Source organism: Euprymna scolopes, chromosome 18 (assembly GCF_053919585.1).
Source record: "Euprymna scolopes isolate OS-2025 chromosome 18, ASM5391958v1, whole genome shotgun sequence".
NCBI classification, from domain to species: domain Eukaryota; kingdom Metazoa; phylum Mollusca; class Cephalopoda; order Sepiida; family Sepiolidae; genus Euprymna; species Euprymna scolopes.
The window spans coordinates 95,911,728-96,200,085 of NC_136499.1; the positions used below are offsets into that span (position 1 = coordinate 95,911,728).

The 288,358-nt window shown below is 34.6% G+C and overlaps 2 protein-coding genes across 5 annotated transcripts; one reads left to right on the forward strand and one right to left on the reverse strand.

The window, feature by feature from the left end:
• Positions 1-23,610: 23,610 nt before the first annotated feature.
• Positions 23,611-195,465, reverse strand: LOC145297691 (leucine-rich repeat serine/threonine-protein kinase 1-like). 3 transcript variants are annotated; one of them, XM_080143889.1, is made up of 30 exons: positions 195,234-195,465; positions 159,129-159,361; positions 148,808-148,982; positions 140,803-140,979; positions 125,285-125,412; positions 123,616-123,833; positions 121,616-121,764; positions 114,000-114,175; positions 109,298-109,433; positions 105,445-105,583; positions 100,808-100,981; positions 91,195-91,304; positions 89,674-89,771; positions 87,604-87,726; positions 78,516-78,680; positions 76,925-77,188; positions 71,223-71,358; positions 68,223-68,344; positions 63,524-63,672; positions 58,973-59,215; positions 56,997-57,187; positions 52,668-52,875; positions 51,407-51,662; positions 46,739-46,963; positions 44,849-45,073; positions 42,970-43,095; positions 39,431-39,631; positions 35,474-35,632; positions 29,454-29,555; positions 23,611-26,551 (listed from the first exon to the last, which is right to left on the reverse strand). In XM_080143889.1, exons 1-30 carry the CDS (start codon positions 195,307-195,309, stop codon positions 25,715-25,717), a joined length of 5,721 nt encoding a protein of 1,906 aa, XP_080000015.1. In that variant the 5' UTR covers positions 195,310-195,465; the 3' UTR covers positions 23,611-25,714. The 3 variants fall into 3 exon arrangements, with proteins under 3 accessions (XP_080000015.1, XP_080000014.1, XP_080000016.1); XM_080143888.1 differs by having other exon boundaries at positions 100,808-100,978; positions 195,234-195,463; XM_080143890.1 differs by lacking the exon at positions 195,234-195,465 and adding an exon at positions 184,960-186,179.
• An 8,841-nt stretch (positions 195,466-204,306) lies between these two features.
• On the forward strand, positions 204,307-264,587 carry LOC145297692 (centrosomal protein CCDC61-like). Of its 2 annotated transcripts, none has more exons than XM_080143891.1 (16): positions 204,307-204,466; positions 219,782-219,966; positions 222,271-222,353; positions 229,046-229,218; positions 229,845-229,950; positions 232,670-232,713; positions 233,285-233,489; positions 234,237-234,316; positions 235,408-235,685; positions 240,253-240,328; positions 242,302-242,384; positions 247,206-247,275; positions 252,531-252,594; positions 256,634-256,671; positions 259,710-259,756; positions 264,349-264,587. In XM_080143891.1, exons 2-16 carry the CDS (start codon positions 219,804-219,806, stop codon positions 264,453-264,455), a joined length of 1,617 nt encoding a protein of 538 aa, XP_080000017.1. In that variant the 5' UTR covers positions 204,307-204,466; positions 219,782-219,803; the 3' UTR covers positions 264,456-264,587. The 2 variants fall into 2 exon arrangements, with proteins under 2 accessions (XP_080000017.1, XP_080000018.1); XM_080143892.1 differs by lacking the exon at positions 204,307-204,466 and adding an exon at positions 204,573-204,817.
• Positions 264,588-288,358: the final 23,771 nt, after the last annotated feature.

Below are 288,358 nucleotides of genomic sequence, written 5' to 3' on the forward strand. Positions count from 1 at the left end.
GGTCACTCTACCCGTTGCACCAAAGGGACAACAGCTTCAATGTGAAATATCATAATACATATATTTCTTTTACTCAATCTACGCATGCGCACAATGTCGCTACTGTGCTATGCTCGTCAAGGTGTTATTGCTTTCAAGTTTGAACCCCTTTTTTTTTTTTTTTTTTTTTTTTTTTTTTTTTTTTTTTTTTTTTAGCAATTATTTTTATTGATTAAATGCCCCTAATAAAATTCTTCACCAAAAATGCAATCTTTTGAGCTATTGCACGCCGTCCAACGATCATCCGTCTAGGAGAAGATACAATTTGAAAAACGGAGACACACACATAGTGAGATTTATATATTAGATTATTTGTTAGGTGTAAGTACAGAAGATTTAAAAAACCTCCCCTCCCAATATTAAGAATGGCTTTCTAAATAACATTTTATTTCAGCACAGTCGCTATTCCATAATACTAAAATACTATCCTCTCCTTATATTAACAGAAGATATTGACGTCATCGTCTGAAGTGAACACATCAGACTACTACTTACTCGAAAATAAGGAGGAGGTTATGCCTGGGATCTCATTAAAAACTCACCAAATCCATTAACTCACATTTCGTATAATATTAAAATCTTTAAGTATAAGACTTTAGAGAAACAAATGTTGATTAACTCCTATTATGCCTTCCCCCTTATCTCCGTAATGTTTGAGTTTACGAATCGGACGTTTAAAGTTTCATATAGAAATTGTTTACATTTTAAAATATAGAAATTTCGATCTTCGTCGGTAAATATTTTGAATCATTCATAATTTGATTTGTTCCTAATCGATTCTCGTGAAAATTTGATATTTTACATTTTAAAATGCGATAATCACATTGGTACAATTATTTGGACCCGAAATTTATATTTAACTCCGGGTTATAATATCAATTACCCTTCGAAGGCGCTTTATCTCATTATTAAAAGTCGCCATGATAGAGAGCTGACGTCATTTCCGGTCATTAGTCAGCATTTTTTCGAAAATGTATAAAATAACATTAGCCACAGTTTTATGTAGTATTTAACGTTAAAATGTATAAAATAACATTAGCCACAGTTTTATGTAGTATTTAACGTTAAAATGTATAAAATAACATTAGCCACAGTTTTATGTAGTATTTAACGTTAAAATGTCACTAATTTTTTGGACTCCACTCCCCCCCCCCCACACACACACAGGAAACCGGCCAAATGTGTGAACTTGCAACGTGGTCTTACACGATCTTGAACCTCTGACCACGGCCCAGCCACGATCTGCACCCTGGTCGGTACAGTTATATGTCGACTGGGCAACCAGGTCTGCCAACCGTTAGTACGTCGCGTCAACCAGTGAGTTCTTCGTTAAGGCGTTGGGGATTCTTCTCGGATGCTCGGTCCTCAAGGCCTGTTCTCCGTGGATCGTCTAGTTATTCTGGGTGTTCGTTGACGGATACGGTGTCACAAATGGCAAATAAAGAAATATACACATATAGGGATCAACGCACATCAGCAACAAAACTCCGGAGGTTGGTTAATATATATTTCGGAAATTCATAAAAGAAGTATTTACAGCATATACATATAGTTGACAATTAATTCAAGCAAGCAGTTAGTTCTACAACTGAGCTTCTGTTGTTGAAATACCTGGTCGGTATCGCAGACTTTGCGTAATTCTCGTTAAGTGATCGACACGTTATAAGCGTTGAGTTATCAGGCAACAAGCGAGGGGGAGAGAGAGGAGAGGTGATTCTGCCGAGACGGAACAACTCGACTTAGCTCTCTTTGACTCTGATTCCGGACTCTCTGACTTAATCTCTGATTTTTCATTTCTTTTATAATACAATTATGGAATGATGACGACACCCATGTGCGTCATCGACCAATCAAATTGCTTGATTATAATTCGACGGGGCCTTTTCTCATTGGTTGATTATACTTCGACAGGGCCCTTTATCATTGGTCCATTTCCAAAATTGGATTGACTCCTCCTTTAATTAACGCCCAACTTACACGTATTATTTAACTCCTCCCTGACTTACTAATGGAATTTTTCCATATCCAGGAAAATTATTTTTCCTTTGACTTAAAGTAAATCACGCGATTTTATTTGTTTTAAAATTATCTATTGATCTCATTTTTCGCTTTGATAATTCAAAGGAATTTTAGTTTATCTTTGAATTAAGTTCTGGTTGTCGGCCATTCCATTATATCAGACATTTTGTTTACGTCAAAAGACCAAGAATGCATTTGTCGCTTTGAACTTATCGGACAACATATTTTCCCATCCGAGCAAAAATATTTCATAACTTCAATTTTCGTTCGACCTGATTCACCAAATGACAATTCTCGATACGTCATATTGTTTTGAAATTTCGGACAATTCATTTTTTTCCTATTCTTTGTTCTAAAACATAATGCCGAGTCACTGCGTGTGTTTCTCTCAGATCAAAAACAACCCGACTTTTCAACTGTCAAACTCACAGATCAAACTTGGCTCATAGTTTTGCCAATTGCGGGTGTGCAATCCCCAACCCTCCGGCTCCTGCACAACTATGATTTCGGCCATTTCAGATCAAACGCCTGTGTATTTTGGCTAAAATATTTTATGCATTCTTTTTCGCTTTTGAAGTCTAGAATGTGATTTAACCTCTCGCTACAAAGGCACTTTTGCCGCCGCCATCTCAACAACAGACTTAGCTCAGAATTTATTGACAAAAAAAAAAAAATTAATAATAATTTTTATTCCTTCAACACCCGATCATCGTCCGGGAACAAAAAACTACTTTTAACCAAAAGAAACGTCACATCAACCCTACAGGTCTGATGTGGCCTCTCTTTAGTGTTACAAATGACCAACTTAGAGTTGACCGTTCGGGCCAAAATTTCAATATTTTTTGTCCGAAAGTCTAAAGATTAAAATGATACCAAATTTGTCAGTGTCGAAAGTTTTAGGCAGACATACAAACATACATACACACTAACAGACGTTTGAGATTTATATATATAGACTAGCGGGGTTACCCAGCGTTGCCTGGGTGTTTGGGGGTGTGTATGTAGGAGAGGGTGACTCTGTTGAGAAAAAAAAAAAAGAAGTCGTGCACCACCACTGAGAATCAAAAGCAAAACGTTCAGCTTACGATTTATTTTTTCCTTTGATGTTAATGCTTGAGCTATGAAGACATGTTTGCTGCAAATTAAAACCTGAACCAATAGCTATTATGTTATGCATGTATATTTGTAATGCTATCGTTTGATCTTCACCTGAAAAATTCGGGGTTTTTTTTTTTTAATTTTCACACTGTTGCACCGATTTTCCCCTGCTAAAACCTAAATATAGTTTCACATGGGTTCGAATACCCTATATATTAAGTTTCATGTCTGTGGGCCAAAAACTGACAGGAGTTTCATAGGCAAAATTTGTTAAACAAATATATATACGCATACATAAATATATATAGAATCAGGTTTGTGCTTATTATAACCTTTTTACGCAAATATTATGCAAGTATGAATCATGTAGAACATTTGTATAAATATAATTACACATAATAGTTAACTAAAGATGATGATCCCATAAGAAAACTGAAAAAACTAATAGGGAATTAATTAAAATGAATGTTTAAAAGAATATGCAAATTAGTTAGATCTTTTGTTAGTGAATGCACTTCCACGACCCATATATAATAAAGTTGTATCTTTTTTTAAATAAACAGAAAAAAGGTTAACCTTTTTTGTTTTTGCCTTCGGGCCAAGATCTTTTTTCTGTTATCAAAGTGTAGTATCTGTTCCGGCAGATACTGCAATCAAAGACCATATGTGGGGTTGCCCCCACATATCAGACCATTGCTAGTGAGCAATCAGTTTTGGTCAATGTAGGGGAAACCCTTCATACTAATTGTCGCTATCCAGTTCCCTCTTGGGGAACTGGCTCCCCTCCCCTCACTCTCCACATTAAAAAACGGCTTTGTGCCTAATTTGCTCAGTGGGGAAGCAAATATTTAACTAAATAAATAGAAAAAAGTCCTTGGTTTTCGGGCATAGAGGGGAAACCCTCTATACTGAGACAATTATTTTGGGATATTGCAAGTGTGCCCCTTTTTGCCCTTCTTTTGGGGAACTGGTTTTCCACCCACATTAAAAAACGACCTTGTGTCACATTTTGCTATCATAAGGAAACCAATAGAAAAAGGGGTTTTTAATATGAATATCAATATACAAAAAAATATATCGGAGTATAGATTCCTTTTATGTTGCATTCTTCATATATTTGTATCTCCTTTTTTTCTTTGTTGTTATGAAAAAAAAAAACGTGTGACCTTCACAGATCAGTGTGTAATAGCTTTTTTCATGTTGCATTTTCAAAATAAAAAACTATTGGGCCGTGACTATTAAACTGCTATGAACTGCATTCGTCAAAAAACAGTTTGACTTGTGACTAAAATCTCTCCACCTAAAATTTGTCAAAGTTATTTTTGTTTTTTTTTAACTTTTATTCGTCTCAAGCAAAGCATGTTAGTAAAAATGTGATAGAGGCCAGATTTATAGGGGTACAACATGGATGAGGAGTTGTGCAGCAAGATATTTTTTCACATTACATGTGCAGAAATCTAAATTTTATGTATACAGTTATAGAAACAGTGAGCAGGAAAGGTATTCTAAAATGAAATGGTTTGAAGATAAAAGCTCTCATTCAATCAGCCATGACTTCGATTTCTTGAGTAATTTGTAATTGAATTCTTACTATCACGTGCACTGAAGATTGAGCCTTCAACCTACAAAAGACCATCCATTAGAACTGATTGTTACTTAACACTTATATCCGTTATGTAGAAAATATCCCAGCGGCTAGGAACGACTAGAGTGATAGAATGGGATTTTGTGGCTAGTCAGGTGGATCAGATATTTTTAATTAAAGCCATACAATTGCAGTACAGAGCACATTTTATGGAAATATTAGGTAAAATAAACACAGGGATTCAATATTGTGGTGATGCGACAGTGGTTAGAGCTTGGCAGATAGTGTGGGGCTTATTACGTTAGAAATTCTTTTTTGCTCTCTGTTCAAGAGGCTAGTGGTTGGAGCATCAGCCAAGGCGTGGCAACAATGCAACAATATTCCATTTATTAACACACTAGCATGGGTTCCCGGCGTTGCCCGGGTATTTGGAGGTGTATGTTGAGCAAAAAAAAAAAAAAAAAAAAGCGGTCAATTTTTTTTAACTTTGACCCCTAAAATTTGTTTTGGGCTCAAATCAAGTTAAGTTAGATCCATGTCCAAGGAACCTATATCAAAAATTTCAAGTGTTTAGACCCAAAATTGTCGGAGTTTGGTAGAGTTCTCAAAGGTCAAATCGTTGAACTTTGACCCCTTAATCGCCAAATTTCTGGCCAAAAACCGACCACATCGATATACCCTTTATATGAAATTTCGAGTGTGTAGGCTAAAAATTGACAGTTATTGCGTAGGGAAATGTACACAGACAGGCAGGCATTTTCCCTTTTATAGATATATAGATTGTTTACAGATTCAAATGTATAAACAGCCAAACTTATTAATTTAAATCAAAAGAATTATGAGTTAATCTCTAAGGAAAAACTTGTTAATTATTGAGTTAGTGGAATTTTGTTAGTGGAGAATAAAATGAAATGGGGTTGAGTCAGGTGGGCTTCATGTACTTGGATTTCAGCTTGGCCTCGTGTATGCTAGAAACCAATGTGATGTTGATTGCTGAGAGAGAACGTGATAATGTGAGGTTGATGATGTTCTCTTCCTTATTCATTTTTTTCTTGGAACTAGTAAAAAAAAAAAAAGGTTGACAATGATTTTATCTTAAAATATCTGACTTAATTTTTGTTGTTGTATAATTCAGAATATTGATTTTTATCTTGGTTGTTACTTTTCACGTTTCAGGTTGATGTAACTTCCGATTTTTATTTTGAACTTTGAAATCTTTATGACATTACATTTTTTTCACCGAATGCTGGCAACATATAGAAGTTGGAAGCGCACATATATGCACTTGTAGAGACATCTAGATAAGATTTTTTTTTTTTTTTTTACAAAGGCATCACCACATTATCAAGGCCCGGAGGCCACTCAAGGATAAGGGTTAAAGAGTGTACAGTAGAAATTGGTCAATATAGTAATCATTAGTAATGAAAATTTGGTAAATTTGATAGCTTATATGGAACGGCTCATCAAGAACTTATTTACTTTAGACTTGAACACAACCATATTGTAGTCAGCCGGAAAGCAGGAAAACGGAAGACAATTCCACAGGCGTGCAGTTCTAAGAAAGGAGCTTTGTTCATGGAATCTACGTTTAGGTTTAGGCACAGACAAAGAGTGGGGGAAATTATTGATAGTGTTTACAGCTAGACGAGTGTTTCTTGTGAAAGTTTGGCGATGGGGGGGGGACCATAGATTGAAGCTCAGTTGAACACTTTCCATGAAAATAACGATACATCAGAGACAAACTCGCAACATCTCTTCTGTGAGATAGAGGTTGCAAGGAGGAGAAAAGGACATCTGATATGGTTAAGCAGTAATTATGGTCATCTCTCTTGTTTCTCCTTTCCTCACTATTCAATGATTTGGTGTTGCAATATTTTTGGCATAATTACAAAGATATTTATAGTCAGGAGTAGTAAGAACGAACCAATCAAGTACCAGAATCGCTGTATAAAATAAACTGAATCTCTGAAATTTTCAGTCATAACTTTTCATCTTGACGCAAGAATGGAACTATGCTTTGCTGATCCTGACTGAATTAATACTACCATTCTTTACCTGGAATTCTCTAACTGGAATGATGCTGCCAATTTTTGTTTTGGAAAACTACATTTAATATTCGCAATTGGATCATTTTCTTTTCTCTATGATAGGTTTTTATTTTATTTTTTTTGCCGTTTCCTTTTTAGATTGTTTTTCTATCATAAGAATATCTTTACACTCAATGACTTGAAACAACAAAGCAAACCAACTTCTCTTCAACCGTTTGTCTCGTTTTGGTCCTTATTTTCGAGTTATGAATGGTGTTTTCTCAGTCAGGCAATATCATAAAAAGGGATTTGTGCAGCACGTTATGTTAGGAACATGTTTTAATTGTCATTTGTGAGACATTAGAACTTATCTAAAAGGGGAGACGTACGTAATGAAATAACCTACTTTCGATAAAAGGACCACCCAAACTCTGTTAACTGTCCTGAACACATTTGTGGCACAATTAGATGTTATCAAAACGGAAATTTCCACGTAAGGTTAGATTAAGTGAGAGAAAGGAATTTTCCATTATAGGATACGTTAAAAGTAAGGCCAACGTGTAGCTTGTATCGTTGGAAGAAGTATGTGGCAAACAAGTGAGATCCATCCTTTCTCTTGGGTGTTAAACGTCAACATGAACAGATGTTCTTTTTTTATCTGAAGTTTCCTTCCACTCTTATGAGAGCTATTTACAGTGCCTCCCCACGAGACAGACACCAGGGTCGTTTTTTAACATGAAGAAAGGAACAAAAATTAAAAATTGTCTCAGTCGTGAAGGATTTCTCCTCCAATGACAGAACAAGAAATTGAAGTGTAGCATCTGAAGAACAGGTACTACACTTGATCTTGGCCTGAAGGCCAAGTGTCCACTAAAATATAATTCATGTAGAATATACCTGCTGTAAAAAGTAAATCGAATCCCAGAGCAAATAATGAAATTATTTCTTGTTTTTTTTAATTGCTTCCATTATTACAACCAGAAAGAGAAAAATTAGACCAATAGTTATATTATTTGGATTAAAATTTTCGATGTTATTCTCACAAGTTATGTTTTAGTGATAAGTTGTGAGGATACATATTTAAAACAAGAATAAATTTAAGGCTCTTAGACTTCATACTAGAATTGTCTACAAGAACCGGTGGTGTAATGAATAAAAAAAAGTTCCAAGTCATAGTTTTTTTGAGGTTGAAGGTGCAATCTTCAGTGTAAATTGCAAATTATTTACACAGCTGTCAGAACAAGAATAAAATACGTCTGTAAAATAAAGGGTTTCAATATGCACCTGAAAAAGGTCAGAGGCTACATCGGTTGAAACGTTGTGAGATCAGCATCCACACTGAGAACAGTAGTCCAAATAATATAAATTATAAATCCTCATTTAAAAAAATTTAGAAATATCGACTGCTTCTCCTACTACTCATTGAGGCAACCACCTACAATGTGTCAAGAAGATGAACAGCTGTTTCTGCCAATGAGAATATTATTGGCAATCTAATGGCTTGAAAACTTTTTCCCATCGAACATTACAAAACATGTCGACGTCTGCATACAGCACCTAGTATTCCTAAATGATCACCCAACAGATACTGACCAAGCTCAACATTGCTTAACTTTGGTGATATCATGAGAACTGGTGTGTCAACGTGATTATGCAATATATTAACATATCAGATATGTGAACTTTTATTATATACCTGTCTTTGTCGACATTTGTGTTCTTTTAAATCCTAACCATACTACCTTTTTCTCACACTTACAGATTGACTTTTTATCTGCGCCTGTTCAATGACCTATGACCTCCAATCTGTTCAATGACCTTCTATGACCTCCAATCTGTTCAATGGCCATGCTTTCTTTTGATTTGTCCAGTTTGGCATATAATAAAAGTTCTCTTCATGATGCTAACTCTTGTATAATATATGAAGCTGCAGTTCTAGAAAGATGAAAAATGTGTAAAAATAATATCAACAACAGTATTTCCTCATAAGGTAAGATTAAGTAGAAATTTCCATTAGAAATTAAAAGATTATGATTAGAGCTAGGTATCAGGATATGATGTCACAGACAGGAAGACAAGTGACCCGTAGTGGATAAGCTGATAAAATCCTTATATTTTTTTTTAATTGTGGAAGAGGGTGGTTTGGAACAACTGTTCCCTATCTCTATGAGAGATGAGTTGGGAAAGATTTTGAACTTTGAAATCTTTATAACATTGCATTTTTTTCACCGAATGCTGGCAACATATAAGGTTAGCTTTCCTAATCAAGCCATTAATGGAAACAGAAGACCAGAAAAGTGCATAGCATGCCATGGGAGGAGAGAGCGAACAAGACTTGGGAAGAATTTCTATGTGAGCAAAATGAGACATGCATGAAATGTAGTCCTAAAACTCACTAGTTGCCTCTATGTCTCTCTCAACAATGTGAACACACAAAAACAAATGAAGCATGCATGGTTCCCCGTGAGTGCATAGTGAACAAGGCATAAAAAAGTCCATCATTTGCGCCTCCCCCCATTTAGCCCCAAAAGTCCCCAAGGCCTTAACATATTTAAATTTGAGTTCACCACCATGCAAAACTGTTAATAAATAGACATACACAGAAAATTTTGGACGAATATTGAGACAGGCTCGAAGGTGCAGTAAACTGCAAACTAAATGCACCCAACAAAATAGACACTGACAGAGGGAACATGCGACTGAGAAAAAAGGTGGCGGTGGGGTGGACAACAGGCGTAGAACAAAAAAAAGAAACCCAGTTGTAAACGAAAAAAAAAAGGGGAGATAAGGCCATAATGGTATTTGTAAAGGATACCTCTTTTGGCCAAGAGAGCCGTAGGCACTAATTGACCATGACAGCCAGGCGCCGATCGCCAATGAAATTCCAATTTACAAAGCGACCATTGTTGGCTGCTCCCTGGTGGGTAAGTGGCCTCTATTGAAAAGACACGTGGCCTTTGTGAAATTGGATTTGGTTCATTTTTATGATCCCTCAAAGTTAATTGAACAAGACCATTCTGATTTTAATGGCCCGTCAAATTCCATTAGGCACACGCCGGCCGAGATTGGGGGTCTGCCTATTTTACTCGATTGCCAACAGAAGAAGAAAAACAACCCCTTTTTTGGGTATAGGCCGCCTGGTGAAGATTTGAGTGACAGCGGTTCCGGCATCCTGATTGGCTAAAGGGCCGAATCAGAGAAAAAACGAAGACGATCAGGAAGAAGGCATAGTTCCCGCCCCCACAATATAAGCAGCGAGTTTTGAGCGCAAGAAGACACACAGAGAGATCTGCTCCCCTGGGCTCGAACGAGCGAAAAAGCCGCCTGCCTCATCGATTGACCCTGTCATGTAGTTATTTAGTTTTTATCGAAACAGAAAGAACTTTGCAGTTAACAAACGGCCAGTCCCTAACTTAATAGCGAATTATGAAACGACGATTGTAACCTTTATGAATAACAAGGAATTTTGCATAAGAAAAAAAAGCAAATATCGACTTGTCTTTTTAATTTGTTTTGCATGATTGCAGAAGCACTCGACGAGTCTATTTCAGGTTACTGGCCGCTGACATTCTCGACACGGAGACCAACAATCGGGGAGCATTCCACCACTAGGCAACACGCGGGTGACGTAAGTGTCACATTTCTGGTGCTGCGGACACAGGAAAACATGTCAAAAAAAAAAAAAAAAAAAAAAAGCGACGTGCGACCGAATAATCACGGGCATAATTCTTTGTCCCGTGTCTTCGGAATACGCAAAACCGCTGAAAAAAAAAAAAAAAGTTAAAATAAACCCAAGGAAAACAACGAACAAAACAAGAAGGGAGAAAAAGAGAGAAAGTCAAAACTGAAAAAAAAAGAGAAGGAGAAAGTAAATTCAAAACTAAAGCACATCTTAAAAAAAAAAAGAGGAAAAAAAAAAAATGCCACGAGTGAAGCCAGACGACGAACTCTAGTCAACTGACTATACAGTCTGAACAGCTCGTTAGCCATCCACCAGTTGCAGAAGAAAACAGGTGCAACAGACCAGGTAAGTCCTTTTTTTTGCTGTATACTTTGCTCGGTTTCAGCAGCTGTCTGTGTTTTGTGTTGGGTGCTGTTCAACCTTGTAGGGGGTGAGGAGTAGCCCTGTTATTGGGTGGTGAAAAAAAATATATAATAAGACAATGCATTCTCAGGAGGGATTCGGGGCGGGTCAATCGATGGGGGAGGGGTCAGGGCAGACTGTTGAGCTGCAGATGACCATGGAGCGGGCACTGTGGGGGGGTTAGCATACCCGCATATGGGGGAGACCCGAGGAGAGTCAAGGAGTGGTTGGCGATCATAGAAAAGAAAAGATTAGTCTATGGTTTGACAGAGAGGGAAATGGTGCTGCTGGCCTGCGATGGGGCAACCGGGGTGGCCTTGGAATATATATGCAAATGCTTGGAAAGTAACCCAAGCATAGCCTGGTCTGATTTTTGCGATCAGGTGAAGAGGAAATTCGCCGGTGAAAAGACCACGGTGCAGGCGGTGCGCTAGCTGTCTCGAATACAGATGGCAGACGGGGAGGACGTGGATGGACTGGTCGACCGCATGCAGGAACTGGCAGTCCTGGCATATCCAGTGTCCGAACACCGCAATATGCCCACAACCCAAGCAATGCTAGTTGACACCATGGTGGATGCATTGCGGGACGAAACGACCAAGATAGAGGTGTTAAAGAGTGGCCTGCACACGCTAGAGGAAGCATGCAAAATAGATAAGAACTATGCGTGGTTGCAGAAAAGAATAATGGGGGAGAAGTCGCAATTAGGAGCGGGGAACTGGGGAACAGAATGAGATATGGATCCGGAGGATTCACCCGGGGCCGGCCTAGATTTGTGTGCTGGACCTGTGGGGGCGAGGGCCACCGGTCGAGAGAATGTCTTACCGGTCTCGGGAGATCATCCCGCTTGGCCGGTCCCGGCTTCACCCGTTGTGTACAGTCTGGGCACGAGGCTCAATGGTGTGGTGTGGCAGGAAACCGGGGATGGGGATCGAGAACACCAGGCCGGGGTGCCATACCTAAGACCTCCCCAGGGGCAGTAAGGAGCAGGGTGGCCACTATAAAATCTAAACCCCTCACAGGTTGGACATACAACAAGGATGACCACCTCGCCACCAACTGCCAGTTCTGTGAGAGCCGCCTGGGTGGGAGGACCAGTCACAGGGAGGACCACTCCCACCCGAGGGATGGTCACACCTGGGAGGAGGACTCTGGGATGTATAGAGGGAGTCCAGAGTGTCCCATGCCTCGAGAGAGGCGCTGCGGTGCAGAGGAGAGCGGGAGGGGGGACGAGACCAGGAGGGGACTGCTGCTGCCAGCCCCAATGTCCACGGTGGGAGAACACTGGGAGGAAGCCCCAGAGCGGGAGAAGAAGGCGCAGGTGCTGTCGCTGCTTACGGAAGAGAAGGAATTTAGGGACTACCCGGGTAGAGGCGCTAGTCGACACCGGGGCATCGATTTCGTTGATAGACGCAGGAGGGAGAAAATTATACCCGTCGGACCTAGAGGTCAGCCAGACCGACGGTAGCTAGATGTCGGTGACGGGGAAGGTATGGCTGCCGGTGCAAGTAGCGAAACAAAGGGGGAGATTTCCCTTCTATGTAGTGTCCGGACTGTGTAGCGAGATGATTCTGGGTGGAGACTTGCTCAAGGCGAGGGGAGCTACACTGAGTTTCAGCCTGGTCACCTTGACGATGGGAGGGGTGGAGGTCCCACTGGGGGGTATGGAATACGCTTCTCTCCCCGTGAAGGCCGAGGGAGACGTGAGTCATCCCCCACGGACAGTCATGTCCTGTAGGGGCAAGGTGGACGACGGCACGCATGGACTGGAAGGAAGGGTGTTTCAGATAGACCCGATCGAGAAGTATACAGACAACGAGGAGGGAGTGACTCTGAGCGAGGGCGTGGTTCAGGGATGCGAGACGGTCCCAGTACTGGTGACAAACACCACGAATACAACCGTGACCATCGGGAAGGGAGAAAAGTTAGCCTACGCCCGCCCTCTGAGGCAGGTGGAGAAGGTACGGGTGGAAGAGGCGGCCGATACAAACAGGTGGCCCATGTACACCCAGCTACGAGAAGAAGACATTGTAGTACCGGATAGGTATAGGTACAAAATCAGGTGGTTACTGGGAGACAACAGGGATGACAGATAAGGAGCTGGGACAGACCCGGACCATAGAGATGGGGATAGACACGGGTGGACACTGAGGCCTTATAGAACACCGCTTCATAAGAGAAAACTCGTGGAAGAAGCGGTAAATGAAATGCTGGAAACAGGAGTTATAGAGAGGTCGAGCTCTCCCTGGAGCTTCCCGATAGTAGTGGTCGAGAAAAAGGATGGGGGGCACCGATTCTGTGTAGATTTCTGGCGGCTGAATGCCATCACTAAGCCGTTGGCGGTGCCCCTTCCCCTGATTGATGATATATTGGCTTTGCTGGGGAGATCCACGTGCTTCTCCACCCTGGACTTGAGGTCGGGTTATTGGCAGGTTAGCCTAAAGAAGAGGGATCGGGAGAAGGCCGCCTTTGCTTGTCATGTCGGGCTATTTCATTTTAGAGTGATACCTTTTGGGTTGGCTAACGCTCCGGGGGTGTTTACTCAGTTGATGTCCATTGTGCTGGGGGGCATGGAGGACTTCGCCATGGCCTACCTAGACGATATCCTGATATTTTCAAGGAACCCGGAGGAGCACTATATCCACCTGCGGCAGGTGATGGGCAGCCTGAGGGAGCACGGCCTGAGGCTTAAATTGCTGAAGTGCCAATTCATGAGGGAGAGGACAAACTACCTGGGATTTGTTATTGATAGGGAGGGAATTAGGCCGGACTCGGATAAGGTTGCGGTCATCTGGGCAATGCCAGAGCCCAAAACGGTGAGGCAGGTCCGAGGGTTGATCGGGTGATGGGTTATTATAGGCGCTTTGTGCCGGCCTTCAGTCGACGGGCCGGACCATTAGTTGCTCTGACGAAGAAATATGCCCGATTTAAGTGGACAGAGGACTGTCAGCGGGCCTTCGACGCCCTTAAGGACCAACTGACCGCCGTGCCGTTGTTAGCGTACCCGGACCTAAACAAACCGATGATATTGTACACCGATGCTAGTGATCGGTGCATCGGAGCAGTGCTGACACAGCCGTGCCCGGCACAGGACGACCCAGTGTCGGGCATCCCAGAAGAGGTACCCATCTATTTCCTCTCACATCGGCTCTCGGAGACACAACAAAGATGCCCAGTCATCGAGAAGGAAGCCTTTGCGATAATATACGCGATACAAAAGTTGGACTACTACCTGAGTGAGGCGGTATTTACGATTAAAACCGATCACAAACCACTCAAGCACCTACTGGAGGCCAAGTGGACCAACAAGAAGATACAGCAGTGGGCCCTGAAGCTCAGTGGCTATAACTGTAGAATAGAATACCTGGCCGGTAGAGATAACACCTGTGCGAATCTGTTGTCAAGGATCCCGGACAAGCTGGAGGGTGAATTGGTCCGCTTGGATCCGGGGGTGGATGACAAAGCCTACCGGATCAACGGGATCAACTCCCACCGCCTTGGGCAGCGATCATCTTAGGATAGCAAGGAGGAGGTCGGGGAGGACAGAGCTCAGAGTTCTCAGTGGAGGGACATCGTGAGACAGAAGCAGGGAGATGAAGAGATAGACGCCCTGAGGGCCAGGGTTGAGGCGGGAGCAGCCCCCAAGTTTGTCATACAAGGGGGGGGGGTGTTACCTCTCCAAGAGGAACGATCAGGTCAGCCCAAAGTTGTTTGTGCCCAAGTGCCCATGTGTTGAGTCACTGCCATGAGATGATCGGACACATGGGAGTAGGAAAAACCTACGAATTGATCTACCGGAATTATTATTGGCCGAACCTATACCGCGAAGTGGTCGGCCTGGTGGAGAGGTGCATGACGTGCCAGCTGCAGTGTCGGGCGAGGAGGTCGGTTCCGCTGAGAGAGACTGATGTTCCCACCTATCCATTCCAGAAGATTAGTATGGACATATCGGGGCCATATAGAGAAACAGCCCAGGGCAATCGGTATATACTCAGTTTCGTGGACTGGCTGAACAACTGGCTGGAGGCCTTTGCCATACCTGACAAACAGGCACTGGCAGTGCCGAACATAATATTACGGGAAATATTTCTGTCGTATGGAGCCCCCAAGCAGTTGGTCACCGACAATGGGCCGGAGAATGTGAACGAAACCATGGCTGAAACGTTGGCCAGTCTGAACGTCCGCCACGTGCTTACCTCGGTATATCACCCCCAGAGCAACGCCAAGGTCGAAAGATTTCACAAAACCCTGGCCGATGTACTGGTCAGGGTTGTGGAGGGCGACAGGGAGAATTGGGATCTCTACCTAACCCAGGCCTTGGCGGCCGTGAGCTTCGCAGAGAAGGAGACCACCAAGCACGCCCCTTATTATCTGCTGTTTGGTAGGGATGTTGTCCTCCCCATCGACAACCTATTGAGGCCACGTCGGAAATACATGGGAGAGGACCATCACAAGCTGATCCTAGAAAGGCAACACAAAATATTCACCGACGTGAGGAGGCGTATAAAACGAGCCCAGAAAAAGAGAAATGCACGAGTAAATCGAAATAGGAGAGAGGTGGACCTACAGGTGGGGGACCCGGTCTACTACCGACTTCATCTGAGAAATGGTAAGCTGGACCAGAGGTGGGCTCCCTTCTACCGAATTGTACAACAAACAGGCCCGGTGTCCTTCATGATCTGGGACCAGGTCGGGGGCAAGGTAAAGCGAATGCATGTCAACGATCTGAAGCCAGCCGAGCTGGAGAGCAGAGAGAGGTCGAAGGTGATGGGCCCACTGAGAGGAACAAGAAGGGCGACCCTGGCTGCACCTAAGGACATGGTGACAGGCAGCGAGTCCGAAGGGGAAGTGGATGGGCCTCGGCCCTGTTCTCCGGACCTGGGAGGGGGGCGACGCGGAGCGTTGGGCCCTCCCTAAAATGAGAAGATCCGGGGAGCACTCTGCCGTGGAATTTGACAGCGAGTCGGGCGAGTGGGATGAGGAGGACCTCATACCCCTATCCCTGCTCCAGAAGCGGTTGCAAGAGGAGCCGGAGGCCGGGAGGGACGAGGCGGCCGCTCTGGGAGCCGCGGTGGATTGGGCGGAACGCCCCATCCGGGGGGCCGAGGAAGCCCCCTAGTTGACAAAGCAGGAGGGTCGAGAGCGGCAGTCCAAAGAGAAAGGAGAAAAGAAAAAAAAAGGAAAGGGAAAAAGAAAAAAAAAAAGAAGAGACGCTAATTAGAAGCATATCAAACAGGTAGCAATAAAAAGTGGACAAGCAAGGAACAAATGGGGTCATAAATTATAAGACACGTGCCAGAAGAAAAGAAAAAAAAAGGAAAAGGGAGGAAGTGAGGAGAAGGAAGTGGAAACGGGAGAAGTAATAAGATAAAAGGAGTGTACCCTAAATTCTGGGAGGGAAGCTAGTGTGTAGTTGCGACCAAGATGATCTGAATTAAATTTTAAAGTATTTTTTTTTTTTTTTTTTTTTTGGAAAACAAAACAAAATTGTAGCACCCTATTTTATTGATTGATGTATGTTCGGGTTCCTGAATCATTTATTTTTGAAAACCTATTTTTCCCCTAGTCAAGTATCCCAACTCATGAAGGCGGAGTGCCCATCTTAAATTAGTCATTAAATAAAATTATTGTAGTTAAGAAGAAAAAAAAAATTAATAATTAATAAATATCCTGTGGTTAATGGTTTCTATTGGTCGTTCGGCGACGAACTCCTTGCTCTTACACTCACCTAAGAAATGGTGGGGTGTGGCCTGTACCAATGTCTAATTGAATCCATATTGCTTGGCAAGGCCGTCTGGTCCAGGGAGGCCACGTAACACAATCGTGACCACCCTACCTGGTGAGGTCATGTAAGACCGACGTATTAAAATAAACTAAAACTGGCTGCTGAAGGAAGCAATAATTCCAGTAGTAGATATTTTTTTGTGATATTTTTGTCTATTACAGAAGAACACAAAGGGTAGAATGAGGAAACGTGAAATGTAACACGAGAAAAGATATTGCGAGGTTACTGGAAAATATACTGGTCGCGTAAAGACAGCGTAAATCCAGTGATGGGACTCATAAGAGGACCTGTGATTGTCAGGTATATTATACTAGGAGGTTGTAATTACTCCGTCAATTTTATTTTTTTTTCTGCCTCGATGGAGGGCGAGGCTGAGTGCCCTCTCTGGTATTTGAAGCGGTATACCAGCCGACCGGGAGCCTGGCGGAAAAGAAAATGTTTCACTAAAGGGCATGGAGTTATTGTTCGCTGACGGCTGGTTCATGCACAAGAAAGTGTACGTTTGTGAGCACAGTATACCTAGAAACGTTTGTTGTTACCAGTGGGAGTGAGAGAAATAATAATCTCGACTTTAGGGAGATAATAAAATAGGAGATCCGCCCTAACCCAAGAAGAATGGGCAATATCACCCTCGCTGATGGGCGCGCTCATGTTGTTAGGACCACTGTGGAGTGAAAGGCGAGATGCCAGCAAGATTGCGGCGAGACATGGGCAGCTGAGGGGGGGGGGGTCGGCGCAGCATTAGGGATCATAAGAAGTAAATAGAAATGTTTGGCAAGCTAATAGACGATGATTGCGCGAAGGGGGGGAGGAATGGCCTGCCGGTTGGCCAAAATGCGCCATCACCGGGATGACACCTTAGCCTGGTGGTGCCCTTTGCTGTTCTCAGTTATTCAGAGGTGGGCTGGTTAGAGATTATCAAGTGTAAGGGGGGGGGGGAGAATGACGCGATGTTCCGTGGAACCGAGCGGGACCCACGGGCGGGACGACGGGTCAGTCAGGGAGGTGGTGCCAAAGGGAAGCGGCGGAGGGGTATACCGAGATGAGGTGTCCCCTCGACTGGGTAAGGGAGAGGCGGAGTCAAGGCCACAATTAACTCCTGGTTCTCCTCTGTCTCGTTGCAGGTATGGAGGTGAAGCGCACTCTCGTGATGCTGTCGGTGCTCCTTATGGTTGGAGCATGGGAACATAGCGAAAACACCATCTTTAAGAAGAGCAGTGAGGTAGTCGTTACAAGGTCCAAGTGGTTGATTTCGTTGGTGATCGATTTGCGACCATATGGGCTGTTGGTGTAGCGACTACGAGGAGAGATATCCCAATTGATGAACCTTGGAGCTCAGGTTGTCCAGAGATATGCGCGACATCGAGAGTACGTGCGACTGTTGGCCTCTTTAACAAGGGAGACCAACCTGATGGAGGAACAGTGGCAGGAGGTGAGATCCTACCTAGGTGGGGTGGAATCCCTTCAGGAGAGATCAAGGCGAGCGGTATTGCCCATAGTGGGGAAGGCGCTCAGTGTACTTTTTGGTACAGTGTCCAAGGGGGATATAAAGGTAATTAGGAGGAAACTAGGAATGATAGAAAGCAATCAGAGGGTACTGGTGCATGTGGCAAGGGAGAGTGTGTCGGTATTGAACGTCACCAGAATAGAGGTGGCCACGAACAGGGCCAGCATGAAAGAGTTATTCTACCGAATACAGCTGTTCAGGGAGGAGGTAAACAACCTAACTGACGCTGTCGCGGTAAGGCTGCAAGAACTAGATGGTTTCATGCAGACATATTTTTAGCTGTCCGTGGTGACGGACAGAGCGCGCCAGACAGGGCGGTCTCTGATATTGCTCCTCGAGCACTTACGGGCGCAGCTCGATATGCTGTCCTTAGGACATTTGTCACCCAGCATCGTGGCCCCGGGGCAGTTGAGGGAGGTGTTGCTGAAAATTCAGGCAGAACTGACGCATAATTTGAGGTTGCCTGCAGATCTCCTTAGACAGCTGTGGAGGTATTACAGTGCGCTGGGATGCGCCACGCTGTTGGAAGGAAAAAGACCGGTGGTGCTGTTGTCCGTTCCGCTACTGGATAATGAGCGGGCCTTTGAGATATACCAGGTGATCAATCTGCCCATACCCACCCTCGAGGGGAACATGGAATGACGGCAGTGGCTAGATATTTGTGGCCTTGGATGTGGCTCGGACAAAATTCATGCTGTTGACGAGAGAGGAGGCGGGTAGATGCCGGGGGAACGCTCTCGGGACCTGCGGGTCGATGAGCCCGGTATACGTGACAAGCGATTACGAATTGCGCGTGTTGGAATTATTCAAGAAGGACAGGGACGGGATACGGAGAAACTGTCGGGCAAAAATACTAACCAATGTGATGCTGCCATCTGCGGTGTCCATATCAGATGGGATTTGGGCCGTAGCCACCCAAGAAGAGATCGATTTATCTAAAGTTTGCGAGGATAGGGCCACCGAGACAATGAGGGTCACCTCCCCCGTTGACCATTGTGGGGCTGCCCATGGGGTGTACAGCATTTGGGGCATCGATTTCCCTACCGCCTTATTATCAGGCCGGGGAGAGGTTTGAGGCTAGAGACCCCTTCCTTAATTTGATCGGGACAAACGAAAGCAAATGGGGATGGATATGGGAGCCGATCGTGAAAGTATTCCCAAATATTACCTTGCAGAAGATACTGGAGCTGTTAAGACCGGTGGAGAGCGTCAGCTTTGAGCGACTGATGACCCAGCTGGATCGGGTGAGGAGGGGAGACCTGGTCAGTGGTCAAGGAATGGTTGGGCGAGTGCCTGGACGGTGGGGGGAGCTCTGGTGGGTCTCGTAGTTCTGGGGGGAATAGCACTGTGGGCCTGGGAAAGGCGTTGGACGGGGGTGTGCACCACTAAAGCACAGACGGCCAAGCAGCTGAGCGAAGGGAGGGCGCCGGCGAATGCAACCCCGGTTGTGACAGACGCAGTGGAAAGAACGGAGAACGAATCAGTTCAGATGCCGCCCGAAATGACTCTTAAAATTGTAAGAAAGTAGCGGGAGAATCAATGAGGGAGAGAGGACGCACACACACACACAGCAAACAAAAGAAAAAAAAGGAAAAATTGCATGACACATCTTACACCTGTAGACCAAAGACAAACAGAAGAGAGAACACACCTATATACACACGCACACACACACACACAGCAAACAAAAGAAAAAAAGAAAAAAAAGGAAAAATTGCATGACACTTACATCTTACACCTGTAAACCAAAGACAAACAGAGACAAAAGAAGAGGGAACACACACTCACCTAACAAACAATGTCTCAAATGTATTAATTTAGTAAGAGGAAGGGTATTATGTGGGTTAACTCATGAAACATGATTGTCAAAATTAATAACATATCTAAGAATTATGAAAAATTATGAAATGTTAGTTATTTGATGTGCATATTTGTAATGAAATAGACACCCTAGACAATGTCGCATGGTTGTTATTTTAGTAAGAGAGGGGCGATTATGCATGTTAAATCATCGTGTGTGGCAGAAAGGTACCAATGAAATTCCAATTTACAAAGCGACCATTGTTGGCTGCTCCCTGGTGGGTAAGTGGCCTCTATTGAAAAGACACGTGGCCTTTGTGAAATTGGATTTGGTTCATTTTTATGATCCCTCAAAGTTAATTGAACGAGACCATTCTGGTTTTAATGGCCTGTCAAATTCCATTAGGCACACGCCGGCCGAGATTGGGGGTCCGCCTATTTTACTTGATTGCCAACAGAAGAAGAAAAACAACCCCTTTTTTGGGTATAGGCCGCCTGGTGAAGATTTGAGTGACAGCGGTTCCGGCATCCTGATTGGCTAAAGGGCCGAATCAGAGAAATAAAGAAGACGATCAGGAAGAAGGCATAGTTCCCGCCCCTACAGCGAGTTTTGAGCGCAAGAAGACACACAGAGAGATCTGCTCTCCTGGGCTCGAACGAGCGAAAAAGCCGCCTGCCTCATCGATTGACCCTGTCACGTAGTTATTTAGTTTTTATCGAAAAAGAAAGAACTTTGGAGTTAACAAACGGCCAGTCCCTAACTTAATAGCAAATTATGAAACAACGATTGTAACCTTTATGAATAACAAGGAATTTTGCATAAGAAAAAAAAACAAATATCAACTTGTCTTTTTAATTTGTTTTGCATGATTGCAGAAGCGCTTGATGAGTCTATTTCAGGTTACTGGCCGCTGACATTCTCATCAAGGAGACACGGAGAGTCAGGGAGTGTTCCACCACTAGACGACACGCGGGTGACGTAAGTGTCACAATATGATAAAATAGTCCCAAAAATGGAGTGTTTTTATTAACCCTAAAAAAGCCCCTGGGACACACCCAAGAGTTATCGTGAAGTATTAACAAACAAAATTTTATAGAAATCAGTTAGTTAATACTTTTTAGAAAGTTTTATGAAAATCCAAGGCATCAGTTTTTTTTAATAAGAAAAAAAGTCAATTTTAGCCGTTTTAACCCAAAAAGTACCCCTAGGGAGGCAACCAGAGTTTTCTCGGAAAATCCGTTCTGTTATTTTTTTTACCCATATCATGTTTTTTTAAGCAGATCGCTTACCAGCTTCTTTAACCTCAATGAATTGAAACACCTCTTCTAATGACATGTCCTACTTTGTATTTCCCAGGAGGTCTAGTTGAATGTCAGGATCTATAATCCCTTGGCTCAGCATGTCGCGTATGATGGCGTCAGTGTAGTTCACGTTGTAGTTACAGCTGGAGCATGTGATCACAAACTTATATATATCTGCCTGTCCTTGAAAACGAGCACTAAAGTGGCGTACCGATTCATCACGATCTTGCTGCATGTTGTGCAGTGTCACCCGTGCAATCATTGTATTTTCTGCTCAGGCAGCTAACTTCTAGATGGCATACATGATCTCGTCCATGGGTTTCTCTGAGTTTCACACCTGATGTGTGAGTGACATCCCTACGTAGTGGCTCGTCACACCATTCCAATAGTTGTATCACTTCTTCGTGTCTAGATATTTTTGTGGCAGCCACATAATTAGCCCAACGTGATTGAAAGTAGGCCCAGTCTTCAGTAGTACTGGCCGCAGTTATGGTTAGCGGTATGAGTTGAGACACCAACAGTGTGTATGGCACCATAGGTTGTCAGGAGGGCTGCCACAATAGCTGCATCAAGGTCTGGTGTGATGTAGTTGTAGCAGGGAAGGAGCACGGTACAGCAGGCATGATAGCTTTATTGGAATTCGGTTGTCTTGTTCATAGATATCTATTTGTTCAGCAGTTGTTTCTTGTCCACTGACAATGAACAAGACCTGAAAGAGGCAAAGACAAAACAGTTAGAATTACACAATAATAATCCTCTACTGTTCAGTCAAGCAAAAATGACTGGCTGTCTTTTTAATCATTCTTAATGGAAACAGAAGACCAGAAAAATTGCATCGCATGGTAGGGTGGAGTTGGGATTAAAAATATGTTTGAGAGTAAAACATAAAAAAAAAAAAATGAAAACTACATTTAAGGGGAAAAAATACAGATGTTTGATAAATCCTAGAGTTGATATAATTTCTTTAACCTATTGGAAAATGATATAGAGTACACTAGAAATATTTATTATGCATTTTGAAAATTAAATTTTAAAAAATACAATAATTTGGTTTTCTACAAGCTTTGCAATTCCACTATTTCTGCAAGCTGGTGTTGAGGGGAAATTAGTCCAATTGAAGGTTTATTCCAACCGGCTTTTTTGGAAATAAGATTTTTTCAATGTTTTAAGTCAAACGTCCATGTTAATTTTATTTTAAAAAAAAAAAAAAAAAGAAAAAAAAAAGAGATATTTTTCTTTCTTCATTTACATTACAAATTTTATTAGGCGAACAAAAAAAACAAAAAAAATGTTAGAATATTTGAACTTTTTGAAAAACTATTACATACATAAAAAAATGTACTTTATAAAATTCCAACCAGCTTTTTTGGGAATGAGGTTTTTTAATAAGATTCCGAAACAATGTTTTAATTTTAAATAATGATTAACATTGACGTTTGACTTAAAACATTGAAAAAAATCTAGTTTCCAAAAAAGACAAATATGTTTGGAATACATGAGAAATGTAAATAAAAAAAACTTTCATAAAAATATGTTTATTATGTTTGGTTAAAAAAATGTACAAATTTTATATGATAAAAGTTCATGAGAAATGTAAATAAAAAAACTTTCATAAATATATTTTTTATTATGCTTAGTTAAAGAAATTCACAAATTTTTAATGAAAATTTTATAAAATATATTTTTTATGTAATGTTTTTTTTTTAAAGTTCAAATATTCAATTTAGGAAGACTCGTCCATGGAAAACTCATCCAGCTTTGCTAGGTAGGAAAACTGGTTCATTATTTAAATTATTATATTATTTCAGACTAATCCACTGTCTTTCAATACTCAATGTATAGGAGGAGATAGTGCACTATCTGTTTTATTTCACAATATCACCATCCCAGGTATTATCTCTTTCTGAGAGTGGGATAGTATCTGTTCTGTTATAATGAGACCATGCTCTCAGGTGCTATCTTCTGATTTGTGGGCAGTAATGAGGTATATATTTGTCTGTCATAATACCATCCTCCTAGGTATTATCCCTTCTTTTTTCCAGTTGATGGGAGTAATATCTGTTCTATAGTTATGGTATCATTCTCTCAAGAATTACCTTCTTTTGGGGGGTTGAAGTGAGAGTGATAGTGATATATTAGCAAAAATACACGACCAGAATGATTTTAGTATTATTTGCTCCAAAAATATCTTAGATTATCCTGTTAATCAAAAAGAAAGATTTCATAAATAAAAAACCAATTAAATTATTTCAAAATGTCTTCTTTTTTTTTTAATTTAAAATGCATAACAATGAACATTCCTCTTTCAAATAAAAATATAAAATATTAAATTTATAAATTGTAAAAATCGAAGTTTTTCATCTGTTTTATAGTTTTCATGGCGTTTCTCTTAAACTTTTAATCGTATAAAAGTTTTAATAGCATTTTAATGGTAATTTTCTTCAACTTTTAATGGTGTCTCTTTAAAACTTTTAATGGAATGTTTTAATGCTTTCATATCATTCCTTTAGAAATTTAAAAAGCATTTTCATACATTTCTTTGACAATATTGTATTTTTCGGTTTATCCATACTATTAGTCTCATTTTGATTATCTTTCTTAAAACATTCCAGCTGATGTAACCTCTGATCTTCCTCAGAGACCCATGGGGTGACAGGTATAAGTGTTAAGTAATAATCATTTCGAAATGACAGTTTTCTGAAGGTCAAAGGTTCAATCTTCAGTATGGGTGATACTAAGAATGCAATTATGAATTTCTTAAAACAATACTTGATCATGGCTGAGGAAATGAAAGAACTATCCCAAGAATCAAATAACGGATTCTGTTCATAATTTTGTATAGATTGTCAAATTCAACAAGATACACCTGAATGTAACAGCATGGACATGTGTATGGCGGCTGTATGCAAATGTCGAACTGTGTGCGAAGTGACGTCACAACAAGGAAAAAAGATATAAAAAGAAGAACGTGTGTGCAAAATGTTGTTTCAATGGAAGAAGTGTCTTGGTCTCCTTTGCGACGAATGCTACAACGTGTTGGGTCCCAAATGTCTACATGTTAACATGTGTGTAACGTTACATGAAGAAGGTAGGAGGTTACATCAGCTGAAATGTTTTAAGAACAACACTCAAGATGAGAACAGTAGTTGAAATGATCCAAATTATCAATCCTCATCTAAAAAATTCTGAAACTATTTTCAGAGAAAATTTTCAGATTTCATACGATTGTGTTTCTGAACTGTTAAGAAGACGATTGATTATTCATATTGTTTGGCTTCTTCAAACTACTTTTCTCGTCTTGAGTTTTATTTGGTCAGTGTAACCTTACAACTTCTTTGTGTATCTTGTCAAACTCAGGAATATTTTGTTCAACTTGGGAATCTGCACAGAATTTCTAACAGAACCCTTTATTTAATCCATGAGGGTAGCATGCTCTCGTTCTGTCAACCATAACTGGGATCATAAATGGATAACATACTTGATCAAATTAAGTTGTAATGTTACACTTTTCCGGAGGTTGAAGGTTCAATCCTCAACACTCAAAATATAACTGTGGATTACTTTGGACTTCTACCCAGTCATGGCTGATGGAGCATGAGCATGCTACTTCCACGGATTAAATGATTCCATTCCAAAGTATAGATTCCTGAATTCGACAGTAGATTACCGAGTTTGACAAGATACATCTGAAGAAAGTCTGAGGTTACATCGACCGAAACGTAAAGATAAAACTTAACATGAGAATAGTAATCTAAGAATCCAAATGGATTCATACTGTTTCTTGAAAAAGTGTAAACTTTAACAAAATTGATAATTCTTTAATGTTTCTGATCAGAATTGATGATTCATATGATTTGGATTTGTCTGACTACTGTTCTCATCTTGAGTGTTTTTCGCACAACATTTCGATCAATATAACCTCCGACTTTCTTTATGTGAATCTTGTTGAACTTCGTAATCTTTCTGTTGAACTCGGGGAATCTGCATAGAATTTCGAATGGAACCATTTATTTAATCTGCGAGGGAAGCATATTCTTGTTCTGTCAGTCATGACTGGGTAGAAGTCCTAAGTAATTCGCAAATATATTTTGAGTGCCGCTCTCACCGAGTATTGAACCTTCAACCTCCAGAACAGTATAACATACAACTGAATTATACCAAGTACATTATCCACTATGCCATGGGTCTTTGCGAAATGGGTTTCTAAATAGTAAGGCTATTATCCACTATTTCTACCCAATCATGGTTGATGGAATTAGAGCATGCCACCCTTGTATATGAAATAAAGGATTTGGTTTGAAATTCTGTGCAGATTTTCAAGTTCAACAAATTCCTGAGTTTGATATGATACACCTCGACTGAAACATTGTGAAAATAACGCTCAAGCAACAATAGTTCAAAGAATCCAAATAATATGGATTCATGCTATTTCTTTAAACGTTTAACTCTCAACAATAGTGATAATTCTTTAACTGTTTGAATTGTATTTCTTTTCTTCAGCCTGTAATTCCGCGATGTGAGACTTAATCTGTTGTATTTCTGGAATGCTGTACTGATCCCAGAAACATATTCGTATCATCTTCGTCCGTGATTCATCCTCAGAACTAACAAGTGAAAACACAGACTTGTTGATGCAGTTACGTAACCCCTTGACACCAAGCAGTCGTTCATTGCAGGGTAATAGATAATCTGACCTGAGAGCAGCAACTACAGAGCCTGTCTTACAATCAGGTCCGTCATCTGTAGAAACTATCAAAATATCTCCAATATCCCGAGCCACCCACAAGACATTGTCCACCAAAAGAATCGACTGGACAAAACAGTCAGGCTGGTCATTAACTGTATGCGCATCAAACTCTTCAACATCATCCGCTTTTTTTTCTTCGGGTTTTTGGACTTCTGCTACTTTCCCAACCATTCGGATAGCTGAGAAGTCGTAGATAAATTGCAGTTGTCGAGAAAGGACATCAAACTGTAAGACTTTTGAAGAATCTTGAAATATATAAAAGATTTGTCCAGTTGAGGTGAAACTGCAGTTGCTGATTATGTTTGGGAGAGGGCAGTCAATTGTCTGTAGGGTGGTTAAACTTTCCAGGCAGATGATATGAATGGTATGACCAGAACTAACGCAAAGTTCGTTCCGAATGATAACCAAGGTTGACAATGGATGAGAGGATTCTGAAAGGTGTAAGATTTTTTTGTCCCAAGAATTTACAAATTCAGTTTCTGGAATGTGTTGTGAATGTTTCTGAAAGATGACGAGAATTCCATTCGATAAACCAGCATAAACTCGACTTTTCTCTTCCTAAAAAAAAAAAAAAGAAAGAAAAAATTTAATACAATACTAACTAAATAACAATTCAATGGGAAGTGTGAGCTTAGTAACAACAAGTGAAATGTGCATGGTGTGAACAAGGCATAAAAAAATGACTAAGTTCAGCATTTATCCCCCCACCCCCCACCCCACTCCACTCCATTTAGCCCCAAAAGTCACTAGGGAACATCAAATCCTGATGAAAATGAACAAACGGTGCAGTTTTAGGCCTTAACATTTGTAAATTTGAGTTCTGCACCATACAAAATAGAAATGACTAAGTCCATCATTTGCCCCCTTCCCCCATTTAGCTCTAAAATTTGCGAAGTATAGACAAACAAAATTATATTGAAATCAGTTAGTTACAACTTTTTCAAAAAGCTTTATAAAAATCCAAGGCATCAATTTTTTTTTAATAAGCACAAAAGTGTTACTTTTAACCATTTTAACCCGAAAGGTACCTCTGGGGGGGGAAGGGTGGGGGGGAGGGCAACTGAAGTTTTTCCGGAAAATCTGTTTTGTTACATTTTATTCATATCATGTTTAATGTTTGTGCAAAATTTCAAAAAATTCCAAGACGTAGTTATTGAGAAAAGTGCGGATGGACGAACGGACAAGGGTGAATTTACACGTCCACTCTCCGTTTGTCAGGAGACCAAAAACTAAATTGAATATTTATAAAAGGTGCAGAGTATGAGAGGGGGTGTTCCAAAAGTAATGCTTCCAATTTTTTATTCCATCCGAATGGATCAGAGGGGATTGCAAATTGCCTTGTTATGATGACTGAACTTATACATTCGTGACATGAACGTTTCATTTCTCTCTTGCAGATATTGATGGTGTGAGACGCTAGGAAATCAATTCCTATTATGGATGTGCAGATGTATGTTATTGAATTTCTGGCCAAATGGCATTGAGAATGTTGGTGGCTATGTAGAAGAATAAATTCTGGAGCAATTTATTGGGTTAAAACATAGAAAGCTTTACTTTTTAAATGACCCACATAGTTAGGAGTTTAGAAATCAAATACAAAAATAAAAAAATTAAAAAAAAATTACAAAAAATGATTTATTCCAAATACAGTACATTTTTAACTGTTTTTTTGTTACATTAAAATAAAAATTTAAGCTGTCTGTACAACATGAAAAAGGTTGCTTATCACTTTACTTTTAAAAGTTAAGTGATAAGCAACCTTTTTCATGTTGTAAAGACACCTTAAATTTTTATTTTAATGCAACAAAAAGACAGTTAAAAATGTAGAGGCTTTGTTCCTCAAGGGTTAGTAAAAACTGACTTACCATACACCTAACCCTAAGTCGGAGGGGGGGGGGATTTCCTCTATGACTTAAGGTTAATTGTAGGGTAAGTTATTGTTTTGACTACCTATTTTAAAATTAAATACTCCCCACCAACAATTAGGCAAAAAGTAGTGATGTGACGGTTCCAATATTTTTCCCGATTTCAATACAATTCCCGATTCTGATTCTTTATTAATCTCTAAATGTTTAACTATAACTGTAAAAAAACACATGTTGAATAAGCAGATATTTTCCTAAACGTAAAATTACACTTGTGGCGGATGATTTCTAGATTTTAGCTTTACTGATATTTTAAAATCAATAAATATCATTTTATCATTATTATCAGCAATCGAAGATTTTGCTTTAAACAAAATCAAATAAAAAAATTTAAAGAATCGTTTTGGCATCAAAAAATAGGCATCAATTTTTTAAATACCGATTCCTCCAAATTTGCTGATTTTTCCGACACCCGATTCCAATTAATTATTCCAACACTAGCAAAAAGGTAATTTCTTATTCTCATGCATTATAAAGACTGCTTTGAACAAAATGTTGGAATTAAACAAACAAAAAAAAAACAACTTAAAAAGAGTTTCAGCATGTTAAAAGTATACAGGTTGGTAGATAATAAAATTCTACTACGTTTGGTATAGTCCTTGTTGTTGTGTTTATTTGTTTTTGTTTATTGTTTTTGTTTTGTTCATTATTTCTTGACTGTTAACTTATTCTGCATTTTTGCTAAATATTCCTTAAAAAAAAAAAAAGGCAATTCAATTTTAATGCAGTTCCAATCAACCCTTTCATCATGATAACTTACAGCAAATTAGAGATATGAAATCTACATGAATTAAAATATCATGTTTAAGCATATTTTGCATCCAAGAAATTCCAGATGATCTGCTAGTTATTATTATTATTATTATCATCAATTCAACTGTTTAAAAACTCAGTTTCCACCTAACTTTGCAAATATTCCATTGTAATAAGCTGTCCCTACTCAGCATTAACAGGATACAGTGAAGTTTTTTTAATTTTTATTCGTTTGAACATTTAAAAAAAACTTATACAGAAAAAGAGATAAAATTTTGGTTGTAAGGGAGATAAATATTTTTATATTCTTCAATTAAAAATATGAGTTATTCTCCTTGTGGATTTTGATTTTTTTGGGATGTAAGTGAATTATTAAAAAATGAAGATTGTTTTCTGTTATTTTACGTGTTATGTAAGTTGTATGAATGCATAATTCACAACCGATACTAAGATCAGTTTGGCATACAAAGGGAATCATTCCTACCAAATTTCATGTTACTTGATCTAATATCCTAAAAGTAGTTATTGCCTGCTTTCCAGGTGACTACAATCTGGTTGTCTTCAAGTCCAACGTAAACAAGTTCTTGATGAACCGTCCACCTAAGTAATCCAATTTACAAAATTTACACTACTTATGTTTACTATGCTATAATCACATTGACTAATGTATACCTATTAACCCGTATCCTCTAGTTGCTTCTAGGCATTGATAAGTGGTGATTCCTGTGTAAAAAAAAAAAAAAAGACACAGGCATACACATGCAACTGATAAGATAACTCACCTGTGACAGCATGGCCAAGGCTGTGGCTTCAAGTTTTAATGTTTCAATGATTTGCAGCCGATACTTTTGACCTTCGATTCCAACGATTTCAATTTCTTCATTCTTAAAAACACAAAAATTGATGAAATTAGAAAAAAAAAATACAAATAAACTTTAAAACAATTTTATTTAAAAATAAAAAAAATATTCATGAATTTGTTCCTCCTCTGAAGAACCATCATCCCAATGCTGTTGTGTGCCATCATGGTTGTCATTGCTTTCAATTTTTATTTGGTTTGTGTCGTCTTGGTGACTGCTCAAGAAATGACTTACAAGTATGAAAATATGATGTTAAAATGTTTTTGATTGCCAATGAGCGTATGAACCCAATGATTCCGATGATCTTACTTATCCTACGGTTAGGACAATCAACCAATCAGAAGCCTCAAACTTTATTATAAAAACTATCGAATTTTGGATTCAATTCAGTTTGCTGTCAACCTCTGTCTTGAAACGACTGAATCGTGACTGCATTGATTCTTTGCCACCATCTTTGTTATTAAGAATTACTCAACATTTGAGATCGTGGCTGCATTGATTCTTCGCCTACTTGATTTACTACCGCCATCTTTGTTTAACATAATGTCTCAACATTTCACATATAAAACGCAAACTCCAAAACCCTCTGTAGATATCAATTGTACTTTGGGTGTGTGGATGATACTATTATAAAAACAACCCTCTAAATGCTAACGTCCACATGTCAGTTGCCTGTCGATGTTGCTCTTTCATTGTCAATTGTCGCAAACTCAAGACTGTTGTGAACTATCGCAAATTCAAAACTGTCCATAAAGTAACTTTAAATATATTGACTTCTGTATCTTTTCTTCCAGTAACCATCACACCTTGATTAACCATCATATATCCAAACGCCTTTATTATATTTAGGTTTATGAATATAAATAATTAAACTGGTGATTGTTATTATTATTATTCTTATTATTATTAATGATAATAATAATAATAATATTAAATTATTAATAATAATATTATTATTATTATTATTGTTGTTAATTAAACTGTCTAAAAAAACTCAGTTTATCGCTGATATCACCATGGAAAACGATCCATATTTTAATTGTCTGTACTAAGCAGTAACTGTTGCAAACTCAAAACTATAAACTAACTCTATGTGAACAATTTCCCCATTGTCTTTCTACTAATCTCACTTCCTATACTTTTGTTCTGCTGATCAACTATTTCCATCTATTGTTATAGTTTTTCCTCTTTTTTGAATCGCTTCCTAATATTTTGGGGGAGGGATACGTCCATAGCATCACAAAATAGCTTTCTTCACCTGACAATTTATGACCGCAATAATAACAGATTAATCTGAAGAAAAAAAAATCTCCAAATAATTTAATGAAAAGAAATGTTATGAAATTAAAGGACCTCCTCTCCTGCAACACCACAACAAACAGCAACAAATCTCAACTCCAATATTTTCTTACAGCTGTCAAAAATTCAACTCCCTGTCTTCTGCAATTCATTTTTCTTAAAGTAGTTGTTCTTCTCATATGCAAATGAATGCAACCTATAAAAAAAATCTACAAACACAAGTTTATTTATTTTTCACTGAAAAACGAATGCCCAACATGCGCTTCAAAGCTGGTAATCCTCCTTTATTTTTTTTTAACTATATGATCACCACGACTTTCGTTATGTTCACTTGAACATCCATTTTACTTGCTGGCAGGTGTTGGACGGCTTTTGGAAATTGACTTCCAATATAACCTACCTCTGGCCAGGTTTTATTTATCCCTCTTTATCTCGAGTCGATCCTTATCCCTTCCTTCTATGTTTTCTTTGGCCTTTCCTTGCTACTTCAACTAACCAAAAAGCTCTTATCCATTCTTTCAAACATGGCCATACCATACATAAAGCTTTTTGTTCTGCGTGCATCTTCCTATAGTAACCAGATATAATTTTTCTCAGAGTTCATTAAATCTGAGCCTATCTTTAAAGCTTGCATTACACATTCAACAGATGATTTCTCTTCATGCAATGCATGTCTTCAACTCTGCAATCTCAATTGTTTGATATTTACTAACCAGAAATTCCCATCCATTCTTTCAACGTGGCCATACCTCCTCTTTTCCCTATGCTATTCAGATTTAATTTTCCACTTAGCTCATCAGATCTGAGCCTGGCTTTATAAAGACTCACATTACACATCCTCATAATTCCTCTCCACGCAACACATTTCCAATCCACACTAGTCAGGTTTTACTTTCATAAACATGCAAACAATGCTTAACTCCATTTGGAGATTTTTTTTAAAGCCTCCTGTTCTGCACACATCTTCCTACAGTATCCAGATACAATCTTTCTCCTCGGTCCTGGATATGACCATAAACTATATTCGATGGTGAGGCCCTAGCTTGCAGGCTTTGGGGAATGTGGCGCCATCCCTTAATTGCCATTGCTCAATCTGACCTGGAGTGGTAGTACCTGTTAGCGTCAAACAATGGGCAAAATAGAAACCGACTTGAAAAAATATATATATATATATATATATATATATATATATATATATATATATATTCTATTAAAAAATTTTTCTTCAAAATCACTGCATTCGGCATTAAATAACCTAAAAAGGGTTTATATGCCGTAAAACAAAAACAACCAACAAACAATCTTTCTCCAAGTTCATTAAATATGAGCCTATCTTTAAAGCTTGCATTACATATCCAACATACCATTTCTCTTCATGCAACACATGTCCTCAATTCTCACTGGCCAGGTTTTATTTCCATGCATCACACTGCATACACATGCCCGATATACTCTTTCTTTAGTCAGCAGTGAAAATGCTCTGTTGGTTATTAATAGCAAAAGTTCCCTGAACTTATTCCATCCATTCTGAATTCTTGCTATCACACTAGCGTCTGCTCTACCCTGTGCCCCAATCGTATCACCAAGGCAACAAAATTTCTGAACAGCTTCAATAACTTTACCATCCACACATGTTTTCTTCATATTCATCTTTGTTGTCGTACACTTAATCTTCCTCTGATCCAAAACTTTCTTCAAAACTTATATTACACGTCCACCATATAATTCTCATATCATTTCTCTCCATGCAACACATGTTCTCAATCCTCATTGGCTAGGTTTCACTTCTGTAGATCATCATATTGTGTACACATGTTTGATAGACTCTTCTGTTGGTTAGTAATGGCTTCATCCTACAAAGATAACAAAATTGCTGAACAACCGCAATAACTTCTCTTCATAGGTTATTCCATCCATTCCCTTCATAGGTTATTCCATCCATTCCCCTCATAGGTTATTCCATCCATTCCCCTCATAGGTTATTCCATCCATTCCCCTCATAGGTTATTCCATCCATTCCCTTCATAGGTTATTCCATCCATTCCCTTCATAGGTTATTCCATCCATTCCCTTCATAGGTTATTCCATCCATTCCCCTCATAGGTTATTCCATCCATTCCCTTCATAGGTTATTCCATCCATTCCCCTCATAGGTTATTCCATCCATTCCCCTCATAGGTTATTCCATCCATTCCCTTCATAGGTTATTCCATCCATTCTGAATTCTTGCAATCACACTAGCACCTTCACAACCCTGTGCCCCAAGTAGGTTTTCATTTTTTTTACTATTTTTGAGTTGCTATTTTGGGTCCATATTTTTTCAATTAAAACTAGAGACAGATCGCTGGTCTTTTTTTCTTCCAAGGTTTCAATAACTATGAATCTTGGGAAGGTTGAATTTTTGCTCACTGTCTGAGCTGGTGACATCTGAAACATCAGCATGTTCTTTTGGTTTTTTGTTTGTTTGATTTCTGTTTTTTTTTATTGGGTTTTTTTGTTTATTTGATTTGTTTTTTTTATTGGGGTTTATTGGATCTATGAAAAATTGTTTAGCTTTTCGCTTTCTTGCTCCTCACCCTCGTTGGAGCCCAAAAGTGGGAGATGTTAAGAGGGGGAACTTATTCGCCCTTTCATCCCAGATATACAGGAAACGTATACTCAATTGGTTGAGCTTTTGCCATCATTACTTTGTTCTTCCTTCGGTTTCGTTTTCTCAGTTTTAAGGAAACATTAGTTACGATCAATGATGTGGCTTTCGTCTCAATTAATTGACCCTTGCCACCGCCTTCTAGCACGTACATGATTTGCCTATTTTGGTAGTGAGGATAAAAAGATGTTGAAGTACTTTTGGATTTTATTCTTAGATATAATTGTCGGTTTTGAATATAAGAGTAAGGGCTTGGCGTGACTGACCGATTGAATGAATTGTGCCTTTCCGACTGCCCATCTAGCCAAAGGGCCGAAGTGGTGTGTTGCAATGCTGAGACTTATATGCATCCAGGTTTAAGTCCGCTCAACCACTAGGATCACGTCCTAAGGTGTTATGAGTAGCAACCCATGGCTAACTGGTTGCCTCATTGAAGGACTTTTACTCTCTGTAGGAGGGTACTGGCATATTCTAATGCCCTACCGACAGGGCAAAAAAAATTTTTTTTTTATACTTTAAGTTGTTTACATCTTCCTATATTTGCTGATTTTGTAGGATAAGGTATAGATAAAGGTAAAGAATTGTAGTGGGTTTTGTTGTTTTGGTTTCTGGCCTCACAGAACATGATTTAGCTTTGCAAGAGAAAGGGTTTATAATATTCTTGGTTGGTGTGTTTTAGGAAGCCATTTGGAAAGTGACCAGTAAAAGATTTCTACTTGAGCAAAATCAGCATACTAGTTGAACAACTTCAATATTAAAACATTCCTTTCGGACAGGGAACATAATTTGGTTAGTATATCCAATTGTGGCCTTGTATGGTTTCATCAGAGTCTAAGATTCCCATGCTGTGATTGTTAAAGGAAAGAAGCTCTATCTTAGTAGCATCAAATGTAACTATTCATTTTTGGGCTTTGTAGAAGAAGTGTGAGAAGATTTCCTGAACACAGCATTCTCAAGGATATCATCCAACTGGCTTTAAACATCATTAGCTTCCTCTTTGACAATGTTTCCCTTAGCAAGTGACAAGTCATTTATATGGGATGAGACGTGTTGACAGTTTTGCATCTTTGTCAGTAACAGAACTGGTACCAATTCTAGACATGCAGCTTCATCAGAAGATGACTGCAAGCAATCAAAATATGCTGCTTTTCTTGACAGATTTGTGTTCCAACTGATTGTCATAGATGAAGCGCTGTGTGTTGATAAACTTCTGGAACTGATCTTCACTCCTGATTTGAACATATAGATCAAATCTGTTGCCAAGATTGCTGGAAAAATGGTTGGATCACTCTACTGCTCCATTAAGTATCTCACTGCCAATGCAATCCTCTATTTGTTTAAGAGCCAAATGCGTCCTAAAATGGCGTACTGTTGCCACATCTGGGCACAAGCTGCTCGGCACATCCTATCTCGCCTTAATAGAGGTCAAAACTGGCTTCAAAACCTAGTAGGTGATACCTTTTCTCTTCCTTGCAATCTCTTTCCCACAGAAGAGATTTTACGAGCCTGTTTCTGCGCTATCATTATTTTCATGGCAAATGCTCGTCTGAGCTCCAATCTATAGTCCCTCCTTGCCAAACTTTCACGAAAAACACTCAACTAGCTGCAACAATCTCCCCCACTATCTATCTGTGCCTAAATGTAAATGCAGATTCCATGAACAAGGCTTCTTTTCTAGAACTGGCCGCTTGTGGAACACTGTTTCACTAGCTGGCTTCCCAGCCAATAATAATATGGTAGTCTTCAAGTACAATGTAAACAAGTTTTTGTTGAGTCGTCCACTTAAATAATTTAAATTCTACCCATTCAACAAGATTAACGATTATTAAACTACCACATATACTACAAAGTAAATAAACGCTTTAAAATAAGTTAAAACAAAAAAATTATCTAGATATGTAGAAGAGTTACTTAAATTGCCTTTGTAAAAAATGCACCAAAATATTAATTCTCATTTCAAAAATTTGGATAAAAATTTAAAACTTTCATTACAAACCTGCGTTGCGAGCCAAATCTTCTTGCTGAGATTTGTCTGACAAATGACGCGACTTCCCTGAAAAAATGAACTCTGCATAACACTTTGGCTTGTATTGTCGATGATGTAATATTTGCGCTTATCATCTTCACCTTCCCATAACCAAATCATTTGACGACCCTTAAAAAAATACACATGGTCATGACATTAATGAACATTTTAATTTTAAAAAATACAGGATGTAATTTTTTGGTGTTATCTTGTATAATAAAAATATAAAATTCAACACAACTTGGATAAGAATGTTTGGTACTCGTACAGTTTAATCAAGACATTAAAAAATGAAAACATTGAAAAAAGGTTATATTGTACGTATCCGTTTTGGACTTAAGATCTTCGAAAAAAAATTTCACTTAATTTGATCGAGTATTTTTTTTTTTTTTTTTTACAGTAGAAAAACTTCTTTTTTTTTTTTTTTGACAACACGTTGAAGGTAGCCTGCTTTGAATTTTTTGAAAATAATTCAGTTTAAAGTGCCGACACCCCCTCCCCATCTTTTATACTAGCTTTTCTTCCTAAAAATTGAACCTTTTGCTTGGTATCATAACAAATTATTTTTTTGCTGTAAAAACAAAAAAAAAAAAAACGTCTTGATGAAATTAAGTGAAGTTTTTTTTCGGAAAACTTTATTCCATAACGGATACGTACAATATAAACTTTTTCCAATATTTTCATTTTTTTGATGTTTCGATTAAACGGTACAAGTACTGAATGTTTGTACATATGTTATTACTTTCTAGTCACATAAAAAAATTTGGTCTAATCATCAAATATGAAATGTAAAAAAAGTAATTGAAAAAATATCTGGTGTTGCTGATTATCAAAATATTAAAATGTTGCCCATTTCAAAATGAACTCATTCGAAATCGAACAAAATATCATAAATTATGTTGATGTGAATGTAGAACCTCATGCCACCCCTTGACAACTGTTGGCACCAACGCTTCTGTGCCATGGTTTTTTTCTTCATCATCTTCTTGTTCTAATTCTAACCGTGTCATCTTGGCAATTGCCAAGGGTTTGAGTACTAGTTTACAAGCATACAAAAATAAAAGCAATCTAGACTCACTAGAAAGAACTCAAACTTTGATACATTGTGTATATATCTGTTGTACTCTGAGTATTTGTGACATTGTCAGTGCAGAAAAAGGACTCCTAAATGTTATTCATTGATTGCTGCCTGTTGAGGCATCATTATCGGTCGGTCAGCTCATCATTTACATACATCTAGAATGATCTTCTCCTGTTTGCCCAAACCATAACATCAACTGCCGTAAACTAAACTGATTATTTAATATATTAACCTTGACTGGAAATCCTAAATGTACAGTCTTTGGCCAAAGTGCAACTCACTACCTGTCCTACTTTCGATCACATTTTCTTTATTTATAAATCATTTCCTCCAATTGTCCTGAGTTATGCCTCTTTTCTTTTTTTTACTTCTGATAACTTTATGCTTTCTGAATCATTTTGTAGCATTCCTCAGTGTTTAGCTCTGAAATGGAGGACAATCCATAGTATCACATGAACTTAAAAATGACATTGATTTCATTTAATGGATATTTAGCTTGACAATTTCTTTTATGGTAAAAAAAAAAAGAGACGATTTTAAAAATATTTAAATAAATGAATGACTTGCCAACACTGTCATTTTCCTTGCAGTGGAATGCTGTGATTGACAGCTGGTAGCTTGGTTATGGTACTATTAAATGACTGTTACTCCTACACATAGAATCACCAAGAAAGATTAACCAGAAATTTAAAAATGACAATAAAGAAGGGTTTTTTGAATTTCACAGACAAGTGACACAATTACAATTAGCCGTTAACAGCCATTGAATCAGAAATAGTTCATAAATGTGGAATTGTTACTCTAAACAAGATAAATAAAATGTAATAATGTGCAACTATATCTGCGTCCTTGACTCATCCCCTTAAACTTAAATGCATATGCCATGTATTTGAACATGTATCTTTCTCTTTTATCTTTTAGGGGCTGTGTCAATTTTAGTGTTGTTGATTGCTGGAGCATGGAACCATAACTCATCTTGTCATAACTTATCTCTACTCTAATTGGAACTGAAAGACTGTCACTTTTTCATATCTTTCTGAATTCCCTATCTCAATCATCCAGGCTGTTAATGGCTAATAATAATGGCGTCACTTGTCTGTGAAATTCAAAGAACCCTTCTTTATTGCCATTTTTATATTCCTAGCTAATCTTTCTTGGTGATCTTAATTGTGGAAATAAGGGTCATTTAATAGTATCATAGCCAAGTTACCAGCAGTCAACCACAGCATTCTACTGCTAGGAAAATGACGCAGAACAATCAGCCAACAAAAACTTCTTTTGAGTGTCATATATCGAATGTCAGAAATGAGTTAAACAAGTGTAAACAGATTGATGAATCCATTGTAATGGTAACTTCCTCTTTCAGTGTATGGCAACCATGAGATTACAATCCCTGGTCATGTGAACGTCAGCACACTGGAGATGCAAAAACTGTAAAGAAAGTCTTAAACCAAAGGTTGCTACTCCTTCGATTGTACCATTGCCAGGTAAAGATTCAAAAGGCATTTACCCAAAACTGTCCAACACATACCAACATGTCAAACAGACATGATGCTGCTGCTGATGCTGATATAATCACGTTGACATACCCGTTCTTAGATCACTAAAAGTCGAGCAGTGTTGGGCCTGGTAAGTACCAAATGGGTGACCGTTTAGGAGTATTGGGTGCTGTATGTATGAAAACGTCAACACTTCTGGCAACCCTTGCATCCTACCTGACATCCATCTGTCTTGACCCAGTCCTGCTGCTGGATCAGGCAAGTTGGCGTGAAAGAGGAGAAGAAAGAGTGAGGCTGATTCTGCTCAAACCATCTTCATTTGAAATGAACTCCCAGTGCATGTCATTCATGATCTCTAGAATGATCAGATGTTCTTTGTTGTTCCAGCGAGAAACTCTTACTAGGTTTGGTTGTCTTTGGTTTGTATAAACCAGTGTATACTTGTTGTTGGGAATGCAAGTTTTTGATTGTCTGTTGATACAATCACTCAGGCACCAATGGTTAGTTTAGTTGGATCATTCAAAAACAGGATTAAAGATCTCTGGATTTTCACAAGTCTGGGCTGCCCTCTAGGAAAAAAAGAGAGAATCAGACAGACAGATGGATAAGCAGCTTGTCTAGTTAAACCTAGTTGCATTGTAGAGGATTGATCCAGCCTTATTGAAGCTCTTCAAGGGAACAGCCATGTTTCACTTTCACCTGCTAGCTGTCAGTTGAAAAAAGAGAAAGATTCTCCTTCTTTTGAAAGTCATGTGTTTTCACAGACTTCCATTATCTAAAGGTTAAATTCTAACCTCCCAACTATCAATCACTCCTCCATTCAACTAGCAGCACTTATGTAACATATGAAAATCATATACAGGAGTTACAAGTATAAATTAATCAATCAATTATGTTTCTGAATTTTTAAATGAAGATTAATCATTTTTTGTTATTTGAATTATTCACATTACTGCTCTAATTCTAAGTGTTACTTTAATAGGTTTAAGGCATCCTAAATTCATACTGGAATTTTCCGTAATGAATAAAGTACTTGGTAAAATTCAGTTGTAAGTAACATTCTTTTGGAGGTTAAAAGTTCAATCCTCCATATGGACTATACTTAGAATACATTATGAATTACTTAGGACTTCTACCTGATTATGGTTCATGAAATGAGAGCATGTGGGTGAATTAAATAAAGGGTTCTGTTCAAAATTCCATGCAGATTCCCGAGTTCAATAGAAGGTCGAAGGTTACATCATTCAAAATGTTGTGAAAATAACAAACTGAGAACAGTAGTCCGAATAATACAAATAGTACGAATCTATTAGAATAAAAAAATGTTTTTGGAAATTTATTTCTTACCTGTTCATTATTAAAAAGGAATTGTGAATCAATGTCGTTGATGAATACGGGTTCCAGAATAATATTCTTGAGGAACAGGAAAGACATTTTCCGCATAGTTGAAACAATTTGCATAGCGCTTGGTCGGTTTGATGGACAATGGTCATGGCTCAACGTCATTAGTTTGTCCAAACAAGGAAATTCGGACTCGATTTCAAGCATCTTCAATCAAAGATAAGATTTTAAATATTTAAGACAAACATATATATATATATATATATATATATTAGGTTGGTGCAAAAGATTTGCCAATTTAAAATTTCATCTTGAAAATGAAAAACTGTGTTTTTGAAACATTCATTCATAACAATAAGGAACTTTGTTCTTTATAACGTGATTTCACCTGTCATGAGCTTATAACGGTTTTGCTTCCTGTGATGTTAACATAAGGCCATTTAAAGAGTTTTGTAATTCTCAAAATAAGTGATAATCTGAAGGGGCTAGGCCAGGAGAATATGAAGGATGAGGCAAGATTTCTCAACCAAATTCTCATAGGATAACTTTGGTCAGTAGTGTTGTGTAAGCACTATCATGATGGAATATGATTCCCTTTTCTATTGACTGAAGAAGTTCGTTTTCAGATCAACATGGGTGAGAATATTGTAGAAAATATGAATGATACTTTAATAATCTAAAAAAGAAAGTATATAAATTAATCATGGTTATATTTTTAATTAAAAACAATATGCATAAAATAATCTACAATGGTTCAAAACTTTTGCACCATATGAAGTAATATATTGCCACATTTTTTAAATATCATTTCACATTTTTTAAATATCATTTCACATTTTTTAAATATCGTTTCACATTTTTTAAATATTGTTTCACATTTTTTAAATATCGTTTCACATTTTTTAAATATCGTTTCACATTTTTTAAATATCGTTTCACATTTCAATTATTATAAGTCAAAAACGATATGGTTAGTTTTTTCCTCAAAATAAATTAATTTACCTTAAAAATATAAAGTTGAAATTGCTTTTCTAAATGACATCAAATTAATCACCAATTACAATCTTTGCTGATGAGACGATCTTATTTTTTAAGGCATTTCAAGTTCATATGTACATTATCACCTTTCACACACATTAAAAAATGAGACTATCTGATCAGCAAAGATTGTGATTAGTGATTAATTTGATGTCATTAAAGTAAAAGATTTTAACTTTACTCATATGTAAAAATGACTGAAATTGTAATTATCACCGAAAACAGACAGGTTTACATTCCCCGATGAGAAGTTAAAATTGTGCAATGCAAAATAATAAAGAAAAAAAATATTTTTAATATTTACATTTCAAGAATGTCGGTTAATGTCTATATAAGAGACAGTTAACATAAACAACCAAGGAGACAGAGAGAGAGAGAGAGAGAGAGAGAGAGAGAGAGAGAGAGAGAGAAGACATAAAGCCGATAGCCGTCCAGCATGATTGACATTTTTCCATCATTATCTGCCACACACACCTTACAACTAAACGCAGTTGTTATGTTATGTCTATCTTCATCAGTGGGCAAAAGTTAATTGTAAATAAACTTCTATGTTGACAAAATTTGTCTGTGTTGGTTTTCAGAACAATGACAAAAAAATTGTCAGACGTATATATAATTTCGCAAGTATTAGAAAAGTGCAAACTAGAGAATTATATATACATTCAATAAAGCAACAATAAGTAAGTGTATTATTATTCATCGGAGTACTGTTCTCATCTTGAGTGTGATTTTCACAATGTTTTAGTCAATATAACTCTGATCTTCTTCGGGTGTATCTTGTCGAACTTGGGAATTTGGACGGAATTTCGAGTGGAACCCTTTATTTACTTCACGAGGGTAGTGTGCTCGTTCCATTATCCATGACTGGGATAGAGGTCCTAAGTAATTCGCAAATGTACATTCCCGAGTTCGACAAGATACACCTGAAGAAGGTCGGAGGTTATATCAATCGAAACGTAAAATCACACTCAAGATGAGAACAGTAGTTCGATAAATACATATAACCAATCCTCATCTCAAAAATTCAAAAACGTCATAACAATAAGTAAGTTTGTATTGATGATTGTTTTTGGAAAAATAAGTAGATATATGAAGATTAAAAGACTACAAAACCTTTGTTCGTTTGTTTATTTTTGTTCATATGTCACATCTTATATATATATATATATACACACATATAATTATTTTCACAATCAAATAACATTGCAGCTCACACAAACCATGTAAGCCAACAAACCAGAAGTCCAAGACTCAAGTTTTGCCCTCATTTGGGCTCATCAGTTGAATACATCTGAAGTCTGGATCCGTACCTTGCCATAACACAGATAAGTAAGCCATAACAAAATCCAACAATGAAATGTACCTACTTCGTTTCAAAATAGAAGTGTGGTCATCCAACCACTGAGAACCGAAGCCAATATCTCACAAGTAGGATTTTTTTATTTATTAGTTATACATATAACTATGTAGAAAGGAAACGGCCAACATGATAGACATATAGATAGTATTAATGCTGGAGTCCCTCAGAGGTGCATCCTGGGCCCAAATCTCTTCTTGATCTACATCAATGATCTCCCAAATCACATCTTAAGATCATTCATAGATATTTATGTTGACGGCATTACTATCTATGGCAACACTTCAAAGGCTGCAAATGACCAAGTTCTCTCTGATTCTCTATCCTCTGATTTTGAGCAAATGGTGTAATGGGGAAAGAGGTGGCTGGTTAATTTTGATGCATCTAAAACTAAGCTTCTATTTTTACATCATCAACGCTCTGACTCCCATCTGGCATCAATTGAAATGAATGGCTCTCATCTTGGGGGAACTCTATGCTTTGACAAGCTTCTAGGTCTGATTTTTACTCCTGATCTGAAATGGAACATGTAAATCACATCTGTTGCCAAGGTTGCTGGAAAAATGGTGCGATACTTCACTGCTGATGCAATTCTCTACCTGTATAAGAGCCAAGTACATGCTAGGATGGAGTACTATTGCCGCATCTGGACAGGAGCTGAACTGCTAGAAGCACCCTGTCCTGCCTTGACAGAGTTCAAAATAGACTTTGTAGGAGATGCGCTTTTCTCTTCTCTGCAACCTCTTTACCATAGAAAAGACGCTGCGAGCCTGTTTCTATTTTATCATTATTTTCATGGCAAGTGCTCGTTTGAGCTCCAATCTATGATCCGCCATGCCAAACTTTCCTGAAAAACACTCATCTAGCTGGACCCACCATCAATAATTTCCCCCCACTCTTTATCTGTGCCTAAACCTAAACGTAAATTCCATGAACAAAGCTTCTTTATTAAAACGGCACGTCTGTGGAACTCTCTTCCATTTCCCTGCTTTTCAGCTGACTGCAATATGATCGTCTTCAAGTCCAATATGAACAAGTTCTTGGTGAACCGTTCCTTTAAGTAATCCAACTGATAAGTGGTGACTCGTTTGTAAAAAAGAAACAAACAAAAACATAACGTTGCCATAATGAAGCATGTTCAACATATTACCTTTAAGCTGGGCCTCTTTTTAGCCAATACGGCTTCGGAAATTTGAAACGATGTGTGCAAATTGTGAAAAGGTATCAAACCCGATTGAACCTCATAAGCCACCATGCTCCATGAATAAATATCAACCTGAAAAATACAAATATTAAAACAACACGTTATTAGAACCCTTTTTTCAAAAGATAATGTATCATTTCTTTTTTACTTCAATTCATCCCTCACCCCACAAAAAAGCACACTACCACCAGACTACTGTGAATTAAGGATCAAATTCATAGGGGAATCTTAAGTTGTATTGTACCACAAGATTCTCACTCACATTAGATTCAAATTTCTACACGTTGATACAGTCAGAGAAACAAGAAACAGGGAGGGAATTCCAAAGGCAATCGGTTTGAGGAAAAAAGCTTTTAAAATAGAAAGGCTTTCGGCATCTGAGTACTTCTACAGTGAAGGTGTGTGATTTTGCTTAAAATTATTGGGGTGTGTTTAAATTGTGGGAGCGCAAATGAGGTAAGTTCATCGGAGCACATCCCATTGAGGTACTTGTCAAATAAGTAGAGTGATACAAAACGGCAGTGATGTGACAGAGGTTGAAGCTTGGCAGACAGTGTAGGGCCTAATAGGTTAGAGATTCTTTCTTGGACCGTCGATGAAGGCGAGACTAGTGGTTGATGCACCAGCCCAGATGTAGTAACAAGAGTTCATGCATGGACTGACCAGAGTGCTGTCTAACAACATATCGCACTGAGGAAGAATAATATATATATATATATATATATATATATATACTAGCAATTCAGTCCGGTTTTGCTTGGGCCCTATATACTGTTCATAACTTTATATGCATATGTATATATATTTAAAAGTTTATACATTCTTCTGACGATGTCTTGAAAAAAGACGAAAAGCAAAAACTCGCGACATGCTTCAAAGAGAAAAATCTAACTATGGGACATTTATTAATACCTTTGATCTATACACAAAACACATCATCAGAAAACTTGAAAAAATAAAAAAAGCTCTTGTTTTTAACAAGATATATATATATATATATATATATATATATATATATATATACACTAGCAGGGAGACCCGACATTGCCCGGGATTGAATGATGATCAACGAATAGTTCACACTCCTATATTTTTATTGTCATCGAAATCCGTGAAATCACCCGAGAGGAAGTGTCACATGCCTCCATGCAGTAACTTAGTCCAAAATATATGTTATTCTATATTGCACTCTAGAGAACCTACTGTTTTGTCTTTTATAAAATTATCTTATATAAACTTATTTCCAGTTTAAGAAAAAAATAACATTAAGAAATTTACATGTGGGGTTTGAACCTACAGATCACGTCATGAAAAAAAAAAAAAAATAATCACAAATTTTCAAGTCTTATAAAATTAAGAAATTTACGTGCAGAGTTTGAACCTACAGACCACGTCATGCACAAAAAAAAAACACACACACACACACACACACACACACACTATCAACTTACCCACAATAGAATTTTCACGGCCCGTTGTTCTATCGTTGTTGCTAAGTAACGACATGAAAAAAATGGCTTTACCGATGATAGATAAATTAAAATAACGGTTTTGATTATCGATTATCCATAATTATCGGGGGTATTCTGATCACTCCCAGACTTATACACAAAAGTTCTGTAAATTTTTAAGAAAATCTGTTCAGTCGTTTTAGAGTCTATAAGGAATGAACTTACACACACACACAAAATTGCATTTATATGATTGTAGAGATATATGAATATAATTTCATGTGTAAAAGATTCATTTTTATATATCCATTGTATAGATACATACATTAATATATTCTTATGTGAAAAAAGGGGGAGTGTGATGTTCTTCATACCTTGTCATTATAGATGTGCTTGGCCAATATTTCTGGAGCTTGATATCCAGGAGTGCCTGCGGGTGTAACCATACCTTTTGAAGTGGAATACCTTGAAAAATTGTAATCAGATAGTTTCACATTGACTTTGCTATCCAAGTCCAGGGACCAAACTAAAATGTTATCCGTTTTCAGATCACGATAAATGATGCCTTTCTGATGCAGATAGTTCACACCTTCTGCCACCTGAAATGTTGTTTTCAAAAAACAAAAAAGACATTGATTTCAGAAATGGTAAAAAAAGATCTTTGAATTTATTGGATGAGGAATTTACTAACTGAAGATTAAAACATGCAATGATCATTTCAAAAGTAAAACCTCCTATTTTTTTTTTTTAACTCAAAAAGCTGAAGGATTGCAATAATAGGAGTGGTACCATAAAAACAAGTGATCTTCTGTGTTCCAGAATTTATTTTTCTACATAGTCACCACTATTCTAAATGCACTTTTACCAGAAATGAACAATAGCTGTGCATGGGTGTCCAGAGCACCTTTTGTCATACAAGGGTAGTTCCAAAAGTAAAACCTTCTATTTTTTAACTCAAAAAGATAAAGAGCTCCGAAGATGGGAGTGATCCCATTAAAACAAGCAACCTTTTGTGCTCCAGAATTTATTTTTCTGTAGCACGTCCATGACAGGGGTTACTTTCTAAGCATCTCGCACTCTCAATACCCGCAACAGAGAGATGAAACTTTCAGGTCATGAATGCATAAGTTTAGTCATCACAGCAATGCAATCTGCAGTGCCCTCTGATCCATTCAGGCGGAATAAAAATAGGTGACTTTACTTTTAGAATGCTTTTCGTATCCAAATCCTATATTTATGAGCAATAACGTGAATGCAAACCAAAAAGGCTTCAGAATTACAAAGCATAACCACATTTTATGCAAATAAAGTTTGAAAAAAGAAAAAAACAAAAAACAAAAGTAGATTGGAACACGTTTCATGATGTTTGGAATTTCTGTTCTGAACAAAATAAAATAATTGTATAAACTTCTTTCTGCTGGTCAGTAATGGGAAAAGATCCCGAAACATACTCCATCCATTCCTAGCTATTGTAATCACACAAACACTAGCTTCTCTCTGTGTTCCAATAGGATCATTAAGATAACAAAACTTCTGAACCATCTCAATAGTCTCAACATCCAAATATATTTGAATAAAATGAAATACGCATCAAATGCGTTTGAAAGCCAAATCACAACGTAATATTAAGGAAAATAAACAAATATTTTACTTGTTTGAAATTTATAATATAAATATTTCGGAACCAAACTTCATCCTCAAAAAGCAGACTTTTCTTTCCCCAACTTGGCAAGAAAGAAGAGCAAACACTCCATCCTCAGTATGTTGTTTTCTTTCTTTTTTTCTCTTCTTTCTTGCCAAGTTGGAGAAAGAAAAGTCTGTTTTTTGAGGATGAAGTTTGGCTTCGAAATATATTTATATTATAAATTTCAAACAAGTAAAATATTTGTTTATTTTCCTAATATTACGTTGTGATTTGGCTTTCAAGCGCATTTGACGCATATTTTATTTCATCCAAATTAAATCAACACTTCTATAATGGAACTCACACCCTTGACATCCAAATATATTCTTTACATCTGCGTTTTTGCTCATTTGTCTCCACTGTTTTAGACTTCTTGCACTCATGCTGCTTATTATGCCTCAACCTACTTGTAATTCCACTGATATACTCTTACCTTGGTCGTGGTCAGTAAAAACACGAAGGTTGCAAGAAGGTTACTCATTGGATATAACAAATGAGCTACACTGATTGGTTGATCCTCCGTCTAGTTTTAGTTTTTTTATTTATTACAAAAGAAAATGGTTGAAGAATTTTTTCTTACCTGTAGGAGAATTCTGTATGTTAGCATTTTAGGAAACAAAATTTCTTGTTTATTGCGTTTGTTTGAATGGCTGTTGATCACAAGACGTAGGCTACGCATGGGCGCCAGTTCCAAAACCATGCAGAGGGGTTTTAGGATAAAGCCCACCAGTGAAATGATACAAGGATGATTAAGATGGCTTAATAATAAAACCTCATGTTGTAATTCATGAAGCTTCTGCAACAGCTAAAATATAAAATTTTTAAAATAAAGAGAGTACATAATTTGAAGAAAGAAAAGCACAAATTCTCAGGCAACATGGAATGAAATAAGTACATAATAATCACTTACATAAATGAAATAAGTACATAATAATCACTTATATACATGAAATAAGTACATAATAATCACTTATATAAATGAAATAAGTACATAATAATCACTTATATACATGAAATAAGTACATAATAATCACTTATATACATGAAATAAGTACATAATAATCACTTATATACATGAAATAAGTACATAATAATCACTTATATACATGAAATAAGTACATAATAATCACTTATATAAATGAAATAAGTGCATAATAATCACTTATATAAATGAAATAAGTGCATAATAATCACTTATATAAATGAAATAAGTACATAATAATCACTTATATACATGAAATAAGTACATAATAATCACTTATATAAATGAAATAAGTACATAATAATCACTTATATAAATGAAATAAGTGCATAATAATCACTTATATAAATGAAATAAGTGCATAATAATCACTTATATAAATGAAATAAGTACATAATAATCACTTATATAAATGAAATAAGTGCATAATAATCACTTATATAAATGAAATAAGTGCATAATAATCACTTATATAAATGAAATAAGTACATAATAATCACTTATATACATGAAATAAGTACATAATAATCACTTATATAAATGAAATAAGTACATAATAATCACTTATATAAATGAAATAAGTGCATAATAATCACTTATATAAATGAAATAAGTGCATAATAATCACTTATATAAATGAAATAAGTGCATAATAATCACTTATATAAATGAAATAAGTGCATAATAATCACTTATATAAATGAAATAAGTGCATAATAATCACTTATATAAATGAAATAAGTGCATAATAATCACTTATATAAATGAAATAAGTGCATAATAATCACTTATATAAATGAAATAAGTACATAATAATCACTTCTATAAGGGACAAATATGGTCAAAGATGCTGTCACATCTGGGGAGGTCCTGCTCAGAGCACTATTTCTTGCTTTGACAAAGTACAAAATTGACTTTGCAATGTAAAAAAAGGCTTCCTTCAGTCTTGACAGACTATGGATACCTACTGTAAGGGTGCCTGCGCATGTAATTTTTGTGGCAAGAATGGCACAATTTCCAACCACACCTCTGAGATAACGTTGTTAAATACCAGTGGCAAGTGGAGGTTCAGGACGACTGGAAACAATGCCGAGATAAGTGAAAAGTGCATACAGCGCCTAACCTTCCCAAATGGTCACCCATCTGATATTGGCCAGGCTCAACGTTGCTTAACTTCGGTGATCTGACGAAAACCGGTGTGTCAATGTGATTGTGCCATATACCAGATTGTGTACAGCACAATTTTTACAATCTTTGCAATCTAGTGGGAATACAAGGCACTGCAAATAAAACTGCAAAAAATAACATTGTTACTTCTTACTGAGATGTACATGTGATTGGAGACTGCACGTGAATTTAATATTCCCGAGAAACTTCCTCCCAATTGGAACTTGGATATTTGAGATTGCAATTTAGTATGACTGTTAACCACCTCAACATTAGAGTGTTGCAAGTATGTACCATCAGGCAACACCTCATACCTGTTATCCATACAGTCTCGTCCCAAGAGGTTGACATCAATCAGGTTGTAATTTTATCACTTCCTACGCACTCAAACCATGTCTTCCCTAGTCTACCACACTCTCTCATGCCAGGATATCCCATCATATTTTCTACACTCATTAAAATTGCTTAATCTTGATAGCTACATTAATAAAATGTAATTGTTATAACCAGAGTTATTTCCCTGTGGCGATAATTGGCTATGACAATGAAGATGCTACGATTGTGTGGCGACACACTCTCGTGCCCCCATGTGATCATAAATTTAAAAAAATAAGACAAACCCTTTTCAAATGTTTGACATCCTGTGTTTTAGCATGAGTTCAGGTATCAAATACAAATCTTTCTAATGGTCAATCACCACAGTTGAGATGTATGTAAATGTAAGGTTGGCAAGAAAGTTATTGCAGTTTTTAACTTTTAAATTCAGATTAACATATCTCGGCTCAAACAAAAATTCATTGGTCAAAATAAACACCATCAGAATCAACACACTTTTGCCAATGCAGAACAAGTGTATTTATGCGAGTAATGTAAAATTCTTACGTTCTGGTAGCAATGAAGTGACTGAAGGCAATATCACGTACGTTTTTGATGTATTTCATCCATTTGTTAACAGGACTTTTCCACCATAATGGCATTCAAAAAACTGTAATGAAAGAGACTGGTCACAGACCACCAAACAGTCAGCATCATCTTCTTTTGGTGTAACTCTGGCTTTGGGAAGTGTTGTGGAACTTCGTTGATGTCCAACCACTGAACTGAGTGTTGTCAGTTGTCATAAAGAACCCACTTTTCATCGCAAGTCAGAACCCGGTCGAGAAACATAAGGCACCCATTTATCAAGCTTTTTGTCTTTTCAATGACTCTAGATGTCTTTTAAAGTCATACCCGTTGATACTATTGTGGACCGGTATCACTCGGCATTTAGTGGAAATGAAATATATTAAAATGAAAGACAAATACAACATAGAAAGAGCGTGGTTACACATTAGTTTGACTGTCAAGTGTGTACAGGGTGTCCCAAAATAATTTGACACATTTGTAGGTCAGAAAAAAATTTAAAAAACAATTCAGTAAAGAAAATATTTTTTTTATTTTTTAAATGTACACAGAATGTCAATTTAATTTGGTCACAATTCATTTATATCTATATTTATGCATTTTTTTTTTTTTTAGGAAATGTTCCCGAATCATTTCATTTCTTTGCATGGTGATGTTCGTTGGCCCGTAAGATCACCTGACCCCTGCAATTTTTTCTTGTGAGGATATTTGAAGTCAAAAGTGTTCAGCCACCGCCATTGATCTGTTGAAGAATTAAAATGAGTTATTTGTTCTGAAATTGCTGCTATTCCAGCTGAAATGATCCATTGAGTTATTGAAAACTTTCGTGAACGTCTTACAATCATGTGCTAGCAATGATGGGAAACATTTGGCTGATTTAAATATTTAAGACCGTGTGAAATAAAATGGCATTCTACGTACGTTTAAAAAATAAAAATAATATTTTCTTTATTTAATTGTTATTTAATTTTTTTGGACTAAGAATTGTATCAGATCATTTTGGAATACTCATCATATCAATAGGTATATTCTCCAAGTCTTTATAGTAGACTAGCGAGGGGCACCCGGCGTTGCCCGGGTGTTTGGAGATGTGTGTGTGGGGGGGGGAGAGTAAGTATGAGGATTGAACCCGTACCGTTGAGGGAAAGTTGCAAATTAAAGTGTGAAAAAAAAAACAAAAACGTGCGACGTTAACCATTGCCCCACCATGACATGCTAACGGAAACGCGTTTGAATTTATTTAATTACTTGGATTTAGCAGGTGCGCGTTTTAATGAGTTAACGAGGTTAAGTTTGACTGCGGGATAGTATTCATTTACTGCTGAACGCTCCCCCCTCCAAGATGTTATAGGAAAAAGACTAACCCACATGCGGCGAGCGACAAATATTGAATATTTATCTTCCCGAAATCGAGCAAATTAAATAGACAGGCGAGCTTCGTTGTTAACTGTGAGATATTACGATTTATATGTGATATAAAAAGTTTTAAAAAGCTGTGAAGCGAGCGACCGCTTCTCTGAAAAAAGCCTTTTGTTGACACACAGAAAAAGCGAACACACATACATACATACATTTTCGCTTTTATATTTATAGACTAGCCTGGGTGCCCGGCATTGCCCGGGTGTTTGGAGATGTGTGTTAAGCAAAAAAAAAAAAAAAAGTTGTAGTAGTCAGGCAGGCTTGAACTCATACCATGAAGGATGCAAAGAACATGAGAAAAAAAAAAACTGACGTGTTTGCTGTTGCACCCATCGCCAAACCGGAAGTGACCTAGGTTTAAATTAAGGCTAGTCAATCAAAAAGAGGAGATGACTTCTGAAAATATCGAGTAAAAAAGCGACCCCCCCCCTCGCTGCAGAAAAGTGCTCAGCTGAGGGTGAAGGAATTAATGTGTTTGGCCAATTTTTCGATATTTGTCGTCCGAAGGGTTGAGCTTCAAAATGATACCAATCTCGTGAAAATCTGTTGCCTCTGTCGAAAGTTTTAGGCAGACATACAAACATACATACATTTAAACAGACTTAGGTGAGATTTATATAATAGTTGAAAGAGTTCATTGTTGCCTGTAAGGTGGGCACCACAACAGTTACAAAAAAAACACATAGATTTTGTAACATGTATAAGAATAAAATATTCGTAACACATGTTCAAGAAGTAACAAAATCATAAAAATAATTACAAAATAAATTCTCAACACACCAATTTTCCTTGAACAAATTCCTCCACGTTGTCTTTGAATTCTCTGGCATCAACCACTTTTTTTATGCTTTTCTGTTTCCAGGAATCATGCAAAGATCTCCCTCGGCTTTTTTTAGAATCATGCAAGGAATTCAATTGCTGATAGAATTTCAGTGCCACGTTTTGCTTCTTGTATTGACCAACATATACACAACCACAGACCCCGCTAGCAATGAAATCTAAACACTCAATTTCATTTTTGTCCAGGAGGAAACATCTGGAATAACAACAACAAAAAAAAAAATGCTTTATGTGTAATATTTTCAATAACAAAATCAAACATCATTTATGTATACAAGGGTTTGTGGGTTTTTTTATTGTAATTTCTTTTTTTTATGCAGAAAGTAATACAAGGAAACTTTGCTGAGAGTTTTCTTTAAGGTTTTATTTTGAAGAGAGTTGACTCAAGAAAGAGAGATTAATGTTCTCTTAACTAATTATTTAGTACTAGTGGGGGGGGGGGTACCCGGCGTTGCCCGGGTGCTTGTAGGTGTGTGCATTGGGGGGGGGGGGGTAAAGAAGAACAAAAAGGAAACTTAACCCTGTTTAAATATAAAAGAAATGATAAAAAAACAGTGATTTTAAAAATGGAAACAAAAAAGGGGGCTTGGTGACAGGTCGGCTCGAACCCGGAGCCTTGAGGTCCATAGGCTAAGCCTGAACAACTGCGCTACAGCAACAGTCAATGTAAGAACGATTAAAAAGTGAATGTCAAACATCACGCTATTGCCCAGTTTTTAATGAGGTCAAATCGTTTTACTGCAGGATAGTTGACAGTGAAGTTTACATTCGGTTCGAATCCAGTTTTGCTGTTTTTATACTGAAAAGTGAAAGCAACATGCGGCGATCCGAATATGTGGAATATTTATCTTTTGAAAGTCGGACAAATTAAATAGACAAGCGACCCCCGTTGTTAACTCGTACATATTATGATTTAGATGTGATATAAAAAGTTTTAAGAAGAAGTAAGTCGACCGATCGCTTCTCAGAAAAAAGCCTTTCTCGGACATACACAAAAAGCGAACAAACATACATACACAGATTTTCGCTTTTATATATATAGACTAGCAGAACCTGTGTAAATTCCATGGAATAGAACTAACCCAAATGAGATAAAGTAATAAGTACTAATAAATAAGAACATATGGGGTGGAAAAAGGAAGTAGGGAGGAACGTTATGATGGGTAGTGGAGTAGTATGTGTGTGTGTGTGTGCGTGTTACCTTGGTATATGCATGAGCATGAGCTCTGGTACAAGATCTTCCAAAAGGATATAATGGCCAGATACACATTTAATGGAATATGATGTCATCAACGTATAGGCACACTGCTCAATACAAAAATGGTCTACATTTTGTGCGATTTGCATTTCTGAAAGCTCTGGATAGCACAACGGGCAGACAGCATAGGTACTAAAATCATTGATTAGTCCTAGAAAAGAAAAAAAAGAAAATTACTTTTTATTATTTTATTATTATTCATTCAGACTATTTTCATCTTGTTTGTTATTTTCACAACATTTCAGCCTATTTGAGCTGGTGAATCTCTATTCTATTTGAGGGTTTGTGGTAATGTGCGGATATATATCTGTAATTTGATTGGCTCCATTCTTTATTCTTCTCTGCATCCATGCTTTCAGACGTGCTGTTGTTAGTCTACAAATACTCTTATGGCATGTCTGATCTATTCTCTGCTTCCTTTTTTTTCAGCTTGTTTGACTTGTTGGTCTCCATCAATTCACTATTTTGACACATCATTGTTAATACAGCTTTCTATTCCAGTAGTTTCTTTCCAAGAGCTACAAACTTGTAGAACTCTTTTCCTTCTGTTTTCTTTCTACCTTCGTTTTTTTTTCAAGACTAAGGTCAATAGGTATCTCCTGTCTTTGTAATAATCACTTTCGTTCAAGTTAGCTCTTTACATCAAGTGGCTAGACAGCCTCTGCCAATTAAGTCTTTTCCAGAAGAAATAGCTGTTATTTTCACTCTTATCATCTCCCACCCTCCCCTATTATCACTAGAGAACTGTTATTCATGGTATTATATTTAGCATTTTATACCATTTGTGTTTCATTTCTTTTGTATTTTTTTAGCCAGACATACATCAGGCATATCCTGTTGAAAACACCAGTTCTTGTCCAAGACATACATACAGACATTTGCCCCTTTTATAATAGACTAGCAGGTTGAGCTGAGATCGAAACCAAAATCTAAAGACAGTGAGTCAAGTACGATAGCCATTAGGCCAACTTGACATGAGCTTTAAAAAGGGTTAAACGAGTGAAGAGTGGAGCTCTTTCTTCCTCCATTTCTGATTTAATCAGACCGACTGGTTCATTACGTCCCTGTCTCTATGGCTTACCTAAGAGTGGGGTACCTTTAAGACCGATATTATCCATGATAGGCTCCGCCCAACATAAAGTAGCCAAATGGCTTACTAATATTTTAGAACCAGTTTTGGAAGAGTATAGTTCTTTCTGCATTAAAGGTTCTTTTTCTTTTGCTAAATTTATGCAGAATTATACTCAGACTGACAAATTTATGTGTTCTTTTGATATTGTAAGCCTATTTACCTGCGTTCCACTCTCAGAGACTATTGATATATGTGCCGATGCCCTTTACCGCAGTCAACTCCCAACTCCCCCTATTCCTGAGAATATTTTTGTGGAACTTATGGAATTTGCCACCATGTCGGTCGAATTCAGTTTTAATAACATTATGTACAGGCAGATAGATGGTGTTTCGATGGGTTCTCCCCTGGAACCTGCTCTGGCAAATATTTTTGTAGGTTTCCATGAAAAGAGTCTTTTATCTGGCTTTCAAAAACCAGATATTTATTTTCGTTATGTTGATGACACTTTTTGTCTGTTCAACAATGAAACGGAAGCAGATACATTTTTTGCATCCCTTAATAATATTTACCCAGTTCTAAAATTTACTATAGAAAAGGAAAGTAATTCTTCCCTTCCTTTTCTAGATGTACTAGTGTGTAAAACACCTTCCGTCTTCTTGACTTCCATCTACCGTAAACCTACATTCACTGGTCTTTACACACATTGGGACTCTTTTTGTCCCACCAAACAAAAATATAATCTTATCAACACCCTTATCCATAGAGCTTGTATGATATGTTCAGAGAACAAATTAAATGATGAAGTCAAATTTATTACCAAGACTCTTTGCAATAATGGTTTTCCATTGCAAATCATGGAATCTACAATTAGACATAAAATTTCTAATTTTTTTTTTTTTTTTTTTTTTTTTTTTACAAAAAATTTTCAATAAAATTAAACAGACATCTGTCGACAAATGCCCTATCTACCTACGCCTACCTTGGCTAGGTAATGTTAGTGAAAGATTTGCCAAGCAAATTTCTTCTGTCGTACAACAATGTTACTTTGCATCAAATACCCATGTTGTTTTTTCTTGTAAACCCATTTTGTCTTCAATTTGTAAAGACGTTCTTCCCCCCCCCACCATAACAATTCTATTATTTATTTATTTAAATGTAGCTGCGGTGTGCGCTACGTCGGGCGAACGTCTCAAAGATTAGATAATAGGGTAAAACAACATGTTCCATCCAAAATTCGAAATGGAAACTACCTACTTTCGGACATTTTGAACAATACCCATGGCTCATCTAATAGGAGAGCACCTTATGAATAATCGTATTTGCGCTTTGAATTTTAGTGCAGACTTTTTTTCCATCCTTAGCAAGTCGCACTCTGTTTATCTCAAAATTCTAGAAACTATATATACTAAGACTCTGAGACCTTCTCTTTGCAAACAAAAAGAGAATCTCTTAGGGCTTAATCTACTTTCTATTTAATAATTACCCCCCCCCCTTTTTTTTATAAATACATATATTCCCCCCTACTTTTTCATCTCCGATTCATTGTCCTCCCCCTTTTCTTTTTAAAACGTAATTAAGCTCGATTTTAACTCTGTTGAGCGAGCTTCGAAACCAGTCAGCTGACGCATTCATTTTTATTTTTTAATTTCACAATCTAAAATAAAGAATGTTTTCGAACAAGTTTAAATTTGGTCTTTACATAGCCATAATATATATATACATATATTAATGAAATCAAAGGGATGTAGTGTTTACCTGATATACGCAATGGTAAACTTCAAACTAATATAAATAACAGTATTTATATATAGAAAATGTAATCCCAACCGAATTAAAAAAGTTCAATACGCAATAGAGAGTAGAGCTTATTATAAGAGAAACTTTACGATCAAAATTTTTTGTTCGACTGAATACTTCAAAAACCAATTTACAAATTTGTAAATTGTTTTTTGGAGTATGCAGTCGAACAATAAATTTTGATTGTAAAGTTTAACTTAGAGTTTTAATTTGTTTTCTCTTATATATATATATATATATATTATAAGGGCAGGCAGCCTGGTGTTGCCTTGTCATAAACTAACCTTAAATACGATATTTTAATTTATACAGATTTTGTATTTATTATTATTTTTATAAAGTCAATTCACTATTGATTATTATATTGTACACAATGGCTCATTCATAAAATATTCTTTAATATGATATTTTAATTCATGCAAATTTTGTATTTATTATAGAGATAACACCTTTTGTTGATAAAAATATAAATGTATATTTGTGCATGGATAGAAATAAGATATTTAATTGATATATACCTGCCAGGTTCCATTTTGTTTTGTTTCAATTTTTACCAGCTAAAAATCAAATCGAATTTGTTCTACATGCCCAAATCTCCTATATATCAAGTTTCAAGTTTGTAAACCAGAAATTGACAGAGGAATTTGATAGAGATCGTTCCATTCAAACACAGACAAGGTCACTTTTATAAATATATCTGCTACATAAAATGCAGCAAGTAAAAAAAACTGCCTGTCGCAACAATTGAGGTGTTTAGGAGAAGCGATACAGTGAATAGCAAGTCTGACAACCTCCCCCACTGTTTGAAATGAATTTGGAAATAAATTATTTACTCTATTTTCATTTGGAGACGTCTTTGCTTTTTTCCTTTTTGTTTTCTCTACACATTGATACGTTTTCTTCCTTTTTTACTATCTTTTTCAATGTAAAACCTCAAATTATAGGCATTTCAAATCTCCTGAAACTCGTATGGCCTTAAGTGCATAAGACTGTATAAGTTTCAGGAAATCTAAAACACCTTCCATTAAATAAAAAAAATTTTTTTAAATATATTATGCAACACAATCACACACATTAGATCACTGCAGAGAAATTTTAAGTAAGATTTACTATTAAAAAAATAAAAATCACCTTCTTGTCTGCTTTCTCAAAACTAACATATATTCTTTTCTTGCATTGTGATAGCCTTCTGTTACTCTTCTATAGACATATTATGTGCAATGCTTCAAGCAAACTACATCTCCTTATTATAAATATTTATCTCTGAAGAAAAGAAATCTTGAGAAAACTTAAAAGATAGTGAACATTCTCCTACCAACCAGTCTACTCGAAACATCTAATTACCAAAGGGAGGAATATAGACCAATTTAACATAGTAGAAATTGTCAAAAACAAGGCATTACCTGGGAACATATTTTCTGTGAGATTCTGCAGTTCATCAATCAAAATTCCCATCATGGAAAAATTGTCAAACGTCTGTACAGTGATGATGATTCCTTCCTTGTTGATACAAATCTGAAAGTTGCCGGTTCTATAAGTAGCAATCAATCCTTTCTTCCAGTATACTATTTGCGTGTTGTAGAATTCGTGTGATCTAAAAAAAAAGAAAAAAATGCTTGATTTTAGCAAATTACTAGGTTCTGTAGTATTATCTCCCCTTTTTCATGCTCATTTACAAATATATTTACTAGAGGGCGTTTCAGATTTATTATTTTGTGTAAAATGATTCAAATGATTAGGAGTTTGGTGTAGGGATACAAAATCAAAAATCTGTTTTACCTCTCCACATACATTTGAAATAGTTTGATTGTCTAAAATAAATAACCATAAAGAAAAGTGAGATTTTTAATTAAAAATGTCAAATATGTATAATGATTTGACGAAAAATAATCTTAACTTACATTTTTATATGCTTATTTATTTATTTTTCTTATGAATGAAAAGATTCAGTTTGTTGTTCGGTTGCCTAACAATAGGAAATATTTAACTGGAAAAGAAACACTAACAACAGGAAAACATTTGTTTCTAATGTAATTTGTACATAATTTTAATTTTGAATAATGAGTTTTAGAAAAATGTTGATATACTTCTGATACCAGTAAAGACATCAGATCGAAGTCGCCATTCGCTCTTGAATCAACCATTTAACTGTGATGCTTCAACACACATGCACAGACAATTTTGCTTTATATATACAGCTACACTAAGTCTATGTGATAGACATAGGGAAGACCTACCTCAGAAACGGGCGAGAATCTGTCTCGGCAGCAGACTGAAAGACAGAAAAAGAAAAAAAAAAAGAGGCCCAAGATGGTGGCTGTTGTTTTTTAAAGCCTCCGGTCATGCGTAGGTTTCGAGCAGTCTCATGTGGTATATGCAAATTGGGTGTGCCCGAAACATTATAAAAGGCGAGCCGCTGGGAGGAGTGAGAGAAGCGTTTAAGACATGCGAATAGAGAATGTCAACGTGTATCTCGTGTTGTGAACAACGAACTCTACTCAACTCAACTTGTGACTAGCGAACCTCTGCTTGATGTTTTAACCAAAAAGTTTTGTTGCTTTGCGTTAGACAAAGACTTCTGATACAGTTTAAATAATTTAAATTCAAAGTAAATACAATATATAATTTGAATTGGTAAAAAAAAAGGTATCATCTGATTTAATTTATTTTAATATAACATTACTTAGTTTAAGATGTATACAAACTACAAGAATAATTATTAAAACAATACTTGAAAAATGTAAGTCTATTTTAACAGAAAATACGATGGTCAATTCAAAATGAAGTCCTAATTTTGTAAACTCAAGTTCTAAACTGTTGAAAGACTACAAAGACGGGTGTGGTACAATTAAAACAATTTTTTCTACTCCAGAATTTATTTTTCTACATAGTCACCACCATTCTCAATGCACTTTTGCCAGCCTCTTTTGATGCCTTGATCATAAAAGCTTGGAACGTGCTTTGTCACTCACATCTCAAAACCATCTCCTAACTGTGCTGACATAAACTGCATTGACTTCGGAAACTTCAACAGGTGCGGGTGAATGTTAATCAGTTCAATTTTTTCTGCATGGAGAATTCAGTGACTTATCTCTGCTTCTGACAGACGTCCATGACAGGTGTTGCCTTCTTAGAGTCTCATACTGTCAATATCTGCAACAGAAAGATGAAACTTTCAGGTCATGAATGCATAAGTTCATTCACCATAACAATGCAATTTGCAATCCCCTCTAATCCATTCAGGCAGATTAAAAAAAAAAATAGGAAGCATTACGTTTGGAACATCCCTTGTACAATATATTCAATCACATTTTTGTATTATTAAAGAAGCAGTGTTATCAAGTAGATAAATGCTTTGGATGGAATTTATTCATCCTACCTTTTGTAGCTACTCCATGATTTCTTCATTTTGTATCTGCGGAAATTGTTATTGAGACTGAAACGGTACGTCATGAACATATCCTGCTTTAGGAGTTCCATGATTAGCATCACATGTATCATCAGTTGATTCCAGAATCCGGGCGGAATACAAACCATTTTGATCAGGCGTACCATCTTCTTTGTTGAGCAGCCCATGTCGATTCCAGGCGGATGATCCAGTAAAATGGCAGGCACAAATAATCTGGAAAAATTTTTTTAAATTACATTGAATTTTTTTTTTTTTTTTTTTAACTTGGTTACTAGTGATAGGACAATTTTAATATTTTTATGGATTCCAATACAATAACGGATTCTGTTCTATATTTTTGATTCTGATATAATTATCGATTTCAATTCTAAAAATTACCTAAAATAAGGTAAGGTTTCATTTTTTTGGGAAGCGCTGAGAGTCGTCTTCTATTTTTAAATCTAAATATAATTTTCTTTATAATGTTACAAACTTAATATTTCCCCTTTATATATCATATCGAAGATTTTGATAAACTCATTACATGATTTTGATAAACGCATTACATGATTTTGATAAACTCATTACATGATTTTGATAAATGCATTACATGATTTTGATAAACTCATTACATGATTTTGATAAACTCATTACGTGATTTTGATAAACGCATTACATGATTTTGATAAACGCATTACATGATTTTGATAAACGCATTACATGATTTTGATAAACGCATTACATGATTTTGATAAACGCATTACATGATTTTGATAAACTCATTACATGATTTTGATAAACGCATTACATGATTTTGATAAACGCATTACATGATTTTCATCTATATTTTTCACTTGTGTCAGCAATAAAAAATTAAGCTATAAACAAATAAATAAATAAAAGAATTGTTTCGGGAATCGAAAATTAGGCTAAAATTTTCCGATTTCAATATCCCCAGAAGTTCTGATATTTCCGATACACAATTCCGATTAATCATCCAATCACAAATGGTTACATCATCTGTCTAGAAAGTAAAAAGAATGTACAAATAAAAAAAAAAATTAAAAAATTTTAAATAACAATTGGTAAACAAAAGGGGTTATCTGCTTTAAATTTATTTTGATATGTACTTAAAGGTAATTTATAGAAAGCAATACAATATACAGAGGTGTAACAGATAAATGCGAACTGAACAAATTAAGACATATGACAGTGGAATGAGTTTTGCAGATTACACCTTTTTATTAATACTATATATATATATATATATTATTTTTATTTTATTTTTTTTTCAAAACATGAGGTTAGAAACAAATATTTATTTAAAGTTTCAAATTTTCGGCTTATAACAAAGCCTTCATCAGGAATACTTTTTTAAAAACAATACTTTTTTTTCTTACTTGCCTAAAGTGGATTTGCTACTCATTAGCGCAGAAACAGGCGCTTCTCCACCGACTGGACAATACACACTCAACATCTTCGACAAATAAATTGTGCTAAACTACACCATGGCAAGTAAGAAAAAAAAAAAAAAAAAGAAAAAAATGTATCGTTTTTAAAAAAAATATTCCTATAAGCTGAAAATTTGAAACTTTAAATATTTGTTTATTTAAAAAAAAATGCACACGTGGTCGTTCTTTCTAACCTCATATTTTGAATTTTATTTTCTTCATAATTCTAAAAAGTGGATTACTTCTCTTTGCTAAATATATATATATATATATATATATATATATATATATATATATATATATATATATATATATACACACTAGTGATAGCCTGACGTTGCCCAGTCATACAATACACTTAAACATGATATTTTAATTTATGCAAATTGCGTATGAATAATAATAGAATCAATCCTCTATTAATTATTATATATTACGTGGAATGATTTGCCAGGTGGACTAATTTGCGAAAAAAAAAAAAAAAATAAATAAATAAAAAATAATGATAATTACATTCATCAAATTCTGTCTGTGTTTGTTTAAAATATCACATAAGCTGATATTTGAGCTTGGTGATGAATGCCCTGGAAAAATCACTTCTGATTAATGTTTAGTTTTAAAATATGCAAGCGAAAAAATGATTTGCAGCAATTTTAAATGGTACCTCTTCTTTTATCGTAAATTGAACTCAATTAGAAAAAATTAAGATAAAATGGTGAGGTACACCCAGGCTTGAACAGGGGATTATTCAACCTGTAGTCAAATGTTATACCACTGAGCTATATCTCCAGATGACAATAAATCTGTTTTTTTTTTTTTTTTAAGAAGAAATGATTTGCTGAGATTTTACAATTTCTCTTGACCGGTGTAACATAAAATATTCCCCTGTAAAAATTATTCTTTCTTATCTATAAGAGAGAAAGAGTATTTTTAAGATCGGATTTTTTTTTTGGATTTTCGATACTTATGAGATGAATTTCTGTATAAAACATATCTAAGAACACTGCCAGACATATAAATTACCTTTGTGCGAAATTTGAAAAAGATAGGCTCAGCTGTTTTGGAACTCAAACACACACACAAAGTGACTTTTATATAATAGTGTATATATATATATATATATATATAATATTCACAAAAATCAAGACAACAAAATATAAAATGAGAACATCATTGTGTATATTTCTTTATGCATTACAATTGTTTCATAACCATTTGGACAATTTTAAATATTATATCATCAAAAAATATTCCAAAACAGCTACTCTTCAGATGGTAAAATACACTATTTATACATATAAGCATATATTTGTACTCTCTAATCTAAGAGATCAAGCATCAAGCAGTTGTACCCACATCAATACTGCTCCTCCATTTTTAGATGGAAGTTTATTTGTGTCAAATATGTTTGGACAGTAAAAAGATTAAATTTTATTAATAATTTCATAGATGGCGTTTTTGAGAGGATCGGGGGGGGGGGGGGCTCATCCTATGTATACAAGTGTGCCGATGCCATAAAAATAATAAAAAAGGATGGCATATCTTTTTCATTGTTTCTGTTTACTGTTACATTTTGACGGACCCAACACATTGTAGACTGTTTCAAGGAAACAGACCAAAATTTTAAGCCTTCAACGACGCATTTTTTTCTAAATATTGTAAAAGTTCATTTCTCCTTTTCCAGATGCATGTAACTTTTTGTCTTTGCTCTAATGCCACCCACGCGTCCCTAACACATCTTAAATCCCACTTTTCCCAACACTTGTGTCTCAAACACATTCTTCCCCCACTCTTTTTTTTTTTTTTTTACATGGGCATCACCACATTATCAAGGCCAAGAGGCCACTCAAGGATAAGAGTTAAAGAGTGTACAGTAGAAATTGGACAATATAGTAATCATTAGTAATGAAAATTCTGTAAATTTGATAACTTATATGGAACGGCACATCAAGAACTTATTTACGTTAGACTTGAAGGCAACCATATTGTAGTCAGCCGGAAAGCAGGAAGACGGAAGACAATTCCACAGGCGTGCAGTTCTAAGAAAGAAGCTCTCCAGCGTCTCGATCCTTTAAATCTTGATTGTGTTTTGAATACGTGCTTCTCTGAACACAGGCTGTGCCTCCAACACCACTCCTCCGAACACTCCTTCTTTGAACACGTGCCCTTTTTATCTCTGCCGACGTCACATCGCACATTCGCTCAGTTATTTTCATATGGCTGCTGCTACTAATCCATCAGTGGCTCTGTTAGTGGAATGGCTTCCTGCTGATTACAAAATTGGTCATCTTCAAATGCGATGTCAATAAATTCTTCTCATGGAATACTTGTGATACTATAAAGTAGACCTGAGTCACCAAGTGCTGAGAGGAGGGGGTGGCAATAGACAAAGGAATACAACGTACAATGAAATGGGAAATAGCAAACAATGAATCTGTAAGTATTTTTAGATCAAGCCTTTTAGATTTGACAATGACAATAGAAACCTACAGAACAGATAACACAGGAAAGGGCAGTTTTCGGTAGCCAGGGTGGGGGGGACTTCAGATACTGATGCAGAGAAGACAGTTGACATCGAGCTGCCAGTTGCGATGGATGGGAGCTGATAGCGACAATGGTTGGACAGTTTTTAAAGCTGACTGCGAAACAGAGAAAGTGACGAATTGCAATTGCAACTGATAGACGAACGTAACATTGATAAAATGAGCGGAAGACACACACACTCACAACTCCAACCGTCAAACATTGGTTTTTCCATGTTCGCTTTACTCCATTCTTTTACTTTGTGGACCCACATGTGTTCCCAGCGACAGTCGCCAGCGAGAAAATGACGATCCGGCCATAAGAAGAATAGTGAACAAAAAATACCACAGCACACAACATTGGAGGGGGGGGTCAGTGGTCTGTCGGGGGCCCACACATGTATGGGCACATACTCTATAAATAATCATAATCAATGTTAGTATTCCCATAATGTTCATTATCTTTCAGCTGATAATAATTGTCTCATTAACTATTATACTTTAGTAACTGTTGGCCTCGATAAGTGGTTAGCCCAACAGTGAAAGAAAAAGAAAAAAAGAAGACTTACACGTCTCTGTCCATTCTTAAAGCAATTCCAAATGTCTCTAATAGATCAGTGTAGTCCAGTTTATCCTCCCCTGGCAGAAAAGAATCTAGAATTGGTTTGGCTCGTCTTAGACATAATTTACCTTGCTGACTGAAACAACTCTGAAATCGCTATAAAAAAAAAAAAAAAGAAGAAAATATCAGAACAATGCAAAAGATTTTGCCAGTTTCTCCAAGGGCATTGTAATTCATTTTATGCATATTCTTATTACTTAAACATATCATATTATTTGGATTCATCAGACTACTGTTCTCATCTTAAGTGTGATCTTCACAATGTTTCGGTCAATGTAACCTCTGACCTTCATCAGGTGTATCTTGTTAAAATCGGGAATGTTTCTGTCGAACTTGGGAATTTCATGCGGAACCCTTTATTTACTTCCGCGAGGACTCGTGATGCAGTGATTAGAGTACTTAGAAAAATCAATTGTAAAAAGTGATATTCTCCTGAAGGTTGAAGGTTCAATCCTCAGTGTGGGCGACCAAAAAATACAATTGCGAATTATTTAGGACCTTTATCCTGTCATGGCTGATGGAACAAGAGCACGCTACATCTGGCTTCTGCTCAAAATTCTGTCCAAATTCCCGAGTTCAACAGAAATATTCCCGAGTTTGACAAGATACATCTGAAGAAGGTTGGAGGTTACATCGACCGAAACATTGTGAAAATCGCACTCAAGATGAGAATAGTAGTCAGATGAATATGAAAAACCAATCCTCATCTCAAAAATTCAGAAACATTAAACATATAACTATAATTATAACTATTTCTTTCAGATTTTTGCTGCAATATTGTCAACCATGTTGGCTTGAAAATGAACTTTTTTAGTCAACAGAAAAGCAAGTCATCTTCCATCATGATAATGTTCATTCTAACACAACACTACTGACCAAAGATCTAGAAAATTTGGTTGGGAAATCTTGCCCCATCTTGTATATTCTCCCTCAGATTATCACTTATTTCAAGGATTACAAAACTATTTAAACTTAAAGATTAACATTAAAATTTTGGAGGTTAACATTACACAAAGAGATTGAAGATGAATTAGATTCATATTTCACATCAAAACCTAAGGAATTTTACAAGCGAGGAATTTATAAGCTCGATGACAAGTGGAATCAAGTTATAAAGAACAAAGTTTGTTATTGTTTAAACATTTTCAAAAGCATAGTTTTTCATTATCCAGATGAAATTTTAAATCAGGAAAAGCATCTGCACTGACCTAATAGAATACATTTTTATAATACAACAGCTTACAGGGTAAATAGTTGGCAGCGTTGCGGTACTTTTCTCAGTTGGCCCCCAGGGATGTCCTGGATAAGTGTTGATGTATCCAAACAGTATGTGATCCACAAAATATAACCTCTACATAGTTTTGTAAAACTTAATCGTGTTCTGCAAAGCCAAAAACAAAAACACGACTGCCTTCCCCTTTCTTTTACTTTTCCCTCCACTTCCCTGTCTGAAGATACTGACTTCCTTATTTAAAATGCACTAAATATTCATTTTAGTGTTAACTTTTCCCTTCTTGAAACTCAATTATGTTCTACAAAGCCAAAAACAACAGAATCATCGACAAAACGACCAGAGCAAACACTATGAATGCATATTTGAAAATATCAGGAACTTGAAGCATAAAAATGGTTATCCAAAATTACTGGATTCGGCATGAATAAATGAATAACCCGAAAAAGAGCTGATATGCTGTGAAACAAAGATAAACCAAACATTTTGATGCATTCTTTTCTTTAAAAACTAGCCTGAGTGCCCGGTGTTGCCCGGGTGTTTGGAGGTGTGTGTTGAGCAAAAAAAAAAAAACCCAAAAAAAGTGGTAGTAGGCAGGTAGGCTCGAACCTGTGATGCTAAGGTGGAAAAGAAAGTAAAAGAAAACCTGACATCTTACACCTGCGACCGGAAGTTGAAATTAGTAAAGTCATTCCAACCGATACGATGAAAAGAAAACCGACCCAGTTGAGGGTGAAGGAATTAATGTTTTTAGCCAAAGCTTCAAAACGATACTGCTCTCGTGAAAATCCATCACCTCTGTCGAAGTTTTAGGCAGACATACATACATACATTCATTTAAACAGACAGATGAGATTTCTATAATAGAAAACTAAACAAGTTTACCACTAAGTAATTGACCCATTGGCCAATCTGATGTCTTAGTGTAAAGTGCCAATGACATGATACAATCATTTATTATCATTTTTTCCTCTATCTCACTTAACCCTCCTTCTCCCACTCCTTCTCCTCTTGTGCATCTATGTTATTGTTTAGAACTCAGTTAAAGTCATAATGCTATCAATGAAAATTTGTTAATTTTCAACAGGTTGGAATCATAAAATTATCGTCATAGAAAAGAGATCATCATTCCATTTCCATTTGATGAAAAGCGTTTTTTTTTTTTGTTGAAGACCATCTGTCTACTAGTTGGCCAGTTGTGTACAAATCCCAGAGCGATAGGAGCCTTTTATCATATCTGAAAGTGACACAATGTTCAACGAGCAAGATCAAAAGATGCACCACTGTACAACTCACTCATGCTCTCCACTGATCCAAGTTACGACAACAGGACCATTGACAGCACCCTCAAATGCAAATCTGGACAGTTCAACACTTGAGGGCACAGCTCAACAAAGTTTCCAGCCATGGTTATGATCTTTGGTGTGGTTTCAAGTGAGGGCCACATCATACCACCTCACATCTTCAAAGTCGGCTTGAAAGTCAACACCAAAATGTACCTGGATGTGCTAAAGAGTGTGGTGATCTCCTGATGCAATCAAGTGGCTGCTGGCAGACCCTGGGTGTGGCAGCAGAACTCGGCACTGGCCCATAAGTCTAAAGAGATCCAGGCTTGGTTTCAGAAGGAGTGCTACGACTTTGTACCCTTCTCTCACTGGCCCCCACCTCTCCTCCTATGACATGAACGCACTGGACAATTTCATTGGATTATACATCGAGAACATCACCAACATGACCTTCTACAACACCAAAGCCTGCCTGATCGCCACCATCCACTGAGTATTTGCAGAGTTCCCGCCTGCACTTGTGGAAAAGGCATGCTCCCAGTTTTAGACCCATATCGAGATGGTGATTGCGGAGGTGACTAGAGAATGATACACTTATATGAAATCTGTTGCCAAGGTTGCTAGAAAAAATAGTTGGATCATTCTTCCACTCCAGAAGCTACCTCACTCCCGATGCCTGTATAAGAGTCAATTATATATATATATATTTTTTTTTTTACACGGTGGTCACCACTTATCAAGGCCCGGAAGCCACTCAGGGATAAGGGTTATTGCAAGTACAGTACATTAGTGTGGAGATTTAATGAAGTGTTTACTTAAGGGAGCGGTTCATTAGGAATTTGTTAACATTGGACTTGAAGACATCCAGGTTGTATTCAGGTGGGAAGCAGGCAGACGGAACAGAGTTCCACAGGCATGCAGTTCTAAGAAAGAAGCTTTGTTCATGGAATCTACGTTTTGATTTAGGCACAGATAAAGATTGGGGAAAATTTTTCACAGTGGATTCAGCTAGACGGGTGTTTTTCGTGAAAGATTGGCGAGGGGGGACCAGAGATTGGAGTTCAGACGAGCACCTGCCATGGAAATAACGATAAAACAAGGATAAGCTTGCAACGTCTCTTCTGTGGGAGAGAGGTTGCAGGGTAGAGAAAAGGGCATCCCCCACTAAGCCACAAAATCTATTTTGTACTCTGTCAAGGCAGGATAGGCTGTTTTTAGCAGCTCCTGCCCAGATATGGCAGCAGTATTCCATCCTACTTGGCTTTTATATAGATAGAGAATTGCATAAGTAGTGAGATATCTTCTGGAGCGGTAGAAGGATCCCACCATCTTTCCAGTGACCTTGGCAACAGACTTGATGTACGTGTTCCATTTCAGATTAGGAGTAAAGGACAAACCCAGAAGCTTGTCAAAACATGGGACTTATATCTTAAGATGTACTGTTACCACATCTGAGGAGGAGTTGCCCAGAGCACCTTTTCTTGCTTTGGCACGGTTCAAAACCAGCTTTGAAATCTAGTGGGTGATGCCCTCTTCTCCTTAAAAACTCTTTCTCACAGAAAAGACATTGTGAAGATGTCTCTGCTCTATCATTATTTTCATGGCAAGTGCTTGACTGAGCTTCAATATCTGGTCCCTCCTGTAAAACACTCACAACAAACACTCATCTAACTATAACCACTATCAAAGATTTCCCGAGTCTTTATCTGTGCCTAAAACTAAATGCAAATTTTATGAACAAAGTTTCTTTCCTAGAACTGCCCACCTATGAAACTATACCATAGGGCTGTTTTTCAGCTGACTATAACATTTTCAAGTTCAATGTAAACAAGTTCTTGTTGAACCGTTCTTTTAAATAATCAGATTATGGTGTTGTCTCATCAACCTCTTAACACAACACTCATTATCCCTTTATCCTTGAGTGGTCTTTGGGTGGTGATTCTCTTGTGAAAAAAAAATATATATTGTAGTTGATTCTTTAAATTTAAACTTGATTGAAGTATTTCATTTTCTTAAGAAAAACCATTCGCAATTCAAACTTTTTTGTTTAGCAAAACATTCAGACACAAAATTTCCATCGTATAAGCAAAAACAAAAAAGTCAGTTGTTGAAAATCAAACGTGCCTCACCTCATCTGTGAAAATCTTTCCCAGCAAACCAAATAGCCAAGCAGGATAAAAGAAATACAAGGAAGTGTTGTCAAACTCCGGAAGATAAAGGAGAACTCCAATTTCATGGAGAAATATCGAAGCTGGAAGAAAAATAATGAAATATATAAGTAGTTATCAGTTTCATATCCGTTTGAACACATAAAAATAAACTAATATTCCATTCATTATTTTCAGTTTTCTCAGAATATTCATCATCTTCTAACTGTAAATCTATCCAGCTCATTAACCCTTATCCTTGAGTGGCTTTTAGTCTGAGTACTCATTAGTAATAAATAAGAGCTTTTCTATTGTGTTAGCCATGCTGCAGATAAAAACGGGTAGGCCTGTTAGTATAAAATATTATAAAACCTCATATGACATCATCATCATCCTCTCCTGTATCTTGTGAATTCCCCCTGCATCTTAGGCAACAATTATGATGCTACTGTAATCCAGGGATGTATCTCTGTGTTGAATCTTAGTTTGAGGTGCCATCATCACAATATATCCTTAGGTCATTTGTAGACATTTATGCTGACGATGCTACCATCTATGGCAACACTTCAAAGGCCATAAACGACCAAGTTCTCTCTGATTCTCTCTCTTCTGATCTTGATCATATGGTGCAATGAGGAAAGAGGTGGCTGATTAATTTTAATGCATCTAAAACCAAACTTCTATCTTTCCACCATCAACGCTCTGATCCCCATCTGGCATCAGCTGAAATGAATGGCTCTCTTCTTGGATAGACTCCATGTTTTGACAAGCTTCTTTATTCCTGATCTGAGATGGAACACGTACATCAAATATGTTGTCAAGGCTGCTGGAAAAATGGTGGAATTGTTTTACTGCTCTAGTAGATATCTCACTGCTGATGCAATTCTCTACCTATATAAGAACTAAGTACGTCTACGGATGGAGTACTACTGCCACATCTGGATAGGAGTTGCTAGAAGAAGTTTATCTTGCTTTGACAGAGTTCAAAATAGACTTCATAGCCTAGTGACGGATGCCCTTTTCTCTTCTCCACAACATCTTTCTCACAGCAGAGGCATTGCAAGCCTGTCTCTGCTTTATCTTTATTTTCATGGCAAGTGCTTGTCTGAGCTCCAATCTATGGTCCCCCCTGGCCTGACTTTCACAAATGAACACTCGTCAAGCTGAAACCACTTTCAATAATTTTCCCCACTCGTTATCTGTGCCTAAACCTAAACATAGATTCCATAAACAAAGCTTCTTACTTAGAACTGCACACCTGTGGCACTTTCTTCCATTTTCCTGCTTTCTTAACTGACTATAATATAGTTGTCCTCAAGTCCAACATGAACAAGTTATTAATGAGCCGTCCCCTTAAGTAATCAAATTTATCAAATTTCCACTATTAATGATTACTACAACATTTTCCCATTGACTAATGTACACTCATTATCCCTTATCCTTGAGTGGCCTTCAGGCCTTGATAAGTGGTGATTCCTTTGAAAAAAAAAAAATGTTGCAGTTACAAGAGTGTCTTCCTGATCAGTTTTGTCAATTGTTGTTAAATTTATTTCATGTATTCATGCTATGTGTATGGAACGTGTTGGGGTAAAGGTCTGTTGTCATTATTTCTCTGCTTTGTCAGAAAAATATTGTCTGGATTTCAGAAGCAAAAAAATTAAATGAGTCTGCAAGCTGAAAGGGTGACAGAACAAGAACTGAACTAAATATTTCTTTCTTAGAAAAAAAAAAAAATTTATTTTTAAAATTCCATTTTTATTTTCAGCCAAGCTCTGATATATGATTTACTCCCAACCAGTTTGGCTACAGGAGTTACAATTACAAAACTGGGGCAGTTTGCAGTACAGACAACAAAACGAAGAAATAATAAAAAAAAAACAAAAAAAAATATATAACATAAATGTTACCTAAGGCAAGATACGTTAATCTTCTATCTACCGAGTTAAGTTTTTGTGTTTTAATTTCTTTTAAAGCGTTAATTGAAAACACAAATACTATTGAGACTTAATTCAGAACATGAAAAAATGACTGATATTAGATGGTCGTCTGAAGAGTCTCGATAATTGCTCAAAAATCAAAAATGAAACAAAATACTGGTAAAAACCCATTCAATAAATTCACCAATTGTGCAAAACTGTAATATTCTACCAGTATTTTGTTTATTTTTTTGATTTTGAGTGATTATCGAGACATTTTTTCTTGTTCTAACTTAAGACTCGACACTACTTGTGTTTTCAATTAAATAAACACTTTAAAATAATTTAAAACACACAAAAAAGTATCCATGTACGTAAAAGAGTAACTTATCTTACTTTTGATAGCATTAATTTTTTATTTGTTTTTTGACCACTTTTTCATATATTACTCTCTCGTGAAGAGAAAGAAAAGTCTATCACTTAAAAGACACTGTGACAACCGTCAAGTCAACTGGACAATAAACATAAACCGAACTCTTTGGTCTACACAACTCAGCATGGAAACTACTGTTGATACGACCCAACATGTACTAAACACTTTTGTCGACATGACCTGGCACAGGCTCAAGCAATTCTGTCTACACACTCAGGCACAGTCCCAAACAATTCCGTCGATACAACCTGACATGATTCTGAACAATTTTGTTGATACAATTCAGGACATGACAATCCCAAACAACACCATTGAAATGATACAATCCCAAACAACTCCATCGAAACGACACAATCCCAAACAACTCTGTCACTATCCTGAACAACTTTGTTAAAAAACACAGCACAATCTCAAATAACTCCATCAAAATGACATGGTATCCAAGCAACCTCGGCAGTCACTCATTGAATGACTCTCGCGTCAGCTTTTTATAGCCCTAGGATGAACTCATTTTCAGTGCATGCACATCACATTTTGGCACAAATAATGAACATGAGTTGCTCAAATCCTATTGGCAGATTGACTGGAAAGTGCATAAAAATAAGTAAAAGAAATCAATACGAAAAAACTCACCTTTTTGTAAGTCGTCTGGTGATCTGATATCATTGTCTTTAATTGATTCTATGAGACATTTAAATTCATCTTCAAAGCAATATCGCATTGGAATGCCTTCTAGTTTTTCAACTAAAGAAATATAACTTTGTGGGATCTGTAGAAATTAAAGAGAATTGAAAAAAAAACATTGATAATATACTGGCAAAAAATATTTGTTTCTGGAAAGCATAACCAAATATGTTTTTACAAATATAATAATACTAGCAGGACCTGTTAACTGGCGTTGCCTGGTGATAGCATGACCCCCTCCCACCACACGTAAAAAACTAAAGTATGGTTGTAGTTGTTGCCCAACCCCCAACCTCCTCATGTTAAAAACGGCTTTCAGAATGAACATCCCCAACCTCCCTATGTTTAGAATAACTTCCGGAAGAGACACCCCCATTTTGTGAGTGGGGGTTGGGTTGTGAAAAAATTTGCCCAAAATCTAACTTTGATAATCGCTGTCAGGATTTCCACTTGCAAATACTATGAACAAACAACAAAATTTGGTGGTTGCAGTGTTAGTCAGCTTCTGCATGCTAATCTGGTGGACAGGGTATGGTTCAAGGTATGGTATGGCATTTTTGTTCGCAAGACTGGAGTTTAAGTGGCAAAATTATTAGCTACTTGTATTTTATCTACCGCTCTCCCTCAACCCAAGACTGTATCCTTATAAACAAAGTCTCTGACAGCATAGATATAGCACTCTCCCTCGATACTAGGGCACAAGTACATGTATTTGGTGACTTCAATATCCACCACAGTAACTGACTAGGATTCTCTAATTACACAGACGTAGCTGGTAGCACAACACATAGCTTCTCTATCTCAGACAGTTACATTTCCGACATGTTTTCCAGACCAGCAAGATTGACATGCCTCACTTCTAAATCTCTTTTTGACAATGGTTCCCGATGATTGTACAACAAATGCCCACAGCACACTCAGGAATGCTAATCATGCTGTGATAATGGTAGAAATCACCCTAAACTCTCGCCCTAAAACTGAAGACCCACTACTCAAAACAAGGTATTACAAAAAGGCTGACTGGGAAGCCATCAGGGAACTCATCAGATACCCCATGGCAAAATATCTTTTCTCTTCCAGCGGAACAGTGTGCAAGTGAGACCACTGAATGGTTCAAAACTGCAATTGAAGCACATGTTCCCGCACGGAAATTCTACAGCAAGCCCCACTTTCCCCAATGGTTTACTTCTGCTTGTGCAGCTGCCATTTGTCAAAGGCAGCATGTGTTCCGCAGATTCGACCGACATAAGTCCAGCTCAAACAAACAGAAGTATATAGAAGCTAGAAATAATTGTAAGAGAGTACTAGCGACAGCTAAGACGGATTACTCTGAAACCACCAGAAAACGTATCGAAGCACAGAAATTAGGAACCCATGATTTTTGGAAAATCTATAACAGTGTAGTAAATAATGGCCAGTCAACGATTCCCCCACTATCAAACAATCATGAGGTTGCTTGCACAGTAACTGACAATGCTAATCTGCTTGCCAGTCAGTTTGCCTCAAACTCCACACTGGACCCGGCACACCACTCTCTCCCTGACTTTCCTTTGCGAACAGACGCCACACTAGACGATTTAAAAATCAGCCCTTCTCAGGTACATGCTATTATAAAAAACCTAGACACCTAAAAAGCATGTGAACCAGATTTCATCCCGGCTATGCTATTAAAAATATGCTCTGCCGAGGTTGCTCCAGTTCTCTCCAAACTTTACAATAAATGCCTTAACGAATCTTGCTTTCCCGACTGCTGGAAAACCGCTTCTGTAGTACCAGTCTTCAAGAATTCTGGTGAAAGAACTGACCCACTAAATTATCGCCCCATTAGCCTCCTCCCGCTTTTCGCCAAAATATTTGAGTCCTTAGTCAATCAAGCCCTAGTTCAGCACCTAACAGCTGCTAAACTCCTGACTGACAAACAATATGGATTCAGGCAAGTCCGTTCAACAGCAGATATCTTAACTGTATTCTCTGAACGTATATACCGTTCACTGGACAAAACAGGGGAGTGTAGAGCGGTAGCCCTTGATATATCTAAGGCTTTTGATAGGGTATGGCACGATGGTCTTCTAAGGAAAATTAGATAATATGGAATCACTGGAAGAATACATAATGTAATTAAATCCTTCTTAAGTAATTAAATCCTTCTTAAGTAAGAGAAAAATCCAAGTTGTCCTCAACGGTCGTACATCTAAACAATATGACATAAATGTGGAAGTACCTCAGGGGTCTATCCTTGGACCTCTATTATTCCTGATATTAATAAATGACCTCCCTGATAAAATTGTTTCAGAGATGGGTATATTTGCCGATGACACCACTTTCTATAACAGATATGAGAGGAAAACAAATGAACACATATACAAGGAAATGGCAGAAACACTAGAGGATGACCTCTAATATGTAGTGGAATGGGGACAGAAATGGATGGTCACATTCAATGCTGCTAAGATTAAGCTTGTTTCCTTCAATAACTACAAGAAATCTTCTCTACCACCAATAGCAATGGCCAAGAACACATTGCCTGAAAATACTTCTTTTAAACTCCTCGGCCTAACGTTTACAGGGAATATGAACTGGAATAGATATATTGAGAGCATTGCCAAGACTGCTGCAAAGAAGGTTGGCTCCCTCTACTGTGCTAGAAAACTACTTACACCTGAAAGTATACTGTATCTCTATAGGGCCACGATTCGCCCATGTATGAAGTACTGTTGTCACATCTGGGCTGGTGCATCTGCTGATTATCTCTTGCTCCTGGACAGGGTTCAAAAGAGAGTCGCCAACCTGATAGGTCCTGAACTGTCATCTAGGCTTCAGCCTCTGTCCCATCAATGAGATATTGCATCCCTCTGCCTGTTCTACAAATACTTTAATGTTGAATGCTCTGACGAACTGCAAACACTTGTACCTCCCCGACATAACTACCCCCGACAAACCCGACAAGCTACTAAGTCTCACCCCTTTACAGTAGAGATCCCTAGATGCAAGAAAGCCTTTTCCTCCAATAGTTTCTTCCCTAGAACTGCAGGTCTTTGGAACTCCCTTCCGGGATTCTGCTTTCCCAATTGTACTGATATGCAGAAGTTCAAGTGTAATGTGAAAAAACATCTTTCTACTCATTTCCCATCATAATGCCCCTGCAAATTAAGTCCCTGATAGTAGCCCCCTGCTTCAAAGTGGCACTGTGCCTTGTTTGGGGTGAAAATTGAATAAATCAAAAAAATCTTTTTTAAATGCTTTCCAACCCTCTATAACTTAAAAGGAACTAAATTCCTGTAGTTACCAGTACGCTACCATGAAAATCAATATTTCAGAAAGTGACAGTTTTAAATAAGCAGAAAAAAAAAACAATATAAATAAAGAGTTTTCTTTAAATAATAAACAATTATTTATTTTAAACAATATATACAGAATTTTGTTTATATTATAAACAATATAAAAAGAAGATTTTATAATTTGTAATAATGTAACCCTTTTTTTAAATTTTAATTATAGATAACAGAAACAGAAATTTTTTTATAATTCAGAAAGAAATATTACTCAGACATTTGTCAATATATAATATAATTATATATATATATATATATATATAAATATATAATTTTATAGAAAATACAATTGAGTGAAATTAGGCCAAAGCAATTAATTTTGCTTTGTGAGCTATTTGCGTTAAAAATAAAAACCAAACATTTCATAATAGTTATAATCCATGCGAACCGTAAGTAAAAATCAAACAAAACAATTAAGCAAACCTCTAAAAAGAATAAAACTCTGGAATCTTTCCATCAACAAGCTCAAGAATCTTTTTGTCAACAAGCTCAAGAATCTTTCTGTCAACAAACTCAAGAATATTTCTGTCAACAAACTCGGGAATCTTTCTGTCAAAAAGCTCAAGAATCTTTCTGTCAAAAAGCTCAAGAATCTTTCTGTCAACAAACTCGGGAATCTTTTTGTCAACAAACTCAAGAATCTTTCTGTCAAAAACTCAATAATTTTTCTGTCAAAAAGCTCAAGAATCTTTCTGTCAACAAACTCGGGAATCTTTCTGCCAACAAACTCGGGAATCTTTCTGTCAACAAACTCAAGAATCTTTCTGTAAACAAGCTCAAGAATCTTTCTGTCAACAAACTCGGGAATCTTTTCATCAAGCTCAAGAATCTTTCTGTCAACAAACTCCGGAATCTTTCTGTCAACAAGCTCCGGAATCTTTCCATCAACAAACTCAATAATCTTTCTGTCAACAATCTCAAGAATCTTTCTGTCAACAAGCTCAAGAATCTTTCTGTCAACAATCTCAAGAATCTTTCTGTCAACAAATTCTGGAATCTTTCTGTCAACAAACTCGGGAATCTTTCTGTCAACAAACTCAAGAATCTTTCTGTAAACAAGCTCAAGAATCTTTCTGTCAATAAACTCAAGAATCTTTCTGTCAACAAACTCAAGAATCTTTCTGCCAACAAACTCAAGAATCTTTCTGTCAACAAACTCCGGAATCTTTCTGTCAACAAACTCGGGAATCTTTCTGTCAACAAACTCAAGAATCTTTCTGTCAACAAGCTCAAGAATCTTTCTGTCAACAAACTGAAGAATCTTTCTGTCAACAAACTCAATAATCTTTCTGTCAACAAACCGAAGAATCTTTCTGTCAACAAACTCGGGAATCTTTCTGTCAACAAGCTCAAGAATCTTTCTGTCAACAAACTCGGGAATCTTTCCATCAACAATCTCAAGAATCTTTCTTTCAACAAACTGAAGAAACTTTCTGGCAAAAAGCTCAAGAATCTTTCTGTCAACAAACTGAAGAATCTTTCTGTCCACAAACTCAAGAATCTTTCTATCAACAAACTCAAGAATCTTTCTGTCCACAAACTCAAGAATCTTTCTGTCCACAAACTCAAGAATCTTTTTGTCCACAAACTCAAGAATCTTTCTGTCAACAAGCTCAAGAATATTTCTGTCAATAAACTCAAGAATCTTTCTGTCAACAAACTCAAGAATCTTTCTGTCAACAAACTCAAGAATCTTTCTGTCAACAAACTCAAGAATATTTCTGTCAACAAACTCAATAATCTTTCTGTCAACAAACTCAAGAATCTTTCTGTCAACAAACTCAAGAATCTTTCTGTCAACAAGCTCAAGAATCTTTCTGTCAATAAACTCAAGAATCTTTCTTTCAACAAACTGAAGAATCTTTCTGTCAAAAAGCTCAAGAATCTCTCTGTCAAACACAAGAATTTTCCATCAAATTCAAGAATCTTTCCGTCAAACTCGGGAATGTTTCTGTCAAACTCAAGAATCTTTCTATCAAATCGAATATCAAGTACAGAATTTGGAATCGAGGCTTTTATTTAATCCACCAATATAGCATGCTCTCCTTCCATTAGCCATGGGTAGGTAGATATCCTAAGTAATTTTCAATTGTATTTTTAGTGTCACCAGCACTGAGCATTGAACTTTTAAACTCCACAAGAACAAATTACTTACAACTGAATTTTATCAAGTAATTTATCCATTATATCACAGGACTTAGATTATATATTACATGCCATATTTATGGCAACGCAGTCATATAAAAGACTTGAAAGTAACATAAATTAATATTTTACAAAAACAACATACATGCGTTGGAATTTTAAATAAGGACTTACTTTTCTACTCAAGAATAATTCTCCTTTCTGGTGATTGTGTTTCATTTCTTTTGCCACCTTGATGATTTCAGTTGCAAGTTCTTTCAGCCCGGTGTTTGAAGGCGGACAAGTGACCCATAAGTTTACGATCCTGAAAGACAGGTGCAACTTGTTGTACCTGCTATTAATCTCATTAAATGTTTGCCTCACGTACTCGTCTTTGTTACCTGCTACTTGATCGATGTATGTTCCGATGAGCATAACAACAGCATGTTTCACTTTGGCCTGAAAGAGCAATGAAAATGAAAATAAATACAAGTTTCAAATCAAACAATAACTTCAGATGTATTATGTGGAGGTATGTTATTTGACCAAACAATGTTGCTTCTCTCAACAATATTGGACTAATCCATTAATGTGTGACAATTCATATAGCAGGTAAATGAGGCCAATTTAAGCCTGCCTTTGTACAACAGTACCAATGTAGGACATTGCATTATTTGGACTTCTGTTCTCATCTTGAGTGTCATTTTCACAACATTTCAGCCGATGTAGTACCTTCTTCAGGTTCAGGTATCTCTTGTTGAACTCTGGAATCTTTCTATTGAACTCCAAAATCTGTATGAAATTTACTTTAAAACATTTTTGTTTATGGAAATCGCTCCACACAAGGCATAAAGCCACTTAATGTCAGGATTTAAAAAAGATACTAATTCAAGGTTAAAAACTCGCCAAAAATAAATGTCTTTGTCAGGAGTAGTGCTCATGAAATGTGAGGACGAAACGACAAATAAGGAAAATGAGAGACTTCTACCTGGTCAAGAATGACGGAACATACTGCCAATTCCAGAGTTTGACAAGAGACATCTGAAGAAGGTCCTAGGTTATATCGGCTGAATCATGAAAGTGACACTAATGATGAGATAAGTAGTCAAAATTTTTTTTTTTTTTTACATAGGAATCGCCACTTATCGAGGCCCAGAGGCCACTCGAGGATAAGGGTTAAAGAGTGTACAGTAGTCAATAGAACAATATCATAGTAATCGTTAGTAGTGTAAATTTGGTAAATTGGATTACATAAGGGAAACAGCTCATCAAGAACTTGTTTATGTTAGACTTGAAGACGACCATATTGTAATCAGCTGGAAAGCAGGCAAACGGAAGACAGTTTCACAGGTGTGCAGTTCTAAGAAAGAAGCTTTGTTCATGGAATCTACATTTAGATTTAGGCACGGATAAAGAGTGGGGGAAATTATTGATAGTGGTTTCAACTAAACAAGTGTTTCTTGTGAAAGTTTGATGACGGGGGGGGGACCATAGATTGGAGCTCAGATGAGCACTTGCCATGAAAATAATGATAAAGCAGACACAGGCTCGCAACGTCACTTCTGTGAGAAAGAGGTTGCAGGGAAGAAAAAAGGGCATCCCCTACAAAGTCTTTGAACTCTGTCGAGGCCAGATAAGGTCTTTCTGTCAACAATAAATAATAATGTAAATAAATAAATAAATAATAATGTAAATAAATAAATAAATAATAATGTAAATAATGCAAATTAAAATTTATTCAGCTTTATTAGTTCATTTTTGCAACAGATAAGTAAAAAGTATTTACCTCGATGCTCATGAGGAATGGTTCCAACACTGCGACAGGTTTGCGGATGTCCCAGACCAATAAAAACAAACTGTTTTTGCTAATGAAAGCATTGTGGATGTCAGTAAATTTGTTAGCTTTCGAAAATTCCCAAACATTAAATGTTATGGAATTAACTGAACTGGACTGAAAGAATTAAAAAAAAACATTTTAGGTTATAAAAAACAAAATAAAAAAATTTAAAAAATATTAGGTAAGAAAAAGGGAAAAGAAGAATAGAAAATAAAAAAATTAATTAAATACAAATGAAAAATTATTGCATCTTCAAATGGGAACTACTCTTGTCAGTGCTTGAATTTTATGAACAAGCATGCATGTATGTATGTTTGTATATTTCGCAAAAAACTTTCGACAGAGGCAACGGATTTTCACGAGATCAGTATCATTTTGAATCTTAGCCTTTTAGATGACAAATATAAAAAAATTGGCCAAAAACATTAATTCCTTCACCCTCAACTGAGCACTTTTCTGTAGGGAGGGTCAGTTTTTTCACTGACATTTTTTGTAAGTCATTCAAAGCTCACATAATGTTTCTCTGGGTGCATTGACAGTATAATTTGTAATTTGCAAACGCTGCTCGAGTGTCAGTCTCCTCACCTGGTCACCACCACACATGCTTAAGGCCATCAGAACTAAAAAAATTAAATTTTGTCTCATCAGACCATAGGACATGGTTCCAGTAAACTATGGGCTTTGTTGACATATCTACAGTAAACTGTTTGCGGACTTTCTTGTGTATTGCCTTCAGAAGAGGCTTCCTCCTGGGGTGACAGTCATGAACACCAATTTGAGGAGTACAAAAATAAGTGTGTCATGCCTACAGTCAAGCATGGTGGTGGGAATGTCATGGTCTGTGGCTGCATGAGTGCTTCAGGTATTGGAGAGTTACATTTCATTGAGGGAAACATGAACTCCAACATGTACTGTCAAATACTGCAGCAGAGAATGATCCCCTCCCTCCAGAAACTGAGTTGCAGAGCAGTGTTCGAGCATGACAATAACCCAAAACACACATCCAAGACAACCACTGCTTTACTGAAGAGGCTGAGGGTAAAGGTGATGGACTGGCAAAGCAGGTCTCCAGACTTGAACCCAATAGAACATCTTTAGGGCATCCTCAAGCAGAAGATGGAGGTGCACAAAGTCTTAAATATTTGCCAGCTCTGCGATGTCGTAATTGAAGAGCATTCCAATGGCTACATGTGAAACTCTGGGAAACTCCATGCCCAGGAGAGTAAAGGCAGTTTTGAATAATGATGGTGGCCACATAAAATATTGAGAGTTGACATGTTGTATGTAATATTGACAACTTTTCGTAAGGGGTGTACTCACTTTTGTTGCCAGGGATTTAGCTTTTAATGGCCATATTTTGAGTTATTTTGATGGGAAAATAAATTAACTCTGTTATATATTCTGCAGACAGGCAGCTTTTCATTGTCAAAAATCATTTTTTCAGTGTTGTCCCATGAAGAGATATATTTAAATATTTGAAGAAATGTACTCACTTTTGTGATACACTGTGTATATATATATATATATATATATATATATATATATATATATATATATATATATATATCCCTCCCTCCCTTTACAACTTAAACTCCACTAGATATGGTCAGATTGGTTTATGACTTGGATACAACTTGGAGAAAATTAGACTTCATTTATCATAAAACGCCAAGGATTTGAGAATCTGACATTCTTATATCATTCACCTTTAGAAACTTCAACATAGAAAAAAAAATATATCAACTTAATATAAATTAACAGAAGAAATTTAAAAGTGACATTTTCGCAAAATACTGCTTTTTAGTTAATTCGCTCCAACATATATTGAATTATTTGAAGCATTTTTCAAAGGATTCTACCACTTTATAGAATGATGGATTAGCAAATATATATGACTTGAATCTTACATTTCACCTGGAATTTGCTAATAAAAAGTCTGCAATGCATTCTGGAATATACTAGTATTTACTGGAATTTAAAACAGTTCCTGTATATCAATTGGAACAGTATGCAAATGAGACCACTGAATGGTTCAAAACTGCAATTGAAGCACATGTTCCCGCACGGAAATTCTATAGCAATTCCCACTCTCCCCAATGGTTTACTTCTGCTTGTGCAGCTGCCATTTGTCAAAGGCAGCATGTGTTCCGCAGATTCGACCGACATAAGTTCAGCTCAAACAAACAGAAGTATATAGAAGCTAGAAATAATTGTAAGAGAGTACTAGCGACAGCTAAGACGGATTACTCTGAAACCACCAGAAAATGCATCGAAGCAGAGAAATTAGGAACCCGGGATTTTTGGAAAATCTACAACAGCGTAGTAAATAATGGGCAGTCAACTATTTCCCCACTATCAAACAATCAGGTTGCTTGCACGGTAACTGACAAGGTTAATCTGCTTGCCAGTCAGTTTGCCTCAAACTCCACACTGGACCCAGCAAACAACTCTCTCCCTGACTTTCCTTTGCAAACAGACGCCACACTAGATGATTTGAAAATCACCCCTTCTCAGGTACATGCTATTATAAAAAACCTAGACACCTCAAAAGCATGTCGACCAGATTTCATCCCGGCTGTGCTATTAAAAATATGCTCTGCCAAGGTTGCTCGATTTCTCTCCAAACTTTACAATAAATGCCTTAACGAATCTTGCTTTCCCGACTGCTGGAAAACCACTTCTTTAGTACCGGTCTTCAAGAATTCTGTGAAAGAACTGACCCACTAAATTATCGCCCCATTCGCCTCCTCCCGCTTTTCACCAAAATATTTGAGTCCTTAGTCAATCAAGCCCTAGTTCAGCACCTAACAGCTGCTAAACTCCTGACTGACAAACAATATGGATTCAGGCAAGCCCGTTAAACAGCAGATATCTTAACTGTATTCTCTGAACGTATATACCGTTCACTGGACAAAACAGGGGAGGGTAGAGCGGTAGCCCTTGATATGTCTAAGGCTTTTGACAGGGTATGGCACGATGGTCTTCTAAGGAAAATTAGATAATATGGAATCACTGGAAGAATACATAATGTAATTAAATCCTTCTTAAGTAAGAGAAAAATCCAAGTTGTCCTCGACAGTCGTACATCTAAACAATATGACATAAATGCGGGAGTACCTCAGGGGTCTATTCTTGGACTTCTATTATTCCTGATATTCATAAATGACCTCCCTGATAAAATTGTTTCGGAGATGGGTATATTTGCCGATGACACCACTTTCTATAACAGATATGAGAGGAAAATAAACGAACACATATCCAAGGAAATGGCAGAAACACTAGAGGATGACCTCCAATCTGTAGTGGAATGGGGACAAAAATGGATGGTCACATTCAATGCTGCTAAGACTAAGCTTGTTTCCTTCAATAACTACAAGAAACCTTCTCGACCACCAATAGTAATGGCCAAGAACACATTGCCTGAAAGTACTTCTTTTAAACTCCTCAGCCTAACGTTTACAAGGAATATGAACTGGAATAGATACATTGAGAGCATTGCCAAGGCTTCTGCAAGGAAGGTTGGCTCCCTCTACTGTGCTAGAAAACTACTTACGCCTGACAGTATCCTATACCTCTATAAGGCCACGATTCGCCCATGTATGAAGTACTGTTGTCACATCTGGGCTGGTGCATCTGCTGCTTCTCTCTCGCTCCTGGACAGGGTTCAAAAGAGAGTTGCCAACCTGATAGGTCCTGAACTGTCATCTAGGCTTCAGCCTCTGTCCCATCGATGAGATGTTGCATCCCTCTGCCTGTTCTACAAATACTTTAATGGTGAATGCTTTGCCGAACTGCAAACACTTGTACCTCCCCGACGTAACTACCCCCGACAAACCCGACAAGCTACTAAGTCTCATTCCTTTACAGTAGAGATCCCTAGGTGCAAGAAAGCCTTTTACTCCAATAGTTTCTTCCCCAGAACTGCAGGTCTTTGGAACTCCCTTCCAGGATTCTGCTTTCCCAACTGCACTGATATGCAGAAGTTCAAGTGTAATGTTAACAAACATCTTTCTACTCATCTCCCTTCATAATGACCCTGCTAATTAAGTCCCTGATAGTAGCACCCTGCTTAAAAGTGGCACTTTGCCTTGTTTGGGGTGAAAATTGAATAAAAAAAAGAAAAAAAAAATTGTTTCAACTTTGGGTATCCTTTTTACAATATTACTTCATCTTTTATTTTCAATCTATGTTCTAATAAGCAAAATTTATAATTACCTATGTCTATTTTGCTAACAACATTTTCTCTGATGAAATAAGCCATTTATTGAAAATCCATGGGTTAAGGAAAAGACTTTACTAATTATCTGTACTCCTTTGTCAAACAATAAATTTCGTTGTAATCATACATAAATTACATCAAAATTTCCATTTATATAGATACATATATATATATATATATATATATATATATATATATATATATATATATATATATATATATATGCGAATGAAAAGGAAAACCTAAAAAAAATAAATGGTAATCAACTATTTCAGAGACATCATCAGGATTTGGTTAAAAAATGCTGAGGAAACGGGTTACAAACCACATGCGAGTGAAGAGAGAAGGAACCTTCCTACTCCGGAAAAGAATTTATTAATGTGCATGCAAGGAAGTGGGCTTCTTCTATGTATATATACACATTTAAACGTCACTTATATACACACACATACATGCCTATTTACCGAGCTGTTAAATTTTATATATGTATGCTATGTATTGAGTTTTTAAAGGGTAAGGTAATTTCTGTAGGAAATCTTCAGTTTGAGTTGCAAAGCAAGAATAAAAGTAAAAAGAAATCAACAAAATCAGTATATCTCATTATAGATTTATTTCATCTTCGGAGGACCTTCAGATGAGTTGGCCAGCAATGGTTTAACTGAAGAATTCAAAGCTTTCTTGGTGTTACTAAGGAGGGAAAAGGAGTGTTTCATTGAACCATATATATTTTTCAGAATAATGGACTCTTAATAAAATATTTGTCACTAGGGGGGGGGTACCCGGCATTGCCCGAGTGTTTGGAGGTGTGTGTGTTTAAAAGAGGTGTAAAAGAAAAAAAAAGTTATGGTCGGAAGGTCGGATTGAACCCCGAAGACTTGACACGAAGTTGGAAACGAAAGGGAAAAAAGCTAGTCACGTAACCATCTGGGCCACGAGGGAGAGGAACTGATAAGGACGTTATATGAAGGTTTATGAAGCAAAATAAACAGGTGCGAGTAAGTGGCGTGGTGTCTGACCTAGTTTTGCGCTGCAAGCCAAATCATTCACGGACATAGACAAGAAGAAGCGAAAATACATACATACACACACACACACACATTTTTCGCAACGTTTCAAATACTGAATGAAATGTATGAGTTTACTACTTTATGAAACGATTTGACGTTTGGAGTAAATTTTTTGTAAATGTAAACAGCGGACTTTAACAAAAGATTATGTTTAATTTGTTCTGTTAGTGACCAATTTTTGTGGAAAAAAATGACATTGTTGATGTTTCCACTACCCCCGTTCTGGCGAAGAAATGAAACTGTATTTATTTGCCTCCCCCTTGGCAAGCAAAAGGACCCAAATATGTTTAATTTTATTTTTATCTGTCTGTTTTATGCGCGTAAAATTAAAAGAATTACTAATTTTGTATGGCAAAAACTTGGGGAAAAAATGTAAGAAAGTTAAAAAATCATCTGTAGGTGTTTAGGGCCCAAAAAAGGGGAAAAAAGGAAAGAAAATGAAGTCCTGCATATTAAAAAAAAAAAAAAAAAACTTACCGTGTAAAATGAAAATATGTTTATTTCATTATTTTTTTTTTTTTTTGTAATTGTTTTTTTTTAATTGTTGGATTGTTTTCTGCAATAAAATCAACCAAACAAAACAAACTGGAAAAAATCAAAAAAGCAACTTACCGTGTAAAATGAATATGTTTATTAGATTTTAGTGAATTTGTATTTTTTTTTGTGTGTTGGTTTGTTTTCTGCAAAAAAATATTTTTTAACCATATAATTGTCAAGTGTAAGTACAACGGTTTGTTATGTGTTTTGTTTTGTTTTATTTTTTGTATTGTTATCTTTGTTGTCGCTTGTTTCCAATAGGAATGTTGTCTGATTCCATATCGATAGCGTAATTGTAATTGGGCTAATGAAGCTCCCAGAAATTGAATGTATAGAAGTAAATAATGAAAAAGTAACTGAAACAAAAATAAAAAGTCAGCTTTCCCCTCTAGTATCACGGCAAAAATCACTGTAAACATAATAGAAGGAAAAATACTGTAAATAAAATATTAATCGTTTCACCATTTGAAGAATGCTGTCAGCTGATTGCTAGAATTTTTTTTTTGTAAAACCTGGAATTCAAGGTTAGTTCGTTTCATTTTTTTTTAATAAACGTGATTTTCTCTGTGGAAACTGTAATAGTAATGCGGAGGAGGATGGATTTTTGTAGGAGAGTGTTTTCATAGTATGCTATGTAATTAAGCAACATAAAATTAAACGTGGAATAAGAATTAATGTAGTGCGGGAAAAATGTAAGAAAACATAACAGGGTGCGGGAAAGATGTAAAAAGACGGAAAAAAAAAAGGAAAAAATGTCCTAAGTAAAATCTCGAAACAAGATGACAGTTCCTGGCACTGATGACTTGAGATTGTTGTGGCTTTTTGAAATACAGTGAGAAAATACTATTATTTTCAAAAGATGTCTTGTCCATTTTTTATCAAATGTTCAATTTTCTACTGAAATAGTCATTCATTCCAAAGTCAAGATAATGTTTTAAGGCATTAATGACTAATGCAAATAGTTATTACTAGTTTGGACAATACTTCTTAATCCTTATTATAAATTGTATGTGATATTAGCCCTTGTCAAACCGGGTAACACTAGGACACACAAACACACACACACACACACGCGCGCGCACACACACACACACACGCGCGCGCGTAAGTCCAGCATGAACAAGCTCTAGTTATCCAGTCCCCTTAAACAGTACAATTCTGCACAATTCCCACCAAAATAAAACTGTTTAAAGAACGTGGCAAACTGGACTAATGGTTATCATACTTGACTAATGTCTTTAGGTTTTTGGTTTAGATCTGAACTCAAGTATTTTTTACTTACAAGAAGTGAACTGTTTAGGAAAAAACATAATACTCGCATGCACATGTCTCAGTTTCTTTCCGTTTTTATATTTCATAATATTTGTTACATTGACCACTTTGCATCCATAAACCCTTATCCTTAAATCCTTACCCATGCATCGAACGAATGCTGTAATACTTAGTTCACTGCACCTAATCATAAAAATACCCATAAGAAATTTCAACCAGGAACTCTTAGATATCTAAATACAACTTGAGCTCAAGAGAATGTTTGACCTTGCTCCCTATGAACCAGAGCCGCATAATAATACCAGTGATAAAAAGACAACCCTTCACTCTTTAATAACAAGAAATATATATATATATATATATATATATATATATATATATATATATATATATATATATATATATATAAAATAAGAAACCGTATTCCAAGCACAGACAATAAAACATTTACAAAAAGGGTGAGTCACTCCTTTTCAAAATAGAAGGGCGGAGGAAATATAAGCCATGCACTTGGCTAATGAAAACATTAACGAAATGAATCATAAACATTGAAGATTAAATTAATCAACATTTCAATGTTAACGTTTTGAAAGAGCTTAACAATGAATCTAATAATCAGAAAATAAATTAAAAATAAATATTTTTAATCTATTTTTTATTTTATTTAAATTTTTTTCTGATTGCAAGAAATTTTATATTTCTGAAATAAACATAATTTCATTTAATATGTCGAATTTAAATCAATCTCATAAAATATTTTATGATGAAAAAAAAAAAAAGTATTATATGAAATAAAATATTTTAAATATCAATTCTTCTGAAATACTACAAATAAAAAAAATCATAGAAACTTTTATTTTTAACCAAAATAAGAAGTACCAGAAAACATTAAATCCGGGACCAATTTTGGCCTAACATTATTTTCTGCTGACTTTTAGTTAGGACTTATTCCATTATGCCAGTTAAAGACTTATATACACAAGAACAATGTTACACTCAATAAAATCTCTAGTAAAATTAAAAAAAAGAATTATATATTGTGAAGAGATAAAACCTGCCTCAAGATCATGTTTAAGAACCAACTAGTTCACAAGGGAAATAACTATTTAGTTAACTCCCACCTTTTTGTCACAAGTGATTTCCCTAAAAAACAAGCAGACAAAAAAACATATGTATCACACACATGTGCATAATAAATATATAAATAAATAAATTAGAACTACATCTAAGTGTAACACATAATAGTAATATAATTATTACTGGTAAAATATCACAATAATTTAATAATATCATACAATATATATATATATATATATATATATATATATATATATATATATATATTTATTGGACAAATTTACAAGGTCGCCACATTGGACATGCTAATGTTTCAGACAGATGATTGGTTAAAAACCACAAATCCTCATCAGGCGACATGTGGTTTTAACCAACTGAAACATTAGCATATCCAGTGTTGTGACCTTGTAAATTTGTCCATATCAATAAAAAGATATCTTGCTTTTCTTTTATTGAGCACTTTTAATAACGTCGTTAAATTCATGAGTTTTCTCTCTTGAATACCTATAACTTGTGTGTGTGTGTGTGTGTGTGCACGCACTGAACCATACTTCAATAATAATTTAGGAGTCTATAAACTCCCGGCTCCTGGTATAAACAAATCTCCACTAAGTGGTTGTACATATATTTTTTTTTTTTCTGAAGATGGAGTATACCTCCAAAATTCAAATATATATCCTTGTTCAGCACATTTCAGATTGGAAAATAACTGATTTGAAATTAAAAATTATTGAATTTATTTTTTAACCTTGTTTCATATCCAATAGTGTTTTTCTACAAAACTGCATTGTCATAGCCTTTAAACACACCACTACACACATTGCTTAAAGTGCAAACTATGTCCTCCTCAGAAATGAAAACTTACACTGGTAAACATCTGCCATTTTTTTTCCGTCATCCATTTGTATATATTTAAGCCTAAACTTGTCTCGGCATTCTTCATATTTCCTTTCATCAGACCTTTCAGCAGACTTGTCTTGCCATCACCCTGAAATTGAAAATGACATATACATAAATAAAGTTATATATATATATATATATATATATATATATATATATATATATACGGCACAATCACGTTGACACACCAGTTCTTGCCAAATCACCGAAGTTAAGTAATGTTGAGGCTGGCCACTACCAGATGGGTGACCATTTGGGAAGGCTAGGTTTTGTATGTACCACAAGTTGTTGAAATTTCCAAGTTTATATCTGGAGGCGCATTAATTCACTGAGAGAGATGCACCCCCAGTCTTAGTGAAGACATGCATCTAGGAGAACGTAACGCTGATGTACTGTGTTGTACTTTGTGCTTTGTTTTGTGGCAGTCATCTGCACCGACAAGGATTAGTAGTAATAGTAAAAAGGTGGTTGGTTCTACACAAAGCCTTCACCACTATAAACAAATCATCTTTGTGGATTTCTGAACAACTTAGTTTTTGTGGCGGAACCTTATACGTCGAAATCGACGGGAGAGTCCATTTATTTTTTTTTATATAATATAATTATGTTATCAAAGAGTAAATCTTTAACAAAGCAAAACTCAAGATGAGAAAAGTTCAACACTATAAAGAGGGGCAAACAATATTAAAATGAAAGATGAGGAATAAAACTTATATATAAGTTTATTATATCATCAGAACAATAAGGAAAAGTTAAGGGGAAAATTAAGAAAAAAAAACCTCTTTAGGCCATGGCATTTCGAAGCTAAATGCTTCTTATCAGAAGAAATTTTGTATATTTCTGGCCTTTTTTCCTCTTTTTCAGGCTATTTAATGCCAAATCCATTAATCTTAGAAAAAGTTTTTATGTTTCAAGTTGTTTATATTTTCAAATATTTATTCCTGAAGTTTGGTTTGGTTGTTTTGTTTTATGGCATTTCTATTATTTTTCAGGTTAAGAATTCAGCATAATAATAAAATGAAATCAATCAATTAAGAAACTATAAAAGATGAATAAATAATTAATTAATGCACGTTTTTTAAAGGAATATGCAAATTAGTTAATCTTCATGTAGTTACTTGCATATGCATGAATTCAGTTGAAATGAATGGCTCTTGTTTTGGGGAGGCTCCATGTTTTGACAAGCTTCTGAACTTGACCTTTACTCCTGACCTAAAATGTAACACATACATCAAATCTGTTGCCAAAATCGCTGGAAAAATTGTGGGATCCTTCTATCGATCCAGTAGATATCTCACTGCTGATGCAATTCTCTACCTACATAAGAGCCAGGTATTTCCAAGGATGGAGTACTGTTGCCACATCTGGGCAGGAGCTGCTAGAAATACCTTATCCTGCCTTGATAGAGTTCAAAATAAACTTTGTTGCCTAGTAGGAGATGCCTTTTTCTCTTTCCTGCAACCTCTTTCTCACAGAAGAGATGTTGTGAGCCTGTCTCAGCTTTATCGTTATTTTCATAGCAAGTGCTCGTCTGAGCTCCAATCTACAGCCCCCCCTTACCAAACTTTCACAAGAAACACTTGTCTAGCTGAAAATACTATCAATTTCCCCTACTCTTTATCTGTGCCTAAACCTAAATGTAGATTTAATGAACAAAGTTTTTTTTTAGAACTGCACGCCTGTGGAACTGACTTTTGTTTGCCTGCTTTCCAGCTGACTACAATATGGCCGTGTTCAAGTCCAATGTAAACAAGTTCTTGATGAGCCATTCCACTCAAGTTAACAAATTTACTGAATTTCCACTACTAACAAATATTATGATTTTGATACTGCACACTTATTAATACTTATCCTCGAGTGGCCTCAGGGCCTTGATATGTAGTGATTGCTATGCAAAAAAAAAAATGACTTAGTATATAAAGAAGTTTGTTTTAATAATTTTTAAATAGAAAAAGTAAGCATTTATTATCAATGTAAGAGCAAGAAAAAATTCTATAGGTATATAGATAATCAATAATACAATCATTCTACTGACCTCTGGTCCCATCACAGATAATTTCATGCGCCAATGGGGTTTAGAATTGCGTTGTTTGTACTGAAGAAACGTCAGAATGCCAACACCATTTTTGTCTGCTAAAATATTAAATAAAAAAGAAAATAGATTAATCAGTAGATCTATATGAGCCTGCCACTTTTACTTAAAACATTTGTAGGAAAAATACAGAATAGTTAACATTCGTAAACTGATAAAAAAAAAAAAAAAAAAAAGAAAAAAAAGAATACATAAATTTCATAAAATGCATTAGAACGAAATTTGGACTTTTGGAAATAATTTGTAAAATTTTTTACCTTTAAAAAAAAATTTTACAAATTGTTTGCACACTTAAAAATGGTTGTTTCTGCCATTTTTTGTTTGTTTACGAGTCCTAGAGTGGTAATTTTTTTGTACTTGTGCCGTTGAAAATATTTTTCCACGCATTAAAATAGACTCTTGGATTTATGTCTTCACTTGGTCAGTTTTAAAAAATCTCTAATTTGGCAAGTCAAATTCTTCAACAGAAGAAACAAGTATTATTGTAAATTCAAACAAATAAAACGTTCTTACTCATTTTAAACTAGAGTTATGGTCTTCTTTGGAGGAGGAATTCTTTTGTTGCCACAATGACTGAGACTACACGGCTGATAACATGACTGACATTGGAATTGAGTAGTCATCATAGTGTTTCACTCCAACTCGAGATCCATCGTCAGACATTGTCAGAGACATCCTTGAAGTTTACATTGGAGCATACCTTGCTTAAGGAACAGTCTGTGAGGATGTGTGTGATAGTCTGCACGTTAGCGCTACAGGGACACTGAGAGTCCAGTACATAGTTCCACTTGTGCAAGTTGTTCTGTGTTTTGGCAACCTGTACTCGAGCCCGGCTGAGTGCCACCCACTCTTTCTGGAGAAATTTACAGCCTACTGGGAGGTTTTCTTTCAGTACTGAAAGAACCTTGTTGTTGTAGTCTTTGACTGATTCCTTCCACCAACACCGGTGGAAGGATGCTGGCGTTCTTCGTCCAAAGCTTGTGATAGTGGCAAAGCTCTTACGAGATGATAGTCATTGTGGCACTTCTTGGTGTCCAAATAGGGAATGGTTGTTGCTCTGCTTGTCACGCTCTGCCTTTGCTATCAATAGGGCTATGACAACAGCATATTCTTTTCATTGTTTTTACTTTTGAGTATATATCTGACACAGACACAATTAATCAACCAAGAACCACATAACTATATAAAAACATAAGATATCAATGGATATATACCTGAGAGTCAAAACAAGGAAAAGAATATGCTGTTGTCCTAGCCCTAGCTATCACCTCTCAATGGATCTGCGGTAGAGTGATTCCGGGAAGTCCTATATGCCTGTCATCTGTCTATAAGATTGAGAAGTAACTTTGGGCTGACACAAGCAGTGGGATGATCACAGCCTGTGGAGTGGACACACACATACACGTTCATATCTGTTCTATTAAAGCTTACATTATTGCATTGCATATGCACATGTATATTTACCTTCCTGAACTTCTTTGGGCACATTTATGATATCAAGTCCTTCTATTAAGAACTGCTTGCAGGATTCCAATGAACCCAGTTCTTCAGGTAATCTTGTGATGCCAGGATTTCTAGGGACAAAAAAAAAAGCAAAACAAAGCATATTTATTTTAAAAACAATTGAAAGTTCTGGCTGAAAATAATCTTAAAGATAATCAGGTTCTGCTAATTCCTAAATGTTTGCAATTTAAACTTTCTTTGGGTTGAGAAAAACTAACAACGGGTTTTTAAAAGAGGAGAAACGTGTAGAGAAGGTTTGAAAAAACGAAATTTTGGTGTTTATGCAGAATACAAACCATGCTGTTTTTTTAGATAGGATTTTCAAGTTTTAATTTTCATGGTATCTTTCATTTATTTAATTGTCAGATGAAAGTACAAAATGTTTACAAAACGCCCTCCCCTCCCCATGTTTAGAATGAGTTTGTAAATAATAATGTTATTATTTCAGCATAGTCCATATTAGTCATGGGTACGAAAATTAAAAAAAAATAAATGACAAGATAAATTGCTAAAATTTGGTGCAAAAGTTCATGAATGATAAGTTTCAACATCACTACGCAAAAAAAGGTGAAATCAAGGAGAAACTTTAAAAAAATGCAGGTCAAATTTTCAAAATTAGAAAAAGAAAATGGCTAATGGTAAAGATCAACATTCTAAACAGTTTCTTAAAAACATCGAATAAACTTAGTGTATAAGCAATATATATAATTTCATGAAATTTTGAAATAAATTTTTTATAATACTGTAAAATTAAAGTCCATATAAATATTAGTATCAATATTTATAACGCAATCCCAATCAGATAAAGAAGCAATATACAAAATAGAGCAATAGTAAAAATGAAAATTTGGAATTAAATTCAGTAAATTTAAAAATTTATGACAACTTTATTATTCAACAAGGAATATAAAAATTTGGAGTTATTTCCTTGCAAAAAACATTCCCTCTGATGAGATGTGCCATTTATTGAAAATTCATGGATTAAGTACATAACTTTAAAAATTTTGTATTCCTTGTCAAATAATAAATTTGTTGTAATTCTTTTTTTAATTATTGAATTTAACTCCAAATGTATATTTATATGAATATAATTTTAAAGATGATAACACCATAAACATTTTGGAGTTAAAAATCAGTGCACTATTGTGTAATAATAAGAGGGAAAAATTTTTTTAATACTTTTTCATCTTAAGCAATACAAAAAAGAGTATGGTGGCATCCTGTAAGATTCCAATTTGTGAAAATAACGATTCTAACATATTTACACATTTTAAACAAGTTTTTTTCTTTCAGCTACATATGTGATATTAAATAGATTTTTATTTAAAATAGTTTCTCATTTATTAATATTAAAAGAAAAAACAAAAAATATTTCATCGCCTATAAAATATTTTTTATTGTATTATTGTTTACACTGTCAAGCATTATTTTTACTAGAAAATGTCTGTTTAAGTTTGAAAAAAATGTCCGTTTACTTTTTGGTATGCCAAATTGACAATGGAAAATAAATATACCAACAAATTATTTAATACCATAAAAAAATCGTGAAGTTATCTGAAACAGTGCATTATAAACAAAAGGAAATATTACTCACAGTTGTAATACTATTGAACCCATAGTTAGACTGAGAACTAACACAAAGAGACTAATTTTGAATTTGTTTTTTTTTTAATTTTTTATAATTTGTTTGGCATTGCAAACTCATTTTTTCCTTATTTAAATAACCTAACCTGAACTCAATGAGTGACTCAATGGGTCACATTTTATTCTAGTAATTTGTACATGTGTATATAATTGTCTTTATGTGTATCTATGTAGGTGTATCTATATATATTTATTTATATACGAGCTTCAAGTAAATGTTACTTCAATAAACTTCAATAACCTGCAGAAATGGTGCTCTATGCAAAGTCTTGTATGCAGATGATAGTACAGCTGCGTGAAAGTAATTACAACATTTAATAGATGGAAACTAGCACTTCAAAATATACGCAATGAAGACAAAGCATATGATATCCGACACCAAATAGGTGATATCTGTTCCAGAAGGTAAATACCTATACAGTGCCATAAGCTTGAAACTAGCTCACACTCCATACAATGCAGAACATGCGATAATTGTTATCATGAAATACAACTCCAATGGAAATGGATAGCATATAAGGACAAATAATTCTAAAAAAAGTTTTTAAAAATGGTCGCTGTTGGAAATATTAATTCCAAAATAAATTAAATTAAATATATTATCAATATAATTGTTGTTTGAAATTTATTAAATAACAATTTTAAATAGAATACTTAAAATAATTCTCTCACTAAAAACATTAACTAAGATACCGCTATTTAGTAAAATCAATTTTTCTTAATGTCATATGCAAATAAGATGATTCTTAATTGTATATTTTTCCAAGTATCATACTATATATACAAATAAATGAAAGATTAAAGTAAGACACGTTTTGTGTATATAAATCAAATTGCGAACAAACAAACAAATAGACAGGAATACGAATATATATATATATATATATAAACCAATACATAATCACATATACACCGGTGGCAAAAAGAACTGCTTCTTTTCGCACTTGTAATTTTTTTCAAAAACTGCAAATTTAAGCTAAATTTAATGTAACGGTTTAAACAAACTATACCTCATTTGATTGGCTTTTTATTCTTCTATAATTTTACCTGTTCATATTTGAATTTTACTTGAAATATTCTGGTGTTCACGTCAATTTAAAAAAATAACTTCAAATTGAGGAGGCAAAAAGAAAGTCCGCACAATGGAAAATTGTTATTTAAATGTAAGTTTAGGACATTAATGCAACACAAATAGAACAGGAACACAATGAACTCGTTAATATTTAGTAGCATAGCCCTTCTACAATTTGACAGTCTGCAATCTTTTGGGAATTCCTTCAATTAGACTGCAGCAATGCTCCGGGGAAAGGGCATCCCACTTTTCTTTAATTTTTGTCCAAAGTTCTTCCAAATATGAAATTTTATCATTACATAGCTGTTGCTTGATGTAATGCCATATATTTTCGATAGGATTGAGTTCTGGAGATTGTGCAAGCCAATCCAAACACGGAATATCATGCTCTTCCAGGAACCTCTTGACATTACCACCTTATCCTGCATGAAGATGGGATTATCATCCAAATTCTGACCAAAGTAAAGTAGAAAATGCTCAGTCAACATATTAATGTACTTGGTCGAATTAATTTGATCTTGCAAGTGAACTATAGGCCCTGGACCATTGGGACTAATAATGCCCCATACCAAAACTGAACCTCCTCCACCACCTTGCAGCATTGAAACTGAGCACCTAGAATTAAATTCTTTGTCTTTCCTCCGACGGATGTACTGCCTACTATCACTGCCTAGCCTATTGAACTTGCTTTCATTGCTAAAAAGGATTTTTGACAAATATGATCTTCATTGCATCTGACAAAGTCCAGACGATGCTTTCTGTTCTTTACAGAAATCATTGGCTTGCGTCTTGCAACATATCCTCGCAAATTAAATTTCTTTAATTGTTCTTGACCGTAGAAAGAGAGCACTTTTTAACAAGATTGCACTGTTGTTGGATTTCGAGAGCCATTTCAAATTTGTTTCTGAGGCTGCAGATCTTGATAGCATTGTCTTCCCTGTTAGAAGTAATGCTAGTACAACAAGATTTAGGGGCACCATGAACACTGTTGGTGCTTTGGTGCTTTTGCACAGTCTTTCATACCGTTTTCTCAATTGGTTAAACCAGAAAGATGGAGATTAATGAGCTCTTGACGATCACTAACAGAAAGTCGTGGCATATGGAATAACTGTTACGTTGTATAACCTGGAACAACAACAATTACAATTAGAGATGCTTTATTGCCTGTTGGTGGATATTTTAAACTGATTTAGGGGCAATAATTTAAGCTGGTTTTAAGCGAATTTGTTGCTGCGGACTTTTATTTTGCCTCCTCAATTTGAAGTTATTTTTTTAAATTGACATGAACACCACTAGAATACTTCAATTACAAGTCAAATATGAACAGGTAAAATTATAGAGGAATAAAAGGCGAATCAAATGAGGTATAGGTTGTTTATACAGTTACATTAAATTTAGCTTAAATTTGAAGTTTTTGAAAAAATTACAAGTGCAGACTTTCTTTTTGCCGGCACTGTGTATATCTATATATATAAAAATGTAACTCTTGGTTCGTTCACAATTAATAGTCTAAAGAACCACTGGACAGATGGCTTCCACATTTTGGTATAATATGTTTACTATACCCATGTGTATTTTTATATATTTCTTTTTAATTATAACATTATACTTAATTTTTCTATAATAATAGGTGGTTTTCTTTGTACCGATAGGCCATTTTTTTTATTTAGGGACAATTATTTATTACCGCTTCCCGTCACGTGACCAATGTTTCCAATTTAGCGGTTTTCCTGCTAGATCTGGAGATTTCGTTTGCAATCTAGCGGGGAATTCTAGAAATCTGGAGATATTTGGCACCCACACACCTGCAATTTTAGATTAAAAAATAAAGAAAAGCGCTTGAAAATACTTTAAAACATAAAATAAACTCATTCATGTAAGTAAAAAAAGTAGCATTTATTGCCTTTGGTAACAATTATTTATTGATTATTTGTTTTGTTTTCCATCTTTTTTTCGGCTAACCATTCTTAAACTCGCTATAAAATCGATTTTTCCAAGTACATTTTAGGTGGGGGGGGGGCATTCCAACCTCCGAAGTTTAGCTTAAAATATGATCTAAGCAACCCCGCTTAATTTAGAAGTATTTAGTCGAAAATTGTAAAAAGCAAGAAACAACAGCAAAAAAAAAAAACTTATACCAATACAGTAGAATTTAATTATCTACCAACCTAAATACTTTTAACATGCTAAAACAAAGTTTTTTGCTTTTTTATTTTTCTAATTTCAAAATATGTTGCACCATTATTGTGATGTTTAATTTGCAGTATATTTCAATTTAACTTTTATTATAAAAAGTTTGAGTTTATGATTTGTTTCTTGCAAAAAAAAATTTTTTTAAAAATACCCTCTCTGAAAAAACAGGTAAAACTAGCTGATAAAATATGTAAGCCTTCTGGGGAGCTAACCGCTTCAATATAATTCCAGAAACATATAGTGAGAAAACACGGAACATTTTATATATTGAATATACTAAATATACTATATTTATAAATTTTTATGGTAGGAAGTTAAAATATGGAGTTTTTTTGGGGGGCGGGGAGGGTGAATTAGCGATTTTTGAAAATTTCAGATGATAAAAGTTAAAAATCTAGCGATTTTCTGGAGATTCCTTTCTCCTGATCTCGCGGATTTCTTAAAAATCTCAGTTGCCACTCACCACTACACAGAATATGTTTACAATATCGGTAAATTTTCAATGGGTTTAATCACATGATTATTGATAATGTAACCATGTGATTGAAATTTAATTTAAATTAACCACACGTGGTCGCTTTGCTATCAAATATTCATCGAAAAATGGTAGGTACAGACAAAATGAATGCCGACGCTCAAAGTGTATAAACATTTTGACCCCTCCCTTTACTTAAAAATTCACCAAAAATCAGGAAATTAACCAATTTTAATGAAAATTTCAGTATTTATCAAATAATGATCGCAGAATATAATGAAATAATTATTTTTACTTAACTCTTAGTGAAAATGTTTTATTTTGTTTAAACAAAAAATACGTTTGCTAAAGTTATGGTTTTCAGTAGTAAATAAAAAATGAACGCAAGAATTTATTTTTGCTTTTTTTATATAAATAAAGCATCGTAATTTGTAACAATGAAAAATAATTTTTACAGGAACATTACGAAAAAAGCCCCTAAAGTCTGTATCAATGAATTCGATATAACTCGAAGAAAAATGAATTTCTCGCATATTATTCAGGAAATTAAAGATTCAATTGGATTCCTATTTCAGTCACCTAAATTATTTAGGGTGAAATGAGTTTAGGAATTTATAGCCAAACCTAAATATTTTTTTCTTTTGCTTAAACAAATAGCATTAATACAGTAAGTTAAGTAAAATTTGCATAGAATTCTCTGCTTTACGGTTGTTGTAAAAATGGAACGGAAATTTGAATTTCGTTCCCTTTTAAATTCGGTACATTTTTACATTACGTCCAACTCATCATTCACATTCGACACGTCAACTTTTATAGCTTTTCGGGTATGCTGACAAGATTAGGGGTGTCTATTCCGAAATCCCTTCTTAACATGGGTAGACTGGAATGTTTATTCGTTGTAAACGTACCCGACAACCTATAAATATCAACATTTCCAATGTGAATGGTAAGCTGGACTTATGTAAAAAATAACAAAAAGATATACCAAACTGACTTTTTTGTTTAAAAATGGAATTATTTCCCTTTCGTTATTAACTTTTTTTCTTTTTTTTTTTTTAAATATTTTGTGTTTTATATACATAAAGTACAATTGTTGAATGTTACTGTTTTGATTATATTCGTTTGGGGGGGGGGCACAATTAAAAAATTAAGAAAGATTAAAACGGAGCAAAATTTAAGTTTCCGTTCCATTTTTACAACAACCGTAAAACAGCGCATACTCAGCAAGTTTTATCGTAATTCATAAGCATAATGTGAAACACTAAATCAACATTTTATTTATTTTTTTGCATAATTAATGATGGAAGTATTTTTCTGTTTATTTTCTGAACATCTGTTAAAAAAAAAATAATTTGTACATTCTCTTGAAAAAAAGAATCAAACTTTTCTCTACTGTCACCTAACTATTTACAGTGTTCATGTAAAGCATTCATCTGTTCTTTTTATAATAAAAATTCCGTTTTCAAAGAGAAACGTTTACTGCCAAATTTCTTTAAAAAAGTGCAAGTTTTCCTGAAAATAAAAAAAGCTTTCACCTAACAATTTATGGTAAAAAATTAATCTTTTTTTGGGGGGGAAAAAATAACAACTTTTATTGAAATTAAAAAAATTGCAAAAAATAATAAAAGTAAATGAACAAACAAAATGCAATTTTTCTTGAAGAATGTGTCCCATTTTAACAAACTGAGCCACAGCAACGCATGGCCGGGTACAGCTATATATATATATATATATATATATATATATATATATATATATATATATATATACTGTTTTGAAAATAAATTAAAAAAATGTTATATATACGTCCAAACAAATTATGGGTGACTTTCTAAAATAAATAAACAAAAAATCAAGCTTCTGAAATCATTATAACTGAATCGTTAAAAAAACAAAAAAAAAACAACAACAATATGTATATATATATATATATATATATATATATATATATATATATAGAGAGAGAGAGAGAGAGAGAGAGAGAGAGAATAAATGACAAAAAGTTATATTCCAAAATTCATGATGTTGACCATCTTATAATTTATTCCTTTAATTCAGTTAACTTATACAATTCTTGACAGTATCTGTTTTGTAGCGCAAAATCAATCACTTAATTATTATATCAATCAATACGCTTATTTAATTATAATTAAAATAAGATGTTATCGGAGGAAGAAACTCTGAAACATATTATACTTATTAGAGAATTAGAATACATACAACGATAACAAAAATTATGCTTAAATAAGGAATAAATTCGGAAATTGTTGTATGTAGAATTGAGTAAAGTTTGTGAAATGTAAAAATTAAAAATATTACTTTCAATATTAAAATAAATGATGGTGCTGATATTGATAATAATATGAATAAATATATAAACAAATAAATAAAAAAATTAAAGTAAATAGAAGTAACTAATTAATTTACAATTCAACATTAGTAGATATGAAGTATAACTTAATAACATGATTATTGATTGAAATAATCTGTAATACTAACATTTTGCATTGGAAAAATTAGTGAATTTATTTATAATATAAATCGATTTAATTTTTTTTAAATAATATTCAGTGAAAGACATTAAAATTATATTAAAATTACTTATTAGTTGAATATGGATGTCTATGCGTTGTGAAAATAAAAAAATTAATAAATATAAGTAAAGTTAATTTTGTTACATTTGTTCCAAGGGAGGTAACTCTGCCTCACTATTAAATAAATTTAATTATTGACATTTACGATATAAAGGAGTTTTCAGATTATTTTTAAATTTAACAAAACATAAGTGTTGTTTTTGAATTGTATAATTTTAAAAATTATAATTGTAAGAATTGATGAGTTTAATTGTAATAGCTAATAGATTTGAATTATGTATGGTTTTCAATTCGGATCAATTAGTTAGTTATAATAACTGACTGAAATGATCAATGTTTTTTTTTTTTAGCTTAGTTTAGTTTCGTATATACAAACATGTATAATAGTTTATAATTTGTTGATATTATTTTCATAAGTATGTATTCACAACTTAGAATTAATAAATTTGCTAATTATTAAATAGAACATTTTGGTGGAAGATTCATAAATTAAATAATAGACAGAAGACATACAAAATTAAAAAAGCTCACGCTAAAGCAACAAGTTATAAACTAAAAAATAATCAATAAAAATATAAACATGTTAATTACCTAATCAGACCATACATAAATCCCCTCCTCACATTTGCTCTGAGGCCCCACACAGCTATCCAACTTCCTCTCCATCATCTAGCATACTTTGAATCGATCTGTCACGTCTACCATTTGAAAAGGGAATTTTTTCCGAAATTAATAATGGATATTGTCACAGACATAACAAGTAAGATATTTTACCAATACAACTGAATAAATATATGTATATATTAAATATACGTATGTACTTATTGATTTGTAAATTGCCACTTGTTCTCGTCTCCTTTCACCAACCACGACTATATTTCATTCCTCGCATTGTGACAGCCTTCTAAATCTCTACTACATACCTATCCCACACAATGCTTCAAGCAAACTACATATCAATCCTATATATATATATATATATATATATATATATATATATATATATATATAAAATAAAAAAATAAAAATAAGTAAATTTAAGCTTACAAGATCTATTCTGCAACATGTTAACTAGCATATACATGCTATTAAAACAAAAATACATAAAAGCATAAGTACCTTAGGTACCAGAAAGACACATAGGCAAGAGGGAGGAAACCTAGCCATACATATCTAAAAACCCAATATATAGTCTAAAGAAGCTTTGAATAAAAAAAATGAAAAATGCAGTTTAAATTAAAAAAAAAAAAAAAAAAAAAACTAAATTTAACCTATCGCAGACTTAGCAAAAAGAAAAAATATATATCAGACACTTATTCAAAGAGTTTTCCAAAGTTTCACCTTCTTCTGACTATATTGGGTGGAGGGCAAAACGTGGAGGAGGGCAATAAAAAAAAAAGTAATATGGTGTTATGAGCATAGCGCAAATAGACATAGTTCACCATTTAATCCCAAGCAACATCGAGTCTTCCTGCTAAAAAAATATAACTGTAAGAAAATTCAAAAACATTGCAAATAAGGAAGTTATTAAAATAAGGAAAAAAAAAATATAAATATTGTTAAAACAAAAAAAAAAAAATTTTCTTTTCAAATTACCCGCTTAAGTTGAGAAAAACCAAAGATTTCATTTTTGGTACACAAGGTGGAACCATGGTCAGTTTGTTTGATTCTAAATTGATTTCATTTAGATTCTGAAGAACTGAGTCTGGAATTTCAAAATGACACCTGTCTACTTCATCTGATGGGATGTGCTTATAGAAATGTGATCTGCTGATAGAAATAAAATAAAAAACTTGATTTTTGGCAATACTGGAAAGGGATTAAAAAGATAATAGTAATCTCTACAAAAAGGGGGATGCTATGTATCTTGGTTTTATTCAAGGTTGGTGTGCTGAATGGCATCAGCCTAGCAGATATGATTCCTTATACGATCAGACTCCAACTGTTTGAAAGTGGAACGTATTATGAGCAAATAAACATTTTCAAAACTTTGTAATCAGTGTAATTTGGAGTCTGGCCATTCTTAAATGGGTGAGCATTTGGGCAGACGAGATGTTGTTTGTAGCAAAAACTCTTCAAGTTCAAATGAATCTACAAATCAATCGTGTACAAAAATATTATGTTTTGGAGATAATTCGTTTTATTTGTAATTACTGTTCTCATTTCATAACTTTCGACTTTCTTCAGGTTATATTTTGTTGAACTTGGGAATCTTTCTGTCAAACTCTGGAATCTGCACAAAATTTTGAATGGAAATCTTTATTTAATTTATGGGGTAGCAAGCTCTCAGTCTGTCAGCAATGACCGAGTAGAAATCCTAAGCAATTCACAATTGTATTTTGAGTGTCATCTGCACTGAGGATTGAATCTTTAATCTCAAGAAAAGTTTAACTTACAAGTTCATTTTACCAAGTACTCTATCCACTATGCCACATGTCTACAATATTGTGAAAATAACACTAAAGAGTACAATAGTAGTCTGTATAATGCAAATAATACAAGTGTACAAAAATATGTTTGATTTTAGACATAAAATGGCTGCACATTGAAGAACTAGTCCAACATATGGCTTTGCAGAACATGACTGAGTTTTGTAAAGAGAAAGGAAAAAAACAAACAACATCAATGTTTGGTGTATTTTTTTTTCAGGGAGTCAGTATCTTCAGACTTGGAAGCACTAAATACGTTTAGGAGGTTGAAATTTTAGTGCATATTAAAAAAATACATGAAAGTGTAAATTATTCTTATGTTTTAGCTTCACAAACATAGTTGTATTTAATTTGTATTACACAAGAAAAATATAAGAATACAGAAAACCATTTAAGATGATTATCTTAATATTAACAAAAATTTTCATTTTAATAGCAAAAAAGATGTGAAGTATGATATGGCTTTTGTGAAATATCATATTTAATTTTGTTTGGTCATCTTACAGTGTTCAGTCTGGTGTAGAATAAGTCCACTAGTGTTTATCTTCCTTTGCCAGACCTTTTTTCTTAAGAGTTTCCATCAGACTTATTGTTGGTAAGATGCTTCCGTTGCCTATCCCTGATTTAGTGATTTACTTCACAGTCCTCATTGTATATTTTTTTATCTCTTTAAATGTCTCAACATTTTGAGCATTGCCTTTCTTCTCTCTAAGAATAGAAATAAATAATTTTATTTTATCTATATTTAATGTATCTTATTTACTTTTTCCCCCCATGTGCGAGCATTCAGTTCTTATCACTTTTTTTTTTTTTTACACAGTGATCACCACTTATCAAGACCCGGAAGCCACTCAGGGATAAGGGTTATTGCAAGTACATTACGTTAGTGTGGAGATTTGATGAAGTGTTTAATTAAGGGGGCGGTTCATTAGGAATTTGTTAACATTGGACTTGAAGACATCCAAGTTGTAGTCCGGAGGGAAGCAGGCAGACGGAACAGAGTTCCACAGGCATGCAGTTCTAAGAAAGAAGCTTTGTTCATGGAATCCGCGTTTTGATTTAGGCACAGATATAGAGTGGAGGAAATTTTTCAGAGTGGATTCAGCTAGACGGGTGTTTTTCGTGAAAGATTGGCGAGGGGGGACCAGAGATTGGAGTTCAGACGAGCACCTGCCATGAAAATAACGATAAAACAAGGATAGGCTCGCAACGTCTCTTCTATGGGAGAGAGGTTGCAGGGTAGAGAAAAGGGCATCCCCCACTAAGCCACGAAGTCTATTTTGTACTCTGTCAAGGCATGATAGGCTGTTTTTGGCCGCTCCTGCCCAGATATGGCAACAGTATTCCATCCTTGGACGTACTTGGCTTTTATATAGATAGAGAATTGCATCAGTAGTGAGATATCTTCTGGAGCGGTAGAAAGATCCCACCATCTTTCCAGCGACCTTGGCAACAGACTTGATGTACGTGTTCCATTTCAGATCAGGAGTAAAGGTCAAACCCAGAAGCTTGTCAAAACACGGGGCCTTACCCAGACGAGAGCCATCCATCACAATTGATGCCAGCTGGGGATCAGAGCATTGTAAGTTGACTCTTTATTGTATTTTTCACTCTCTATCTTTATTTCTTCACTCAAATATTTTCTGCAATATCATTTTAATCTACGGCTTTCTTTAGGTTTTAGTAGACTCTTCATCTGTGTCTTATCATTTTGTATTTACATTTTTCTGACATAATGTTTTATTCGTTTTTAAGTTTTACCTTTGTTTTGAATTGAAAGCCATGGTTAATTTTAGAAGCGTTTCTGATGAGTAGCTAATCTGTATAAATCCTTAGATAGAAAAATAGAATTTTTAGTGAGTAGCTAATCTGTATAAGTTCTGAAATGAAAAATAGAGTTTCGAGTGGGTAGCTAATCTGTATAAGCCTTGAACTTTAAAAGTCTGCAGACATAGAGCAAAGATCTTTCTCATGTGGACACAAACAATTATGCGTTGGAACTCAAAACAGATCCAGTATTTTTATAGAGTGATTCCGGTTTCTGGTTGGTTGCTAGCAGAACATGGCTCCAATTGATTGGTCAGTTCCTACTGCCAGTATCTAGAAGTAAAACCTTCCCATCTTCTTTAATCATGCCCTACATTTTATTAAAAATATTGCAACGATTATCAATAAACCTATGTCAAAAATATACAATACAACAGAGTTTTCATTGTACGGATAAAAATTTATGCTAACTCTCCTAGGGTTTCACATTACTACAAAACATATTCAACCCAGAGATAGTAAATATAGCATAGCAATCTTTTTTGGATTATTTAATGGAAAAACCAGTAATTTTGGTAAAATTTTGTATGCTTCAAGTTTTTGGTATCTTCAAACATGTATTTATAGTGTTTTCTTTTCGTAATTATGAATGCTATTAATCTGTATGACATAATAATAAACACCTTTTTGGGAGGAAGCTAGAGCTCTCCACATTTAAAAATATCATGCAAAATTTTTCTGTATTTGGGGGAGATAAGTAAAAATTTTAAAAATGTGTTAAAACATAGTGAAGAATGCAGTCTCTCCCTCAGTTGGGGTTGACAACTTAGTGACAAAGAATGATGGTTGCTGGGCTAAGCGTGAGATCAATGTTAGCTGACACCAATTTCGTTAAAGATTAAAACTATTAGCAGACTTAATAAAATGTCTTTTTGTTTTTAATATGTATCCATACTCTCTCTCTCTCCTCTCTCTTTCTCTATCATTTTTTGTTACCATGAGAGAAAAATTGTTAGTTGGAATTCAGTCTCCATTCGTGATAGGTGGAGTGTTAGAGCCCACCTTAGCTAACTTCGAGTTTTAATTTTGTGTTTCTTCTTCAAATAAAATAATTTCTATCTTCATAAAACATGTGTCATCACTCGTTTTATGCAGCATACATTTTCCAGTCCCAGTCTAGATAATTAATTCTCTAGAGAGAATTAATGATGCTGAGAATTCAACAAAAGATTCATCAAGCAGAAAACATATGAACTTCTTAATGTAACAGGGTTGTGCTTATTATTCATCATAGTTTACTACCAGGGAGCTGGTGTACTATGCTCAGGACATAGCTACCCTCCAGAAACATTCCCTACACCTCGGACATACCAAATTACCGTCACTGGCAAACGATTGTCATATATGACTATATCACTGTATTTCATGTCAAAAATTCTACCATTTTGGGTCAAAATGAACCTGACAGTCATAGCAACTGAGACATGAATGCACACTCTGCAAAGCTCCCAAATTTGGGTCTCACCACTGGATGCGATTTCATGGTGTACCTAGGAAAATCATATCTAGAAACTTGCATGTATATTAATAGTTTATAAAGCACAAATAAAGCATAACATTGACCATTGTAAATTCTCATTATTCGGGTTATTTGGATTACTGTTCTCATCTTGAGTGTTATTTTCACATTTCAGTCGATGCAATCTCTGACCTTCTTCAAATGTATCTTATTGAATTCAGGTATCTTTCTGTCAAACTACATGGAATTTTGAACTACGACTTTATGCACTATGCCATGGCGCTGTAGTGGATAAAGTATTTGGTAAAATTCAGTTGTAAGTTACACTCTTCTGGAGGTTGAAGGTTCAATCCTCAGTGTGGACGACACTCAAAATACGATTGTGGATTGTGCAGATTTCCGAGTTTAACACCAACGTGAGAAGAACACTGAAGACAAGAAAAATAGTTAAAATGACGCAAATAATACAAATTATCAATATTCACTTAAAAAAATTCAGAAACATTGTTAATTCTTACCTTTTATTATTGCTGTCCAAATTTAGACCAAGATTGTTGTTCCCAAGGTCTAAAACCTTCAAGTTAACACAACCCCAAGACTTGGTGTGAGGTAAATACTTTATCTTGTTATTTGAAATCTTTAATTCACTCAAAGAATCTAGAAAAAAAATGTAATATTTTTTAACAGTTTCAAAAATACATTCAAGACAAATATTCGTATTGATAATATGTAATTACTGTATTATTTTGATTATTCATAATAATATTCCAATCTTAGTTTCATGTTTTTGCTGATGAAACTTTCACTTTTGTAAAAGGTTTGAATCTCGATTTGGGAACTATTTACATGTTGACTTCAATGGAACTGTTAAAACTACATTTTACTGATAGGAAAATAGTAATTGATTTGTTGCTCCAGTCAAATCACTGAACATTTTCTCTCAATTTTTTTTTCCTTTTATCCATATTTCTTGCACTCGTTTATGTCAACAGATTACAGACATTAAATAATCTCAGCTATGAGGTGCCTTCGATAAGCTTCCAAACTTTTTCGCATGCGCACTTTTATTGATAATACATGCATGAAACTCTAATCCCCTTTGAAGTAATCTCCTCCGGCTGCAATGCACTTGCACTGTTCCAACAACTTCTGGAAGGCCCCATGAGAGTCTTCTTGTGTGAGCGTGTCACTGACCCTTGTCATAGCCTCTTCCATCTCAATTGTCTCATATCAACAGCCTATAAGGTTTTCCTTGAGCTTAGGGAATAACCAAAAGTCACAGGGAGCAAGCTCTGGATTATAGGGAGGGTGAGGAACTGTCTTGATGTCCATCTTGGTCAAATAGTCTGTGACAAGGATGGAGTTGTGGACTGGTGCATTGTCCTGGTGGAAATGCCACTGACCCAATTTGAAGAATGCTGGTCTGTTCTGACGGAATCTCTCCCTGAACTCCTTTAAAACCTCAACATAGTATTTCTTGTTGATTGTTTGCCCCGTGAGAACCCAGTGCATGTTGATCATGTCAGTGGTCAAAAAAAGGGATCATCATAAGTTTCTGGGTGGATTTACTCTGTCTGGACTTCTTGAGTCTGGGAGAGCCAGCATGCTTCCACTGGGAATTCTGTCTCTTGGTCTCTGGGTCATAGCAATAGATCCAGCTTTCATCACAGGTCACCAGAGCATCAGGACCTGCAAAATCTGAATTGTTCAGATTGACCATCTCTCTACTGCCATGACAACATCTTTCTTTCTGATCTTCTCTGAGCATCTTTGGGACAAACTTAGCACAAGTCTTCCACATCTTCAGTTCCTCACAAATAATTATGTGTACAGTTCCCACACTGACATCAAACTGTGCACTTAGCCACACGGCGGTCCTTATCCATGAAATTCTTTATTTGGCCAATCAACTCTGGTGTTCTGATTTTCGTACTCCTCCCACATCTCACATCCCTCACAGATTCCCTGCCATCCTTGAATCTCATATGCTACTCAAAAACGGATGCTAGATTCATGTAAGACGGTCTAAAAGCAGTCTGAAGTACTCCATACGTTTCTGTGGCATTTTTTCCAAGTTTAAAATAAAATTTTATTGCATATCATACTTCTAAAGTGTCTTCACGTCCAGATTGCATTTTTGAAATTCACCAGCTGTGATAATCAGGCTTTAGTAGATGTATAGCAATAACATCAAGTCTATGATAATTAGAAATGTCTGTACACAAAAGTCATGGCTGATGCAACAATCTTTCCTCACCTCATAAAATAAATGAAGAGTTCAATTCGTTTTGTTTACAGACAAATGTCTCATTATAGATCCATAAATAGATAGGTAACAAAAAATGTTAATCATATTTTTATTAATATAAATAACAAAAAAAGGCGACATTTACTAATCAAAATACGAAAAATGTCCAACATCAATAACATTTCAGAAATGTAACAACATTAAATAACTAAACTTTTTAACTCGTTACAATCGGGCAAACGTTATAGACCATTGATTTTAAACTAAATGCTTTGTCAAATTGATATTAATCCCAAACTGTGCATCGATATGATAGCACAATACTTTGTTTGCTGTATCTTATCATAATAAAGGCCCAATTGATATGTTTTTATTATAAACTAGCTTGGGTGCCCGGTGTTGTCTGAGTGTTTGGAGGTGTGTGTTGAGCCAAAAAAGAAAAAAAAAGTGGTAGTAGCCAGGAAGGTTTGAATCCGTACTGCAAAGAAGAAAAAAAACATGAAAAAACATGACGTGTTTGCTGTTGCGCTCATCACCAAACCGAAAGTGACATAGGTTAGAAAATAAAAAAGAGGGGATGACTTTCGAAAATGTCAACGAAAAAAGCGACTCCTCCTTGTAGAAAAGTGCTCAGTTGAGGGTGAAGGAATTAATGTTTTTAGCCGATTTTTCGATATTTGTCGTCCGAAGGGTCGAGCTTCAAAACGATACTGATCTCCTTAAAATCTATCACCTCTGTTGAAGGTTTTAGGCAGACATACATACATACATACATGTATTTAAACAGACAGGTGAGATTTATATTATAGATTATTATTATAAATATGCAATGTCTGTATAACATGGGAGGATCTCTAGCCTAGGCTAAACAAACAGTGATGTTTTGTGATTTAGCAGTCGTTTTATACAACCAATATATGATAAATTTATTAAAATTTGCTCCAATTTTGTACCTCGTCTTATCTGACAGTGCCTTATATGTCGAAATATACAGTAAATATCTTTACAACACAAGGGTTGAAGTACATTTATTTAAGGTTTCAACATCTGGCCAATCGGTCTGGTTTTGACAGAAAGCTGCAATGAAAATTCTCCCCAAGGACAGAGCCTCGGGTTTTATTTTGTGCAACTTTTTATTCCATGTGTTTCGCCATTGGAAAGTTGCACGCTGTTTATGTTCTGACTATCGCCATTTTAGACCCTCTGCTAAAAACCATAATGATCTCCTGACAGTCTCTCTCTCTCTCCCGACTCTGACTAACTGTTTTCTCTCTAATTTTCATGTATTTCCAAAAAGACCATCTCCCCCTCTAAATAACATCATTAGTATACGTTACTAAGATAATCACTTGATGTTTTTACATGTCATTATTCCTAAGTTGTCAACTAAATTGTTATGATAACATTTTTAAGTTGCCTTCTTAAATTCATGTAAAAAAATATTTATTCTAAATATTTTGATTATTCTGAAACATATTTTAGCTGACAAAACTTTTAGGCTTGAATAATCATAATAATCATCGACCAGCACACCTTTCGGCGTTGCCCAGTCAATATCCAACAAATATAACCATCCAAATCTTTGTGATCATACTATGTCAAAAACATCGAAGACTTACTTTACTCTAGTGGGGAGAGGGGGGTCCTCTTATTTACCCAATAGCACCTTTCTCCCAGAAGTCATTTTGTACTCTGTCATTATTTTCATAGTACATGCTCGACTGGGCTCCAATATCTGCCCCTCCCCTGAAACATTCACAGTAAAAACTCATCTAGTTACAACCACTGCCAATAATTTTCCTTTCTTTTTCTGTGTATCTAAAACCAAACAAAGCTTCCATGGGCAGAGTTTCTTTTCAAGAATTATCCATCTGTGGAATGCAATACCACAGAGCTGCTTCCCACTTAACTACAGCATAATCATTTTCAAGTCCAATGTTAACAAATTCTTATTTAGCTATCCCATTAAGTAATCAAATCAACCATGGTCTCCAATTCTACTTGTGTTTGTCTCACCATCCACTTGACACAAACCATTAATCTTGTCCTTGAGTGGCCTTTGGGCCTTAATAAGTGGTAATGTGTTAGTAAAAAAAGTGCAAAAAGGTGTTTGTTTTACTTACAAAGCCTTACAATACTTTCACTGATTTCCGTCAGTTGATTAGAGCTGAGGTCAACATACTGCAACGTCGATGACCAAAAATTTTCCAAACTGCCCGGTATTTCGGTCAAGTAATTATGAGACAAATTCAGCGTGTCCTGTAAAATAAGAATATCATGAAAATTATTAAATCATATGAAGGACATTCCAAAAGTAATGCCTCCTATTTTTTATTCTTCCTGTATGGAGCACAGGGGGATTGAAAATTGCATTATTATAATGATTGAACTCATGAATTTATGACCTGAAAGTTTGATTTTTTTGTTGCAGACATTGACAGTTGTAGACTCTAGTGTTGGGATGATTAATCAGATCAGGAAAATCAGAACTTTTAAGAGGATATCAGAATCGGTATTGGAAAAATTTGTGCCTATTTTCCAATGCCAAAAACGATTCTTTTAATCATCTGTTTTATTTGATTTTGTTTAAAACAAAAATCTTCCACAGCTGGTAGTAATAATAAAAGAATAAATATTTATTGATTTTAAACTTACAGTAAAACTTAAATCTATAGATCATTCTCCGCAAGTGTATTTTTACATTTAATGCATTTAAAAAAATATTTGCACATTTAACATGTATTTTTATGGTAATCGAGGGGGGGGGATTCTATAGTAAAATATTTAGAGATTCATAAATAATCAGAATCAGGAATTTAGTACAGAATCAGGAATTGTATCGGAAGCAAAAAAAATTCTGGAATCGTCCCATCACTAGTAGACTCTAAAAAAGCAACTCGTGTCATGGACGTGAGTAAGAAGAAGAGATGCAACATTGAATTCCTCTATGCAGAAAAAATTGAATCGATCAACATTCACCAGTGCTTGTTGAATGTTTACAAAGCCAATAAAATTCATGTTAGCACAGCTAAGAGACGGTTTGTTAATTTCAGAGTGGCGACAGAGATTTGAATGATAAAGTGCTCTAGACCCTCATGCATAGCCACCACACCATCGCAGGCAAAAGTGTATTGAGAATGGTGGTGACTATGTAGAAAATTAAATTCTGGAGCACAAAAGGTTGCTCGTTTTCATGGTACCACTCCCATCTTCGTAGCTCTTTTTTTTAAGTTAGGAAATAGGATGAATTACTTTTGGAACGACCCTCGTAGGTGGGGGTAATATGGTTAGAGTTAGGTGAAAAGATGCTTTGATGTTCATCCTGTTGTGCTGTTTCCATCTCCCTGTACTTTGGGTTGTTTCTTTCTAGAACTTTCTTGACTCATCTTTTTCGCATATTTTGGTTGATTAAATGATAAGAAGCTGTGTGTTGTGTCGATGTATGGAGTATTTGGGCTGATGCATCTGCTACTAGTCTCTCACTCCTGGACAGGGTTCAAAAGAGAGTCGCCAACCTGATAGGTTTTGAACTGCCATCTAAGTTTCAACCTCTGTCCCATCAATGAAATGTTGCATTCCTCTGCCTGTTTTACAAGTATTTTAATAGTGGATGCTCCGACGAACTACAAGCCCTTGTACCACCTTGACGTAAGTACCCCGGCAAACAGCAAAATCCCACCCCTACACAGTAGAGATCCCTAGATGTAAGAAAGACTTCTACTCTAATAGTTTCTTCCCCAGAACTGCTAGATTTTGGAATTCCCTTCCAGGTTCCTACTTCCCAACTGTACTGACATGCAGAAGTTCAAGTGTAATCCTCAACTCCCTACATAGTATCCCTGCAACTTATGTCCCTGATAGTAGCCCCTTACATCAAAGTGGCACTATGCCTTGTTTGGGATGAAAACATAATAAAAAAAAAATAAATTAAAAAAAAGCTAACGTAAAATCATCAGAAAAGACAATTTAAGTGTTCCCAAATCTCTGAGTGCACCCCTAAGCACCTATGAGAGCTTACTCCCCTTTTGTGAACAGACATTAACTTCAGACTTACAACAACCATCAAAAAGATTGGACATATTCTTTCTGTCTATGAAAGACTGACACCACAGGCTTAATACCATCAGAAAAATGAAAAGGAAGAAAGAAAAAACAACAGTCTTCCCTGAAAAAGGTGTATTGCATCGAAATGCTCAGAAAATGTAAGATTTTAATCATTTAATAAAATATTTTATAACGTTTTTTTGGGGGGAGGGTCTTAATATTTTCAAATTAATCTTACAAAATGTTTTCATAGGTGTGGCCAAACTCATACATATACTACCAGGCCCAGATGTAAAATATGCATAAATATTTTAATTCATACAGAAACTGAGACATGTGCATGCAAGTATTATGTTTTTTCTAAACAGCCCACGTCTTGTAAGTAAAAAAAAAAAATACTCTAGCTGAGAATGAACCAAAACCTAAAGGCAGTGAATCAAGTTTGATAACCATTAAGCCAGCTTGACATGATATTTAAAAAGTGTTATAAAAACCTGTTTATTCTTAACATAAGGAATCTGTCATGTGAAGCATTCACGTACGTGAATTCGTGAAACAACAGATGAAAATCAGGTAGCAATTTTTTAAATTTTGACCCTTTAGCAACCTTTTTTCCAGATGCAAACCGATTAAAAAGTTTTCCACATGTCTGAATATCTTATATATCAAATTTCAAGTTTGTAGATCAAAAATTTGTTGAGTATATACACACACACGTCCTCAGTATTATAGATATATTATTTATTCCCCCTAAAAATAATTTTTAATTTATAAAATATTAGCAATTCAGCCCGGCTTTGCTCAGGCCCTATATACTATGTGAACACACTTTATGTAAGATTTCAAATGTTTAAACCAAAATTTGTCTGAATAATTTCATAGAGACTGCAAAGGTCAATTTTTTTTACTTTGACTTCAATTTTGACCCTTTAACATTTATTGTTTTGGTCTCAAATAAAATACAAAGTTTTACCTATGTCCAAGTTACCTACATCTAAAAGTTCAAGTCTTTAGACCCAAAACTGACGGAGAAATTTGGTAGAATCTGCAAAGGTCAACTCTTTTAACTTTGACCTTTTGGCAGCCAAATGTCTGCCCCAAACCGGATTAAAATGCTTGCCAAATGTCTGAATACCCATTATGTATAAATTTCAAATGTTTAGACCAAAAATTGGCTGAATAGTTTGCTAAACACCGCAAAGGTCAAATCTTTTGAACTTTGACCCCTTGGCAGCTCAAATTTTCAACCAAAACTGATTAAAAAGCTTGTCTTATCTCTGAATCCTCTTTATGTAAAATTTCAAATGTTTAGACCAGAAATTGGCTGATTAATTTGACTCCAATTTTGACCACTTAACATTCATTTTTTGGGACTCAAATCAAGCGGAGGAGTTTTGTAGAGTTTTCAAAGGTCAAATCATTGAACTTTGACCCCTTCACAGCCAAATTTCTGGCCGAATACTGATTAAAAAGATTTTCCCAAATTCCGATCCTCCTTATATCAAATCTCGAGTCTCTAGACCGAAAATTGACAGAGTTATTTGTTATGGAAATGTACACAGCCACACACACACAGAGGCATTCTCACTTTTATAGATATACTAGCAGTTCTGCCCAGCTTTGCTCGGGCCCTATGTACTGTTCATACCTTTACATGCCTATGTATATATTAAAAAGTGTGAATATATACGGTAATGCCTTTCTATATAATAGTATTCCTTAACTACCATAGAGAAAGTTAGTAGAGACTGCAGACGTCAATTTTTTTAAACTTTGACCCCAATTTTAACCCCTTAGCATTTATTGTTTTGGGATTGAATAGAATTATAAAGTTAGATCCCTGTCCAAGTAATCTATATCTAAAATTTCAAGTGTTTAGACCCAAAATTGGCAGAGGAGTTTGGTAGAGTTCTCAAAGGTCAAATCATTGAACTTTGACCTTTTAACAGCAAAATTTCTGGCGGACAACCGATTAAAAAGATTTTCCCATATCTCAATACCCTTTATGCCAAATCTCGAGTCTGTAGACAGAAAATTGACAGAGTTATTTGTAAGGGAAATGTACACAGATGCACACACACAGACACATTTTCACTTATATATATATATATATATATATATATATATATATAGATTGTATTTAGCATTGTATTATATATACCCAAAATGTAAGCAACCTTTATTTCCCTCATTGTGACCCTTTGTTTATCCTATATGCTCATTTGCTTTGATATGCACAAGTTTTTTTAGCTAACTTGTATCTTTCGATAGACTTTGTGATTTGCTGTATAAAAGTTGATTATCTTCACTTTAGTCTTGATCCTATATTTTAATTTTCTATTTCATGTCCAATTCAAGTGCTAATGAAAAGACTATTCCAATAAAAATTTGTATCATCTCAGAAATGATTGTACACAGATTAGTTGTTTATGTTAAAGTCTTGGAGCCAACATAAATGATTATTCCTTAAATCATATTACCTCATACAAATTATATATATATATATATATATATATATATATATATATATATATATATATATATATTACTAGGGCTATGACAACAGCATATTCTTTTCATTGTTTTGACTCTTGAGTAGATATCCGCTAATATCTTACATGCCTTTATATAGACTGATGTGGTTCTCGGTTGATTGACTGTCTTACCGTGGCAGATATATACTTGAGAGACAAAAGATTGAAAAACAATATTCTGTTGTCACAGCCCTAATAATTAGATATGTTATAATCAAGACTGACTAATTTTCATATTAATACTTACCAAAGGACAGGACCATGGGTCTAAAATACCACACAACTGATTGTGGCAAGCATAGAATTTGGTAAGACCTCGACAGTGTGGCAGTACTTTTGGGAACATCTGTAGAGTGTTGAAGGACAAGTTCAGAATAGAAAGATTATCACAATTTCTTACAACATCACTACTGTTTGAGAAAACTAGAAAAATAAACAGAATACAGAAAATCATGTTATTATTAGACATTAAACAGAATTTTCAAATACAAAAAAACAATATTACCCGTTAGCACCACAAGCAAAGTATTTGACAACAAGGTGTAAATATGCATACCCCGTAAATTACCACACTTTACAGTTGTTTGTGCATAATATTGACTTTAGTTTTTTTTTAGATATGATATATTCACTGTCATATTACTCTCTGCTTATACCAGCATTGCTTTCAGTCATCCTGGACTTCTTGCCACCAAACTTAAGTGAAGGCTAGTTTAGGAGAGGTAAGGTTGCAGATTACCCAACTTTTGCTTCACAATATATTTCCTGTGCAGACACCCTTACAAGGGGTATCCATTGTCTCTTGAGACTGAATGGAGGCCGAATTAATGCATAATTAGAATCTATAGATCATGCTTTGTTCAATTCTGCATGAATTGGGAAGATATGGACTGAATCCAAAAGATATACATTATAATGGTAAGCATAACAGATTTAACTTAGATTATAATTCAAAGACTGTTCAAAACCTACAAACTTTTCTTTTGAAATATATGTACTGAAAGTAAATGTGATTTATGAGCCAATCAACCAAGGCAGAACTAAGGTTGAATCATACATATAAACTAGAGCTATAAGCAAACTGTTGCAGTTAAAAAGAAACTCCACTCTCCTTCCTTTAAGAGATTCAAAAGAACTATTCCTTCAAAATTAATAAAATATTTTAAATCTTTCTGGTATTGTTTATTGTTACTAATGCTTCAATCCCATATAAATAACCTGTAGAATTGTCAAATTTTTTTTTAAAGAATTATATCCATTGAAGGAGATCGTTGAACTCAAAGTTATTTAATTCAATATTACTGAATTTAATATTGAGAGATGAATAGATTGTTGATCCGTAAAGAATGACCGTAACATTATGCGCAAAACTTACAGACATAAAACCTTAACAAATATAAAAGAATTAAAACAATTTTAATCAAACTTTTTATACAGGGTGGAACAATAAATTGTCACCCTAGACGACATGATTCTGTTTCTGTTTGATGAAAACCGGTTTTCTTTTTTTGTTGTAAACCACCTACTAGTTGGCCAGTTGTGTACAAATCCAAAAAGTGATAGGAGCCTTCTATCATGTCTGAAAGTGACACAATGTTCAACAAGCGAGATCAGAGATGCGCCACTGTACAACTCATGCTCTCTACCGATCCAAGTTATGACAACAGGACCATTGTCAACGCCCTCAAAATGCAAATCTGGACAGTTCAACGTTTGAGGGCACAGCTCAACAAATTTTCTGGCCACGGTTATGGTCTTTGGTGTGGTTTAAAGACAGGGCCACATAATACCACCTCACATCTTCAAAGTCGGCTTGAAAGTCAACACCAAAGTGTACCTCGGTGTGCTGAAAAGTGTGGTCATCCTCTGGCACACACTTGGTGTGGTAGCAGGATTCGGCGCAAACCTACAAGTCCAAAGAGACCTGGGTTTGGTTTCAGGAGTGCTACGACTTTGTACCTTTTTCTTGCTGCACCCCCTTCTCCCCCTATCTGAACTTACTGGACTAGTTCATTTTGTCAGACATCGAAAACATCACTAACATGACCTCCCACAACACCAAAGCTAGCCTGATCGCCGCCATCCGCCAAGTATTCGCTGAGCTCCCACCAGCACTTGTGGAAAAGGTATGCTCCCAGTTCTAAACCCGTATCGAGGTGGTGATAGAGGCTGAAGGCGGCTACATTGAATAGATGTCAGCTCTACTACATAATCAAATTACCTGAATTGATTTTTTCAATAAAATTATAAAAATAAAGCTGTAGTGTTGTTTTCTTTAGGGCGACAAATTTATCATTCCACCCTATAAATGTTTACATTTTTTTCAACAGAAATCAATTTTGGATTTTTCTGTTCAGTAAAATGGTAAACGTAATAGGTTTAACATAGATTCTTATTCAAAGATTATGTTCAAAATCTACAAAGATTTTTTTTAAATACAAATATACTTTGGAAGTAAATGTGTCCTCACCGTTCAAAATCTACATGGTGATTTTTTAAATATAAATATACTTTGAGAATAAATACGTTTTGCACCATTATGGTTTATGAGCTAATCAACCAAGGTAGAACTGAGCTCAAATCATACGTAACTGCATCTAAAATTAGCTTACCATCTCTTCTATTCCAGCGCATGCCGTTTATAACTCATTTGAAAGAAAACCTCCATAAAAGGTTATTGAATTCTAAATACAGTTATTTTAATAAAGATTATTATGCTTCAAGTTTTTAATATCTTGAAATGTTTATACATGTTGTTTACTAGGAGAAATCCTTCACGACTGAGACTTTTTTATTTTTGTACCTTTTCTCCACATTAAAAAACGACCCTGGTGTCTAACTCTGTCCCGTGGGGAGGCATAGTAAATAGGTACTATAACAGCAAATTCATGTTGACGCACCGGTTCCTGTCAGATCACTGAAGTTAAGTAACATTGAATCTAGTCAATATTAAAATGGGTGACCATTTTGGAATATCTAGTGCTGTATGGAAGAGATCTCTTTACTGATAGTGGCATTGTTTCAAGTTGCCCCTGAAATCAAATGTTGCCGATTTAGAAGAGGAATGGTTGGAGATGGCGCAATCCTTGCTTAGCAATTAACTCTCCATGAAAACACCCTTACATCTTATCCATTGTCTCTCAAGACTGAATGGAGGCCTCTCCTCTCCTTATTATTGCTTTTATCAGATGTAAAAATATGCTCTCCACAAAAGATTATACTTGATGGTAACCCTCAAAGAAAAAAAAAAAGACAAGAGGGAGAAAATAAACAATACATCAAAAATAATTTGAACTTTCTAGCTGCCCGGTTCCAGATTTGCCCAAGATGGATTTCTTATACGCACGAACCACGTTTCCTCAGTCTACCATGCTTTCTAGTTTCTGAGATATTCAGATGTACTATGAGATAGATGCAAGAGAGGACACAATGTATAGAGTCCAAATCCATGAAATACAGAGTGCAGAAGTCATCTGTAATCTCACCAATAGCAAGGCCTTCGTAGTGACTAAATTGCAAAGTGATTCGAACGAACACTAAAAAACAAATAGCTCTAAACGCTACTCTCTTTCTATTTCCACTTCATTTGGATTCGCTTTCCTCTTCACTTCTAAAAGCAAGTAAGTTTTCACATGAATGTGTTAACTCAAAGTATTTTCAATAATGAAAATCGTTTTAAACCCCAAGAATAACAAGTCTATGTCAAATTAATAAGCCAATGTGAACTAATAAATTCCTATAAAATGATGAAACAAACAGCCAAAAAGCATGAGAGAGACTTCACCATCCAGCCGTACTGAAGAATCCAAAAAAGTACCCCCTCCCCATGATTTTGGCTGGGGAAGGCAAACAGGAATCTTCAATGACTCCCATTCCCCATTCAAGCCATGTTTATCTTGCACACACATTCTTACACACTAGCAAGAGTCAGGTGAACAGAAACAAATTGGTACTCACAGCTATACACACACTAACAGAACAAGATAAACCAATGCACATACACAGGCCACACTGCCAAATACTCACATACATATGTTATTCACACTATGAACATTTTGATTTGTGACTTTTTACTCAATTTTATTCATCAAACACGAATTTGCATAAATGAACATCCTGCACCCCTACAAAGTCACCATTCGCCCATGTATGGAGTATTGTTGTCACATTTGGTGCATCCGCTATTAGTTTCTCACTTGTGGACAAGGTTCAAAAGAGAGTCGCCAACCTGATAGGTCCTGAACTGTCATCTGAGCTTCAACCTCTGTCCCATCGATGAAATGTTGCATCCCTCTGCCTATTTTACAAGTATTTTAATAGTGGATGCTCCAACGAACTACAAAACCTTGTACCCCCCAACCTACAAGCAGCAAAATCCCACCCCTACACAGTAGAGATCCCTAGATGTAAGAAAGCCTTCTACTCTAATAGTTTCTTCCCCAGAACTGCTAGATTTTGGAATTCCCTTCCAGGTTCCTACTTCCCAACTGTACTGACATGCAGAAGTTCAAGTGTAATGTGAACAGACATCTTGCTGCTCAACTCCCTACATAGTATCCCTGCAACTTATGTCCCTGATAGTAGCCCCTTACATCAAAGTGGCACTATGCCTTGTTTTGGATGAACTGCTAGACTTTGGAACTCCCTTCTGGGTTTCTGCTTCGCCAACTGTACTGACATGCAGAAGTTCAAGTGTAATGTGAATAGACATCTTGCTGCTTAACTCTCTACAGAGTATCCCTGCAACTTATCTCCCTGATAGTAGCCCCCTACATCAAAGTGGCACTGTGCCTTTGTTTGGGATGAAAATGTGATTAAAAAAAAAAATTGAAAAATGTTCTGCTGTAAAATTTTATTTTTCTCAATTCTTCATTTACAAAACTGTTAATGTTTTAGTTAGCACTTACTAACTGGTGACCCTTCTCAATATTTTATTTATTCCCATCATTGCATACATGCCCATATATATGTTTCATTTTCTTCTTTTACTAAAACAAAACTTTTATAAACAATTTATATAAATTGCCTGTGTGGTTCTTGGCAATAACTTAATACACTATCGTTGTTCAAAATGGCCCTGCCAATGCCAGGGACCATTCCATACTTTAATTCATTGTTAACTATGGAGGAGCACTCATTCGTGGCCAGCAGTAGTGGTGACTCATTGCTGTCTTCAATAATTTGCAAATCAACCTTTTAGCTTATACTAGACTACCCATGACCCGTTGGGTCAGTATATATTAACTATGGAATTAATGTATGAGCGTGACACTTGTGATGTAAAGAAAATAGTTTTTTGTGACATAACAGAAACATTTCTATGAAAGTATATTAAAATGAAAAAAAGAATATAGATAGATTTCTATGAGTCGTTCTGTTCATAATTGTTTATTCTTGAAAAAAAAAAAAACTTATAGCCATTGAATTATAAGTGGTTTGCCATACTTATAGGTAAATGTGCACTAAACAGGATACCATAATACTTAAAGTTAAATTCAAATTTTGAAATATCTTTTAATTTAAACGTGAAAAAAAAAAATTTTTTTTTTAATTGGGTCGCTGAAAATGTACACAGTAAAACAATACATTGTAAAATAGTGGATTTATTTGTAAGAAAATTGCATTAAAATAACTTAAACGTAATACGGAAATGAATGATGTAAAAAAAAAAATGCAGAAAGTATTAACAATTGTTTATTTGGATAATTTAAAACGCAAAAAGAAAAAAATTAGGCCGCTAAAAACATACACAGTAAAAAAAAAAAAATATGCTGTCAACAGGTCAAAGTTGATTTATTTGTGAGAAAATTGCGACAGTATAGTTGTAATACAGAATAGTTGCAAAACATCCCCTAAGGGGTCAGTATCTTATATTAGCTATGGAATTAATGTATGAGCATGACACTTGTGACGTGAAGAAAATAGTTCTTTGTGACATAACAGAAACATTTCTATGAAAGTATATTAAAATGAAAAAAGAATATAGATAGATTTCTATGAGTCGTTCTGTTCATAATTGTTTATTCTTGAAAAAAAAAAAAACTTACAGCCATTGAATTATTAGAGGTTTGCCATACTTATAGGTAAATGTGCACTGAACAGATACCATAATACTTAAATTCAAATTTTGAAATATCTTAATTTAAACGTGAAAAAAAAATTGGATTGCTGAAAACGTACACAGTAAAACAATACATTGTAAAATAGTGGATTTATTTGTAAGAAAATTGCGTTAAAATAACTTAAACGTAATACAGAAATGAACGATGTAAAAAAAAAAAAATGCAGTAGTAGAGTAGTAGTAGGGAAAATACATGTCAACCAGTAGTAGTAATAGTAGGATAGGAAGAGGAGGCGTAGTAGTAGTAAGAGGAGAAAGAGAAGGCGTAGTAGTTGTAAAGAGGAGAAGTAATAGTAGTAGCAAAAAGAGGAGGCATAGTAGTAGTAGTAGTAGGAGGAGGAGGAGGAGGATAGTGCGCAAGCAAACAAGCAAACAACCAAGAACGACAGAGTTTTAGCATTATATAGATAGATTCTCTGACAGTCCTCTGTTGATTTTGTCAACTGTTGCTACTGCTTTATGGAAAAACTTAAACGCATACAAAATGTTCAATTTACAAAAAGAACATAACAAATTCAGGGAAATAACTCATCCCTTCACAAATAAATATACGACTCGATGGGGACCGAGCGATGCCGAGAGATCTTGCCAGTTGATTAAGGAACAGCTTGTCACCTGGGTGGTCTCATTGACACAAATTTAGAGGAATTCGTACGGCTGAATTCTAATGATGATGATGATGGTTTGATGTTGTTTTAAACAGAATACGTCTATTTCTTGGTGGATAATCAAAATGATCTCCCTACCCTCTCACCTGGGATGAATACCACAGCGCGTGTCAATGCCAGAATACGTGATAAAGATAATTCCGAAAATTAACAGACGGACTGCGTTGATAGACCGCCGATAGAGATGTTGTTCAGTGACTGAAGGACAGACCACTCGAAGGCCCGCGTGGCAGGTCTGTTGAGGCTAATTAGGCAGGACATCTCGTATTCCTGGCATGAGAACATTTATTTCCTCGCTGATGGGGCGGAGGAGGTGGTGGACGGAGGATGAGAGAGGAAAATCCTTTCTTTCCTTTTCTTTTTTAAATGTAAGGGTCGCTTTTATTATTTTCTTTTCTCTCTCTTCGGCGACCAAGCAAGCCCTTACTGCCCCTCCCTCCGAACAAAGGTGCGGCCACTGATTGGTTGACCACCACTTGTGGGCATATTTGGAGAGGTGGGGGGAGGGGGGTTACAGCTAGCGATATTGATAAAACGAGGCAAGGAAAGGGAGAGAGAGATTCTTTTTTGCGACACGATCCAATATGCGTGTCTCTGTCAGCTGATCCTTCCCCGTAGACTGATGCTAGAAAAAGAACAAAGTGCTTGGTAAAGGAAAGAAAACTGCCAGCCCTCTAAGTTGTATGACTAGTCCAATGCGTAACTATTATTTGTAAAGTCGAAGACAATAATCAATTCTATGTTAAGAAAAACCAATTAAGTTTTGACTTTCTTTTCTTTAATTCAAAATGGCGTTGTGAATGCAATATATTTCTCCGATAGGCCAGGTTACGTTTGGAAGCTGATTTGAAAGCGGAACCGGAGAGCGACCGATGGCGATGGAGACAAATTCGACCACTGGACGAAAACACGGGTGACGCCAGAGGTATCGGCTACAGCTGCATCTCAACCAACAAGCCTGTGCATCTGAGCTGCCCTGTAGGGGTTACAAATGTGCTTAAAAGGAGAAGATAAAAAGTGATAATTAATGCAAAATATCGACAAAGAAAAAATAGAATCAAAAATAGTCCTTACATTGTCCAAATCCGTGGTAGGGTTGCTCATCTTCAGTCAGAAACACTAGTTGATTATTTGAGACATAAACTTCTTCTAATGACGGAATTTGAAAAACTTCACTGCATACCATTTTCAGTTTATTATGAGACAAAATCAAGATTTTTAGGCTGGAAAAGAAAATTCATAATAATAATACAAAGGGAAAGCTGAAAAGATACAATGTATAGCAATCATGAAAACAGCTCAACTCTTAAGGAAAATCTTAGAATGCAGAAACCAATCACCATAAATTGTGAACACTTACCAGTAACTTAAATACTGCAATAGAAATCAAACAAAAAAAAGATGAAAGAATAGGATTACAGGGAACCAAAAAAACAAAACTGAAAATTTTTTAAAAGAAATTAGTGGTGTCTACATTGGATAGCGCTACACTAAAGTGTTGTGAAGAATCCAAGAGGACTGAAAAGGGAGAGCACTAACCAGACTTCCACTGGAAAAGTGTGGAGAGCACTGGGGCTATGTGGAGACTTTTTGACACCTAAATTGCAGAGAATACAACTGGCCATTGCAAACGAGAAATCATTTATTGTTGAGCTTAGAAAAAGTTATTAGGTATGTTTAAAGCATTCCTTTCCTTTTTATCCTTTTAAGATTGGTTGTTTGGTTTTGTGGCATATCAACCTGTTATATTGTCAGGTGGGATTATATATTATAAAACAGTTATATATGTTACATTGAGAGGTAGGGGGAAATATCGTTCTTATAACTGGATCAGGTATATACATATATACACCGTATGTTTGTTGTTTAGCCAGGGATATGATATCAACATATAAACTGAGTCATGTTGGATCAGAGAGTTATCACACAGGTATATATTACAGTTCATATATAAGAAGAAAAATATATGCTTCATGCCTTTTTCTTCAAGAGTTCTTGTATCTTCACTGCTGAGCTCTGTGACCAAACATGAAATGACCAATACCATCCAATTGAGACATCTGTTCTTTCTTTTGTGAAATCACTGAACAACACTATATTTTTATCATATAAATTTATTTCAGTTGTCTCAAATGGTTTTCACTGAGTCTGCATTTCTTGTCTACATGTTTATTCTTCCCAGCCCACTCCCTGGCCGTCTGTTAACTCTGATGATCAAACTCCAACTGCCATCTCTAAACTTCCCGACCTCTGACCTCAATTCTGTTACATCATCATTCAAAAGCACATATATCCCTTACGTGTGACCTTTCCAGGTCTGCCTGCCCAAGGTTATTTTGTTTATATTTAACCTAGCTAATTTATATAAACATCTCCAGCTAAAACCCATTGCTACACTTAATTCTATAAACAATAAATAACTCAGAATATAAACTATTTTAAGTATAGCATTGAATAGATAGATAAATAGAGAGATAGTTCGATAATAACTAATTAACTTTTAACTTCAATTTCAAGTAAAACTAGAACCTATAGATCAACTCCACCTCCACAAGCGTGTTTTTATGTTTGAGAAAATATATGCATGTTAAAGGCATGCTTTTATGGTAAGCGTGAAAAAATAACCATTTTATAGTTGAATATTTAAGGATTTATAAAGAATCGGAATTGGTACTTGTATCAGAATCAGGAATTTAGTATAGAATTGGCAACAATATTGGAATTGTCCCATCACTAGTCTTTACAGCATGGACACACAAACTGAACATCAGCCACCAATCTGCGCTTTATGCCAGAGCACTGCATGTGAATCTGGTGCAATCCTGAATAACAGTAAATGGAGTTATCACCAATTCCTTTGTAGCAGACTCCACAATGCCATCTACCAGATTTCTCTCATTTATTTCAACGATGCATACAACGAAGAACTTTCCCCATTCAAAAATGATCAAGACTGTCAAACTGTCTTGAGGACATATCCTCGATTAGCATAAATATAACCTCCTCAAGCTGTGCTTGTTTGATTTGGTAGCACTGGGTTTTGCTGATTTAAAGAAAACAAATGACTGCCTTACCTTTTGCATAAAATACCGACTTCAGGACTTGAAAATCTTGTTATGTCATTATTAGATGCATTTAATGTGACCAAATTTGGCATCTCCCATGGCAGACATCGGGGTAGTCCACTGAGTTTGTTGTAGGAAATGTTTAGCACCGTAATGTTCAAGCAAATACTCTGCATCCAGTTATTTAAAAGCAAGGGTAAATGGAAATGGACCCAATTAATTTCCAGCTAAAAAAAAAGAACACAACAAAAATTAATATTTTAGAATTAAAAAAAAAAAAAAGAAGAGTTTCTTAATGCTTTTCTTTGTAAAAATTATTTCAAGAAATTTGTTTGATTTTGAATCGATTTTTGTGAACTTAAAGGGAAATTTCTGTATGAAACTTGACAAAAAAACGTTGGTTGGTTGTTTTTACTAGACTCTCAACCTCTAAAGTCCAAAATCTATGTTTTAACTTGTTTGATCTTAATAGTTTATTGGAGATCCTATTTACAACATATTTTCTTTTTTATTGTTTTCCAAAATAAAATGTTGTCACTTTGTTGAAAGGTTTGTTTTCCAAAATAAAATGTTGCCACTTTGTTGAAAAGTCTGATTTCAAAAGTAAAATACTTTCTTAAAAATGTTTTCCAAAATAAAATGTTTTAATTCAGGAAGCCAGCATCTTTGCAGAACATGATTAAGTTTGACAAAGTAATAAAAACAGGCTTTAATGTACAGTGCATTTGCATCATCAGGCAGCCAATATCTTCAGACAACCTGATCTGGTAGCACTAGGACGAAAGAAAAAACAGAAAAAGAAAAAAACTATGTCACCCTTTGCTACCATAACTATAAAATATTTAAGGTAGCTTGTGTTAAGGTTAATATACTAAGTCAGGCATGTCATACATGTGTCTCATGGGCCACATACAGTCCATTGCAAACTTATTTGCAGCTTGCACAGACAGAAAGTGGTGAAGGAGAGAGGCCACTCTTTATCTATGTCTAAACCTAAACATGGATTCCATGAACAAGAAATGCCTCTCTGTGGAATTCTGTTCTGCTGGCCTGCTTTCCAGCTGACTTCCAAATTTCTTTTAAATTTCAAAGAGTCACAAAGTAATTCATTCATTTTTTTCCAATTATTAACAAAATATTAAAATGGCTGACTTGTTTACCAAAAAACAAGATGCATTCTGAAGAGAATTTACTGTCCTGAATGAATGTTGACCAGACGTGACAGTCTATTGCAGCAGTAGTTATGAATGTTAGCTGATCATGGTTCTTGTTTCATTGTTCTGAGCCAGGTTTTCAATTGGCCTCGGCATTGTTTTTTTCCAATCCTGAAAAGGAGCTGATACAATAGTTTTGTGGATAAAGATCATCTGGGTGATGAACCAGTGAAGATGTCTCATGGGGATAAGCTTGTTGTAGAGAGATATGTTACAGCAAGACTGGACGATGGCATTTGGGATGAACTGTTGCCAGTGAACACAAAGGATGAAACAGATAAGAGCCAAGAGAAAGATTAGTCTAGTTTAGTTGATTTCCTGTTCATGACGTCACTTCCTTTAAACACTTCAACTTAATTTCTAGTTGAAATTTTCTATTCTTACATAATCTAATTTTGTCATGAAAATTTATTTTCTCCACAATTTAGCACATCGCACGCCATATTACTACAAAAGAGTCCTACCTGTGGATCGCTGACGTCATAGTCCATCAATAACAAGTTTTCTATCACATCTGAAAATTTCTTACAGATTTCTTCAGACAAGGGAAAGCCTTCATCAATTAAATATTTGATAACATCCAAGTGTTTGCCTGTAACAGAAATATTACAAAGATAAAACTTTCAACAAAAAAAAAAAGGAATTCTATCAATCTTTTTATTTTTTAAAGCAACAATAATTTAAATGTATAAATGCAATAGTTTTTTTCTAACTCTATCTAACATCAAAACAGTTTGTAATTATGTAATTCTATAATGCATGCTGTTGTATGGCAGTGAGTGCTGCATTCTCATCCAAGCTTGACTTGCTTCACTCCAGAGAAATAAAAAGGTAATGATTAAGTAGATATGTAATGTCAAGCCAGACCAGATCCAGAATATCAAGTCAGGCACTCTATTTAAGAAATTGCCATTTTAATAAGGGAAAACTGTCTTTGTTGGCTTCGACATGTTGAAAAAAGCACTTGCAGACAGCAAAAAGAAAGTAGGGCACTTTAAGAAGACATGGAAAGAAACAATCAATTAAGGTCTCATGCATGATATGAAAAGAAACTGGAATCTTAGGGAGATATCAATCATACCAGTGATTGATATCTCCCTAAGGTGCTACAGGGCTTATGAAGAAGAACCTAACTAATATTCCTGGCAAACCAAGTGCAAAAGAGATCCAGACAATTGCACTTAAGGGAACGATGAGGACACTAAAAAGAGCTCTCGGTTGGTTTCAATAAAAAGCAGGGCAATGTTGGCAGCTGGTTCGGCTGCCCCATACCCAGCGTTATAATCTTCAAAGGAAGAAAATGAAAAAAAAGAAAAGTAAGACCATAAATTGTAACAAATGGACACAGTCGATCCTCATAATCGTGATCACTTAGTATAAAGACAGCCAAGCAGTGTCAAACTTCTTGTTACATTCCATTACATTGGAACATAAATGATAAAAATGGATATTGAATGAGCGAGTGTGGGGAATGCGATATAACATTTTAAAATACCACATAAACTGAAACTACCCACAAACACGTTAGGTCTTCTTAATTTGCATATTTATTTCATAAAAATTTTCTAATAAATTAATATTTGTAATTTGACAGCGTCATATTTTCTTATGTAGATGCAATATATTTGTTGATAATAAAATAAGAATGCTTTTGTGGCTAGGCATTATCTTTTAATGGGGGTGAGTAGTGTAGTATCGTTTCTGTTGTTATAAAACTGTTCTCCCAGGAATTGTCTCCGCCTTTATTAAGGGAATAGGAATAATCTTTCCAAGTATTACATCCTCCTTTGTGTGTGGGGGGAAAGATAATGCAGTATGTGTTTTGTTATAATGAGACCATGTAGCCAGGAACTACTTTCAATTTTGGTGGAGGGGGGGGTTAGTAGAGTATATGTTTGTTCTTTATAAGATCATCCTTTCACAATTACCTTCTGTTTGGGAGAGGGGTTGTGAACTATATTCTGCTGTAATGGCATCATCCTCCCAGGTATCACCTTCTCCTTTGGTGGGCAATGTAGTATATGTTCATTCACCATACTATCACACTAGATAAGTGAGTGAATTAATGTTATGTCGTTTTGCAAAACACTTTGCATATTAATTATGTTTCTGAATCGATCACATATTCATGATTAATATATTAAACTTATCGATTGTTTAATGCAATTATGGATGTTTGCATTTTAAATCCACTGTCATATATAACCTGCTTTATAAAATAAAGATATGTCTATTATTAAATAATATGTTGTAACTATTTTACGTGGTAAATGCATAAGTAGCGCATATTATTGTTCTAAATATTATTTCATTTATTCATTATTGTGATAGGAAAATGGGTTGATACGCAGTAAAACAAAACAACCATTATTGCGATAATGTCGATCTGAAAGGTTACTGAATTCATTAGTGCGTGCGTTTTGCTGACTTCCTTTGACCTGATTCTGATTTACATGTCGTTTCTACATCACACACTTATATAATTGTTGCCTTCTAAAAAAGGGAGGGGGAGTAATCCTCCCAGGTATTATATCCTCCTTTGTACGTGTGAAGGGGTTAATGCAGTATATCTATTTTGTTGTAATGAGACTATGTAGTCAAGGATCACCTTTTTTTGTTTTACCAAGTTTCAGCCAACTCATCCTCTTGCTGTCTTCAGACAAATAACCACAACAGGATAGAAAGGCTGAGTTTTGTAATTTATCTCCAGTAATTACTGCCTTCCATAGTTGTCTCACCACATTTTGGCCAACTAATCCTCTGACTTGCTTGGGTAGGACTGAAACCGCTATCTTCAGACAATGCTCACCTGGAACCATAGAGACTCAACGCCTCTATCCCCTGTGCCATAGGCCCAAACAACTATGGATTGCTTGGTTGTTTTTGTTTTATGGCATATCAACCCTTTTCAGGTTATTTAATGCCGAATCCAAAGATTTTGAAGAAAAATTTTTAAATAGAATATATTTGTTGTTTTCAAGTCAGTTTCTATCTAACCTATAGTTGGGACCCTAACAGGTACTACTACTCTGGGTTAGAGTGGACCTGGGAGCAATGGTAATTAAAAGGTGGCTCCACACTCCCCAAAGCCTGCAAGCTGGGGCCTCACCATCGGATATAGTTTAAGGTCATATCCAGGACCAAACAAACTCTGAAAGGCAGTAATTACAAGACTCAGCATTTCTCTACTCTCATAGTAAATCACTTGAAGGAGACCAGAAGATGAGTTGGGCAAAACATGGTGAAACAACAACTATGAAAAGGAGGATAACTGTCTGCAGAAAGAATGCACAACTTATGAAGCCTCATCTCAAAAGATTCAAAAATTAAAAAACAAAAAAAAAAAAAAAAAATTGGCGGATGTCCCCACCCCCTCTAAATTCCACAATTTTCACAGTAGTTTAAATAAGCAAAACAATACGAATTATCAATCCACATCTTAAAAATTTACAAACATAACACATGCTTCAGTTAATATATGGAGAGAATGGAAGGTAGAAATTTATAGAAAAGTAGTACCCGTTGCCTTGAATTGTTGCATCGTTGACATATTTGAAAGTTCATTCTGAGCTCCAAGTATCCTGATTGAGAAAGCAGCCCTCCTCCAGTTCAATCGATATGGTGATAAATTAGTTTCTGATAATGGCCATGCAGGCCACTTGGGTAGAGAAGGGTTACTAGTAACATTACAAGTTGAATTTTTCTTTTTAGATAATTGCTATTTTATCAACTTCCATGAAAAGAGCTATGTAAAAGATGCTTAAAACCGTTTCAATCATGCAAATACCATCAGTAGTTCAAAAGTTACGAGAATTTTAAATGCCAAAATTTAGGCTTTTCCGTGGACATTTTTCTTTAGAACAAGTGGGCTAAATTACGGACTTCAACATTTGAAGAAATTTGATAATTTCGCCACCATTTATTTATTTTTCAAGCTATTCTCATGAAACTTGGCACTCTTATGTAAAATTGTGTGCTCTTTCTGATTATGCAATCAAATCTGATGTATCTCTTTACGCCATGAATTATAAATTAAGATATACAAATTTCAATTTTTTTTTAAACTGGCCCATGGTATCATAGAGTGGGTGTCTATTTATGAACAAAACTAAGTATTATAGTGGTATTTAAATATAGTTTTATTGAGAATAGGCATTTTCCAGCCTCCTCACCAAAGGAGAGCTTAATCTTGGGTGTAGCCATTGAATGCCGAAAGAGCATTCATGGCCGGTATTTACTACTCCCCTTATAGAAAAAAAAAATGAATAGATATGAATTAATCTCAGAAATAAATCAAAGAAAATTTTTCATATAGATTTTGGATTTCTGTAAAAGATGGAAATTCCCATAGTCGACCAGAACTTATGCATTTTGGGACCAGTCCAATTTTCAATTTTGTAAATCCTCTCTATCTGGCCCAAAATATACCTCTATTTTCTGAGATGCAACCATTAATCGTACTCTACATGAATCCTCGATGTAACTTTCACACTACAAGGATACCAGGAATCCTGACAAGCAACTACTATATATTCACCAGTTTATGGTAATTTTTGTCATCTATTCTGTTATTTTACTGAAAATGTAAACAAAGAAATAAAACGGTAATTTTTATCTTGTTTCCACCTTAACATTTAAAAGGATTACTTTTATAGGTTTTAGGGTATGCTGAAAACAAATATTGCATTTAAATTTTCTGCAAATAAGTAGTTTTCTGGATATTAAGCAATGTCATTTCTTATGTTATTGCTGGCGGCTATTTTGGTATGCGCAAGTGTGCAAATGCAACCCCGAGAAACTATGCGCAAACGCACATACCAAGATGGCCACCAGCAATAACGTAAGAATTGCTTAATATCCGAAAAGGTACTTATTTGCGGAAAATTTAAATGCGATATTCGTTTTCAGCATACCCGAAAGCCTTAAAAGGTAGTCATTTTAAAGAAAAATGTTAAGATGGAAACAAGGTAAAAATTTACAAAATGCATCACAATGAAATTCTTTATCGAACTGCCTATTATTATTATTATTATTATTTAGATATCCTAAGTTAAAAAAAACGTGTTGGTTTTACAGATTCGAAAAAATGGTCTGGACAATGAATTAAAAATAAATTCAAGTTTCACAATATCTTTTTTATTTAATTGTTAGGTGAAAGTACAGAATAGTTAACACAACATTCTTACTTCTCCATGCTAAGGATGGGTTTCTAAATAATGTTATTATTTCAGCATGGTAGCATAAGTGCACAAATACCTTTTATTTGTTTTTATATATATATATATATATATATATATATATATATATATATATATATATATATTTGATCACTAAGAAACACAATTCTCTCGTAAGTACAAGTAAGAAGTTAAACGCATGTACTTAGTACATTTTGTTGATTTTTAACGCTTTTAGTACATGTGCACTAAAAGTACACATGTACTAAAAGCGTTAAAATACCAAAATAGTTTGGGCTCAGTATTGTTTGGAAATCAAATTTGAAAAACTTGAAAATAATTGTTTTAAATTGACAAACTTAGAATAAAAATTGACTAGTCTAGTAAGACGAAAGCAGAAAAACAGTTTTCTATTTTTAAGAGAATACTTTATTCAGCTCAGCACATTAGCGCTTAGCGAGCTGTTTTTCTGTTAACGGATTTTAATTTCTATAAAAGATAACATTTTAAAGAAATTTCCGCGTAATTAATGATTATCAAATATTTACATATTATACATGAAAATAATTTGTAAACTATTATCTATATGAAAATGGAGGATATATACCGATTTATCTTATCAATCTTAAAATATTCTTTGTCAACTTTGCTCGGTCATAACTTTGCTTCCTGTGGTCATAAAAATATAAATCAAACTCCAGTAGAGATGGACTTCTATGCTTATATAGCCTGTAAAATTTCAACCATATTTAATTAAATTTGACCCCGCGCATATGTATCCAAACATAACGTATGAAATGTAAACTTTGAAAAAACAGTTACCCTTTTTGTTGTCATCATTTTTTACCATTTTTTCATTTTTAACTTGGAGCATAAAAATATTGAACGCATAAAAAAAAAAAAAAATTATCATTGAAATGCTTATTCTATTCTTATTCCAGCAATGTATTCTTTTAAAAATTGACCCACAAATAAAAAAGATATGACTTGTTGAAGCACATTAGGTATGTAATATTGCCAATGTCCACAAAAATACAGCGTACACTTGTAATGCTATTACTAGAGATTCAGTTAATTTTGATTCAACAGTCCGTAAAATTGCTGGGTGTATTTCATTTGGATGTTGCCCTTTATTCCCATCCAGGGACAAAAGCTGTTTCTCAATCTCAGTCAGACTGATGGTGTCATTCACATTGGTGATGCTTTCATGTGCAGTGTTGCAGGTTCTCTGCCATCAACACCTTTTAAAATATTTGTGAAAACATCAGCGAAGAGTTGGTTGTAATGCTCAATTTTTTCTCCTAACGTGAATAATCAAAGCATAACTACAGTGTATAACAAAAATGAGTATACTCCTCACATTTAAGTATATCTCTTCATGGGACAACACTAACAAAATGAAAAGTAATCTGTGTGCAGTTTATGTAACAGAGTTAATTTATTTTCCCCTCAAAATAACTCAAAATGTAACGATTAAAAGCTAAATCCCTTCCAGCAAAAATAAGTACACCTCTAAGAAACTACACAGTTAAATGCCCAAATCGAGTACTACTTGTCATTTTCCCACCAAAATACCATGTGACTCATTAGTATTACTAGACCCATGGATGCATAGGGAGCAGGTCTGTTCAAATTTGTAGTGCAGCTCTCACACTCGTTACTGACAGTCTCAACATGGCAACACATGACAAAGAACTCTCCGAGGATCTTAAAAAGCATGACATAAAGACAGATAAGGCTACAAGAATATTGTCAACACCCTGAAACTGAGCAGCAGAACAGTGGCTAAGATCACCCAGCATTTTAAAAGAGCAGAGCCCACTCAGAACAGATCTCAGGTAGGTCATCCAAAGAAGCTGAATGCACATGCTGAGCATCATATCCAAATAATTTCTTTGAAAGATCAGTGTAGGACTGCTATCAGCATTGCTGCAGAGATTGGAGTAATGGGGGAGGGTCAGACTATACACCGCACTCTACATCAAATTGGTGTGCATGGCGGTCACCCAAGGAGGAAGCCTCTATTGAAGATGATACACAAAAAAGCCCGCAAACAGTTTGCTGAAGACATGTCAACAAAACACATGGATTACAGGAACCATGTCCTATGGTTTGATGAGATGAAGATTAATTTGTTTGGTTCCAATGGCTTCAAGCATGTGTGGCAGCGACCAGGTGATGAGTACAAAGATAAGTATGTCATGCCTATAGTCAAGCATGGTGGTGGGAATGTCATGGTCTGGGGCTGCACAAGTGCTGCGGGTGTTGGAGAATTACATTTCATAGAGAGAAATATGAATTCCAACATGTACTATGAAATACTGACGCAGAGCATGATCCCCTCCCTCTAGAAACTGAGTCACAGGGCAGTTCCAGCATGACAATGACTCCAAACACTTCTTCAAGACGACTACTGCTTTACTGAAGAAGCTGATGGTAAAGGTGATGGAATGGCGAAGCATGTTTCCAGACTTGAACCGAATAGAACATCCTTGGTGGATCTCCGAATAGAAGACGGTGGTGAGCAAAGGCTCAAATATCCGCCAGCTCCATGACATCATCATGGAGGAGTATAAAAGCATTGCAACGGCTACCTGTGAAGCTCTGGTAAACTCCATGCCTAGGAGAGTATATGCAGATCTGGATAATGATGGTGGCCACCCAAAATATTGAGAGTTTACATGGTGTATGTTAATATTGACAACTTTCCCTAAGAGGTGTATTCATTTTTGTTGGCAGAAGTTTAGCTTTTAATGGTTATATGTTGAGTTATTTTGAGGGGAAAATAAATTACCTTTGTTATATAAGTTGTACACAGACTATTTTTTTATCGTGTCAAAGTGTTATTTTGTCAATGTTGTCCTATGAAGAGATATAGTTAAATATCTGCAGAAATGTGAAGGCTGTACTCACTTTTGTGAGACACTGCATGTATAGTTATGCTTTGGTTATTCAAGTTTTTATTTATTTATTTATTTAATCCCTTTTCACCCACAAACAAAGCATATTGCCACTTGGAAGATAAGGGACTACTATTTGGAATCATGTCTAATCAAGGGGGTCATGGAGAGTTGAGTATCAGGATGTTTATTCACATTACATTTAAACGTCTCTGGGTTAGTAGTCAGGAAAGCAGGAAACAGCGAGGAAATTCTAAAATCTGGCAGTCTGAGGAAGAAACTATTAGAGTAGAAGGCTTTCTGGTATCTAGGGACTTCAACAGTGCAAGGGTGGGATTTTTCTGTTTGTTACATCACTCCAGAATATGTACGTTGTGGGAGCACCAATGCTAGTTCATCATTTCATTGCCTGTGAACATATAAAATCATTTCAAGCTACAACTAAAATCAAAAGAAAGATGCTTCTTAAATAATAATAATAAAAAAAAAATGGTAGCATTTTACAATCTTAAAATTACTTTATTTCGTATATACTTTTAAGATTGGAGGAAGGGAATATAGAGTCTGTCTTTGAAATGGCTGAAGCAGTTTACGGTCTCAAAATCACTTTATTTCATATATATTTTAAGGAGATGACAGGAAATGGCTGGAGCTGTTTATGATCTCAATATTACTTTATTTTATAGATATTTTTAAGAGAGGGGAGAATATGGAATCAGTCCCGAAATAACTGAAGCAGTTTACAATCTGAAAATTATTTTATTTCATGTATTATACTGGAAATGGTTGAAGCAGTTTATGATCTCAAAATTACTTTATTGCATATATATTGTTGGTGTTGTGTAAAGGTTAACTGGGCCAATTTCTGTTGGGGGTGATCTGTATTTTTCTGAATTTTCAATGATATCATCTGGAAACGACATCACTGTAGTGGTGGTGGTGGTGGGTAGAAAGAAGTATGATTATTTTGTTTTTAAAAGTGCTCTGGGGGTCTCTAGGGATTCTTAAACCTTCATTTTGGGGGTGGAGTTGGAGGGAGTGTCTTTTTTGGGGTCACAAAGCAATTTCCCACGATGTCATATTCCAAGAATATAGAATACCTGCGAAATCATATTCTGGAAATGACATCATTTATCTTACTAATATGCTATTGGTGGTGGGGAGAGAAGAACTACAGTAATATTGAAATTTATTTTTAAGCAAGGGATGCCTGATCACTATCCGTGTCAATGCATTGTCTGAATTTAACTTAGTAACAGTCAAATTAGAAGTATTTAAATACTAGAATCTGTAAAAACCAATTACATATAACCAATAACAAGTAAGACAAGGAGAAAGTAGAGGAAGTAAAAACCACTTGAAATAATTATAAACTTTTATTTAAAGAGGGAAAATATAAATTGAAATGGAAGGGAGAAAAAAAATAATAATAAAGTCTGAAGTTCACCTTTTAACTGTATAAAAGACTGTATTTTGACTGCCCCCAAATGTCCCCTTTTGGCGAACCTTAAAGGTTCTAGTAACAGTTCAGGAGAGAGAAAGAATAGAATTAAAAGATAAGAAAAGATTAAGAAAGAGGCAAAATTTACTTTGAGGTAAGAATAGTTTTTTTTAGAAGGAATTCTTTTTAGAGAGAAGGATTGTCATTTCTGCTGGAGATAGCATAAAAATAGAAAATGTCTCGTTGGATTTTCTTCTTTTTTATCAAATAAATCTGCAGCTTCTCCAACTTTCTTTTACTCATTTTTGTCGGCTTTTACTTAGGGAAAAAAACATTACTTGACCTGATGTAGCTTCAACAGCTTAGTCGAATGAAAACTTTTTTCTTATTAGAGAAGGCTCTTTTTGCTGCACCATTGAAGATTAAACACTTTCCTTTTCACTTTGAATATTTCCTGAGGAACAAGCAAATTACTGTTATTTGCATTGTCACTTTTCCACTCATCTGAGGTTTAACTTTTGCATTTATTTATTTTCCTCTAGACAAGACGTTTGACTTAATTTTTTAAGACTTTTCTATCTGAACTCCGCCGGCACGTTTCTCTTCATTTTCGACACCTAGACGAAAATTTAACTGACAAAATAGGACCTTCATCTAGAGCCTCCTGATGTCTTGCCTTGATGGGTTACTACATCCAGGTCCGACATTTTCAAACAACGACCTTTCACTCCCAAAAGGCCAATGCAGCAACTGCCTTTTTTTCACTTCCATTTTTGCTTAAATCGCTCGACCAATCGTCAACTAAGAAACAGTCCCGTGCTATCAGTAGAAGTCTACAACTACTTGCATAGAGGCGTGGGTTAAAGAAAGAAGAAAAGAAAGAGAGAAAGAAGGGTAGATAGAAGAATTAAAATTCTAACAGCATTTATGTAATTATTTAGAAAACCTGTTGAGTTCTGTTCAAAAAATGATATCATTTCATTAAAAATGATAGTGTCAGTATTTGGAAGGAGAAAAACACAGTAATGTAGAATTTTATATTGAAGCAAGAGTTGCCTAATCACTAAGCTTCTCAATGTATTTATGTATTTATTTGTAAAGCATGCTGAGTAATCTTCTGAAAATTACATCTTTTTTCAAAAAACTTTGGTGTTGATAGTGAGGAAAGAAAATGAAACAATAATGTGGAATTTTATAGTGAAGCAAGGGTTGCCTAATCACTAACTATGTCAATGTATTAATTTAAACATCCTGCTGAGACATCTTTCAAAACTGACATCATTTTTCTTAAAATTATAGTGCCGATGGTGGAGAAGGAAAGAAATCCAGTAATGTTGAATTTTTTGTGAAGCAGGTGTAATTCATGTATTAATTTTGAAAATTTGCTGATTCATCTTCCGGAAATTACATTATTTCTCTTAAAATTATGATGTTTGTAGTGAGAGGGTAAAGAAACACTGCATTATTGAAATTCATGTTGAAGCAAGGGTTGCTTAATCTCTAACCGTGTCAATGTATTCACATATCAATTTTGAAAACCTGCTGAATAATCTTTCATTTCTCTAAAATCATTGTCTCAGTGATTGGGTGGAGGGAGAAACAGTAATGTCGAATTATATCGTGAAGCAGGAGTTGCCTAATCACTAACCGCGACAATTTATTTATGCATTTATTTGGAAAATCTGCGGAAATGACATCATTTTGCTAAAAAATTATGATGTTGGTGGTGGGGAAGGAAAATAACACAACATGTTGAAATTTATGGTAAAGCAAGGGTTGCCTAATCACTAACCGTGTCAATGTATTTATGTATTAATTTAGAAAACCCACTGAGTCATGTTCCAGAAATTATATAATTTTGCTTAAAATTATAGTGTCGGTTGTGATTGCAGTAAGAGAAGAAACACATTAATGACGAGTTTTATGATGAAGCAAGAGTTGCCTAATCACTAATCAAGAAAATGTATTTATGTATTAATTTGGAAATCCTAATAATCATTCTTCTAATAATGACTTCATTTTTCTTAAAATTATGGTGACCTTGGGGGGAAGAGAAATTAGTTTATGTATGTCGTACAATACCTATCGAGAGTATGTTAAATCGTTTCATATATGTATTTACATTACCTGTCCGAGGGTAGGTAAAATTATTTTAAATATGTGTTGTACATTACTCGTCCGAGGGGACATAAAATTATTTCATATACGTGCTGTAAATTACTAGTCCTAGGGAAGGTACAATTATTCATGTATGTGTTATGTAATACCCGTCATAGGGTAGGTGAAATATTCTTTTGCTCGAGAGAACAAATGATAGATAGACATAAAAAATTCCTCTATCCTAAGAATAACAAATATGTTCCAAATCAACTTCAATTTTCTCATTGTTTATATGGTCCTGAGCAATGCTGGGTAGCCCTGTTAGTTTACTATAATGGTGAACACACATGTAAATATGGGTTCAGTTAATGCACTAATTTTGGCTGACAAGTTTTCCTAATAAACAAACATTTATGAAAATTTAGAAATTTATTTGGTCACCACTACCACATGCACAAAATTGTAAAATGTAACCATAAATCAGTTGTTCTTGGGCACGATGGAGAAATTTGATTTCCTCTGGTAAAAATGTGTTCATTGTAATGTTCTTTCACGTTTAAACTGATTCATCTGACAAATATTTGTGCGAATGGGTACATACATCTGCATTACTGACGTTTTTATTGTTCTCAATGCATAATAACTATTTTGAATCAAAAAGGCTAAAGACGCTAACTGCAGTGTTGTGTAACCAGTTTGTAAATCTAATGAATCTTTCTGTTTGAATATTATCACTTGTGTTTTGTTTAGAACTCTCTAGTAATTAAACATAAATGAATATTTATGTTTAATTTATTTATTTTTGCAAATAAATTCAGGTTGTCCATGTATATGAGATAGTTCATTCTAGCGACGGACAAAATGGAGGTGGATTGTAAGGTTTGATTTAATGAAGTCTCTCTTTAAAAATCTACCATGAATCAGGTAATTATCTAATCAATATGAAATTTTCAGCAATTGTTAAATGAAGAATGAACTTTATAAAGGTCTCTTTTTTCATAATCGATATATATATACATTTTTTGCCTACATACCCGCCTCCTTATTTATTTGTGGTCACTCCTAAAAATGAATAAATAGCCAGTAGTAAACATATACTTTCTGTATGAAGGGGGAGGATGAAGATTGTAGAAAAAAAAACAAAAAAACAACTGCTTTTTTAATCCAAATTTTGAATATGTTTAATTTTTTGTCTTTTGTGTCTTGAAGTGCAAATTTTTGGAATGTGTTATCTTTCAGATTAGCATAAAAAATTGTTTTTTGTTCATTATTTTTACGAAAAACACTACTTTTAAATCTTTAAAAATTAATTAAAATTTTTTTTTTAGAAAGCCCAATTTTTCCAATTTACCTTTAAATAGGGCATGCTTTGAATAATAAGTGCCAAAAAAGAAAAAAATATATAAAATTGTGAAAGTTTAAAAATTACAATAATTGTTTCTGCAATTTGTTGTTTACGTGAGTTGTCATAATGTAAGGTGGCCGACAGAGACTACAAGCAAAAAATATAAAGCTAGACATAACAAGATTGAAGGTATTTTACCATAAATGGTGTTTGGAATTATAATTACATTCAATCATCTAAAATAAAATGATACTTATTAATTTTTATTTATTGCGGACCATTATCCTCATCTTTTCTTAGTTGTTTCACAACGTTTCAGCCAACTTTTCCTCTGAATTCCAATTAAATACGATATATAAAATGGTACTTGTCTGTTTTGTTACATTAAAATTTTAAAATTCATGGAAATGATAAAATAAATATTTAGGCACGTCTATGCTTCCATACTGTAAAATAGCTTACAATCTGACAATTTGTTTACTATATTTTCTACTAGTAATAAATGGGATTATTTGAAATTCATGTACTTGCATTTTAATATTTTTCATATTCTTATAGCAAATCATTCTATATCTTATTTAAACATAAAAATAATAGTTTAATTGATTCCAAAACTTTTTTTTAAATATTTAAATTTTATTTTAGTCTTCAGTGAAAATTACAAAAATTAGGTCAAGTATGTTTCTGGGAAAAATTTTTAATTTTATTAAAAATTATAGAAAAAAGTATTATATTATTCTGTTTTTTAATATAATAAAATTCAGGGTTTTATCTTTCTGGAAAAAAACAAGTTGATCAGAAATAATGGATTTTAATTTACGAAAAAACAGTAACTGGGATTTTCTCAGTCTATTAGGTGCCGCTAGTTAATTCTTTTGTCTTTGTTTATGAAGTTGTATTCAGCATTAAAATTCTTGAGTATGTGATTGAATGGCATCATGGCCATAATAACAATTATGTTTTTACTTTTTCTGCTTTCAATCATTTTTATAATGTTTTTTATCTATATATAGCAGATCACATGTTCCATTTTTCACTTTCTGTCATCATTTCTGTTCCTAGTATACAATTATTAAAGGAGTGGTAAATTTGTTCTTTCAATTGTCCCATAAGGATTTTCCACATGGCTGGTAGACAGGTTATGGGTCTGTAGTTATATCTCTTGTGATTTCTTACTTTTCTTCTATTCATTTAATGTTACTTTTCCATTACTCAGGGGTCAGACATCTTTTGGACATTTTATAAATTCATTTGCTAGTTCTCATGATTCAGCAGGTCAGCTGTCTTCAAATTCCACTTAGTGTGGCTTTACCCAATCATTTGCTTCCAAATTTTCCTTTGACGGACATCCAATGTTTCTACAATGGTTTATTTAGGAAATTGAATCTTCCAAATGACCAGCATAATCGATTCATTCTTAAGATTATCTCCATGCTGGTCAAGTGCAACACTTTCATTAAATCCTCTGACCTGATGTGTTGGGTTTGGTCAGATTTCACATTGTAAATCCATCTGATCATGGACCTGTCATTACTGTGGTTCATATGAAAAAGGGCTGGGTAAGAGCCCAGCATTCATTGCTATATATCATGACGCTCTTGACACAATTATACTTTCAAATAAAGATCATCATTATCAAAGACCTGAAAGTTTTTGGATATGATCAAAGTAAGAATCTTTTGATTTGGAATTGAAAAATGTTGAACATGTTTTTTTTTTTTTTAACTTTATAGAAGGTCCAAAATTGACAACACTTCATACAAAACAGCATATTGCAAGAAAAACCAACAAGATAATGGGAAAAAAAGCTGAATCTTAGATGAATGAGCAATTTCTCAACGTCTTTCATTCTGATCTTCTCTGGGCACCGTTCGCAAATGTTCCGTATCTTCAGTTTTGTTTTTTTCTTACATAGGCATCACCACTTATCAAGGCCAAGAGTCCACTCGAGAATAAGGGTTAAAGAGTGTACAGTAGAAATTGGACAATATAGTAATCGTTAGTAAATGGAAATTCGGTAAATTTGTTAACAAATGGAACGGCTAATCAAGAACTTGTTTACGTTAGACTTGAAGACAATCATATTGTAGTCAGCTGGAAAGCAGGAAAACGGAAGATAATTCCATAGGCATGCAGTTCTAAGAAAAAAGCTTTGTTCATGGAATCTACGTTTAGGTTTAGGCATGGATAAAGAGTGGGGGGAATTATTAATAGTGTTTACAGCTAAACTTGTGAAAGTTTGGCGAGGGGGGACCATAGACTGAAGCTCAGTCAAACACTTTCCATGAAAATAACGATACAGCAAAGATAAACTTGTAACATCTTTTCTGTGAGATAGAGGTTGCAGGGAAGAGAAAAGGACATCTCCTACGAGACTACGAAGTCTATTTTTAATCAAGGCAGGATAAGTCCTTTCTAGCAGCTCCTGCCCAGATGTGGCAACAGTATTCCATCCTTGGACATACCTGGCTCTTATATAGATAGAGAATTGCATCAGCAGTGAGATATCTACTGGATCGATAGAAGGATCCCACCATTTTTCCAGCAGCCTTGGCAACAGATTTGATGTACGTGTTCCATATAAGATCAGGAGTAAACACCTATTATCAATTTCAATATAAGGTGTGGGCCCCAGTAAATGATTGTTTGATAACTAACTCTCTTACCTCTCTCAAGAATCATTTCAGTCAGGTGAGAAACGGCTGAGTGAGACTCCAGCATCCACTGCAATGTATCATAACTAACCTCGAATGTAGAAGGGAGCAACTTTGTTTTCATCAAATTGCCTCACTTTGAAATTTTTGTATATTCTTACCTTTGCACGCAACGTATAATGGATTATTTTGAAATTTTTGTATATTCTTACCTTTGCACGCAACATATAATGGATTATTTTGAAATTTTTGTATATTCTTACCTTTGCACGCAACGTATAATGGATTATTTTGAAATTTTTGTATATTCTTACCTTTGCACGCAACGTATAATGGATTATTTTGAAATTTTTGTATATTCTTACCTTTGCACGCAACGTATAATGGATTATTTTGAAATTTTTCCACATTTGATTTCTTATCCACCAGCAAATCATTAGTCGGAAGCACTTGGAACTGGAACCAGAACTTCACTGCATCAAGATGGCCGCCTATGCACGATGCCAACAGCAATGTTTTACGAACATCCTTTTTTATCAAATCTGCAAATTAGCAAAACAATACATTTCATATCAAATTTAAGTAGAACTTTTTTGAAGGGTGAAGAAAACAGTTTGTTTGTTTGTTTGTTTGTTTGTTTTGTTTTACGGCATATCAACCACTTTGGGGTCATTTAATGCCGAAAGGTTCGTTATGTTGTGTTAAATATTGGTTTGTTCTTCTTAAGGTTTTTTTTTTGGGGGGGGGGGGGTCTTTCCTTATATTTTTGAGTATATTTTAGTTTCTTTCAGAAAATTGATAATTTTTTGGGGATCAATCTTGTTTAATATTGTTTTCAGATTTTTTTCTTGGTAATACTTTGTTCGGATTTGTTCAAGGTCAATGCAGTTTGTCAGTATATGGTGTATTGTGTAGGGTTCTTGACACGTTATACAGTTTGGTGTCTCCTCCCCTTTTAGTAGATGTGAGTGGGTGATGTGAGTGTGACCTATTCGCAGTCTGGTCATTACTACCTCTTCCTTTCTTGTTAACTTTTTGGTGTCTCTCGTTCCAATATTTGGTGTTATTTGGAATAGTTTGTTTTTGGTGCATGAGCTCCAGTTTTCTTGCCATTTTCTCTTCAAAAATGTGTTTATTTTAGTCTTTAGGTCTGTATAGGGGATTTTTCCACTTATGTGGTTTTGTTGCAGAGTTTCCTTTGCTGCCTTATCTGCTTGTTCATTCATGTATATGCCGATATGGCTTGGTATCCAGCAAAAGATAATGTTTTTTTTCATGGTTATGGCATCTATTTTGTTTAGCAATTTTGTAATAAGTGGGTTTGTCATTTTTTTTTCTTTTAGAGATATGAGTATTGAAAGTGAGTCAGTAAATATGATATATTTTTGATGGTCATCATTGGTTATTATATTCAGTGCCAAATCTATGGCTGTTGCTTCTGCGCTGAAAATAGAAGATTCGTTTGGGAGCCTTTTCTTTAGTTTTATTTTTTTGTGGATGGCTGCGCATCCTACTTTATCTCCATCTTTTGATCCGTCAGTGTAAATTTGTGTATATTCTTTGTATGTATTCTGGATGATAAGTAGTTCTTCATGGAAGGTTGATGGGTGGGTTTTCGTTTTGGGATATTTATTTAATTTTAATATTATGTGTGGTTGTTTGATCATCCAGGGTGGAGTTTTTGATTTGTTATATTTATGTATTTTTGTAATGTCCATTTGGGCTTCTGTGAGAAGGTTTTTTATCCGGAGGCTGTAGGGCTTGATATCTTCTTTCTTGTTGAAGAGATGTGTGTATTGTGGGTGAAGGGTACATTGATATGCAGGATTTGTTGGACTTGATACCAGCTTTAGGTAATATTGTAGCGCTAACTTCTGTCGTCTTAGAATCAGTGGAGGCTCGTGGGCCTCTATATAGAGGCTTTCTACTGGAGAGGTTCTAAATGCTCCCAAGGCTAATCTTAATCCTTGATGGTGGATTGTATTTAGTTCTTTTATGTAGGACTTCCTTGCTGCTCCATAGATGAAGCATCCATAGTCCATTTTAGATCTGATTAGAGTTTGGTATAATTTTAATAATGTGACTTTGTCTGCACCCCAATCGGTGTGTGCTAGGACTTTGATCAATTGCATTGTCTTTTGGCATTTTGCTTTTAAATATTTTATATGCGGTATAAAGTTCAATTTTTTATCAAATATAATACCTAAATATTTATGTTGGTCGGTAAGTGGGATGTTCTTGTTATCCAGTTTCAGGTTGGGGTCGTGGTGGAATTTTCGTAATTTGCAAAAGTGGATGCATTTAGTTTTTTCCTCTGAGAATGTAAATCCATTTTCTATGGCCCATTTGTTTATTTTATTCAGACAGAGTTGTAGTTTGCGTTCGGCTGTTTGTATATATTTAGATTGGTAGTATATAAGTAGGTCGTCCACGTATAGGGCATTTTCAATTCCTGGGTCTATGTTTTTTATGATATTGTTTATTTTAATGTTGAAGAGGGTGACAGACAGGATACTGCCTTGGGGGACCCCCATTTCTTGATCTTTTTGGACTGAATAAGTGTTGTCCATCCGTACTTGGAAGTTTCTATTTGTTAAGAAATTTCTGATAATTTCTGGCATTCTACCCCTAAGTCCTAGTTCATACAGGTCTTTTTGGATTCCGTATTTCCAAGCGGTGTCATACGCCTTTTGCATGTCAAAAAAAATTGCTATTAGATGTTCTTTTTTTGCAAATGCTTCTCTTATGCGTGTTTCCAGTTTTATTAAGTGATCGGTGGGGCTTCTATTTTTCCTGAAACCCGACTGGCTTTCTGTAATTAGATTTTTGCTTTCCAAGTACCAATTTAATCTTTCGTTAATCATTCTTTCAAAAGTTTTGCACAAACAACTAGTTAGTGCAATGGGTCGGTAGTTTGTTGGGTTTGTATGGTCTTTTTTTGGTTTGGGTATTGGGATTACTGTTGCCTGCTTCCAGTTTTTTGGAATGTTGTTAGTTATCCATATCTCATTGTAAATTTGTAATAAGTAGTCCAGTGATGGTTTTGGTAGTTTTTTGAGGAATTGATAATGGATCTCGTCGGGGCCGACTGCTGTATCGGGAGATTTGTTTATTGCCTCCTCTAGTTCTGCACTGTTGAATAATTGATTGTAGTTTTCTTCATTTTTTGATTTGAAGTTTATTTTTATTTTTTCTTCATTTTTCTTTATAGCTTGGAATTTTTTATTTTGGTTTTTTGATGATGAGTTCATTGAGAATTGTTCTGCTAATTTATTTGCGATATTTTGTTTGTCGGTAATCTTTGTGTTGTCGCATATAAGGTGTTTAATAGGGTTCTTTGTATTTTTTCCTGCTATTTTTCTGACCATCTCCCATACTTTTTTGGGTTTTGTGTTTTGATTAATTTTTGTTACATAATCTTTCCACGAGTTCCGTTTTGATTCTTTGATAGTTTTCCGTGCTTTGGCTTTGCTGTTTTTATAGGTGTCCAAATTTTCTTTCGTTGGACTGTTTTTAAATTTCCTTAGGTTTGCACGTCTGGCTCTTATAGCTTCTTTGCATTCTTTATTGTACCAGGGTTTGTTATATTTTGTAGTAGTGGAACTTTTTGGTATGTTCTCCTCGGCTATTGTGAGTAGGGTGTTGCTGAAATATGTGATGTGTTCTAAGTCAGGATTCGCTTCAGGTATTAATCTGTATTGACATGTATTTTGGAAATTTTCCCAATTTGCCTTTTGTAAATTCCAGCGGGGTGTTTTGTCTTCTGGCTTGGGATTCTCGTTTTCTATTATGATTGGGAAGTGGTCACTTCCGCATGCATCCTTATGTGTTCTCCAGCTATAATCCATGTATATAGTTGGGTCACATAGTGTTATATCGATTGCTGATAGGGTTCCCGTTGGTGGGTGCATATATGTATTCTCTTTGTTGTTGAGTAGGCATAGATCGTTTTGGTTAATTATTTTTTCTATGGTTTGGCCTCTTTTGTTGTTTTTTTTACTGCCCCACCATATATTATGACTATTGAAGTCTCCCAACAGTAGAAAAGGTTTAGGTAGTTGTTTGATTATATTGTTTAATTCAGTTTCGTTTATTGTTTCATTTGGTGGTATATAGAGTGAGCATAGGGTTATTGTTTTGTGTAGTGTTGCAGTTATTGCAACAGCTTGCATATTTGTTTTTAAGTTCACTTTGCTGTGTGGAATGTTTTCGTTTATCAGTATTGATGATCCACCGGTGGCTTTGCATGATAATTTGTTTATGTGGTTGTATATTGAGTAGTGTTTTATGTTAATTTTGTCATTTTCTTTTAAGTGTGTTTCCTGTAGGCAAATTATTGCAGGACATAAGGATTTGATAAGTATTTGCATTTCTTCGATATTAATTTTTAATCCTCTTATGTTCCACTGTAGGATTTTGTTAGTCATGGTTTATATTTTCTTTTGGTTTTGGACTGTTGGTGTTTATGTCTACGTCCATAGTTTCGATGTTAGTTTGGGTGTTTCTTTTGGAAGTGGATGGTCTGTTTCTTGTTTCTGGTGAGAGGCTTTTTTTGGGTTTTGGTCTGGGACTTTTAGATTTACTTTGTCTTGACTGTCTTTTTTGGCTATCAGTTTCAACTAGTTCAAATTTATTTTCATTTTCAATTAATACTAATTCTGTTTTTTGTTTGTCATTTTGTTTTTGGGGGGTAGTTTTTTTGTTGTTCTGTTCTATTTCCATTTTTTCTGTTGTTGTGTGTTTATTTTTAACATCTGTTTTTGTCCTTGTTTGTGACTTGGATCTTTCACGTTTTGATAATTGAGGAGGTTTCATTTCTTTAGGGATTGATTCCTCAATATTGATGGAAGTTTTTCTGATTTCCTTTGTTTCGTTTTCTTTTATACTGGGTTGTTCGTTTCTGACTTTTATTTGGCTGTTGGAGTTTATTTTCAGTTCTGATAAAAAAGATTTTAATTCTTCAAGTATGTTCTTTAGTTCTTTTGCTAGGTTTGCAATTTCTGGAGCAAGGTTTAGTTCATTGTAGTTGTACATTTTGTTTGCTTGTTGGGTTATTGTGGCATATGAGTTTTTGGTGCGATTTGTGACTTCTTTGCGGGCTTCTTGGAAGGTTATATTTTTTTGATATTTGATTGTTATTATTTCCTTCTCTTGATTATATATTTTGCACTGTTTTGAGTGAGAGTGGTGCTCTTCTTGACAGTTTGTGCATTTGGTTTTATTTGGACAGTCTTCTTCATCGTGGTCTGGGTTTTTTTCACTGCAGTTTCCACATGTGAAGAATCTTAGACATTGGTCTTTATTATGTCCAAACTTTTGGCAGTTGTAGCATTGTAAAGGTTTTGGGATGTATTGTTCTATTTTCGTTCTTTCATAACCTATATTGATGGTCTCTGGTATTTGAGGATAATTGAATGTTAATATATAAGTGTTTGTATATATTACCTCTCCTTTTTTTTTAAATGTGATTCTTTTTACATCTGTGACCCCTTGGTTTTTTAGTTCTGTTTTGATTTCTTCTGTTGTGCAGACGGAGATTTCCTGGTTTTTTATGACTCCTTTGGAGTAGTTTAGTGTTTGGTGTGGATAAGCTTTGATGTTTGTTTCATGCAATTTTTGTAGTTGAAGTAGAGTTTTGGCCTGTTTTTTATTTAGTACTTCTACCAATATGGTACCATTCCTTAATTTTTTGACATTTTTAGGTGTTATTTTGCTTGATATTACCTTTTGGATAATGAAGGGTGACATTTTAGTTAACGGTATATTAGACGTTGCTTCTAGCACGATGAATCTTGGAAAGTTTGTATCTTCATTGTCGCTGTCAGAGTCAATTTCTGTGTGTGGTCTCTTGGATTTTTTGGTATTCATAATAATTTTTGAAAAATTCATCAGCCATGCTCCCCACCCTCCTCGGAGCCCCTTATGGGGAAGAACTATGAGGGGGTAAATCCCATTCGCCTCGGTTCTCCAGGGCTACATAGCTGGTATACTCAAACATGGGGAGGTTTCCAAGCATTCACAATATATGGTTATGCCCACCCAAGTATGGGATTTCCCTGTATTTTTATTATTCCTGATGGTTACCTTTTTCCCAGCTTGATTGACCCTTCAGCCATCGCTTATTAATTCAGTTTATTGTTTATGTTGAGTGTTAGTGTGTTTTTGTTTGGATTGTCTGAATTAGTGCTTGTCATGACCAACCGATTGATTGGATCGGGCCTATCCAACCTCCCGTCTAGCCTAGTAAGGGCCAAAGTGGTGTGTTGTAGTATCATGTTATTATTTCCTAGGCATGTTCCACTCAACCACCAGGATCCCGTTCTTAATGCATTACGGGTTGCCACCAACGGTCAACTGGTGGTCCCATTGAAGGATTTTTACCCTCTGCAGGGGGGCAGTTGGTATGTTCTATCGCCCTACCAACTAGGCAAAAAAAAAAAAAAAAAAAAAAAAAAAAAAAAAAAAAAAAAAAGGTGAGGAGGTGAAGGAAAAAGAAAACGAGGGAGGGGAGGGGGAGGAGAATGTTGTTTTTGTTTTTGTTTTCGCAGAACATGACTAAGTTTTGCAAAAGGGAATAAAAAAACAAAGACATCTATGTAGGTGCGTTTCATCTCAGGAAGTCAGTAGACAGCCTGATCTGGTAGCACCAGTGAAGAAAACAGCAAAAAGAAAACCATCTAGTATTACAATAGAACAATGCAAGCATGGAAAGTAATATGATTAATCTTAAACATGGAAAAGTAAAAGACCAGTTGTTAAAACTGGAAAAGAAAAGGACAAGATATTCTAGTAAAAAATATAATAAATTTATGACTTAAAATATTGTAGCATTAAGAATTGATTATATAATGTTATAAATTGAATTAAAAAAAAATCTTAATGCTGCAATATTTAAACTTATAAATTTATATTTTTTACTAGAATATCTTGTCCTTTTCTTTTACAGTTTTAACAACTCGTCCTTTACTTTTCCATGGTTAAGCCTTTCATGCTCACATTTTTCTATTGTAATCCATGATTTTTCCAGGCTTCTAGTAAATTCACTTGTTCTTTGTTTAATTTCAGTCTTATTTTTTTGCCCCCATAAACATAACATACACATATGTAATAACAATGTACGGCACTCATCGGCTTTCAATAAAATCCCAATTATCTCCCTTTCATGCTTTCATTCTGTTCCACTTGTTACTGCTCTTTCTGCAACAGCAGTGAATTACTAGCAATGTGGTTGCTATGGAAACCAGTCATAAAAAGCGTCGCTCACCTCCTTACATATTTTTACGATTTTGAACATCAGAAAATTCATCATAACTTATTTTACTGAACGAAAATTGAAAAATTTTTTTAACAATATAGCTGAGGAGGTGATCTATAAACTAATAATTGTTTGAAATTTAGTCGAAAAATGAGTGAGCAGTGAAGCTTTAACGTAGTTCTAAATGACTAAAACTGCCACTTAACCATATATTCAAACATTACTGTGTTTGAATGATAATAAGAATGCAATTATGCATATATCTTTTTGATTTTTTGAGGATGGGGCATCCTTTTAAATGTCAGACATTTACTTGCTATTTAATGTCAGATATTTACTTGCTATTTAAAGACTCCAACTGACAGGTCTTTTTAGAATTCTAACCATCCATTTAAGCATAATTGTTTGACTCTCTTGCATTTAGTTTACTGAATATATTCACCAGATAGCTTTCGAAATCTTTTTCATGAACACTTATAGCATTTATGACTACTGGAATGATAATCTTTCTAAGATTCAATTTTCTTTTCATGCCGTACATAAAATCTTGGTATTTAGTTATCTTTTCTCTCTCAACTCTTTTTAAGTCAGTATCATTATGGATATTAACTTCAACTAAGGTTGCTACTTTCTCTCTCTTGCCCCATAGCACTATGTCAAGTTTAACAGCTCTGTTTTCTATGTAACTGTAGGGAATTGCATAATCATAAATGATGGTGTATGATTTATTTGTAACAGTTCTTTTTGGCATATGTTCTTTTTAACCAATGGGAACACAGTTCATGGGTTCACTTTTTATTTATTGAAGTAGATTTGCTTTTTGCAGTGTAATAACCAGTCATTATTTCTTTCATAATTTTGTGAGTTCGATCCTCACTAGTAACCTACAATTTTTATATTTGCCAGACAAAACAGATCCTTTTATGGTGGGGATGAGCCAAGTTGAAGCCACTTTCGTTGCCAGATCTGGGTTCAGAATCCTCATGTCCATCACAAATTATTTTTCTTTAAGTTCTTCACCAGAAGCAGGTCAGGTAAATACTGCAAAATTTTTATGATCTCAAATTAAATTGTCTTTTTCTTTTTGCAAAACAAAATTAAAGGTGAACACTTACAAGGGTCTGAGTCCACCATGAGCTGAAGGATATCAACAAAGCCTTTGTGAGATGCAATATAAAATGGAGAGTTGGGGGTGCAAATCGGCTGTCGGGACATCTTCACCTTATTTAACAGCAAAAGTTGGACGACAGTGCTGTAGCCATACCGACAAGCCTCAGCCAACATCTCACACTGAAAATAGATATAAAACAAAATCAAACTATTGATTTTACAATTATAATAGAAGCCTTTATATCCCTTTATAGTTGCTTGTAGTATTGTTTTTTTTTGTTTTTTTTTTTTACAAGGTGGTCACCACTTATCAAGGCCCGGAAGCCACTCAGGGATAAGGGTTATTGCATGTACAGTACGTGAGTGTGGAGATTTAATAAAGTGTTTACTTAAGGTTCATCGGGAATTTGTTTACGTTGGACTTGAAGACATCCAGGTTGTAGTCAGGTGGGAAGCAGGCAGACGGAACAGAGTTACACAGGCGTGCAGTTCTAAGAAAGAAGCTTTGTTCATGGAATCTACGTTTTGATTTAGGCACAGATAAAGAGTGGGGAAAATTTTTGACAGTGGTTTCAGCTAGACGGGTGTTTTTCGTAAAAGATTGGTGAGGGGGGACCAGAGATTGGAACGTAGACGAGAACCTACTCTCTGATGAGAAGGAAAGCAAATCATAGCACGTATACTAGTAGTAGTGGATCAGAAAGCAAATGCCGAAAAATGTCAAAATAATCTGTTTATATGTTGCGTGCAAAGTTAAGATTATACAAACATTTCAAGATGAGGCAATTTGATAAAAACAAAACTGCACTTTTCTACATCCAAGGTTGGTTGTATGAATCGATTATACTGGTACAGCAATTTAGAAGATTCAATTCCTAGAAAAACCATTGTAGAATAGGGCAGGTCGATTTTGCAACCCCGGTGAGGCAATGGTGATGATAGTTGGAGTTTGACATAGAAAAGACCTACACAAAATATTTTTCTCAAAATCGTTATCTTTGTTTGAGGAAATGACTTTAAAAGTTGAAAAATTGAAGGTATTAAAAGTTTTTCGGTGAATTGTTAAGAACGTCCCATCATCCAAACAATCCGTACTGTTAAGAAAATGCAATCATTATTTAGAATATATTTTAAACTACATTTTTAAATAAAATGAGTGAGGATAATGAATTAATAAAATAAATATTAAGTGTAAAGGCAAAATTATGTTTTTTAAATAATAACGACCAAAGTTCGCTTTTTCATTTCAGGAACTTTTTTGGGTGGAAACATTTTAGATTTCACCGTCGCAAAACACACTCGTTATTGATATTGAAAATTAACGTTTGTTTATTATTCAATTTGAAAACATTATGATTTAGGCTTAATTATTTCGAAAGGAAAAACGAGAAGGCTTGTTTAAAATATGTATTATTATATTTCAAGTGTCTGCAGTGAATTTAAATATATTCGTTTTATCTTATTTAATTTGTTTTTCTATTAGGTTGGTGCAAAAATAATGGCATTTATTAGGTTGGTGCAAAAATAATGGCATTTTTTGGATGTTTAAACGAACGTCAAAAACATTTTTGCACCAACCTAATATTTCACATCAAATTCTATTTAAAATTTTTATTAAAATATGGTAATACTCCAGTTTTATATTCAAGCAAAAAAAAAAAAAAATAGCCCATACAATTTCATTCTCCACATTCTTTACGAAACATAACCACGTAAGTTTTCAAGTTTTTCAACTTAATAAAAAATACTTTGCAGAAAATTAGTGTCAAATTTTAATTTCTTTTATTTTTAGGGAGTAATTGTTTTTAAGCAGTGTTTTTCTTCTAAAATTATAGTTTTAAAATCAGATAACCTACAAAGATTAATACAAGTAAATAAGGAAACTCCTTTAAAGGTTTTTCGTTATTTGTGCATCTATGTTATTGTGCTAAAATAACTTTGTTATTTAGAAAGCCATTCTTAAAATGGGAAGGAGGTTGCATTGTAACTATTCTGTACTTTCACCTAAAAATTTAATAAACAAAAATTTCATAATTAAATTTAACTTGAAAATACTATTAAAAATAGCATAGTAACATAGATGCACAAGCACTGATTTTTCAAACTCTAAACACTAAACAATCGTTTAAAATGGCACAGCTACATCAAGAATTAATCTTTTTATGGATAAATTCATGTTATTGAAGGAGGAGCTAAAGTCTGATAAAAAATATCTAAACTAAACACTACTATGCCTCTGATTTGGTTCGGTCCTCTCTCTTCAATACATCTAATTCAACTCTACAAAGTTTTTCATTATTTCTTATAACTAGCACTTATTTTTTATGTATGAAACTGGAAGATAGCCTAATACAGTTTCCTTCAGTTATAATACATTTATTTATTTTTACTTTTCAGATTAGAATGTCAGTCAAAGCACAATGTTCAGTTTTAACCCGTGGTTCACAAAATTTGCTGGTCCACCTTGTCATTTGGATGAAACAGCACCCCAACTTTATGACAAGCCATCCAGTTTAGTTATTTTCTCAAAAACAGTTATCCCCACTTAAAAAATAGTGAGATTTCTAAGTTAATTGCCAAGGAAATAATTAGTATTCGGCAAGCAGTCAATCCACAATTGCCCTTGTTAAGGTAACATTATATAGGACTGAAGGTCAATATATTTTACTATAAGAGGGCCAAATAGATTGACAGGAAATCTCTTGCAGCAATCAAAGTGAAAAGAATGAAGGAACAGCTAGACAAACTGTTTGATATATCTTCTTGTAGTTGTAAACTGTCTTGAGATGTGATGACTTTGCAGTAAAGTGCAAGACTGAAAATTGTCAAACAAGTCACAGTCTGCACTTGTCCTCCTAACAAGGAGGTAAAATTAATTCTATAGATTCACTTGCAATTATGTTCCTTTTTTGTCGAAAATAAAATAATATATTGGTATTTATTATGTAATATGGCTCTATTATTAAATATACAAATTTTCCAATTTTCAGGTTCCACTAGAAGAACTGCCATTTACAGCAATTTTTAAATTAATTGATGGAACAACAAAAAGACTAACAACATTTACTGGTCCTTTGAGGAAACTTTGTATCAATAATTATCAAGATTTGCCTCAAGTAGAATTCTAAAAAATTAGTGTCCCTCCCGATAATCATTATCTGACAGCAGAAGAAACAAATAATTTAAGTGTAAAGACCAGAGGCTACTTTTTGAGTATGCTGTTGGCATTTCTTGTGGAGAAGTTAACTTAGAAAATTGGGCCCTTGAATCAAGGAAGATGGCTAACATAAGCCATAAGGTTAATGTGTTTATGGACCAGAGTTGTCTATCCTCAAATACTACGATAAATTAAACATTTTAGTCAAATTTATCATCCAAGCGCATGCAGTTAATTAGTTTGAGATTTCAACCAACAATATTTTTTTTTAACCAACAACAGTATAGTTTAATATGATTCAGAGAACAAAACAGTTAACTGAAATCCAAATTACTGTTTTAAACTGTTCAAAATATGGTGCTTTTGCACTACTTCCGGAAAATATAATATCAATGATTAACTCAGATGAATTGGATACGAGAGAAGAGGGCATTCAAACGATTTTGTCCATTAGGTAAATAAATATTTATCCATTAAATTTTATTAGTTTTTTTTAATTTACCCAAACAATAGTTAGTTTTATTCATATTACATCGCAAAAATATAAAAAATAAGTGTTTTCAAATAATTGTTTTTTTTGTGTCGTTTTTTCCAGAAATAGTGAACTCAAAAATAAAAAAATAAAAAAAAATGAAAAAGATTACTGCTATCAATTTTGCAGCCACACACTGGTCAAATTCGATTGATTTTTCTCAAAAAGTTGTATATGGGAAGGAAGCAAGACATAGACACATTATTACAAAGTCATCATTCCAGCAAATTAGACCTTCATTTTCCTCAAAAGGAAATTATACAGAACAATTTAGTTCTATTATAAGTTTATATTATTGCCTCTAATAAAAAATTGAAATACATGGTTCTGTAACTTGTATCAAGTTGTTATATTGTGTAATACATCTCCACATATCTTTTTGAATTGTGAAATTTAAAAGACTTAGTTGCTAATTAGCATTTTTTACAATTTTTGTTTAATCAATGCAGTAAAAGTTTAGATATTTTACTAGTTGTGATTCATAATTAAAATTATAATTCATGTATTTATTTTTCTTTCAATGTATTTCATATAAATATATCAATTTTAATTGGATTTTTTATAAAAATAGTAAAATTTCAAAGTTAGTGTTGTGAAAAATGCTATGAAAATGAAGGATGTTTCAGCATTTTTCTACACGATTTTTAAAATTAAATGCTCAATTTTCTGTTCAAGATGGGAATCTAATTTTTGGTATATGATCTTATCACATCAAATCCCAACTATCATCACAAGTGCCATGTTGATTTTCTGAAAAAAGTTGCAAATCGACCTGCCCTATTGTAGAAACACTGGATGTGTGTCTAAGGAAAACTTGGAAGTAAATGATTAGATAAGTACTGAGTTGAATTTGAAAACAGCTGACATGCTGATGACACCACGCTCTATAACAGGCACGAGAGGAAAACAAATGAACCCATATTTAAGGAAATGGCAGAAAGACTAGAGGATAACCTCCAATCTGTAGTGGAATGAGGGGAAAAAATAGATTGTCACATTCAATACTGCCAAGACTAAACTTGTTTCCTTCAATAATTACAAGAAACCTTCTCAACCACCAATAACTATGGCTAGATACATCACCTGAAAGTACTTCTTCCAAACTCCCCAGCTTAACGTTCACAGGGAACATGAGTTGAAACAGATACATCGAGAGCATTGCCAGGGCTGCTGTGAGGAAGGTGGAGTTAAAGTTATTTAAGCCTGAAAGTATCCTATACCTCTACAAGGCCACCATTCGCCCATGTATGGAGTATTGTTGTCAGTGGGCTGGTACATCTGTTACTAGTCTCTTCCTCCTGATAGGTCCTGAATTGTCATCCTAGCTTCAGCCTCTGTCCCATTGATGAAATGTTGCATTTCTATGCCTGTTCTACAAGTATTTTAATGGTGTATGCTCTGACGAACTATGAGCCCTTCTACTTCTTTGACATTAAATACCCCAACAAACCCGACAAGCAGAAAAATCCCACCCCTACACAGTAGAGATCCCTAGAGGTAAGAAGTAATGAGTAAGCATTGTGGCAGTTATTGATAGCAGTTATGGCCACGGAATCAAATGCATACTTTCTATAACATACATTGTTAATGCCCTTTTATTGATTATACCAATGCGTTTGTCTTGATAATTACTGGCCATTCAAGGCCACAACTCATTATATCTTAAATCTTTTAATGTAGCTAAATTGATCTTAGCAAATATAAACAAATACACCAAAGATTTATTTGGATATCACAATTAGCAATCAACTTATGACTGTTCAAATTTATTGGAAATTAGAAAATTTGTCGTCTTGTGTGTTATTATTGGCTGATACACAAGTTTCATAGTCTATAACTAAAAACGCAGGTTTCAACCAAGTGAAAAATCCTTACAAGTGTATAATGTCATTGTGTGATAAATAAAATTTAACCATAATGAAAGCAATAATTAATTAGATAAAGCTAAAGCAAAATCCCATTAACTCAGGAAAAAAATGTACAAAAATGACATGGGGGTGCAACTTTATTTATATACGATTCATTTCAACAGTTAACACATTGAATTTTCTTAATATGATTTGTAGAGATCGAGTTAGGTTTTTCTTTTAATAGAAAATTAATAAAAAAAAAAAATAAACTCAGATTTGAACCATGAAAAAAACAGACAGAAACACAATTTGATAATAGGGCAAAAATTTTATTCACTAACATTTTTAACTTGAAATTTTTTGTAAATAATAACCTTAAACTCTTTATTAAGCCCACCATATTGATGAATTACTCTTTTTTCCATAAGATGGGACTGTTTTTTTTATGAATAAAGAAAAGAAATAAATTGAAAAATATTAACATTAAAAAATAAATCGCTCAACATTGGAAATAGTAATCTAATTTTGAATGACCTCGTCGTCGTCGTCGTCGTCATATGAATACAAAGATTCTATTGTTGGCATTGGTTTCCCCAATTATTTTTGAGTCAGAATTCTTTCTAGAATGATATCAGGTACTTAGGGGACGGACTACGTCAAGGTTGCCAAACATTAAGTGAAAGTGATTTTTATGGGACAAACTGGATTTGAACTTGGGACACCCGGGTCATCAGTCCATGTCATTAACCACTTATTACTTTACTTTATAGAATAGATTAGACAAAACTACCTTCTCCCTCTTGTAGGAAAAAGGATTTCTTTTAATTGAAATTGTTTCAGACAAGGTTTGGTTGTTTTTGTTTTGTTTTACGGTATATCAACTCTTTGGGGGTTATTTAATGTCAAATCTAGTAATTTTAGAAAAACGTTTTTATTCTTCAAGTTCTTCATATCCAAAAATATTTATTCAAGGTGTTTAGTTTGGTTGATTAGTAGAGAAAAGTTGTTGCATTTGTTTTTGACTTTGCAGAACATGATTGAGTTTTGCAAAATGATATAAAAAAATAACAATGTTTAGGGTAGGAAGTCGATATCTTCAGACAGCCTGATTTGGTAGCATAAAATCCAGACAAGGCATGAAGCCACTTGATGCAAGGAGCTAAAAAGAACAAAAGATGATTAATGCAAAAACAGGAGATGCCTATTGACGTTACTCTTGAAAATGAGGAAAACAGTAAGCAGAAGATAATTCCACAAACTTGCAGCAATTCTTGGTTGTTTGGTTGGTTTTGTTTTACGGCATATCAACCCTTTTCAGGTTATTTAATGCCGAATCCAGTGATTTTGAAGAAATCTTTTTTAATAGAATATATTTGTTTTTTTTTTTCAAGTTAGTTTCTATTTAACCCATAGTTGGGACCCTAACAGGTACTACCACTCTAGGTCAGAGTGGACCTGGGAGCAAAGGCAATTAAGGAGTGGCTCCACACTCCCCAAAACCTGCAAGCTGGGGCCTTACCATCAGATATAGTTTAAGGTCATATCCAGGACTGCAGCAGTTCTTGGGAAGAAACTACTGAAATAGAAAGATGTATAATATATATATATATATATATATATATATATATATATGTGTGTGTGTGTGTGTGTGTGTCATTCACATACAGCACTGTTTCGTTGTATCACAACTCATCAGTGCGGCTAGACATACACTTTTTTCCCAACTGTGGATCGAACCTACAACCGTTGAGTTGACAGCCGGCAGCTCTAACCATCGGACCACGAATAAGTGACCGTAAATATTTGTCCTCAAATGTCTATTAAATTAACATTTGCCCACAGCACAGTGCTCTATCAGTTTGTTTACAAACAAATAGTAGGCTTATTACTGTCATTCCTGATTTGTTATTAATTATTATTAGTTGCTATTAATCATAGAGTATTGCTAATATATATTTTTTTAATTATTTATTTGAGGGTAAACAGTTACATTTGGTGGTCGCTACAAACAGCTATCTGTTTCAGTCAATGAGACTTCGTCAGATGACCCTGAACCATTGGACGTCATAGAAAAAAAGAAAAGCCTGAGCTCTTCAAAAAAAAAAAAAAAAACTATAAAATTTGCGAGCTCTCTAAAAAAGAAGGATAAAAATGGAGAAATGGCATTTCAACCTTTTTGGAAAATTGTTTAAGAAGAACAATTATAGACAATATAAAATTATAAATGATTAAAGTGGGTCGTATTTTACCAGAATGGTGAACTGTATTAGTGGATGGGGAGAGTCTGTTTATAAACTAATTTTGCAAATGTGTTCATTGACACAAGTCGCATGTCAGAAAAAGTTGAAAGTTAGGGAGTAAGAGAGGGTTTACTAAAAAGTAATAGAGAGAGAGAGAGAGAGAGAGAGAGAGAGAAAAGGGGAATCATCTCTATGATGAAGAATGAAGCGTTACGCATTTATAGACTCATGTATACATATTCATAACGAGACATATGTATGTATACGTATGTGTGTGTGTATGTATATATATACATATACGTATACATACATAAACAAATACTCTTTTGAACTTCTCAAACCTTAATTTATATATGAGAAAGAGAAATAAGCTTTACTCTATTGCATATTGAGCTTTTTTATTCAGTTGGGATTAAATTTTCTATATATAAATACTGTTATTTATATTAGTTTGAAGTTTACCATTGCGTATATCAGGTAAACACTACATCCCTTTGATTTCATTAATATATGTATATATATACATATGAGATGTAGTTTGCTTGAAGCATTGTGTGGGATAGGTATGTAGAAGAGATTTAGAATATGAGGAATGGAATGTAGTCTGTGTCAAGGAAGAAAGATGAAAACAAGTGACAAATTGCAAATTAGTATATACCAATATGCATACTGAATAAATGTATGTATATATATACTTATTGATTTGCAAATTGTCACTTGTTTTCATCTTTCTTCCTAAACAGAGACTACATTCCATTTCTCACATGTTGATAACCTTCTAAATTTCTTACACACACACACATATGTATATTATAAAATAAAAATAAAATAAAATAAAATAAAAATTACAATTAAATTTACCAAAATGATCCAAGATGGTAAAATTAAAGTATATTATAAATATTAAAGAATTAATATTTATAAAGTTATCTCAGCCAGATGTAAAAGCTCGATAAAACCAAATAGGAGATAGAGCTTATAATAGGAGCAAACAGTTAATAAAACATGTTAAAAAACACTTCGAAATGAGTTAAAAAGATATATATATATATTATAGTAATACTCTATGATTAATATTAACTAATAATAAGTAATAACAAATCTGTTAGGACTGATTGTAATTTGAAATATTATGAGCCTGCAACAAAACAAAAAATGCACACCCAAACCACCTGAACCAACTATCTGTATGTTAGGCATTGAAGATAAAAATGTTCCAAAACCTTTCGCTCGGATTTTCATAAAAAGCCACGACAAATGAACAGCTAAACAGATTGACAATAGAAAACCTACAAGGTAGTTAGTCTCACTGCTGAAGTAAATTGTAATTTTCCAACCAATGTTATCCATGCTGCATTTCAACAGAATTAAATGTTGGGGAAATCGTCTGCATGAAATTAACCATACACAACAACATCTGGGGCTATTCTGTATCTTTACAGTTCTATTAACTGACCATGTATGGAGTACTATTGCCATATTTGGGTTGATGAATCTCTGTCCTATTGATTTGATTGGCCCTCACCCTTTCTTCTTCTCTTCAACCTTTCTCTCACAGATGTGATGCTGATGTTGTTCTATAAATACTATTATGACATGCATTATTCATAATTGTCTGATCTATTGCCTGCTTCCTTTGTTCAAGTGGTTTCCATGAATTTGCTGTTTTGATACTTTACTGTTAATACAGCTTCCTATTCCAGTAGTAACTTTCCAAGAACTGTAGGTTTGTGGAACTCTCTTCCTGCTGACTGTTTTTTCTTATCTATAATCTTGGTCTTTTTTGTTTTCCAATATTAAAACCAATAAGCATGTACTGTTTTTGTTATAATCAGGTTTTATTTTTCTTAGCTGTTTACACCAAGTAGTTTCATGCCTTGTCTGAAACGATTTATATATAAAAAAAACAAACAAAAAAAACTCGTATTATTTGGATTCTCCGGATTACTGTTTTCATCTTTAATGTTATTTTCACAACGTTTCAGACAACGTAACCTCTGATCTTCAGATGTATCTTTTTAAACTTCGGAATTTTTCTGTCAAACTTGGGAACTTGCATGGAATTTCAGAAAAAAAAAAAAAAAACAGATTCCCAAATTTAACAAGATACACCTGAAGAGGGTCGGAAGTTATATCCACTGAAACGTTATAAGAATAATACTCAAGCTGAGAACAGTAGTCTAAAGAATCCAAATACAAAAGCTAAAGCACTAAAACTATTACTACTACTGATAACAGATATACATTTCACACCTGACGATGTCATGCTCACATGAAACATCCATAAGACATGTACAAAAATTGCCTACAATTGACTATTGAACTTACTTGAACAGTGTCTTACACAAACCGTCAAGCTAACATAATGCAACATGCACACAAAACATCTCTTTCTCTCAATAAAATATTGTTATCTTTACAACCATCATATTTTATTCATTATTTGATCATGTTCTTCTATTTTTGCCTCTTGTGTATTTTTTACAAATTCACCCTACGAATCTACTGCATAAAATATAATCTGGTGTGGAATTTGGTGTTTGTTACCTGATCCGAGAGTGTGTGAGGGTTGTAGAGAGCATTCTTAAGCAGGTACTCCTGGCAAAGCGGAAAGTGCAGACGTGAACAGAATTCAAGAAGGGAGATGCCATCTGATGTGCAGAAGCACTGCAGCAGGATGCTGTTATCTTTGTTCAATAAAATCAGATCCAGCAGTTTTTCATCAGCTGTTCTTTCATCATACTCACTTTCTTCAATTTGTTTCAAAAAGTCCAACAGTTCTGAAAATAAAAAACAGTACTATGTACGAATTCATATGTAAAATAACAGATTAAGAAAATAACGAGGTCAATCATAGTCGAGGGTAACCTGAACACTTTGTTTTCATTGATGTAGGGGAGAGCGCCATTTCTTTTCCAGAAATGCTTAATTTACCCTTAACCCGCACCTAAGTTATAATGTTGAGTATTTAGCAGGGGGTATCAGGTACTATTTTGGAGTTTTTGATATGACTCAAGTAAGGATTGAACCCGGATCTCCCAGCCCATTAGCAAATATTGTAATAATTATGACAAAATACTGTACCATTTGGATTCTCAAAACAGAAGCATTCTTAGATGGGCATAAACTGATAAATACAGATGAAAGGGTTGAGATAGATAAGAACAGATCAAGATAAAGACACATGTTCATTAGAACGAGGTCAACTAATGAAGCTCTATATAAAGATTTAATTTTATAATCATCAGCTGAAAATCAGCAGTAAGGCAAAGAAAATTAATGTAAAAAAGTGAAATCATTAAAAGTTGAGACAGGTCATGATTACAGGTTATGAGACATCAAGATTAGATGTTGAGAAAGATCAAGATTAGATGCTGAGAAAGATCAAGATTAGATATTAAAGAAGGTTCAGAATTAGATGCTGAAGAAGGATCAGAATTAGATGCTGAGAAAGATCAGCATTAGATGTTGAGAAAGATCAGCATCAGATGTTGAGAAAGATCAGCATCAGATGTTGAGAAAGATCAGCATCAGATGTTGAGAAAGATCAGCATCAGATGTTGAGAAAGATCAGCATCAGATGTTGAGAAAGATCAGCATCAGATGTTGAGAAAGATCAGCATCAGATGTTGAGAAAGATCAGCATCAGATGTTGAGAAAGATCAGCATCAGATGTTGAGAAAGATCAGCATTAGATGTTGAGAAAGATCAGAATTAGATGTTGAGAAAGATCAGTATTAGATGTTGAGAAAGATCAGCATTAGATGTTGAGAAAGATCAGCATCAGATGTTGAGAAAGATCAGCATCAGATGTTGAGAAAGATCAGCATCAGATGTTGAGAAAGATCAGCATCAGATGTTGAGAAAGATCAGCATCAGATGTTGAGAAAGATCAGCATCAGATGTTGAGAAAGATCAGCATCAGATGTTGAGAAAGATCAGCATCAGATGTTGAGAAAGATCAGCATTAGATGTTGAGAAAGATCAGAATTAGATGTTGAGAAAGATCAGTATTAGATGTTGAGAAAGATCAGCATTAGATGTTGAGAAAGATCAGCATCAGATGTTGAGAAAGATCAGCATTAGATGTTGAGAAAGATCAGCATTAGATGTTGAGAAAGATCAGCATCAGATGTTGAGAAAGATCAGCATTAGATGTTGAGAAAGATCAGAATTAGATGTTGAGAAAGATGATTATTAGAATACAATAGTTAATTAAGATTTTTACCCAGTTATGGCTGACAGAATGAGAGCGTGTTACCCTCGATAGATTAAATAAAGGGCTCCGCTGGAAATTCTGTGCAGATTCCCAAGTTTGACAGAAAGATCACCGAGTTTGAAAAGATATAACTAAAAAGCGTTAGAGATTATATCAACCAAAATATTTAGAGAATAACAGTAATCCAAATAATACAAATATGTAGAGCTTTGTTATGTTAGGATATACCTCCCCTTACAATTGGGCATGTGCCACTCCGTCATGCTGATAAATCTATTAGACAATCACAACTTTGTATGTATATTTCTCCCATCAACATAACTTGTACAATCACACAGTCAATTTTTATTTTATTTACTACAAGCTGCCATGGTGCTAGCATTGCACAGGGAAGGAGGTTAAGTACGGAATAGTTAACATGGGGATAATGATTTGATAAACGTGCATGTTCCACAAATTTCAGGAATTGATTTTAGCTTAAATATGGGTTCTGTATTTTCTGTATTTTATTTTTTTCTGTTTACACAAGTTAAGGCAAACATTTGTAATGATATCATGGGGATTTAGCAGAGAAGCCAATAAAATGCAAAAATAGAGTCAAAAATTCAAATATATAACAAACAAATGTTACCAAAGGCAAGATAAATTACTCTTTGTCATAAGTCCATCATCTTACAAATGCTAAACTACTGACTTACAAACAATATGGATTTAGACAAGCCCGTTCCACAGCAGACATCCTAACTGTGATCTCTGAACGTATATACCATTCACTGGACAAAGCGGGGGAGGGCAGAGCGGTAGCTCTAGATATATCTAAGGCTTTTGACAGGGTATGGCATGAGGGTCTCCTCAGTAAAATCAGATCATACTGTATCACTGGTAGAATACTTAACATAATTAAATCCTTCTTAGATAAGAGAAAAATCCAGGTTGTCCTCGACGGTCGTACATCTAAACAATATGATATAAATGCGGGGGTGCCCCAGGGTTCTATCCTTGGACCTCTATTGTTCCTGATATTCATAAATGACCTCCCCGACAACATCGCCTCTGAGATGGGTATATATGCTGATGACACTACACTCTATGGCAGACACGACAGGAAGACGAATGAACACATTTCTAAAGAAATGGCAGAAACACTAGAGGAAGACCTCCAATCTGTAGTGGAATGGGGACAAAAGTGGTTGGTCGCGTTTAATGCTGCCAAGACTAAACTAGTTTCATTCAATAATTACAAGAAACCCTCTCTACCACCCATAGCAATGGCCAACGACTCTTTATCTGAGAGTCCATCTTTCAAACTCCTTGGCCTAACGTTCACAGGAAACATGAGTTGGAACAATTACATTGAAGGCATTGCCAGGGCCGCTGCAAGAAAGGTGGGCTCTCTCTACCGTGCTAGAAAACTACTAACACCCGAAAGTATCCTGTACCTCTATAGGGCCACCATTCGCCCATGTATGGAGTATTGCTGCCACATCTGGGCTGGTGCATCTGCTACTAGTCTCTCGCTCCTTGACAAGGTTCAAAAGAGAGTCGCAAACCTGATAGGCCCTGAACTGGCATCTAAGCTTCAGCCTCTGTCCCATCGACGAAATGTTGCATCCCTCTGCCTTTTCTACAAGTATTTTAGTGGTGAATGCTCTGACGAACTGCAATCACTTGTGCCCCCATGACGTGAGCACCCTCGACAAACCCGACAGGCTGCTAAATCCCACCCCCACACTGTAGAGATCCCTAGATGTAAAAGATCTTTTTACTCCAATAGTTTCTTCCCCAGAACCGCTAGACTCTGGAATTCCATTCCAGGTCCCTGCTTCCCCAACAGTACTGACGTGCAGAAGTTCAAGTGTAACGTGAACCGACACCTTGCTGCCCAAATCCCTACATAGTACCCCAGTAGTTGTTGCCCCTGATAGTAGCCCCCTACACCAAAGTGGCAATTTGCCTTGTTTGGGGTGAAAATGTAATAAAAAAAAAAAAAAAAAAAAAAAAAAAAGGGACATAACTACGTATCGAACCGGATACGAAACAGGATATAAAAAAGCTACCATTTTAAGGTGGGGGCGCCTTGTCTTGTAGTTTCACGTCGGACACTCTACAAGTGTCCTCCAGTTAACCAAGCTTCCCAGGGAGGAGCGCTTAGCTCTCACACGCTAAGTTCCTTTTCTTTACCTTCATTGACATTTATCTAACTTCAAAAGCAAGTAGCCATTTTGTATTATTACGAAGTACTAATAAACCTTCTTTTGTTACGCATCCCACTCGGCGTATTGTGTCATATTATTATATACCGTTTAAATCAGATATAACAGTTGGCGAACGAAGATGATTCTTTATCTCTTAACAGAGATAAATTACCATATTAAAAGGACTGTGTTCTATTCAATGATCTTTTGATGAAAATTTACAAGGATTTTGTTACTGAACACGTGCGGCAAAGAACTATTCGAATTTTCCTACATAAAGTAGTGGAAAGTATGGATTTCTCCGATAAGAACTCACGGAAAGGTAATAAAATTGTACTTGAAAGATATTGAAGATAAAGAGAACTTTATTTATATTTATGACCAAAAAAATATTTGGGAAACGCAAACTGAATTCGAACCCGGCACATAGGATTACGAGTTTTTCGAAAGAAAAGAAAAAACTCTTACGATTCTTTTTCTCTAAACAAAACAGAGACTATTGCTATAATTTTTTTTTTTTTTCACGTGCAGTCGTATTTTTGTTGAAAAAAAGTTTGCTCATCATTGTTTCGGGTAAATTAATTAGAACTATTTGTTGTGTGAAGTTGAAAAAGTATTATTGTGTAAAATTACGTTGTTGAAGCAGTTGTTTTTGCAAAATCTGTAGAATTACTGTTGCTAAATTGTATGAACTTTGTTGAGACATTTATTCTTGCAAAACTTGTAGAAGTATTGTTGCTAATTTGCGAAAACGCATATTTATGAACTTTTGTAGAATCATTGTTGTAAATTTTGGAAAGACATTTTTTAAGCTAAAATGGAACAATTGGCTGAGTTGACGAAGGTACTAACTCTTAGCATTCAGAAACAGTAAAAAATGACAACAATTCTTAGTGCAACAACAACAGCAAGAAATGCCACAAAAAACTTTAGAGGCACAACAAGAACAAACAAAAATATTTCAACGCCAAATGTCGACTCAACAAAAGAATTTGGAAAAATTAATTCAAACCTCGACAACTGAGAAAAAAATGAACTTTTCTGCAGAGGGTATTTCAAACTCTTTGTCAGAATTTCACTACTCTCCCAATACTGGCGTTACATTTCCAGCATACTATAGAAGGTATGAAACAGTTTTTACAAAGAGGTGTTCGGACTGGACCAACGAAGAAAAAGTTACACTGTTACTTCAAAAACTGGGTACTGATGAAAACAAAAGTATGCTAACTTAATTTTACCCAAAAAAAAAAACAAAAAAAAACGGAGTAAGTGACCTTTGAAGAGACAATCAATACTTTATCTAAAATATTTGATAAAAGAGATAGCCTTTTCCACTCTAGATATAAATGTTTAAATTTACAGAAATCAGAATCTGAAGACTATCTAGAGTATGCTTGTATTGTAAATTGCTTATGTGAATCATTTGAATTAAATGAAATTTCTGCGGATTTATTTAAATGCTTCATCTTTGTGCAGGGACTCACAGCACCAGGGGACAAAGATATCAAATCCCGGATCCTGACAATTATGGAGTCGGATCCAAATATAACTTTACAAAAAATTACCGAGAAATGTCAACATCTCATTAATATCAAAAGAGACAACACCCACATTGAAGAAAAAAGCGTTTACAAGGTACAACATGTAAAACAGCAAAGGACCTGTAGAACGTACAAGACCCAAGAACAGAAGACCCCCAGAATACACAAGGACCAAAATTATGAATGCTGTGGAAGTACAAGACACACCAAAAAGACCTGCTGGTTCAGGAATAGGATATGTTATGAATGTGGATTCAGAGGCCACAAGGAACCGTACTGTGATCAGAAGAAAAAGCAAAGGACCGAAAAAGTGAATGCGCTTCACACAAGGAAAGAGAAAAGTTGCGAAAGACATAAGTATGTCGATGTTCACATAAATGGACATCCTGTAGCATTACTCCTGGATAGTGGTGCGGACATCAGCATCATAGATGAAGATATCTGGAGAAGGATCGGTCGACCTGAACTAATGGAAACCAGCAAGATGGCGAAGAGCATGTGTGGCAAAAAGTTGGAATTCAAAGGAGAACTGAGGTGCAACATGACATTTGGTGGTCAGACACACAAGTCCAAAGTGTACGTGGTACCAGGAAGGAACGCAAGTCTATTTGGAGTGGATTGGTTTGTCCTGTTTAACTTATGGGAACGACCAGTTAATTCTTTTTGTAATAGGTTGAACACAGAGAAATTGAACGAAGTGGAAGGCTTCCTGGACGACGTAAAAGCTGAATTCCCAAGAGATTTTGCTGAAGGACTTGGACACTGTGTGAAAATAGAAGCCAAATTTGAAGTGAAGAAAGATGTCACCCCGGTGTTCAACCTAAAAGAAATGTACCTTTTTCATCGATGGACGCAATTGAGGAGTTGGAGAGACTTCAACAGTTAGATGTCATTGAAAAAGTTGACCATACGGATTGGGCCAGCCCGACTGTATATGTGAAGAAAAAGAATAACAAAATCAGAGTCTATGCTGATTTCTCAATGGGCCTGAATGATTGTATAAAGGACCACAATTATCCCCTTCCGTCAGCAGAAGATCTATTCTCAAAACTAAACGGAGGAAAAATATTTTCCAAGATAGACCTCTCGGACACGTACTTGCAAATCAAGGTCAATGATGAATGTACCTGTGCATTAATACGCATAAGGGTATCTTCAAGCTAAAGAGGCTTCCTTTCGGCTTAAAGGTCGCCCCTGCTATGTTCCAACAGATAATGGATACGATGCTCGCAGGATTAGAATTTGCAATGGCATACGTTGACGATGTCTTGATAAAGAGCAGTAATTTGTAAGAGCACATGAAGCATGTCAGAAAAGTACTTAAGAGAATGGAGGTGTTTGGTTTCGGATTGAGTCCAGCGAAAGGCGATTTCTTCATGGAAAGGATAAAATATCTGGGTTAAATAATTGACGAAGATGAACAAAGGCCAGATCCACAACAAACCGAAGCAATCGAAAAGATGCCTGCCCCAGACTCAGTACCAAAACTACAGTCATTTTTGGGATTGGTACAATATTATGTAATATACATCCCTAATGTGCATAATTTGAGAGCTCCTTAAACTTAACGAGCTACTAAAAAAAGGCAGTAGATGGAATTGGACAAAGGAATGTGAATCTGCTTTCCAGAAAATTAAGAAATGTCTACTGTCAGACCTGGCATTAGCGCATTTCGATCCAGAAAAGGAGATGGTACTAGCAACGGACGCCAGTGATTATGGAGTTGGTGCTGCATTACTCTATAAGTATGAGGATGGAACAACAAAAGCAATCACTCACGCGTCAAGAAAAACTACAGCCAGATTGAAAAGGAGGCTCTCTCGATAATATTTGGAAAAATGCTAAAGGAATTTCACACAGGTCATCCTGGCATTTCAAGGATGAAATCCCTAATTAGAGGTTACGTGTATTAGCCTGGTATTGATAAAGAGGTGGAAAACTGTGTCAAAGTGTGTAAAGGATGTCAGTTAACAGCCCAAGATCCCCCGGTAAAAACGACCCCCGTGGCTGAAGACGGACTTGCCCTGGTCACGTCTGCATATTGATTATGCCGGACCACTAAATGTTTTTTTTTTTTCTTAATTGTAGTGGACTCTTTCTCCAAATGGCTGGAGATATTCAAGATCAGACATCCAACATCAAGGAACACTAAGTGCACTTGACAAAATTTTCAGCCAGTTTGGTGTACCAAAGACCATAGTGAATGACAATGGTACAGCATTCACAGGTTACGAATTTAAAAAATTCTGCAACTCACTGGATATACAACACATCATGACACCTATTTACCATCCGAGGTCGAATGGGTTGGCAGAGAAATTTGTGGACACGTTTAAGCGGGCATTAAAGAAAAACATGAACATTGACACAGATGAGCGAACAATTTCTAGCGATCTACAAAGTAACCCCAAATCCAAACAATGATGTAAATTCATCCCCTGCAGAACTTACGTTTGCCAGAAAAATTAGATCCATTTTCGATAGACTCCTACTGGATAAAAAGAAAGTTGCTAGAAAAGAAAACTTTAATGTAAAGTGCTATTCCCCAGGAGATAAAGTTTATTTTAAAAATTTTCAAAATGGGGGGAAATCATTGGGTGGATGGTATCATTAAGAAAAGAATTGGGAACATGGTGTAAAAAAAAAAAAAAAAATAATGTGAATAAATTGACATTTTTATTTAATTTTTTTTTTGCTATTCGTTCTGCTACCTTTTTCTCTGTCGGCTTTCAGCCTAAGCAGGGGGTTATGTAGCAGAAACAAATAGAACTCTTTTCTTGTACGTCAGTGACTCCCCTGACTGTGCGATATGGCACATACTGACCAATCAGTCATAGCGCAGGGATCTTCCTTACCCCTTTAAGGAACTATAACTGCTTCCGTCCCGGACAAGAAAAACTCTTTCTTTTTCCAGCGAGACGTCAAGGAAAGCGGACCTGTTTCCTCACTCTCTCTCTGCCTACATCGGTATAGACGGTCCCCACTTGGGAATAACTACCAGGCAAAGGCAGACGAGTTCTATCCCAGCTATATCTAAATGGCATCTTGCCTTACTTCAATAAACCTTTTTCTTGCAAGTTTTACGAAGTCGTTTGTTCGTTTATTCAGTAGCTTGTGTTGAAATATTTATTTTATTAGGGAGTGCCCAAAAAGCATTAACTCAACTCACTAAAATGGTGCATACTATTCAAGGCCCAAGTTTTGTCTGTAAAAGACATATTAATCAAATCCGTTCCAGAATTTCAGAAAATACAGAGGAAATCCCAATGGAAATGCTGTGTGACACATTTGACATTCCAAAACCGGTGTGTATACACGGACCCATGAATGTATCCCTTGAGCCTAGCATACGGGCTGGGCAGAATTCTTTACCGCAGGAAACTCTGACCAAAAGGAAAAGCACATGTAAAAGGAAAATCGTCAGGTGTTTAAGCCCCGATCCTAAACGGAAGCGGTATTAAAGCTAAAATTGAGAAGATTTCAGCTTCAGGGGAAGGTGTCATAAGGGACATAGCTACATATCGAACCGGATACAAAACAGGATATAAAAGAGCTACCATTTTAAGGTGGGGGCGTCTTGTCTTGTTTTGCAGTCTCGCGTTGGACACTCTACAAGTGTACTCCGGTTAACCAAGCTTCCCAGGGATGAGCGCTTAGCTCTCACACGCTAAGTTTCTTTTCTTTACTTTCATTGACATTTATCTAACTTCAAAAGCAAGTAGCCATTTTGTATTATTACAAAGTACTAATAAACCTTCTTTTGTTATGCATCCCACTCGGCATATTTTGTCATATTATTATATACCGTTTAAATTGGATATAACACTCTTCTACTTACCTAAATAAGTTTTACGTGTTTTAACAGAATTTAAAGCTTTTATTTGGTTCAAAAAACAAGTAGTGTTGAGCTGGTAAGTTAAACCATCAATAAAGATGGCATTTGAAAACACATAATCTTCGGAGTGTCAAAAATCGCTCAAAAATTCAGAAATAAACAAAATACTGATGGAAATACGCCCAAGAAGTGTCACGAAGTATCATAGTGACCGCTTATTGGGTGAATTTTTATCAGTATTTTATTTATTTTTAGATTTTTGAGCCATTTTTGGACACTTTGAAAATGACGTTTTCATCAGCCATCTTGATTGCCAGCTTAACTTACCAGCTCAGAACTATTTTTTTTCGAACTGAATAAAAGCTTTAAATTCTGTTAAAACACACAAAATTTATTCAGGTAAATAGAAGAGTAACTTATCTTGCCTTTGGTAACATTTATTTGCTAAATATTTGAACTTTTTTACCCTTCTTTTTATTGTTTATTGACTTCTCTGCTAAATACCCAACATCATTTGTTTGTAAATTTTTGTACTGAAGTATCCTATTTAGATAGAGTTCAAAACCGGCTTCTAAACCTAGTAGGTAATTCCCTTTTCTCTTACCTGCAATCTCTTTCCCATAGAAGAGAATTTGCGAGTATGTCTCTGATCTATCGTTATTTTCACATTTATTTTTAGGCTATGTGTTTTGGTGTTGACAAAAGTCGGTTTTGTTGGTTTTAACAGCTATATCAGTACATCAATTTGGTTCAATTAATAATTTAATGATCAAATGATATCATAATAATTAAATCTAACTTTCAAAATCCCAGTAAAAAAATTATACTTTGGTAGTAGCCTGTCATACTTTAACAAAAATTGCAAAAACAAAAAAGAAAGTCTAAAGGTAGGAGCAGCTAGTAATTTTATACATTTTTTTTTGTTTGTTTTTTTTAGGGGATTTTTTTGTTTTCTTTTGTTTAAGTCTATTTATTTAGTCCTTTTGTTTGCTCATCTAGTTTTGTATCATATTGATGCGTTGATGTTCATCTGTCTATTTCTCTATCTACTTGTATCTGTCAACCTCTATCTATCTATCTATCTATCTATCTAAATGGGCGATTTGTGATTACAGATTAAAGTCAGCCAATTTATAATCTGAATGTGGGTTATGAGAAACTCGTTTTGAAGACTAATGAATACAAACAGTGCCAGTGCTCAAGATTGATGGTCAGCGATGATTCTACAAAGTTTATAGCTAACCATTGGGTTAAAAAAAACGCTTTTATACTCTTTAATGTAAGCAGTGTTTTTCTTCTGAAAAACACTATGTTGTGAAAAGATAATTCATCCGTTGTTTCATATAAAAAGGAAATTTGAAACTGAATATTTATTTTTATGTGACAGAGCAATTTTCAAAATTATTTGTAAGTTACAAAAAAGTGGAGAGAAATTAGAAAAAGGTTGAGAAAAATCCAGATTCAGACAGCGAGGGCTAAACTGAGAGTAATCAAGATGGAGGTGGATATAATTCAAAAGCTAAACTTCATTTTATATATGAAATGGCAAGTTCAGTATTACTTGTGAATCATCAAGTAGAGAGTATTTAAAACGAGGCTGAAAGAAATCAGGATTAAGTTTGAAAGAAATATGGACATAGGCTGCAAAAAACTTGGAGTCGAGGGAAATAAGAATTTAATCTTCATTTTTTTATGAAAGAACAATTTTCAAAATTATTTGCAACTCACTAAGTTGATTTGGTTCAGTTGTTTTACAGCATATCAACTCTTTTTGGATTATTTAATACTAAATTCAGTAATTTGGGAAAAAGTTTTTATGCTTCAAGTTTTTCAAATATTCTGGTGTGGGTGTTTTGTAGAAAATTGTTTTTATTGTAATATTGCATAATATAACAGAGTCTTGCAAAAGAAAATGAAAAAACAAAACAATGACATCAATGTTTGGTGTATTTTAAGAAACTAATATCATCAAACAAATTGATCTGGTAGTATAAAGTAAGCAAATTGAAAGAAATCAAGTTCATATGCCTCATATTGTAGTTAGATGATTTCATAATCCATCACCATATAATATGTGTATCCAAGTAATGTATGCTACGTTTGCATAAACTCCATAACGTGTTTGGATATCCTGTGCACTAAAGAGCATGATGAACAGAGGACGATTCAAGTACATACAACTGCATGTAACCTGAATGATATGAACTCTTTAGGGCCAGACTGCATGGAGAGCAAGCATGAAACATTCCCTGGTTTTACTCACCTCAAAGTCAAGAATACTTGCAGCCGAAAATGGATGAAGAAGAGGGAGAACAACAAAGAGGAATTAATTTAACAACTCCATATTTTTGTGATTGTCTATTAGAAGCCATAGATGTCGGTCACAATGCATACTCACTTATACCCATCACGTCAACTTATTTTTTTTAATTTTCTTCCTTTGAAGATTATAACGTTGGGTATGGGGCAGCCAAACCAACTGCCAACATTGCCCTGCTTTTTATTGAAACCAAACGAGAGCCCTTATTAATATCCTCGTTGTTCCCTTAAGTGCAATTGTCTGAATCTCTTTTGCACTCGGTTCACCAGGAATATTAGTTGTTTGCAAAACTGGATGATGAAAAAGACCTTATTTGATCATCCTATATGTCTTATTACTTCTTAGGAACCACTAATTTTGATCATAGTGCAAACTCGGTTGCACCAACAACTTCAACTATAGTGCAAACTCGCTTGCATTGGTGACTTGACCATGGTGCAGACTCAATGCACTTATATCAATTACAATGCAAAATTGATTGCATTCAACTCTTCAACCATCTTTGTAGATTCACTTCCACCGTGTGCACATATTTATTTTGTTAGAAGTTTTCTAATCAACTAGTACACTGTCCAGCCTTGCCCAGTCATAAAATATGCTAAAATATCATCCTTTAATTTATGCAGATTTCGTATTTATTATTATACAGTCAATTCTCTATTGATTATTATATTGTACCCAATATATAGTAGTGATTTCAAAAGTTAAAAAAATATATATGACTTAAGTGTAATAAGCTAGAATTGAAATCAAAACATATAGCTCTTCATCTGAGCTAAGTCTATACGCATTTCAAAACATAAAAAAATAACATTAAATGTATAAATGTATATTTGTGCATACATAGAGCTTACACATTATGTTAACCTATACCTGCCAAATACCAATTTTTTCAATTTTGACCCTTTAGCAGCTACTTTTGTGGCTAAAAATCAAATCGATTTTTTCCAAAGGTCTGAATACCCCATATATCAAGTTTCAAGTACGTAGACCAAAAAAAAGTAGTCATTCTGAGATTTACTTTTATGTAGAAAATATGCACAATGTGCGTAGTAATAGTGAAATGAAACTAATCATCCAATAAGAAAACAGAGAAAAAAAATAGCAGTGAATTAATAAAAGTTCTTTTTTAAAGAAATATGCAAATTAGTACAAACACAAATCTGTATAAAAGGTGATGACATGTACAAACATACATTTGTGAAAAGTGATAACCTACGTAGAAACAAATGTGAAAGGTGATAATTTACATACAAACTTAAAAGTACATGAAAGGTGATAACGTATGTACAATTATAAGTGGGTGTGAAATATAATATACATAGAAACAAATGTATGTGAAAGGTGATAACATACGTACAAACAAAAATGTATGTGCAGGTCCCCCACCCCTCAAGAAGAGAAATCCCTTTGTTTTGTGAGGAGTGCAAAAACTCCCTTTTGAGATTCTACCTGTTCTATCCAGGATATTAAGCACTTTGGACAATGGCTCTATCTAGGACATTGAGCACTTCTATAAGAAAAGAAATTATTTAAGTGATCAGTGCAAAAAAAAGAAAAAAGAAAAGGAGGCCTGCAAAGCACTACTAAAAGCACTAAATATAATTAGGGATGCTTTCAGAATACTAATAAACTAAGTGTCTCCCTCTCCTTTCTTTGTAATTAAAAACATAAAAATAAATTCCTGCAAAATATTTATCGACTTCATTTCAACATGAAAAGTTTCCTAGAAATGACATCATGATCGTACAAATTGAGATGGTGACACTGTGACAAGCAAATTTAGTAAAATAATAGGTATGATCAATATCTATGTCAAGGATCTTCTTAGGCACCATTTACAATTGGGCAATCCTAGTAACAAAACCAAAAATAAACCATTTAATAGCTTCAGTGCATGTGACGGAAATAGACATAATTTTGTCTGTCGTTGTACATCTCCTTTTCTGTCGACCAATTAGGTAGCATCAAATTACTGTTACACACATTTTTAACACTTACTAACTTTGAAGTTTGGCCCTGCATTGTTGCCATCAAATGACAGTGAGCTGTGATGATTATGACAACACTAGCAGGAGCTTCCATTCCTGCACACAACACTAGCATCAGAAACAGCAGCTCTGTTCCTCCTAACACAGACTTGTTGATAACAGTAGCAGTACAGCCGACTTCCTTAGAGATTCGAAATAACAGATGACATACCAGCACTGCTAGAAGAAACCATCTTTTTACACTAGAACAAGCCAATTCTTAATGATTCAAGATGGCAGGCGATTTTGCAATACTGCTGTATCATCATCACTTACAATGGCAGTAGCCATACTCTTAATGATTCATAGTCATGTACGACTGCAAAGAAATGTTTTATTTTCTCAAAATAAAAACAGTTTTATATTACACATGAATCTGTCATTTTTTTTATGTCATTTATTTTTTACTTATTAAAATATATATGTATATCTATTTATTAGAGAATATCAGATATATATGTGCATATACGCATTCAGAAATAGATCAAACAGAAAACTCTTTTTATCTTAAGCACAAAGATCAATCATCAACTTACTAACACGCGTAGCTCAATATTTTGTTAAATAGAGCTGACTATATATATATATATATATATATATATATATATATATATATATGCATATATATATATATGTATTTTTGACGGTTTAAACTACTTTCAAAGCATATTATAAATACACAAAGGTATTATCGTTGACTAAAACTGTTTCAAGATAATGTTTATTTCAAGTTCTACAAAGGAAAAGAAAAATTTTCAAGGTCGGATCATCTTCAGAATATATATATATATATATATATATATATATATATATATATATATATATATATATTGTTTGAAATATAATTATCCACTGACATGTGTTTTGTCATCTATGACCCATCAGAGTGGCTGAATCTAGTGATATTTCAAAATTGGGATCCCATAAAAAGAAACCTAAACCTTTACCACTGGCCTATATTGCAAATTATGCAGATGTTATTTGTTTTTGATACTTTTGAAATGAATTTAATTTATACGTAAGTGCGAGTTGGGAATAATTTTCCCTTTTACCAATATATATACCAACTCTCTTCCTGATCTACATCAATGATCTCCTAAATCACATCCTAAGGTCATTTGTATACATTTATGCTGACGATACTATCATCTATGGCAACACTTCAAAATCAGTAAACGACCAAGTTCTCTCTGATTCTCTCTCCTCTGATCCTAATCATGTGGTGCAATGAGGAAAGAGGTGACTGGTTAATTTTAATGCATCTAAAACCAAGCTTCTATCTTTCCATCATCAATCAAAATGAATGGCTCTCATCTTGGAAGGCTCCATGTTTTGACAAACTTCTAGGTTTGACCTTTACTCCTGATCTGAGATGGAACACGTACATCAAATCCATTGCCAAGGCTGCTGGTAAAATGGTGGGATCATTCTACCGCCCCAGTAGATATCTCACTACTGATGCAATTCTCTAAGAGCCAAGTACATTCCACAAAAGAGACATTGCAAACCTGTCTCTACTTTATCGTTATTTTTATGGCAAGTGCTCATCTCAGCTCCAATCTATGCCCCCCCCCTGTTCTGACTTTCACAAAAAACACTCGTCTAGCTGAAACCACTATTAATAATTTCCCCCACTTTTTATCTGTGCCTAAACCAAAATGTAGATTCCACGAACAAAGCTTCTTTTAGAACTGCATGCCTGTGGAACTCTGTTCCGTTTTCCTGCTTTCCAATTGACTACAATATAGTTGTCTTCAAGTTCAACATAAACAAATTCTTGATGAGCCATCCCCTTAAGTAATCCAATTTACCAAATTTCCACTACTAACGATGACGACGACATGTTCCCCTTGATCACTATACATCCATTAACCCTTATCCTCGAGTGGCCTCCGGGCCTTGATAAGTGGTGACTCCTTTGTAAAAAAAAAAGTAAAAATAAAAAATAAGGTGTCAGCTGGGATGTTATCTGCTCCCTTGACGTGCCAGATATCCGATGGAAATTCGAGGACATAGTCCATCTGCCGAATTTCTCTGGGAGAATATTTGTCTGAGGAAAACTGTAAGGTGCCTAACAGAGGCTTGTGGTCCATGAGGATATAAAACTGCTGCCCTTCCAGGAGTTGACAAAAATGGCATAATGTGGAAAATGCAGCTAACTCTCTAGAAAATGTGCTGTAGCATTTTTTGTCTCTATTAATTTTGGGGGATAAGAAGGAAATGGGTTTCCAGTCAATGTCACATTTTTGTTGTAGGACCTTTCCAATCCCAATTGCAGACACATCCACTGCAAGGCACAGTTCATGGTTGGGTTGGATGTGAGACAATTTGACAGTCTCCTGCAACATAGACTTGATCTTGTTGAACGCTCCTACTGCATGCTCTGAAAGTGCAATGTCACAGTTCTTCACATTTGTAACCAAGTTTGTCAATGGCGTAAGTACTTGTGCACAGTGAGGGAAAAACCTATGGTAAAAATTTACTAGCCCTAAAAATTGGCACAGGTAGTAGCAGGAATAGGAAAATCCTAAATGGACTTGACTGTTTCTGGTAATGGGGAAATTCCTTCCTCTGATATATGGTGTCCCAAAAATGTGACTTCAGATTGACTAAAAACACATTTTAATGGATTTAGGACTACCCCATATTGTTTCAGGCATTTGAATACTTGATTTCATAGCCCAAAAGGAACTCGCAAAAACTTGAACATTCCGAATGGTGTGATGATAGCCATATTGGAAATGTGTTCGAGCAACACCGGTATTTAGTGATATACTCGGATTAAGTCCAATTTTAGCCATTGCTGTTGTGTCCTAGATGTGTGGTACTGGGTACCTATCTGGTTTAGTAATAACATTCAGTGTTCTGTAGTTCCCACATGCAAGCCATGTGTTAGGGCTTTTGCTGACTAGATGAAGCGGTGAAGCCTATTTGCTCTTTGAAGGGTAAATTATGCCTAACTTCATCATTTGCTGAAATTCATCCCTAGCAGCTGCTATCTTTTCCAGTGCTAAGTGCCTAGCTTTGTTTGGAACAGGCAGACCTTTCGTTTTGATATAGTGTATGATGGAGTGTGGCAAAACTTCCTTATGAAAGGAGGCTACAGAAATTGAAGGGTATTCCTTCAAGAGACTCAGGAAATCATTGTCCTAGTTTGCATGCACCACTGCTGGACATAATGGAATATCAGCCCTGACTACACCATACGCTGTAAAATGTGCTTCTGGATCTCTTAAACACTGGCCTATTATATCAACAACCCAGTCGAATGCTTGCAAGAAATCAGTACCTAAGATAGCACTGTCTACATCAGCCACTATAAAGATGTGGGTGAATGCCCTATGTAAGCCCAAATTGAGGTCCATACACCTCTCCCCATATGTGCATATTAACAAACCGTTCATGACTCGTAGTGTGAACTTACAGCGAGGAGATTTCTTGTCAGCTGCAGTCGCAGGACTGAGAGACACATGTGCCCCACTGTCCACTAAAAAGTATGTTTCCGAGATTTTATCTATCACATACAATAGGCGGCCAAAGCGAGATGCATAGACAGGATGCCGCAGTCTTCTGTCAGTTTAGGCATTTCTCGGGCTCTTATAGCTCCCAGGTGGGATACAAGAAATTGTTTTCTCTTTAAGGTAAGCCATGCAATGTCCTATGCCATGTTTTTCATGCAAGCTTTCAATCTCTTCTGCCCCTCCATTAGTTTTGATAGCAGCTTGTCCTTCTCTGATGTCTGAACACCAGCCACTGATAATGACTGTGTAGACATTATGTCAGCTATATGGGTGGCTATCTCGGTCAACTGTTTGACTGGCGTAAACTTATCCTTTGCAGCAATTGCCACCTTAATAGCAATGGATTCCATTGTCGGGTGCGTTGCAGCAGTCATGGCATCCTTTGGTGTTGTATCTATATCTATAGACCGCCTCTGCGATCGTGCCTTGTTTTCTTGCCATGATCCTCTTCATGCTTCAGTGGAATCGCTCTGCTATGCCATTGCCACTTGGTAAATACATACATACATCGGTTTCTGAGCTGGATCCCCCACTCATCTACGAAACGCCTGAACTCCCCACTGCAGAAGGCTGTGTCGTTGTCTGTGAGGATCTCTTCAGGCTGTCGCATTTCATAAAATATGGACTCCAATTCACGGATGACACTGGAGAAGTCCTGTCTTATTAATGGGTGCCAGATTGCAAACCTCGTCTGTCCACAATCAAGTGAGGAAGTGCTGGCTGTCATAACGGGTTATGTCCATACCCAGTCAGCTTCAAGTCGTGTCTAGTCCCAGCTGGCCTTTCTGCCATATAGCCAGGGTCAGGTGAATTAACTGGCATGTTTGGCATTCTTTGACCATCGCTTTCACTACACTTTTGGACACCGACGGATTGGTCAACTGCACAAAATAACATGTCCATCTCACTCCGGGTGCCCATTGTTGTGGTGTATCTTCCTGTTTTTGTCCGCCGCCTTAATAGAGGCAGCACATAGTAATGGTACTGGCTCAGCTTCCTTCTTCATGACATCATACCATCTCTGTGGTACACGAGTGAGCCTATCAGCAAGGTTGCAATTTGAAGTGATCAGTACTGCATCCACAGACTGTTACCAGCTTTTTTACTCCGTCTGATCAGCATCTCGGTAGCTGTGTTGGTGCACACCCTGGTTTTGCATGTCAGTGTGTCCGATATCCAGTGGTACATGCATAGCGAATCAGTGTGTATGCATAATTTCCTGACTTTCCACTGGAGTGCCAAGTTGATGCCTTTTATCACTGCATCGAGATTGCTAGGTTGATATGAGTAGCATCATTCACCGGTTACAATCAGCAAGTGTCCTCAATCGCAGCCCCATTCTTCTCCAACAGCACACCAATCGCCAGAGAGCTTGTATCCACCCACAAATTCAATTCGTCTCTCTGCATGCAGCAGTCTCCTTTGGTGAGGTCGTCCTGCTTTACATTTGCGATGGTCTCCTTCACCATGCGAACCAGCAGATCATCTGCTCTTTCATCATCCCAGCCTTTGGTGACTGTGCTTGTCCTCCTCTTTATGGCGCCTGTTGTGGTATGAGTCAATTCACGCACTGGTAGGTGCCCCCACAAGTTTTCTACAGGGAGAATACAGCTCGCATCGTGAAGACATCAAGCACTTCAGGAACTGCACTTCCGCACTCTCACTTCAAGATCCCTCGTTCCTGTCGAATGTTCAGGCCCAAGACATGGGCGTCATCCTCAAACCTCAGTCTGAAAGCATTTCTCCTTCACTGATCAAGAACTGTCACTTCTTGATTTGATTGCAAATCAAACCAAACTTGGCCATTTTGGACCTTACACATGATGACGACAATGTTTTTGTTCACATATATGTCATCAAGGTATGCCGATGTCTCCTCTATCTTCCTGTGACATTGATATAGACCTAAATGGTCAGAAGCACCTCGTCTAATTTCTGCTGTGGGAAGAGGTCGAAGCTGGCATCTTCTATGGGGTGCCACGTTCAGCCTGAAGCCTAGTGTAGTAGGGCAGAACCTTCTGCTGGCAAAGATCATCGTCTGAAATGGCTACATTATCTCGCTGATCAGGACCTGCAGATACGCTTTTCTTAGATCCAACAGGTACACATTGGAACGCTGCTGGCGCCACTCTTGGAGCTTGCTGGCATAAATATCAGCATCTGCTAGCAATGCATCAACATGCATGTTTAGTTTGTGGTAGACCATCACTGGCCTCACCTTTGCTTTGTTGTGCTGAGCAACTGTCATCAGCGGGATCAGGCCTTTGGGAGGTCCAAGTTTCTCATAGGGGTAGTGAATTAACCAGCCATCCTTGATCCATCCGTGGAGTTCCTCTTCATGCAGGCCTCATTTAGTTGGGCACATAGTACTCGGCTACTCCATTCTGCAATTTGGCTGGTTCTTGGTTTTCCGACCACTTCCATGTGGTGGTCTAAGCCTTCTGCTGCTGGTCAAATTCGACACCAAAGTCTGGCTGGTCAATCCTCAGTGCAGCGCATTATGTGAACACCACCTAGAGCTCTGATGGCATCATAGCCTAGAAGCCGGTCAAAGCACAGTGGTTTTTTTTAGCGTTACCAGCACTTTGACGTTCCAGTTCTTGTGTGAATGTTCACAGTGCCCACTCTATAACATATCTGTGTCTCTCCACTGATGGTGGTCATCCTGACATTCTTCTTCTTCCAAGTGCAGCAGAGGTCTGCGCAGACTATGGTGTGGAAGCACCCACCATCGAGGAGTGCTGAGCACAATGTCTCGTTGATATAGACCTAAATGGTCGGAAGCGCCTCATCTAATTTCGGCTGTGGGAAGAGGTTGATGCTGGCACCTTGTCCCCGACCCTGTTTCCTACACAATCCCAGACAATATGACCAGTCTCATTACACTAGTAGCAGTGAACAGCTGCCAGTCACCACCGGCAGTTTCTCACACTGTGACCCTGGTCATTGCACCTATAACATACGACTTCACCACGGGCCGGGCCCCTGAGATGGTCTATCATCATTCAGTGTGGACTGTGCAGCAGCGACTACCAGTTCTCTAATCTCATAGGTATTCTTCATTACGATCCTGGTCCGGTCTACCAGATCATTAAGGGACAACAAAGTTATGCTTGAGCTAGCTCACAGGAGTTGCTTTGATCCGGTTGGGAGCCCTGCCAGAAATTTGCATACCAAGGCTCACTCAAGCAGCACATCGACAACACAGAGTCAACTTTGTCAGCTTGGTTAGATACATGTCAACAGTTTCACCTGGACATAAGGTTCTTGCCTTAAATTGCTCCCAAGCAGTGGTGGGGTCGATAGCAAACGCCTTGTATAGTGCTGCCTTGATTCTCTCAGGACTAAGCTGTTGATACACTGTGAAAGCCCCGCCAGACAGACGTAGAGGATTCACGTGTTCAATGCTCTTCACGCCAGACAACAGGCAATGCAGTTCCACCCAGTCAAATACCAGGGTCGAGCCATTGAATTCTGGTATTAATTTTAGGTCGAACTTGTCCCCTATTAAGCTGAAATAGTTTGGAGTTAAATAGGCTGGTATTTTGGAGAAAAAAAATAAATAAATAAAATAAAAAAAATTCACAGATACATACAGTACATAAACACACATTTATTACGAATTGACAAACGTAAAGAATAAAGTAGTGTTACAATATAAAACAACAATAATTCTGTACTCTAGAAGTGGTTAAAATTCTACTCAGTCTCAAGTGGGCATAGTTTCCACGAGGGATAAAAATGTGAATTCTCTTGTCAAGGCCGGGACTTTGTGTGTCTGAGCGTGTCCCAAGGGAAGTAAGTCTCTGGTGTCTATCTTAACATGTGTTCTTTGCCCATATTCCCTACAGCATCTTCGGTGATCGGGAGATTTATAAAAAGGGAGGATAGAAGGTAATAACCTACTACGAACATTAAATTAGTATATCCATGTACTAATAATTTAATGTTCGTAGTATGTTATCACCCTCTATCTTACTTTTTAATAAATAAGATCTCCTGATTGAATGATTTTTAATCTAGAAACCGTGACACATGTATTGTGCTAAAATTCCATATACGGCAGCCATCTTTTCTTGTTTGTCCGCCCACGCATTAGTGGTTGGCTGTCATTGGTTTGAATTTGAATGTGTCAGGTGATTGACTTAGCGTGCTTTTGTATCATGCTTTCTCTTTCAGTCTAGACAGCGGCATCGGGATAGACTCAAAAACCCAGCGGCTCCCACTAGAGGGAGCTAAGACAATTCCTTCATGAACACCAAACAGTTGTTGAACGAAGGTCCACATCTCTACAAGCAGAAACTACTTATGCTGCTGAATATATCCTAATTGAGGATGACATTCAAGAACTGTTCTGCATGCTTATCTCTATCTATATAAATAATCTATCTTCTATCTATCTTCTTCTTCTATATAAATAAAATGAACTCATTTTTTCCCCTCCAACTTTGACCTTAATAGGATTAAAAATCATGACATTACATGCAAATGTAATGTATACAGACTGTAGCACATTATCTAAGGTTTGCTATAGGCCTATTACCTCTACAGTTTCTCGACAATGGTACATTCCTATATTTTTTCCGGTGAGAGTCCACTGCCAAAATCTCTTAGATTCAATGGAAGTTGCAACATCTTTTCTCTCTATTAGATTCCTCCTTTCCTCTCTCCCCATTTACACCGCAGCGGATGTGTCCACAGGGAACACTATGAGGAAACACCGGTTTGGAATCATACAAGGTTACTTATGCCTTTTTTTTTTTTTTTTTAAATCTTTTTTCCCTGATTTATGCTTTGTTTTTTCCATAATAAAATAGAAATAAAAAAATAAAAAATAAAAAACGCGAAAATGCAATTACTATTATTGTTTTCTTTTTGCTTTTTTTTTGTTAGTGTAGGATGCAATCTGCGAGACTAACCGGATTTTACTTCCGGTTTTAACGACTAACCGTGAAATCTAACTATGACCTTTATTTATTAGTACTTTCAATTCAACATTTATTTTTACACAAAGATTACAATGCAACGATATCACTTGCATTACACTTAAATTAAAATAAATAAATTCATTTAGAATTCGAGAAAACAAAAACATTCATTTAGAATTCAAGTGTGATGTGACTACTGAAACTAAATCAAAACAAACTTCACTGCGGAATTGATATTTGACCTAATTCACTTTTTAGTTAATTCATCACTTTTTTTTTTTTGGCGCTTTCACCTCAATGATTTGAGTTCAACCTCCTCCCCTCAAACTTTTTGGGGATTTTTCAAACACACGTTCATTTTTTTTAATTGTTTTTTTTTACATGATTTCTTTTTTAATAGTTTTAACATTGTTTGTTTTTATAATATTTATTTATGACTTCGCTTTGTTTTCATTTTACCCCCCCAACCACACACGCCTCTAAAAACCAGGGCAACGCCGGGTACACCCCACTAGTTTACCAAATATTGGATCTTATCTCAATTCATCTTGAGTCTCAAGGGGCTCACATTATGCCTAATTATAGGCGCCATCACTCCTGCCGAGTTTACAATGAACATTCATGAATCCTTATGAGGAACAACGAACTAACATTCCTACAATAGAAATTCAAACTAAAGGCTCCATGCGTATGGGGGCAAATCGGGCCATCGTTTTGCAAACGGACAATACCTAAACCAATAAACTTTCATTGCTGTTACATTTGAATAAATTTTGAGTTTGAAAGGTATGGCTTTTGTGTTTGTGGATTCTTTTGCCTCTGAAGGGAGGAAATTGAGATGTGAGAAATTTACTTTGGTATTAATATATAGATAACTAATGATATCTCAGAAAATGGGGGATTTTACCTGAAACCAGAATCGCCTCAAATTCTTAACTTTCGAAATTCTTTTCAACAAAATATTTTTGGATGATGAAAACAAAACTAGACAAAAGATTTTTTACGCATAATAAATATATCGTTTATGCAGTCATGTGTTAAAAAAAACAAAAAAAAAACATCACTGGCCATTGTCCTTATTTACTTACCTCTCTATGAGAACAGAGTCGGTCTTTAATGTGGAGAAAATCCAGCCCCCTTTCACCGAGTAAAAGCACCTCAGTTTGGAAGGATTTCTCCTTCACTGATCGAGAACTGTCCCTTCTTGATTTGATTTAAAAATTAAATTTAATTTTTAAAAATCCATAATCAATTAGCAACTTGTAAGGAATTAGCACCAAAACGATTTCAGTTAATGGAGACAGTTCCGAGTATTGATGGAGAATCTAGAGTCACTCCCGGAAATGACTGAAATAGTTTACAATTAGAAAACTAAAAATAAATGTCACTTGTTCAGTTTAATCAAGACATTAAAAAATGAAAACATCGTAAAAAAAAAAAAAAAAATTATGCTGTATATACCCATTATGCAAAAAAAAAAAAAAAAAAATTCAGTAAATATGAAGAATTACTCCGCCCTCGAAAATTCCTTTAAAATTACCACTCTTATAGGTTTTCGGAGTCACTGAAAACGAAATTAACATTTAAAATTACAGCAAACGAGTAGTTTCCAAGATATGAAGAAATGTTAGTTTTAAAAAAGTGGGGGATCACTTTTCTATAATAATTTAACGTAAAATTTTTCGGGGGGGGGGATTTTCTTTCCACCCTCGGAAAATCCTTTAAAATAACCACTCTTTTAAAATTCCAGGAAATAAGTAGTTTCCAAAATATGAAGAAATGCACTCACTTTATGGTCACATTTTTTAGTGGGGGGGGGGGGCTGCCGGTTTGTTTTTCGTTCTTTTTTTTAGAGGGGGATATTCATTCAATTATAGAACTTGTATAGTTTTTTAACAGGTGCTTATGCAGTGGTTACCACGGCACAACACTCCCCGCCCCTCCTCCACCGCCTCCCACCAAATGTAAACAGAATTTTTATAAAATATTAAACAGTTCTGCTCCGTTAATGTCGGCGCGTTACTTACGTTAAAACGGTTAATTAAACTGCATAAGCACCTGTTAAAAAACTATACAAGTTCTATAATTGAATATCCCCCTCCAAAAAAGAACGAAAACCAAACCGGCAGCCCCCCCCCCCCCAAAGAAAAAAGAAAATGGTGACCATAAAGTGAGTGCATTTTTTCATATCTTGAAAACTACTTGTTTCTTGGAATTTTAAACGCTTGTGGTAATTTTAAAGGATTTTCCGAGGGTGGAAAGAAAGCCCCCCCCCCAAAAAAAAATCGTGGCCACAAAATGGGTGCTCATTTTACGTTAAATTAATATAGAAATGTGATTCCGGGGGATCCCCTATTTTTTTTTAAACTAACATTTCTTCATATCTTGGAAACTACTCGTTTGCCGTAATTTTAAACGTTATTTTCGTTTTCAGCGACCCCGAAAACCTATTAGAGTGGTAATTTTAAGGGAATTTTCGAGGGTAGAGTAATTCTTCATATTTACCAAAAATTCACTTGGATCAAGTATTTTTTTAATTTTTTTTTACAGAGGAAAATCAAATTTTAATGAGAGCGATCGTATCCCGGCCATCTCGCCTATTTCGCGGACAAGGAGAGGTGCCTTTAAAACGAAAAAAGTTTTAAAAAAGGGTAAAATGAAAAAGGGATTAAAAAAGGACAGAGAAACTCAGTAGTAAGTAGTTTATTAAGTAAAAAAAATAAAATAAATAAATAAATAAAATATTTATCTAGGTATTTTTTTCTGTCCACGTTTCAAAATAATCTCGTCAAATTTTTACAAATTTTAAGCAGTGATGGAGTTATCTCCCTTGGCGCCCTCCCTCTTCGTCCGCCAAATGGGCAAGATGGCGGGACACGATATCGACCTTATTAAAATTTGATTTTCCTCTATAAAATAAAATAATTGATCAAATTAAGCTAAATTTTTTATGAGAACTTACAATATACGAGTAATTTGTTTTCAATATTTTCATCTTTTAATGTCTTTAACTAAACAAGTACTAAATAAATAAACAAATAAAAAGCCAGATGATTCTAAGCATGGGGTTTTTAAATTTAGTCCCTCAATTAAATAAAGTTGGAAAATCTTCAGAGATAAAGATCCTGTGTTTTTTTAGACGATTACATGTGGTTTTACGACCATGCCAGCCGGACTTAAGGTTAGTGGTAAAACCAATGTGGTCCCACCGACTTAAAAAGTTAGAATGACCCGGAAATTGTCCATCAATTCACGTTAAATTTGTTAAATTGATATACGAAACTGCAAGTGTTTTTTTTTTTTTTTGGGGGGGGGGGGTTCCTGCCAAATTTTTAAATATGCACACGGAATCACCTAAAAAGTAATATTAGTTTATTTCCGGATTGTGGGGTTCAGCCGAGGGTGGTAACTTTGTAAATTTTATGAATTCGCCCAATAAGCACCGTTGACCGTTGCATAGAATTTCAAGGAAATAACAAATAATTGAAAATAAAGATTGATCGGCGGACCTGAACGCGACCCCCCCCCCCATTTTAACCGGTATATTTGGTATATTTTTACGACCGAACCCAGCGTAGTATAACCGCAACCGGCGCACCCCCTCCCAATCAAGAACGGCTTTCGGAATAAACACCCCAAACCTCGGAAACTATACTATATATTAAAATATACTATAAAAATTAGAGGCGGGGGTGATTCTCGCCCAGAGGTCCGCAAAAAAACGTCGTGATTCAAAAGAAGTTTGACAACTAAAACAAGTTTTTCTTTTTTGTTTATTTTTATCCTTACCTTGTTTTCTGTTTTTATCCATATCGCATTTCTACACTGGAAAAACAAATTTCATTATTGTTTATAAAAGTTTTGTGTTTTCCATAGTTTTAGTACAACGAATGGGGAAAGTAAATCGCTTTTTACATCTGGTTTGCAAACCACAAACCAGTGTGCTAAGCTCCGTTCGACGACGTCCCACTTGTGACTATCGTAGTAAGTAATAAGTTTGAGTTGTCAATTTCCCCACGACGAAGACCGGATCTGACACAAGGTCGAGTTTTAATGTGGGGTTAGGTCACAAATCAGTCACTTGTATGAAGCCGAAGACTGGTTTCGCACAAGCGGACAGGACAGCAAAACGAAAAAGGTATCAAAAGATAAATATATAACAAATAAATGCTACCTAGATAAGATAAGATTTCTGTGTTTAACTTATTTTAAAGCGTTTTCGGTTCAAAAAAAAAAAAAAACCGCGTATTCACTCCGTTAACGAAAAATGCATGCATGCATGATGACTGCCATAATACCTCTGCACGGAGACCCAAAAATTGAAAAATAAACAAAATACTCGTAGAAATCTACCCAATAAATGTCACCGTGTTTTTCTACCAGTGTTTTACTTAATTTTCGATTTTTGATCGATTATCGAAACTCTCTAGATGACCGTGACCGTCTAATGTTAGCCATATTTTTCTTCTTATTCTAACTAAAGACTCAATACTATTTGTGTTTCAAAGTAAATAACGCTTTAAAATAAGTTTTAAAAAAAACAAACAAACTTATCCAAATATGTAAAAAAAAAAAAAAAAAAAAAAAAAAAGTAATTTATCTTGCCTTTGGTAACATTTATTTGTTATATATTCGCCCTCCCCCACACACTTTTTCGTTTTGTTATCTATATTGCAAAATGTCCGAACATTAACAACCTGTAAACACCGACAGGGATATTTACTTTTTGAGCACCACAGGAAGACTACCACCACCACGACTTGTGTGTGTGTGTGCTTTACGTCTACAGTTACCGATCATATCGCTAGGGATTTACCATTTTCGAATTAGAACGAACAACAACAACAAATTGGGTGAAAATGTAACATTCCACTAGTATTGTCAAATTCCACCTCAATAAGCAATACGTGTAAAACACTTTAGAATGTTGATAGCTTCTACAGAATTTGAACCAAAGTGATTTTTGATGAGTGGTGCTTGGTGCTATCTGTACTGTACTGACTGCTGTGCTTACTTCTTGGCCTATTACGAAAAAGATATTTACTTTCGTTTTATTTCATTTTAGTAAGAAAGATAACGAAATAGTAATTCGTTCTTACTAAAATAATGACAGGGTAAAATAGGTACGCATGGAAAAAAATGAAAGAATTACCAATAATTTTATTTGATTTTAGTAAGAAAGATAACGAAACATTTGAGTAAAAAAAGATAACGAAATTCTGTCTTAGCAAAATAATAACAGGGGAAAGACATCTTTTCTGGTAATAATGAAAACAAATTTCGTTTCATTTCGTTTACGAGTTCTGGTTTGGTGTTTAAGTTTGATGGACGCAGACGATATTTTCTTTTTTTAGCGGTGATTTGCCAAATCACCGCTAAAAAAATCGTCTGCTTTGCCTTGGCCAGGGTATTCCGATAGTCACATTTACCAGTTTTCTACATAGATGTGAAATTATTTTAAATTGGTATAAAATATTTTAGATTTCAGAGCTGAGGGATAATTTTCCATATAAATTTAAAGTAAAATGATCACCCAGCATCAATTTCATTAATTTTTTTTCTTTGCTTTAGTATTTTTTATTTATTTTCTTCAAACAGAATCTATACAAGTCAGGTGAAGGAATTAAGGAGCTGTTCTCGTTTACTATTTTCTGTTGCATGGGCAAACTAGTGTGTATGAAGTTTATTTAGGCATCGTTTCTGGCAGTGCTTGATGTAGAGCCAAAAGCATTCATCGGGGTAAAGAGCACATGCATTCAGAGGACAAGTGTTAGTACTTGTGTAGACGGGTGATCTTTAAACCGATGCATTTCGGGTGAAAACATTATTACTAGTGTTGAGACGATTAATCTGAATTGAAATTGGGAATCGGAAAAATCAGAACTTTTGGGGGGTATTGGAATCTGAAAAATTTGTGCCTATTTTCCGATGCCAAAAACAATTCTTTTAATTGGCTTTTTTATTTGATTTTCTATAAAGAAAAATATTCTACTACTGATAGTAATACTAAAATAGTGAATATCTATTGATTTTAAACTATTAGTAAAACTAAAATTGATGGATCATCCCCCACAAATGTATTTTTTACGTTTGAGAAAACATCTGCACATTTAGCATGTGTTTTTACCATAATCAGGAACAACAGCAACTGTATAGTTAAATATTTAGAGATTTATAAATAATCGGAATCAGTAATTGTATCGGAATCGGAAAAAATATTGGAATCGTCCCATCCCTAATTATTACGTACATGTGTGTCATGTTGAAATTAGTATAAATTCAAAAAATTACTAAAAATGATCCAGTAGAAGATGTGCTAGCTGTATTTAAAAATAAAATCATCCACAATTACGTTGTTTAAAAATGGTGGGCCTTAATTTAAGTTAATTGAAGTCAAGGGAGATAAATCAATTTGTCATACTGAATTGGTCGCACAAAAGCGTACAATGAAATTTGATGATTCAATAAATTCTATTTTTACTTACAATTATTTTTCCACTGGATCATTTTTCGGGACTTTTGGAATCTATATAAATTTTGACATGACACGTAAGTATGTAATAATGTTTTCACCTGAAATGTGTTGCTTTAAAAGATTACCAATCTACAGAAGCACCCGCGTGTTTACAGATCACAAAACCAAATTGTTTTAATGTTATGTAGAGAATTCACTACTTTATGGAAATTCTCAGCCAAAAACAAACACAAATTATATCACGAGACAAGTATCAGAACTGTAGTAGTTTAAAAAAAAAAATGATTGGTAAAAATCACCGACCTTCCCTACAAAAAATGATACTCTTGTCAAAAAAGATAATTTTAAAAAATGGTTGATAAAAACGACTGTCTATCCCTACAAAAAAATGATATATTTCTCAAAAAAGATATTTAAAAAAAAATAAATGATTGGTAAAAACCACTCGCCTACCTCTACAAAATATGATACTCTTATAAAAAAAAAAATATTAAAAAATGGTTGATAAAAACTACTGGTCTTCCCTTTCAAAAAAGATTTTAAAAAAAAATGGTTGATAAAAACGACTGTAAAAATGGTTGATAAAAACGCCTATAAAAATGAGATTCTTGTCACAAAAGATATTAAAAAAAAAAAAAGTTGGTAAAAACGACTGGTCTAACCTTTCAAAAAAATAGTTAAAAAAATGGTTGGTAAAAACGACTAGTCTACCCTTACAAAACAATGATACTTTTCTCAAAAAGGATAAATAAATAATGATTGTACTTTGCAGCAACCTACAAAATCTTTGCTGCAGCACTAAAATTTGTCATAAGAGGAGTTCTCCTTGTATATCCATGTAAACTCAAAAAGAAAACTGGTGGAATTCCTCTTCACTAACACCGTAATTCACACCAACCGATTTCAATAGTCCTGCAAGGAAAACTGATAGAACTCCACTTTACTTGACCACAACAATAACTTTCAGCTCTGAATTTTGCCCTCAGCTGTGAAGCATTCAGCTATTTGTCCTCCCTGATTAGTCTTTCTTAAAGCTACTCCACTCATATGCAGATATAAAAAGAATTCCTCTACAAACTAAAGTTTTTCACACCTTTTTCTTTCCCCCGTCTCTTGCATCTGACACGTCAAATAGATACACTGCTGCTTGTGCAAGTAGTTTCTTCTCTTCCAATCCAATAACACTGTTCAACCTTTTCATTTTCCATCATATGGGCAACTAAGGCCTGAACGTTGAACAGTAACTAAGATACAAGTAATTGCCACAGTTGAACACTGTCGGCTGGCGCATCCTCCATGAATTCCTTCATATGACGAAAGAACTGGCTGGGTAACCAATCCCTGAGCATTCACGAGTGTTTGAATATAGTAATCCACTGACAATGGTATACATCAAAGAACCTTGTTCTTTCATGCTGTCATATGAGATTCCCGGCTGTGAATCTTTAATAAGATCCTTCCTGATTACCTTTAATAAAGCTGGGATTATGCTTAACAACAGATTAGAGAACTTATCGTTCAAGCTCCTCGACTTAACACTTTTAGGCAACATGAATTGAAACAAATAGATTGAGGACATTGCCAAGGCTGCTACAAAGAAGATAGACTCCCTCTAACGTGCTAGAAAACTATCCACACCTAACAGTATCCTATATTTCTACAAAGCCATCATTCACACATGCATGGAATATTGTTGCCACATCTGTGCTGTTGCATCTACCACTAGTGTCTTGCTCTTAGACATAGTCCAAAAAAGAGTCTATCTAATAGGGTCTGCAATACCAACCAACTCCTGTCCCATCACTATAAGTTTGCATCCTTGTGCCTGTTTTACAAGTACTTTAATGAAGTGTGCTCTGTTGAACGCGTACCACTTGTTTCCTCCTCAATGTAAGTACTCCCAACTCCCAACTAATCCAACAAACAGTAAAATCCCACCCCTTCACTTAAAGGTCCCTAGATGCCAGAAAACTATCTATTCGAATAATTTCTTCGATCAAACTACTAGACTTTGGGATTCTCTCTCTGTTTGCTGCTTCTCTGACTACACTAACGTGCAGAAGTTTAAATGTAATGTGAACAAACATCTTACTGCTCAACTTCCTTCTTCAGCGCCCCTGAAGTCATGTTTCCACATGGTAGACTCTTATGTCGAAGGGGCGATATACCCTTCCTAGGGTGAATAAGAACATAAAAATTAAAAAAAAAAAAAAAAAGAGTAAGCTACTTCGACTCTGAAGCAATTTCATGGGTGGTCAAATATGCCTTTATCAGTGCAAACTACATGCAAACATAACTGACAACTGAACTACTGCTTTTGCTTGTAATGGTGTAATTGTAACAGTTGCATGAGATACCTGTTTTGTTTGTGTGTGCAGTATCTTGTGTTATGCTGAGTTCTGTTTTGCTGCTCTTTTTTTTTTTTTCAGTTTTACTTCAGTTGTCAAAAATCAAGGGGGGGGCCCATTTCTGGTGGCTAACACTTCATTTCCACATGAGATACATAGATATTCGAGTATTTCATTAAAGCTTTCCTTTACATTTCAAACACGGAGTTAGTAAATAAACTAGGAACATAATTTTCCTCTCCCTAATCGAACATCTTAATATGTTCGAGTGTATTTTTCTTGTGGTTTCTTAATGTACTTGATTCCAGGACAACAAGTGAAGCATGCATGGTCCCCCGTGTGTGCACAGTGAATGAGGCATAAAAAAAAATGATTAAGTTCAGCATTTGCCCCCCCCCTCCTCATTAAGCCCCCAAAAGTCCCCAGAGGATGTCAAATCCTGGTGAAAATAAAGAAACGGTCCAGTTTTAGGCCTTAACATATGTAAATTTGAGTTCTGTACTATGCAAAAAAAGAAATGACTAAGTTCATCATGTGGTCACCCCCACCCCCACCAGCACCAAAAGTCGCTAAGGCCTTAACATATTTAAATTTGCATTCAGCACCATGCAAAACTGCTAAATAGACATACACAGAAAATTTTGGACAAATGTGATAAAATAGTCCCAAAAATGGAGTGTTTTTATTAGCCCTAAAAGAGCCCCTGTGGCACACCCAAGAGTTATTGCGAAGTATAGACAAAGAAAATTATGTAGAAATCAGTTAGTTACAGCTTTTCAGAAAGTTTTATAAAAATCCAAGCCATCAATTTTTTTTAATAAGCACAAAAGTGTCAATTTTAGCCATTTGAACCCGAAAGACACCCCTAGGGAGGGAAACCGGAGTTTTCCCAGAAAATCCGTTCTGTTACTTTTTTACTCATATCATGTTTAATGTTTGTGCAAAACTTTTACAAATTCCAAGGCATAGTTATTAAGAAAAGTGTGGACCGACGAACAGACAAACAGACAAGGGTGAATTTACACGTCCACCCTCCTTTTGTCGGGGGCCCAAAAATTCATGTAGTTTGGTGGATTATCCAGCTTCATGTTACTTGCCATAACATCATTTGGAGAAGGTGCATCGTTCCTCATGGGTTATTCATACTGAGGAGATCATATTTGGGCCGCAAATACTAGGAGATTTTGAATATTTATTCAGGGTTTAAAAAAGACACTCTCATGCCAGGTTGACCTAACAAACCCCTTAGGCTCTCAAGGATAATGTCTAAAAGGCTGTACTTATATAATTATGTAAGCATTAGGACACCTGTGTGAAGGTGCAACTCCAATTCCCATTCAGAGAGTTGTTGAAAAATATTATTCTGTTCCCAAGTAGATTTTGTCACAACAAAACATACTATCCTACTCTCATTTTTTGCTAGAAGCGGGCAGGCAAGAATGAAACTCTTTGATACTGCCATATAGCTCAGACGGCTATATGCAACAATCAAGCTGTGAGCGAAAGGACATCATGGTAAGGAAAAAGAAGACTATAAAAAGGAGAGAACACATTCGAGAATATTAGAGACATGGATGACGTTCGAGAGAACATTCAAGAAGACCATCACATGGGTGATGTCACAGGCGTAATGAGACGTCACCTGTGGCAAGAGAATGAGAAAATATTAGTTGTTGTACAACAAAAAAAGCGAGTTGAAGTTCTTTTCTATTCTTTGTCTGCTTTGTAGGTGAGGCTATAATGTGTTGGGTAACTGTTGCGGTTTAAATGTTGAAACAATGGGAAGGCTTGGAAACAGTAAAATGAAATATATATTAATAGAAAATACAGAAACGTATATTGGTCGAGTGGGACTCTGCTCAACTGGAAGGACGAAGTAAGGTTACAACTCAGTCTATGGTCCAGACTGCTTGATTGCAGAAACTGGTTGCCAGAAATGACGTCAGGAATAGTCCATCGTCAGAATCTGTAGAGGTGCCACCCCAACAGTAATGTTACAATACCACATTTTGTTTTTGACAAAAGCCACTTGATTTCAAACCTGTTTGATTGATGCTGGAAGAGACAACAGTCGAAGGATTTGAGTGCTGTGGCCAATTTCTTTTACTCTCATCATTCACTATATGCGGGTGGAAAATAAGGCCCACAGTGTGCTCTTTCTCAACAACTGCTCCTTTGCCATCATGACAGCTGATATTTTTTTACCACTATAGAGAAGCAAAATAGAACTCAGCATAACACAAGATAGTTCACATACAAACATAACAGATATGTCGTGCAGCTGCAATTTGGCCAAGATCAAAGTGTAGTATCTGTTCCGGCAGATACTGCAAGCTATGACTAGCAAAGACCAGATGTGGGGGCAACCCCACATGTCTGACCTTTAACCAGCTCCCATTTCCCACCTCTCGGGAGCTGGTCCCCTTTTTCCCTTCCCCCTCCCTTCACTCCTCACATTAAAAATTGGCCTTGTGCCTAATTTGCTCGGTGGGGGAGCAAATAAATACCATCTGTTCCGGCAGATACTGCAAGCTATGACTAGCTATGACTAGCAAAGACCAGATGTGGGGGCAACCCCACATGCCTGACCTTTAACCAGCTCCCATTTCCCACCTCTCGGGAGCTGGTCCCCTTTTTCCCTTCCCCCTCCCTTCACTCCTCACATTAAAAATTGGCCTTGTGCCTAATTTGCTCGGTGGGGGAGCAAATAAATACCATCTGTTCCGGCAGATACTGCAAGCAAAGACCATATGTGGGGGCGACCCCACATATAAGACCTTGGTCAATGTAGGGGCAACCCTTCATACCAATTGTCACTATCCAGCTCCCCTACTCCCCGGGGAGTTGGTCCACATTTCCCCTTCACTCCTCACATTAAAAATCGGCCTTGTGCCTAATTTGCTCGGTGGGGGAGCAAATAAATACCATCTGTTCCGGCAGATGCTGCAGGCTATGACTAGCTATGACTGGCAAAGACCAGATGTGGGGGCAGCCCCACATGCCTAACCATTAACCAGCTCCCATTTCCCACCTCTCGGGAGCTGGTCCCCTTTTTCCCTTCCCCCTCCCTTCACTCCTCACATTAAAAATCGGCCTTGTGCCTAATTTGCTCGGTGGGGGAGCAAATAAATACCATCTGTTCCGGCAGATACTGCACTTAAGATAATTTGTACCAGTCAATGGAGGGGAAACCCTCTATACTGGGACAATTATTATTTTTGGTAACCAGAGTGACCCCTTTTAGGGGAGCTGGTTTTTACCTCACATTAAAAACGGCCTTGTGCCTAATTTGCTCAGTGGGGGAGCAAATAAATACCATCTGTTCCGGCAGATACTGCACTTAAGATAATTTGTACCAGTCAATGGAGGGGAAACCCTCTATACTGGGACAATTATTATTTTTGGTAACCAGAGTGCCCCCTTTTTGCCTACTTTAAGGGGAGCTGGTTTTTACCTCACATTAAAAACGGCCTTGTGCCTAATTTGCTCAGTGGGGGAGTAAATAAATACCATCTGTTCCGGCAGATACTGCAAGCTATGACTAGCTATGACTAGCTATGACTAGCAAAGACCAGATGTGGGGGCAACCCCACATGCCTGACCATTAACCAGCTCCCATTTCCCACCTCTCGGGAGCTGGTCCCCTTTTTCCCTTCCCCCTCCCTTCACTCCTCACATTAAAAATCGGCCTTGTGCCTAATTTGCTCGGTGGGGGAGCAAATAAACACCATCTGTTCCGGCAGATGCTGCACTTAAGATAATTTGTACCAGTCAATGGAGGGGAAACCCTCTATACTGGGACAATTATTATTTTTGGTAACCAGAGTGCCCCCTTTTTGCCTACTTTTAGGGGAGCTGGTTTTTACCTCACATTAAAAACGGCCTTGTGCCTAATTTGCTCAGTGGGGGAGCAAATAAATACCATCTGTTCTTCAGATGCTGCAAGCTATGACTAGCAAAGACCAGCTATGACTAGCAAAGACCAGATGTGGGGGCAACCCTACATGCCTGACCATTAACCAGCTCCCATTTCCCACCTCTCGGGAGCTGGTCCCCTTTTTCCCTTCCCCCTCCCTTCACTCCTCACATTAAAAATCGGCCTTGTGCCTAATTTGCTCGGTGGGGGAGCAAATAAATACCATCTGTTCTTCAGATGCTGCACTTCCATTTCTTGTTCTCTTTCAGTGGAATAGAAATCCTTCACAACTGAGACAATTCTGGTACTCATGCAGAGAGTGATCCGTGCTGAAATAATAACATTATTTAAAAAGCCATTCTTAACATGGGGAAGGGAGGGTGTTTTGTACCTATTCTGTACTTTAACCTTATAATTGAATAAAAAAAAACATCATAAAACTTTAATCAATCATCGAAATACGATTTAAAAAATAGCGCAGATCACTCTCTGCATTAGCATCACAATTTTTAATTTTTGTACCTTTTCTCCACGTTAAAAAACGACCGTGGTGTCTAACTCTGTCCCATGGGGAGGTATTGTAAATAGGTACAATTACATCACAAACATAAGCATCTTTCAATCCCAGCTTTTGCCAGTTATGTTTGCATGTAGTTTGCACTGATGACCAAAGAGGCAGATAACTCAAGTGTGTTTTTTCTTTTAAGATAACAGTTTCAGGGACAGAATTAGCAAGTTGTAATAATTCATAGGTAATCAAAAGCCAATAAAAAAATATTTTACGATTTTCTATTAAGAATTATCTGCCTTTATGATTTATTGCTATCACTATCTTTCTGTATTTAATATGTATAATTAAAAGTGCAGTTTACTGTTTTTCATATTTAGTGTCATTTATTTATTTATAAAAAAACTTTCATTTATTTCCTTAGAAGGATGAACACAAGGTTAGATGGGTTTGAAAAGCTAGCATACTATAGAGAGTGCACTCTGGCCTACAAATATGCCTGAGCAGCCTCGGCTGCATTCCCCCGTAATTAGCAATAAATTAACCCTTTCTAAAAGAGAGAAGACAAAGCTTATATATATATATATAAATATTATATATATATATATATATATAGAGAGAGAGAGAGAAATACTGAACACATTTCACTATAAATAAGAAACTGAATATCATATTAACATATAAAAAAAAATCGACAATAGGAAAAACTAGAGAGTTGCACCTTTTTCTATTATTTCAGTGTATGTGTGTATGCGTGTCTTTTCATGTGTAATTATATTTGTATCTATGTGTGTAATTGTGCGTGCAAAATCTAACCTTTAAATTTCTGTGTGATATTTTTTTCCCCATCCTGTAAGAAATGGTTTTGCGTTTGAAGGCCCTCCATATTCATTCCATTTGCGTTTAAGTATTTGTCCTTGTCTTGTTTTGTGTTACTAAAGCAAAACAGAAGCAAAAGAAAACATTAAAAATAAAAAAGAACTAAACATTCATTGCTGTCCAGTTCTTAAAATGCAACCTACTTCAGAGAAAGTCAAAAGTTTATTACTTACATCCTGGATGAGGATTTCGGAATTTCCCAGATTAAAAATAGAATAAATTTCTTGGAAGAAAGTTATAAGTATTTTTATCTGCAGATTGCCAAGGATATATAATCGTTTCTTTTCCTTCCTGTTTCTCTCTCTTTTCTATTTTCCTCTTTCTTCTCTTTTTTCTCTTCTTCACTCCCTTCTCTACCTTCCCCCCCTCTTCTCTGTCATCTCTCTTCCTTTCTATGTTCTCTTGCCCCAGTGCCCTATCTCTTACCTATCCTCCTCCTCTTACCTTTTTTCTCTTTCATTCCTCTCTCTCTTTTTCTCTCTTCCCTTCTCTCTTTCTCTGTTAAAAAAAAAAACATTGTGATGTCATAATAGACTATCTTCCACTCTCTCTCTTTTCTGTTTGTGTAGAACTCTGTTTAATTATCCCCCACCCCCAATAAAGTCAAATTCTTTTTTTTATGATGGTAGCGTCAGTGGCAACATGATACTAATGTCAAAGCAATTCCTTGCAGGGCCAAACATGGTGGACAGGTTTCACATCAAATAGTATTTTGGCGCAATCCAACTAACAGGGCTCCAGTGAAAATCCAGAAGCTCTCACAAAAGCCTTAGAAGGAATTGATACAATTGCAAGGACATTGTCATTTGTTTGATCAAGTTTTCCTGCCTTTTTTATGAATAGGTGTCACGAGCATCCTGTGTAATAAATTGCGAACAGACGGGCTTACCTGACAAACGCTCGAGGTGTGCACTCTGCAAAGCGGGCACATCCAAAGAAAAATGGCAAGATGGCGGCGGCCGGTTAATATTGCCAAGTAATCACGCAAAATCTCGTGTTCTCTCGCACACACGAGAGTTCAGCTTAGCATAAAAACGGGTCACTGTGAGCAAGAAGGGAGAAGGAAAAACATAGTCAAGACAAAGACGACGCTTCTGACGACTGAGAAGAAGAAAAAGAGCAAGAAGTAGAAGATGAAGAAGAGAATGATACATGAGAAGACGAGGTGTGTGCGGTTTTGAGTAAATCGAAACAGACAGAAAAAAAAACTCTGATTACACATCCGGCACTAGTTCATAGATGATTTATTTTTCTATTCCAAACATTTATACTGATTTTTTTTTTCAAACATCTTGATCATTGCTTCCATGCCTGCTTTAATCACTTCAGATGTTATTTCATCTATTCCCAGAAATTTTTCCTTTTTCATCGTTGTAATCTTTTTCACCACTGTAAACTATGAAAGACATTGCTCTACAGTTCATTGCTGAGTTATACTCACCAAAAACAAATGGCTGCTTCCATCGTTATTATATAGTCATAAACGGCAGATAACTCACCATTATTTCCTGTACCAAGGACAGATAACTCCCCAGTACTTCCTGTATCAGAGGCAGATAATTTCTGAGTACTAGTTTAACATAAGAATAGATAATTCTTTCACTTACACAGGCACAAGTTTGTTTTCAATTTTGGAAGAGTTATCCTAGGAAAAAGAGGAGACAATACGAAATTTAATGATTTTCCAACCAAAATTTTATCGTAATTTAAAACAAGTTAAATAAAAACAAACAGTAAATATTACTAACGAAAACATTGAATTGAATAAATTTAAATTTTTTAAATATTATAGGATGAAGAGCAATATTTTAAATTATTATTTTTTAAAATTTACTAGAAAAAAAGTAACATTCTATATTTCGAAATAATTAATTTAATATAAATAAAGTTTTAAATGCACAAATATAATATAACATTAAATTTAGAATGTAATAAAATGGATGGAATGTGTTTTCTTATAAAGCTTTCTTTGGGAAAATATAATTGTTTTAATGTAAAATACATCAAATAGAATGTTTTGAAATATTGGCAATTGTTTTTGTTTTTTCAGTAACTTCATTTGAAAAAGTTGACTTTATAACTTTTTTTGAAAAAGATAAATTAAAAAAATAATAAAAGTCTTAAAAGCCTAAAATCATTAATTTTTGGATTGTCTCCTCTTTTCCCTTGTAAAACTCTTCTGAAAATGATCTTACTGGTTAGCTAAAGTACACTTGTGCCATTGTAACAAAGCCACTGACACGTATGCAAATGACTAAGTCACAGCGCAAGTGTGTTGTCACAGTGAGATCAATGAAAGAGGAAAGAAAAAAGCAGAGAGGAAAAAAGCATGTGGCAGAGAGAGAGAGAAAGAGAGAGAGAATTGGTTGGTTGTTTTTGTTTTACGGCATATCAACCCTTTTCGGGTTATTTGATGTCGAATCCAAAGATTTTGAAGAAAAATTTTTTTAATAGAATATATTTGTTGTTTTCACGTCGGTTTCTATTTAACCCATATTTGGGACCCTAATAGGTACTACCACTCCAGATCAGAGTGGACCTGGGAGCAATGGTAATTAAAGGGTGGCTCCACACTCCCCAAAGCCCACAAGCTGAGGCCTCACCACTGGATATAATTTAAGGTCATATCTAGGACCCCCATTGAGGGACTTTTACCTTCTGCAGGGGGGTAGTCAGCGTATTCTAATGCTCCACCGACAGGGCCAAAGAGAGAGAGAGAGAGAGAGAGAGAGAGAGAGAGAGAGAGAGAGAGAGAGAGAGAGAGACTTTTAAGCATGCATTGACATGGCAGAGATTTTGTTAACCACATGGTTGCATGACAGGAACTTTTAAATAAGATGCAAATAGCAAGTTTTGACATCAGTGTGTCGAGTTTTGGAGTAGCAAGTTTTGACAACAGTGTATTGAATTTTGGAGTAGAAGTTTTGACAACAGTGTGTCGAATTTTGGAGTAACAAGTTTTGACAACAGTGTCTTTCCATTACGGTACACAGTTCATTACAGCAAAGAATTATCGCACATTGCCTAAGGAAATAGCTACACTAAGAGAGAGAAGGCCAGATTTCAACAGATCTGAGTGCTGTGGTCAATTTCATCCTTCTAAGGAAATATGTGATAAAAATTATTTATAAAAGAGCCACAAGTGACAAACTTAGTCTAACTTCATTCACAGACACACCAGGTTTAAATAGAAATAAAACTAACGCGGAATCAAGGAAACGAACATTTTCCTATGGCACGGCTAATCGTATCATTAAGACACATCTGATAGCAAAAGTTTTTTATTCTTCACACCTGAACTATGTGTCTACAACTACGTTCACGCGCACAATATATAAGGGCTCGCTGCTTCAGCTGGCGAAGGTGATGCAATGACTCGTATGTTTTACTCTCCTCTAACAGCAGCAGCTAACTTGAATGTCTTTGCCATTTCTTCTCATAGTAGCAGTGTCTGTTCACCCACCGATGGCAACAACAAACTTTAATAACAAGGACTTTGATATTTTCTTCTTCTCAGAAATCCTAATGACGAGACATTTTCAACCATTTCATTTCTTTTCAATAAATATTTAACTTAATACTCTGTCTTTCTTGTTACCATATGCTAAATTTGTTATTGCGACTGTCGTTATCGGGTATTGAGATACAATACCTTCTGACAACGATATAACATCTGGTGCCAGAGGTCCTGGATATGACCTGAAACTATATCAGATGGTGAGGCTCAGCTTGTGAGCTTTCAGAGGTGTGGAGTCACCCTTTAATTGCCATTGCTCCCAGGTCCACACTGACCCAGAGTGGTTAGTACCTCTTAGGGTCCCAACTATGGGTTAAATAGAAACCGACTTGAAAAAAAATATATATTCTATTAAAAAAATTTTCTTCAAAATAACTGGATTCGGCATTAAATAACCTGGAAAGGGTCGATATGCCGTAAAACAAAAACAACAAACCAACCAATCTGGTGCCAGAAGTAACACTATAACAGTGTTGAATTTGAAGTAATGTGTTTTGACTGCAGTATGTTGAATTTAATCCATAAATTTTTAGTTGGAAGTGCAGCATAGTTAACAATCCATCAAGGAAAGTGTAGAATAGTTAACACTTGATTATTTAACCACATTACTCAATTCAATTTCTTAAAACTGTCTAATGCAAGTCAACATATAAAATAAACGTTAAATCAAATACGATGATGGTTAATATGATGCTTTACTTCTTTTGAATCTCCCAACCATCAGGTTTATAAATGCTTTTCTTTTATGTGTTATTGCATATGCATATACAACATAATTACATTGTCACACTGGTCACTGAAGTTAAGCAACGTTCAGCCTGGTCAATACTAGATGGGTGATTATTTTGGAATACCAGAAGCTGTATATCATACCTAGCTTTGGACAAATAACATTGCTAACCCAGAATGCTCAGTGTGACAACTATGGTACAACCCCCGAATGACAGACACTAGGGAAGGATTCTTGACACCAAGAAGGAGTTTCTCCTCCAGGAGGGATCAAAAACCCAATGATGACGTTGACGATGACGATGATGATGCTGTTATGCCGCAATACACATGATCAGCATCATCATGTAAATTCTTTGATATGTTCTTTCTTAGAAGTACTACTACTGTAACAAAGACAGATATCATCATCATCATCATCATCATCCTTGTCACTGTCATCATCTTCGTTAGCATCATATTAGTATCATTATTATTACCTTTTTTACCTACCCTAATGTTGCATTTCAACCTTGTGCCAGACATGAACTATGTGAAAGTCTATAACCATATTTTGTTAGCTGCTTATTCTTGTATGTTTCCTATCTGTGATTCTACTTTTTTTTAGGTAATTACATTTGAACATTTGGAAAAAAATTATTTTAAAATTTAAAGTAGGGGATCAGTTTCGAATATTAATTTCATGTAAAACAAATTTACTGAGCTGCTTTTTAGGGCAGTTAACAATATTTTGGTGGGGCAATTATGTGTGGTTTTACAAAAGATTTTGTTGGGGACTTGCTACTCTGACTTAGTATTCGGTGTAGGTTAAGAGAGGATTTCTTTTAATTCAAAGTAGAGGTGGCAACGCCTCTCCTTCTCTGACACCATCATATAAAAAACACTTCTTTTTTTTGGCAATATACTATTTTAGACACGCCACTATTCTGATGTTAGACGTGTAATATTTTTCAATCTAATTTTTAATAAACACCATTTGATTTTATTATTTTTTCTTACAAAACAAAATATTATATAGCTGAACACTACCACTAACCCTAAGTCCAGGTGGCAAGGCCCCCCCCCTCTTAAAAAAATCCAAACGAACCAAGAAAGAAAATACAGTAGAACCCCGGGATATTGTGGCCTTAGGATACGGGTTTTTAACATTTACGATGTGGAATACGATGGTTTTCCGGTCCCTGGTTACGGTATTTGCCCCGCCTTACGGTGTTATTTATAAGGTGCCCAGAAAACTCGTCCCGGGAAAACTCGTCTCCGGAAAACTCGACCCCGGAAAACTCGTCCCCTTTCGCTAGGTAGGAAAACTGGTCCCTTATTGAATAAATATCGATTGAAAACACATTTTATGGTCGTTCTTGAAGGAGATATTGTTTTTTAAAATAGACTATAGCCCCCCATAATATTTTTTTTTAATATTTTTACTTGTTTAATGTTTTTTGTTTTTTTCAATAAAATCGATTTTCTAAGTGTCCGTTTTCTACCTAACTGGCTAAGTTCTTAGTGGTTTCACTTATTTTAAAGCGTTTATTATGTTCATACAAAGTTAATTACAATTCTTTTTTTGTTCTTATTTTAACGATGTTTTTTGGAGTCATAAAAACAATAATAAAAAATAAAACCAAAAAATTAAAAAACAGGGAGCGATTTTCGATTCTTCATTACTTTTTTGTTTTGTTTTTTAAATTATGATAGTTTTTTTGTGTTATGTTTTTGTTTTCTCTCATACCAAATACACTCATGCGTTATTTAAAATTATAATTTTATCAATTATCAACATTTATTGTCGTCCTGTTAAATTTTGCAAAAATTAACTAATAAATTAAAAGCGAAATATTTTTTTGGCGCGGGAGATGCCATGTGCTAACAATCTCTCGTTAACTCATTTTTAATTTTTTTAATTTTTACTTCAAAATTCTTAAATCAATCATTAAGAGAAAAAGTAATCACTAAATAAATTGGTAATCTCCAAAAATACCGTTAGGGCTTACAACATGGCCGCCAGAAGAGTCACGTGATCCGGTTGATCCAAAACATGAATCGTGCAAATGGAAAACGCAGCCTTGAAGGCAAACTTTGACAAACAATCACAATTTGTTTGCATTTAATTTTTTGTTGATATAATGTTGTTATAAAAATAGGCAAACTTTGAGAAACAATCTTAGGTTGTTTTTAGTTAAAACAGTGTTTATAAAAAGTATTTTATTCAGAACAAACAAGTGGTTGGTCGACGGAACGCAGTTGAACCATGACAATTCCTGGAATTGAACCACGACGATTCCTGAAATTGGAACTGCTACCTACCTCAGAGAATTACAAAAATATCAATGGCCCTTAACGTATCACCCTTGTTCCTTGTTCCTCGTTCCTCGTGTTCATGACAATAACGCTATACTTGGCGAAACTATGACATTGTCTCGGCTAATGTTAGCAATGCCAGATGACGTGCACATATTGACATGGCTTGCACAGAGACGTCTGATAGCCAATTCATGCAATTGTCAAATTTGTGGGTCACCATGCGTGTTGGCTCGATATTCCGAATCCAAGGATGGTTGGAGATGGCGTTGCCGAAACGATGGATATCGTAATACAATTAGAACGAACTCTTTTTTTCAAAGAAGCAACCTCAATCTAAGAACCATTGTAATAATTATGTATATGTGGAGCATGGATTTTCCACAAAAAACTATGGCAACAGAAAGTGAGGTGAGTGCCAACACAGTAAGCGACTGGTGCAACTTTTTGAGGGAAGTGTGCACTCAGTACATTGAACAAAACCCAATTCAATTGGGGGGTGTAGATGAGACCTGGACCCCAAAAGAGGTTGAAATTGATGAAAGCCATTTTTACCCTCGGAAATATCACAGAGGAACTGTCCGACGTAGCCTTTGGGTGTTCGGCGCCATCGAACGAGGCTCTAAGAATTGCCTTTTGATCGAGGTTCCAGACAGAAAACGTGAAACTCTGGTCCCTATAATTCGCCAATGGATCTTACCCGGGACTCGTATAATAAGCGATGGGTGGAGCGCTTATGCAACCGTAGCAGACATTGACTTTGGTATTTACAGCCACGATGTTGTTGTCCACGAAAGAAATTTTGTGGAGTCTAACGACGCGACTATAAATACTCAACTTATTGAAAATACGTCAATTCGGTACATCAAGGGCTCTCTTCACTTCACTTCATAATTAAATGAATTTATGTGGCGTGAAAGAGTCGGCTCAAATAAATTTTGTGAGCTAATTTGTTGCGTCGCCTCCATCTATTCTGTCTAAATTTATAAAATGAAAATTAAAAATATAAACTGTTTTTTTTTACATCATATTTTTATAACATTACATCTTAAAAAAAAATAAACACCTTGTTTTAAATACCATTTTTATGAAAAACTCTGAATAAAATATTTTTTATAAACACTGTTTTAAAAAACAAACAAACGGTGATTGTTTCTCAACAAAAAATTAAATGACCATTCTAAATAAATTATTTATTATTATGATATTGAAAAACTGTTTTTGTACTTAATTATTATGCTTGTTTGTCAAAGTTTGCTTTAAATTTGCGTTTTCCGGGTTCGTAATATGGCGATTCATGTTTTGGATCAACCGGATCACGTGACTCTTCTGGCGGCCATGTTGTAAGCCCTAACGGTATTTTTGGAGATTGCCATGAATTTATTAATCAATTTTATTGAAAACTCCGCTATCGTTTATCAAGAATCTTCTTAATTTCACTTTTTGTTGGTTGTTTTTCAGAGGGAGATATAGTTTTTACCCCCCTCTCTCTAAATTATATTTAAAAAAATATTAAAATTTATTATTTTCTTTTTAAAACCAAATTTCCCTCAGTAATTTCTTTAATTTTCTATTTTTTAGCGATTATAAAGACTCCTAAGATGTGATATACCGGACATTATTTCTCGTTCTCACGTAACACTCGACATGTTTTTTGTTTGTCTTCTGTGTTTTTTCTTTGCCGAATAAACGATTCCAAATAAATTAAACAACATAGTCGGCGAGGTAGAAAAATCGATTTTACCCTTTTATAAACAACAGTAAATTCTTTTTATATTAATACAAAAAAAAAAAAAAATGCGGTTTCGTTTATGAACGCAATAAATAGTGAAACCACTAAGAACTTAGCCAGTTAGGTAGAAAACGGACACTTAGAAAATCGATTTTATTAAAAAAAAAAAAAAAAAAACGTTAAACAAGTAAAATTATTTTAAAAAAATAATATGGGGGCTATAGTCTATTTTAAAAAACAATATCTCCTTCAAGAACGATCATAAAATGTGTTTTCAATCGATATTTATTCAATAAGGGACCAGTTTTCCTACCTAGCGAAAGGGGACGAGTTTTCCGGGGTCGAGTTTTCCGGAGACGAGTTTTCCCGGGACGAGTTTTCCTAAATTCATTTATAACGTTATTTGATTATATACATGTGTATTATATACTGTACTGTATTTTGTTGCTAATTTTTAATGTCATATCCCGGCGTTCTACTGTATTTATCAGAAAACAGTTTATTTGCAAAATAATCAGAGAAATTAATATTTACATAAATATAAACGATCGTTAATTTGCTTTATCAAAAAATAGAAAAGCAGGCATGATTAGAAGATAAATTTGGTAATCATTTTTTCAACTAATACCCCCCTTTTTTTTAGCATTCTGCCAACATATTATTTTCAAGAAAATTTTTAAGAAAATTAACATTAAAAAAACATTATTATTACTTATCTGTGCTTCCATATATTTGCAAGTGGTGGTTGATTGGTGGATCTCATGGTGTTGTTTATTTGTATCCAATGGCGCTGTCTTCAAAAGCGAACACAACACGTTTTCATGGAGAAGTGTATTTTATGCTAATCGAAAGAGCGGAATAATAATACCCTACAAGATTAGAATTGATTTAAAGGTTAGTCAAAAATGCTAATAATAATTGTATTTTGCAAGAAAGTTTTTTTGTTTTTTTTTTTAACCGAAAACAAAAACGAACTTTTTTTTTAACCTGGGAAGAACGCGAAAGAAAAAAACAACAAACAAAAAAAACCTATGTTAACGATAACATTAATTATTTATGATTAATTAAACAGATATTTGTGATGTCTGTTCAAAAAAAAAAAAAAAAAAAAAAAAAAAAGGCGACAGATCAAATAAGGGAAATATATCGTGAAACAAGGGAGTTTTTTTTTTAATTGTTAAGTGAAAGTACAGAATAGGGCGGACGAACGAGAATCCTTCTCCTAAGTTTAACCGGCATTCTGAAGTTGGTATTTTTTATTTTATTTATTATTATTTTTCTTTCTTTCTTTTCTTTTTTTTTTTTACGAACCAACCTAGCGTAGTATAAACACCTCAACCTCCCATGTTAAGAACGGCTTTCGGAATAAACATACCCAACCTCGAAAACCCTATTACCGTGTCAAAGGGAGAGTCGGGCGCCATTTTTGATTTTCTAATACATCGGTAAACACTGTATGTTTTTCGAGCTGAATAAACATGTTACATTTAATAAAAACACTAAAAACATATCCAGTTAGGTAGAAAAGTAACTGATCTTGCCTTTGATAATATTTATTTGTTATATATTTTTTTTTTTTTTTTTTTGACAACTTTTTCGAATCTATGTGTACAGTAATACAAACCCGAAATTTAGTTTAGATATAGAATTTAGATTAGAAGTTCGGTATAAGTTAGCTGGTGATTCCAATTTGTACTTGATGTAATTCAATGGCTAAATAGACTACTGAAAACCTTCTGCGCATGTCTTGTAAGGGAGCTGTAGCTGTGTTCTTGGAAAGGAAACGTTGGCGTAGGGTCCACCCACACTCTTCGTCAAGTGCCTTTTTTTTTTTTTTTTTTTTTTTGCCGGAGATTATAGTTATAGGTAATTATTAACAGGAAAATTGGTGCAAGTCCAGATTAGCACGTGTGGCGAACAAAAACCTTTAGAAGTACCTTTTATTTTCTTGAATAAAAAAAACTGCTCGACGAGAAAACGACTTTTTGTTTTAATAATTATTTTTGAATTTTTGCGACCTGCCCCAGCGTAGTATAAACACCCCATGTTAAGAACGGCTTTCGGAATAAACACCCTCTCAACCTCGAAAGTAGTTCTTAACATGGAGTTGGGAGGGTGTTTATTCCGAAAGCTGTTCTTAACATGGGGTGTTTATACTACGCTGGGGCCACTGGGACAGGTCATAAAAAAAATACCTGGTGCTCCTTGGGCGTTGAGTTCCATGGCGACCATAAAAAAAAAAAAATTAACGGGTAAACTACAACAGAACACCGACCTATAAATTATTTTTATTTTATTTTTTTAATAGGTTTTTGGGGTCGCTGACAACGAATCTGATATTCAAACCCGTCGCAAATTTACCGTTTGCATGGTATTAACCCCTGAACCCTAGCACTATTTTGTGCCAACTCACCGCCATCGTTTATGCTATTCTTACATGATGCGTTCGCGCATGGACGCGCGTAGTAAGGTGACTTGTCACATCGCGGAAGAATTTTTTAGCAGACATTTAAAATAACAAAGTTCTCAAAAAAAAAAAAAAAATGTTTCATTTTTCTGTGTTACGTAGGTTTTGATGGTTTTTTAATTGACCTAAAAAATTAAGTTTTCACGAACGGTCTACAAAAGCATTTTTATTTTTCGTTTTTTTTTTTTTTAATTTTTTTTTTTTTCCAATTATAAAACTTGTACAACAATACAACATTTAACAGGTGCGGCTTCTGCAGTCTAATTTACTGTTTTTCCGTAAGTAACTTAAACTGCAGAAGCTACGGAAAACGGTAAATTAAACTGCAGAAACACCTGTTAAATGTTGTACAAGTTTTATAATTGAAACTCCCCACCCCCCTTCAAAAAAAAAAAAACGAAAAATAAAAAGGCTTCCGTTCGGGAAAACTTGCTTTTTTAGATCAATTAAAAAAGCATCGAAAACTACGTAACACAGAAAAATGAACCACATTTTTTTGTTTTTGAAAACTTTCTTGTTGTTTTAAATGTCAGCTAAAAAATTCTTCCGCGATGTGACAAGTCACCTTACTACGCGCGTCCATGCGCGAACGCATCATCTAAGAATCATAAACGATGGCGGTGAGTTGGCACAAAATAGTGCTAGGGTTCAGGGATTAATACCATGCAAACGGTAAATTTGCGACGGGTTTAAATACCAGATTCGTTGTCAGCAACCCCGAAAACCTTAAAAAAAAAAAAAAAAGAAATTATTATAGGTCGGTATTCTGTTGTAGTTAAAGTAAACATTTACCCATTAAATTTTTCTGCTGGTCGCCATGGAACTCAACGCCCATTGAGTATCAAATACCTTATTTTTTATTCAAATATAAAAGTTAAAATTTCAATTTGGCTATAACTTTGCGATTTTCGGATTATTTTACTTATTTAAAAATTTTTTTAGCCGGATTTAACAAACAAACAAAATGAAAACAAAAACAATTTTGGGGCTTATGCACTTATGTTACCGTGATTTTGTTAATGGTTTAAGTGCCTCTCCCAATGTTTTAAGTGTTTTTAAATGTTTGGAGCTTGTGCCAATATCTCCCGCACCATTAAATCCGGTAATGAATAGCAAAATAATCCGAAAATCGCAAAGTTCAAGCCAAATTGAAATTTTTATCCATACCCCCCCCACCCCACCCCAAAAACAAGCGCAAAGTTTAAGCCAAAATAATAATTAAAAAAAAAAAAAAAAAGCCGCACACGCCAAAATTACTTTCCTTTTAAGAATAATGAATGCTCGCTCAACGAACTGCGTACAACATCGGCGCCGATGCATATTTTTTTGCTAATATGAAAGTTAAGTCTGTTATCGACGATAATCCGCAGAAAAAATAAAAAAACATGAAAAGGAATTATTTTTACAGCAAGGAGTGAGGGTAACTCATTGAGGTCCGAAGGGCGAAAGTTTGTTCAGGTTCGCCAAGCATACTATAAAAAGTATAGGGGAGGTGATTATTCTCGTTCAGGTCCGCCCAGATTAGTTACAAAATACCCTCCCCATGTGTTCTTTATTGTTGTAGCGAAATCCGACAACAAATTAGATAAATATTACTGCATTATTACATAAAACATGTACGTTGTACAAATAGATGATTGTGTGACATCCACCCACCACTAATAGCAATAAGATGGACTGACTTATTTCCCTTTAATGCTTTTTATTTGTATACAAACTTGAAATTTTTGTTAAAACTATTTTCATTCATAATTTTTTATTTTATCGTTTTTCGTAATTTTTTGACATTTTCATTACTGCAACATGACAATTCAGTAGATACCATGGTACTTGTGCATTTATTCCACCATGCTGAAATAATGATTTTGAAAGCAATTCTTATCATGGGGAGAGGGTGTTTTGTAACTATTCTGTGCTTCCACCTAACAATTTAATAATAAAAATAAAGATATTGTGAAGCATTGTCGGAAATTTATCTTGTTTCCAGATAAATTTGACGCGAAAGTAACTAGCCTGAAAAAAAAAAGCATGAAATAAAAGGAGGGGGGGGGTAAAGACTGAAATATAAAGGTCTTGTTTCAAAACGAAGAAGAGATTTTATTTACAATAAAATTAGTTGCAAATTTTTCCCTTTGCAGGCATTAAATTCAAAGAACGCCAAGGTAACATAATGAAAAAAATAATACTGGTTCTCATATTAAAATGTCGTATTCATGAACAAACAATATTATGATTCAAAATAGTAGTTCCTTATCACACTCTCATATGTAATAAATTTTAGGAGCGTACTCACAAATGTAAAGCCAGTCAGGCACGTGCCTTTTTCTTTTTTATCTCTTAGTTCTTTTAAATCATTATACTCCCTCCAATTACGTGCAGACCGTAGCCACGTAATATAAGGTCTTTTTAAAAAATGAAACTCCTTCCAAATACGTGCAAACTGTAGCCACATATAATGTCTTCATAAGTTTGCCTCATCGCGTGTCCGGGGTATTCTTGCCAGGCCTTCTTCTTTGAAGGAGGCTCGTCAAAATTCCATTTTGTTTTCAGCGCCAGGCAATGAAACGAACATCCAATATCCTCATCGCCGGAATTTCAAAAGGGGGCGAATCTCGCGCTGGGCTCGTGACGTCATCAAGAAGCTAGCATTTCCCTTTTCTCAAATTAAAGGGAGTTTCATACAAACCCCAAATGTACGAAACTAAGAATCATAAAAGATACGAAATTCAAAAAATCAAATACAAGAACCAGATAAAAAATAATAAAAGTAAACGGGGGGGGGGTGCACTATTATTGATACAAAAAAAATTCCAACAACTTGAATATAACCTGAAAAAAACTATTTAAAATAGCGCTGTGGCAAAAGTGAACAAGCACCAATACCATTGGTTTCACTTAAAATTCAATATTTCAATTTTCAAATTTCGCTACAATAACGAAGAACCTCCCCATGTTAAGAATGGCTTTCTAAATAGCGTCATTATTTCAGGGTGATACAATAAATACATAAGTACCAATTTAGTTAAAAAACAGCAATTAAATTAAATTAAAATTTGTATAATTTCCAATTCTGTTTTTGTAAATTTATATAAAAAATTTATATAAAAAAAATTTTTTTTTTTTTTTTTTTTTTTTTGTTACATAGGCATCACCACATTATCAAGGCCAAGAGGCCACTCAAGGATAAGGGTTAAAGAGTGTACAGTAGAAATTGGACAATATAGTAATCATTAGTAATGAAAATTTGGTAACTTATATGGAACGGCTCATCAAGAACTTATTTACGTTAGACTTGAACACAACCATATTGTAGTCAGCCGAAAAGCAGGAAAACGGAAGACAATTCCACAGGCGTGCAGTTCTAAGAAAGAAGCTTTGTTCATGGAATCTACGTTAAGTTTAGGCACAGATAAGGAGTGGGGGGAATTATTGATAGTGTTTACAGCTAGACGAGTGTTTCTTGTGAAAGTTTGGCGGGGGGGGGGACCATAGATTGAAACTCAGTCGAACACTTTCCATGAAAATAACGACACATCAGAGACAAACTCGCAACATCTCTTCTGTGAGATAGAGGTTGCAAGAAAGAGAAAAGGACATCTCCTACGAGGCTACGAAGTCTATTTTGAACTCTATCAAGCAGGACAAGTCCTTTCTAGCAGCTCCTGCCCAGATGTGGCAACAGTATTCCATCCTTGGACGTACCTGGCTCTTATATAGATAGAGAATAGCATCAGCAGTGAGATATTTACCGGATCGATAGAAAGATCCCACCATTTTTCCAGCGGCCTTGGCAACAGATTTGATGTACGTGTTCCATTTAAGATCAGGAGTAATGGTCAAGCCCAGAAGCTTGTCAAAACTTGAGGCCTCCTGAAGACGAGAGCCATTCATTTCAATTGATGCCAGATGTGGATCAGAATGTTGATGATGTAAAGAGAGAAGCTTGGTTTTAGATGCATTAAAAGTAACCAGCCACTCCTTTCCCCATTGTACTACGTGCTCAAGATCAGAGAGAGAATTGGAGAGAACTTGGTCGTTTACTGTCTTAGATGTGCTATTATAAATGGTAGTGTCGTCAGCATAAATGTCTACAAATGATGAAAGGATGTGATTTGGAAGATCATTAATGTAGATCAGGAAAAGAGTTGGGCCCAGGATGGACCCCTGAGGGACACCAGCATTAATACTGTGAGCTTCTGATTTTTACCCCTCAACTACTACTCTTATGAACCTATCAGAAAGAAATGATTTAATAATTGAGAAGGCATTTCCAGCTATACCATAGCTAGAGATCTTATGAAGTAAACCTTTATGCCATACCCTATCAAAGGCCTTAGATATGTCAAGAGCAATTGCCCTAGAAAGGTTGCCTCCGTCGAGAGATTTGCTAATCCTATGAGATATAACTGTAAGCACATCTGCTGTAGATCTAGCAGAACGGAAACCATATTGAGTGTCACTAAGAAGATTATTTTTGTTGAGATGGTTGATTACTTCTGTATTTAACACAGATTCCAGCAACTTACTCATGACGCACAGGAGACTTATTGGCCTGTAGGGGGATGAGCGATCACCTGAATTCTTAAATACAGGGCATACTGATGAAATTTTCCAGGGAGATGGGAAACTATTCTCCTTAAGACAACGTTTAAACAGTTTTGTAAGTATGGGTGCTAGTTCAGGTTGAAGTTTTTTGAGTACTATAATTGGAATACCATCAGGGCCAGTTGCTTTACTGGATTCAAGGTTTTTGATTAGCTTGGCAACATCATGTACAGATATACGTATATCACATAGCGTGTTTTCTGATACAGGAGGAAATATTGGGGGTTGGCGGCCTTGGTCGCAAAGGGTAGAATTCGCTGCAAAGTTCTTGACAAAGAGTTTGACTTTGTCTGATGCTGACGAGATTACCTCAGGTTCATTGATAATAGTTGGGATGGAGCACACGCTTCTGTTCAGGATTCTGTTTGCTATTTGCCAAAACTGGTGGGAACCAAGCGGCTGCTCAGCTACTTTGGACTTAACAGATTGAGCATACAACTCTCTTGCGTTCTTTATTACTTTCTTACAATGGTTGCTGGCAGTCCTGAAAGCGGCTTTAGTTTCCATACATCTATTACGTTGGAAACAGTGGAAAAAGTGATTTCTGTGCGCAATAGCACCAGTACATTCTGGAGAGAACCATGGCTGGCTGTTAGGTTTTTGCTGAAACTTTTTCGAGGATATGAAACGGTCAATACCTACAATTAACCATTCCGTCAGGTCTAATACTATAGAGGACACATCCTTTTTAAACATGGAATGCAGAGGTAGATCAGATATAAATGTACGGAAGCTATCCCAGTCAGCCTTAGTGTATCAATATACTGTACGATGGAGAGGTACGTCTGGGGACATATTACATTTCATTTTTATTCTTATTGATACAACAGAGTGGTCGGAAGATCCAAGAGGCGACAGAACAGAAACTGAACATAGTTCAGGGCAAGTTGTGAGAAAAAGGTCTAGTAGGCTCGCATACTGGCCGTCATTATCGGGCACACGGGTGGGTTCCTGAACAATCTGAGTGAGGTCATAGGCAATGGAGAAATCATGACAGAACCTCCCCTCATCATCGGTCTTGTTTGAGTGGGTCAATCATTCCACATTGTGAACATTGAAGTCTCCACATATGTGAATGTTAGCTGAAGGATAAGCAGATAGGACTTGGTCAATTTTCTCAGATATGCTTTGAAAGATAGTAACTCCGCTGTTGTGGGGGCGATAGAGAGTAAATATAAATGCAGTAGTGTGAGCTAAAGCAACCCTGAAGCACATATAGGGTAAGTTAGGATCTTCCCTGGAGATGTCCCTACCACATGAAAAGCTATCTTTAATATAGGCACATATTCCATGCCCATGGCGATCTTGGGGGTCAGATTTAGAAGTTAAGTTAGAGTATCCTTTAATTGCGAACTCTTCTAGGGAAATAGCCTGTCCAATGCCAGTTTCACTTAAAAATAAAAGGTCTGGTTTAGTCTCCTGTAATTGGGTTTCAACCTCTGGAAGGTTAGAACGTAGACCCCTGATGTTGGAGAAGGAGACATGGTAGTAGGGGTCTATGTTGGAAGTTGGAGAACCGGGTTTAATCGTGTATTTTTTCTTGAAACTTGTCATGATGAAATTTTGGAATTGGTGGACTAGGTCGTCAGATTTACTTAGAGCAGGACAGAGAGGGGAAACTAAGAGAGAAAAAGAAACGAAGAATTTTTTTTTTTATTTGTAGCTAATAAGGTAAAGCCGTAACAATTACCCACTAGTATGGCATCGAGAGGCCCCACCAGGAGCTACTGCATGGTCCAGAATCCATTCACCAAATTGCAATACAGCAGCCCCAGTACTTTGCACCTGCTGATAGGACAGCCTCCTTAGTGGTTAATCCAAGGTTCGGGTCCCTGACTATCAGGCGGATAACGTCAGCCCAGACAAAACGTTTACCTCCAGCACCCTTACTAGTGACATGGCTACAAGGATAGACATAGAAACAGAAAATTTCCGCCATCTCTGCCAACTGTTCGCGCAAAATACTGCCAACCTAGAAAACAGCTATTTCTTCTCCCTTTGTCAGAAAAATCACTCATTAAAAAATGAGGACTGAGGGACAAATAAGAAGCGAGAGTAACAGGAGCTGCCGATAACGCATCCACAATGCGTTTTCTACTCTCCATTAAAAAAAATAAATAAATAAAAAAAAATTATTAAGTATTCTACTTAATAAAAGTCCAACAGACGTGTTTAAGGGAAAGTATGGTGATAGATTCCCCTCTAACGAACTAAAAATGAGTACAATTTCGTAATCTATTTTTGCAATCAACTCAGTAGATAAATAAACATTTATGGACGAGAAAAAAAGCTAGCATTTAATAAAACAGAAATACATAAATTGAATACTGAAATAAAATGTAGTTATTAATATTTGAATCTAAAAATAAAAAGTACGAATTAATATTGAAATCACTTATCTCAACAAAAACACTTCCGTCTCCAAAATGCAAACTGTAGTGAAGAATTTAAGTTTTAACAGCGTTCAGAAGATTTTTTTTTTTAAATTAACTGTTAAAAGAAAAGCGTGATTTTATTCTGAACTTTAGCTAGTCACATTTTAAGAAACTTACGATATAAAAGAAAAGCGGAAGGGGGGGGTTCTTCCGAAGTTAGTTGGTGACGTTATAAGTAATTGCGAGATAAGATGGAAGCCGGAATTAAGGGGTGGGGACTGAAAAGGATAATATAATGGATTGAGTATACAATATTTAAGATCAGCTCGGTAGATAAATAAACATTTATGGACGAGAAAAAAGCTAGCATTTAATAAAACAGAAATACATAAATTAAATACTGAAATAAAATTTGTTAAACAAATGAAGCATGCCTGGTCCCCCATGAGTGCACAGTGAATGAGGCATTTGACCTCCCCCCCCCCCTCATTTAGCCCCAAAAGTCCCCAGGAGAAAATGAACAAACAGTGCAGTTTTAGGCCTTAACATATGCGAATTTGAGTTCTGCACTATGCAAAAAAAAAAAAAAAGAAACAAGTCCATCATTTGCCCCTCCCTCATTTATCCCCTGAAGTCCCTAAGACCTTAACATATTTCAATTTAAGTTCAGCACCATGCAAAACTGCTAAATAGACATACACAGAAAATTTTGGACAAATAATAGTCCCTAAAATGGAGCGTTTTATTAGCCCTAATAGAGTCCTGGGGCCCACCCAAGAGTTATCGCAAAGTATAGACAAACAAAATTACATAGAAATCAGTTGATTACAACTTTTAGAAAGTTTTATAAAAATCCAGGGCATCATTTTTTTATTTTTTTTTTAATAAGTACAAAAGTGTCAATTTTAGCCATTTTAACCTGAAAGGCATCCCTAAGGGGGGGGGGGGGCAATCCAGAGTTTTCCCGGAAAATCCGTTCTGTTACTTTTTTTACTCGTATCATGTGCAATGTTTGTGCAAAATTTCAAAAAAAATTCCAAAGCGTAGTTATTGAAACGAACGGACGGACAAGGGTGAATTTACAGGTCCTGGGTCTACCCTCCTTTTGTCGGGTGGGGTGGGGGGAGAATTACCAAACGATTCGTGAATAGAAAATTATTACAAAGTTGTTCTTCCATAGAAAAACATCCGTTTCTAAGCGAACTAAAGAGAACCTGTTTTAACTTGTCTATGCGATCATATTTTCTGCCAATATCAATTACCCCCTTCTTCCCCCCCCCAAAAAAAAAATCAAATCAATTCAGAAATAAATTCAATTCAATTTAATTTATGCTTTTTAATTATCAAGAAACAGATTTAATCAAGATAAACTATTTTAATGTTTCCTCTCGTTTGTTATTCCTAATTGTCTCCCTTCCAACATGTTTTTTTTTGTTCCATTGTACTATAGGGTTCGTTAGAATATCCCCTACCTCGAATATTTGATTAAAAGTAAATGTGGATCTTACATTTTATTGTTATTTTCATGGCAAGTGCTCGTCTGAGCTCCAATCTATGCCCCTCCTTTGCTAAATTTTCACGAAAACAGTTGTCTAGCTAAAACCACTATCAATTTTCACCACTCTTAATCTAAATGTATATTTCATAAACAAAGCTTCTTTCTTAGAACTACACTGTACGCCTGTGGAACTCTTTCCAGCTGACTACAATATGGTTGTCTTCAAGTCTAACGTAAACAAGTTCTTGATGAGCCGTTCCCCTTAAGTAATCCTATTTACCAAATTTCCACTACTAACAATTATATTGTCACATTGACTACTGTACATTCATTTTTCTATAAAGGAGTCACCACTTATCATTTTATTTTTTATTTATTTATTTTTTTTTTTGTCGTTAAATAAAAATCTAATTTACTATTTTTAAAGTGTCCAATGACACTTTTACAGAATGGGTCTGTAATTGGATATTGGCCTATTGGCTTTAGTCTTGAAAAAGGTAAAAGGAAAACAGCAAACAGGAAGAAAGTCCCACAACCTTGCAGTTCTTGAAAAGATGCTACTTGAATAGGAAGCTGTCTTACAATGAGGTATTAAAACGATGAATTGATGGAGACCACTGGACCAACGAGTCAAACAAGCTGGAACAAAGGAAGCAGGGAATAGATCAGACAATTTAGAGGAACACATGCCATAATAGTATTTGTAGAAATGACTGAGACTAGCAACATCACGTCTGTGAGAGAGAGAGAGAGGTTGCAGTGAAGAAGAAAGTGTGGGACCAATCAAATTACAGATATGCTTATGCAGTTTATCAAGAACCTTGAAATGGGATTCACCAACCCAAATATGACAACAGTACTCCATATATGGTCTGATAGTAGATTTGTAGACGATAGCCTCACGTGTGAGAAAGTGTTTAGAGCGATAGAGAGAACTGATTTTACAAGAATCAGAAAGAGCAACGATAAAGTATAACTTTATCCACATGTTTGCACATGTAGACCCGACACGTAGTTTCAGTTGCAAAGGACACAAAGACAAAGGATAAGTCAAAGTTGCTTTTTCATGCAACGACGACATTTATTTTCTCATTCTCCTGCTACACATGACTTGCTGTTATGGCTGTGACATCTCTCACGTGATCGCTTTTCTAACGTGCTCTCATTTCTTTTTATAGTCCTTTTTTTTTTTTTCTTACTGTGACATCCTTTAACTCCCAACTCTGTACTTGCATATAGTTGCCATACGTTTTCTGTTATATATGAACTCCAAGAAAGATTTGATTATATGTTAAACAAAAATAAAAAAAGCAACATAAATCCAATAGAAAAAAAAGATGCAAGAAAAAAAAAAAAATGTAGAAGAAATGTAAAAAAAAAAAAAAAAATTAAATAAGAAAGAAAATAGTTACATCAACTCGGCTAAGTTTTCTTTTATCATTACAAGAATCATACATACAAATCCACATGCGCACATACTTTGATGTAAACATCCAGTGTAGCGGCAAATCCTGGGAACACCAACCTGAAAGAACAGTTGGAAATGACTTACATACCATACATTATGACCATGTAATCCCTATAGCCACCTACCTTGAAAATGCTGCTGTGAAACTTGACATAGTTATATGGAATAAGTCAGAGATAGTTACAACCTTGGTTAAAGTTATTGTCCCTAATGATGGACGTCTGAACAGAGCTGAAAGGGAGAAACAGACCAAATATCAAGGTCTCATGTATGATATGAAAAGAAACTAGAATCTTAGGGAGATATCAATCATACCAGTTATTATTAGTGCCACGGGGCTTAAGAAGAAGAACCTGAAGTCCTACCTAACTAATATTCCTGGTGAACCAAGTGCAAAAGAGATCCAGACAATTGTACTTAAGGGAACAATGAGGATACTAAAAAGAGCTTTCGGTTGGTTTCAATAAAACGCAGGGGAATGTTGGCAGCTGGTTTGGCTGCCTCATACCCAGCATTACAATCTTCAAAGGAAGAAAATTTAAAAAAAAAAAAAATGCAACTTTACTATAGTGTGTTGTCCCACCCAATCATGTATTTTCAAAAGCATTTCAAGGGAAAATCATTATTACATACTTACGTGTCATGTCAAAATTAGTATAAATTCCAAAATTTATGAAACATTGTCCAGAAGAAGACTTGCTAAAGCTAATTTTCAGAAAAAAAAAGTGTAGTATGACGGCCACCGAGAGTAAGAAGACCTGTTAACTGAAAAATGCATGCAGGCAATGTAGGTAAGATTTGTCAGACTGTCAGTACTATATGAGAGCCATTTGAAAAAGAGCAATAAAACATTTTTAAAAAGAAAAAGGAAACACAGTTCGATTAATACTGAAACTGAACTTTATTCAATATAAAATATAAATATCTATATAAAATTAAGTAATTTTGAAGCAATATACAATTTAATACTGATAAAACTGAATTATGAAGTTAGGAAACAAAGAATTTAAAAACATATTAAACACCAACGATTAATAATTTTAAAAGTGAAAACCATCGATAAATAATTATAAGAATGAAAACAAACGATGAAATACAAAAAATTGAAATAAACAAATAATTTAAATACAAACAAACAATAAAAGTTACTAGTGCAGAAATATATTTTTTTAATTTAATTTAGAGAAAAATCACATGGGTTGAATGTTATTTTTTGGAACTTTAGAGATTATTCGGACTAATGTTCTCATCTTGCGTGTTTAGTTCACAACGTTTTATCATCGAATCTTGACTTCTCCTTTATTACATCCTCAGGCCGAAAATGATGTTCACATACCTAAAAACATAATTAAAGAAAACATTCATACCATAATGTAAACTATTGCTAAAATCTAAGAAAAGATAGTAAACAAACATTTACAATAATAATCACAGTGTAGTATCTGTTCTGATGCTACACTTCATTTGTTCTGTCCTCGGTCAGTGGAGGAGAAATCCTTCATGACTGAGACAATTTTTATTTTATTTTTGTTCCTATCCAGAGTGCCCCTTTTTGGGGAGCTAAATTTTCCCACATTAAAACCCGATCTTGTGTCTAACTGTGCCCTCGTGGGGAGGCAAGTAAATAAATTTAAAAAAATATATATTTTTGACAAATATTCTCATGTAAAAATTATTTGTTTATAATTCTAAAAAGAAACAATTTTAATATATAACGCTCAGTCACGGCTAATTTCATTAATAGCTGCGTGGTGAATAATTTTCAAACCGACTTCAGAAAAAAATATAGAACTTTCAGATTTGTTTTACTGTACACATAGATTCGAAAAAGTTGTCACAAAACAAATATAGAATAAAATGTTATCAAAGGCAAGATAAGTTACTTTTCTACCTAACTGGATATGTTTTTAATGTTTATATTTAATGTAACATGTTTATTCAGCTCGATGTATTGGAAAATTTTGAATGGCAGCCGACTCTCTCTTTGAGGTGGTAAGTTTGGGAAAATGAGTTATAAATAAAAAACAGACAAAATACTGTTAGAAACTCGCTCAATATATGTTACCATGACATAGGCTGACATATATTTGGCAGGTTTTTAACAGTATTTTGACTGGTTTTTATTTATAACTCGTTTTCCCAAACTTACCGTCTCTGAGAGAGAGTCGGACGCCATTTTGAATTTTCCAATACATCGGTAAACACTATATGTTTTTTAGAGCTGAATAAACATGTTACATTAAATATAAAAACTAAAAACATATCCAGTTGGGTAGAAAAGTAACTTATCTTGCCTTTGATAACATTTATTTGTTCTATATTTGTTTTGTGACAACTTTTTCGAACCTATGTGTACAGTAAAACAAACCCGAACTTTCAAATATTTGGACATACTCAATGAAAGGTTTTATTTATTATTAAAAAAAAACATTTTGAAAAATATTCTCATATAAAAATTATTTATTTATAATTCTAAAAAGAAACAATCAATTTTAATATATAACGCTCAGTCACGGCTAATTTCATTAAGCCACGTGGTGAATAATTTTCAAACCGACTTTAGAAAAAAATATAGAACTTTTAAATATTTGGACATACTCAATGAAAGATTTTATTTATTATTAAAAAAACATTTTGACAGTTATCCTCATGTAAAAATTATTTGTTTTTAATGTTAAAACCTAAAACAAAATTAATTTAAATTTTCAATCTTCCTGATAGACTTTTTAGCCTTATAATAAATATAAGTCTCAGTCATTTCTACAAATACTAGCCTTATAAGAAAATAAACAGTTAAATATATCAACATAATATTTGCTGTATTAGCAATAAATAGTATTGGTTCTGTAATTTATATTAGCAATGTTATCAAACGTTATGAAAGTACTTGAATACAGTTCTAATTAAATACACGTTTAATTATTAACAAATAACATTACTTACTTTACTATATTTGGTTGGAATAAAATTTTCCCTTCTACTGGCACGTATCCAAATTGAGAAAATATATTTACTTTGAGGGCTTTTAGATAATTTCCCCAGCAATTTGTAACAATGCAAGAATACACCATGTTAGACAGCAAACTGAAAACTAGACGAAACTGCTGCTGATAGCCTAGATCATATCCCTACAAGTAAATCTGATAGTGAGGTCACGCTGTCATGTGCATCGGCCTTCTTTACTCTCGGTAGCCGTGGTAGTACTATCAAGAATAAGCAAGATGGCAAACTTGAAAGCAGTTATCTCCCCCTGATTTCAAGGTTTCAATTCTTTTTACATATAATTATTTTTCTACTGGACCATTTTTCATAATTTTTGTAATTTATATTAATTTTGGCATGATATGTAAGTATGTCAATGTTTTTAATAAATTTTTTCAAAGACACACTATAATAAAATTGCACCCACACTTTCTACAAAGCCCTAATTTTCATTACATTATCCCTTACATCTGTGATTTAAATAAATTGCATTTTTGTTGCTTCATGGATGTCATCTGCCACTTTTTGTTGTCATATACATAAATGTCCAGACATGATAAAACACATATTTATTCATTTTAACAGTATTAAATTCTTGGTCCCATTTTCTCAGTGCAAAGTTTGCATTGCAATAAATGCGTTTGGTTATTGATCTTTCATAAGACAGTTTAAATGCTGTTTGGGTCTGACTTTGATAATCTGGCAAGAAAATTCATCCTATTTTGTCTTTTGGATCATTTTCTGTGCTTTTTATTTTATTTTATTTTTGTTTGTTTTTCAACTCCTCTTTCTATACTTTTTCTCCCTCTCAAAGGTAAACCAATTATCAAGGAACCATGGCAGCAGATGAGGAAAATTTGAATGCCAGTGGACAGTTTTCTTTCCGAGGCATCGAGTATGTCATCTTCATGACATCTGACAAAGATAGAGAGAGTTTTACTGTTGAGGTTGAAGACAAACTGACCTTCGATCATTGGGAGGGAACTTTTGATGTTGACTGTAAGTATAATTTTTTTTTTATCTGGTGTACTTGTCTTCACTACTGTAGACTTTATTTGCTACATTTCGCTAGTGACTTCCTGTCTGTGATGTAATATCCTGTTATATAGTCCTAATTGTAAACTTAAAACTTTTTACAGAATTTTTTATTTTCTTAATCTCTTAACATGCACATTGCTGCATTTTTAGTGGACTGCATAGATGCATGCTATAGAAGGCAGGCCTGTAATGGGATAATATTTAGCTAAGAGAAAAGATAATGAAATAGATTGGCTGAAATATTTTCAATAATGTCTTTTTAGATACGTGCTGAGAATATGGGCCACTTGAGATCCTACAAAATTAATGCCTACTTCAAAATACTAGACACACTGGTCAGTAAGTTTTTGTCCAGTGATTAACAGATTATATTTATTAAGTGGTGTTGCTGTGTAGCCTACACCAAATGACAGCAACACACATATATATATATATTGCTCCTTTAAGAAGTATGTTTCTTAGCAATTGAGTACTGTCTCTAAAAGAAAAGTTGGTTTACATGCAAGATCATGACTTCCCAGTCGCTTGATCACTGTAGATCAACATTTAATAATGTTTATGCCTTTATAAATGTTTAAATTCACTTGAATATCTTTGTAATTGACGATGGCTCTGGGATTATGTTCCTTGCAATTAGAGACGGCTTTGTTGTGGGCTTTGAATCCCATGACTGATGGCAATGGTAACTTCCTGCATTGATGATTCCGGAAGGTTGAAACATTAGTGTTTGTAGGTATTAAAAATGATTATTATTTATAATTCCAACAAAACAGACAGGGGGGTAACTTGGTCTCTGTTGGTCTGATGTAATATTTTAAGTTTAATTTAATTACATTTCATTTGGGGTGGGGGTAGTTTGAAAATTAATAACAGGTAAAATAATTTAACGAAGAAATATATATAAAAAACAGTTTAGTAAAAAATTGATCAGATTTGGGAAAATTTGAAATTTAAATTGTATAAATACTTCCACATGTTTTCTTATAAGTCTATATAATAATACTCTAAAGCAATTTTATTTTTGTACATTCCACCTTTTTTTAAAAAGATGAAATACAAGAAAGGCATTACTTTTTTGTTAAATTTCATCTGATGTTGTGGCAAACATGAAACTCAAGCAAAATTACATTTTCTTGGCCTTTGTAGATGATGACAAACAAAGCTCCAGTACCCACACTTTTAATGGCCTTATGTCTAATTTACTAAAATGAAATTTTATAATATTTTGCAGATAATTCAACATATAATATTTGTTCTGCCCAACGATGGGACAATAATATTGTGGGGTTTACGTTCGTGCCACATGCCCATAGAATGGAAATATGCCAGAAACTCCAACAACGATTTTGGAGATAGATTTCAATAACTAGATATATTCTGAAATTATATTAATCAGATAGATAAGTATGTTTTAGCTTGAACAGTGTGTTAGGATAATATTGTAATGTTTGCGTTTGCACTGCACATCCATAGAAAGAGTTATTAAATCCTAAAAGGTTATCCATGTGAAATTTCCACAAAGGTTATCTATAATATAAATATCACCTGTCTGTTTAAATGTATGCATGTATGCATGTCTCGCAAAAATTTTTGCCATAGGCGACTGATTTTCACAAGATTGGTATCATTTTGAAGCTTGACCCTCTGGGCAACAAATATCGAAAAATTGGCCACAAACATTAATTTCTTCACCCTCAACTGGACACTTTTCTACAGGAAGGGGTCACTTTTTTCGTCAATATTTTTGGAAGTCATCACCGCTTTTCGATTGCCTAGCCTTAATTTAAACCTATGTCACTTCCGGTTTGGCAATGGGTGCAACAGCTAACGCGTCACTTTTTTTTTTCACTTTCTTTTCCTCCTTCGCGGTACATTTTCGAGCTTGCCTGCCTACTCCCCCCCTCCCTTTTTTTGCACTCAACCAACATCCTTACACAAACCTCCACTTTCATGTGTTTGAGCCTGCATTCCTACTACAACTTATTTTTGCTCAACACGCACCTACAAACATCCGGGCACCCAGGTATAAGAAGCTAAGAGCCAGAGGTGCTGGCTGTTTTATTTTTTACCAATATATTATTTTTTTTAAATAGGATTTTAAAACATAAATTTGTTTGTTACATTTTCTTAAATAAATTTTTAATTAATTGATTTTTATTTTACAAATCACACAAACTGTATCCAATAAGATAATGTTATACATAGATATCAATTTTATATATAGCCACATAAATCATTAATTTTCTTTTTTCCTTTTTATTTTAGATATTGAAAGTCTTACTCATAAAACTGGAAATTTTAAACAGTTCTCTATTTTCTCTAATATGTTGAAAACAGCAATTCTACAGGTTGGTTTAAAATATTTTCATTATTTTATAAAATTCCTACAATTTCAACGTTCCTAATTCAAAATATTAACTTTTCTTTTTTTTTTCTTTTTTTCTACTTTCTATTATTTTATTTATATTTTATTTATTCGAATTAGGAATGAGATAATGATAAATGGATTAATAGAACTTTATAATCAAAAGAGGTACTAGTGATGAACCGTTTATCCTTCACGGAGATAAATCCCAGCCCAACAATTCAAGTGAAGGAGAATTTTCCTTAGCTCAGCTATGCCCTACCCCTAACAATATCTTAGGAAGAAATCAAACTATGGCTGTCGACCAGAAAGTTAGAAAATCGTTCTCTCCTCATGTTGGCATGTAGGCATCCCCTTCTGAAGTACCATGGGTCCAGTGGAAAATACTCATCTACCTGAAAACAGGAATGGAGCGATCAAAAGCTGCTATAGCCAGATGAGGCTACAAAACTCCTCCAACTATCTGCAAATGTAGAGAGGAGGATCATATGATGCAGTGTTGCCTTGTCTATCCTTGACTATCTAACCAGGAAAACTTAAATGATTTTGCTGAGTCTGGTCTAGTGTTTTAAGTTAGTTTTTCAGAATTATGAACCTCGGCTAGTATGCATAGCTGACTGGCTAGACAAAGCATGTTGCTTCTTTTAAGAATATATAATATATATATATATATATATATATATATATATATAACTACTTCATTTACTCACATAAAATTAATATACGAAAGTATAGATTTATGCGTGAACTTTAAGTATTTACTTCAAAAGTGCTCAATACGTAGGTAGAGCTAGTTAGTAATTTATAAAATATATATGGCGATTAAGCTACACTGAATATTCGGCGTTTCATCCACTCTAGGATTCCTCAGGCTTATATATATATATATATATATATATATATATATACATTTAAATAAGGGGGTGGTCACCAACAATGTGTATTTTTTAACATTATTTTATTATTCCGTATTTTGAAATCGTTTTTAACGCGTTTCAGACGTTCTGTGAAGCGTCCTCTTCAGAAATTATTTAAAATGCTTAGAATATATTCAAGATGTGTTGGAGATGTAAAAAGAGCATTTTCGTAGTTCATTTGAAATGTTTCCAAGAGATAGAAACGTGTAAGTGAATCTACTTTTCATTGAAATGTTCAATTTTTATTACTGTTTTATTGGGCTGTGGTCACTCCTGTCTTATGTTTCTCTCTCTCACTCTCCATTTCTGCTTGTGTTTTTATTTTTATTTATTTATTTATTTATTTTTCCTTCAGTGTAGGATGTGTGTGTGTGTGTGTGCATTTTCGTTTATTAGTTTGAAGAATGTGTGTACTATTTTATAGTATTATGAAGTTATTTGCTTCCCTAGGAAGGTAACTGTGATCCAAGGTTTTTACTAATGTGTATGTGTGAGGAGGGGGAGGGGAACCAGCTCCTCTGAAATAAGGGTAGGGGTGCTTTCATTCAATTTCGATATTTATTTTTTGGATTCTTAGATTTTAGTATTGTGATTTTTCGTTTCAGTCTTAGACTGTTCGGGTATTCTTTAGATTATGTTTGTTTAGATAAAGAGGTGTATTTATAAATATATATAGGGGATTTTTTTAATGTTTCTATTTATTTGTCTCCCCATGTGGGTATAGCCAGACCCAGGATCGATTCCTAGTGTGGGGAAGATCTCGTTCCCCAGAGGGGAGGGGCCACTTGGAGGGATATAGGTATGGGAGGGAGGATGATAGAAGGGATGATAGTTATCTCAGTCATGAGAGATTTCTCCTCCACTGACTGAAGGGGGAGCGAGATGTTGGAACAGATATTACACTATGGTTCTAGGTGTTTCCTAGTGTTATTGGTTTCGAGGTTAAATAGGGTTGGTATTGTTCAGTGTGTTGTATTAGAGACAGGGGTGTTATGTCTGTGTGTGGTTGTATGCGCTTGTGTGTATGTGTTTTAATGTGTCGGTTCTGATTTATGTGAGGGTGTGTATATGTATGTGCATGCGAGTATGCCTTGCATTTCATGTTTTTGTGTGTTGATATTAGGCTCTGTTTAGTTCAGGAGTGAATCTTGTTATGAAGTTTTTCCTGTGTAAGTAAATAAAAAATAATTGTCTGTTTGGAAGATTGGCTTTATTTTGAAGCTATTTCTACTGCATGTGTGTACGTGTTTTGAAACATAGAGGTGTCTGTTACCTGCAATTTTGATGTTGCTCTTATGTAAGGCCACTCTATTGCTGAAATTTTTGGTGGCGCCTATGTAGGATTTGTTGCATGCTGTGCATCTTAGTGCATATACTACATTTCTGGAGGTGCAATTTAGATCCTTTTTTATTTTGAATGTTTGTGTTGGGTTTTTGAATGTGTTTCCTTCTATTATTATGCCCCATACTCCACATCGCGGTTTGTTACATTTTGTAACCCCTTTTGTAGTGTGTGGAACGAGTTTTGAGGAAGTTAGGATGTGTTTTAAGTTTTTGGGTTGGCGTTTGCTTTTTATTATTTTTGTTGTTTTAAGTATGTTGTTTAGTTTGTCGTTCTGATTGAGGAGGATAAGATTTTTTGTTATCTGTGTAAATTGTTCTGTGTTGTTTGTGTTGTGTGTAATACTATAAAATAGTACACACATTCTTCAAACTAATAAAAGAAAATACACACACACACATCTTACACTAAAGGAAAAAAATAAAAATAAATAAATAAAAATAAAAACACAAGCAGAAATGGAGAGTGAGAGAGAGAAACATAAGACAGGAGTGACCACAGCCCAATAAAACAGTAATAAAAATTGAACATTTCAATGAAAAGTAGATTCACTTACATGTTTCCATCTATTGGAAACATTTCAAATGAACTACGAAAATGCTCTTTTTACATCTCCAACACATTTTGAATATATTCTAAGCACTTTAAATAATTTCTGAAGAGGACGTTTCACAGAACATCTGAAACGCGTTAAAAACGATTTCAATGATTTAAAAAACATTATTACAATGATCTAAGCATAATTTTCAATGAAAAACCAAGACCCGAAATAATAAAATAATGTTAAAAAATACACATTGTTGGTGACCACCCCCTTATTTAAATATACATCTTTCTCTCGTTGGAATTTCTTAACCCATTTATATATATATATATATATATATATATATGTTTATATATGTTTATTTAACCCTTTATTACCTGGTTGAACTAATTCGTTCAATCGTAAATAAATGAATATAACAGCATAAATAAAGTGGGAATTGATTCAAACATGGTTTGTACATATTAGTTCAGTATGTAGGTAGATGCCAGAGATCCCCAGATTGCTACTATTCATTGCTTACATTCAGTATGCCATCATCTGTCTGAGAGAGTGGGGGATTTCGTTTGTTGTCATAAACGCACTTTTTTCGAGCGCTATGGATAATAATCAAGTTAAGTTTATGAAATGCAAAAATTCTCAGCTCAATTTAACTATTGAGCTTCATAATTTTTCCCGTTGAAGACAATCATAGTATTATTACCCTTTAAACTAACTAAAATTAACAATAAATATCTTTTTAATCATTTACATCATAATTCAGGTCATAAAAGGTTAATCATATTTGACTTTTTATGTATACCGATCCTTTAATTTATGAAGCTCAATATAACTACAGAGCATATATAAATAAATGACAAAAGTCTATATTCCAAATTTCAAGATGTTGACCATCTTACCATTTATTTCTTTAAGTACTTTGAAATGAACACTTCTTAACAGCACCTGTTTTGTAGTGCAGAGTCATTCATGCAATTATTATGTGAATTTTTTTTTTATTTATTTCATCCTTAACTTATCAAAAGAAAAGGAACTTACCAACTTTAAAAGAAAATAAAGGAATAAGGGCATGATTACAAAATTTGAAATTGGAAGACAGTTTGCAATTATTTTTCAATTTAAGTAAATAAATATAGACTAATTATAAATAATAAATTAATAAGATATAAAAAAAATTTTTATGTTAATGTTTATCAACATGAATATAATTCATGTAAATTTAATGTTGGTGATTCTACATTAAATTTTAAACAAATTAAAAAATAATTGCAACTTATTTTCCAATTTTGGATTTTGTAATCATGACCATATTCTTTTATTTTCTTTTAAAGTTGAGTTCTTTTTCTTCTGATGAATGTAGGTGGAATAAATTTAAAAAAAAAAAATGACATAATAATTACAGAAATGATTCTGCGCTAAAAAACAGGTGCTGTCAAGAATTGTGCATTTCAACGTACTTGAAGAAATAAATGGTAAGATGGTCGACATCTTGAAATTTGGAATATAGATTTTTGTCATATATATATATATATATATATATATATATATATATTTTACCAGATACTCCCAGCCATTCGTATTCGCTAAAACCCCAAATAGCAATTCTTTACTTTTATAGCTTCAAATTTATATTCATTAAAACCATTTATACTATTTTCGAATGTAAGATAAGGATTGATAAATTGTATTATTTCAATTATTTAAGATTACTCGGCTTGGTCATTATTGACCCAAGGTATAACAGATAAAGGCATTGATTAACAATCAGTTCTGAGTGACAATATTTCTGAAATTCAATTCTTAATACAGGCCATAACTAAGAATAGAATAGTAATTAACACTTTTACTTGATTGTAGTTGACAAAACAAGAACAATCTACCTCCATGAAGTAAAATAAAGGATTAAGTTTAAAATTCCGTATAGGTTTCTGAGTTTGAAAAGCTACACTTGAAGAAGGTCAGAAGTTATGTTGGCTGAAACATTTTAAAAAAAAAAAAGCAACGGAGATGAGAATAGTAGATGAAATAATCCAAAATGTTGTACTTTATTTATTTATTTTTTGTCATCTGATGTGAAAAACTAATTTCTGGTGGAAATACTCTTACAACAGTTTCTGCCACTCTCTGTCTGTGCCTGAATCTAAATGCAGATTCCATGAACAGAGCATCAAAGATGCATTCTTTGCAAATATGACTCCTTTTTAACATACCTGTTCCACATCAAATATTGCAACTATATGTCATTCCTCGACATCCTCGGAAAGACTACTAATATAATGGAGAGGACGATCACCAGTTGTGTAATGGATATTGACTTGGATTATGAAATCAGCTATGTCCAAACCCTATCAGCTCTCTTGTATTCATTTATATTGTAACTCAATTAGGAAAGGTGTTAATCCCTTCACAGCTATGAATAAAAATATTCAGTTGGTGCATAATTGTTGTGGCTTTTTCTTCAAAATTTTCATCAAACTGGCTTTGAAATCTAATAGGGGATGCCATTTTTTTCTTCCCTGCAACCTTTTTCCCCACAGAAGAGACATTGCAAGCCTGTCTCTGCTTTATTGTTATTTTCATGGCAATGTTCATCTGAGCTTCAATCTAGAGTTCCTTCTTGTCTAACTTTCATGATAAACACTTGTCTAGCTACAATTACTATCAAAAGTCCCCCCCCACTCTCTATCTGTGCCTAAATCTAAATGCAAATTCCATGAACAGAGATTTTTTTCCTAGAACTGCCTCCCTTTGGAACTCTGTTCTACTGGCTTGCTTTCCAGCTTACTACAATATGGTCGTCTTCAAGTCCAATGTAAACAAGTTCTTGTTGATCCCCCCTCAATAATTCATTTCTATCCCATTTCCACCACTAACTATTAATATGCTGTTGTCTTAGTGACTGTACACTCATTAACCCTTATCCTCAAGTGGCTTTCAAGCCTTGATAAGTAGTGACACATGTAAAAAAAAAAAAAAAAAAATTGGACACATCCAGCTGTGTTATTAGCAGAGATCATAAAGTGCTAACCCATCCATTGATCCATACTTTGCCATACTTTTTGAGACGAATTATAGTCGAATGGTCCACATTAAATTCTTGGGCCAAAATTCTTGTCAAGCTTTCATCAGCGTCCAAAAATGCCTGATCGTTTGAAATTTGATTTTCAATCTCTTCCTTCATCGTCTGTGAGGTGCATATCATTTGAAGCTCCAGAATAATCTTTTAACTTGGCTTTTGTTGAGTGTTTATTTATGAAAATGTTCATTCTGATCGTGAAATGACTGCTTCATTCCGACCTTTCTCAAAGTGGTAAATAAAGCACAATATGACGAATGTGGTTATGATTTTCGATACGCATTCTGAAAAGAGAAAATTATTTTCAGTAAACAAACCAATTTCTTGTTTTTGTTTAATAAAAGCAGGAATAATTATGCATCAACCTAATACAAAACTTGTTTACAATAGCAGTTGTCTTCCAGTCTTCAATAACTCTAAAAAAAGGTTGGTATGCCATGCAGCAGATTAACTGGAACTGAATTATCAAATTACATTCTAGAAAATATGGCATAATCACATTGACAACTTGGATCTCATTAGATCACCGAAGTTAAGCAACATTAAGTCTGTTCAGTACTAGATGGGTGACTAATTTGGGAATTCCAAGCGCTGTATGTAGGAGGACATTGACACCTTTCTGCAAGAGTTACAAAAACCTAACGTCATCATCTTCCCTAAGGGGAATATACATGCGACTGAGAACCGCTTTTGAATTTCATACTCCCATGAAACTTCCTCCTTCAAAGGAAGCCAGTTAAACTCACTCAAGATTAGTGCCGTAATTTTCTTTTTTTTTTTTTCTTCCCCATTCTAGAAAAGTGACACTGTTACAATGGATTTGTTGACATATTCTGACCTCGACTTGCTGCGGCAACGTCGTTCAGGAGCAAAAGGAATGACGGCTACATTGATGGGAAACACTGGCCGTCCAACAAACCTTAAGTCCAGGCGATACTTAATCTTAATTTACACAGTGGAGTTTGATAGGTGAGTAAAGGGTTTAATACCCTTCTTTATTGATGACTGAAAAATTACAGAAATATGATTACGAAAATACATGATTAAAACAAATCTCAAAAGTTTTTTTTTTTTTGATCGTAGAATTATATCAAGGCCGTGTCATATTATGAATGCCAAAAAGCAATACAGAATCCTGTTTTAATGTATCGAGAATATCTATGTTTAGAGAGACCTAATTCTTTGTACCTTAAAACTATCTCTAAAACGCTAAGATACATTTTTAAGTATGATTGATCTGCCCTTGGTGAAATAGATTTAGGCAGGATTATTTGCTCCTTCATAGGTCAGAGGGAAGTTCAAAATGGAGGATTCTACTGAAATCAGCTTTGCAACAAACAATTAATCTCTCTTCATTCAAAGTAATTTCTTCAGTCGTAAAATTCTTAAATAATTTTTTATTATTGATCCCTATAGAATCGTTTCCATCTATTTATTTCTTCATATTATGTGTCTCACCGCCTGCATGCTCATCACAGCACTAATCTACTGTGTTTTCAATCAATAAATTTCAATTCATGAGCTCACGACAGTCTTTATATTTTTTAATTAAAAACAAAGAAAAATTTCAAAAAATGTTTTTTTTCTCTTCACAGAATTCATTATCCTCTTCCACTGCATTTTAAAGAAAAATCAAATGCCAAATCTTTACAAGAAACGATCGTCTCGCTTCGAATGGAAATCAAAAAACTTAAAGAAGAGGTGATTTAAAAAATTTTTTTTAATATTTTAAAATTATATCTGGTAATATCAAACATATGTCCGTATCTCTCACTTTAATTGAGTAGAATGACTACAATTCTGTCAGCTGTGACAAGGATTCGCTAGAGGGCATGACTATATGTCATTAGGTCAGTTGGTTATTATAAAAAGTTGCAAAATACTTTATAGCACAATAAGGTCTCCATTACAATCTAAAATTTGGGAGGAACTCCTATTCAGATAACACTAGAACAATATGAATACAACAAAACCCAACATCCAACTGCACTAATTTTTATACTTGTCAGCTCATATCCACAGCATTTTTGGTTTACCTTAATGTTTTCATATCTTCTCTTTTAAAATGTGTCGGAGTCCACATATTCAAATTACTAACACTTATAAAGACCCGCAACTCTGAGCATGTGTTCTTAGCTTATTGTAAATGGTTGTCTGACAAGCAACTCCTTGAAGTCGTCTTGAATTTTGTAAGTTCTCTCTATTATCACAGTTATGTTAGTACAAGGATGGCCAACCTATGACACCTGTGCCAAGTGGCACACTGAACCCCAAAGTTTGTGCTACCAGATTAGGTTATCTGAAGATACCAGCTTCCTGTTGTTTTTGTTTCCTTTCCTTTTTCAAAACTCAATCATGTTCTGCAAAGCTAAAAACAAAAACCATGTTTTTTCTAACTAATAAACCAACATCATGAATAACAATTTAAATATATAAAGAACTTGAAGCTTAAAAACTCTTAAAATTATTGGATTTGTTAATAAATAATCTGAAAAGGGTTGATTTGCTGTAAAACAAAGCAATCAAAGCAAAGTTAAAAAAAACAAAACAAACATGGCTGCTCATACAAAAAGAAAAAAATTAAACTGATTTATTTATTTTTTTTCTGTCTTTTTTATATAGTGTGTGCTTTTATGGTTGGATGCCTTTCATATCCCCAACCATAGTTGAAAGCAGTGAGTATAGCCTTTGCTATTCCACAGAGAAAACCTACAAGGCAGCAGGTACTTTGATGAGGTTTAACCTTCTAACTGAGACGGTTCACCAGGTTATGACACTTTGGATTACACATGAAAAATTTACAGTATGTATGAGAACCAGGTATGACCCATGGTTTCCTTAGGATGCAGTTCGTGAATTTGGCAAAGTGCTATCACTATATGCATCCCTATACTCCACCAAACCCAACACACAAAACTGGATGTTTTACTGAAAGCACATTTGCTCAGCATAGACATTATCTTAAGGACAAATCGGTTTCACTAATATGGTTATGTGGAGCATGCATTCTCGTGGGTAAATCATTGCAGAAGCATGGATGTCTTGAATTGCAAGAAGATTGGTCGCTAAGAAAAACTTGGAAGCAAATGATTAAACAAGGGTGTACAGAGTGGCATTTGAAGACAGAAAACGAACTGAATCATAAGGAGTAGAGAGTAAGATTTCAAAATGTCAGAAAGCATTTGATTAATGGGTAATAGAAAAGTGTATATTATTTAATTGGAATTCATTATTACTCATCTCAATAATGAATTCCAATTAAATAACATATACCATTCGATACGGACCCGACCATGGAAGATAATAAACATGAATTTATAAGACCAAAAAATTCAACTTTGATCACCCTTCAAGGCCTGTGGCACAGTTGATACACATTGAATCTCTATGGTTCCATGTGAGAATTGTCTGAAGATAGCAGTTTCAATCTTACCCAAAGCCGGCCAGAGGCTTACTTGGCCAAAATGTGGTGAGACGACATCAACTATGGAAGGCAGTAATTGCAGGGGATGCAGTCAGGAGATTCAGAGTTACTATCCGTCGCGGTTACCACCTGATGAAGGCCAGAGGAATAGTTGGCCGAAATGTCGTGAAACAACTAAGAAAAAGATGAGGATAATGGTTCGCAATGAATAAAATTAAGGGAAAAGTGGTGTGAAATAAGTAGGAAGGAGATTTCTACGTAAAAGTTTAACTGCTATTTAAGTTATGATTAGAAGAGAATCTAATCGAGATTAATTCTTAATCTAAAATCATTGTTTTTATTATTGCGTGTGCATTAGTAAACACAACCAAAGTTTTGCATATTTATTTTAAATTTCCATTAACAAAATCAATATTTATCAAATTCAGTAACTAATCAATTCAAATTGAAAATTCTCAAACTTCATCCTGAATTTAACAGAAAGATTTTGTTTCAGTTACAAAACTTTATCCAACATAAACATTCATTGAACAGAAGTCAGATTGAAAATGGTAGTAGCAGGGAGGTGAGTGGATAAAGTTAAGGTATGTGTGATGGTTGGAGTGAAAGTGGTGTTATTAGTAATTAGAATGTTGGGTATGTTGAAAAATAGTTGGTGAAAGATTGAGTAGTTAGTATGCAGCAGAAGAGGAGGTTGTTAAAAAAAAGGGAAGTAAGGAGGAATGTTGGGTGGGGAGAGAAAAAGAAAGAGAAAGTGGAAAAATAATGTGTATAGGAGGTGAGAAAAGTTTTAGGAAGTAAATGATGGGTAAAAGTGAAGTGAGAATAAAATGCTTATTTTTGACAAAGTTTTGTAACTGAAACAAAATATTGAATGAGCGTAACAGAAGTTTGATTCTGCGTTAATCTTTCCTGTTTTATTTTAATTTTTTTATTTTTTTTGCTTATAACTTTGTCAACATCTAGATATGTAATTAAAATTTTTTTTTTATTTAGATGAAAAATAATAAATTGGCAGATTTTGAAAAACTACGAAAAGAGTAAGTAATGAATAAATGTTATCTTTTCAACATTTTAGTATAAGTTTTATTACAAACTTTTTTTTTTTTTAGAAAATACAAGCATACTAACAACTGATTTATTACTTAGCTTCATACTAAACTGTTTCCAATGTTAGATCCAGATTCTAGCTCATCACATTTGCCATAGTAGACATAACAAAGGCATGTTCTACATATTTGCCAGTCTGTACTTTGTACTTTTGAAACACTAAAGATTGATTCTGTCAGAACTACATATGTATCTGATGATGGGAGTGTTAGAATAATGAAGAGAAAGAATTTCATTTTGTCATTAGATTAAGTAAAAAGGGATTTTCCACTTTCTAGTGGATAAAAAGTTGAAGAATTTAAGCTGACGTGTTAAAAAAATCTGTTGGATCGTTTGTATCAGAATACAACATTATTTGCTGTTAAAACTTTTCAATGCTTCCAAATAACAACAAGAACTAGAATTAAAAAAAAAAAAAAAACAAAGAAAAAATCCATGCAAAGGCTATCAACTGTTCATTTTTTATATTTTCTTTGGTCTTCCATAAATTATTTTGTTTAGGTATGATTCTCTGCAAAAAGACAAAGAAATTGGCACAACATCTTCAGAACTCTACCAGGAAAGAAAAAATCTGTCGCATAAAAAAGAAATATGTTTGTTGAAGGAAGTCATCAAAAAATTGGAGAATGACTTGATGAAAGAAAAATCATCACATCAACGACAGCAACGGAAGAAATCGCAGGAATTACGAGAACTACAAATTGAGGTTATAACTTTTGTCCTGTTTTTTTTATTTTTTTACTTGTAATGTAAGCAGAAAATTTTCAGCTTTAAAAACAAAAAAACATCAGTTCCTATTTATTTGCCTCTGAATGAGGACAGTTAGAAGATTAGGTTTTAATGTCAGATTTCTATGTTGATTCTTTAAATAAAGAACTTTAAAGATACTTTTTAATTTTTAGAATGTGGAAAGTAGATAAGTTTATGTAAATTTAATATAAAATGATTCTGTTGCTAGAAATCCAGACAGGTAAAAATATAATTATTTTAGACAAAAAAAATCAGAGGGATTATCTATTATTTAACAAAACATGCCTGAAATTGAACAATTTTTTTTTTTTTCATAATTTTAAACATTTAAAATGCTGAAAAATTAGTGCTTTAATTGATAGTAATCAAAAGTAACTGATAGTAGCCAAAAGTAATTGGTACTAATCAAAATAACGAATAAGAACACTTAATGCGAATGGGGGTGCATTTTGTATATGTCTAGCAGTATGAAAAAAATGTAAAAATTTATAAATTTGTCTTTCTTTTACAATGTATGTGTAAAGTAACTCTACTAGTAATGAATTAATGAATCACTAATAAAGAGATACTTTGTGTGTTAAAAAAATAATGATTACAATGAAATTAATACTTATGAACAAATGTTGGTGAGAATTTTCCATAGAAGAGCAATGTCGTCCATTTTACTTCTTTCTCTGAATTCTAATTAATATTTGTTTAACAGGTGAAAGATTTACGTTCATCAGAAAGACAACTGAAAATTCGAGTGAAAACATTAACAAATGAACTGGCTGTTTACAAACGGTAATTTTTTTTTCAATGAGCTTTGTCTATTCGAATGTTATGTTTGAAAATAATCGCTGTTATTGGTATCCAAAAATTATCAATGGATGAAGTATGAATTCTAACACATTAAATAAATTTACGTGTTGACTTGGAATCTGCTGGCTGTGAAATAATAATGTTAGTGCTTGTTTGTCTCTCAAACTAACCTTATGTCAAGGGTAGATAACTATTTTAGGTGTAAGCGACAACTTTACCCTAATGTCAACCTTTTTGATTATTATAAATCATCGCCTGTATGATCGATTGATACTTAAAGGTTAAGTTATTGTGATAATGATGGATGTAGTAGGACCTCAAATTAAAAATAATTTTGTATTATTCAATTAGAAAGGCTTTGGAGAGTGTTCAGATATTTTTATTATCTTGGTTGTGCAAGGAAGAGCTGATGCTAATGTGATTGTAAAAGTTAAGTGGATGGAGCAAGTTCAGCATGTAAAACAGACGTTAAACCGAATATGATGATGTGATTGATTGAAAACTTTTGAAGCTATTTTCCATTAATAATTTTATAAACAGAAATTAAAGCATGACCCTAACAAAATTAGTCATAGTTTCATAACAATTGGATTCAATAAATAATTAAATTGCCAAATGATACTGTAATAATTAGATTTGACTTTTAAAATCTTATATCATTATCGTCATATTTGCTTTAACATCTGTTTTGCATAATGGTATGAGTTGAACAATTTTGACTTCCAAAGTAACCTATCTTTAAGTAGGCCTTTTTATCCCTCCTTTTCAGAAGTTCATTCTTATATCTTTACTATATATACATTTACTAACTGAAGCACTCTTATTCATTCTTTCAACATAGCCTTACTATCAGGGTCTTCTGTTCTGCACACACCCTGTGCACCAATGGTATCACCAAGGTTACAAATCTTCTTGACAATCTTGGTAGCTTCATTATTCAAATGTACTTAGAAAAAGGTAAAAAAAAACAAACAAAAAAACAACAAAACAAAATGCAAGTTCAACTATTTTCTAATGATTCTTTCAACAAAATACAGATGGTTTTTGAAAATATTGTTTTTACCCTCTTCCAGGCAAGGTAGACCAGCCCGACCTTTTCGACGTGATCATTCATCCTCTTTGGAAAGCATCAGTCGACAGACTTTACGAGATCGGTCATCTTCTCGTGAACGATCACTTTCACGAGAACGACCAGGATTACATAGAGAAAGGTCCAGCTCCCGAGAAACGCGTACCAAGGACCGCCATTATTCTCGGTATGATAGTTCACTGATGAGTTCCAGGCATAGTACCAATTCTTCCGGATCGAAAAAGAATAGTTTTGTTCGAAGTCGAACTCCATCTCCGTGCAGTAAGCAATTCAATGATTTTATTTAAGTTTTTACATTTTTATATTTGTATTTGTTTTACTTTTATTTTCGCATTTTTCCAAATCCAGTTGATACATTGATAAATTCCGCCTTAAATTAACAAATGAAATAAAATCTTTTTTAGAAAATTAAATTAATTTCTCCACTAAGGTAACAAACAGTTTATTTATGAAATTTTATTTAAGTCATATTTTTTTTTTTTTTTTTTTTTTTGATGATTCCGACTGCTTTTCTCATCTTTAGTGTTTTCACAATGTTTTGGTTAACACAACCTCCGAACTTTATCAGGAGTATCTTGTCGAACTTGGGAATTATTTCTATTGAACCAGGGAATCTACACAGAATATTGAATGAAACTCTTTATTTGATCTCCGGGAGTAACCTGGTCATGTTTTGTCAGTCATAAATAATTTGCAATTGTATTTTGAGTGTCCCCACCCTGACGATTGAGCCTTTAACCTCCAGAAGAGTGTAACTTGCTACTGAATTTTACCAAGTTCTTTATCCACTGTTCCATAGGTCCTTGCAAAGTCTGACTAATCCAAATAATATGAATTATCAATCTTTATCTCAAAAATTCAGAAACATATTTTATTTAAGCACTAGCAGTCTGCCAAGTCATAAAATACACATAAATATTATATTTTAATTAATGCAGTAGAAATCCGGAATACGATGGCCCTGGGATATGTTTTTTTTAGGTACGATGTGGAATACAATGTTTTTCTGGCCCCTGGTTACGATATTTGTCCTGCCTTATGGTGTTATTTATAATGTTATTTGATTATATACATGTGTATTATATACTTTTTGTATATATACAAACATACAATATTTTGTATGTATACTTTTTGTATTTTATTACTAACTTTTAATATGTACTGTATAAAATTTTGCTTTGGTTCCACCATACAGCGATTTTTTTTATTTTATTTAAAAAAAATTTTTTTTTTTACCTTACAATCTCAACTTCGGAACGGATTAATGCCGTATCCCGATGTTCTATTGTACAGATTTCTTATTTTTCTATTGATTATTATCCAATATACTGTAATGATTTCAAAAGTTATAAAAAAAATGAGTTGGGTATCATCCGCTAGAATCGAAACCAGAACGTTTAGCATTTCAGCCTTAGTTGTTATTTATCTCTCCAGTGTTGTTAGCATCTGAACCACTAACAGACGGATATAAAAGGTTAAGTGACTTGGAGCCATGAATGTTGCACATGCATAAAAGATACAGCAGGAGTACTATTTTATTCAACTCACCCGGCCAAGGTCAATTGTTTTGTTTTCAAAATGTTGACATACTTAGCAGTATTTTTTGCTGGCTAAAAACCAAATTGAAAGTGTGCTACAGATCCAAATACCCTATATATCAAATTTCAATTCTGTAGACCAAATATTTGGAGCTGAGTTTGGTAGAGACTTTTCAAATACATATCGACAAAGTCACTTAAATTATTAAACCATTACTTATGATCAGTAAACCTCCCACACATTTTAACATTCCAAATTTAAATGAAATAAATCTGAATTATCGTCTCCACTCAATTATCTTCCTGTCTGTATTTATCTGTTTTAAAAATAGATTCATAAAGATGATTCTCTATCTGTCCCTTTCCCTTTTCTACTCTCCTTTTCTCTCCGCTATGTCTATTTTGCTTCCCCCCCTTTTTTCAGCTTCTTAATATTTTTTCTTCCTCTTCTCTGTTCTGTCTTTTTCATTTTTCCCATCTTTATCTTACCACTCCATTTTTCAATTTCAATTTCGATATTTTATTGCTATTTTTTGAATCTTCATTTTAACACTTCCATTTATTTGCTTTATCTGTTATATTTAAAAAAAATATTTTATAAAAAAAACTGGAATTTCGCTTCTCCATGATCTGATGTTTTTTTTTTCTGGAAGCTTTAATTTACCCTTGGCATCTATAATTCTGTTTTCCCATTTCTTATGGATTACCAATGGATTTTCAATGGATTCATTTTGGATTTATCCTGTTCTGGATTTTATTGTCTTATACATTAGATTTTTACCATATCCATTTTCTCCCTTTTTCCCGCTTTCTTAATCTCTTTGAATCCCTATAAACTGTCACTAACTGTTTAATAACTTTTTTGATGCAAGTATAATTAATTTTATATTTGTAGTTTCCTTTAATGCAATAAGCTACAAAATTTATCATATATTTTGCATACCTCTTTTCTCTGAGAAGAATTGCATTTTTCGAAACTTTGCAGAGTAAGGTCTTTCTTGTTTATTTGTACTCCTTGTCGGATAATTAAAATTTTGTATACTTTCCTAACAGGTTTATGATGTTTTTTTTTTTAATTTGATTAAGTTCTCAATAAGATTTTTCGATTATATATATATATATATATATATATATATATATATATATATACATACACACACACACATATATATATATATCTCATGTGCTAGAACATTTTCATCATAAATTCTATGCACTTATGCAGAATGTAGAAACTATGCATAGATTGAATTCAGCATATTAGTGAAATGATCCCCATCTGGCATCAGTTGAAATCAATGGCTCTCGTCTTGAGGAGACGTCAGGTTTTGACGGGCTTCTGGGCTTGACCTTTACTCATGATCTTAAATGGAACAGGTACATCAAATCTGTTGCCAAGGCTGCTGAAAAAATGGTGGGGTCCTTCTATTGATCCAGTAGATATTTCACTGCTGATGCAATTCTCTATCTATATAAGAGCCGGGTACGTCCAAGGATGGAATACTGTTGCCACATCCGGGCAGGAGCTGCTAGAAAGAACTTGTTCTGCCTTGATAGAGTTCAAAATAGACTTCGTAGCCTCATAGGAGATATCCTTTTCTCTTCCCTGCAACTTCTATTTCACAGAAGAGATGTTGCGAGTTTGTCTCTGCTGTATCGTTATTTTCACTCTATGGTCCCCCCTCGCCAAACTTTCACAAGAAACACTCGTCTTGCTGAAAACACTATCAATAATTCCCCCCACTCATTATCTGTGCCTAAACCTAAATGTAGATTCCATGAACAAAGCTTCTTTCTTAGAACTGCATGCCTGTGGAATTGTCTTGTTTTCCAGCTGACTACAATATGGTTGTCTTCAAGTCTAATGTAAACAAGTTCTTGATGAGCCATTCCACTTAACAAATTTACTGAATTTCCATTACTAATGATTACTATATTGTCCAATTTCTACTGTACACTCTTTAACCCTTATCCTCGAGTGGCCTCTTGGCCTTAATAAGTGATGATGCTTATGTAAAAAAAAGAAAATGAAAGCAATCATCCAATAATGAACCATAAATAATTAATATTTGTTTTTTAAAGAAATATGCAAATTAGTAAACCTTCATGTAGTCGCTTGCATGTCCATGACTGAGTATATTAGTTTATGAGTTTAATAATTTTTAAATAGAAAAAGTAGGTTTTTAATATACATTGCCAGCGCTAAAAAAACTTAACTTTATAGGTATATAGATTGATTTTTTTTTTTTTTTTTTTTGTACACTCCAGCCTTCTTCAGTTATCTTTGTAATTGATAACCTGTAAAATTTATGTACACATAATCTAGTGGATAAAAGCATTTATTAAGAGATATTCGGTGTGTTTTGCACTTATTTATTTTTATTGATGCAGAAAAGTAGATTTCCACTTCAATCTCTAGAGCTTTCCATGGATGTGAGTTTGATAATTTTTTTTTTGTTTTTTTTTTTAAATCTAGTTCCTTTTGTTTTTGTTTTTTTTAATAAAAACCTGATGTCTGCCAAATCGTTAGCGATTTATTTTTTCATGACTATTTGGCTGGATTTTATTTCTCTTTCACTTTTTCTTTCACTTTTCTTGTTTTTTCTATTTTGCTTTGCCTTCTTTTTTCTCTCTTATTACAAAAAGAAAAAAAAAAAGACTGACGAACATACATAACAGTGGGACTCCTGCAGGTCAATTAAATATTCTGTTTAGCCACAAATTACCATGAACTGGGTCACACTTATAAAAAAATATATTTTGAATTAATTTTATGAAAAGGATACTTTACCCAAATCGAGTTTCAATTTTTCCTTAGTGATATTAGGAAATAGGTTTTAATCTCTTACATGAATAAGTACTTCTATCAACACTTATAAGAGGAAGATTATTATATTAATGACTATAGTTATCTATACAGTAAATATCAATTTTAAATAATTTATTTTCAATAAATTTTAAGTAGTAAAAAAATGATACATTTATTGAAAAAAATAATACATATTAAAATAATTCAAAGCAGAAAAAAATATATATTTCACATTGACTTAACACTACTGATATTTTATGTTTTCAGTAATTTTAAATCAATGGTTCGATTGGAATTCACACAAAATTAGGAAATGTGACAAAAACGTTCCTGAAAAAAAACAAAAAAAACAAATCTGAAAATCTGAATCTAATAATCAAAAAAAATAAAATTGGACAAAAAACCAAAAACCAAAAAATGAATGAAACAAGTGATATTTTTGGAGGGAAATATTTTATGTTCTTTTTATTTTTATCTTTAGCTAAAAATGGTCGATTTGATCCTACAGCTTATATCAAGAACAAAGAAAGAAAAATAGAAGAAATAAAGAATAGAAAGTAAGTATTGTTTGATATTTTAATGTGTGCAGGTAGTTTAAGGCTCATCAACACGGGTTTAGGAATTTGCAGGATCTACAGGTAGTTTAATAGTCTTAGATATGAGCTTAGTCTGACCGGATGTGCATGTAGTTTAATGGTCATAGTTTAGTTAGTTTATACTTCTTGATTCCTTGGGGAACATAGGGTCGCAACGACGCTCTTCCAACAGACCCAATTCTGACTGGTCCTCTTCAGTTTGGCCCATGTCATTCCGGCAACCTGATCTCGGTCTCAATGCTTCTTTTCCATGTCTGCCTTGGGCAACCAATTTTACACTTGCCTTGCAGGTTCCATTCAAGAGCCTACCTTGTGATGTTGGATGCACGCTTCCACAAGGTGTGGCCAATCCAGTTCCATTTTCGTTTTTTGATCTCGACCTCCATTGGGGTTTGGTTGGTTTTGTCCCACAGTTGTCCATTGGAGATAGTCTTTGGCCATCTGATGTTTAGAATGTTTCTGAGACATCTGTTAATGGTCATAGACAAGTATATTTGGTTGGTTGGTGTTCAGAAGTTTTGTTGCCTTGGTGATACCAATGGAGCACAAGATGGAGAAGGTGCTTGTGTGGTTGCAAGAATGGATGGAGTAAGTTGAGAGAATTTTGACATTACTTACTAGCAGAGGATTATCACTGTTGACTAAGGGAAGAATTTATAAAGCATACTTTTTTTTACAAGGTCTTATCACTTATCAAGGCCTGAAGGCCACTCAAGGATAAGGGTTAATGAATGTAAGGTGGAAGTGTACTTATTGTTAATGGTTTAAGTTGAATAGAATTTGATTATTTAAAGGGAGGATTCAACAAGAACTTGTTTACATTGGACTTGAAGGCTACAATATTGTAGTTGGCCAGGAAGCAGGCCAGTGGAACATTGTTCTACAGGCAAGCAATTCTAGAAAATAAGCTTTGTTTATGGAATCTGCATTTAGATTTAGACATAGACTAGAGTGGGGAAATTGTAGATAGTGGTTGTAGCTAGTCAAGTGTTTTTTGTGAAATTCCGACAAGGGAGGAACCATAGATTGGAGCTCAGATGAGCACTTGCCATAAAAATGATAGAGCAAAGACAGGTTCACAATGTCTCCTCTGTGGGAAGAGATTGCAAGGAAGAAAAATGTGCATCAGGTTTTAAAGCCAGCAGGATAAGGTGCACCGAGCAACTCCTGCCCAGATCTGGCAACAGTACTCCATTTTAGGATTTACTTGGCTCTTATACAGATAGAGGATTGCATCGGCAGTGAGATACTTAGTGAAGCGGTAGAATGATCCAACCATTTGGATCCAAGCATATGTACACATTTTAATGGTGTATGAAAGTGAAACCTAGCCAGTAAGTATTGAAGACATGCGTTGCATGGAGAGAAATGATATGAAACTGATACAATGGATGTATAATGTGAGTTATAACTCCTTCAATATTGTTGTTGATTGCCCATTATTTACTACACTGTTATAGATTTTTAAAAAATCGCAGGTTCTTATTTCTGTGCTTCCCCTCTAACCATATTAACATGCCTGGTTATCTCCCGCTTTGCCGTAAGGACTCAGACAGACATGCATGGACTTGGAGTCTATATTCGAAACACGCTCCTGTTGACTTGAGAAACAAAACTAGAATCAAACAACCAGGCCTTTATGTGCTTTAGACTTAACATGCAACATAATTTATTTTCTTAACCGTTCTCCCTCAAACCAGGACTGTACCTAATAAACAAAGTCTCTGACAGCATAGATACAGCACTCTTCCTCGATATTAGCACACAAGTACATGTATTTGGTGACTTCAATGACAATATTGAAGACATCAATAGGCAACCACCTTCCACACTTGTCTTTTGAATATCTCAAATTCCCTTTCTCTTAATGGGCATATTTACTTTTTAAGTATTATCGCATGAACTTCTGTTTCTCGAAAAAAAATATTTTACAGGCAATGGAATCATGGTGGGAAACGTAACAGCTTTGAGCGGAAAACTAAATCTTCACCCAAAATGCATCGATTACAAAGATCAGGTAAGTCTGACAATAAAGATGCAAGAATATATATATATATATATATATATATATATATATATATATATAATGCAAAGTGCATGTGATCTTTTGAATCTTTTTAATGCATATGTATGTATATATATATATATATATATATATATATATCTTGCAATTATGAGGGAAAAACAAGTTTTGATATTCATGATTAAAAAAAAAAAAAAAAAAAAAAAAAATGGGAGGTTAGCTGACCAGTTTCACCTTTACTCTTCTAGAGCTGGATCAAGAGATTTATTTTATTTTTAAAAACAACATTAGACCTAGAGGGAGAAATGTTTAAAATAAAATAATAATGTGCTAACAAAAAAAAATTGGAAGACACTATATAAAATAAACCTGCATATGATCACTGTACAATGATAGAATCTCGTAGAAGCTAATCACATTACAAACCTAAGAGATATTTCTTCTGTTTACAAAGAGAATGTCTCTTCAAATGAACGTGAATAATCTCCAAGATCTTCAGGTAAAAATCACAATGAGTACGATTCAAAATGATAAATGAGTCAATGCTGAAGTTTGAAGCACAAGACAGGTTTTTAAACAAATTATCTGCTTTTGGAGACCCTATGTATGCAGATTTCATGTTGATTTTTTTAACGATAATACGTTTTTTTTTTTTTTTTTTTTTTTTTTTACATAGGCATCACCACTTATCAAGGCCAAGAGGCCACTCGAGGATAAGGGTTAAAGAGTGTACAGTAGAAATTGGACAATATAGTAATCGAAATTCAGTAAATTTGTTAACAAGTGGAACGGCTCATCAAGAACTTGTTTACGTTAGACTTGAAGACAACCATTTTGTAGTTAGCTGGAAAACAGAAGACAATTCCACAGGCGTGCAGTTCTAAGAAAGAAGCTTTGTTCATGGAATCTACGTTTAGGTTAAGGCACAGATAATGAGTGGGGGGAATTATTGATAGTGTTTTCAGCTAGACAATTAATACGGTTAATTAGCATGTTCTCCCTAAAGATCTTTTTTTGTATAAAATCGCCCAGATTTTATTTATTTATTATTTTTATTTATAAAACAATCTACAGACATGTTTCGGAGTCCTACACCTCTTCAGCGTCACTTGACTGTTTCTAGAAATCAAACCTCAGATCATGTTTAGTACGGTCTCGTGCGTTATCCATTACGCCACAAAATCCTAGATTATTTTATGTTATTTTTATCGCTTTTAAACTTATGTAGATTTCTTGTTGATCTTTTAAACAATAATATGGTTAATTAGCGTCTACACCTTGAAGATCTTTTTTCTTAGAAAATCGGCCATATTTTATTTATCTATTTATAATTAAAATAAAAATATTAATAAACAAATAATATTAGGTTGGTGCAAAAATAATGTAATTTTTTTTATCAGATATATATATATATATATATGTCAAAAAATATTTTTGCACCAACCTAATATGTATGTATGTACATATTAAATGAAATACTGAATTTCTGTAGGATTACAGATTGTATAATACTGTAAATCTAAAGTCCCCCCAAAATATATCAATATTTATAAGATAATCCCAAGCAGATAAAGAAGGTTTAATATGCAAGATAGAGCAATAATATAAATGGAAATTCTAAATTAAATATAGAATTACAATAAAATTTATTGTTTAACAAAGAGGTACAAACAATTTTTAAAGTTTTTTTTTTTTTTTTTTTTTTTTCCTTAATCCATGTATTTTGAATGAATGTCTCATCTCATCGGAGATGCTGCACGAATATCGAGTTATTCAAAAGACTTTTCAAACGATTAATGAGAAAGTTATTGCAGAATTTAAAATTTTTGATTTCAAATGATGTATTTTCAAATAAGTTTTTGCTATAATTCCTTTACTTTATATATCATTTTAAAAAAGGTTTTCGCTCTATCTAATCCTTTAAATTACAATCGTTTTAAAACAAATATGTCTTCTTTTCAGAATGTTGAATACAAGATGAAAAAAATTTGCACAATTTTCTTATTTCAATTCAAGCTAGGCCGAAAAGCTGCTGAAACAACTCATGATATCAATAAAGCATTTGCCCCAGGAACCATTACTGAATGCACAGCACAATGGTGGTTTCAGAAATTTCATGGCGGCGACAAGAGTCTTGAATATGATGAGCATAGTGGTCAGCCATCAGATGTTGACAATGATCAATTAAGAGCCTTAAAGCCAATCCATGCACAACTGTTCGAGAACTTTCTTTTGAATTAGACTTAATCTATATGACGATTTCCAACCACTTGAGAGAGGTTAGAAAGAAAACCTTGATAAATGGGTGCCTCGCGAATTATACAACTAAAATAAACACTATTATGAAGTGTCATCTTCCCTTTTACACAAGAACGACCTGTTTCTCAACTGGGTTGTAACTTGTGATAAAAAGTGGATTCTTTATGACAACAGGCGACACTCAGCTCGGTGGTTAGTCGCCAATGAAGCTTCACGACACTTCCGAAAGCTAGAGTTGCACCAAAAGAAGATTATGCTGTTTTGTGATGTATGACTGGTCTCATCCATTACTTTTTTTAATGCAGGCAAAACCATTACGGGAAGAAGTACTGTCAACAAATGGATGAAATACATCAGAAACTTCGACAACAACACCCAGCATTAGTCAACAGAAAAGGCCCAATTCCCCTCCATGACAATGTCCAACCATATGTTGCTAAACCGACCCTGCATAAATACACTTGTTTTGCATTGGTAAAAGTGTGTTGATTTTCATGGTGCTTATTTCGATCATAAAATTTTTGTTTGAACCAACATATGTTCATCTGAATTCAAAAGTTAAAAAGCAAAAAAACTTGTCAATCTGCTACATTGAAAATAATGGATTACCACATATGTATGACTTGGATCGTAAAAGATTTTATCCTCCAGCCTAGAATATGCTTTAAAAATAACCCGTAATTATTCTGGTCTATACCAGTGTTCATTGCTTTGGATTTTACAATTTTTGTATCTTCATTCATTCAACTAATGGAGTATCCTCTTTTATTCAACCATTTCAAATTTAATTTTTAATTTATGTGCTAATAAGCAAAATTTATAATTACTCATATCTATTTTACTAAAAACATTTCCTCTGATGAGATGAACCATTCATTGAAAATCCATGGATTAAGGAAAAAAAACTTAAAAAATTATTTGTACTCCTTTGTCAAACAATAAATTTTGTTGTGATTCTACATGATTTAATTTGGAATTTCCATTTTGGTGGGGACAGGATATTTTTATGGACACATAAATCGTAAAATTGCCTTCCCACTAATGAAACAGCTGTAATAGAAAAAAAATCCAGGAAATAAACGAAGGTTATAAAAAAATAAAACGCGAGTCTTTGAATTTTCAGCAAAATTTTGCACTAAGTGAAAATGTCTATGTATGTGTTTGTCTACACTTCCCTATCAAATAACTCTGTCAATTTTCGACTTACAGACTTGAGATTTGACATAAGGAGTATTGAGATTTTTTTCAATTTTTACCCATTTTTGACCTCCTTTAAAACTATTTTAACTGGCTAAAGACAAATAAAAGAATGGCTTGTAAAAAATCCAATTATTTTAGGTTCCTAGTGCTGCTCTGTGACTTTTAGCTGTGGAACTCTTTTCCATTTGCCTGCTTTCCGGCTGACTATAATATAGTCATTTTCAAGTCCAACGTCAACAAGTTCTTGATGAGCCGTAATCCAATTTACTCTTATTAACCCTTATCCTCGAGTGGTTTCTGGGCCTTGATAAGTGATGACTCCTTTGTAAAAAAAAAAAAAAAAAAAAAAAAAAAAAAAAGTTTGAAAATATGGAGACAAACCGAGAGACAGCCGTTTATTTATATATATAATATATATATATATATATATAAATCATCTTGGTTATCTACGAATTTTGATGACAACCTTGTGTCTCCTCTCTCCCTCACTTCTCTTATCTCTCATACTCTGTAATTTATGACGTACACAAACAGAACAGATATGAGGATCTCGATCATGTTGTGATGTTCAGCCTCTTCTGATGTTTCTATTTATGATTTCGACCTGCCTTGAGAAATGTCATCAGACGGAGTGTTGAGCAGCACTTTAATCCATTGTTTTAAATTCTCACTGCATTTTTTTCTAACTTTAAGAACTTGTATATACTAAACAATGTGATGCATTGGGTCATCTAATGAGCTTGGTTGAGAATATTTGAATCAGAAAAAGTGAGTTTGTAAAGCCAGAAATTTAAAAAAAAAAAAAAATTACAAAATCAAAAATTTAATCTTGTTCACTCTATCTCCTTCTCTCTCTTTGGATTAAATAGTATTAATACTTGTAGTAATATTCCCTATTGTTTATAATGGACGATTCTGATCTTATTTTATAATCATGTTTTATTACCTTCAATCGTTAATAAAAGAAAGAGAGAAAGAAAAAGTATAATATATACTTATGTGTGTGGATGCTAATATCGGTATGGATGCAGGTGTGAATATGTGTGTGTGTGTGTATATATATATATGGACACCTATAGTTCACTTACAGAGATGTTGCATGATATGAGTCTTAAATACAAGTTTAGATCAATGGAAGATTAAATTTGGACAATATAAGGCCATGTTTATAGGAAACTTTGTTTGTATGGTCACATTGAAAGAATGAATGAGAGTTGTCGACGGAAAGACGGATAAATAAAAATCTGGCTAAAGATGGGTTAGTTTGGGACTCAATTTCTAAAAGCCATTCAACAAATTGATGATCAATAAAATCTTGTCTGATTTTTTGTATTTCTTCTTTTTTATATTTTGCAGTTGAAAGCTACGCTGACTCGAGTGAAGGGAATGTATCCGAGGGCTCAGTTTCGTCCTTTTACAAAATAAAGTAAGTCTTTGAATTCTTCCTACAACCATTTGATTGGTAAAATGATCATGTTAAATATTACTTATGATGCTTTAAAAATTATTTGTCATATGCAAGAAGTTATTAGGTATGATTGACAGCAGAATCATGTTCTGAGAGTGTCTGCTAACGGCATCATAGGTGAGTAGATAGTTTTATCGGTTAGCTGAAGGTGGTTTCAATCAATTCTAATTAACATGCTTTTTTATTGTAAATTGAATATAATTGACAATTATTACAATATTACTTTATTAGTAGGACCCGTGGAAATTCCAGGGAATGAGAAATATATTGAATCAACAAATGTTTTGATGAAGCTGATATTTTTCTGTTTTAGTTTTTTGGACAGGAAAACCAATTACCCACAGCAAATATGAGTTTATTAACATTTCTATGAAAATAGTGTTGATAGTATTTTAAATAATAAAAAAAACTAATCCAATGAGATAAATAATTAAGTACATATAAATACTTAGAAAGTAATAGTGTGCTATATAGTTCAATACAAATAATGAAATAAGAGTAAGTAAGTGGCAATCTTTAATTTTACTCCTTTAGTCCAACACATTTTGGTAGAAAATGTTCTTTTTTTCCCTGTTTCTTTCAAAAGTTCCCTTTTTTATGTAATGTTTTGCTGATTTTTTTTTCTTTGAAGAACCACTATACGTCAAAATTGCTGAGTTCTTTCTCACAGTTACAACAATGATGATATATAATGTTATAATGATATTCGAAAACTAGGCTACAAAGGGAGATCACTCCTATTCTTGTCCAGGATTGCCAGATTAACCTTTTTAAAGCCAAATTTTACAAATTTGGTCTTTTTTACAAACACTTTGACCTTCAAAAGTTGTATTTGGCCTTTTTCAAAGCATAAGATACTGACTAACTAAGGAAGGAGCAAGCAGAATATTATATAGATAATTGACAATTATACATATACGCATATATAAATCAATCAGTTTATTGGTTAAAAAAAATAACCAAGTTGAGAAAACTTTTCTGAATTTTGGAGATGAGAATTGGTTATTCATATTATTTAGAATCTTCGGACTACTGTTTTCATCTTGAGTGTCATTTTCACAGCGAAAACACCAACAATAATAATTAGTAATAAATATTGATATTTATAACTAAAAATAAAAATAGGTTTAAGAATCCTCCCAAAATTCATACTAAAACTGTCCACAAGAACCCATGGTGCAGTGGTTAGAGTACTTGGAAAAGTCAATGTGATATTCTCCTGAATGTTGAAGGTTCAATTCTCAGTGTAGCGAGCGAAAAAATACAATTGTGAATTACTTAGAACATCTATCCAGTCATGACTGACAGAATGAGAGCATACTACCCATGTGAAGTAAATAAAGAGTTCCGTTCAAAGTTCCTGAGTTCGACAGAAACATTTGAGTCCAACAAGATACAGCTGAAGAAGGTCGGAAGTTACATAAACTGAAACATTGTGAAAATGACACTCCAGATGAGAACAATAGTTTGGAGAAAACTATATAAAAAGACAAAAGATATTGCGTCTCTATACTGTCTGCATTTTTTGGACAAGGTGACTTTAAACCTGGATATGGTAGGTCTTATATATATTAAATTTCAAATAACATTATGCATTAGTTTTATTGACCATGGCTACCTGCGATTTTATGGAAATGTGCAAAATCAAGCCTATAGGGCTAAAACAAGTGTAACTGCTCCTTAGTTGATAGCTTAAAAGTGGCTATTTAACACTTGCTAAATAGTCGCTTTCAGGTATTTGATAGTCGCTTTCAAATCGTCAACTGAAGAGTAGTTACGCTGGCTACATTTTAGCCCCACAGTCTAGATTTTTAGTGTTTTTAATGTAACCACAAGTATTGTTGGATGATTGAATTAATATTTAATGTTATTTGAAATAAAAATATATTTTCTGACATACATAATTGAGCTCATTGGTCACTTCAAAAACAGATTATACTATTTATAAATGAATACCTGTCTCCGTATAGGTGTAAGCAATTAATATATTATTGCTTTTAAAGTTTAATGTTTTTTGCTGTCTTTGGAGTGTCATTTTAGTGGCATCCGCTAACTGGTGAGATCTCCAAAAGAAAGTAATGTGGTTACGTTACATTGTCTGAAGTACATATTCCATAATTCATGATAAGTTCAATAGTTTATTATTTTACCAAGCACATAACATATTGACACGCATGCTAACCAATCCTTTTATTAATGTATTAATCAATATAACTCAAAATTTAAGATTGAGCAATTCTTTCCTCTATTAAATATTTTAAGCATTTTTGAGTGCACAAGTTTGAATGGATGCACCTCTTAAATGAAGTTTACAAAAAAAGTGTGAATGTTACTCAACTGTGTTGCAAAGAATATTTATTTCAAAAGTCATAATGGTTGGTTTAGTTTTGTAGTATAAAAAACATATTTGTATATGTATCTTTTTAAATTGACCAAAACTATTCAAGGTAAACGCTTGATGAATGCTAACATTTAACAATAGAGCATATATATAAATAATATATATAATAATGTATAAATAATATATAAATAATATATATATAAATAAACAATAATACCCTAAATTCCAGTGACCAAATCATTGTTCTGTTTTTCTTCATCAAAATTTAAAGCAATTCAGTGCAACTTGCCGGCCGTTTTGCACATACATAAACAACCAAGAATAAACATTTTCCAGGATCTTTCCATCTATGCAGCTCATCAGAATAAATTATAGATAAAATATGGCCAACTGACTACAGGAAAAATCCTTGCTTCCTTAAAGACAAGAGTAGTTTCAAAGGTAAAACCTATATTTTTTAACTCCAAAAGTTGAAGAGCTACAAAGATGGGAATGGTACCATTAAAAACAGCAACCTTTTTTGCTCCAGAATTTTTTTTCTACATAGTCACCACCATTCTCAATGCACTTTTTCCAGGAATTCAACGATGCATCTCTGCTTCTGATGCATACCTATAACAGTTTGCTTTTTTAGTCTTGCACCATCAATATCTGCAACAGAGAAATAAAACTTTTAGGTTATGAATACCGAAGTTCAGTCATCACAATAATGCAATCTGCAATCCCATCTGATCCATTCGGGCGGAATAAAATAATAGGGAGCATTACTTTTGAAATGCCCCCTCATATGTAAGATGCAAGTCTAAAATTTTGTGCATTTTTGCTTGTGAGTTTTTTTTTTTTCTGGGGCCAATCTTTAGTTTTTTGATAAGCTGCATGGATGAAAGATCCTAGAAATTCCAGGTTCATTCCAGGTTGATTATGTAGGCCCAAAACTATCGTAAAGTTATACAGGATTGTTTTGAATTTTGGTAAGAAAATAATTAAGATTTGATCACTAGAATTTAGCATACTGTCATTTACTTATATACAAGAAATACCAATCTAAAAACTTATTTTTGAGTTTAAAAATGTTATTTTTAATAGAACAAGTTAATGGTTTTATTTCTATAGTAAACACAAGTTTTTCTGAGTATAAAAATACAAAAGAAAAATTTTGATTTGTTAAGATTAGCCCCTTTAGCCGTTATCACTGCTTTAAGTTGTCAGCATTCTTTCCACCAAAGACTGGAGGAAGAATGAATATAGTTTTGCCTGGCTCTCATGCAAGAGTTGCCAGAGATCAACTGCAAGGTAAGCTGCACTTGTGCGTTGTTTAGCTCTGCACATCAGACAATAAAATCAGTGAGAATAATTGAAATGTTTTAGAATAATTCTTCACAAAATTCTATTTTCTGTTGTATTTTGTTTCTAGAAATCAGTTTATATAACACACACACACACATATATATATATATTATTTTTAAAATGTAATTATCCACTGACACGTGTTTCGTCGTCTACGACTCATCAGAGTGGCTGTATCTAGCGAGATTCGAAATCGGGACCCAACGGTAATGAGCCTAAACCCTTACCCCTGGACCATCTCGCCGACTGTCTGGATATATCGCGATTTACTTAGATGTTGTTTTGTTTTGGTTTTAGCGATATGTTTTGAATTAATTAATTGAATTCATTCAAAACATATCACTAAAACCAAAACAAAACAACATCTATATATATATATATATATATATATATATATCTATACAAAGGTAGTTCCAAAAGTAAACCTATTTTTTTAAGCTCAAAAGTTGAAAAGCTATGAAGGTAGGAGTGGTATCATTAAAATGAGTGACCTTTTGTGCTCCAGAATTTATTTTTTCTACATAGTTATCACCATTCTGAATGCACTTTGGCCAGGAATCCAATGATGCATCTTTGCTTCTTGATGCACGTCCATGACGGGCTTCTTTCTTAGTTTCACACCATCAATATCTACAACAGAGAAATGAAACTTTCAGGTCGTGAATGCATAAGTTCAGTCATCATAACAATGCAATTTACAATTCCATCTGATCCATTCGGGTGAAATAAAATAATAGGAAGCATTACTTTTGAAACACTCCTTTTATTTTTATTCAACTGACTTTTTGGTACATTTAATAATTATATTATTCTTCTTGCATTTAGTCAGGTGCTTGGTTTTTTCAAAATAATTTTTCAGTATGGAAAAATCCTGTTTAAATGAGCAAAAGTTGCAGCTTACAATGAGTGCCTTGTGCAAAATTGATGATTGAATATTATTAAGTTTGATTGAATATTATTAAGTTTTGTGCTCATTTTTGCATTAATACTAATTCTTATTAATCCCTAACTGTGTACGAAACAGATACCATAATACTTAGTTCACTGCACTTTGTTATAACAAAGTTCCATACCAAATTTCAGCCCAGTAGTTTACAAGATAAAGTGGAATGGACAGACACACACACAAATGAAGAGAAATATAATATATATATATAAATATTTTTTCTTTTGCATAAGCAGATGTGTTTTTTCTTTTGTTATCCCGGGATGTAATTTTTCACTGTTAGCACATAAATAACCTAGGCTGGCTTTCTCCAGCCTAGGTTATTCATGAAACATAGATAAGATTTGAAATTAGTTTTCAGTTAGAGCTTAGACTTTTCAAGATACATATAGGATCATATTCCATTTAACATCCATTTTACATGGCTGGCATGTGTTGGATAGCTTTCAGATAGTGACTTATGATTATGTTTACATATGAAACAATGTCAGTTGGATAATATTTAACAATATATTCATATTGAGGTTATAATTCTTTTTTTCAATGTCTTTTTCTTTTTTTTTTCTTTTTTTTTTTTAGACATCCGAATAATCTGAAAGCGCGATCAGAACCAAAATATGTTTATGATTCCAGTCCCGAAGTTGTAAGTATTTATTTTTGATTTTCTTCCATTTCTTTAAGTCTACTTTGATGGTTTCGTCACATTGAAAGAATAGGTTATTAGTTGTAGAACAGTGAAGGTAGTAGGGTCAGTTGACAGAGGAAGGCTAAAGAAAACATGGAAGGCAGTGATAAAGATGGATTTGAGAGAAAGAGGGATAAATAAAGACCCGGCAAGAGAGGTTAGTTTGGAAGTCAATTTCTAAAAGCCGTCTAACATATGACAACTGAATATGATGATGACAATGATGCTGATGATAACTGTTTATACAACCAGCTTTTCTTGTGTTCTTTAGATATTTTAATAGAAAAAAGTGTTTTTCTGAGAGCAATTCCATTTCGATTTTTTTTTTTTTTTTTTTTTAGTGACATCAAATAAGGTGTCATGCTAAATCCATTCCTTTCCATTTTTTGGTGTAAATGAGATTCCAAATCTACGCTTGGACCAAACATTTAAAATACACAGTTTGCTTTGTTTTTATTTGAATTCTTCTCATTATATGGATTCATATTTTGTTTCAGCTGATGTGTCCTTCTGCCTTTTTCAGGAGTTTTTTAAAATTATTGTTGTATTCCTGCTGTGTTTAAAAGAATGGCAATACACAGATATATGAAAATATAACAATATATCTTTTATTGCTGATGACGGTTATAGAAGGTTGATTGTTAAGAGGGAGATACACATATGGGAATTCAACGGTTAACGATTTTCTTAGGACCAAAACGTCAACCAACAATGATATCCTTTTCAATTATTATATAACCATTTGTGACCACCTGAAACACCCATTTGGGGTGGTATTTGCACACTGTATCCACACTCCAAGAGTGTTTTATTTGGCTATATGTCATTTCACTGGATTGGCCTGACTTTGATTATACATGTGTAACTTTTTGCCAAAAATGACCTTCTTTTTGACAATTGATTAAGTTTGTTGCTGTTTGGCAAGTTTATAAATTTTATTCAATTGACCTTTTAGTACATTTGATAATTATTCTATTGTTCTTGCATTTGGTCAGGTGTTTCATATTATCAAAATGATTTTTTGGTATATACGACCTAGATATTAAGCAAGATATCAAGTTCATAATTTTTATTCAAATCACTTTTTAGTACATTTGATAATTATTTTGTTGTTTCTTACAATTGTCGCCATGTATGCCCTTTTGTTGAAATGATTTCTTTGTCCACCTAGATGTCTAGCATCATTACTTAAGCACTACTTATCAATGCCAAAATGCATTCAAGGATGAAGATTAATGAAATGAATAGATGGTCACTTGAATGATGAAGAGTTGAAATTGAGGTTTTTAATTGGCGGATACTGTTTTGTGCACAAAAAAAAAAATCCGTCGTTCTTTTTCTTCCCACTGACATGTACAAAAAATAACTCTGAATAAGCAAAGCAATCTTCTCTTCCCTTCTCTTCTTCTTATTCACAAAATCACAATTATGTTCCATCGCTCTTGCACAAAACAATGTCCTTATATGGAGACTTTAAATTACGACAGAACCACAATTTGCATATCTTTTTTCTTTTCTTTGTACTGGACAGATTCCCGGTTCGAATGACGGTGGTTCTTGTGCACATCTTATTTTGTAACCTCAGTAGAACCAATGGAGTGTTAAGTTCCGCTACGAACAACGAAGAAACTAATGAGAGAATTGAAAATGATTACTTGAACCAATCAAGTTTGATTACTTATGGGAACTGTTTATAACAAGTATAGTTCATCCATGATATTTTCCCCTGTATCAAACATTATTTGTGTATTGTATAAGCTAATGCTTTTCCTCTGTATTAAAATCCAATGTACACTGTGGTTTAAATGAATGAAAATAACATAGAAGAAATTTTAATGATAAAAATAGCCTTCCCTTATGAAGACGCTATTAAGATAGATGCAAGTGGATTGGAAAAGGGGGGAATTATAGGAAGGAGGAGAGAGTGTATAAAACCCAGTGAAAAAGAACAAGTAAATAAAAACTATATAACAGTTAAGAGATGAAGAAGTGATTATTTATAATATTTTCTATTTTTCTCTTTTTGGATAACACAATGCATAAATAATCAAGGATAATAAATCCGAGAAAAATATCCCTTAAGAAGGGCAGAGAGTGCATTGGTCAACACATATTAGGTTGGTGCAAAAATAATGTTTTTTTTATGTCCAACTTATATAAAAAAAAAAACATTTTTTGCAAACCTAATACCTGAAAATAGCAACAGTAAAGAATAGTTTGAATAAAAATGATGCAACTGCACAAGGGAAATAATTTGTGTTCAAACCCTTTTTGTTTCATTATCTAATATATAAAGTAAAACACTTTTTTTTGTTCTTTTTACATTGTTCATGCATCATAGCATTACTGCTACAACCCCAGTATTTAATTCTTTTACCATAACCGATTTCTGCAGATTGATCATGTTCTTATAAAAAATTGTAATTCAAATCAATTTTATAAAAAACATAAACTATTATTTCTTTTTAGTGATATTAATAGGAAAAATAGTTCCTTATTATTGCTTTGGTCCTTCTTGTGTTCCTGTGTACGATGCAATAACATGCCATGAGTCATCTTTTTTTAGTGCTGATCGTAACGACAAAAACAAATTTTAAACCTACATGGTAGGTTGCAATGTGTGCTGTAGAATTCATTGGTTTATAATAAAATTCATTGGTCTATAATGAAATTCATTGGTTTATAATGAAATTCATTGGTTTATAACGAAATTCATTGATCTGTAACAAAATTCATTGGTCTGTAACGAAATTCATTGGTCTGTAACGAAATTCATTGGTCTATAACGAAATTTATTGGTTTATAATGAAATTCATTGGTTTATAACGAAATTCATTGGTCTATAACGAAATTCATTGGTCTGTAACGAAATTCATTGGTCTGTAACGAAATTCATTGGTCTGTAACGAAATTCATTGGTCTATAACGAAATTCATTGGTTTATAATGAAATTCATTGGTTTATAATGAAATTCATTGGTTTATAATGAAATTCATTGGTTTGTAACGAAATTCATTGGTCTGTAACAAAATTCATTGGTCTGTAACGAAATTCATTGGTCTGTAACGAAATTCATTGGTCTATAACGAAATTCATTGGTCTATAACGAAATTCATTGGTCTGTAACGAAATTCATTGGTCTGTAACGAAATTCATTGGTCTATAACGAAATTCATTGGTCTATAACGAAATTCATTTTTTTATAACGAAACTGTTGCATAAACATGTCTTATGAACAACTCGAAAAGCCAAAGTCACCTCTCTCATTAAACTGTCCAATTTATTGTGTCTCCAAGCGTGACTTTCACTGTTAAACTGTTTCCAAAATGAGTGTATACCTTCTGCCAAAAATGACAAAAAAACAAACTTTCACTAGTGTTTGTACTGATATTCATATAAGATCTGATTTACTGAAGCTAAAAAAGAAATAAGAAAGAAAACCCCAATTTAGAAATAAAGGAAAAAGACACATCTCATTATGGAAATAGAGATTGAATGCCAGACAGTGTCTAACTTTCTATTTTTATTTCTTAATTCCCTTAAGTACTTGAAACTACTTCGTCCAGACTTACTAAGTGCAGTGTGATGGGACAGGCACACACAAGTGCACAGTGCTCTTTATTATAGAGTAGAGGATTTGCATTTATACAACCTCCACTCCCATCCCTAAGATTCTCAGAAACACTTACATATTTTGGTCTGTCAAGCCATATCTACTTGGGCGAGTCGCTCCCTTTTTTTCTGATCAATGGCACAAAACCTGCATGTATTTTTTTTTTTTAAGTTTTCATGTTCAATACACCCTCACAGATTATATTTGTCCCTTGTCCGTTTTTTATTTTTTTACATGGTAATCAATAAAAAAAATCTAAGGGAAATAACTCTACTTTAAAATTCGTTTTCCTTTGGATTTGATGCTCTATTTTTTTTTTCTTTTAAATTGTATGAACTAATACTCAACATTGTTTTCTCATCCCTAATTTTCTTTCTTTTGCAGGAAAAAAATGTCTACAAAAACACGGCCTCCAAGAAATAATATCCTTTTATGGTCAATGTTTTGATAATGGCAAAGCTGAATTTCATAAATAATATCTCAATATCAAAATGACAATAACCGTATCTGAAACCAATAAAAACTGATTTATAGTCAGCTAACGTACTTCCTAATTATTTGCAGAGTGCTATTGGAAGCAGTGACAAGGCAAATCAGTTCCTTCGTTTTTATTGTTCTTCGGTATTTCTATTGTGAAGCAATTTATTGAAATAAAATAGAAAAGGACATTATTGTAAAGTTAACAATAAAAATTAACAAAATTATAACAGATAAAAGTAACACAATTAGTCTTTATTTGCACTTTTAATAACGAAATAAAAAAAAAAGTTATTTTATTTGAAATTTGATAAGAAATATGCTTATAAAATTATAAAAATAAGTTGTTTTTTTAATTTAAAAAAATAAGTATCTTTTTAATTTATATAATAAATATGTTTATGAAAGTATAAAAATAAAATTATTGAAATCAAAATAACAAATAATTTATAGGCATGAAAGAAAAAAAAAGCAAATAAACTGATTTGCCTTGTCATTGCTTCCGGTAGTGCTACGCTGAAAATTAGGAAGTATGTTAGCTGACTATAACCACGCAATTTCTGAAAGATAGTGCATTTTTTAACTCTGACTGCTTTCCAAGAGGTCAGGTTTTGAGTCTCTGCTTGAAAACACTCACCATATCTAGCTATACTAAATAACTGTGATATGGCTAAACAGCTTTCTGTGAATAACATATATATTGAAGGTATATTTATAAACTTACTGACATAGATGAGCTGCATTGTGAGAAGAAATCGGTCGACTACTAAAGTAATTCTACTGAATTTAATCAACACTTTTTGCAATTATTTTGTGTGACCTCTGTGTATGCAGTATCATGGGTTCAGTTGGTCCATCAACTGTCAAATATTTTACCATAAAAAATGTCATCTGCAGATGATATTGAATGAAAGTAAGTGAAAACCACTAAAAGTAGGATATACAAATAGGATTAAAAAATAGATATAAAAAGGGTGAAAAATTTATACTGTGGAATTAACTTTTAGATTTTTTTTTAACTTTGAAAGATGATTTGGTGCTTGTTACGACAGTCAGCAGATCGATTTTTTTTTAAAAGCAACAGTACTTACCTAATTGTCATATCGAAAATAGTAATATATCCAAAAATTATGAAAACTCATTAAGTAGAACTGCTATTGTGATTTTAGGATAAAAAAAATGGGCAATATGTTGGAAGCCACTAAAGTAGCAAAAAAAGAGATATGTCCCTTATATTCACAATCTTCAAGGTGTTCACATCTCAGCAAAATGCAATTTTGTCCAATTTTCTGTAAAAATTACTTAACTATAAATAATTTTCTACTCAATGAATTTTTGTAATTTTTGTATATATTACTATTTTCAACATAAGCACTGTTATTGCTTAAAATCACATTAAAAAAAATTGATCTGTCGACTATCTTAACAAGCACTGATGATTTTATTTGATTTGGCACCTCAAGAACAAAAGAGAGAAAGACTGCTATTTGGAGGTGCTAGATTTACACAATATTAGTTATTATAAGAAGAGTAGAAAGTAAACCTTGGTTTTATTTTTATTTTATTTTTTTTTTGTAGTTTTGAAACTCTCCTTTCCCTTATATTGTTCTTTTGTCCTCACATTTCATGAGCGATATTTTTGATAATCATTTGTGTCCTCACATTTCATGAGCGATATTTTTGATAATCGTTTGTGTCCTCACATTTCATGAGCGATATTTTTGATAATCGTTTGTGTCCTCACATTTCATGAGCGATATTTTTGATAATCGTTTGTGTCCTCACATTTCATGAGCGATATTTTTGATAATCGTTTGTGTCCTCACATTTCATGAGCGATATTTTTGATAATCGTTTGTGTCCTCACATTTCATGAGCGATATTTTTGATAATCGTTTGTGTCCTCACATTTCATGAGCGATATTTTTGATAATCGTTTGTGTCCTCACATTTCATGAGCGATATTTTTGATAATCGTTTGTGTCCTCACATTTCATGAGCGATATTTTTGATAATCGTTTGTGTCCTCACATTTCATGAGCGATATTTTTGATAATCGTTTGTGTCCTCACATTTCATGAGCGATATTTTTGATAATCGTTTGTGTCCTCACATTTCATGAGCGATATTTTTGATAATCGTTTGTGTCCTCACATTTCATGAGCGATATTTTTGATAATCGTTTGTGTCCTCACATTTCATGAGCGATATTTTTGATAATCGTTTGTGTCCTCACATTTCATGAGCGATATTTTTGATAATCATTTGTGTCCTCACATTTCATGAGCGATATTTTTGATAATCGTTTGTGTCCTCACATTTCATGAGCGATATTTTTGATAATCGTTTGTGTCCTCACATTTCATGAGCGATATTTTTGATAATCGTTTGTGTCCTCACATTTCATGAGCGATAATTTTGATAATCATTTGTGTCACATTTCATGAGCGATATTTTTGATAATCATTTGAGTCCTCACATTTCATGAGCGATATTTTTGATAATCATTTGAGTCCTCACATTTCATGAGCGATATTTTTGATAATCATTTGTGTCCTCACATTTCATGAGCGATATTTTTGATAATCGTTTGTGTCCTCTACAGTTTTTTGTATTCTGCTTTAGATATTTTTGCAAGTATTATTTGCTTATGAAATTTCTAATAACTTTGAAAACCTTATTTGATTTAAAAGATCATTGGCCATTGACTTCCATCATTATCAAAGTCCTAACATGAAATTGTATTTCCAAAATTCCTAACCACACTGTTTGAAAATTTTTATTTTTCATGTATTTGGTTTTTTATCAACAATTTGTTAAATTATCTATCTACTCGTCTCTCATTGTAAACTGTTGTGATCTGCACCAACCAAATACTGGCTAATAATGCTATATCAAATCCAAAATTCTATCGGCATATGACCTGATTTTTTTTTTTTTGCAGCAATATTTGTTTTTTGAGTTCTTTTCCTTAATTCTTGACTCTTTGCAATTCTTCCACAGATAACAAACCTATTCACAAATATCGCGGTAAGGATTTTGGTTTTATTTCTTAACTAGAAGAACATCCATAGGAAGTTTTTTTTTTTACAAGGGAGTCACTTATCAAGGCCCAAAGACCACTTGAGGATAAAGGTTAATGAATAAAAGGTGGTAGTGCAGTAATCATAAATGGTTTAAATTGAGTAGAATTTGATTATTTAAGGGGACAGCTCACTAAGAACTTGTTTACATTAGATTAGAAGGCTACCATATTGTAGTCGGCTGGAAAGCAGGCCAATGGAACAGTGTTCACAGGTGGGCAGTTCTAGGAAAAAAGCTTCGTTTATAGAATTTGCATTTAGATTTAGGCAGTGGGGAAATTGTTTATAGAGGTTGTAGCTAGTCGCATGTTTTTTTTTTTTTTTTTTTTTTGTGAAAGTTTGGCAAGGGTGGACCATAGATTGGAGCTCAGCTAAGCAGTTGCCATTAAAATAACGATAGAGCAGAGACAGGCTTATAACGCAGAATAATTAGGGTTTACTACTTTACTAAATTTAATTGAAGTATTAAAAATAATGTAATTTCTAGTCATGGTTAACAGTTTTTAATATTTCTGCTCAAAATGAATGCCGATGCTCAAAATGTATAAAACTTTTAACAAAAAAAAAAAAAAAAAAAAAAAAAAAATCATTAAAAATCAATAAATTAAATAATTTTAATAAAATTTTCAGCATTTATCAAATAATGGTCACGGAATATAATGGACACATTATTTTAATTTAAATCTTAGTGGAAATATATTATTTTGTTTAAACAAAAAATACCTTTACTAAAGTTATGGTTTTCAGTAGTAAAAAAAAAAATAAAATAAAATAAAAAATAAGAATGCATGAATTTATTTTCGCTTTTTTTTTTTATGAAAATAAAGCATTATAAATTATAACAATTAAAAACAATTTAAAAACAATTAAAAATTAATCTTCACAGGACCATTACAAAAAAAAAAAAGCCCCTAAATTCCATATTAATGAATTCAATATAACTCGAAGAAAAATGAATTTCTCAAATTACCGATATTATCATTGAATTAAGCATTGTTTATTTAATACTTTCACACAAAAAAATTATAATTGAAAAAAATTTTTTTTTTTTTTAATTACAGGTTTCGTATGATTTTTATATGTAAGATTCTAATATTTTCCTCACTCGCATGAATGTGAAACTTTTGGCATAACATAATTTTTATATAATGTTGAAAAATAAACAGAAAACATTTTAATTTAAAAACAGGAACATAGAAAAATATTAAGTTAAAAAATGATAAAAATGATACAAACGTTCAGGATAGGAATGTATGGATGCACGTCTGGAGAAAAAAGAAAACCAGCACCTCGTACCTCCCTTTTAACTACAAGATGTCATTTTCAGACAGCCTTTCGACTGTCTGAAATTTTGGGCTTCTGTATAATCCATGTTTACAAAACTTCCGTTTGTTGTGATTTTGCGAAGGGCAGAATTCCTCACTTATTTGGGCTAATTAAGCTATTTTTTGTACAAACAAGGCGTTTTTATTATTATTATTATTATTATTATTATTATTTAATTTAATATCTTAGGACTTTACTAATTATCTTTGAAATAGACTCAGAAAACTAATATTTATTTTTTAAAGGACTTTTTCAATGAATTTATTTAACTTCAAAATTTAGCTGAATTGGTTAGTCGCCGTGAAAACATTTTTCATAACTTTTTTTTTTTCACGTGTACAAATATTTTTATCCCCTTTATTTTAGTCTTTATTTTAGCAGGATGGAACAGTGAAATATAGCGAAATAATTGTTACGAAAAGGGTTAATGTAAAACGTTGTAATAAATTCCAGCTTGTCGATGTGATAAGTCTCTTAACTTTTTCAGGAACATGGAACAAGTAATCCAATGAAGCAAAGCGATTTCCTTGGTCAGTAGTTATCTCCCTTTGTTTTGAAATATAAGAGGTCTATTCCTTTAGAGTAATCTCCCTTGCTCCATATTGTGTTGAAAATAGATGTTAGTTCAAAGAAACGTATGTCCATGACTGAGTTTATACAACGAGTAAACTAACAAACAGATCAATCACTCCATATAGCCTTATTTGTTTACATTACAAGAAAATAAATTGTTATTAAATATAACTATTACAGAGTAACATAGGTTTGATGTGAGTTACTAGATCAATATAAATTACAGAAATAGTGTATAACATATGAGATGGAATTATTAGTAATAAATGTAATTATGGTGACATTGTTGAGACCTATTGGATGAAATATTTAACAGATTTTAATCAGAATTTTGATAATAGAATATTGATATTGTGTTAATGCTGTGAGAACTCCAATGTGGAGGAAGTTTATTTGGATGGCAAAGTTATTGAGTTTGTCCAAAAGTTTTGTTTGTATGCCTGAGAAAGGCTTTTTTTTTGGGGGGGGGGGTCTCAAGAAGGTTACTATTTTTTTTTACAACTTTTTATGTACTCCCTAGATTATAATATTTATGGTTTGCGAACGGACATTGTATCTACATTTATTTACATCGGCTTTTATAAAATTCATGCTATTCCGTCCTTTCGTATGTTTGTTCATCTTTTTCATATAAATAAAGTGAAAATTATCGAAGCAAAGCTGTTAGCAGCCTTTCGTGCCGGGATGTCTTGAAAGCAATTAGGTTTGATCAATGTTGGGGAAAACCCTTCATATCAGACAATTGCTATTGATTTGAGAGTTCTCCTTTTTTTTCAGGGGAGCTTGGTTTCCCCAACATCGTGGAGAAACAAATAAATGAAACGGCGGAAAGCTGAACGTTTTGATTAATATCGCTAAATTTGAACGCTTTTCACTTTGCATCTTAGCACAGTGATAAGATCTCAGCTTTACTTTCTTCTTTTCCGCTTTCGCGTTATGGATTCGAGCCTGCCTACTACTGCTTTTTTTTCTTTTCTTTTACATCTCCAAACACCCGGGCAACGCCGAGCACCCCCGCTAGTAACTAATAAATGCTCAATTCAGGCCCAGATATTAAATAATCCATAGCGTTTGAATGTTGAAAATTGTGAATGTTGTATAAACACTAGTTGACTGCCTCTTAGTTTATACTTCCCAGACAGTACCTATCACTAAGTATTCTTAAAGGGGCTTGATAAATCATTTTACTATGAATTGGATATGTTCATAGTTCATAGTAAAAGGATTTAGAACTGATTTGGAATAAAAGAGCAACATTTTATTTGAATTATCTGAACAACATTCTCAGCCAATGTAACCTTTGACCTTCTTTGGGTGTTTCTTGTCAAACTCGGGTATCTGCATGGAACTTCAAATGGAACCATTTCTTTAATCCACAGAGGTAGCATCATCTTAGACAAGATCATCCTGCAGACCTAGGTAAAGTCAGCGCAAGATGGCATTACGTATGAAACAAGGGAATAGACACATTGGAAAGTATCTGCTTGCAATGTGAAAGTATCACATGCAATTTCTATCAGCTCCCAAATTTATTCAATTCTCTAGATGAAGTTGAGAATACAAAGTTTTGTTCCTCCAAGTCGCTGATAAACACCTTCACCTGAAATGTTAAACCTTATTGAACATTTATAATTCTAATGTTATTTAATGTTAATAAATTCAACATTATTTTTAAGCAGAAGAAAGAGAAAGCCTTCTCTTTCCACAAACGATCAGTTTTCTTTTCCTGATGGAGATTTACTCAGCTTACTGACTTACATAGAGAAAACCTGTCCCTTTCCTTGCCAATAAGAAGCACAACACTTTATGATTAAATATTAGATCATTGACAACATATTGGCATCAATCTCTCAACTAGTTTGAACTATTAAACTGATTTCTGTGAAAAAGTTTGTAGGGAAGAGAATAGGACATCACCCAATAGACATTAAAATTGGTTTTGTACTCTGTCAAAATAGAAAAAAAATGCTTTGATCAACAATTCCCTATACATAACGACATTACTTCATCATAAAATCCAGGGAGAAGATTGTGTCACGAGTGAAATACCTTTTGGAGCGGTAAAATGATCCAATCATTTTCCCAATAACCTTAGCAACTGTTTGGTGTAAGTCTTCTGTCTCAGGTCTGAATATCAGTCTCAGAAGCTCATCAAAGCTGAAGTCTTTCTTCTTGAGGAAACCATTTATAGCAGTTGGGTTAAAATGAGGATCTGATCGTTTTTTCTAGAATGATCTTTAAATAGCTTACAAAAATAGTCAGTGAAACTTTTATCTGGAAATCTAGGTTAGGTTGGTTCCTTTCAAGATGGCCTTTCCAACCAATAGTAGCATAACATAATAAAAAAATGCAATTGGGCAATAAACCTAATTTAAAAAATTTACCCTGATAATAACTTTCCAGATTAAGCAAAAATATTTAAAAAAAAAAACTGTTTTCCTTGATTCCACAGTTATCACAAGGTGAAGATATAAAATTTTTGTCTGAACTTCAAACAGATACACATAGATTTTCTTTCTTCATTTATAGATATTTCAATTTTCAGACAAAAGAGGAATTTCAAACATGTTTCTATTATGTATGACTTCATTTTGTAATTTTATCCAACGTATGTTTTTATTTATTTATTTTTTTCTGCAGGAGACAATGGCGGAATACACATTCTTGAGCAGTCATTAGAAATTGCAGAAATTGATGCCAAACTTGAACGTCTTCAAAAACAGTTACTGAAAAGCAGTTTGTCTTGACATGTTTTAAAACAAACAAAAAAAATCATAGAGCAATCCATTGACAATCCATTCTCATTGACTTTCAGATATGATTGACATATCCACCATTTATAAAATGTAGAAATGGTTCAAGATTCATTTTATAATTTGAGAATTTAAAAACATTTTTATTTTCAGCCCAAATCCACCATTTGGTTGGTTATCAACTGATTGTTAATTAGTTGAGGTGGTGTGATGGTTACTTTCAAACAAAGTAGTTACTGCATTTCCTGCCACATTAAACGCTGGGATTTTTTAACTCGAGTTTAACTAAAATCTTTGTCTTCTACAGACCTAATTTTATGTCATAAAAGACAGCCATGTTGTTTTTATGTGACTGAGAAATACAGTATAATAAATAACAACTGCTTTTATCCTGTTTTGAACTGTCAACTATTTCGGGGGTTAAGATCAAAAATTAATCTGTTTGGTTCATAAGAAAAGTATTTTTGCAGTTTACTAACCATGCTGAAAAATGTTATTAGAAACCCATTCTTAACATGAGGATGGGAGGGTATTTTGCAACCATTCTGTACTTTCATCTAACAGGTTAATAAACAAAAGATGCTGTAAAAAAATAAATTGAACTCGAAAATACTATTTAAAAAATACTATCTAAAAAATACTATCTAAAAAAAGCATGTCTGTATTCTACATGCGTATAAAATTCTTTTGACTTTTTAATCTTTAAAATATTACTCATATTTTTTTTTTAAATTTTATCATTTTTATCTAAATTTTGCCTTTTGTTTGTTTCTTTTTAATCTTTGAATTTAAATTTTACTTTGAATCAACTTAAACACATTTGTTGCAACTTTGAAAACATAGCTTAAAATTAATTTCATCTCATTATGCACTAATACTGAATGCATAGAAAATAAACTTCCAGTAAAAATACAAGTGTATTGCATCTACATATTTGTAAAGTTCAATGTTAACTTAATATTCACTTGTAGTTGCTTTAAAATAATTGGATCTTAACTGATACTTTGACAGATTTAAAGCTTTCTATTACATAATCGGGGTTCCTTATTAATAGTATTTTTTTTATGTATAATTTGAAAATAAATGAAAACTAGCTCATAATCCATATACTTTTTTACCACCAAAGACAAAAATGATCATCATCGAACTTAGAATATAGATGGTTTTTTTTTTCTTCATATACTACTAAAACTCTGTGAATCTTGTTTGTTTGCTTTTCTCTGTACGCACTGAATGTCACACAGAAATTAAGTCCTCCACTAAAACAAAAGTAGAAGACCCTGGGAGGATCTTCTATGACATTATAAAGGATAATGTCATCAATCAAATTGTTTTTTTTTTATATATAACCCGTGACCTTTCAAAGTATATTTTGGTCAAATCTACAGTGGATTGATTATATGACATAATCACGTTGACACACCGGTTCTCACCAGATCACTGAAGTTAAGCAAGATTGAGCCTGGCCAGTATCAGATGAGTGACCATTTGGGAATGGCAAGGCGCTGTATGTACTGCAAGGTAAAAATACCAGGTTGAGAAACTGGCGCGGTCTATCCTTCTCCTGAGGGTAGATGAGACTCTCTTAAGCTGTGGTAGGCACCCTGTCTAGTGATGGCGTCATGATAAAAAAAATACCCTTGATATCCCTGGCAAAGCATCAAGTTACTGACAAGATTTGAATTACACTACAAAATTGTGTAGTGAGTTCAATCATGGCTACGGTCGCACTAGATGGATAGACAGTGGATGACCTTACAAAAGAGGTGATATTATTTTGTTTGTCAACATGTTTTATTTTTTTTCCCTCCTATATTGTTTTGTAGTACGTTTTATGTTTTCCTTAGTGAAGAAAATGGCTGGCATCCATAAACAATGAGAAAACCTCCTGTAAAGTATTGCTTGCATGTTGTATTATGATAAAAAAATATAGATCCAATCTTTTACTCGGAAGGATTATTATTATTCCATTAGTCCAACAATTTGTTGTCAACATGGCTGCCAAAATTGAAGCAGAATTGTTTAATTACATATTAAATTAATCTACTCTCTTCCTACAAAGAATGATAATGACAATCTTAATAAATTACCTGGTGTGGCGTTGGAGCTAAGTTGGCTTCCTCCAAAGGAAATTTCCAGTGAATTGAATTTACCAGTGGTCTCTCATGTAGCCTGGTTAGGGGAGATAACTATGTTCTTTGTTTTGCAGAAAGGTTCTCTATTCTCCCACATACTTGGTAATATCAGCAGTAGAATTACCTTGTCATCATCGATTCTTGCAGAGCCAAGGTATATGATGATGATGCGTCAAGTTGCTTTGATGTATGTTAGCAAAGTTGATGTAATTTCATGAGATGCAATCAAAAACTGACTGGAGATAATCTCCTTGAGAGTCAATCAACTTGTGTTCTTCATCATTTATGGATGACATCCCAAAGTGATGCCTTCATCCATTTATAATATCAAAAAGGACCTTCTGATTTCTACTACCTACTTTATGATGCCATTCACTATGCACAATGACAAATAAACAAGATCCATATTCTAAGGTTGCACTTGCGGATGCAACGATTGAGGATTTAGAATTGGCAGCGACTAAATTTGCTTTACGTGTTAATGGAGAACCTGTATTTAAGAATTATTAGCATTTAATTTCTCCAGTTTTCAAGTCTGACAAGATGCACATGAAGAAGGTCAGATGTTACATTGGCTGAAATCTTGTGAGAATAATGTCGAAGATGAGAAAATTTGTCCGAATAATTTCAAATAATACAGAAGCCGTAGTGTTTAGTAATGTATTCAGAATTTAAATGGTTTGTCTTTGGTCATCTTGTTCTGTTTTCATGACCATCATATTTTTGTTATTTCATCATTTATAATGTTATGTAGCATCTCACCTTCTAATTAATGGATCATGTTAGAAAATAAAACGGCATCCATTTATGATGTCATAAAAGGTCTTTCTGATATCTCTTCACCTTCCCTGTTTTAGTGGATTAGGTCTTCTATGTGACGTCATCCAGTGTGCACGGAAATAAACAAGCATACAAGATAACAAAGATCCACATATCATATGCAAGATTCTTTTGGGGCAAAGTTCATCTTGATATTGGACACTCTCCTCTCTTGTACTCTCTAATTAAAAAAATGACGTAACTTTGTGATACATCATCCACTTTTTCCAATTATCTTCCATCTATTTTAATAAAGAATTTCAGAGACAAACAAATTCATCTCCTAAAATGATGTCATCCAATGTTATCTGGAACATGGTAAAAACGAGCAAAGTTCATAGTTTTAGTAATAAATCAGATTACCTATGACCCATCAGATCAGTATTATATCGATTAAATGTTTATTTCCACAGTCAGATATAATGCAGCCAACAAAACCACAGCAGTCATAGACCAGAAGCTTTAGACTAAAGTCTTGCCCTCCTTTGGGCTCCGTAGTAGAATACATGAATTTACAATTCAAGCCCCAAGTCACTTGAATGATTGTGAAAATAAACATAATTTATTCACATTTCTTAACTTTGACATTCGTACATAATGCAGCTAACAGTTATGGCTGCTGCTGCTGCTCTTAATTTTGTTGAGCATCAATCATTTTGAATGAATCGGTTGATTATTGTTAGCATAGGTTTCCTCAATATCTTTCTAGTTAGATTTTCTTCCAGAAAGATATCTGATACTTATGAAAAAGACTGTATAAAGGTTACTAACATTTCTAAGTGAATGTGTTTCTGTGGAAGGAACTGGATTCAAACTTGGCACACTTAGGTTGTTAGTACATTTTGTTGATCATTTAGCCATCATGTATGGATGCTGCTGCTGCTGCTTTTCTATAAACATCCAGAATTTGGCAGGCAGGATTCATGTTTTATGATTTTTCATTTTCAAGTAAATACATTTTCTTCTTTAATAACACAAGAAGTGTGCCCGGTGACAAGAAAGCAAACACAATTCATGGAGTTTAGTATATAAATAATAGCAATCAACAAGTTCTGCTGTTTTTAACAAACATAAATATTTATAAAACACTCTTGTGATGTTATGATAGACCTTCGCTTTCTTTCCACTCTTTTCCTCTTTCTATTCTCTTTCTCTCCAATCTCCCATTCTGTGTGTGTGTCTCTTTCTCTCTCTCTCTCTCTCTCCATCCTCCTATTTTCTCTCTCTCTCTCTGTCTCTCCATCCTCCTATTTTCTCTCTGTCTCTCCATCCTCCTATTTTCTCTCTGTCTCTCCATCCTCCTGTTTTTTTCTCTTTCTCTCTCTCCATCCTTCCGTCTCTCTCTCTCTCTCTCTCCATCTTCCCGGTTTTTTTCCCCTCTCTCTCTCTCTCTCTCTCTCTCTCTCCATCCGCCTCTTCCTCATTAATGCTAGGGAAGGAACAGTGGTTAATGACACGGACTGACAACCTAGGTGTGCCAAGTTCGAATCCATTTCATTCCACAGAAGCATTTTGACTTAGGGATGTTGGCAATCTTCATGTCCATCCTGTAAGTACCTAACGTCTTTCTATAAAAAATTATAACAAAGAAAATATATCGAGGAAACGTTTTTCTCTCTCTCTTTCTCTCCATCCTCCTGTTTTTTTCTCTCTCTCTCTCTCTCTTTTCCATTCTTCCGGGTTTTTTTCTCTCTCCATTCTAGCGTTTTCTGTTTCTTTTTTAATCATTTCATCCTCCCACAGCTTCTCATATCATTTGCTTTTATTTACATTATTCACCTTTCTTTCCACCGTCCAAATCATTGATGTGCACAGTGGCAACGTAATAAAACTGACAGTGAATTATATTTACAGTGTTCACGAATGTGATTTGTTTGTCAACTGTTTCATTCATTGATTTTTGTTAGACATTTTACAGTGATCGAACTTGTTCTTGAACAACTTGCCTTCAAGTTGAGTTGACTTCTGAAAAGCTTTGTAATGACTAATCATGGAGGTAAAACGTATTTCTCAACATTCCTGACCTCCACAAAAACTGGTTAAATCAACATTTATTACAATTTTTCTATTTGCTGTTATTGAACAACAATATGTATGAAAGAGTTAATTTGTGGAAATCCACTTTACATAAAACAAGAATTTTATCTGTTCTCATCTTGATCGTTATTATGCAAATAACACTTATGATAAAAACAGAAATCCAAATAATATGGACAATCAGTCTTCATCACAAAAAATTCAGAATTGTAAGAATTTTCTTTTATTTAAATAAAATTTGCTGTTTTTATTCTCTTTGTTTCACCTTTTTTCTTCTTTCATTTCTAAGTTTTTTTTTGTTTTTTTACAGCATAGCGTTGTTTGCTCTCTTCAAAATTACTCAAATTAATTTTTCCATCAGTATGAGTTATACGTTGCTAGCAGATGATTCCAGTGTTTTCTTAGAAATGAATGTAAAAAGTGGGCTTTACGATTTTACCAATTTTATCAAATGTTTCTCCAAACTTTTTGTTTTCTCAAACCAAGTAAAAAAAAAAAAAAAAAAAATCTGCAATGTTTGTTTCAATTCTGTTCATGCACGAATAAATCTTATGATTTATATGTAAGCTTTCCCGTTTTTATTTTTTTTATTTGGGAGTGGGGTCAGAAACTCAGTCAAATATTTCCTTTTTTATGAAAATCACTCCAGACAAGGCATGGAGCCACTTGATGTAAGGAGCAAAAAAAAAAAAAAAAAAAAAATTATTTCAATGTCAAAAACTTGCCAATGATAAGTGTTAGATGAAAACGATTCTAACTCAGAAAACATCAATTCTTCTCTTTTCTGCTAGAAACATTGCTCGTGGAATATGAGGATTAAAGAACAAAATAAGAGAAATGAGTTACGCATCTTCTGAAAGTGAACCCAAGATCCACTTTTTTACTCTCTTTTATACTTTGATTTCCACAACTCTACTCCTCATCTGTCATGTGTTTTTATCTTGATAATCATGGAAGTGGTATTCCACTAATACAATATGTGCCACTGCTACCACTAATACATCTATGTAAAGCGTCTGCAAGTCAGGAATATTTACGTTCTGGTGGTACGAAATTAGTGTGCCTTTTGCACATTATATTCAGGTTGCACATAGGCAATGGCAGGCGATATAAAGTAAACTTTTTCCTGTTTTCATTTCTCATAATCTTAGTAAGAATTGAAGTGGACTTTTATGGTTGGATGTCGTTCCTAATGTTAACTTATTAATTTTCAAGCATCTGTATGTATTATTGTGATATAGAATTATAACATTTTTCACTCAAGAACACATACAGACAGCCAGATCTCCAAAACATTTATTAATAAATTAAAGCCACACCTAAAAATGATATATAAAAGAAGCTATTACTTTCTTTTATAGTGGAGTTCCACCCTGAGCAAATTTTCATCTTCAATTCAAAAGTTTGATTTTTTTTTTTTTTTTTTTTTTTTGTACCAAAAATCAAACTTTTACAAAAAGTTGAATTGACTGACCCCTCTGCTCCCTCCCACTATTAAAATTATTAGCTCCCCCCCCCCAAAAAAAAAAATTGTAAAAATATACGTCAACTAGGTATGTTTATGATTATGTCTGCAGGATGAAGGGTGATTTATCCCACCCCAAATAAAATTTTATTAAGGAGTTTATTGTAAGATATATAAAAGAATCCCACTCGCAAACTTCACTTCATCCAGTCGAACAGATTTGTAAAAAAAAAAAAAAAAAAAAAAAAAAAAGCAACAAATGATATACCAAATTGTTTACTTTTAGTGCTGCTAGTTTCTGTCAAGGTCAAACATCATCAATCCTCTTCCTCACTAACGCTAGGGAGGGAACGGTGGTTAATGACACGGACTGACAACCTAGGTGTGCCAAGTTCGAATCCATTTCATTCCACAGAAACATTTTGACTTAGGGATGTTGGCAATCTTCATGTCCATCCTGTAAATACCTAACGTCTTTCTTTAAAAAATTATAACAAAGAAAATATATCGAGGAAACAAATACCAACAATAATCACCAGATTCATACGGAATGAATAAATGATGCACAACAATAACAAGTCTTATCCTCGAGTAGCTCTCAGCCCTGATAAGCAGTGATCCATTAAAAAAATGTGAAGTGACACGCGTCAAGGAAGTTAGCAAATGTGGAAAGAGGGAGAGGGGTTTACGTAATACGCATGTTTAAAGTTTAAATTGCTGTAAAACAAATAAAGAAACAAAGAACTTGATGCCATTGAGCAAAGTATGTTAAGCATGACGTTAATAACTATGGCTGTGACAACAGCGTATTCTTTTCCTTGTTTTGATTCTCAGGTATGTATCCATTGATACTTTATATGCTTTTATGTAGAGTGATGGTGTTCTCGGTTGAATTATTGTCTGTGTCGGATATATATATACTATATATACTTGAGAGTCAAAACAATGAAAACAAAATGCTGTTGTCATAGCCCTATTAATAACGCAGAATGATAATTTGAGTGTGCTAAGTTTGAATCCAGTTCGTTCCACTAAAATACTTTCACTTGGGGATGTTGGCAACCTTTACGTGATCCCCTTTGTAAGTGTCCAATGTTATTCTAGAAATAATTCTAACTAGAAAGATGTCAAGGAAACAAATGGCAATAATAATCTTCTGATTCATTGGAAATGAATGATACTGAGCAACGCCAACGATCACTAACGCCCCCAAAAATGTGTTAGATATAACACCTATCTCTTTTCAAAATACGATTAGATCGTCCACGTTCATACATTTCTGTGTTTTCACATAGGCACATAATCTATTAATATTATTGAGTTGTTTTTTGTATTATTTGGATTCATCAGACTGCTGTTCTCATCTTGAGCGTGATTTTCACAACGTTTCAGTGGATGTAATCTCCAACCTTCTTCAGGTGTATCTTGTCGAACTTGGGAAGGACCTGTGGTGCAGTGGTTAGAGTACTTGGAAAAATCAATTATAAAAGTGGTATTCTGAAGGTTCAATCCTCAGTGTGAGCGACTAAAAAATACAATTGCAGATTACTAAGGACCTCTATCCAGTCATGGCTGGTCGAACAAGAGCATACCACCCCCCATCCAGTAAATAAAGGGTTCTGCTCGAAATTCTGTCTTAACTCCCGAGTTCGACAGAAACATTCCCGAGTTCAACACTCAGGATGAGAACAGTAGTCCGATGAATTCAGATAATACAAATAAGCAATCCTCATCTCAAAAATTCAGAAACGAGTTATTTTTTTTCTTTCTCCATTCCGACATCATATGGCTATAAGCATCATATGGCTATAAACATCATATGGCTATAAACATCATATGGCTATAAACACAGACGCCAGACATAAGTCCAATGCACTCACACTTTCAGTACTTGGTACATGCTTCGGCCATTCCCAATCAGTGTCATGAATTTTTGTAATTTTTTACTTTGCTCCTGATCAAAGTAACTCTCTGAAATAAGTCATACTTAAAGCAGGTGGGAGTATATTTCACTCATAAAAAAACAAATGACACTCCCCCATAATTCACCTGGAATCTACTTCATTGATCCACTTAAAAAAAAAGTAATCGTTTCGTTTACTCATTTTGTGATATTATCTTTTACCATCTACGACTTCCAAAACCCAATGAATGTGAAATGTTTTCTTCGATGCGTGTATTTCTTTTTCAATGACTTAATCTTATATTCTTTTATCCTCACTATTTTTCTTTGCCATGTATTCAAGAGATATGCTTTAGAATTTTAGATGAGGATTCATAATTTGGATTATTCGTATTATTCGAACTACTCTTCTCATCTTGGATGTTATTCTTGATGAGGCCTTCAACCTTCTTCAGATGCATCATGTCGGACTTGAAAATCTGTATAGTCCATAGAAGTAGTTTGCTCTCATTTCATCAACCATGACCGGGTAGAAGTCTTAAGTAATTTGTAAGACTTCTGAAGACTTATTTAAGACTTCTACTCAGTCACGGCTGACGGAACGAGAACAAGCAACCTCTGTTGATTAAATAAAAAGTTCCATTTAAAATTTCATACAGATTCCCGAATTCAACAAAATGTACCTGAAGAAGGTGGGAGGTTGCATTGGCCAAAACGTTTTGAGAATAACATTTCAAGATGAGAAACAGTAGTTGGAATACTCCAATACAAACTTAAGAAGTAGTTGGTCCATATCGAGAGATCTGCATGCATTCAAAACACATTCTTCTATGCTGATAAGATTTCTTCATCTAATTTTTATGGCATGCAGAATCTGATTACGTCTGTTCTTTTGTGTAACGCATGCCAAACTTGTAAATTTTCCAGTAAATCTCTTACGTTTTTCTAATTCTTGCTTGAACAAAACAAACAACAAAACGCATTTTATCTAACCACAACTACTGCACAGATATTAATCAATGTAAACAAGTTACGCATGCTTAGCTTCGATTTCAGTAGAAGCGTCAACTTGCTTAAATAAGAATCATTGATTTTTATCTTTCTTGTTTCTCTCTAGAATTTCTTCCCATTTCTATTATTATTATCATTAATTTTTAGTATATAAGAATAAAATCTAATATATATATATGCTCACATCCTGCTGCGATAATACTTGTTTATTGTTATATGAACATGCTCACAAGTCATTCATTGAACTTTTGAATAGTCAAGTCGCTGCCTGATGATATCTGTTGTTTGATTGAAACAAGTGGCTATTTGTAGCAGCGGGATGTGAGCATGTTTATATAACAATAAACAAGTATTATCAGCTCTTTTTATTGAGCACTATCTAACAACCTCGTTCAATTCATTAGTCCATTACTTTTGAATATAAAAAAACCCGAGTATATATCTATATATATATCTATATATATATATATATATATATATATATATATATATATATATATATATATATGTGTGTGTGTGTGTGTGTGTGTGTGAAGTGTAGTATTGGAACAGAAGGACTATGCTTTATACAAGATGTTGGGGATAAATTTGGTGATTTTTGGAAAGAAAACAAAAACGTCAGATCTTGACATTGATGTACCTATTTACTATGCCTCCCCACGGGACAGAGTTAGACACCAGGGTCGTTTTTTAACGTCTCAAAATTCAATACAGCTAACTTGAAAAAAAAAAAAAAAAAAAAAAAAAACACCCTGAAACTCCAGGTGGCACCTAACCCTAAAGCATACAGCTTTTATAGTGTCTTTCAAGAGACACTTAAATACCACTTATTCTGGCAATCAACTCGCCTTGATGTTGCAGTCAGTATGGTCAGAGTCTTTCCAAACTGAACTGCATACATTGGTGTTGCAATTAGGTGTATTGATGAAATCATGGATAACCACTTCAAATCTTGATTCACTATAAAAATGTTTTCTTTGTCTTCTCTAACTACACTATCTCAGCTGCTCAATATCTACTTATGCCTGACTTCTCATCCATTCTTTCAATGTTACCAAACTAATAAAGTCTCTTGATCTGCCTACATCTCCCCTATACTGTCCAGATTTAATCTTTCTCTCAAGTAATCGGATCTAACTCTGGCTTTAAGATTCACATTACACATCCATTGTATCTCTCTATGCCACACATATAATTGCAGGCGTGGAAGGAGAAACAATACGTTGTCACTGCCATACATCGTCAAACTGCATACACATGCCTGATAAACTCTTCCCTTTGGTCGACAGTGGTAATACTTTGCTGGTTAGTAATGGCAAAAGTTTCCTGAACGTGTTCTATCAATCCGTAACTCTTGTTATCACATCAGTAACAACTCTTTCCTATGCTCCAATGGTATAATCAAGATAACAAAACTTCCCAACAACCTCAATAGTCACCTCCATTTTTTGTGCCCAAACTGATTATGATTTCTCAACCTGTTGAAGTGACTTGACTGCTACTATCGACTCTATTGATCGAACATCATGGAGACTTATGATGATGATGATGATGATGATAATTCTACCTATTATTCCACTGCACGTCTTTTATGAAAATCGCTCCAGACAAGGCATCGAGCCACTTAATATGAGGAGCTAAAAAGAACTACTTCAAAGTAAAAAACTTATCAATGGTAAGTGTTGGATAGAGAAAGGAATTGCTGTTTTCTGGGTTAGAATTTATTCTATGTCAGAAACACAGCTCATGGAATGTGAGGCCTAAAGGATAAAATAAGGGAAACGAGAGTTCATGTGTACTAAATTCTTACAAGTGTTGGAGAGAGCAAGGAGGATTAGAGATTGACCTCGGAGGTGCGTCTCAATGATGTCATAATGTTTGGGCCAGCCTAAAATCTGGGATCACCAAAGAAATGCATCACAATGACGTCATAATGACCGGAGAATCTCTGACCGACGTTATGGAAAAGTTGGTCATAACAAAACCAGCCTACTGGCCTGCTTTTTTGGAAACAATAAACAAAGACAAAAAAGGTTATGAGTTCATGGTAATAAAAGGACAAGCGACATGGACGAAACAGACTTTAGGCAGGCGAGATATTTTTTGCAAGTCACCCTCCACTCTGATCCTCACCGTGTTCTGAGGTCTTTGTTGTCAGTAGTATGTCAATGGAAAATAAACAAACCAAACTGAAGAATTGCAAAAGTGTCATTTGTTTTTCCTTCAAAACGAAAATAGCTTTTCATTTAGTATGTCTGAAAATTGATAACGCAACCGACATATACTTTTGATAATCACAAACTCATATATAACACAAGTACCATGGAAATTGAATCGCTCCCAACTTTCTTTCCACGCATAGAACAGGGAATTTTTCCTCTTTCTGGGATTTTCTAACTCCACAATCACTTTGGTCTTGGTGTTATATAAAAAGAGAAAGACCCCAGTAATTAAATAGATAAGTTTGAAAATGATATTCGGAAAAGGATAGAATCGAACCCAGTAAGCAATGAGTTAAAAAAGATAATAGAGATATTCAATTTAGGAATGCAGCAAGTGTTCATTCTTTTAAAAATAAGTGGATATCAAATATGTCAGTTAAAAGAATGGACAATACGAGTTTAGAAATAATGATCAACAAAATAGGTTAAAAACGATACAATTCAACAATTTAGAAATTTCTTTGTTTACCAAAGGCGTGTGGATCCATGTGCAAAGCGCACGTGTAATTTGAAAAGTGAGAGAATCACATTGTTAACCGCGCCTCTGACGTCATAAAAATATGGAGATGAGTTCGAGTCAGTTAGTTAGAAAAGGAGACAGAGTCAGAGAGTAACTTGGTCAGTGACAGTCAGTCAAAGTTAGCTGATGTCCTTTTGGAGGCGAGAAGGAAAGATAAGGCCAAAGACTCATTACCTGAAAGTACTTCTTTTAAACTCCTCGCCCTAACATTTACAGAAAACATGAGTTGGAACAATTACATTGTGAGTATTGCCAGGACCGCTGCGAGGAAGGTAGGCTCTCTCTACTGTGCTAGAAAGCTACTAATACCCAAAAGCATACTGTATCTCTATAAGGCCATCATTCGCCCATGTATGGAGTATTGCTGTCATATTTGGGCTGGTGCATCTGCTACCAGTCTCTTGCTCCTAGACAAGGTTCAAAAGAGAGTCGCCAACCTGATAGGTCCTGAACTGTCATCTAAGCTTCAGCCTCTGTCCCATCGACGAAATGTTGCATCTCTTTACCTGTTCTACAAGTATTTTAATGGTGAATACTCTGACGAACTGCAAGCACTTGTACCCCTCGATGTAAATATTCCCAACAAGCAGCTAAATCCCACCCCTACACAGTAGAGATCACTAGATGTAAGAGATTTTTCTATTCCAGTAGTTTCTTCCTCAGAACTGCTAGACTTTGGAATTCCCTTTCGGGTCCCTGCTTCCCCAACTGAACTGACATGCAGAAGCTCAAGTGTAACGTGAACCGACATCTTGCTGTCCAACTCCGTATATAGTACCTTTGTAGCTTAGGTCCCTGATAGTAGCCCCCTACATCAAAGTGGCAATGTGCCTTGTTTGGGGTGAAAATGTAAAAAAAAAACAAAAAAAAGTAATCATAACGGCTTGAATTCCTGATTCATCAATCAACCAGCTGGTCGAATAAAGGATCATCATTTATATTGTGTAAACATGGTCTTCGTGCCTTCATTTCATAAAGAAGAGTAAATGTCTTTGTCTCTCATCTGTAAATGAACTTTGTGCACCCCCCTTCCAAGTATTATGCGTCTCCATCATCATAAAGAAGTATCTCCCCTCTGATGTGTACACGTCATATCTCTCAGCCTCCGTTATAAATGTCTCTCCCAAAATACAAATATCTCCCCCCCCAAATATAAATCTCCCCCCCCCCTTGTTAAAATGTATCCCCTCATATGTCAAGAGCAATAAAAACATCTTCGATATACACAAACTCTGAAATAGATAAATACTCTGAAAAATATATACTCTTCAATATATGTACACACGAGACAAACACTCTGAAGTACACAGATAAAGTTCTCAATATGAAACGACAATACAACATTGGTAACATTCATTTTCAGGCCTTTCATTTCTATAATATTTTTTAACTTAACAAGTAGATCCTCTGGTGTTTCACATGAAAGTACTAAATTATCAACATGCAGTATCTCTCTTGGACAACCAGTATGAAACTCCCTGGACAATACTTTGAAGACACAACTAAAAAGTAACAAACTTGGTAGAGAACTTCGATGTACTCTTACTTTAACCTTAAAACTGTCACGAAATGTTCTATTAATTCTAACCTGACTTTGAGCATTTCTATACATTGTTTGAAAAAAGCTTTGTTAATCACTTGTTTGCCCGTAATTTATACAAATCTCACAAGACATCTTTTAGCTGTGAAAAGCTTTGTCTAAATCTACAAAAAGGAAAGTACTGGTACATCTTCTTACCAAGATACTTCTCTCGCGTTTGTGTCAAGATAAATATAGCACCAGTGGTACTTTACCCAGGCATAAAATCAAACTACATTTCATCCATGTTTATTTGACTTTTTTATTTGGCAGGCATGTCAAACAGGCAACCCACAGGTTGCATGCGGCCCATCGTAGACATGCTTGCGATCCGTACAAATGATCTTTCCTTTACTCCCACAACTCATTAAATAGCAAATAATATTTTCTATTCAAGTATTTTCTGAATTTCTTTCAGGATCTGATCCATCAACTTTCAGCCTCTGTAATTACTTCTATTTTTAACAGTTCATAATTGTACTAAAATGCCAATCTTTTCGAACAACAGCTTCTGTTAAGGTCTGCTTTGTCAAGTCTGTGATCATTTCTATGCTTGTTATATCCACGGTCTTCAACATTTCTGCAACAAACTTGCATATTTCTTCATTTTACAGCTTTCCAAATTATTTTTTTGTCAATTCTACATTTTGAAATTAGACAATGTTCACGAAATTTCCACTGGCAATTGAGTTAACGTGTTTCAGAAAATGACGTTATAGGAAGTCTTAGTCAACGTGACAAATTTATTAGTCATGTCTTTCTCTTGGACTTTGAACCGAATGTAAATAGACATGCTTTTCCGCCTCTCTGTCTGTCTGACTTTCTGTTTGTCTGTCTGTCTGTCTGTCTGTCTGTCTCTCTCTCTCTCTCTCTCTCTCCTGTGGAGAGTTGGTGAGGTGAAGTTTGATAGTATACAACACTCTAGAACTTCTCTTGTAATTATTATGGTACAAGATAATAAATTTAACAGTTTTAGAAAGCGACAGGCTTTTCCGTCTCTGTCCCTCCCTTCTCTCTCTCTCTCTCTCTCTCTCTCTCTCTCTATCTATCTATCTCTCTCTCTCTCTCTATCTCTCTGTATCTCTCTCTCTCTCTCTCTCTCTCTCTCTCTCTCTCTCTTTATCACTCACTCATAAATGTAACAGTTTTAGAAAGCGAATGCTACGAGAGAATATATATAAACAAAAATCGATAGGGCATCTTATATTTTTAAATTTAAATCCCGTAAAGTGAAATATTTCTCGTTTTCTGTCATTTCGGGAAGTTAATCGTGGTGTTATTTTTTTAGGAATGCCAGACATAAAATCTTACTTATTAAACTTTTTCACTTTGTCGATATTTTTCAAAATTATTCTAAGACCTATAATACCTATTTTTTTTCATGGCGGTGTAATGATAAGGAGGCACAGATGATTGTTTTGCTAGTTTTGTATTAATGCATCTTACATTAATCATGTCTCAACTGGCAAAATACGAGAAGAAAACTCTTACATTGTACTCGCGTCTCACATTCCTGATGTTGGATTACATTCACTTGAGACAACGAAGTGAAAAATGTTCTTGTCATGATGTGGCCACCATTTTTTCAAAGATTATCAAGATGTTTATCATATATTACAAATGCTTTGAAAACAAGATGTAAGCTAGTGATATAGTGTGCTCAAATACGTGCGTACTCTTGTGTATTCATTAATATTTGTCATATACACATATAAGTGAAATTGTCTATTTGTATGTGTGTGTACATTTCCCTACTAAACTACTCTGTCAATTTTCAGTCTACAGACCCGACATTTGACATGATGGGGTATTGAGATTTGGGAAATCTTTTTAATCGGTTTTCGGACAGAAATCTGGCTGTCAACGGGTCAAAGTTCAACAACTTGACCTTTGAAAACTCTACCAAACTCCTCCGCCAATTTTGCGTCTAAACACTTGAAAGCTTAGATGCAGGTTCTTTGGACATAAAGTGTATTCAGACATAGGGCAAGCTTTTAAATCGGTTTTTGGCCGGAAATTTGGCTGCCAAGGAGTCAAGGTTCAAAAGATTTAACCTTTGCGGTCTCTAGCAAACTATTCAGAAAATTTGGGGTCTAAACATTTGAAATTTTACATAAAGGGTATTCAGACATGCAGCAAGCTTTTTAATTAGTTTTTGGGCGAAAATTTGGTTGCCAATAGGTCAAAGTTGAAAGACTTGACCTTTGCAGACTCTGCCAAACTCCTTTGCCAATTTTGGGTGTAAACACTTGAAATTGAAGATGCAGGTTACCCGGACATGAGTCAAACTTTTTAATATATATATATATACATATGCACATAAAGTTATGAACAGTACATAGGGCCCAAGCAAAGCTGGGCCGAACTGTTGTTGCATAACATAATATATAAAGAGTTGTGACCCCTTTTGAGCTCCTGGAACACCGAATCCCAGTGAAAATAGACAAACGATGCAGTTTCACACCTTAAGGCATGTATATTTGAATTCAGCACTATGGAAAACTACTATATAGACATACATATCTGTAGTAATGTGAAAAAAAGAGCTCCAAAAAGGCACATTTATTTTAGCCCTAAAAGTCCCAGAGGGATAAAACCAGAATTTTGTTGCCAGTGTCACCCATACTAAATTTATATTAAGAACAATGGCCTCCACATTTTGGCCAAGTTTCAGGAAAATCAAACGCTATGGGGCAAATTGTGTAATTTTGGGCCATTTTGGGGCATTTTTGACCTCTTTTGAGCCACTGGGGACGCTGAATCCCAGTATAAATGGATAACGGTGCAGTTTCAGGCTTTAACACATGCATATTTGAGTTGACCACTGTGAAAAACCACTATATAGTCAGATATATCAAGTTTTTGTTGAGAAATATGAAAAAAGAGCCACAAAAAGAGGTGTTTTTAGCACTGAAAGTCTCTGGGGACGCGAACCAGAATTTTGCCATACTCGATCTATATTAAGGACAATGAGCTCCACATTTTGGCCAAGTTTAAAAGAAAAATCTAATGTATGGATAAAAAGTTATGGGGAAAAATATGTCATTTTTGGCCATTTTGGGGCATTTTTTTTTTACCTCTTTTGATCCGTTGGAGGCGCAACGGGAATTTTGTAAAAACAATTTTTTTACTGTGCACATCTATGTAATGAAATACAATTTGTGGCAAAATTTCAGGAAAAACTAATCGACGGTTATCTGGCAATAGTCCGGACTAACAGACGCACAGAAGTACGGACACCACTGAAAACATAGATCGCTCTCCGATAAATCGGGGGACCAAAAACGTTGAATGAGGTTAGGTTGGGTATATATATATATATATATATATATATATATATATATATATATATATATATATATATATATATATATATATATATAGTTAAATTAGAGCGTAAATCGACAGAATTATATTTTCTTAGAGTACAACAATGTATACATTCAAAAGAGTTGGTAAAACCTGGGTTTAAAAAAAAAAATTTAATCAGAAACCTGTTATTTTGTAATAAAAACTTTGGCTTCCATTATTAAACTGGAAAGGTTTCTAAAGTTAGAAATATTGATGGAAGAAATCCGGAATCCTTTTCATGGAAGAATATAACTTTTATATCAAAAGTTTGATAACATTTTACACGTTCATTCCAAGGGTGAAATGGGAAATAAAAAAAAAATCGGACATATCATAGACCAGAGGGTAAAAACAGTTCTTAGTCTGCATCAGTGATTCCAGGGATACATTGTAAAGTGCGACAACAGATTTGAATATTTATTCGAGCACAAATTAATTATACATTAAAGTAATGGTCAGTCCTACGAATATTAAATCAGATGGAAAAATTATCCCAAATAGGATACAGCAATTTCCAAAATGCGAATGAAATAATTACAGTGCAATATATTTTCTGTCTCAACATCTTCCTTCGCAGTATCAACACTCAATATGTAACAGAGCACGGACTGGCATATGATAGCAGCAGCAGCAGCAACAGCAGCAGCAACAGCAGCAGCAGCAACAGCAGCTCTATCCAAATGACGAGTCATGTGCAAGGTGACTCTACAGCGAGGAAGAAGGGAAGAAAAATATTATAAAAAAGAAAAACATGCCTAAGAAGGACAGAGATAGACATGTTACACACGTGGTACAAGAGCGACAGGGAAAGGCGTGTCCTAAACATGGCCGGATAAAGACAGAGTACCGCGTGGACGGCACAGCAGAGTCTTGTTAAGCATATTACAATGCGTGAAGACTTTAGAACAAGAGACAAGACGTTAAATATGTCAGTAACTGTAAATTACTGTCTGTTGTTTCAACTTAAAAAAAGAAGTGATTTGAATTCTTTCCTTGTCTTTGTTTTCCTTGAATACAACGTATGGGTCCCGAGTATTGAGATGTAACGACTACGTTGCAAATTGAGACATGGATGAAAGAGAATGTTCTATTATTTCCGCATTTGGCATTCGTAGGTGTTTAATTTCCCTTAATTCTCGCGAAAATTGATGATAGCCTAGAAGTAACGTGATAGCCAATAGACTCAAAGGTTTACTTTGTGACTGGGTTCGAATCTCTGATCAACAGTAATTATAGCTTCCTAGTCTTTTTTTTATTAAAATAATTATTAATATTTATAATTGTAAGTCTTTTAAGATAATTCAAGTTGAGCCATGCAGTAATTATTACTTCGTACACTGATGATTGCGAAAGCATGAAACACTAGTGTCAATAGTGACAGATTAAAATTATATTAGCTACAGACACGTGTTTTGTCATCATAATGTCAGCCCTTTTACAAACTCGGTTCTTATCGTTGAGCACTTTATAGTTGAAACAAAGTCGGTCACTTTAGCTCGCATGCGTAGATCATGATGTTATAATCATTTGATCACTCTGACAGACGTTAAGACATTTAAAAATAAATGTTAAATTTCAACGAAATTTTTCGCTGTTAAGGTTGGCCGAGACGGTTTGTTCCTTACTAATGGAGTGAAAGGTGACTTCGTTGTTGGGTTCGAATCTCCCGGCCTGCAGTAATCGTGTACCTTGCACTGATGATTCCCGAAAGGATTGAAGCGGTAGTGTTTGTAGGTATTTAAAAATATTATGGTTAATACTGAGAGAGAGGTTATTTGTTTTTGCGATAGTGCATTTTTTACCTAAATGCGAGTTGGGAATAATTTTCCCTTTAACCAGTTTAGTACCCCCATATGGGGACCGGCATATATACTGTTTTTAAAATATATTTTAATTGTCGTAAATTACTTAAAGCCTGTCAGTAGATATCACACACACGCGCACACACACACACGCACGCACACACACACACACACATATGTGGAGCGAAAGCCTGTCAGTAGATATCACACACACACACGCGCGCACACACACACACACACACACACACACACACACACACATATGTAAGTAATTTACGACTCATCGGTGAGACTAGATGAAATAATAAGATGGCGTTTCAAGATCGTTGCTCGTAGTTTAGTAAAAAACAAAAACAAATATACTTGATCGCGTAACGTGATTTTTTGGTGTAGGATATTTTCGTTCCGTCAAGATACGTACATCAGATAAAGTTTTCTTAATTGTTTTGAGGACTATTTAAAAATGAGGTCTAGAGGACTTTATTTAAAAATGAATAATGTCATAAAAGACGAATGCTGATTGCCCAAATCTGAGCTTTTGTATAAAAACAGCAGCCGCTGAAACTACAGCAGCCGCAGCAGCTAAGAAGCTACCAAAGCCAAAGTTCAGAAATCATATTTAATATCCGAGGGTCATTCCAAAAGTATAGCTTCCTTTTTTTAACTCACAAAGTTGAAAAGTTACAAAGACGGGAGTGGTACCATTAAAACGACCAACCTTTCCTGCTCCAGAATTTATTTTTCTACAAAGTCAGCAGCATTCTAAATGCACGTTTGCCAGAAATCCAATGACGCGTCTTTGCTTCTGACGCACGTCTATGACAGTGGTTGCTTTCTTAGAGTCTCACGCCGTCAATATCTGCAACAGAGAAATGAAACTTTCAAGTCATGAATGCAGAAGTTCAGTCATCATAACAGTGCAATTTTCAACCGCCTTCTGATCCATTCGAGCAGAATAATAAAAAAAAAAAAGAATAGGAGGCATTACTTTTAAAATTCCAATCGTATAATAATAATAATTCTGGACAAGCACCGATTATGTGTATTTCAGACTTTTGTTTTCCATTAAAATAAACAACTCAAATTAATGGTTCGGTGTACTACCCCCCTCCCCGCTTCATTCTAAATGCTCATCCTAAAGTTTAACTCCTCTATTATAGAATAATGAATTAGTGCAAGTTATGCACCACGATGACGGATCGCATAACATGGAGGTATTCAACTAACTGCATTAGTTGATCAAATTACAATTCTTGCAGCCCCATCATTCCTTTGTCGTATTCTTCGTATCGATTTCACTCTATCTGACGTCGGCCCCTCATCTGGCTATCCGCCACTCCTCCCAAGCGATATCATTTCGTATTTCGCTATTCCATCCACATCTAACCCTAACCGATCACCCCCCCCCACTCCACCCACCATCCACGCGCGCCATTACGAGTACTAAATTTCTATTCTGAATCGTTTTATCACGAAAGACAAAGAGAAGCCGACGACGTTACAATCTACTTCTCTTTGCTTAACTCCCTTTAAAGAACGCAAGACAACTTGCGGCTTCTACGATTTTCACCCCCCCTTCCTTCTCTGTTCTCTCCCTTCGTCTATCTTCAAGGTACAGGTAGACTTGCAATCGCACAGAGAAAGATAAATCTTCTAAGTTTCCGTTCTCACTTTCACTTTGAAATGACCCCGCACACTATTCATGCGTAAGAGATGTTTTGTATTTCGATTTAAGAGAAACAGGCTAATGTTCACAGACTGTATTCTGAACGAGTCTGAGCCACTCTTACATGCGCCGGGTACTATTTCATCAAATATGTTACGACTATTATTTGCATATAGGCTTCGCCGTATCAAAAACGTTTTGATACCCGAGCAAAAATGATGAAGGTGAATTGCAACAGTCTGACAATTTCATTTTTAGGAAACACACACAAAAAATAATAATAATAATAAAGTATTTTTCTCAATAAAGTTTAATGGGTTTTTTTTTTATTACAATCTGAAGTATGCGACGAAGAAAAAAAGAAACAAAAATTTCCCGAAGAAGGTGTTATAACGTCGAAAGATTTGGATTTTAAACAAAGAAATATTTTTTTATTTTATGAAAAAAGTATTTGCATTGTATTTGGCTTATAAACGTAAAACATACGTACTTCAATTTAAATTTAAAACAGCGCTTATACCACGGAGAACACGATCTTAACTAATAATATAATTAAATAAATAATCATATTAACTTGATAATATATATATATATATATATATATATATATATATATATATATATATATATAATATTTTTAAGGTCCTGGATATGATCTTAAACTATATCCAGTGGTGAGGCCCCAGCTTGCGGGCTTTGGGGGCGTGGAGCCACCCTTTAATTACCATTGCTTCCATGTCCACTCTGACCCGGAGTGGTAGTACCTGTTAGGGCCCCAATTATTGGTTAAATAGAAACCGATGTGAAAACAACAAATATATTCTATTAAAACATTTTTCTTCAAAATCTTTGGATTCAGCATTAAATAACCTGAAAAGAGTTGATATGCCGTAAAACAAACACAACCAACCAACCATAATATTTTTATTTATATAGACAAATATTACATAGTCGATACACTGAATATGCTAATGTTTCGGACAATTGCTTAGCAAGAACTAAAATTCCTCGTCAAGTGACGTAATAAAGCTTATGTGCTACTTAAGACATCTGGTTCTCAAAATTTATATTTTGCTCTTTTTATTCAACACTATTAATAACCTCGTTTTAAATCATGAGTTTTCCCTCTTGAGTACCTTTAACTTAGTATATGCGACGCTCTTTGTGTAAACAAATCGAGCGGAGGTATTTCGGACGATATCAAAACATCGTTAAACTCACTACTCGTTCAAGCAGCCGCCAATAGCGTAATGGTTAGAAGCCTTGACTGCCGTATAAACGGTCGGGTTTCAATCCTGGCTTGAGGTAGTTGCCTGTCTAGCCGCACTGATGAGCTGTGAAACAGCGAAACAGTACTGTATGTGGATGACTATATATATATATATATATATTGGACGCGCGCGCGCGTGTGTGTACATTTCCCTGCGGAATAACTCTGTCAATTTTTAGTCTACAGAATCGAAATTTGATATACAGGCTACTGAGATTTGGGAAAATCTATGTGATCGGTTTTCGGCCAGAAATTTGGCTGTTAAGGGGTCAAAGGTCAACGATTTGACCTTTGAGAACTCTACAAAACTCTTCCGACAATTTGGGGTTTACACTTGAAATTTTAGATAAGGTTCTTTAGACATGGATCTAACTTAATAACTTAATTTGACCCCAAAACAATAAATGTTAAGGGGTCATGATAGGGGTCAATAACCGTTTTTTATTTATTATTATTTTTTTTTGTTGCTCGGCATACACCTCCAAACACCCGGGCAACGCCGGGCACCCATGCTAGTATATATATATATATATATATATATATATATATATATATATATATATAGTTGTAATAAAGTCGGCCAACTTAGCTCATACGCGAAGATCATCATTTAATGATTAGATCACTCTCTGACTGACGTTAAAAGTATTTAATAAGAACGAATGTTTAAATTCAACTGTGTCTCTCGCGGTTGACGGTAGCCTAGTGGTTCGGGTCATTTCTAATGAAGCCAGACATGACTTCTGTTGCCGGGGTTCGAGTCTCTCGACTGGCGTTAATCGTGACATCCTGCACTGATGATTCCCAAAAGAATGAAACTAGTATCTGTAGGTATTTAAAAATTATTATAGTAAATAATATATATATATATATATAAATATATATAAACTATGACACGTCTATAGTATAGTTTTAAAATCAATCATTTGTATTGCATACTCCGACGCACCATATATATATATATATATATATATATATATATATATATATATATATATATATATATATATATACATATCTATCTATTCTATATATATCTATAAAAACAGAGATGTGTGTGCCACAGACGATTTCTGATTGGTTAATCCAATAATCACATCTCCTAAAAAACTATGGTTCCTACGCTCTTACCTTTACCATAAAATATTATGGCTTTATTTATTGTCCATCTTGGAAGGGTTTAATTTTTTCATAACTTGTTATTTACAAATTAAAAAATACGAAACTTACACAATCTTACAATCCAACCTACGACATCACGTCCGCACACACGAAAACAAACGCTGGAAAGATTATTAGTAGTAGTACTACTACCCAGAACGCGCGCATACACGCACACACGTTCACAAGGTATTCCTCTTAAAAACATGTTCGTTTGAAGAGACGATTTTTTTAAGCTGTTGACACACATGTTTTAAAAATCTAGCAAAAATTAATTTTCCTGAAATTTTTCAATATTTAAAAATAAATTATGCCGGCTGATAAAATTTTAAAACTTTTTTTTAAAGCTAGAAAGATATATATATATATATATATATGAAACTAAACTAAAAAAAAAAAACGCGCGTTCACTCGATAGATTCGAAAAAGTTGTCATAAAACAAATATATAACAAATAAATGTTATCAAAGGCAAGATAGATTACTTTCTACCAAACTGGATTTATTTTTCGTGTTTTTATTCAATGTAACATATTTATTCAGCTCGAAAAACGGGTTTGTATTACTGTACACATAGATTCGAAAAAGTTGTCAAAAAAACAAATATATAACAAATAAATGTTATCAAAGGCAAGATAAGTTACTTTTCTACCAAACTGGATATATTTTTCGTGTTTTTATTCAATGTAACATGTTTATTCAGCTCGAAAACCATACAGTGTTTACCGATGTATTGGAAAATTAAAGATGGCGGCCGATTCTCTCTTTAACACGGTAAGTTTGGAAAAAGGTGTAATAAATAAAAAACCGGTTAAAATACTGTTAAAAACTCGCTCAATATATGTTACCGTGACATAGGTTGACATATATTCGGCGGGTTTTAATAGTATTTTGTATAGTTTTTTTTATTTATAACACCTTTTCCCAAACTTACAGTGAATGAAGGGGGAGGGGAAT

What these genes read in the sequence shown, in the direction of transcription:
- LOC145297691 (XM_080143889.1), bottom strand. Translation starts at nt 195,309, where the DNA reads ATGAATATGGAGGGCCTTCAAACGCAAAACCATTTCTTACAGGATGGG. An exon ending in CTACCACGGATTTGGACAAT is followed by an intron (nt 114,176 to 121,615) that starts GTAAGGACTATT and finishes TTATTTTTCTAG; the next exon opens with TTTTCTCAAACAGTAGTGAT. An exon ending in AGATTTGGCTCGCAACGCAG is followed by an intron (nt 29,556 to 35,473) that starts GTTTGTAATGAA and finishes TGTGTTTTTAAG; the next exon opens with AATGAAGAAATTGAAATCGT.
- LOC145297692 (XM_080143891.1), top strand. Translation starts at nt 219,804, where the DNA reads ATGGCAGCAGATGAGGAAAATTTGAATGCCAGTGGACAGTTTTCTTTC. An exon ending in AACACGGCCTCCAAGAAATA is followed by an intron (nt 256,672 to 259,709) that starts ATATCCTTTTAT and finishes TTAATTCTTGAC; the next exon opens with TCTTTGCAATTCTTCCACAG. An exon ending in ACCTATTCACAAATATCGCG is followed by an intron (nt 259,757 to 264,348) that starts GTAAGGATTTTG and finishes TTTTTTCTGCAG; the next exon opens with GAGACAATGGCGGAATACAC.